This window comes from Heptranchias perlo, chromosome 23, assembly GCF_035084215.1.
Source record: "Heptranchias perlo isolate sHepPer1 chromosome 23, sHepPer1.hap1, whole genome shotgun sequence".
Lineage (NCBI taxonomy): Eukaryota > Metazoa > Chordata > Chondrichthyes > Hexanchiformes > Hexanchidae > Heptranchias > Heptranchias perlo.
This window is the reverse complement of record NC_090347.1, coordinates 36,820,351-37,108,708: the sequence shown is the minus strand read 5'-3', so window position 1 is coordinate 37,108,708 and position 288,358 is coordinate 36,820,351. Positions and strand designations below refer to the sequence as shown.

At 45.0% G+C, this 288,358-nt stretch overlaps 1 protein-coding gene and 1 long non-coding RNA gene across 3 annotated transcripts; one reads left to right on the top strand and one right to left on the bottom strand.

Annotated features, from left to right (window-relative positions):
• Positions 1-86,617: 86,617 nt before the first annotated feature.
• LOC137341413 (uncharacterized) lies at positions 86,618-102,292 on the bottom strand. 2 transcript variants are annotated; one of them, XR_010967034.1, is made up of 3 exons: positions 102,209-102,292; positions 88,553-88,632; positions 86,618-87,092 (listed from the first exon to the last, which is right to left on the bottom strand). It is a non-coding gene; the product is annotated as an uncharacterized lncRNA (long non-coding RNA). The 2 variants fall into 2 exon arrangements; XR_010967035.1 differs by lacking the exon at positions 102,209-102,292 and adding an exon at positions 95,257-95,346.
• A 230-nt stretch (positions 102,293-102,522) lies between these two features.
• hs3st3l (heparan sulfate (glucosamine) 3-O-sulfotransferase 3-like) lies at positions 102,523-228,505 on the top strand. Its single transcript, XM_068004525.1, has 2 exons — positions 102,523-103,348; positions 226,980-228,505. The coding sequence occupies exons 1-2, from the start codon at positions 102,807-102,809 to the stop codon at positions 227,596-227,598; spliced, it is 1,161 nt and encodes a 386-aa protein (XP_067860626.1). The 5' UTR covers positions 102,523-102,806; the 3' UTR covers positions 227,599-228,505.
• Positions 228,506-288,358: the final 59,853 nt, after the last annotated feature.

Below are 288,358 nucleotides of genomic sequence, written 5' to 3'. Positions count from 1 at the left end.
GTGTACTAACACATTGGGTCTCCTGTCTGTGGGACAGTGTACTAACACATTGGGTCTCCTGTCAGTGGGACAGTGTACTAACACATTGGGTCTCCTGTCCGTGGGACAGTGTACTAACACATTGGTTCTCCTGTCTGTGGGACAGTGTACTAACACATTGAGTCTCCTGTCAGTGGGACAGTGTACTAACACATTGGGTCTCCTGTCTGTGGGACAGTGTACTAACACATTGGGTCTCCTGTCTGTGGGACAGTGTACTAACACATTGAGTCTCCTGTCAGTGGGACAGTGTACTAACACATTGGGTCTCCTGTCTGTGGGACAGTGTACTAACACATTGTCCCCGATATTACCGGGGAGATAGGATGGCAGCGGGGGTGGTGGGGGGGGTGCGATTGGGCGCGTGGGTAACCCGCCCAGTAAAATCTGTCCGTTCCCCACGCGATCGCGGGTAAATTGGAGTCACTTAACGTGGCTTCCGGGTTTCCCGTTGTCAACCTGCGCAGCGGGCGGACTGCGCACCCGCATCACAGGCTGTCAGCTGGAGGAGCTCTATTTAAAGGGGCAGTCCTCCAATGCTGCTCCTGGAGCAAACACCCAAAATTACACAATGGAGCAGCCCAGGGGAAAGGCTGGTCCAAGATTCAGTGATGCCTCACTCCAGGTGCTTCTGGATGGGGTGAGGAGGAGGAGGAGGGATGTGTGTTATCCGGTGGGCGGGAGGAAGTGGCCTGCCTCTGCCACCAAGAAGGCCTGGCTCGAGGGGGCAGAGGAGGTCACCAGCAGCAGTAACATATCCCGCACCTGGGTCCAGTGCAGGAAGCGCTTCAATGACCTAACTAGGTCAGCCAAAGTGAGTACACTTACTCATTCTCCTACATTCCATCTTCCACATCACCACCCCCACCCCCCAACTCATTCTGCACTGCCAACACTACTCTATCACATAACTCCTCACACCCACTTAAGGCTCATCCTCAATTTACCTGCACTTCCTCACCACTTCCTCACCTCCCCAGTGCTCACCCCACCACCACGACTCAACCTAATCCTCATACAATGTCATGGCTCTGTCTCATACTCACCGCCTGATGCATCTCTTTCACGGGAACACATTGGATCTTCTGTCTGTGGGACAGTGTACTAACATACGTAGAAGTGGAGAAATAAAAAAAATTCATCTTTGGAATACAGAGTTAACAATTGACACAATATAAGGTACTCCATGCTACATTAAACATCCTGTTGTCAAAAGATAATTTATTTAAAATCGTACACAAACAGGTCCAATGTCTTAAGGATAAGGCAAGGCTCAAAACAATCAATAACCTGCAAAGTGTCTGCAAAGTGAATTTTTGGTCTGACAATTTGTTGGTTACCATAATGACAATACTTGGATATATTTTGCATAAGTAGCAAATCTTTTATCTACTTTTATCTTCAGCATGGTTCCACCACCAGATTCCGTTTCTAATGTCTTGTGTAATGTAGAAGGGGAGTTTCCACTGCTTGGCACTGTGTCATTCAGTTCACGATTCTTCCCATGGATCCAGCTTGCTAAAATTCTAATACTAGAGTTTCTGTCACTTCTGAGACAATGCAGCGATGAGAGGCAGCAGCAGAATTGCAAGGCAAGGTCCTAGGCCCAGTACATCTCCACATTCTCTTGCATTTTCTTCAGCATGGAATGGATGACAGGTGTCCAGACGTCTTCTGATTTTCTGAGATGATCGCGTTTCAGGGATTCATTATACATTATTTCTATAGGGTCCATTGTAATTGATGCAACAGTGCATTCACAGCTGGCATCTACGACATCCGTAACGAGGTTACTGCTTGGAAGCTGCTGGATCACAAATGACTTGTGGCAGCCTTCACAGTTGATTGCTCCTGTAGTTTCCATTATAGTTCGCTCAGACACAAAGGCTGGATATTCAGTGTCACATGGTTGGAGAACTTGCTTAGGTCACTGTGCTCTGGTGTCCTTTTCACTGGCAAGATTGAGAAGTCATGGGAAACCTGTGCAGGTAAAGTAAAATTCATTTCATGTTTAGAATCAACAAAAAATTAAGTACCTCAACTATTTCAGTGAGGTAAATTGTGCTTTTAACAATCCGCCCGCCAGCATTAAGTGGGGACGGGACTTTCGGGTTTCGGATGTGCGCCCGCATCCAAACGCACTTGGGTTAAACCCGGAAGTGGGCATGTTGGACCCAGGATGCGGTCGCGCATCAACAAGTTCCAATATAGCCTCTCACTGACTCCCAACCCTCCCATTCTTTGGGCTCAAAATTACCCCCATTGGGTCTCCTGTCAGTGGGACAGTGTACTAACACATTGGGTCTCCTGTCTGTGGGACAGTGTACTAACACATTGGGTCTCCTGTCTGTGGGACAGTGTACTAACACATTGGGTCTCCTGTCGGTGGGACAGTGTACTAACACATTGGGTCTCCTGTCTGTGGGACAGTGTACTAACACATTGATTCTCCTGTCTGTGGGACAGTGTACTAACACATTGGGTCTCCTGTCTGTGGGACAGTGTACTAACACATTGGGTCTCCTGTCTGTGGGACAGTGTAGTAACACATTGAGTCTCCTGTCGGTGGGACAGTGTACTAACACATTGGGTCTCCTGTCGGTGGGACAGTGTACTAACACATTGGGTCTCCTGTCTGTGGGACAGTGTACTAACACATTGGGTCTCCTGTCTGTGGGACAGTGTACTAACACATTGGGTCTCCTGTCTGTGGGACAGTGTACTAACACATTGGGTCTCCTGTCTGTGGGACAGTGTACTAACACATTGAGTCTCCTGTCGGTGGGACAGTGTACTAACACATTGGGTCTCCTGTCGGTGGGACAGTGTACTAACACATTGGGTCTCCTGTCTGTCAGACAGTGTACTAACACATTGGGTCTCCTGTCTGTGGGACAGTGTACTAACACATTGAGTCTCCTGTCGGTGGGACAGTGTACTAACACATTGGGTCTCCTGTCTGTGGGACAGTGTACTAACACATTGGGTCTCCTGTCTGTGGGACAGTGTACTAACACATTGGGTCTCCTGTGTGTCAGACAGTGTACTGACACATTGGGTCTCCTGTCTGTGGGACAGTGTACTAACACATTGGCCCCAATTTTCAAATCAAATTGCGGATGTGTTGGGATGGGGGGGGCTGCGAAAATCGGGAAAATCCCGAGCGGGTGAGGGAGCCGGCTCCAACCCACCGACTTCCGGGTTTCCCACAGACCCGCCTTTGTGCGCGCCGCTTCCTGAATCCGGAAGTCCCGTCGGCTTTAATAGTTAAAGAAGCAAATGTACCTCATTGAGGTACTTAAGGTACTTTATTTCTGACATATTCGATAGTTAAAACGATTTTAAACTTACCTGGGCGGCTTTCCCATTGCTTCCGATTCATGCCTGGTGAAACCAGGTGTGAAGGGCCGGATCAGGCAAAAATAAACAAAATAAATTAAATGAAAAACCATTGCACAAAGTTAAAAAACAAAATAAACCTACCTTTCCACCAATGTCACCTACATCCCCCTGTTCCGCTGTCCGATGTTCCCCTCTCTGATGTCCCTCTCAGCCCCCAATGTAACCCTGTCCGATCTCCCTCTCCCCCCCGATCTTCCCCTCTCTCCCCGATTTCCCTCTCCCCCCGATCTTCCCCTCTTTCTCCCCGATCTTCCTCTCCCCCAGATCTCCCCCTCCCCCCGATCTTCCCCCGCCTCCCCGATCTACCCTACTCCCCCCCATCTTCCCCACTCCCCCGATCTCCCCCTCTCCCCCCGATCTTTCCCTCCCCCCCGATCTACCCTACCTCCCCCCGATCTTCCCCATTCCCCCCCGATCTACCCTCTTTCCCCCCCCGATCTTCCCCTCTCCCCTCTGATCTTCCCCTATCCCACCCCGAACTACCCCTCTCCCCCCCGATCTTCCCCCCTCCCCCCGATCTTCCCCATTCCCCCCCGATCTACCCTCTTTCCCCCACAATCAACCCCTCCCCCCCTGATCTTCCCCTCTCCCCCCCCGATCTACCCCTCTCCTCCCCCGATCTTCCCATCTCCCCCTGATCTTCCCCTCTTGGTCGGGGTGGAGAGGGGAAGATGTATTGCTGAATAAATCCACTGCGCCCCCCCATGTTGAAGGTGTCAGTTTGAGGGGGTCCAAAATGCAGGCAAATATGTCTGAACAGAAGAATTTTGAGTGTGAACAAAGAAATCTGAATCTAAACACTAAGAATTCCCAGCCAAAGGTTTGTCTGAGAGAACTGTTTGCCCTACTGCAAAAACTCACCTTCTATCCCCTTTTGTCAATCACTGGTTAAATGTCCAAATGAGGGTTGGCTACAACTCACCTCCGTTTCCATGGTGTGTTTCAGAGGCCACGGGAGACACGTTCAGGTAGAGTTAAGATCGTTTGTCTGTCTCAATCCCTACAGATTTAATTGATTTAAGTAATTCAACTATCGTAATTTCCCCTATAAATGTCATCCTGCCGGTTTTAATTGCCGGCCGCACTTTTGGGTTTCCGAAGCGCACGCACTGAGATGGGTCTGGGTGAAACTCATTTCTCAGCGCATTGGAGCCGGGACTCGTTCCCGCTCCTAACTTTTACAATTTGTACTGCCCCCAACCCGGGGGTAAAATCATGTCCCTGGCGATTCACCACTCTCAAGTAAGCACGAGTAGACACTAGTGGTAAGGGCAGCTGTGGAGAGCCCACGTCAGTGGGTGCACGCCTGCTCCAATCTCCTCTCAGCTGGACGCAGATGCGGAACCCCGGGGGCCATCCTTGACAAGGAGACTGATCAAGGTACAGACGCACCTTTGTGATGTACTGGAAGACGTGCCATGCACACTCTCCACAATAGCAGAGAGGATGGAGGAGTCCACCTCCAGCATTAGTGGAACGGTGGCACAGGTAAGTGTGTGAATGTCTGCAAAGGAGAGAATAGCAGCCTCCATTGAGCTTCAAACATGACTCACAATGAGTCCATTTTTTTTTTTTTTTATTCGTTCACGGGATATTGCCCATCCCTAGCGAGATTTTTACAACTGAGTGGCTTGCTCGGCCATTTCAGAGGGCAATTAAGAATCAACCACATTGCTGTGGGTCTGGAGTCACATATAGGCCAGACCGGGTAAGGACGGCAAGTTTCCTTCCCTAAAGGACATTAGTGAACCAGATGGGTTTTTATGACAATCTGGTAGTTTCATGGCTATCATTACTGATACTAGTATTTTAATTCCAGATTTTTATTTTAATTAATTGAATTTAAATTTGCCAGCCTCCGTGGCGGGATTTGAACTTGTGACTCTGGATTTTAGTCTTGGCCTCTGGATTACTAGCCCAGTAACATAACCACTACGCTACCGTACCCTTCATTCAGGCCCTGACAGCGGCCATACGGACTCAGGGTGTCCAATATTCTGCCGCCTTAAACAGGCAGACAGATTCTTTGGCAGTGGCCTTACAAGTCAGCACAGGTGTCCTCCAAGCTGTTGTCCAGCAGGGTGGTAGGAGTGATGTAGCCGTGGCCCTGGAGAGGCATGATGGCGAAAGGGGACATGGAAGTAGGGACCCCACTCAAAGCGCTCACACGTCTCACCCATTGCCTCCCCGCTTCAACCAGTACCCACAATGCTGCCTCCTCTCCTGATTGCTGAGTCAACCCCTGCACAGGTGCAGGTGGAGCAGTCTTTGGCGGGGCTCCAAAACCCAGAGAGCATCTCAGCAGTCGGGGCAGAGATGTGAGCAACCTGTCACTACTACCTCTGCTCAAGCCATAGGGGATGCACCTTGTAGAAGTAGTTGGAAGAGGAAGGCGAAGGTTTTGTGATCACCAACGTTGTCTGACTAAATGTCATGATTTTCATTTCTCTTTGATCTTTGTTACATTCACATTAAATGTTATACTTCTCACTACCACTGCGATGTCTTGTCCATTCTTCAGTCCCTTTTGTGAAAGCGTCCTTTCATGTGCTCCATCATGAACGGCGAGACTTAATGCCACCCATTGGGTGCATTTACAATGGGTGTGTGTGTGGTTGAAGGACTGTTTTGTGCAAACTGTGGGGGGGGATGGTGGGCGGGGGCTGTTGTTGGTGTTGGGGGTGGAGGTGGTTGTTCCAGGCAGTCTGACTACTTCACTATCTTCAGTTTGCAGATTTCCTTATGAGAATCTATCAGATATGAGTGACTCCCTGGCATCACGAGCAGCCATGTGCGCTGCTGTTCTGCTGATGGGTTGCCCTCGTCGTCCTTCTCCTTGTCGTCCTTGTCCTCCTCCTCATCATCGTCCTCGTCGTCCTCGTCTTCTTCAATGTTGATGGTAGGTGCGGAAGCTTCATGAGCGCATGGGAGCTCCTCCATCTGTAACCCTCTCTGTTGAGCGGTGTTGTGCAGGACGTAACACACGACTATTATTCTACACACCCTCGCCGGTGAGTACTGAAGGGATCCCCCAGATCGATCCAGGCACTTGAAGCGCATCTTGAGCATTCCAATGGCCTGTTCAATGACAGACCTGGTGGTGATGTGACTGTCATTGTACCACTGCTGTGCCTCGCAGGTGGGGTTTCTCACAGGTGTCATGAGCCACGTCTGCAGGGGGTGTCCCTTGTCTCCAAGGAACCAGCCCTTAAGTCTGTACATGGAAAAGGGCTGGGGTGTTGGATTTGCGCAGAATGATGGCATCATGGCAGCAGCCAGGGAATTTGGCACACACCCGCAGAAACCTCTTCCAGTGGTCGCAGACCAGCTGCGCATTGATGGAGTGATATCCCTCTCGGTTGATGAACAGTCCTGGTTCATGTGGAGGTCCTCGGATTGCTACGTGTGTGCAATCAATTGCGCCCTGTACTGTGGGAAGCCAGCCAGAGAGTGGAAACCCACTGCCCTATCAGTCTGGCTGATGCCATCGATGGGGAAGTTGACATAGTCGGATGCCCTGGCAAACAAGCCATCTGTGACCTGTTGTATACACTTACGGACAGATGACTGAGAGATCCTGGTGATGTCACCGGTGGCGCCCTGGAAGGATCCGGAGGTGAAGAAATTGAGGGCAGTGGTGACTTTAACTGCGACGGGCAATGCGTGGCCACCATGCCCAGCTGGAAGCAACTCTGCATGAAGGAGCCTGCAGATGTCTACGACTACCTGCTGACTCAATCTGAGCCTTCGTAGCCTCTACTCCCCAGAGAGGTCCAGGAAGCTCAGCCTCTGTTTGTCGACCCTCTCACACGGGTAGTGCCTCCTGCGACGTCGGCCCCTCCGTTGTTCCCCTCTCTGCTCTTCTGCAGGTCCTTGTGTCGCACCTATGTCTTGTGGAGCTCCAACTCCCAGAACTGCACGCCGTGCCTGCCAAGGATGGTGATGTGCCTCCTCCTCAGATGTACTCTAAAATAAATCCATTGCGCCCCCCGCCATCCTGTTTTCAGTTTGAAGGGGTCCAAAATGTAGATAAATATATGTGAACACAAGAATTCTGAGTGTGAACAAAGAAATCTCAGACTAAACACAAAGAACTCACAGACAAAGGTTTGTCTGAGGGAAATGATTGCCCTGCTCCAAAAACTCACTTTCCCTTCACTTATCACTCACTGGTTTAAAGGTCCAAATGAGGGTCAACTGCAACTCGCCTCCGTTTCCATGCTGTCTTTCAGAGGCCAAGGGAGACAGGTTCAGAAACAGTTAAAATGGCTTGTGTAGGTCAACACACTAACAGTTAACAGCTTTAAGTTCTTTAAGTACTTCAATTGCCCCTTTAAATATTGGAAGCCACTGGGATCTCCGGGCGTCAGAAGCATGCGCGCACCCAATCGCATCTGGGTCAAACCCGGAAGTCAGCACGTTGGAGTTGGGATGCAGTCCCGCTCCGAAAATGGAAAATTTTAACTGCCCACCTGCCTCCAAGCCACTCGTTCTTCAGGGTTAAAATTTACTCCGTTGGGTCTCCTGTCTGTGGGACAATGTACTAACACATTGGTTTTCATAGGTGTCCGAGAGGTGAGCACAGTGTAAAAGGAGAATCCGAGAGCGAGAGGAGAGTCCGAGAGATGAGCGCGGTGTAAAAGGAGAGTCCGAGAGCGGGAGGAGAGTCCGAGAGGTGAGCGCAGTGTAAAAGGAGAATCCGAGAGCGAGAGGAGAGTCCGAGAGATGAGCGCGGTGTAAAAGGAGAGTCCGAGAGTGGGAGGAGAGTCCGAGAGGTGAGCGCGGTGTAAAAGGAGAGTCCGGAGAGCGAGAGGAGAGTCCGAGATCTGAGCGCAGTGTACAAGGAGAGTCCGAGAGCGGGAGGAGAGTCCGAGAGGTGAGCGCGGTGTAAAAGGAGAGTCCGAGAGTGGGAGGAGAGTCCGAGAGGTGAGCGCGGTGTAAAAGGAGAGTCCGAGAGTGGGAGGAGAGTCCGAGAGGTGAGCGCGGTGTAAAAGGAGAGTCCGAGAGCGGGAGGAGAGTCCGAGAGGTGAGCGCGGTGTAAAAGGAGAGTCCGAGAGCGGGAGGAGAGTCCGAGAGGTGAGCGCGGTGTAAAAGGAGAGTCCGAGAATGGGAGGAGAGTCCGAGAGTGAGAGGAGAGTCCGAGAGTGAGAGGAGAGTCTGAGAGCGAGAGGAGAGTCCGAGAGGTGAGCGTGGTGTAAAAGGAGAGTCCGAGAGTGGGAGGAGAGTCCGAGAGTGGGAGGAGAGTCTGAGAGCGGGAGGAGAGTCTGAGAGTGAGAGGAGAGTCCGAGAGCGGGAGGAGAGTCTGAGAGGTGAGTGCGGTGTAAAAGGAGAGTCCAAGAGCGGGAGGAGAGTCCGAGAGTGGGAGGAGAGTCCGAGAGTGAGAGGAGAGTCTGAGAGCGAGAGGAGAGTCCGAGAGGTGAGCGTGGTGTAAAAGGAGAGTCCGAGAATGGGAGGAGAGTCCGAGAGGTGAGCGCGGTGTAAAAGGAGAGTCCGAGAGTGGGAGGAGAGTCCGAGAGTGGGAGGAGAGTCTGAGAGCGGGAGGAGAGTCTGAGAGTGAGAGGAGAGTCCGAGAGCGGGAGGAGAGTCTGAGAGGTGAGTGCGGTGTAAAAGGAGAGTCCAAGAGCGGGAGGAGAGTCTGAGAGTGAGAGGAGAGTCTGAGAGCGGGAGGAGAGTCTGAGAGCGGGAGGAGAGTCTGAGAGCTGGAGGAGAGTCCGAGAGGTGAGCGCAGTGTAAAAGGAGAGTCCGAGAATGGGAGGAGAGTCCGAGAGGTGAGAGGAGAGTCCGAGAGGTGAGCACAGTGTGAAAGGAGAGTCCGAGAATGGGAGGAGAGTCCGAGAGGTGAGAGGAGAGTCCGAGAGGTGAGCACAGTGTAAAAGGAGAGTCCGAGAGCGAGATGAGAGTCCAAAAGCGAGAGGAGAGTCCGAGAGGTGAGCGCGGTGTAAAAGGAGAGTTCCGAGAGGTGAGCGCGGTGTAAAAGGAGAGTCCGAGAGCGAGAGGAGAGTCCGAGATCTGAGCGCAGTGTACAAGGAGAGTTCTGAGAGGTGAGCGCAGTGTAAAAGGAGAATCCGAGAGCGAGAGGAGAGTCCGAGAGCAGGAAGAGAGTCTGAGAGCTGAGCGCAGTGTAAAAGGAGAGTCTAGAGAGCGGGAAGAGAGTCCGAGGGGTGAACGCAGTGTAAATCTAAGGCAAGTGATGGCAGCAGAGCTCGCACCCATGATATGCTCCTCCTGCACTATGTGGGAAGTCATGGACAATACAGGTGTCCCTGGCGACCATGCGTGCAGGAAGTGTGTCCGGCTGCAGCTACTGGCTAACCGCATTTCTGAGCTGGAGCTGCGGGTGGATTCACTGTGGAGCATCCGCGATGCTGAGATTATCGTGGATAGCACGTTCAGTGAGGTGGTCACACCGCAGGTAAAGATTAAGCAGGCAGAAAGGAAATGCGTGACCGCCAGGCAGTGTAAAAGGACTAGGCGGGTAGAGCAGGAGTCCCCTGGGGCCATCTCCCTCTCAAACAGATATTCTGCTTTGGATACTGTTGGGGGAGATGGCTTATCAGGGGAAAGCAGCAAGAGCCAGGTTCAGGGCACCACGGGTGGCTCTGCTGCACAGGAGGGGAGGAAGAAGAGTGGCAGGGCTATATTGATAGGGGATTCAATTGTAAGGGGAACAGATAGACGTTTCTGCGGCTGCCAACGTGAATCCAGGATGGTATGTTGCCTCCCTGGTGCTAGGGTCAAGGCTGTCATGGAGCGGCTGCAGGGCATTCTGGAGGGGGAGGGTGAACAGCCAGTAGTCGTGGTCCACATCGGTACCAATGATATCGGTTAAAAAAAAGGGATGAGGTCCTGCAAGGTGAATTTAAGGAGTTAGGAGATAAATTAAAAAGCAGGACTTCAAAGGTAGTGATCTCAGGATTACGACCAGTGCCACCTGCTAGTGAGTATAGGAACAGGAGAATAGACCAGATGAATGCGTGGCTGCAGGGATGGTGTAGGAGGGAGGGATTTAGATTCCTGGGACATTGGGGAAGGTGGGACCTGTACAAGTGGGACGGGTTACACTCGAGCAGGACCGGGACCGGAAAATCACGATGTGGAATCTAAATGGGTGGAGCTAAGAAACACCAAGGGGCAGAAAACATTGGTGGAGGTTGTCTATAGGCCCCCAAACAGTCGAGGAGATGTGGGGGAGGGCATTAAACAGGAAATTCGAGGTGCATGCAAGAAGGGTACAACTATAATCATGGGAGACTTTAATTTACATATAGATTGGTCAAACCAAATTAGCAATAATACTGTGGGGGCCCGGAATTCCTGGAGTATGTACGTAATGGTTTTCTAGACCAATACGTTGAGGAGCCAACTAGAGAACAGGCGATCCTAGACTGGGTATTGCACAATGAGAAAGGATTAATTAACAATCTTGTTGTGCGGGGTCCCTTAGGGAAGAGCGACCATAACATGATAGAATTCCTCATTAAGATGGAGAGTGAAGTAGTTGAATCCGAAACTAGGGTCCTGAATCTAAATAAAGGAAATTACGAAAGTATGAGGTGCGAGTTGGCTAGGATAGATTGGGGAACTTTACTAAAAGGGATGACGGTGGATGGGCAATGACTAATATTTAAAGAACGTGTGCAGGAATTACAACAATTATTCATTCCTGTCTGGCGCAAAAATAAAACAGGAAAGGTGGCTCAACCGTGGCTTACAAAAGAAATTAGGGATAGCATTAGATCCAAAGAGGAGACATATAAAATTGTCAGAAAAAGCGGCAAGCCTGAGGATTGGGAGCAGTTCAGAATTCAGCAAAGGAGGACAAAGAGATTGATTAAGAGGGGAAAAATAGAGTATGAGAGTAAACTAGCAGGGAACATAAAAACTGACTGTAAAAGCTTCTATAAATATGTCAAGAGAAAAAGATTAGTGAAGACAAATGTAGGTCCCTTACAGTCAGAAATGGGGGAAATTTTAATGGAGAACAAAGAAATGGCAGAACAATTAAACACATACTTTGGTTCTGTCTTCACAAAGGAGGACACAAATAACCTGCCAGAAATGTTAGGGAACCAAGGGTCTAGTGAGAGGGAAGAACTGAAGGAAACCAGTATTAGTAAAAAAAAAAGTGCTAGGGAAATTAATGGGGCTAAAGGCTGACAAATCCCCAGGGCCTGATAATCTACATCCCAGAGTACGAAAGGAAGTGGCCGCAGAAATAATGGATGCATTGGTGATCATCTTCCAAAATTCTATAGACTCTGGAACAGTTCCTACAGATTGGAGGGTGACAAATGTAACTCCACTATTTTAAAAAAGGAGGGAGAGAAAAAAACAGGGAATTACAGACCAGTTAGCCTAACATCAGTAGTGGGGAAAATGCTAGAGTCTATTATAAAAGAGGTGGATAGAGAGAAACTATTTCCGCTGGTTGGGGATTCTAGGAGTAGGGGGCAGAGTCTAAAAATTAGAGCCAGACCTTTCAGGAGTGAGATTAGAAAACATTTCTATACACAAAGGGTGGTAGAAGTTTGGAACTCTCTTCCGCAAACGGCAATTGATACGAGCTCAATTGCTAAATTTAAATCTGAGATAGATAGCTTTTTGGCAACCAAAGGTATTAAGGGATATGGGCCAAAGGCAGGTATATGGAGTTAGATCACAGATCAGCCATGATCTTATCAAATGGCGGAGCAGGCACGAGGGGCTGAATAGCCTACTCCTGTTCCTATGTTCCTATGATGACAGAACACTTGGAGGGCATTAATGGGATTGGACAAAGTCAGCATGGGTTTATGAAAGGGAAATCATGCTTAACAAATCTACTGGAGTTTTTGAGGATGTAACTAAGTAGGATAGGGGAGAACCAGTGGATGTGGTGTATTTGGATTTTCAGAAGGCTATTGATAAGGTCCCACACAAGAGGTTAGTGTGCAAAATTAAACCACATGGGATTGGAGGGAATATACTGGCATGGATTGAGAATTGGTTGACAGACAGGAAACAGAGAGTGGGAATAAACGGGTCTTTTTCCGGGTGGCAGGCAGTGACTAGTGGGTACCGCAGGTATCAGTGCTTGGGCCCCAGCTATTCACAATATATATCAATGATTTGGATGAGGGAACTAAATGTAACATTTCCAAGTTTGCAGATGATACAAAGCTGGGGTGGAATGTGAGCTGTCAGGAGGATGCAAAGAGACTCCAATGTGATTTAGACAAGTTGGGTGAGTGGGCAAGAACATGGCAGATGCAGTATAATGTGGATAAATGTGAAGTTATCCACTTTGGTTGTAAAAACAGAAAGGCAGATTATTATCTGAATGGTGATAGATTGGGAAAAGGGGAGGTGCAACGAGACCTGGGTGTCCTTGTACACCAGTCGCTGAAAGCGAGCATTCAGGTGCAGCAAGCAGTTAGGAAGGTGAATGGTCTGTTGGCGTTCATTGCAGAGGATTTGAGTACAGGAGCAGCAATGTCTTACTGCGGTTATACAGGGCCTTGGTGAGACCACATCTGGAGTATTGTGTGCAGTTTTGGTCTCCTTATCTGAGGAAGGATGTCCTTGCCATGGAGGGAGTGCAACAAAGGTTTACCGGAGTGATTCCTGGGATGGCAGGACTGACGTATGAGGAGAGATTGGGTCGACTAGGCCTATATTCACTAGAGTTTAGAAGAATGAGAGGTGATCTCATCGAAACATATAAAATTCTAACAGGACGAGACAGACTAGATGCAGGGAGGATGTTCCCAATGGCTGGGGAGTCCAGAACCAGGGGTCACAGTCTCAGGATATGGGGTATGCCATTTAGAACGGAGATGAGGAGAAATTTCTTCACTCAGAGGGTGGTGAACCTGTGGAATTCTCTACCACAGAAGGCAGTGGAGGCCAAGTCATTAGATGTATTCAAGAAGGAGATAGATATATTTCTTAATGCTAAAGGGATCAAGGGATATAGGGAAAAGCAGGAACAGGGTACTGAGTTAGACGATCAGCCGTGATCATTTTGAATGACGTGGCAGGCCCGAAGGGCCAAATGGCCTACTCTTGCTCCTATTTTCTATATTTCTATGTTTCTATGTTCTCCTGTCGGTGGGACAGTGTACTAACACATTGGGTCACCTGTCTGTGGGACAGTGTACAAACACATTGGGTCTCCTGTCTGTCAGACAGTGTACTAACACATTGGGTCTCCTGTCTGTGGGACAGTGTACTAACACATTGGGTCTCCTGTCTGTGGGACAGTGTACTAACACATTGGATCTCCTGTCTGTGGGACAGTGTACTAACACATTGGGTCTCCTGTCTGTGGGACAGTGTACTAACACATTGGGTCTCCTGTCTGTGGGACAGTGTACTAACACATTGGGTCTCCTGTCTGTGGGACAGTGTACAAACACATTGGGTCTCCTGTCTGTGGGACAGTGTACTAACACATTGGGTCTCCTGTCTGTGGGACAATGTACAAACACATTGGGTCTCCTGTCTGTGGGACAGTGTACTAACACATTGGGTCTCCTGTCTGTGGGACAGTGTACAAACACATTGGGTCTCCTGTCTGTGGGACAGTGTACTAACACATTGGGTCTCCTGTCTGTGGGACAGTGTACTAACACATTGGGTCTCCTGTCTGTGGGACAGTGTACTAACACATTGGGTCTCCTGTCAGTGGGACAGTGTACTAACACATTGGGTCTCCTGTCTGTCAGACAGTGTACTAACACATTGGGTCTCCTGTCTGTGGGACAGTGTACTAACACATTGGGTCTCCTGTCTGTGGGACAGTGTACTAACACATTGGGTCTCCTGTCTGTGGGACAGTGTACAAACACATTGGGTCTCCTGTCTGTGGGACAGTGTACTAACACATTGGGTTTCCTGTCGGTGGGACAGTGTACTAACACATTGGGTCTCCTGTCGGTGGGACAGTGTACTAACACATTGGGTCTCCTGTCGGTGGGACAGTGTACTAACACATTGGGTCTCCTGTCGGTGGGACAGTGTACTAACACATTGGGTCTCCTGTCGGTGGGACAGTGTACTAACACATTGGCCCCGATATTAACGGGGAGGCGGGATGGTAGTGGTGGGGCGGGGGGGCGCGATTGGGCACGTGGGTAACTTGCCTAATAAAATCTGTTCGTTCCCCACGCGATCACGGGTCAATTGGAGCCACTTAACGTGGCTTCCGGGTTTACCGCCCGAAAGCTGCGCAGCGGGCGGACTGCGCACCCGCATCACAGGCTGTCAGCTGGAAGAGCTCTATTTAAAGGGGCAGTCCTCCAATGGCTGCTCCTGGAGCAAACATCCACACAGGACAATGGAGCAGCACAGGGAAAAGCTGCTCCTCGATTTAGTGATGCCTCACTCCAGGTGTTATTGGATGGGGTGAGGGGGAGGAGGAGGGATGTTTTCTACCCTGCGGACGGGAGGAAGTGGCCTGCCTCTGTCACCAAGAAGGCCTGCCTCGAGGTGGCAGAGGAGGGCACCAGCAGCAGCAACATCTCCCGCACCTGGAACCAGTGCAGGGAGTGCTTCAATGACCGAACTAGGTCAGCCAAAGTGAGTACACTTCTTCATTCTCCTACATTCTGTCTTCCATATCACCACCCTCACCCCCCAAATCATTCCGCACTGCCAACACTACTCTATCATATCACATCACTCCTCACACACACTCAAAGCTTATCCTCAACTTATCTGCACTTTCTCAGCACTTCCTCACCTCCCCATTACTCACCCCACCACTACCATTCAACCCAATCCTCATACAACGTCATGGCTCTGTCTCATACACACCCTCTGATGCATCTCTTTCACGGTCAGTCGCACCCAAACCAATGCATTCATCGGTTGGCCACGTCACCATCACTCACTCATGCATCTGTACTTTCTCCCCTTATAGGAGAAGAGAGCCCAGAATGCACGGGAGAGGGCGAGGGCCGGAAGGGGCCGCAACAGATCGCCGTCCTCACAGACACAGAGCAGGAGGTGCTGGAGCTGAGCCGCACCCTCGAGTGCCTGTCCATCGAGGACGCCGAGACTGGCACCCGACAAACGTCTGGTGAGAGAACTTTAACATTCAGCACACACGATAGTAATTGATGTTAACATGCCTTGCCATCTTCAGCACCTCAGTATGTTCATTCACAACATGACATATCTGTGATGATGTTTAATATTACCTTCTGTTCTCTTACAGGGCCTTCAGCGACCGCTGTGACGGCCGAGGGAGATTCCTTAGAGGACCTGCCGGCCTCTGAGGGGGCACCATCACATCTGAGCGAACCATCCACCAGCGCAGATACACACACCTTGGTGGTACCAGTCCTCAGTTAGTTGGGGTCGCACACGGTGAGTTATCACACACGTGTGAGCACGAGCAGACACTGGTGACAGGGGCAGCTGTGGAGAGTCCCCGTCGGTGGGAGCACTCCTCTCCAGGCTCAGCTCAGCTGGACGCAGATGCTGAACCCTGGGGGCCATCCATTAAAAGGAGAATGATCGAGGGGCAGCAGCACATTTGCGAGGTGCTGGAACAGATGCCAAGCGCACTCTCCACAATAGCGCAGAGGATGGAGGAGTCCAACTCCTGCATGAGTGGAATGGTGGCACAGGTAAGGGAGGGAATCTCTGAGATACTGTCACAGGGACGTGAGGGTACCTCTGAGATAGTATCGCGGGTAAGTGCGGGAATGTCTGCGATGGAGAGTAGGCTAGCCTCCATTGAGCTTCAAGCGTGTCTCACAAATGAGTCCATTCAGGCCCTGACAACGGCCGTTCGCACTCAAGGTGAACAACATTCTGCCGCCTTAAACAGGCAGGCAGATACACCAGCACTGGCCTTACAAGGCTTCACATATGTCCTCCAAATGTTGTACAACAGAGTGGTAGGAGTGGTGTGGGCCTGGCTCAGGGGAGGGATGATGGTGAAAGGGGACATGGAAGTGGGGACGCCACTCAAAGTGCCCCCCGCGTCTCACCCGTTGACCCCATCTCCACCAGTACCCACAATGTTGCCTCCTCTCCAGGTGGTAGAGTCTGCCCCTGCACAGGTGCAGGTCGAGCAGTCTGTGGAGGGGCCCTCACGAGCACCAAAACCCAGAGGGCGTAGGCCCAAAGCATCTATTCAGTCAGGGCATGAAGAAGAGTAACCTGCCTCTACCTCTGCTGCAGCCACAGGGGAGGCACCACGTAGAAGCAGTCAGAAGCGAAAGGCGAAGGATTTGTAAGCACGAAGGGGATGCACAAGGATGTTTGACGCCTGGTCATGTTTTTTATTTATATTTGCTTTTTGTTAAACTCACATTAAATATTATTATTGTCACCACTACTGCCATGTCTTGGCCATTCTTGACTGCTTGTGTAATAAGGCGCTTTCATGAGGTTCACCATGAACGCCCACACTTGATGCCACCCATTGGGTCACTCTACAATGGGCGTATGTGTAATTGCAGGACTGTTTTGTGCAGGGACGGGGGGGCTGGTGTGGCCGCTACTCTATCCAGGTGTTGAGAACTGGACTCTTCATATTGTCTGATGTTAGGAGAACCGTTCATATATCAGTGACTCCCTGGCCTCACAAGCAGCCAGGTGAACTGCTGTTCTGCCCATGGGTTGCTCCTGTTCCTGTTCCTCGTCCTCTTCCTCCTTCTCCTCCGCCTCCTCCTCCTCCTCTTCCTCCTCAATGTGGGTGGCAGATGTGGATGGGGCCTCCTCAAGTGGCACCCCTCTCTGTTGTGCCTTGTTGTGCAGAGCACAACACACAACTATAATGCGTCTCACTCTGTCTGGTGCGTATTGAAGCGCTCCCCCAGAATAATCAAGGCACCCGATGCGCAGCTTGAGCAGCCCTATAGCATGCTCAATTGTAGACCTGGTAGTGATGTGACTGTCGTTATATCGACACTGTTGCTCGTTGGTGGGGTTCCTCAGAGGTGTCATGAGCCACGTGTGCAGGGGGTATCCCTTGTCCCCGATGAGCCAGCCCTTACTGGTGTTCAGTGCGTGGAAGAGGGGCGGGATGTTGGACTCTCGGGGGATGAAGGAATTGTTACAGCCGCCATGGTATCTGGCGCACACGTGAAGGAATCTCTTGCAGTGGTCACAAACGAGCTGAGTGTTGATGGAGTGATAGCCCTTCCTGTTGATGAACAGTCCTGGCTCGTGTGGACGTGCTCGTATTGCTATATGGGTGCAATCGATAACACCCTGCACCCGTGGGAAGCCAGCCACAGAGTGGACTCCCACTGCCCTCTCCGTCTGGCTGAGGTTGTCCATGGGGAAGTTGATATAGTGCGAGGCTCTGCGAAACAAGCTGTTGATGACCTGCCTTGTGCACTTGTGTGCAGACGACTGAGAGACCTCGGCGATGTTCCTGGTGGCGAAGAAGTTGAGGGCAGTGGTGACTTTGACAGCGACAGGTAAGGAGATGCTGCTCAGCCCAACGGGAGCAGCTTGGCATGAAGGAGGCTGCGACTACCTGACGACTGATTCTAAGCCTCCGTATGCACTGCTCCTCAGAGAGGTCCAGGAAGCTAAGCCTTGGTCTGCAGACCCTGTTGCGAGGGTAGTGTCTCCTGCGATGTCGCTCCCTCTATTGCTGCCCTCTGTGCTCTTGTGCAGGTGCCTGTAGTGCAGCACTGTGTTGTGGAAATCCAGGTGGCGGAGGTGGACGGCGTGCCTGGCGAGGCTGGTGATGTTGCTCGTCCTCGGATGTAATGGTGAATGCAGCCATGGCGCCCCCCATCCTGACGGTGTGAGTTTGAGGGGGTCCGCAAAGTAGGTAAATATGTTTGCACAGTAGAGTTTTGGGTGGAAAGTAAGAATTTTGAGTGAAAACACAAAGGTCTTGCAGCCAAATCTTTGTCTGAAGAGACAGAGTGCCCTGCTGCAATAAATGAGGTTTTCCCCCCACCTGTCAAATAATCCTTTGAATCTCCCACTGGCTGCTGACTGAAACACATCTGTTGCAACAGGGAGTATTTCCCACAGCACGGGAAACACGCTGAGGATCCTTCAAAATTGCACCCTTGCCAAAATGAAGAGTCAATCAAGCAGTTCAAGTTCCTCAATTATCCGAGAACTATGCAAATTATCATCCCGCCGGTGGGACTCCCACATTCGGGAGGTGCGCGCGCACCCGAACGCGTCACTGGGGAACCCGGAAGTCAGCGGGTTGGAGCCGGGCTCCGAACCCGCTCGGCATTTTAGCGATTTTTGGCGCCCCCCCTGCCACCAACGCACCCGATCCGTCACCCGTAAATCGGCGCCATTGGGTCTCCTGTCGGTGGGACAGTGTACTAACACATTGGGTCTCCTGTCGGTGGGACAGTGTACTAACACATTGGGTCTCCTGTCTGTGGGACAGTGTACTAACACATTGGGTCTCCTGTCTGTGGGACAGTGTACTAACACATTGGGTCTCCTGTCTGTGGGACAGTGTACTAACACATTGGGTCTCCTGTCTGTGGGACAGTGTACCAACACATTGGGTCTCCTGTCTGTGGGACAGTGTACTAACACATTGGGTCTCCTGTCTGTGGGACAGTGTACTAACACATTGGGTCTCCTGTCTGTGGGACAGTGTACTAACACATTGGGTCTCCTGTCTGTGGGACAGTGTACCAACACATTGGGTCTCCTGTCTGTGGGACAGTGTACTAACACATTGGGTCTCCTGTCTGTGGGACAGTGTACTAACACATTGGGTCTCCTGTCTGTGGGACAGTGTACTAACACATTGGGTCTCCTGTCTGTGGGACAGTGTACCAACACATTGGGTCTCCTGTCTGTGGGACAGTGTACTAACACATTGGGTCTCCTGTCTGTGGGACAGTGTACCAACACATTGGATCTCCTGTCTGTGGGACAGTGTACTAACACATTGGGTCTCCTGTCTGTGGGACAGTGTACCAACACATTGGGTCTCCTGTCTGTGGGACAGTGTACTAACACATTGGGTCTCCTGTCGGTGGGACAGTGTACTAACACATTGGGTCTCCTGTCTGTGGGACAGTGTACTAACACATTGGGTCTCCTGTCTGTGGGACAGTGTACCAACACATTGGGTCTCCTGTCTGTGGGACAGTGTACCAACACATTGGATCTCCTGTCTGTGGGACAGTGTACTAACACATTGGGTCTCCTGTCTGTGGGACAGTGTACCAACACATTGGATCTCCTGTCTGTGGGACAGTGTACTAACACATTGGGTCTCCTGTCTGTGGGACAGTGTACCAACACATTGGGTCTCCTGTCTGTGGGACAGTGTACTAACACATTGGGTCTCCTGATATGGGACACTTCATGAACACATTGCACAGCAAGCTATTAATGCAATATATAAAGTGAATAATCTGGATATACGATATTGGGACATAAGCATCAAGTCCACGTATGACATGAGAACTTACAACTATTGGCTTGTGGCATAGAAACAAAGAGCATCGGTATACAATAACTGATATAGCGCCTTTAATGTAGTAAAATGTCCCAAGGCGCTTCACAAAAATTGACACCGAGCCAAAGAAGGAGACATTAGGATAGGCGACCAAAAGCTTGGTCAAAGAGTTTGGTTTTAAGGAGGGTCTTAAAGGAGGAAAGAGAAGTTTAGGGAAGGAATTCCAGAGCTTGGACAGCTGAATGCACGGCCGCCAATGGTTGGGTGAAGGAAATCGGGAATGCACAAGAAGCCAGAATTGGAGGAGCGCAGAGATCACGGAGGGTTGTAGGGTTGGAGGAGGTTACAAGGATAGGGAGAGGTTTGAACACAAAATTGAGTATTTTAAAATGGAGGCGTTCAGGGAATGAGAGCTGTTGCAGGTCGGTAAGCACAGGGGTGATGGGTGAACGGGACTTGGTGCAAGTTAGGATACGGCCAGCACAATTCTGGATGAGCTTAAGTTTATAGAGGGTGAAAGATGGGAGATCGGCCAGGAAAACAATGGAATAGTCGAACCTTGAGATAACAAATGCATGGATGGGCTGAGGCACGGGCGGAGATGGGTGATATTACAGAGGTGGAAGTAGGCGGTCTTGCTTATGGATAGAATAGGGGGTCGGAAGCTCAGCTTCGGGTCAAATAGTCACGAAGGTTGTGAAAAGTCTGGTTCAGTGGATGGGGAACGGAGTTTGTGGCAAGGTCTTCCTAATGTTTAATTGGAGCAAATTTCTGCTCAACTAGGACTGGATGTCGGACAAGCAGTCTGACAACACAGGGACAGTAGAGAGAGATGGTGGTGATGTAGAGCTGGGTGTCATCAGCGTACATGTTGAACCTGATGTTGCACTTCCAGATGATTTCACCGAGGGGCTGCAGGGAGATGAGATATAGGAGGGAGCCAAGGATAGATCCATGGGGGTCTCCAGAGATAATGGTGTGGGGACAGAAAGAGAAGCCATTGCAGGAGATAGAGCACCAGAGCTTTAATTCCTATTTTCCTGAGTTCCCAATCTCAACTGGGGGACTACCACACATAGGCCAGCAACTCTCCCACATCAATGATGGGAAATGAGAAGGAGAATTGTTCCCTTGTCTTCCATGCTGACCTTTGGCAGCCAACTTCGGAGGGGAATTGACATCATTCCCTAAGAGCAAGCCAACTGCTTGACCCCTCTTCAGGAACAAAGACAAGACAATTAGAGAGAGAAAGAACAATGAGGAAAATATAAGTGAGTGTTATAACCACAAAACAAAGTGCAGAAGTACACAAGGTTAGAATTTCATGCATGTACATGAAGGTATAATATAGTTTATTTCAATGCTTAAAGTTCAGATTATAAGAAAGGGTATTCATCAACAGCCCTACTTAACCTTTGAAGTTGCACTTTAACCATTGACTCCAACCTGTGACTTTTAGTACTGGCTTTTATCTCTCCTGCGCACGTGCACCCACACATGCATCCTCTTTTCCAGCTCATTCATTTTGTCTCTCCCCTTTCATGCCACCTCAAAATCTGTCTCTCTCTCCTGCCTCGTTTGTCTCCCAATCAACACTCTCGTCACGTCTCTATCCCATACTTTTCTTTTGTCCTATATATTCCTCTCTCTCGTCACCATCGCCCTGGGTGGGGACAGTGGGGAGAGAAAGAGAAAAATACATGCTTTATCCCCACGACCTTCCTGTGTCATCTTATTCCCCAATCTATTTCCTTTCTCCCTATTTGTTTTTCCCATTTTCAGCAACAAAAACAACTTGCATTTAGATCGTATCTTTAATGTCGGAAAATGTGCCAAGGCGCTTCACAGAGGCGTAATCAGAAAAACAGTGGACCCTGAGCCAAGGAAAGAGATTTTAGGAAGTGGTGGGTTTTAAGGAGGGTGTAAAAGGAGAAGGAGGTGGAGAGGCCGAGGGGAGTTTGAGAGTGTTGGGCCTAGCTCGGGGTTGAATAGGACACCGAGGTGGCAAATAATCTGATTCAACCTGAGGCAGTGGGTCAGGAGGGAAAGAAATCCAGTAGCAAGGGTAAGGAGTTTGTAGTGGAAGATGAAGACAATGGGTTCGGTCTTCCAGATGTTTAATTGGAAGAAATTGTGGCTCATTCAGGACTGGATGCCGGACATGCAGTCTGACAACACAAAGGCAGTGGAGAGGTGGCGGAGAGGTTGAGCTGGGTGCTGTCAGCATACATTGTGGAAGCTCATGCCATGTCTGTTGATGACATTGCCCAGGGTAGCATGTAGATGAGGAAGGCCCGGGAGGGGGGTGTGCAAAGACAGATTGTTGGGGGACTATGGAGGTAACAGGACGGGAAGGGAAGCCATTGCTGGAGATGCTCTGGCTATGAGTGGAACTGAGTGGGGTCAGTCCCACTGAGCCGGACAACGAAAGAGAGGCATTGGAGGAGGATGAAATGGTTGACCTTCTCGAAGGCTGCGGAGAGGTCAAGGAGGATGAGGACGAATAATTCACCATAATTACCATCATAGAGGATACCATTTGTTACCTTGGTTAGGGCCGGCACTGGGGTAAGAGGCAGAAACCTGATTGGAGACATTCAAGCATGAAATTGCAGGTAAGATGGGAACAGACTCCGGAAAGGAAAGGGAGGTTGGAGATGGGATGGTAGTTTTCAATGATAAAGGGGTCAAGGGTGCGTTTTTTGACGAGTGGAGGGATGGTGGCAGTTCTGAAAGAAAAGGGGACAGTACCTGAGGAGCGGGAGCCATTTGCACTCTATCCATGTCAATCTCTTTCATTTCTCACAGTTTCGTTCTTTCTTGGTTAACGTTTTTGACCAAGTAAAATTCTAACCCATTTCCCCTGGCATTGCTCACATGTAGTCTGGGGTCCATAGGGTGGTTCTGATGTTTAGATGGAACTATGTTTGACCTGACCTGGTCTGTCCCCCTTGGCCCGCTGCTCAAGTGCTCCTTGTACTCAAATAATCCAGGAAATTGTACCTGGTTTTTAAACACCCGAGGTCAGTCAATTGATTGCACGTTTCAGACTCCAGATCAGAACTCAGGATAAAAAACTTCTCTTTCTTGAGATTGTTTTGCATCTGTCACAAAGTGTGATGTTTCGAGTGTGATGTACACGTACCAGTCGTAAGATTTATATGTAATGACTTCAATGAGGCAAGAAAAAGGAACATAAGAACAGGAGTAGGCCATTCAGCCCTTCAAGTCTGTTCTGCCATTCAATTAGATCATGACTGATCTGTATCTTAACTCTATTTACCTGCTTTGGTTCCGTAACCCTTAATATCCCTGCCTACCAAAAATCTATCAATCTCAGTTCCACAAACGGCAGTTGATGCTAGCTCAATTGTTAATTTTAAATCTGAGATTGATAGATTTTTGTTAACCAAAGGTATTAAGGGATATGGGGCTAAGGTGAGTTTATGGAGTTCGGTCACAGATCAACCATGATCTCAATGAATGGCAGAACAGGCTCGAGGGGCTAAATGGCCCAATCCTGTTCCTATGTTTCTATGTTCCTATCAGTTTTGAAATTATCAATTGACCTAGACTGAAAAACCTTTTGGGGGAAGAGAGTTCCACTACCCTTTGTGTGAAGAAGTGCTTCCTGACATCACCTCTGAATGACCTGGCTCTAATTTTAAGGTTATGCCCCCTTGTCCTGGACTCCTCCACCAGAGGAATCAGATTTTCTCGATTCACCCATCAAATTCTATAATCATCTTAAACACCTCAATTAGATCACCACACAATCTTCTATAATCAAGGGAATACAAGCCTAGTCTATGGAACCTGTTCTCATAATTTAACCCTTTTAGCCTAATTATCATTCTGGTGAATCTGTGCTGCATCCCCTTCCTGAGGTGCGGTGCCCAGAACTGAATGCAGTACTCTAAATGAAGTCTAACCAGAACTGAAATGCTACCAAGGTGCAAATTGTGTCCCTCCAAGAAACTGCTTCTCCAATGGCACAGTAAGAATATCCTTTTTGAGTGTGCTGCGCTACATTCCAATCAGAAAAATGCCAGGTTAAATCTGGACTGATCTCAGCCAGGTGGCACAATTCACCTCGGTGCCCTTAGGCTAGCGATGGATGCAATCAGCCAGGAACCCCCTCTCCTAGTTTCTACGTAGTGACCCTTGCCGGAAGGCACTACATGAGGGTAGATTTCTGTGCCCTTATTCGTGGTGAGGATCTTCATGCCACGAGCGTGCATTGGAAAATTGAGAGGAGCGTTCCCGTGATTTTCTGATGTCCACTTGTGGAGCGCCAGGTTCCTCATCTCGGGTAAGGACTCGGAAGGTCTACCCCTCTGCTGAAGACAGGGTCGAGCTCGGCTGTGGTGACCCTGACAATCCAAATGCCTGTGGGAGCTCACTGCCAAGTGGCCAGATAGTGGCTAGTGCCTGTGGAATCATATCCCAGGATAAATCAGTGCCTTCAAAGCAGGAGGAGAGAAAATTGAAAGAAAACCTGAGAAACACAGGCACCATCTTTCATATTCTTATGAAAGAGGAGACACGAAAACTGATTCAGCTATGCCTGGCAAATTTATTCAAAATACATTTAAAATACTTTCGTTTGTTGTGCACAATTAGCTGACCCATGTCTTAAGTCAACTGGACATGGACAACAATATTGCTATGTATTCCAATCATATTAATATTTGCAATTTTCAATGTCTTTTTGCATCTGTTGTCTGTAAATCTGAATGAAAGATAGAGATTACCTTTTAAAAATGCACAGGTTTACAAATCTTTCCATAGACCTTTCCAAACTTATAAATTCATTGAGTCTCTGTTTATACCTTGACTGATGAGTCCCAAGACACCAAAGCCTCTCCTGGAGAGGAAATGGTCACGGTTTCTAGTTAGGATGAAGAAAGGGATTCTGAAGACTCTGAGGAAGTGGTGAGCACTGAGTCAGAAAGCTCAGTGTCCCAGGAGCAGGCAGCACTGCCAAAAACCTGTTAGGAAGGAAAGTGCATCCAGGGGCAACCATTGCATGGATGACTATCACCCGCCCAAATGCATCCTGGGATGAATAGCTGCTAATTGGAGCAAATCAGTCAAGAAATTATTGGTGGAAAAAGACAAATTAAATAACTGACGTTATCAAAGTATGATTTAGTAGGAACATTAAAGTAGTTACACGAAACTTTATTTTTACTATGTAAAAAGGCTAAAATTTATCCTCTTTAATTTGAAGACTTGTTAAATAAACCATTAATTTTCATGACTTTTGTATCCTATTGATGTAAGAAGTGAGTTAGTCTTTAATAATAATAGATTAAAGTACAGTAGATGCACAGGCTGATAAATCCCCTCACACCAGGACTGGGTACTTTGACTTCTTGGACTGTTCGTCCTCCTGTGATGCTCTTTTATTCTTGCACAGTCATGTCCTAAATTAATACATGCAGAAGTTAGATCTTGCTGGTCCTGCATTCCATTTTAGAGATCGGACACATGAAAAGATTAATACTGGCTTGAGATCAAGTGATTCAGCCAGACTGGTGCCACAACTCAGATTGGCACGGCTACTTCTTGGACATGACCTGATCAATCCTTGATTCATTTTTAAATGTTACATAGACTCCTGTGCTGCAGGGTGAGCTATCTTATCTGTGGCATCAGCAGTCTGATCAGCGTCTGTTCTGCACACAGGCTCAATATTACAGGGATGTTGAACAGTTGCAATAATACAGCAATGTGGTCGATATGTGCTAATTGTGACAAATAGGAGTTGTGTTACAATTTAAATCCCAAGATCCCTATACATTTATGCCACATGAGATATACTGGTATTTTCTACTAGCATGTCTCCTGTGGCATTGCTCACGATGTCAGAGGATACACTAAAGTATAATGTTGGCGCTGCCCTCCCATTAATATCGAGGCCATAGAGTCTAATAGATTGCTTATTCTTCTGCTATCAGGCAGAACACCAGAGGACTTGTTCACTTCAATGAGAACTTTCCTCTCTTATTCCTTCTAAGCCCCAAATCCCCCATCTTCCCACTCCCTATATCCTCACAGTCTAATTCGTTCTTTTCTCCCTAATTTTAGCATCATCTCATCACTACTTCCAGATTCATCTTGTCTTTTTATATCCTGCCTCTGCCCTGCGATATGGTTTCTCAATAAAAACAAACAATTGCCGCAAACGTTGGACCTTGTGCTGGAACACACAGTGGTTGGGGGGGCGGAGGGGAGGGAGGAGCTACAGGTCATAGGCAGTAATACAGTCTCAAGATTCAGATGGCAAAGGCAAGATGTGATCTACGATGACCCTTATTTCTTACTAATCAGCTATCGATCATTACTCAGGAAGCTTGCAGCGACCACGTTACAGTTATTAATCCTTCAAGGTGCAGCATCAACACACAATATGGAGTGCGCTGGCTGTCGACATCCACTATGACAGTCATCGGCCGCTAAAACAGAATAAAAGCAACCCTTAGACTCCATTGCACATATAATCAGAAGATTGTAGACACCACTCAAGCTTTGCTCTGCTGGTTTATCTGATTTTGATGGGATTACTGCCTTGTAATGTACTCTCAGCTATTCATGAGATAAATAATTGACACAATCAGGAGATTATAGAGCTTCAGTGATTGAATGAACGTAAACGACTGAAAATATACAAACGGAATCAAATAAAACTGCAGGAGATTTGCAAGTGTTACCTCGTTGCAGGACAATATTTTCAGGTCAGAGGTCACATCATACACGAGTATGGTTTATACAAGACTTTTTTCTTTATTTTACAACAGCAACTTGCACTTTGCTGGTGTCTTGGACATGGTGGAACATCTCAATGTGCTTCATGGGGTGGGGGCTAGAAATTCCATCGCCAAACAATAATTGGGAAAGGGTGGGGGAGGTGATTGAAGGTGAAGTTTTGAGGAGAAAATGAAGGAAAGACTTGCATTTATGTAGTGTCTTTCATGACCTCAGGACGTCCAAAAGTGCTTTACAGTGAATGAAGTACTTTTTGAAGTGTGATTACTGTTGTAATAGAGGAAAATGTGGCAGCTAATTTGCGCACAGCAAGGTCCCACAAACAGCAATAAGATACATCATCTGTTTTAGTGATGTTGGTTGAGTGATAAATATTGGCCAGGACACTGGGGAGAACTCCCCTGCTCTTCTTCGAATAGCACAATGGGATCGTTTACATCCACCTGAGCGGGCAGCCTTGGTTTTACATCTCATCCGAAAGACAGGACCTCCAACAGTGCAGCACTCCCTCAGTACTGCTCTGGAATGTCAGCCTGGATTATGTGCTCAAGTCTTTGGAGTGGGACTTCAACCCATAATCTCTTGACTCAAAGGGGACAGTACCACCAATAAGCCAAGGCTGACACTACGTTTTGAGGGTAGGGAGAGAGAGGTGTCAAGGTGGACGAGTTTCGGAAGAGAAGTCAAGGGAACAGCTGTGTTAAGCGGAATGGAGAGAGGGGTGTATGGAGAAGAGCTGGAATGTAGGGCCAAAGGAGAGTGCAGTGATACTGTGGGGAGAGGCCATAGAGGAATTGGTAAACAAGCCTGAAGATCTTTAAATCAGTGCATTGGGGGGTGGGCAATTAATGGAGATTGGCAAGGACAGGAATGATAGATGAGCAAGACTAAGTAGTGTATGATCGGACTTTTATTTTAGCCATTGCTGAATCAAATGTTACATTAAAAAAAACCTTAAAAAGAACAGTTACGTAATATATTTTTTTACAACGATTTATTCTCCACATTGCAGGGAGAAATAGGGAAGAAAGCCACATTGCTTATCTAGGTCAACAACGGTCTCATAATGAAAGGGAACCCTCCCACTAGCATATGACAGGTAGAAATAGCCTAAGACTGATGACCCTTGCTCATCTCCAATCCCTAGAGCTTTCCTCATTGTTCCTAGTATGGGCTGATCAACTCGTGGTCGGTCAGCTGAATCAATACAGGATTCATTTTCTTTTCCCCGCTCATTATAATGAGAAGTGTTAAGGGGATGTACCACAGCCCCTGTCATCACATCTACACAACAACCAATGTTCCGGAATATTCCACATAATATTCTGTTATTTTTTTGGAGCAAATTTATTTTAGTCTCTCTTTATTCTTTTTTTAATCAACTTATTTCTCTTGCAAGGTGGGGCTTGAGATGCAGTTTTTTTTCACTACCTGAGGCAGTTTTTCTTTTAAATATAAGGGCTCATCCCCCCCGATCGGGACGGAAATGTAAGGGGGGGGGGGGGAGGGGGGACGACAGGCCTGCGATTTCCTGAGTCATGCTCCCAGCGGTGGCTGCACCTCATAAGGAACTCTCATTTGCGGAATCAGCCCTATATTTGTGTGCCCTGATGTTATAGCACGGGATACGAGTGTACGGAGGACTCAGGCTAACAGGGCTCATCGTTATTTCCGGGCAAAGGGAAGAGCAAGTTCCAGAAAGTGCACATGCGCAGTCAAACGCGGAAGTCTGGAAACTGCTCTACCATTTGCCCTGATTGTTTGAAAGCTTTGCGTTAAAGAGACCTCGTTGGCTGAATGAATGGATCAGCGTGAACTTGCTGCAGTGCCCAGCTGGAAATGAACTAAGTGCTCCATAAAAAAGGTACGCTGGGTTTTTTAGATCTAACCTAACTTTTAACTGCGTGGTAAATCTCCATGACTGCCAAACAACCTCTCTGGCACTAAAAATTAACTTTTAAAAATGTGGAGTCTCATTCCTCCCAATATTAATTATTGTTGGGGGCATTTTAAAAAAATATTTTTTTAAATTTTAAATTGTAATTTTTAAAATTATTCCTACTGTCTCTTTTACCTCTGTCTTTTAATCTTAGCTTCTATTTATTTAGCTTTCTCTAACTCATTTTATAGAGAATTTACTAACCTACCTGACACTTCCTGGTTCATGGACAGCGTGGCTTCCAGCTGATTGGTTGAGGAGAGAGAGTGATCCTTACCCCACTCTCACACCTCAGAGAAGCCCAGGAAAGAAGGCTGCACTTCTTGCAGGTCTCCACTGAAGGACGATGTCACCCCGAAGCCCGTGAAAAGTTTGTGGGTGAGTTAGTTACTTACGAGCTGCGGGCGGCATTCGTTCGCTGCTCAGCGCAATTTGCAGGCCAATGTGTTTGGACCTCCTCCCTCCGTTACTTTGGGGGACAGAAGAATTTCAGACAAATGTATCAACTGCTTGTACACTCATCGTTTTAGGGTAGGGTTGCCAACTCTGGTTGGACGTATTCCTGGAGGTTTCATCACGTGATCTCGTGCTCCCAAGCGCCCGCCCTCACACTCACGTCATCGATCGCCTAAAACGTCCATCTTCATGGTTTAACACCTTCCCCCATCAACTGGAAGGCAAACAGGCTCTTCATTACCCGAATAGATGACTCTTGACTGTCCGTCAAGCCGCCTTTTTTCCAATCTCCAATATTTTTTAATTACCAAAGAAAATGAAAGAAAAACACTTTTTTTAATGCCCCAATGATTTTTCTCCTGGGTAACTTGCAGCAGTTGGAGACTAATCTTTAATTCCTGGAGATTCCAGGACAATCCTGGAGGGTTGGCAACCCTATTTTAGGGCCTTTACTTCCATCCCTCTTTACCTGCAATGTCTTGACGGGGTGAAATGCGGGTCGGTGTTCGAGCTGGGGGTGGAGTTTTTAGTAGGAACAGCAAACTGGCTGATTTTTTGGGGGGGCTGCGGGTCTTATACATCATCACTGCTGTTTTTCTCAGCAATGAGGGGGGAAATTCTAACCTCTCCCAACCCGACAACAACTGGGAGGAGGGGCAGTTAAAATACTCCCCCAATGTGACTTACCACCTCCAATCCTGCTGCTTTCCCGCAGGTCCCAATATTAATCTGCCCTTTTTAGCAGGCGAGCAGGACACCTGCTGGAAGGCATCAGGGTCCTTCTTTATGCAGATCGGGCTCCGATGATGTCATTGGGGCCTGACTGCAATTTTAACCCCAGGCCTGCGCGCGGAAAGGCCCTGGTGACTTCCCCGCCAGGCCAAACCTGTCAGGAAGAGGAGCCGAGGCCAGAAGAGGCCCAGAAAGGCACATTAGTTTTTGTTTCCTTGTGAGCCAGGAGGAGCAGGAGCAGGAGTGCTTTTCTAGGCCCCACATGAAAACCCCGAAATCCCCCCTCCCAAACACTTACCATAGTCTCAGGGACCGTTCGAACGGCCTTCTTCATCCTGCTCCCACCCACCAGCCACTCTTCTTGTTGAGTTCGGTTGGGAGATAAGACTCCAATCATGTAGACGAGGCCTAGGAGTTAACATCTCCCGGGCCTCAGGCTGTAGGGGGCCATATGGCTTCCCATTTGCCTCCATCCAGGGGCTGCATCGATCCTGCTCATCCTTAAAATCGCCCCTTCGTGTCAGAGCATCTTGATTAAAATGGGACAATCTGAAAGGAACGCGGATTTCTCTTGCACAAGACCTGAAATGCAGTTTTTGACAGGGTAGTAGCAGAGCCCAAGCTTTCTTTGTCAATAATTTACGAACGAGTTCATTGTTGACATGCAAGTGTCTTTAAAGCCACCCCCACCCAACTCCCCAACTCACTACTGTCAGTTCTGACAAGCAGGCTCTTCATTTTCATTTCACCGCATCACTATAGATAAGTAATATAGATAAGTGTGAGGTGGTGCATTTTGATAGGAAGAATAAGAGGGCCACTTACTGCTTGGATAATAAGATTCTAAACGGGATAGAGGAGCAAAGGGATCTAGGGGTACAGATACACAAATCACTAAAAGTGGTGACGCAGGTTAATAAGGCCATAAAAATTGCAAACCAAGCACTGGGATCCATTTCTACAGGGATAGAATTGAAAAGCAGAGAAGTTATGTTATACTTGTATAGAACCTTGGTTTGATCACACTTGAAGTATTGTGCTCAGTTCTGGCCTCCATATTATAGAAAGGATATAGAGGCATTGGAGAGGGTGCAAAAAAGATTCACAAGGGTGATACCAGAACTGCGAGGATATAATTATCAGGAAAGGATGAACAGGCTGGGGCTCTTTTCTCTAGAAAAGAGAAGGCTGAGGGGTCACCTGATAGAGGTCAATGATAGTGTTTGATATGGTAGATGTAGAGAAAATGTTTCCACTCATGGAGGACTCCAAAACTAGAGGTCATAAATATAAAAGTCACTAATAAATCCAATAGGGAATTCAGGAGAAACTTCTTTACCCAAAGAGTGATAAGAATTTGGAACTCGTTACTACAAGGAGTAGTTGAGGCAAATAGCATAGATGCATTTAAGGGGAAGCTAGATAAGCACATGAGGGAGAAAGGAATAGAAGGATATGCTGATAGGGTTAGATGAAGTAGGGAGGGAGGAGGCTCATGTGGAGCATAAATGCTGGCTTGGATCAGTTGGGCAGAATGGTCTATTTTTGTGCTGTAGTTTCGATGTAACTCGATGTAATTCACGGGCTGGTGTCTGAAAAGGAGCCAAATCTTGGTGTACAGTGAAAAAACTGGATTCCCTTAGCACATCATCTACATTTTAAACCTCTGCATTATTTATGCTTTTTTTTTTGTAAATGCATGCGTTACTATAAATGTTTTTTTTAGGGCAGAGTCTGGTGAATTTTTTATGGAGTGCCATACTGATGCTTATCCCTTGGTCCTGAGCTCCAACTAAAACTGAACCACAGCAGATTACAGCGACACTGTATGGCTGGACGGTCAAATAGCTTTTTATTTTGTTATTATTTTTTGTTAAAAAAGAAACTAATTTCAAAAAATATCGTCCCTGGCATTGCATGTGGGATTCTAGCATAGGACCACAAACACACTGGCTAGCGTTCCTCATGCCACTCTTTTAACTGTTAATTTTAAACAGGTTAGCTGACGCCTCCTCTCAAGTCACAAGAATTTCAGACGATCGCGAGCAGCTCGTGGTGTAACCTCAGAGCGAGCACTATTTAAGAGACGTAACTTTTAAAAAAAAACACGTGAAACAAGAAATGTAAATATTTGGAGTAAAATATTGGAACGTGAGTGGGCCATTCGACCCCTCGAGCCTGCTCCGCCATTCAATGAAGAGGGTCACTGGGAAGTGATTCTCTGGCCGATTTTCCAGTCCATATAGCGAGGATATTGGGACCAACAGTTGTGCTCCCAACATCAGTGCAGACCAATGATTGAACCTGGGCCCTCCCTGGTCAATACAATTCAGTGACTCACCGGATAAATTCACTGAGCCATTGATGGAGCTAAAAAGGGTTAAGATTTCTTCACCATGGAGCAGTTTGGTTAGACAAGCTTCCTCGTATCTCTCCTCTCCTGAAGGGAGTAGTTGCTTTCGTGTATGGTCTCACAGGTCATGGCATCCTCCATGATCTTGCCCAATTGACCGCTTATCGTGCATGAGTGTACTAATTGACTGTGAGAGATATCAGAGCCAAGCCTGATTTTTTACTTGCTCCCTATGTTCATGCACCCACACGCACGGTTGGATGAAGAACAGGAGCCCTGGCTAGTTTTTGTTTTCCTTCTCCTAGAAAACTGAGTACCCTCCCCACTGCTACCCTAACTGAGACTGACCAACTTGGCAAACTGGAAGTGGAGACCATACCTCAAGACACAGTGGCATTAGCCAGTGATCAGCGGAGTTTAGCAAATTTTTGTTTTAACTTGATAGCCGTCAATATTGAATAAATCCTGAGATTTTCAGTCATGTCAAAATCATATGCATTTTTCAAAGGGCCTTTCTTTCTTCACAGCGTACCTGGTGGTGAGGTGTTTGGAAAGTAGTTTGGAAGACGAGTTCATGGAATGTATTCGAGACGGTTTCCTAGAGCAATACGTTATGGAACCAACCAGGGAACAGGCTATTTTAGATCTTGTACTATGTAATGAGGTAGGGTTAATCTCACAGTAAAAGAATCTCTGGGGAAGAGTTTTTTTTCATTCGTTCACGGGATGTGGGCGTCGCTGGCAAGGCCGGCATTTATTGCCCATCCCTAATTGCCCTTGAGAAGGTGGTGGTGAGCCGCCTTCTTGAACCGCTGCAGTCCGTGTGGTGACGGTTCTCCCACAGTGCTGTTAGGAGGGGAGTTCCAGGATTTTGACCCAGCGACAATGAAGGAACGGCGATATATTTCCAAGTCGGGATGGTGTGTGACTTGGAGGGGAATGTGCAGGTGGTGTTGTTCCCATGCGCCTGCTGCCCTTGTCCTTCTAGGTGGTAGAGGTCGCGGGTTTGGGAGGTGCTGTCGAAGAAGCCTTGGCGAGTTGCTGCAGTGCATCCTGTGGATGGTGCACACTGCAGCTACAGTGCGCCGGTGGTGAAGGGAGTGAATGTTTAGGGTGGTGGATGGGGTGCCAATCAAGCGGGCTGCTTTATCTTGGATGGTGTCGAGCTTCTTGAGTGTTGTTGGAGCTGCACTCATCCAGGCAAGTGGAGAGTATTCCATCACACTCCTGACTTGTGCCTTGTAGATGGTGGAAAGTCTTTGGGGAGTCAGGAGGTGAGTCACTCGCCGCAGAATACCCAGCCTCTGACCTGCTCTCGTAGCCACAGTATTTATATGGCTGGTCCAGTTAAGTTTCTGGTCAATGGTGACCCCCAGGATGTTGATGGTGGGGGATTCGGCGATGGTAATGCCGTTGAATGTCAAGGGGAGGTGGTTAGACTCTCTCTTGTTGGAGATGGTCATTGCCTGGCACTTGTCTGGCGCGAATGTTACTTGCCACTTATCAGCCCAAGCCTGGATGTTGTCCAGGTCTTGCTGCATGCGGGCTCGGACTGCTTCATTATCTGAGGGGTTGCGAATGGAACTGAACACTGTGCAGTCATCAGCGAACATCCCCATTTCTGACCTTATGATGGAGGGAAGGTTATTGATGAAGCAGCTGAAGATGGTTGGGCCTAGGACACTGCCCTGAGGAACTCCTGCAGCAATGCCCTGGGGCTGAGATGATTGGCCTCCAACAACCACTACCATCTTCCTTTGTGCTAGGTATGACTCCAGCCACTGGAGAGTTTTCCCCCTGATTCCCATGGACTTTAATTTTACTAGGGCTCCTTGGTGCCACACTCGGTCAAATGCTGCCTTGATGTCAAGGGCAGTTACTCTCACCTCACCTCTGGAATTCAGCTCTTTTGTCCATGTTTGGACCAAGGCTGTAATGAGGTCTGGAGCCGAGTGGTCCTGGCGGAACCCAAACTGAGCATTGGTGAGCAGGTTATTGGTGAGTAAGTGCCGCTTGATAGCACTGTCGACGACACCTTCCATCACTTTGCTGATGATTGAGAGTAGACTGATGGGGCGGTAATTGGCCGGATTGGATTTGTCCTGCTTTTTGTGGACAGGACATACCTGGGCAATTTTCCACATTGTCGGGTGGATGCCAGTGTTGTAGCTGTACTGGAACAGCTTGGCTAGAGGCGCAGCTAGTTCTGGAGCACAAGTCTTCAGCACTACAGCTGGGATGTTGTCGGGTCCCATAGCCTTTGCTGTATCCAGTGCACTCAGCCGTTTCTTGATATCACGTGGAGTGAATCGAATTGGCCGAAGACTGGCTTCCGTGATGGTGGGGATATCGGGAGGAGGCTGAGATGGATTATCCACTCGGCACTTCTGGCTGAAGATGGTTGCAAACGCTTCAGCCTTGTCTTTTGCACTCACGTGCTGGACTCCGCCATCATTGAGAATGGGGATGTTTGCAGAGCCTCCTCCTCCCGTTAGTTGTTTAATTGTCCACCACCATTCACGACTGGATGTGGCAGGACTGCAGAGCTTTGATCTGATCCGTTGGTTGTGGAATCGCTTAGCTCTGTCTATAGCATGTTGCTTCTGCTGTTTAGCATGCATGTCGTCCTGAGTTGTAGCTTCACCAGGTTGGCACCTCATTTTTAGGTACGCCTGGTGCTGCTCCTGGCATGCTCTTCTACACTCCTCATTGAACCAGGGTTGATCCCCTGGCTTGTTGGTAATGGTAGAGTGAGGAATATGCCTGGCCATGAGGTTACAGATTGTGCTGGAATACAATTCTGCTGCTGCTGATGGCCCACAGCAGAGTGATCATAATATGATAGAATTTCACATTGAGTTTGAAACTACCGTACTTGAGTCAGAAACTAGAGAGTCTTAAATGTAAATAAAGCCAATTACATAGGTATGAGGGGCAAGTTGGCTAATGTAGATTGGGAAATTAAATTAAAGGGTTTGACAGTTGAAAAGAAATGGCAAACATTTAAAGAAAAATTTCAATATTCTCAACAAGTATACATTCCATTGAGAAATAAAAACTCCACAGGAAAAGTGATCCACCCGTGACTAACCAAAGAAGTTAAGGAGATTATTAGATTGAAAGAAGAGGCCTATAATGTTGCCAAGAACAATATTAAGCCTGAGGATTGGGAGAGTTTTACAAACCAACAAAGGAAAGCCAAAAAATTGATAAAAAGGGAGAAAATAGAATATGAAAGTAAACTAGCAAGAAATATAAAAATGGATTGTAAGAGCTTCTACAAGTATGTAAAAAGGAAGAGAGTAGCAAAAGTAAACGTGGGTCCCTTAGAGGCTGAGACAGGAGAAATAATAATGGGGAATCAGGAAATGGCAGATGCGTTAAATAAATATTTGTATCTGTCTTCACAGTGGAAGAAACAAAAAGCATACCAAAATGGGGAACCAAGGGGTAAATGGGAGTGAGGAACTTAAAACAATTAATATCACTCGAGAAAAAGTACTGGACAAACTAATGGGATTGAAAGCCACCAAATCCCCGGGACCTGATGGCCTACATCCTAGGGTTCTAAAAGAGGTGGCTGCAGAGATAATGGATGCATTGGTTATGATCTTCCAAAATTCTCTAGATTCTGGAATGGTCCCAGTGGACTGGAAGGTAGTAAATGTGACTCCGCTAATCAAGAAGGGAGGGAGAGAGAAAAGAGGGAACTGCAGGCCAGTTAGCCTAACATCGGTCGTCGGGAAAATGCTGGAATCCATTGTTAAGGGAGTCGTAACAGGGCACTTAGAAAATCATAATATGATTAGGCAGAGTCAACATGATTTTATGAAAGGGAAATCATGATTGACAAATTTATTAGAGTTTTTTGATGCTGTAACTAGCAGGGTAGATAAAGGGGAACCATTGGATGTAGTATATTTGGATTTTCAAAAGGCATTCGATAAGGTGCCACATAAAAGGTTGTTACACAAGATAAGGGCTCATGGGATTAGGGGTAATATATTAGCATGGATTGAGGATTGGTTAAAAGACAGAAAACTGAGAGTAGGGATGAATGGGTCATTCTCAGGTTGGCAGGCTGTAACTAGTGGGGTGCCGCAAGGATCTGTGTTTGGGCCTCAGCTGTTTACAATCTATATTAATGACTTAGCTGAAGGGACCGAGTGTAATGTATCCATGTTTGCTGACAATACAAAGCTAGGTGGGAAAGTAAGTTGTGAGGAGGACACAAAGGGCTTAATTTTCAAATTAAAAAATGGGTGGGTTGGGGTGGGGGTACATTGAAAATTGCCACCATTTCAGACCCGCCCCCAACCCGCTTCCAACCTGCCCATTTCCGGTTTTCACGGGGGCGGGATGAGGGGCAGGTGACCAACCTGCTCCCAGGGGGTGGATCTGGTCTTAAAACCTTTCATGAAGGCTTCAGGCCTCCATTTTTCACTAATTCCCGATTTCAACCCCGGGGAGCCGGGATTCCCGGATCTTCTGTTTTATGACTCAGGAAAGAAGGCGAGAAAGCCCGAGACTAACAGGTAAGTACCTTTCTGGCATAGCTTGTGGGCCCGGAGGAGCAGGAGTGCTTCCCCTAGGATCAACAAGTTTACCTGCACCTAACCCTCCGCCCCGATGGCGGACCCCCGACACCCAATCGCGGAGCCCCCGATCGCGGGCCCCTGACCCCCAATCATGAACCCTCCCCGATCGCAGACCTTAGACCCCGATCCTCCCTCTCCGTCCACCGATCCCCCGACCCTGATCCTCACTCTCTGACCCCCGATCCCCCGACCCTGATCCTCCCTCTCCGACCCCCGATCCCCCGACCCTGATCCTCACCCTCCGACCCTCGATCTCCCATCCCCGATCCTCCCCCTCTGACCCCCGACCCTGATCCTCCCTCCCATTCTGAACCTCCGACCCCTGACCCTCCCCCCTCAACGATTATGGACCCCTGATCCAGGCCCACCCCGTGACTGACCCCCGATCCCATCCCTCATGACTCGCGGACCCCGTGACCATCTATGCCCATCTGTGTCCACTTATGCCCACCCATGCCCCTTGCCCACACATGCACCCCCTGCCCACCCATGGCCCCCGTGCCTCCCCCACATCCATGCAAACAAAGACTTACCTGCAGACTTACCTGAAAACATCCTTTCCCTGGCTGGTCTCCCATCCGACAGAGGCCAGCCTGTCAATTAGCCGGTCAGTTGGACGGGAAACTGACAAAAAAAATAAAAGATCTCCTTACATCAAAATCGGAAGGACGACCATGAAACCCGTAGTAGTGGGTTTCCCGACCTCAATTTGACCCCCACCTCCTTCCCGGCTCCGTTTCAAAATCACCCCAAAGAGTCTGCAAAGGGATATAGACGGGTTAAGTGAATGGGCAAGAAGGTGGCAGATGGAGTATAATGTGGGGAAATGTGAGGTTATTCACTTTGGTAGGAAGAATAGAAAAACAGAATATTTTTTAAATGGTGAGAAACTATTAAATGTTGGTGTTCAGAGAGACTTGGGTGTCCTACAAGATACAGAAAAGGTTAGTATGCAGGTACAGCAGGCAATTAGGAAAGCAAATGGCATGTTGGCCTTCATTGCAAGGGGTTTGGAGTACAAGAGTTAGGAAGTCTTACTACAATTGTACAGGGCTTTAGTGAGACCTCACCTGGAGTACTGTGTACAGTTTTGGTCTCTTATCTAAGGAAGGATATACTTGCCTTCGAGGCGGTGCAGTGAAGGTTCACTGGATTAATTCCTGGGATAAGAGGGTTATCCGATGAGGAGAGGTTGAGTAGAATAGGCCTATACTCTTTGGAGTTTAGAAGAATGAGAGGTGATCTCATTGAAACGTATCAGATTCTGAGGGGGCTTGACAGGGTAGATGCTGAGAGATTGTTTCCCCTGGCTGGAGAGTCTGGAACTAGGGGGCATAGTCGCAGGATATGGGGTTGGCCATTCAAGACTGAGCTGAGGAGGAATTTCTTCATGTAGAGGGTTGTGAATCTTTGGAATTCCCTACCCCAGAGGGCTGTGGATGCTGAGTCATTGAATATATTCAAGGTTGTGATCGATAGATTTTTGGACTCTAGGTGAATAAAGGGATCTGGGGATTGGGCGGGAAAGTGGAATTGAGGTCGAAGATCAGCCATGATCTCACTGAATGGTGGAGCAGGCATGAGGGGCCGTATGGTCTACTCCTGCTCCTATTTTTTATGTTCTTATATGTTTGAGGGTTTATTCTTGCCACCTCTCACTAGAATGCTGAGGCAGTGAGGTTATCCCAAAATTGAACGTCCTGTAATTTTATCAGAGGGCTTTCATTAGTCCTATGAATGCAGGGATAAAGGTGTGGGAAAGCAAGGGAAAACATTGGCATATGTCATAGCCAGGGCAGACGGCGAAAGGAGAAAGAAAAATGTGGTAAAAGGAATTGCCAAGAATTTGCAATCCGTACATGTACGAGATTGTGAACCTCGAGCAGGAGAGCGTGAAATTCTGATCTCGCACACGAATCTGCTGCTGAATCCAGGAGAGTTGGTTGGCCTCTAATGAACAGCAGGATAACTGGTGGTTGCTGGTATCTTCTGTTGTCATAAGAACATAAGAAATAGGAGCAGGAGTAGGCCATTCGGCCCCTCGAGCCTGCTCCGCTATTCAACAAGATCATGGCTGATCTGATTGTCACCTCAACCCTGCTTTCCCGTCTACCTACTATAATCTTTGACTCCCTTGTTAATCAGGAATCTATCTAACTCAGCTTTAAAAATATTCAATGACCCTGCCTCCACCGCTCTCTGGGGAAGGGAGTTCCACAGACTCACGACCATCTGAGAGAAAAAATTTCTCTTCATCTCCGTCTTAAATGGGAGACCCCTTATTTTTAAACTGTGGCCCCTAGTTCTAGTCTCTTCCACAAGTCTCCTCACAGCATCTACCCCTTCGAGTTTCAATAAGATCACCTCTCATTCTTCTAACCTCCAGTGTATACAGGCCCAACTTGTCCAACCTTTCCTCATAAGATACCCCCCTCATCCCAGGAATCAGTCGAGTGAACCTTCTCTGAACTGCCTCTAAAGCAGTTATGTCCTTTCTTAAATAAGGAGACCAAAACTGCACACAGTATTCCAGATGTGGTCTCACCAATGCCCTGTACAACTGTAGTAAAACATCTCTACTTTTATATTCCATTCCCCTTGCAATAAATGACAACATTCCATTTGCCTTCCTAATCACTTGCTGTACCTGCAAACTAACTTTTTGTGATTCATGTACTAGGACACCCAGATCCCTCTGTACCTCAGAGTTCTGCAATCTCTCTCCATTTAAATAATATACTGCTTTTCTATTCCTCCTGCCAAAGTGGACAATTTCATATTTTCCCACATCTGCCAAATTTTTGCCCACTCACTTAACCTATCCATATCCCTTTGCAGACTCTTTATGCCCTCTTCACAATTTACTTTCCTACCTACCTTTGTGTTATCAGTAAATTTAGCAACCATACATTCGGTCCCTTCATCCGAGTCATTGATATAGATTGTAAATAGTTGAGGCCCCAGCACTGATCCCTGTGGCACTCCACTCGTTACATCTTGCCAACCTGGAAATGACCCATTTATGCCTACTCTCTGTTTCCTGTTAGCTAACCAATCCTTTATCCATGCTAGCATGGTACCCCCTACACCATGAGCTCTTATTTTGTGTAGTAGCCTTTGATGTGGCACTTTGTCAAAAGCCTTCTGGAAATCCAAGTACACCACATCCACAGGATCCCCTTTATCCACTTTGCTTGTTACTTCCTCAAAGAACTCTAATAAATTAGTCAAACACGATTTCCCTTTCACAAAGCCATGTTGACACTGCCTGATTGCATTGAGATTTTCTAAGTGCCCTGCTATAACCGCCTTAATAATAGATTCAAGCATTTTCCCTATGACAGATGTTAAGCTAACTGGCCTGTAGTTTCCTGCTTTCTGTCTCCCTCCTTTCTTGAATAGAGGAGTTACATTTGCTATTTTCCAATCTGATGGGACCGTTCCAGAATCTAGGGAATTTTGGAAAATTAATACCAATGTATCTACTATCTCTGCAGCCACTTCTTTTAAGACCCTAGGATGAAGTCCGTCAGGACCTGGGGACTTGTCAGCTTTTAGTTCTGATATTTTTTTCAGAACCCTTTCCCTGGTGATTGTAAATGTTTTAAGTTCCTCACTCCCTTTCACCTCTTGATTCACAATTATTTCTGGCATGTTATTTGTATCCTCTATAGTGAAGACAGACACAAAATATCTGTTCAATTCATCCACCATTTCCTTGTTCTCCATTATTAATTCCCCAGACTCACTCTCTGGAGGACCAAAGCTCACTTTACTTACTCTTTTCCTTTTTAAATACCTATAGAAACTCTTACTATCTATTTTTATATTTCTAGCTAGCTTTCTCTCATACTCTAATTTCTCCCTCCTTATTATTCTTTTAGTCATTCTTTGCTGTTTTTTATATTCTGTCCAATCTTCTGACCTGCCACTAATCTTTGCGGAGTTGTATGCTTTTTCTTTCAATTTGATACTATCTTTAACTTCCTTAGTTAGCCACGGATGGTACGTCCTTCCCCTAGAGTCTTTCTTTCTCACTGGAATGTATCTTTGCTGAGTGTAATGAAATATCTCATTAAATGTCATAAGAACATAAGAAATAGGAGCAGGAGTAGGCCATTTGGCCCCTTGAGCCTGCTCTGCCATCCAACAAGATCATGGCTGATTTTCGACCTCCACTCCACTTTCCCGCCCTATCCCCATATCCCTTGATTCCCTTAGAGACCAAAAATCTGTTGATCTCAGTCTTGAATATACTCAATGACTGAGCATCCACAGTCCTCTGGGATAGAGAATTCCAAACAGTCATGACCCTCTGAGTGAAGAAATTCCTCCTCATCTCAGTCTTAAATGTCTGACTCCTTATCCTGAGACTATGTCCCCTAGTTCTGGACTCTCCAGCCAGGGGAAACATCCTCTCAGCATCTACCCTGTCAAGTCCTCTTAGAATCTTATATGTTTCAATGAAATTACATCTCATTCTTCTAAACTCCAGAGAGTATAGGCCCATTCTACTCAATCTTTCCTCATAGGACAACTCTCTCATCCCAGGAATCAATCTAGTGAACCTTCGTTGCACCCCCTTTAAGGCAAGTATATCCTTCCTTAGGTAAGGAGACCAAAACTGCACACAGTACATCAGGTGTGGTCTCACCAAAGCCCTGTACAATTGCAGCAAGATTTCCTTACCTTTGTACTCCAAGTCCCTTGCAATACCATACATACCATTTGCCTTCCTAATTGCTTGCTGTACCTGCATGTTAACTTTTTGTGTTTCGTGTACAAAGTCACACTAATCCCTCTGAACACCAACATTCAATAGTTTTTCACGATTTTAAAAATATTCAGTTTTTCTGTTTTTCCTCCAAAGTAAATAACCTCACATTTCCCCACATTATATTCCATCTGCCACCTTCTTGCCCACTCACTTAACCTGTCTGTATCCCTTTGCAGGCTTTTTGTGTCCTCCTCACAGCTTACTTTCCCACCTAGCTTTGTATCGTCAGCAAACTTGGATACATGACACTCGGTCCCTTCATCTAAATCATTAATATAGATTGTAAATAGCTGAGGCCCAAGCACCGATCCTTGCGGCACCCCACTAGTTACAGCCTGCCAGCCTGAGAATGACCTGTTTATTCCTATTCTCTGTTTTCTATCCTTTAACCAATCCTCTATCCATGCTAATCTATTACCCCCAACCCCATGAGCCCTAATCTTGTGTAACAACCCGTTATGTGGCACCTTATCGAATTCCTTTTGAAAATCCAAATATACTACACCCACTGGTTCCCCTTTATCTACCCTGCTAGTTACATCCTCAAAAAACTCTAATAAGTTTCACGATATCCCTTTCATAAAACCATGTTGACTCTGCCTAATTATATTATGATTTTCTATGTGCCCTGTTACTACATCCTTAATAATAGATTCTAATATTTTCCCAAGTACTGATGTCCGGCTAACTGACCTGTGGTTTTCTAGATTTTAAACTCCCTATTTTCTCTCTCCCTCCTTTCTTGAATAGCGGGGTTACATTTGCTACCTTCCAATCCACGGGGACCATTCTAGAATCTAGGGAATTCTGGAAGATCAAAACCAATGTATCCACTATCTCTGCAAACCCTAGGATGTAGGCCATTAGGTCCAGGGGATTTGCAGAGTAGCAAAGAAAGGTGGTTGGCATGGGGAGGAGGACACCGGTTTCTTCTGAATGAAATTCTCCAGACAGTGTTGGCTAGGAGGGTGCCAGCCTATTACTGTTTCACAGGGCTGGAGAGTGCAAGGCAACCTAAGCCGTTTCTGAGCAGTCCCTAGCGGTCGGTCAGAGGACAGTATTGGCAGAGGCTGGGGAGGGGGTCACTTGCATGACGTGCCACCTGGGGAACGGTGCGTGTCACAGCAAAGGCCTGAGAAAATGGAAGGAGAGAAGACGTAAAAAAAAAACCCTCCCACAATCTCAAAAAACAGGATCTGTGAAATAAATCAGATGCAATCTAAGTAATCCGGCTTTGATAAACTGCCACTGTGAGCTGGTCCGCTGCTCATTGGCTAATGGTACCATGTCCTGAGGTATGGGACATGATTTTATCCAGGGGCAGGGGTGGTGGAATTCCCAACAGGAAACCCGGAAGCACGATTTTGACGTAAGGACATCGTTTTTTGCTTTTTTGCCGGTTTCCCGCCCGACAGGCCAGCCTGATTGACAGGCTGGCTCTCACTCACATGGGAGAAGAGCCAGGAAGAGGACATGTTCAAGTAAGTGTTAGATGGGGGGCAGGGGGTCCTGGTTCATGGGGGAGTAAGTCATCGGGGGGTCTGGGGTCACCGGGAGGAGGCAGTCATTGGGGGAGGCGGTCAGTATCGAGGGGGCTGTCAGTCATGGGGGGGGGGGGTCAGTCATCGGTGGGGGGTCATGGTCAGGGGTCATAGCGTGGTCTGAGATCATGGGGGGGTCAGGGATCGTAGGGGGGTTGGAAATTATGGGCTGGGGTCAGAGATTGTGGGGGAGGGGGTCGGAGAGCGTGGGGGGGTCAGTGATCGTGGGGGTGTGTCGGAGATGGTGGGGGGTGGTCAGAGATCATTGGGGGGGTTCGGAGATCATGGTGGAGGGTCGGAGATCGTGGGGGGTGTCGGAGATAGTGGGGAAGTGGTCGGAGATTGTGGTGGGGGGGTCGAAGATCGCATGGGGGGGGTCGGAGATCGTGGGGGTGTTCGCTGCAGATAAACTTGTTGGGCCTGGGGAAAGCACTCCAGCTCCTCCGGGCCCACACGCTGTGCTATAAAAGCACTTACCTGCTGTTTCGGGCCTTCTCGCCCCCTCTCATAGGGGAGATGAAGGAGAAGGCCCGGGAATCCCGGCCCTCAGGGGCTAAAATCAAAAACGCTTGGAAAATGGAGGCCCGCAGCTTCCTTAAAAGCTTTTAATGCCCGACCGGTCTCCTGAGAGTGGGTTGGTCGCCCGCCCCTCATGCCGTCCCCGTGGAAACCGGAAATGGGCGGGTTGGAGGCGGGTTAGGGGCGGGTTTTAGATTTTTGCGATTGTTACTGCCCCCCTCCTCCCCGCCCCCAATCCACCCGTTTTTCCAGGCTAAAATCATGCCCATGCTCTCCGCTCCCAGTTTGAATCTGTGCCAAGTTGGTCAGTCTCAGTTAGGGTAGCAGTGGGGAGGGTACTCATTTTTTTAGGAGAACGGGAACAAAAACTAACCAGGGTTCCTGCTCTTCATCGAACCATGAGTGTGGGTGCGTGAAGTGTGAGTTTAATCTGAGCGCAGAGCCAGACCAGAGGCAGCATGTTTTTTTCTTCATATTCCTATCCTTCAGCTGCAGCAGACTGCACTCACTATTCCAGAGGGAGCAGTCACTCCCACTGTAAATGTGTTTCACCCCCCGCTATCTGCCCAGCATCAGCATTTATTCACTGTTTGGACACTAACAGGTTGTGCATCAGTGATCTGAAAGCAGCACAGAGCAACTGTCATCCCATGGCTGTGATGTGTCAGGGTGAGCAGATCCTCCTGGTGTGAAGCCCATTGTCTCTCAGCACCTGCAGTGTTATGGGCGGGGGGTGAAGGGGGGGACTACAGATTGAACATAAGATACTGAGCATCCCCAATTTTCATCGCCCCACCATTGGCGGCCGTGCCTTCAGCTGCCTAGGCCCTAACCTCTGGAATTCCCTCCCTAAACCTCTCCACCTCTCTCTCCTCCTTAAAACCTACCTCTTTGATCAAGCTTTTAGTCACCTGTCCGAATATCTCCTTAATGGCTCGGCGTCAAATTTTGTCTGATAACACTCGTGCGAAGCGCCTTGGGATGTTTTACTACGTTAAAGGGGCTATATAAATGCAAGCTGTTGTTGTTGAATTTGTAATCGATACTTCCGTCATTGCTACTTTTTACAATGTCATTCCTGCCTCTGATGTTCTGCCATCATTTCCTGGTCACCGCAGCTTTTTGGATTATTTGGTTCACCAGCTGCACCTCAAGTTTTCTTTGTTGGGTGGTTAAAAAAATAAATGACAGGAATCCCCACTGTACCTAATAAATCCACGGGATAGATCTTCACCTTCGCCACCTAGCTGTTAATCTGGTGGTGCCAGACAGTCTGCCGTTATCGAACCTGCCTGATTTTCAATCCATTGCAATCAATAGAATGAAAGTCAGGTGGGTTCTCGGAAAGGCGGGCGATCGCTTCCACTGTTTTTTTTATTGTTCGTCATTTTGTTTCTTTGTCAGTTTGTATCAAGTGTCTAGTTTTAATAATGTTCTTTGAAGCAGCTTCACACATTGGGTAAATCCACTGGCTTGTGTGGCACTGAAACATACATTGAATTCTACAGCACAGGAACAGACCATTCGGCCCAACAGGTCTATACTGGTGTTTAGGCTTCACGTGAGCCTCCTCTCACCTTACTTCATTTTTATACTATCAATATCTCCTTCTATTCCTTTCTCCCTCATGTACTTGTTTAACTTTCCCTTAGTTACATCTCTGCTATTCGCCTCAACCATTCCATTTGGTAGCGAGTTCCACATTCGCCACCACCACATTTAGAACAGCAAGATCAGAAGTTCGATTCCCGGTCTGTGCTGAGTTAGTTGATCTCAGGCAGGGTGACAATAGGAGTGCTATAATGGGCCTCAGGACGTCTGGACTACTAACTACTAAATTCCCGTCCATCAGCTTAGCAGCGATGATGGGGCCGAATGAATTCACTCCACTGTTGTCGGTTCTGAACTAGTCTGGCCGCTTCGGGCATATGTATCCCTTTCTGTGACGAGTCAATCTTGATATTGTCTATCCAGAGCTTCCTTGGTCTTTCTCAGCTTCTTGTTCCGTTTACCTATGTGTGCAGGGCCATGAAAGGTATTCTAGCTGTTTCCATTCTTGAAACGGGCCCAAAGCTGTCACAGTCGCCTTTCTTGGACCTTCTTGTTTCTCGTTCAAGCCATGTTCTTATTATATCATTCTTGATTCTTTGCATCCTGGATGCTCCCAGTATTCCTCTCAACCAACTCATCTCCGCTGTTAATATCTTTTGCTTGTAAACTTTTCTCATCTTCCAGCACTCAGATCCAAATAATAATATGGGGATAACCATCGCCTCGCAAACTCTTACCTTTGTAATTACTAAAATATGTTTAGCTTTCCATAGCCTTCTTAATCATAGAATCATAGAATGATACAGCACAGAAGGAGGCCATTCGGCCCATCGTCCCTGTGCTGGCTCTTTAAACGAGCAATTAGTCCCATTCCCCATAGTCCTGCAAATGTTCCCCCCTTCAAGTATTTATCCAATTCCATTTTGAAAGTTATTCTTGAATCTGCTTTAACTACCCCTTTCAGGCAGTGCATTCCAGATCATAACAACTTCCAAAAGCAGCAGAAGCAAGTCCGACCCTTCTTGAGATGTCTTCTTCACGACTCCCATTCTTTGACACTAACGCACCACAGTATACATCTAGGGTATGGAGGGGAAAAATCAACCGGGGATCCTGCTCCTGATCATTATCTAGTGCTGAAAAGTGGGTGCGTATATATGTTAAGTGAGGACAGGACTGGGCTTGGCTGTGACTCTCCCCAAGATCAAATAGCCTGCCAACTGTTTGAGGAGACACAGCCACGTGGTCTAGCATTCCCAAGCATCAGCACAGAGAATGACACCCTGGCTTGGTTAGAGAGTGAGACCCATCTCTTTTCTGTATATCAGGTTGCATGGAAGGGGGAATTTCATGAAACCTTTGAATCGTGCTTTGTAATACTGATGTTATACATGTGGCCTGAATATAACCCTGTGCTTGAGCTGTTGACTTTATTTTGTAGCTTCTAGATTACTCTGAATGTGGTGAAGCACTCAGCAGGAGTTAGCAGCAACAGGTTCTCAAGTACAGGATGTGCCCAGTATCCTAGTTCCCCTACTTTCTCTGATCCTGGGAGAGGGACTGGGTCCCAATGTAATACTCGGGGAGGAGGCCTGCGCTCCCAGTGCAGGATCTCCATCTCTCGGCCGCTCTCCAGGAGCGGTCGTTTTCCAAGTATCAGTTGGCGGTGGGGAGCTTCGCCTGTCGACTGCTCATGTCAGAAAATCACAAGGCCCTGCCTGCCATTTTCCAATAAGCGCTGGATTCCCCCCCATCAACTCAGAAAATAACCTCCAAGTGTTTTCCTCATCCCTCCTCAATTTTGATGGCAGAGTCCTACCATATATATTTAGTGGATAAATATTTTTTTAAAATCTAAAGGTCATAGGGAAAGGTCAGGGGAACTGGACTAAATGGATAGCTCTTTCAGAGAGTTGGCACATGTGTGAAGGGCCGAATGGCCTCCTTCTGTGCTTAAGGATTCTATGATTCCACACATTATAAAATGTCCATCTCTCCACATTCATCTTCGTGAGGACTGCAGAGTATATAGATAGTTCCCTTGATTGCCACATGGGATAATCAGCCTCTCCACTAACAATGCTGAAAGAATAATTCTATGTGAACACTGTGGAGCATTAGGGTTAAGTTACGAGGAGAGATTACACAAATTGGGGTTGTATTCTCTAGAGTTTAGAAGGTTAAGGGGTGATCTGATCGAAGTTTATAAGATATTAAGGGGAACAGATAGGGTGGATAGAGAGAAACTATTTCCGTTGGTTGGGGATTCTAGGAGTAGGGGGCACAGTCTAAAAATTAGAGCCAGACCTTTCAGGAGTGAGATTAGAAAACATTTCTACACACAAAGGGTGGTAGAAGTTTGGAACTCTCTTCCGCAAACGGCAATTGATGCTAGCTTTTTGGCAACCAAAGATATTAAGGGATATGGGCTAAAGGCAGGTATATGGAGTTAGATCACAGATCAGCCATGATCTTATCAAATGGCGGAGCAGGCACGAGGGGCTGAATGGCCTACTCCTGTTCCTATATTCCTATGTTCCTATTAATGTCTGATAGTAATCCCCATAAATATACCTTAGGATCTTTATCAATGTCTATCCCATCCTGATACGCTTCTCAATATTGCTTCCCAAAAGGAGGAGGTTTTGGGACAATGCCACAGTACGTGAAGTAGGGAACTTCCTTCTGGGTCACAACATCAAGACAGCGGATTGTTATTAAAAAAGGCTTTAACCTTGATTGAGCTGACAACATTATTCAAATACATCAGCTGTGCTATCTGGGCCACACAGTAGGAATGGACGATAGATAGCTGTGTGTTATTCAAGTCTGGTTCGGATCCTACAGAGCACCCACAAATGAAATGAGTCAGGTAGTGTTGATTCATCATGTTTCTAGAAATGGGTTTCAAACTGCCTGACACTGGCTTGAGTGAAACAGACTGTAAAGGGCCTAGGTTCCCCACCGTTTATGGGTGCAATATACAATGTCAGAATTCTGCATCCTAGGTAGCCAAGGCCGATGCATGTAGCTGGGGTTGGATTATACTCCCACCTTGTTTCAAACAGGCATATGATGTGGCAAAGTGTGGCAGAACAAGGCCCTCTTCATAGATGATTTAGTTTGTCCATAACAGGCCACTTAAGATTTTAAACCCAATGCTATTAGCAACTGGAACAGGAAGGTAAGGTTAAAAAGAATTTTAGAATTGTGATACACCAGTTGGAAAAGAGGCAACATGAGGAGGACCTTTTGTCCATTTTCCCATGTACAGATGTTGAGCCAGCTTCTGCAGGGGGACAGTTTACCACAAATAGCACGTGAGGCGGAAGATTGAGAACTTGTGCCCTGACGCATCAATCCGCAACTTAATGCGCAAGAAAAACCCTGCAACATCTGGCAAATCAAGGGCAAGAAGTTGAGGGATGTAAACAGACCATTGAGCCCATCCAGTTCCTTCCGTCCTATCCCAAATCTCTGGATTAGTGTTGCGTCCAATCATTCCTATCTTATTCTTTACATCATAGTCCACGGCCCATTGTCCATAACTCTTTGCCTATGCGTCACTGCCAAACTTTCAAAGTAGTTTCAAGCCTGCACCTCCTGTCTGACTCTGAACCCATCCAATTCTTTCTTAAAATACTTCAACCAGCTCTTCATTAACCCCGAGTAGTAAATAACAGCAAGGTCCCACAAACAGCAATGTGGTAATGATCAGATCATCATTTTAGTGGTATTGGTTGAGGGACAAATATTCGCCAGGACACCAGGGAGAACTCCTCTACCCTTCTTTGAAATAGTGGAACGGTATCTTTTACATCCACCTAAGAGGGCTGACGAGGCCTCAGTTTAACATCTCAGCCGAAAGATAGCACCTCTGACAGTGCAGCACTCCTTCAGTACTGCACTGGCATGTCAGCCTAGATTTTGTGCTCAAGTTTCTGGAGTGGGACTTGAACCCACAACTTTCTGACTACAATTGAGTCACGGCTGACTCCTAACTGCGCCATATTGGGCCTGGAAGTGCGTGCTGCTGACTAGGTTGTCCAGAATGTTCCATTACTTAGCAGTAATGCTGCTGAGGACAAAATTCATAAAAATGAATCTTTTATTTTTATTTTCTGAAAGCAATCTAACTCTTTTCCATTAGTGTTTCTGCCACTGCCCAGAGCTGTACAATAGGTGCTGGGTCATTCAATGTAGAACCAGAGCAAACGTGATTGGAGTAATTAAAGTAATGAAAGGAAGAGATAAATTAGAAACTAATAAGCTCTTTGAATCCAATCCAGAAGGTTAGAATGAGGAGGCATAATTTTCAAATTAGAAAACTACTGGCAAAGCAAGAATTAATAAGAAAAAGAAACCTTTTCACTCAAAGAGCTGTTGATTAATGGAATAAATTACCACTCGGGGTTAATGAAGAGCTGGTTGAAGTATTTTAAGAAAGAATTGGATGGGTTCAGAGTCAGACAGGAGGTGCAGGCTTGAAACTACTTTGAAAGTTTGGCAGTGACGCATAGGCAAAGAGTTATGGACAGTGGGCCGTGGACTATGATGTAAAGAATAAGATAGGAATGATTGGACGCAACACTAATCCAGAGATTTGGGATAGGACAGAAGGAACTGGATGGGCTCAATGGTCTGTTTACATCCCTCAACTTCTTGCCCTTGATTTGCCAGATGTTGCAGGGTTTTTCTTGCGCATTAAGTTGCGGATTGATGTGTCAGGGCACAAGTTCTCAATCTTCCGCCTCACGTGCTATTTGTGGTAAACTGTCCCCCTGCAGAAGCTGGCTCAACATCTGTACATGGGAAAATGGACAAAAGGTCCTCCTCATGTTGCCTCTTTTCCAACTGGTTTATCACAATTCTAAAATTCTTTTTAACCTTACCTTCCTGTTCCAGTTGCTAATAGCATTGGGTTTAAAATCTTAAGTAGCCTTTTATGGACAAACTAAATCATCTATGAAGAGGGCCTTGTTCTGCCACACTTTGCCACATCATATGCAATTTGGCTGCTGCGTTTCCTACGTTATAACAGTGACTACACTTCAAAAAGTACTTCATTGGCTGTAAAGCGCTTTAGGACATCCTGAGCTCGTGAAAGGCCCTATATAAATGCAAGTCTTTCTTTTTAAATGGTCGGAAAGCCATGCACAGTGCTCCTGAATTTCTGCTCTGCATTTCTGGCAAGTGAAGCTCCCCAACAGCAGCTCGAAGTCTGAAAATTACCCCGATAATGAGATCATTAATGTGTTGTATCAGCTTAATCTATGTTCAATCTGCTTCACTTTTATTCCTACATCCATCTATTTACAACTTTAATGTTTCTTGTTTGTAATTGATATCTACAAGTGACACTGTGACATTGTACTAATGCTTAACGTGTCCATATCAAGTTTTTGTGTTCATTATTTTAATAGTCAGGAGCCTGCTTAAAATAACCAGTTAGCACCTCCATTAAAATAGAAGAGGAATTTGATCCAAATGCACTAAGTGTTCATACAGCATTGTGTAGTGTAAGTTTCAGGCCTACGTCTGTTTTATCCGGTGTTTAAATGGGAAATGTGCCACCTGTCAGATATAATATTTATCCAACTCACACCCCGGAATCAAAATGCACAGGTGACACTGTTATTCATGTATTATCTGTTGAATTGACGTTGTATGAAGGACAGTTTCGCACTACACATTTCGCCTCTACCATTATTGCCCAAGTACAAAAAAAATCTGTTAACCTCACAGAAATAACAGACTCAAAAGTGGTTAAATTTGTTTTTTTTAACCACATCAGACTCTGTGTTAACATCCAACTTCACCTCATCCCCCAAAACAGTCACTGGTATGGTAATACTGCCCAGTTATGGTTCCCTTTGCATTTATTATTGCAAATAGACATATAAGCCTGGAATACACTCTTGATGATATTAGTATGATGTGGAGATGCCGGTGATGGACTGGGGTTGAAAATGTAAAGAATCTTACAACACCAGGTTATAGTCCAACAATTTTATTTGAAAATCACAAGCTTTCGGAGATTATCTCCTTCGTCAGGTGAGCGTGGGACTCCTTGAACGTTTCGCATTTATAGTCAGAGAACAATACCTGGTGATTACAGATAATCTTTCCAACTGCCCGTTGTCAAGGCAATCAAAGTGTTCAGACAGAGAGGTGTTACCTACAGGACCACCGAATATACAAACGGCCAGTACACAAGACAGAGAGAGAGAGGGAGAAACATCCGAAAGGAAGAGAAAGACAGAGAATGACCCGTTGTATTAAAAACAGATAACCTTTATTCGCTGGTGGGGTTACGTGTAGCATGACATGAACCCAAGATCCCGGTTGAGGCCGTCCTCATGGGTGCGAAACTTGGCTATCAATTTCTGCTCGACGATTTTGCGTTGTCGTGTGTCTCGAAGGCCGCCTTGGAGAACGCTTACCCGAAGATCAGTGGCTGAATGTCCTTGACTGCCGAAGTGTTCCCCGACTGGGAGGGAACCCTCCTGTCTGGCGATTGTTGCGCGGTGTCCGTTCATCCGTTGTCGCAGTGTCTGCATGGTCTCGCCAATGTACCATGCTCCGGGGCATCCTTTCCTGCAACGTATGAGGTAGACAACGTTGGCCGAGTCACAGGAGTATGAACCATGTACCTGGTGGATGGTGTCCTCTTGTGTGATGGTGGTATCTGTGTCAATGATCTGGCATGTCTTGCAGAGGTTGCCGTGGCAGGGTTGTGTGGTATCGTGGACGCTGTTCTCCTGCAAGCTGAGTAATTTGCTGCGAACGATGGTCTGTTTGAGGTTGGGTGGCTGTTTGAAGGCGAGTAGTGGAGGCGTGGGGATGGCCTTAGCGAGGTGTTCGTCGTCATCGATGACATGTTGAAGGCTGCGGAGAACATGGCGTAGTTTCTCCGCTCCGGGGAAGTACTGGACGACGAAGGGTACTCTGTTGGTTGCGTCCCGTGTTAGTCTTCTGAGGAGGTCTATGCGATTTTTTGCTGTGGCCCGTCGGAACTGTCGATCTAAGAGTCGAGCGTCATATCCCGTTCTTACGAGGGCGTCTTTCAGCATCTGTAGGTTTCCATCGCGTTCCTCCTCGTCTGAGCAGATCCTGTGTATTTGCAGGGCCTGTCCATAGGGGATGGCCTCTTTGACGTGGTTAGGGTGGAAGCTGGAAAAGTGGAGCATCGTGAGGTTGTCTGTGGGCTTGCGGTAGAGTGAGGTGCTGAGGTGCCCGTCTTTGATGGAGATTCGTGTGTCCAAGAAAGAAACCGATTCTGAGGAGTAGTCCATGGTGAGCTTGATGGTGGGATGGAACTTGTTGATGTTATCGTGTAGTCTCTTCAGTGATTCTTCGCCGTGGGTCCATAGAAAGAAAATGTCGTCGATGTATCTGGTGTATAGCGTTGGTTGGAGGTCCTGTGCAGTGAAGAAGTCCTGCTCGAACTTGTGCATGAAAATGTTGGCGTATTGGGGTGCGAATTTGGTCCCCATGGCTGTTCCGTGTGTTTGGGTAAAGAACTGGTTATCGAAGGTGAAGACATTGTGATCCAGGATGAAGCGGATGGTTTGTAGGATGGCGTCTGGAGATTGGCTGTTGTTGGTGTTGAGTATTGATGCTGTCGCAGCGATGCCGTCATCGTGGGGGATACTGATGTAGAGTGCTGAGACGTCCATCGTGGTGAGAAGTGTTCCTGGTTCAACTGGTCCGTGGGTGCTGAGTTTTTGTAGGAAGTCTGTAGTGTCGCGACAGAAGCTGGGGGTTCCTTGTACGATGGGTTTCAGGATGCCCTTGATGTATCCAGAGAGGTTCTCACACAGGGTTCCGTTGCCTGATACGATGGGACGTCCAGGTGTGTTGACTTTGTGTATCTTTGGGAGGCAGTAGAAGTCTCCCACGCGGGGAGTACGTGGGATGAGAGTGCGTAGGATGCTTTGAAGGTCTGGATCAAAGGTCTTGATCAGTTTGTTGAGCTGGTGGGTGTGTTCTTTGGTTGGATCTGCGGGTAACCGTCTGTAGTGTTCCTGGTTGTCCAGTTGTCGGTATGCTTCTTTGCAATAGTCCGTTCTGTTCTGTATGACGATGGCTCCTCCTTTGTCCGCTGGTTTGATGACGATGTTGCGGTTGGTATGTGTATGGTATGATATTAGTATGTGAGCACTTAATGCGTTTGTTATGCTCGTTATGTTAGCAGTGGCATTGGGGGTAATTTAACCCCCAAGAACGGATGGGTTGGGGGCGGGTGGGCAGTCAAAATAGTAGATGTTTGGAGCGGGACCACATCCCGGCTCCAATGCACCAACCTCCGGGTTTGACCCCAGCGATTGGATGCACGTGCGTAACAGACACCCAGAAGTCCCGCCCCCACTTAAAGCCGGTGGGCCAATACTTAAAGGGGCAATGTATCTATTTGAAATAGCTGAGGTACTTAATTTTCTGTGTATTACAAAAGGGAAACAACTTTAACCTTACCTGTTTGGGTTTCCCATCGCTTCCGATTCACGTCAAGTGAAAGCAGGCGGGAAGGGCTGGATCCATGAGCTGAGTGCCTTTATTGCACTGCTTGTGGGCCCGGAGGAGCAGGCGTGCTTCTTCCAGGCCCAACAAGCTCACCGAGTGCGACTGACCCACGCCTCCCCCCAACCCCTCGATGCTGGATCCCCCCCAGATGGTGGCCCACCCCCATCTCCGATTCTTCACCTGACCTCCGAACTCGTCTCCCGATCTGCGACCGACCTCCGAATTCTTCTTCCACTTCCAGGGACCTCCAATCTCTTCCCGGGATCAGCTCCCCCCCCCACCCGATATCCTATCGGCATCAGCGCCTCCCCATGTCCTCCATGGCACACAACCCCATCAATCAGGCTGGTGGCTGGGCCCAACGCCCAGAAGTAAAATTAATTGACTTAAGGTTGCGATCGCAGATTGTGACACACTAACTTACCTATTGGGTTTTGCGGCCGATTATCTTCCCCCCATCCCCCACCCAGTCCCTTCCCGTCTCCATGCTAAAATCATGCCCATTAACTCAATTAAAATAAATGGATTACCGTTTGTGTTAAAAAGCCGACAAATGAATGTCATTTAAATGCATTAAGCGTTTGTCTGCTAAGATTGCCGAGTGTCATTTCAATGCAATGGCTCCATCAATAGACTACTGGGTAAAATGCACCACCTGTTGTGGTGCTGAGCCATTCAAAGCACAAAGGTCTTGTTCACCGAACCCTCCATGAACTTCATTTCATCCAAAACTCTGCTGCTCGTATCCTAACCCACACCAGGTCCCGTTCACCCATCACCCCTGTGCTCGCTGACCTACATTGGCTCCCAGTCCAGCAACACCTCAATTTTAAAATTCTCATCCTTGTGTTCAAATCCTCCCATGGCCTTGCCCCTCCCTATCTCTGTAAACTCCTTCAGCCCTACAACCCTCTGAAATCTCTGCTTCCCTCCAATTCTGGCCTCTTGTGTATATCCAATTTCCTTCTCCCCACCATTGGTAGCCTTCAGCTGTCTAGACCTTAACCTCTGGAATTCTCTCCCTTAACGTCTCCACCTCTCTCTCCTCCTTTAAGACACTCCTTAGTCCTAATATCTCCTTATGTGGCTCGGTGTCAAATTTTGTTTGATAACGCTCCTGTGAAGTGCTATGGGACGTTTTACTACGTTAAAGGTGCTTTATAAATACAAGCTGTTGTTGTCTGCATTCAGTCTGATGACCTAGGGTAGCGGCAAGGATGCCGCAATTGTTTTCATCGCTCCTGGGTTAGGTAGGGGTAAAAATCAGTCAGGGTCCCACTCCTATTCATCATTCAATTATCCCTGCTGGAAAGTGTGTATTTGTGCGCGCATGTATGTGTATGTGCATGTATGTGTGTGCATCCACATATGTATGTCTGTGGTGCTTGCGAGTGTGGACATGGGTTCATGGGTTGAGATCAGGATTTGGGTTAGCTGAAAATCCCCCACAGAATCGAATCGCCTGCCAACACTCACTGCCAAGGCTCACTCTTGAAGAATGGCCTGCTGCCGCCCATGGAACAGTAATGACATCCTCAGTCACCGCCACCATGGTGAATTATATCTCCTCATCCTCTATGTAACCTTTGATATGGTTGACCACACTATCCTTCTCCAACTCCAAGTCAGTGGGACTGCCCTCTCTTGGTTCCACTCTTATCTATCTAAGCGTAGCTATAGCATCTCCAGCAATGGCTTCTCTTACTGTCCCTGCACCATTACCTTTGGAGTCCTGCAAGGATATATGCTTGGTCCCCTTCTCTTCCTTGGTGACATCATACCAACATGTGAAAACGTCGGACAAGAAAGGAGCAGCTGGTCCATGAAACCTGTCCCATACATCCGAAGGCATGGGGACAGGCTCCACATGTATGCTGTCGACTCCCAGCTCTATCCCTCCACTGCCTCCGTGCTCTCAGATTCCTTGTCCGACACCTAGTCCTGGATGAGCTGCAATTTTCTCCAGTTAAACATTGGGAAGACCGAAGCTATTATCTTTGGCCCCGGCCACAAACTCTGTACCCTCACCACCAATTGTCTCCAGGTTGAATCAGATTGTTCGCAACTCATCGATCTGCCTTCTCACCATATCCCTCACAAAATCACAAGTTGGACTGAGATGAGGAAAGTCCTTAGACTCACTGAACTCATCCATTCAGGAAGACCCTATGATCACCCCCATCATGGCATCCAACTGTTTCTTAAATGGTTCTAGGGTTTTTGCTCCACCATTCTGCCTGGAAGTTTATTCCATATGTTGATCACTCTTTGTGTGAAGAAGAACATCCTGCTATCTGTCCCAAATATTTCTTTTACTCCTGTAAATCTGTGTCCTATTCTCATGGATTGGTTCGAAGTAGTGTTCTAGATTCATTTTTTCCACACTGTTTACTATCTTAGGTACTACTATGAAGTCATCGCTCAGTTGCCTCCTTTCAAAGACCAAGATTCACCATTCCCTCCTATCCTTTGAAGCTAGGGATCAAACTCGTGGCTGTTCTCTAAACCACCTCCAGGACTCAGTTTCCAGAACTGGACACAGCACTCAAGATATGGTCTGACCAGAGCATTGAACAATTTCAGCATGACTCAATGACTTGTACTCCATGTTTTAGCTATAGTTCAGCTTTCTGTTTGCTTTGTTGATTACTGCTATGCAGAGGTTGGACATGTTGAACAATGGGGGTAATTTTAACCCCCAAGAACGGGTGGGCTGAGGGTGGTTGGTCGTAAAGATTGTTGAATTCTTCAGCGGGACTGCATCCCGCCTAGGTTTAACCCAGGTGCGTTAGGATGTGCGCACGCAATAGAAATCCAGAAGCCCCATCCCCACTTAAAGCCGGCGAGCCGATAATTAAAGGGACAATGTACCTCATGGCGGTAGTTGAGGCACTTAATTTTTTGTGTATTAGAAATGTAAAACGAATTTAACCTTATCTGTTCGGGTTTCCCATTGCTTCTGATTCACATCAGATGAAAGCAGGCGGGAAGGGCCGGATCCATGAGGTGAGTGCCTTTATTGCACTGCTTGAGGGCCAGGAGGAGCAGGAGTGCTTCATCCAGGCCCAACAAGAGCGGCAGGAACCCCACAATTGGCCGACCCCCCCACACTGATGGTGGACCCCCCACCTCCAATGGGGGACCACCCGCCCCCGATCTTTTCCAAGGTGCACCCGATGTCGTCCACATCCCTCCACCCCCTCACCCCCCATTTTTCCTTCCACGGCCCACGATCTCTCTCTCTCTCCCCCTCCTCTCCAATTTGCGGCTCCTTTCCCTCCTGACAGGCAGTCAGCCTGTCAACCTGGCTGCCTGTTGCGTGGGAAACCCGGAAGCACAAATACTTACCTTGAATTGAGTCGCTATCGCAGATTGACTTCCGGTTTCCCCAGGCGAATATGTATGCATGTGCTGGGTTCCTGGCTCCCAGTTAAAATCATGTCCATTGAGCGGTCAAAACTTCATCCTTAGCTGTTTTAACATCATTCTATTTTAATCTCGTCCATATTAAATTTCATCTGTCATTGATCCACTCCATTGCAGTCCCTCAGTATAGGCCAATTCAGATACAAATGATTGAAATAGATTGTTTGCACATTCTCAGTTGCCCAGCTTAATGTATTCCTGGACTGGTCTGTTTCTCTTTAGCTGCTCAGCACTCCTGCAGTGTGCGCAGGTATTTACCGCTCCCGGACAATATGAACAAGATCGCCGCTACGTTACAATGTCTGTGCCTGCTATTAAAATCAAAGTGCCCTTTTTTTGATAGTAATTTTCTTGCAAAGTGGTTCATTGTGAATCTTTCCCTGAGGAAATCTACATCACCGAAGACCTGAGGCTTTGTTATTGTCATTTCTCCTCTTACTGTCACTTTGTTTGGGGCTCACAAATTGAACGTGGCAATAAAAGGGCCCTGCTATAGTATCTGTCCGGGGATTTCAGAAGTTATGTGCCTATCTGTATAGTGCTATTGATTTACTGCCTCCATAAATGCTGTCACTTGCCGAGATGCTATTGACCAGTCCCTTATGTTAGGTGATACCACTGGACACTCTGCTTTCCTTCGATTTGCGAAGGATTCTCCTTGCCCATACAAAATGTTAGATTTATGTCAGGCCAGCTCAGTTGGTAGCCTCTGAGTCAGAAGGTTGTGGATTCAAGCCCCACTCCAAACCTTGAGCACGAGATTTAGACTGATACTCCAGTGTATGATTGAAGGAGTGCTGCATTGTCAAAGGCACTATCCTTCAGATGAGGACCTGTCTCCTGGATCAAGTAAATGTTAAAAGATCCATATTATTATTTGACGATGGGGGGGCGAGTTCCCCTGGCCAACATTCCTCCTGTAACCAACAGTACCAAAAAACTGATTAATTGGTCATACATCTCATTGATGTTTGTAGGGCATTGCTTTGAGCAAAATGGCTATCATGTTTGCCTGCTTAAAAGAAAGAAAGAAAAACTTTCATTTATATAGCACCTTTCACAACCTCAGGATGTCCCAAAGAGTTTTACAGCCAATTAAGTACTTCTGAAGTGTAGTCACTGCTGCAGGAAATGCAGCAGCCAATTTGCACACAGCAAGATCCCACAAACAGCAATGTGATTATGACCAGATAATCTGTTTTTAGTGGTGTTGGTTCAGGGATAAATATTGGCCAGGACACTGGGGAGAACTCCCTTACTTTTCTTCAAAATAGTGTCATGTGATCCTTTATGTCCACCTGAGAGGGGGCCTCAGTTTAACATCTCAACCAAAAGACGGCAGTTGCTGCACTTCACAACATCTTATTGTTAATAAAGTGCTTTGACGTGTTTCTCACGATGTGATGTCATTTTATATAAATGGAGATCTTATTTTTTTATTAATCTCCTATATGATGGGGGTGAGGAGGCAGATCTGCTGGTGATCTACTCATCTGTTTATTTGTCATTACCAAAATTTCTCAAGAAAGTCTTCAAACATCTTCATCAGAATTTGTGAGTGAGTTCACTGGAATCAAAGCTTCTTTAATCAGTTTGGGCAGGAAGAAAAAAGGAAATACAAAGCAATTCCAGCTCGGATCCTAATAATACAACTAACAAGGAGAAGGGGATCATAGGTCATATGGCTGTCGTATTTATTTGCTTCTTGGAGCCTTTGAGGTTATTCATACTTTTAAAAAACTTCTTCTTTAATTTGTTTACAACTTTGGGATTGATGAACTTTTCGTTGTTGATGTGTGCCAGAATTGTTGACGTTAATTTTTGCATGCAGCGTCTGAGAGATTCTCGCTCTGTGCATCAGTTTAGATATAATCCCAGCAGAGGAGTTAGCCAAGGGCTCTTGGGGCTACATGCATGGAAGGAAAATAAATTTTTAAAATGACCTGCATTAGTGATGTCCAGTATTTAATAAAGAAAAGTTGCCTTTTGAGTGTTTCCAATAAGGAACCGAAACAGAAGCATCAGAAAATCATTGACCTCAACCACATTTACACAGATATCCTGACCTCGCCAATATATTCAGTGGCATGTTCTTCTAACTGAACAATCCATATCAGTAATTGATTGGTTGGCTACTGATGAATCAATAATAAAACAACATTGCCCTAGAAAGGCGCCTATGGTGAACTCTGCAGTTCCAAAGGGAGTTCTCAACGAGGACGAGCCAGATGCTTCCTCTCTCTGGTCCCAGACTTCTCCACCCCAGCCACAAACACAAAAATTGATGCAAAATCAGGGACAAATGCCCTTGATTTGCCTCAAAGCACGAATATGTTAGCCTTGATTAAGGTGCAAGGGAGTAGTAGGCTAATATTTTTTTAAAATGTGAGTCACTTCTGCAGTCATGTGGAGATCTACTGGTCACTTTTGGAGGAACGGCTGCCTGTTGTCCTAAGGTAAGGTCCCATTGCTCCCATAATAAAGAGAACAATAAAACCTTTGATCATTCACTGGACTCCCATCTCAAGGGGATAGGAAGGCATTCAACATGGTCATTTCAAAAAGCACAACGAACATTCACAAACAAGATGCTATACGCAGATATGACCAGGGTGGAATCCTGAAACTTGTTTGTCCGCAGTGTAAGGAGGACAGAAAACCATGAATTGCTGCAAAAAAAAACCTCATGACTGTCTATTTACACATCCAAAGAATTGGAATCTTAGCACCAGTGATATTCAGAAGAGAATGATAATATGCAGGTGTGGACTAAACTGTTATTGTCTCAATGTATCAGGCAAACATTGAGAGTCCTTACATTAATGTCAATGAATTAGAATTTTTTGCAGTGTGTAGCATTATGAACTCAATTGGCTCGGGGTATTTTAAAAAAGCTCTTTCCTCCCATGTTATCAAGTGGAAATCATTTATTTTTGTTCTAGCCAGGATATCAATCTGGTGTTAGGCTTAATGTATCTCCTATTTAAACAAATTAAAATAATATTTCTTGTATAAAAACTCATAACTTCTGTCTCTGGTTGTTGACTAACCTTATCTTATGACATTATATCAAAGCATTGGCCAGATCTCAAGATATTCCCAAGTACACTCTATTTGTTCACCTTTGAATGCTTCTGAAGTGGGACACGGATTCAACTACATAGAAAGAAAGAGCTTGCATTTATATAGCGCCTTTCACATCCTCAGGGTGTCCCAAATTACTGTACAGCCAATGAATTGCTGTTTGAAGTATGGCCACTATTGTTTATTAGGCACGTACAGCAACCAATTTGTGATCAGCAAGGTCCCACTAACAGCAATGAGATGAATGGCCAATTAATCTGTTTTCATGGTGTTGGTTGAGGGAGAAATGTTGGCTAGGATACCAGGAGAACCCTTGCTCTTCTTCTATTAGTGCCCTGGGATCTTTTATGTCCACCTCATCGGGCCTATGGTGTGTTGGTTTAAGGTCTTATCCAAAAGGTGGCACCTCTGACAACACAGTACTCTCTCAGTACTGAACTGAAGTGTTAGCCTGACTCAAAGGCAAGAGTGCTACCACTGAGCTAAGGCTGATATGGATATTAAAAGGCTCCAGCCCTATACAGGTATATGATTTGCATTTTAAACAGAATTATTTCTTGTTGCGGTTGCACTATGGGAACTCCTATGGCCAAGCAAAAGTTAGCTAAGCGATTCGTCACATGCATTTTGCACTACTACCATCCAGCAGTGACAGAACCTTGATGGGTAAGGTCAAAGGAACTTCCATTATAGCAATGACTACCTTTTACCGATTCAAAAAGGTAGCCCTAGAGCATGCAAATTGCCACTTACAGCGTCCCTCAGAATATAATTACACACCACTGTTTGGAATTACCTGACAAAAAAGGTTTTTATTTCATGAATATCACTTCCTGATGCAAATCTAAAGCACAGATGAGGAGAATTTTTTTTTACACAGCGAGTTGTTATGATCTGGAATGCGCTGCCTGAAAGGGTGGTGGAAGCAGATTCAATAGTAACTTTCAAAAGGGAACAGGATATGTACTTGAAAAGGAAATATTTTCAAGGCTATGAGGAAAGAACGGGGGAGTGGGGCTAATTGGATAGCCCTTTCAAAGAATTGGCACAGGCATGATGGGCCGAATGGACTCCTTCCGTGCTGTGCTTTCTTGGCCATTTTTTTATGGTGCCAGTTCACAAATTATTAAATTCAAATTCATAACTTGCCATGATGCGATTTCAACTCAGGATCTCTCTGTTGCTGGTCCAGCACCATAACCACTAGTCACCATACCTGTCTTAACATCATCCTGCTCTTCGTTAAGTACTGCTATGTGAGAACTCTTTGATATATGCAGATAATGAATAAACTGCAAAGATAGATTCACTTCTTAGGTTTGGAGGTCTCCACATTCTTTGAATGTGTTATCTTTCACTCGCACTTGGGGAATGTACCTCCACCCCTTTCTATAATGAATTCAGGGTAGGCTTTTATAAATGTGTCCAACCTGTGCTGTGTAGCTGTGTTGTGTGACCTGCCAAAGGATTTTGGTTCAAGAACGGAGAGGATATATGTTACTTTGTCTGGAACTAAAATTCAATGGGAACTTGCCTTCCCAGAATGTAATAGATCATCCTGGAGGGGAACGTTCCAGATTAGATTCCTCATAACAGTTTAATATCTGGTCTGAACAGTCATAGTCAGGTAAAACCACCATATTAAACACCTGGGTGGAATTTGCCTTAAAAACAGCCAGAATTATTTACTTCATGCTTTATTTTTTTATTTTTAAAACTTCATAAGCAATCAATGTTTTGTTTTAGATGTCACCTTTGGTCAGTGGTAGCACTCTCCTCTCTGAGTCGGAATGTCGTGGGTTCAAGTCCCACTCCAGAGACTTGAGCATATAATTCCAGGTTGACACTTCAGTGCAGTAGTAAGGCGGTGCTGTACTGTCGGAGGCGCTGTGTTTCGGATGAGACGTTAAACTGAGACCTAGCTTGCCACTCAGGTGGACATAAACGAGCCCAAGGCGTTATTCAAAAAAGAGCAGGGGAGTTCTCCAAGTGTCCTGGCCAATAATTATACCTCAACCAATCTCAAAAACAGATTAGCTGGTCATTTATCTTTGTGGGATCTTGCTGTGTGAAAATTGGCTGCTGTGGTCCCTACATTACAACAGTGACTATGCTTCAAAAGTACTTCATTGTTTATAAAGCGTTTTAGGATGTCCTCAGGTTGTGAATGACACCATATAAATGCAAGTCCTTTTGTCAATATCAATAGCAGTTGCTTTTTTCTCTTAAGCAATTGTGGTAAGATTAATATATTAGAGGGCACAATGAAGCATTAGTATTGGAACACTGAGCGTTGAGTCACAAAACCTCACGGCAGTATTGTTCCAGCGACTGGATTACTGAGCATCAGAATGGCTTAAATTTGAGCCTTGATTTGGGACAATCAAAATGATCATCTTCCTCAAAAGAGTAGAGCATGTGTTCACTTCGATTGCCCCTTCCTGTCTCAAAAGCATAGTCCATGACATTTCAACGTGTTAATTGGTTTGCAAAGACTTCCTTAAAACAAATAGGTTAATGCCGCTGTTCAAGTAGTGGACCAAGAAACCTAACCCAAATATGTTAAGAATTAACGCTCGTGGTACAGAACTTTGTGTAATGGGAGCACATCTTTGAAATTAGCATCATTAACTGCCCCATCAGTCTACACTCAATCATCAGCAAAGTGATGGAAGGTGTCGTCGACAGTGCTGTCAAGTGGCACTTACTCATCAATAACCTGCTCACCGATGCTCAGTTTGGGTTCTGCCAGGACCCCTCGGCTCCAGACCTCATTACAGCCTTGGTCCAAACATGGACAAAAGTGCTGAATTCCAGAGGTGAGGTGAGAGTGACTGCCCTTGACATCAAGGCAGCATTTGACAGAGTGCGGCACCAAGGAACCCTAGTAAAATTGAAGTCAATGGGAATCAGGGGGAAAACTCTCCAATGGCTGGAGTCATACCTAGCACAAAGGAAGATGGTAGTTGTTGTCGGAGGCCAATCATCTCAGCCCCAGGACATTGCTGCAGGAGTTCCTCAGGGCAGTGTCCTAAGCCCAACCATCTTCAGTTGCTTCATCAATAACCTTCCCTCCATCATAAGGTCAGAAATGGGGATGTTCGCTGATGATCGCACAGTGTTCAGTTCCATTCGCTACCCCTCAGATAATGAAGCAGTCCGTGCCCGCATGCAGCAAGATCTGGACAACATCCAGGCTTGGGTTGATAAGTGGCAAGTAACTTTCGTGCCAGACAAGTGCCAGGCAATGACCATCTCCAACAAGAGAGAGTCTAACCAACTCCCCCTGACATTCAACGGCATTACCATCACCGAATCCCCCACCACCAACATCCTGGGGGTCACCATTGACCAGAAACTTAACTGGATCAGCCACATAAATACTGTGGCTACAAGAGCAGGTCAGAGGCTGGGTATTCTACGGCGAGTGACTCACCTCCTGACTCCCCAAAGCCTTTCCACCATCAACAAGGCACAAGTCAGGAGTGTGATGGAATACTCTCCACTTGCCTGGATGAGTGCAACTCCAACAACACTCAAAGCTTGACACCATCCAGGACAAAGCAGTCCACTTGATTGGTACCCCATCCACCACCCTAAACATTCACTCCCTTCACCACCAGCGCACTGTGGTTGCAGTGTGTACCATCCACAGGATGCACTGCAGCAACTTGCCAAGGATTCTTCGACAGCACCTCCCAAACCCGCGACCTCTACCACCTAAAAGGACAAGGGCAGCAGGCACATGGGAACAACACCACCTGCTCGTTCCTCTCCAAGTCACACGCCATCCCGACTTGGAAATATATCGCCGCTCCTTCAGCATCGCTGGGTCAAAATCCTGGAACTCCCTTCCTAACAGCACTGTGAGAGAACCTTCACCACACGGACTGCAGCGGTTCAAGAAGGCGGCTCACCAACACCTTCTCAAGGGCAGTTAGGGATTGGCAATAAATGTTGGCCTTGCCAGTGACGCCCACATCCCATGAACAAATAGAAAAAAAAACTGTCACTGAGTACCATGGGGGAAAAGTTAACCTCATGAAGGACATGTCTCCTCACTAGAACCTGGATTTAGTGTTTGGTGATGAGTAAGCCTGATACCGGCTCTGGACTTAAGTTTGGCATGTTGAAAGCTGCCCCTTGTTTGGAGATTCAGAGTTTCAACAGCAGGTTATTATTATTATTCAAATAAGATGTTAAACCAAGGCCCCTTCTACCCTCTCAGGTGGACATAAAAGATCCCAAGCAAGGCAGTTCTGTCCAATATGTATCATTCAGCCGACATCACTAAAACAGATTATCTGGTCATTTATGTCATTTGTGGGACCTTGCTGTGTGCAAACTGGCTGCTGCGTTTTCTACATTACAACAGTGACAACACTTCAAAATTGGCTGTAAAGCACTTTGGGATGTCCTGAGGTCATGAACGGCGCTATAGAAATGCAAATCTTTCTTCTTTCTTTTACAACATTTGACTGTGGTGTACCTGACCTTCTTGATGCCGACTCCGATTGCCTGTATTTTATTCCGCAGCACTAGCATCGCATAACTTGAGCACAAAATTCGCAAACAAAGAACAGCAAGCGAAACCTGAAAATTGTGGCCGTACAATGTAATTTTCATCAAAGGAACACAAAAGGAACCCCAACAGTTGAAAACCTGGAGCAATCTGGTATTTCTAAACATCCAAGTTTTAATGCACTTTACGTGGTGAAGAATTGCTGTCAATCATAGGACTATCTCTTTAAGAGAATCGGGTGACAGAGGAAGGAGTGTACCAAGGAAAATTCCAGAGAAACCCCCTGTAAAGTCAATACCTCATCAAACTGAAGCTAAGATGTTGTGCAGCTGTTTGCTGATAGATCAGTCTAAAAACCAAGAAAAGCCTCGGCCTAGTTCGATGACAGTTTAGATATATTCAGGGTTGGAACTCCTCCCTAATAATACCGAGCATTTCATGGAGTGAGCTCGGTGTCAGTGCCTTTCATTAATGAAAGCAGTTGGGGAACTTAGCAAAAGATACAAATAAGGAAAGCCAGGCTATGAGCTCGTGGGAGTGTGATTGGATTGATGCATATACCTGTCCAACCTTGACTGGTACAATCTCAGTGATGAATTGGCTGTCAGGAAAGGCTTAAACTCCTCTCAAAAAAGTTATCCTGGAGAATAATCTTCAAGCATAGAATGGTTGAGACGCATTGTCATGAGCTGGTTTATTATCTGCCAGTTCAGGTACTGCTGCCTCCATCACTCTTTTATTCAATGATAACACTTCATAGTAAAATGTGTGTTAAGTCCAAGTGTGACTAGTTAGTGAGTTATGCAGGCTGATAGAGTCTGAGTCGCATTAAAACATGAAAGGAAACCAAATCCACAATGGGCAGAATGATCCGATCAATAAAATTATGGATTCCTGTTGCTATTGAGGCAAAGTGGATTAAAGCAGTGCCTGTGCGTGTCTGTGTGAATGTATGTCTGTGTGTGAATGTGTCTGTGTGTCTGTAACTGTGTGTGAATGTGTGTGTCTGTATGTGTATGTACCTGTGCGTATGTGAGTGTGAATGTGTGTCTGCACAGCTCTCTGTGGGTGCTAGTTTGTCTTTATTTATCTCACACATACATCTGTAATTATAAAACAAATACTGAGTGTGCTCAGGTATTCACCTATCCGTGTAGCTCTTTGTTTATACCTGTGTCTGTGTAAATGTGTGTGTACATTTATATATGAGTAATAGTATATGTGTCTCTGGTGGTATATATGGGTGTATCTGTCACTGTATGTGCTTGTCTGCCTGTCTCTGTATGGTGCTGTATATATGGGTGTATCTCTCACTGTACCTTCATGCTTGTCTGATTCCTTGTATGGGGTCGTGTTTGCCTTTGTGAGGCGCCAATTTTTCCAGTCGCTATCTCTAGCAATGCTGTAAATGTGATCATGAAGATTTCCCTGGTTGGTTTCCCTAGTTCTTTTTGAAAGTATTTCTGGTTTTGTGTGAAACAGCGACCAGAGGTAATCTTCCTGAATACTTTCTGATGTTAATACACACAGCGATCAGAGGCACCATCTCCTGTGTACTTCTGTGCTTGTTGGATTCATTTCTGCAGTTGTGTGTGTCTGAATGAGAACTAATAAAGTATCTATTGGCTAAATTCTAGTTTCTGATTCCACTTCCATCGGTGTTGTAAAAATACTCATCCCTCCACTTGTGCTGTACTTCACCAATACATTAAAGAAATAACTTGCAATTATTTAGCACCTTATCATATCCTTAGGAATGCAAAATCGGGTTATACTTTCTGGAATGTCATTCCAAGTGATACAAAATGGCCTCCCCTGGGCGTCTCACACCACCCTTGCATTGCTGCAAAGTGGAGAGAGGGTGGGTAGAACTTCCTCAGACATTTAACTCAAAGAATGTTATACTTAAACATTGCTCAGTTATTCACAAAGATAAGTACAGATGAGGGAGGTCAATCAGCCCATCCAGCTCATCATGTTGTAGAAACTCACTATTCTCCAACACAACATCCAACTACCTTTCCAATGACTCCAGAGTTTTTTTGCCTTCAGTACCCTACCCAAAGCCCATTCCAGGTACCAATCACTCTCTGTGAATGAGTCCATCCTGATATCAATCCTCAACCTACCTTTTAGAGGTTTGTACCCCGATCCCCTTGTCCTAGAGTTGCTGTTTAACTTGAAACAATGCTCCATGTTTACCTTTCGATTTCATTCAGTGTATTAATACCTCCATTAGGTCCTTCCTTCGTGGTTCTGGTCAATTCTTTTGGAACATATTTCAGATTTCACCAAAAAATATCATCAACGCATTTAAAAAGTCACCACATGTAGGTGACCAAGATATTCCAAGCCCAAAGTGTGCTAGTTCGAACTACATTAGGCTGAGACTGGCAGTATTGTTTAGTGGTGAAGAACAGCCAGTTTTCTACAGTGGGTTGATCCCTTCAAAGAACTGGGTTAAGACGGTTTCACTTGTACCTCGGGGTACCAGAGCCGAGTGCAATGTTCAAGGTGCAGTGCGGTGCCTTGCAAAATATACCCCTCTGTGGGGCACTACACTGTCAATCATCTATTCTCTGATTTATACAAATTCCCTTTCCAATTTGAAAATGGCCATTGACAAGTTTCCCAAGAAGTGATCCAAGATGAGGTTTAAAAGTTGTCGGGGTTTACTTTCTAACTTTTTACACGGGGGGCTCTTTAAATGTCTTGACATTGACCACTCTAGGAAACAGAAAACCAATGCTGGAAAATCACTGTGTAGGGATAGTTTGATCCAGATACTGCTGAATTCAAATGTGGGTTCGATTAACAGCCTCAATTTAAAAGGGCCTTTCTTTTCCTCCACTTCTCACCCCTTTTTTCGCTTGGTTCCACTCTTGCCTGTCCAATTTCAGCCAGAGCATCTCCAGCAATGGCTTTTCTTCTTGCTCACATTATTACCGCTGAAGACCCCCAAGGGTCTATCCTTAACCCCCTCCTCTTCCTCATCTACAAGCTGTCCCTTGACGACATCGTCCGAAGGCATGGGGTCAGATTCCACATGTACGCTGACGACCACCCAGCTCTACCTCTCTACCACCTCTCTCGACCCCTCCACTGTTTCTGTGTTGTCACCTGTCCTGGAATTGGGTGTGATGGAAGGTCATCGACCTGAAACATTAACTCTGTTTCTCTCTCCACCGATGCTACCTGTCCTGCTGAGTGTTTCCAGTATTTTCTGTTTTTATTACACATACTAGGGAAGAGGATGCTGTCATTGTAGCAGTAAAAGAGGAGATAATAACGATATTGGATAGCATAAAAATAGATAAAGAGGAGGTACTTAAAAGATTGGCAGTACTCAAAGTCGAAAAGTCACCTGGTCCAGATGGGATGCATCCCAGGTTACTGAGGGAAGTAAGGGTGGAAATTGCGGAGGCTCTGGCCACAATCTTCCAATCCTCCTTAGGTATGGGGACGGTCCTGGAGGACTGGAGGATTGTAAATGTTACACCCCATTCAAAAAAGGGGAGAGGGATAAACCCAGCAATTACAGGCCAGTCAGCCTAACGTTGGTGGAGGGAAACTTTTAGAGACAATAATCCGGGACAAAATTAATTGGCACTTGGAAAAGTGTGGGCTAATAAATGAAAATCAGCACGGATTTGTTAAAGGAAAATCGTGTTTGACTCATTTGATTGATTTCTTTGATGAAGTAACGGAGAGGGTTGATGAGGGTAACGTGATTGATGTTGTGTATATGAACTTTCAAAAGGCATTTGATAAAGTACCACACTGGCAGCGTGGATAAAAATTGGCTAAGGGACAGAAAGCAGAGAATAAAGTGATGCATTTTGATAGGAAGAATGAGGAGAGGCAATATAAACTAAATGGTACAATTTTAAAGGGGGTGCAGGAACAGAGACCTGGGGGTCTTTGTACAAAAATCTTTGAAGGTGGCAGGACAAGTTGAGAAGGCTGTTAAAAAAGCACATGGGATCCTGGGCTTTATAAATAGAGGCATAGGGCCCGATGTTAGCAGGGCTGCGGGTTCTCGGCGGGGGGGCTATCGGGCGCGTGGGTAACGCGCCCGGTGAAATTAGTCAGTTTCTCGCGCGATTGTGGGATCCAATCCACTAATTGGATCCACTTACCTGGTCCTCCGGGTTCCCCACTGCTGATCTGCGCGTCGGGCGGGCTGCGCATGCGCAGTAAGGTCTGTCAGCTGGAGGAGCTCTATTTAAAGGGGCAGTCCTCCACTGACAGATGCTGCAACAAATAGCAAAAATTACAGCATGGAGCAGCCCAGGGGGAAGGCTGCTCCCAGTTTAATGATGCCTCACTCCAGGTATCAATACATGGGGTGAGGAGGAGGGGGATGACAGAGATCATCCCCCCGGCGGGCGGGAGGAAGCGGCCTGCCTCTGCCACCAGGAAGGCCTGGCTCGAGGTGGCAGAGGAGGTCACCAGCGCCACCAACATATCGCCCACCTGCATACAGTGCAGGAGGCGCTCCAATGACCTCAGTAGGTCAGCCAAAGTGAGTACACTTACTCTTTCCCCTACACTCCGTCTGCCACATCACTGCCCCCACCCCACATCTCCTTCAGCACTGCCAACACTACTCTGTCACATCACCCCTCATACCCACTCAAACCTCATCCTCATCTTACCTGCACTTACTCACCTCGCCAGTACTCATCCCGCCACTACCACTCAACCCAATCCTCATACAATCTCATGGCTCTATCTCATACTCACCCTCTCGTGCATCTCTTTCACGGTCAGCCTCACTCAACCTGCCACTACCTGTGCTGCAGCCACAGGGCATGCATCACATATGTGCAGTAGGCAGCGTAAGGCAAACGTGTCGTGAGCATGAAGGGGATGCACAAGGGTGTTTGAGGGTTTGTCATGGTTGTTACTATATTGAATTTCTGACCAACTCACATTACATATTATATTGGCACCACTGCTGCCACGTCTTTGCGAATCTTGTCTGGTCTGTGCAATAATGCCCGCTCCTGAGGATCACTATGAGGACCCACACCTGATGCCACCCATTGTGTCACTGCAGAGTGGGTGTAGGTGTATTTGCAGGGCTCTTTTGTGCAGACGGCTGAGAGACGTTGGTGATGTCCCCGGTTGCACCCTGGAAGGATGCAGAGGAGAAGTTGTTGAGGGCAGTGGTAACTTTGACAGCGACAGGTAAGATGGTGCTCGGGCCAGCCGGGAGCAGCTCAGCAGGAAGGGGGCTGCAGATGTCCACGACTACATGTCGAGTGACTCTGAGCCTCCGTGTGCACTGCTGCTCAGAGAGGTCCAGGAAGCTGAGCCTCGGTCTGTGGACCCTGTGGCGAGGGTAGTGCCCTCTGCGACGCATCTCTCTCTGCGGTAGCACTCCCTCCTGCTGTACAAGTGGATGTGTCACAGCACTCCGTTGTGGAGCTCCACGTGTCAGAGGTGGACGGCGTGGATGGCGAGGCTGGTGAAGCTGGTGATGCTGTTCGCCCTCCGAGGAGGTCATGACTGCAGCTACGGCGGCCCCCATCCGCAAGATGTACATCTGAGGGGGTCCGCAAGGTAGGTACATGTCTCCGGACCCCGGGGTAAGTGTGCAGGTTGGTGACTTTGACTGTCAGGAGGAGGGTGGTGGAGGCCAAACTTTGTCCCAAGTGAGAGTGGCCTCCTGCAATGGATGAGGGTCTCCCCCCCAACCTGTCAAATGGACCTTTGCAGCTGCAACACATCCATTTGACCTGGGAGTTTTTCCCCCAGTGTGGGAAACAGTCCCAGTTTGCTCTAAAATCCCACATAATCCTTTAATCAGGTCAGTTAGTGACCTGAAATACCTAAATAAATACGTTCAAGTGGAACCCCACTGGCTTTAATTGCCTGCGGGATTCCCACCAGCGGGGGCTGTGCGCGCACGCCGGCGCGTCAGCGGGGAACCCGGAAGTGCGCGGGTTCGGGGCGGGCTCCGGTACCGCGCCGGGATTCTCCGATTTTCGGAGCCCCCCCGCCAGGAACGCACCCGATAGCGGGTGCTAAAATCATGCCCATAGAGTACAAAAACAAGAAAGTAAGCTAAACCTTTATTTTTTTTTTTGGTTACGCCTCAGCTGGAGTATTGTGTTCAATTCTGGGCACCACACTCTGGAAAGGGTATCAAGGCCTTAGAGAGGGTGAGAGAGATTTACTAGAATGGTACCAGGGATGAGGGACTTCAGTAATGTAGAGAGATTGGAGAAGCTGGGGTTGTTCTCCTTAGAACAGAGAAGGTTAAGGGGAGATTTGATAGAGGTGTTCAAAATCATGAACGGTTTTGATAGAGTAAATAAGGAGAAACTGTTTTCAGTGGCAGAAGGGTTGGAACCAGAGGACACAGATTTAAGGTGATTGGCAAAAGAGCCAGAGGCGACATGAGGAAACATTTTTGTATGCAATGACTTGTAATGATCTGGAATGCACTGCCTGAGAGGGTGATTGAAGCATATTCAATAGTAACTTTAGAATCATAGAAGTTTACAACATGGAAACAGGCCCTTCGGCCCAACATGTCCATGTCGCCCAGTTTATACCACTAAGCTAGTCCCAATTGCCTGCACTTGGCCCATATCCCTCTATACCCATCTTACCCATGTAACTGTCCAAATGCTTTTTAAAAGACAAAATTGTACCCGCCTCTACTACTGCCTCTGGCAGCTCGTTCCAGACACTCACCACCCTTTGAGTGAAAAAATTGCCCCTCTGGACCCTTTTGTATCTCTCCCCTCTCACCTTAAATCTATGCCTCCTCGTATAGAACTTTCAAAAGGGAATTGGATAAACACTTGAAAAGAAAAAATTTACAGGGCTATGAGGAAAGAGCAGGGGAAGGGGACTAATTGGACAGCTCTTTCAAAGAGCCGGCACAGGCAAGATGGGCTGAATGGCCTCCTCCTTGCTGTACCTTTTATGATACTATGATACTGTGACATGTGTATCATATATATATGAATTTGTGTCTCTATAAATATATATATACATATGTATGCACGTGTACAATGTTTTTTTGTGTCTATATATAAATAGCCAAGCAGGCTTGCATCTATATGTCGATTCATGTGCGTGTTCGTGTTTGCGTGTGCATAGACATGTCTGCACGTGTTTGTAGCAGTGTTTGAGACATGCTTTCTTCTAAAGAGCACTGGCTGATTGGTGGGATGGGGGCTGGAAACACACAATACCCTGAGCAAAATACCAAAGTTGTGAGGTGGGGAATCCAGTAGTTCTCCCTCCCACACAGCCCCAGTCCAGGATTAAGGGGTACGGAACTGGAAACAAAGAACATGGAATCTATAAAGAGTGAAACTTGGGAACGAAATAAATATTAAAATTAAAACCTCATCCAGCTGCCGCACTTGCAGTATCCCCCACGGAGTTTTACTCTCCACTGAAGGTTATGTGAAACACGCACATTAAGATTTCTCCGTCCTTTAGAATGACGGAGACTCTCCACAGTACGCACATGATCAATACTTAATATTGGTACCTGCCATCTTCGTTTAAATGATATAAATGGCTATGCGAATTGCAAAAATTTCTAATGAACCAGGCCTTATTTTTCTTCGCTTAACTGACACACAGTAGCATTTGTCAAACTTTTGCGCGTAATTAAATCAATATGCTAGTTACTGGCGTCTAATGACTGTAGCACAGCCGAGGGCTTTAGCCATTTGTCAGGGTGCAATAAAGGTGATTCCAATAGCCACTGTGGCAGTAAAAGATGACTTCCCACACACAGAGCATTTTTTTTAACACAAGCCTTCAATCTGTAATTGATAGCAATCAGTCTCGACATGTCTCAATTTCACACCCAGTATTGATGCTTTAATATTAACCTGTCTTTGCAGTGAATATATGAAGTAATTTTCTCTTGGGCCTGTTAATATGTCACCCGGAGGACACTCTATCAGAAGTCAGATGCAGACAGCTCCTGCTTTGCCCCAGGAGTAAGTCTGGTCGGGCCCAGCCCCTTGAAAACTCTAGAGCTGAGTCTGCAGCAGCTCTTTAGACAAATGGTTCTGACTAATCCAGTGAGGAACTTTACACTATGTATCTGCGGATGATGCAGATGCTGGACTAGGCTCTGCCAACACTGGTTGGATGTATTCCTGGAGGTTTCATCATATAACCTGCCGCCTCCAATAACCCCGCCCTACACTCCCGCCATTGGTCTCCCGACAAGTTAATCTTCGCGGCCTTCCCAACCCAATTGGAAAGCGAGTAGACTCTTTGTTGCCTGTTAGGATGATTCTTGACTGTCAGTCAAACAGCCGTTCTTCCCCATCTCTAATTTTTTTTATGCCCCAATGATTTTTCTCCCATGTTGTTGTTAGCAGTGTCCCGGAGATTATTCTTTAAGTTCTTGGAGATTCCAGGACAATCGAGGAGGCTGGACTGGACCAGCTATTTCTGAAGCTCACTGTCTTCTCTGACACTCAAGGTTGTAGACAACTATCTCGGAGTTCCAGTGTCTATTTGCTCATGTATTTAGTATAGCTGCTGCTACACAAAATCGTTAATTAAACCACAGGAGCCACTCAAAAAAAGGGAATAATGCAAACACATTACAATGCCTTGGACTCAATAGCACCAAAATGGATAGTACTTTGCGTCAGGTGTGAAAGCAAGTGAAATTTTGCATCAGTGCCAATAATAAAATGAATACTTGTACCAATCAGTTCCCTTCCAGGTCACACACCATCCCAACTTGGATATATATCGCCGTACCTTCATCGTCGCTGGCTCAAAATCCTGGAACTCCCTACCTAATAGCACTGCGGGAGCACCTTCCCCACATGGACTGCAGCAGTTCAAGAAGAGGCTCACCACCACCTTCTCAAGGGCAACTAGGGATGGGCAATAAATGCTGGCCTTGCCAGCGAAGCCCATATCCTCAGAATTAATTAAAAAAAAAAATCTGTTGTTCAATAGCAGTGGGAACATTTTTGAGGTCTGCAATGTGGCAAGAATAGAATTTGATTGTTTTTCATCCTATTTTTATGGTACATTTGGCGACAATCACCATTTTACTTTTATCCTACGGCTGTCGCTGGTCTGCTTTCGGACAGGCAGTCCACTTTTTGAGGATGGTGTCTGAACATTTCCAAAAAGCCTGGACTTGAAATTGCCCTGTGCAAGATTGGCTTATATTTACTGGCCGATCGTATGATCCACAGCACCTGAAGCATCGCTGTACATCTAGGCATGGATGCCTTGCATTATCAGGCACTGAGGCCTGAGGCCTACTCAGCACCTAAAGTACACAGAGCCCCACATAGGGTTACCAACCCTTCAGGATTGGCCTGGTATCTCCAGGAATTAAAGATTAATCTCCTGGAAACTGGGAGAAATATCATAGGGGTTAATTAAATAAATTCTGTGTTTTATTTTTAATTTTCTTTGAACACTTTCGTTTATTGATTATAAAAATATTGAAGATGGGGGGAAAAAGGGCTGTTTGAGGCAGGAGGCCATGTGATGAAAACTTCAGGAATATGTCCAACCAGATGGCGCTTCAAGGAAAGCCTGCAAAAAAAACTCAGAGGTTTGCACCTTTGAGTGGCCATCTCCTCCACACGGGGACCTCCTTCATTACGGGACCTTGCGAACCACAGCATCTAGTGCCTGATCTGCAAATTGGGCTATTCTTCCAATATGCCCTGCCGTATGTGTGCGCCAAGTCCTGTCAGTACATCTGTGTGCAAGGATCATTGAGGCAACCTAATCCCTGTGCAAACCATGGGTGAGTCCCATAATGTGCTCAAGCACCTAAGCAATGATCCAGACTTCAGTGCCTGTTTGTAATCAGACTTCAGTGCCTGTTTGTAATCAGACTTCAGTGCCTGTTTGTAATCAGACTTCAGTGCCTGTTTGTAATCAGACTTCAGTGCCTGTTTGTAATCAGACTTCAGTGCCTGTTTGTAATCAGACTTCAGTGCCTGTTTGTAATCAGACTTCAGTGCCTGTTTGTAATCAGACTTCAGTGCCTGTTTGTAATCAGACTTCAGTGCCTGTTTGTAATGGCGCTTCAAGGAAAGCCTGCAAAAAAAACTCAGAGGTTTGCACCTTTGAGTGGCCATCTCCTCCACACGGGGACCTCCTTCATTACGGGACCTTGCGAACCACAGCCTCTAGTGCCTGATCTGCAAATTGGGCTATTCTTCCAATATGGCATGCCTTTAAGGACAGCCAGCAGACCTTTAACATTGCTGGCACCCAATGACCTTCCCACAGAACCTTGTCATTCTGCTGGTGCTTCATCAGCAACATGATGGGAACGGCCACTGAATATTCTAACTCTCCGATCGTTATGAGCATAGGAACATAGGAACAGGAGTGGGCCATTCAGCCCCTCAAACCTACTCCGCCATTCAATTAGATCATGGCTAATCTGTATCTTAACTCCATCTACCCGCCTTGGTTCTGTAATCCTTAATACCCTTGCCTAACAAAAATCCGATGTTAGCCTCTACATAGAATTACACAGAATTTTACAGCACAGAAATAGTCCATTCGGCCCAACAGGTCTATACTGGTGTTTATGCTCCACACGAGCCTCCTCCCAACTTACTTCATCTCACTCTATCAACATATCCTTCTATTGCTTTCTCTCTCATGTATTTATCGAGCTTCCCCTTAAATGCATCTATGCTAGTTGCCTCAATCACTCCATGTGTAGCGAGTTCCACATTCTCACTGCACTAGCCCCACAGACACAGACGCAGCCAGGGCTCAGTACACAGCAAACCCCGCACTGCCGTTCTGGGACCACATTATTGAACCCTTTATTGTGATTGAACGTAGCTCCCTTGTCTGGGATTTTACAGAGACGTTGATCTATTTCAAACAATCAAGCCAAGCCTTTGTTAAAACTACAGACCGAGGAATTGTGTACAAATAAGCCAGGTGTTTGTATACTAGTCTACACAGAGAGTAATTTGAAAGTTATTGTTCTTCAAGAAAAGCCCATTTTATCCACTGATTTTTGTGCCTGATCATCTGGATGCATTAATAATAGATTATTAATTATAGAGGTTATTTATAGAGATGATCAATAATACAGATTATTAATTATAGAGGTGATTAATTATAGAGATCATTAATGATATTGATAATTAATAATACAGGCAAATTACAGAGATTGCTAATCGTTAATTATGCAGGCTATTAAGATTTTCAATGAAATTTTATTTGCAGCAAGACAAACTTCAGAGTTCAAGCTCTGACCTCGCTCTGTGCCAACTGTTGCCTGGGTTTTGACTTGCCACAGGTGGCAGTGCTATTTTGCTCCATTACTTCATCCACTCAGCCTGACGTCTGCAGTGAGGGTTTGTTGCCAAGCTGAAAACAATACCAGCAGGCAAAGGACCACCAGGGTTCAATTTTTTTGCTTCAATTTCCCCGTACCTCTGCTTTGGGAGCAACACATAGGAACACAGGAATAGGAGTAGGCCATTCAGCCCCTCGAGCCTGTTCCACCATTCAATTAGTTCATGGCTCTTTTGTATTTTAACTCCATAACCCTTAATACCCTTGCCTAACAAAAATCTATCAATCTCAGTCTTGAAAGCTTCATTTGACCCCCAGCCTCAACAGCTTTTTGGGGGAGAGAGTTCCAGATTTCCACTACCCTTTGTATGAAGAAATGCTTCCTGACATCCCCCCTGAACGGCCTAGCTCTAATTTTAAGGTTATGCCCCCTTGTTCTGGACTCCCCCACCAGAGGAAGTAGTTTCTCTCCATCTACCCTATCAAATCCTTTTAATCATCTTAAACACCTCAATTAGTTCAGCTCTTAGTCTTCTAAACTCAAGGGAATACAAGGCTAATTTATGCAACCTGTCCTCATAATTTAACCCTTTTAGCCCAGGTATCACTCTGGTGAATCTGTACAGCATCCCCTCCCAAGAGCATTAAAACTTTCCTGAGGTGTGGTTCTCAGAACTGAACGTAGTACTCCAGATGGAATCTGACCAAAGCTTTAAACAGATGTAGCATCACAGCATCTTCTCAGCACTTTTAACACTCAACAGAGCTCAGATCATCATCTGAGTGGCGCAGGACTCGAAGCTCTGCCTGTACCTACTCTGTGGCATTGAGGGTTTCTCACCACCATCAACACTTGGATCCCATTTATTCGTAAAGTAGGCCAGCAAGGATTTAAATACTGAAAGAGCTGACAAGTAAGGGGCTCCACCATTCTATGGGAATTATTTATATTAAAATATCACTGATGGTTTATTTTACCAAAATCACTCTCAACAGAATAAGAACTCTCTGATTTTAGAATGTGTTTTTTTTCTAGTCTAATTCATGCAAAAATAAAACCACATAGACAGAGGGGCACTATCCCTTACCCTCATTCTAAATCTAGCTATAATGCTAAATTTCACCCTTACCTTAGCCCTTAGCCTAACTAGAACCCTAACCCTAACAATCACCATAGTCCTCACCTTAACTAAAAACATTACCGTAACCCTCATTGTAGCGTTCACCCTAAACCTAATCTTATACCTAACCCTGACCTTCACCATAACCCTTATTCTAACCATTACCCTAACCCTCGTTATTACCTTCACCTTAATCCTAACCATAACTATAACCTTAACCCTAACCCGCGCCATGGCCAGAACCATAATCCTGATCCTCACCATAAACACAAACCTAACCCTCCCCCTAACCATAATCATAATCCCAACTCTCACCATAACTGTAACCCTAACCCTAACAATCACCATATCCACATCAATGACCCGAACTCTCACTTATCCTAACCCTCACTCCAATTGTCCTCTTTGCATCTATTTCTCTCCATACAGCTGTCAAAATTGTGGCTTTGTCACTTTTTAATACCACAAGGCACACTGTGAACTTAAACCCTGATCTTGCGGAGCTCTGTTGGTGGGCGGACCCGGCATGTTTTGCGCCCAAAGTCCTGCAAGTGCAGTTTTGGGGTCCTTTTTTGAGGCTCACACTTAAGGCATGTGTGGGTCTCATTAAAATATGTAAATAGCCCTTTAAACAGCCCTGGTCTAATTTTACAACTCTGAGTACAGGCTTCATCCACAGCATGAGCTCGCCGTGAAACTTGTACGCACCATGATCTCTTTGAGTTTACTGGCTCCAGGTGACTCTTAAAAGAAGGTAAGTTTTTTGTTTTGTTTTGTTTTTCAGTTTTATGTTCACTTGGTTGCGTTTTGGTCCATGCATTACTTGGTTTTATGGGAAAGATCTCTATTTTTGCATTTTTGGGTTTATTCCTCACCAAAATTATTGGGGGAAAAATTGGATAGGGGCCGTTCTTGGACGTAGGTAGCATGATGTGCTATTACCCTGTGCCCAGTGGTCCCTGCGCAGGCAGGATGCAAGTTTCAGCCCACTCCAGGACTTACCTGCAATCAGCATTCCATTCCAGGCCTTGCACGTGGAATCAATGCAATTCGCACTTTCCACCAGCAGAGGGAGCTCAATCTCTTAAAGAGAGGATGTTTCTTAGAAATCTCTTAAAGGTAGCTGGTACCTGTTATTTGCTGAAAATAACAGTCTACTGTCTGCACGGAGATCAGACATCGCACGCGTAAAACACAGATGCAAGTCCCTTCCCTATGTTTACACACTGATAAGTTATGTTAAAACATTGAATAAAGGTTGCGCACTACTAAATCCCACATCCTCCAATCTGCACGCCAGTCTTCACCAATCTGCCGATCTGAGTTGGTACCAGGCCTGCGACAGTGCGTGCAGCAAGGTTCTCTGCTGATGCACTAGAGACCTTGGTGCAAGAGGTGGACAGATGGAGGGACATCCTATATCCGCAGGGTGGGGGTGGATGGTGGGGGGGGGGCAAGCGGCCCTCCAGACATATATCGAGAAGGCAGTGGGAGGCAGCGAGCGACGAAGTCAATGCCAGGTGCACAGCATCATGAACATGGATGCAATGCAGGAAGAAGTTCGATGCTTTGACATGAGTGGTCAAGGTGAGTGAGGTCAACTGTCCAGTGGCGTCTCCTACCAACTGCACCACACACTACACCCCCATCACCCACATACCAACAAAATCTTTTCATCAGTACTCAACTCTGCTAACCAGATGCTTCCTCTCACCCTTACACATTACCACTGTTTCAAGTCACTGACCCGCAACTCACAGGCCACACACACTGGCAGCTATTCAACCATGACAGGCACATCACACAGACACACGTCCTGCTTTCTTGCAGGAGAAGGTGGCGCATATCAAGAGGCAGCAAGTGGCAGTGTCATTTAGCCCCTCGAGCCTGTTCCACCATTCAATGAGATCATGGTGGACCTGTGACCTAACTCCATATACCCGCCTTAGCCCCATATCCCTTAATACCCTTGGTTTACAGAAATCTATCAATCTCAGATTTAACTTTCACAAGTGAGCTAGTATCAACTGCCATCTGCAGAACAGCATTCCAAACATCTCCCACCCTTTGCGTGTAGAAGCATTTCCTAACTTCACTACTGCACATCCTGGCTATGTTAGGCTATGTCCCTGCGTCGTAGTATTCAAGTCTAGGAGACCTCCAAAAACAGTTACAAATGTCTCGGCAGCCAGAAGCAATAATCCAGCCACTAACCTGTAAATCCTGCATGGTCCCTTTAAATAGCGCTGGTGGGGGGGTCCTCCAGGCACTCTAAGACACGTTCAGATGGTCGTGGTTAAGACTGAGTGTTGAGTTTACCGTTAAGCCCCAAAATGGCGTCCATCACTTTAAATCAGCATTGCACAATGATTGAGGCCATTTTCTCCCTACTTTACATGATTCCAGCGTTCATTATCTGCGCCTGCGCTAACTCCTATACCAAGATGGCGTCTGGTGCATGTCACGCTGGAAACATGCGTGCGCATTCAAGACGCCATCCAACAGGCGTTACATGGCTCAATTTAGCGCCCATTCTTCCTTATTTTTTTTTCAGTTGGCCTTGATGTACCCCACAAGGAGATGAGGATGGACATTCTGGGCGATTAAAATGAGGACGAGGAGTTAATGAGCAATCGAAACAAAAACTAGCAGAAACGACTCCTTTAATATGAGAGCCATATCCCTCTATGAAGGACGCCTCTAGCAACCAGCTAAGTTCAGCATTAAATTTAGGTAAAAATAAAACAGTATTTGATTTGCAGAGTCAGGTAACACAGCCTCTGTCTGGACCAAAGAGGAAGCTGAGATAGTTTAATACTCTAATAAACTTGCTGTGCTCATCGGTTGAGATGGAAAATGGAGTGTTAATGTACGGATGGGAGGGATAGAAAACATGCAGCCTTTCCTCTGCTCCCAAAGGAAGCTCGTGGAGCTCCAAGGAGGCGGAAGATTCAGTAAGATGTTCTCTTCCTTGACAGTTAAAAGTTGTGCCGACAGGAACCTGGGCAAGGAGAGAACAAAGGTCGAGGAAGTCATCGTGGGTTAGGGTTAGGTAGAGAATAGCTGTTGGTTCTCCGTCTGCTCTCTGGAGGTATTTTTAAGGAGAGAAAGAGCACACGCATTGACAATGACAGAAGGCGGGATTTATCCTTCGAACACTTCCAGTGAATTACTGCTCTGAGCTAGGCGCCCGTGGGTCGCAGCTTGCAAGGCCGCCAGAGGAGAGAAGAACTCACATTTATATAACACCTTATCACGTCTCTCGAAAACATCTCAATGCGTTTCCCGTACAATGCATTACTTTGAGATGTGGTAGTGACGTAGGCTACAAGGCAATTAAATCCCATAAAAAAACAACAAGACTAATGACCAGTTAATCTGTTTTTGTGGTGTTGGTTGAGGGAAGTATTTAGCCAGGAGGCCAGGGGACCTGGCTTTTCCTCAAATAATGCTATGGAATCTCTAACATCCACTGGAACAGTGAAAACAGGAAAATGGGACCTCAGTTTAATATCTTATCCAAGAATTAATCACTCATAGAATGATAGAACCATACAGCACAGGAGGAGGCCACTCAGCCATCGTGTCTGTGCCAGCTCTTTGATAGAGCTATCAATTAGTCCCTAACCTTCAGGACTGCACTAGAATGTTGTCCATTCATTTCTACTAAATACTGTTATCCTTCTGAGTAAAGAAAAACAGAATTTAGGGAAAGATGGATCAAATAGATCAGGATGAGTGGACGACTGCACTATGGGTCCTTATATCTGTTACATTTTTATGCAATTATGTTGGTTAAATGCATAGATTTGCGAACTAGGGTCTTTGGCCCTCAGCTCATCCAGTTTCTGTACTTTTTTTCTCTATGGCTTGCTAGCATATTATTTTTGTTTCTGTGTACATGAGACGAGACCAAGGAAGGAGTTGTCACTGGTCCAACGACAAAGAAGCAGTTTATCCTCAGAGTTTTGAAACCAGGGGAGACAGGGAAGGTCAGTGGCAGGAAAACGAAGAGAAGGCTGGAATACAAAGGGGAGGAAGTGATGCTCCTTCAGAACCTTGGCCAGGCCCCATCTGGAGTATTGCATTCAGTTTTGGGCACCGCACCTCAGGAAGGATATATTGACCTTGGAGAGGGTACAGCGCAGATTCACCAGAATAATACCGGGGCTTAGAGGGTTAAATTATGAGGTTGCATAAACTTGCCTTGTATTCCCTTGAATATGGGAGATTGAGGGGTGATCTAATCGAGTTGTTCAAAATGTTAAAAGGATTTGATAGAGTAGATACAGAGAACCTATTTCCTCTGGTGGGGGAATCAAAAACAAGGGGACATAATCTTAAAATTAGAGCTAGGCCATTCAGGAGCAAAATCAGGAAGCACCTTTTCCTACAAAGAGTAGTAGAAATCTGGAACTCTCTCTTCCAAAAGGCTGTAGATGCTGGGAAAATTGGAGCTTTCAAGTCTGAGATCGATAGATTTTTGTTAGGTAAGGCTATCAAGGGACATGGGTCAAAGGCGGGTAAATGGAGTTGAGGTGCAGATCAGTCTTGGTTTATTTGAATGGCGGAGCAGTCCCATTCCTAATGTTCCTATGTTCCTATAACAAAGGTGATGGTCACCTTGGATGAGACTACACTACTCAAGGTTAACAGTTGCAGTCACTAGCCATGTCATGAAGGAATCCATCAGCACATGTGAATAGTGAGAGCAGGTGCAAAGGTAGCTGAGTCCTTTCTGCACCCAGTTCTAGTTGGGACAAGGTATTTGCTCAGGTTGTCATTGACTTCATTAGGCCGTTTACCAAAAGTGATGAGGACAACTAATATTTCATTAAAACTGAGTCTGTAGATAATATCATAGCTTTCTTCTTCTTCAATGTGATTTCTCAAAAAGAACATCTTTACCATTTTACTGGAAATACCAACCAGTATGTTTGTTTACTGTGTTGTTACACATAGCAACTAGACAAGGTCATCTCCCCAGGATCAGGAATCCTACATGATCCTCCCCCCTCCTGCAAACACAGCCCGCAGCATCCCATTTGCTGCCCTTGCTAACTTAGCACTGGGATCAAGCCTCGGGTCTTCCCATTGGCTGTTCCCGTGTTTTTGTGTCTGTTATGTCCTTTGAACTAGACTCTGGCCATATTTTAATTGACAGAAATTCCTGGATGCAAACCTGCTTCCTTGTCCCTTTCTTTTGACCCCCCATCTCCACTTCTAACCTCATGCCTGTCTGGATGTCTGTTTGTTGGGTTTCTCCCCATTTCCTCTCACCTTCCCCTTTCTCAATGCAACCCATTTCTAGTCGAGCTCTGATGAAGCGTCTCTAATTAAAAGGTCAATCGGTCTATTTTCCTTTCCATGTGCTGACCCATCTGCTATGCATTTCCACTATTGGTCTTTTTCTTCTTTTCGCAAAGAAAACTATTAGCTTCCTGGCTAGCTCAGTCAGTAAAAGCCGTTTATAGTGTGAATCAGTAAGATGCCAGGTTCAGTCTGTGCTGAGTTTGATGATCCGAAGAGTGACTATAGGGATTCTACAGTTGACTTCAGTACTTCAAGGCTTGGTAGCAGAAATAAACAACCAGGTGGGGGTGGATGTGGGGTGAGTGGATCCGTGGTGATGTCCCCCACACTCCTGCCAACGTGCACCAGGGATCGTCCCATGATCACGGAGGTTGTAAGTCAGAGAATTAGGTCAAGGGGTGTTGTAGCCCTGTCTCTGCTCCATGCTCTTTGCAAGCACTACTATTCGCTGAGGAGCATGAGATTATGGAGTTGCCCTTATTGGCTAAGCATCCATCTGAAGATCGGCCATTTACTTCCACCTTTGTAACATTGCCCATTTCGCTCCTGCCTCAGCCCATCTGCTGCTGAAACCTTCGTCCATGATTTCGTACCTCCAGCCTCGGCTATTCCAATGCCCTCCTGGCTGGCTTCCCATCTTCCACCCTCTGGAAACTTGAGTTCATCCAAAACTCTGCTACCTGTATCCTAACTCGCACCAAGTCCCATTCACCCATCACCCCTGTGCTCGCTGACCCACATTGGTTCCCGGTCTGGCAACGCCTCAATTTTAAAATTCTCATCCTCGTTTCCATATCCCTCCATGGCCTCGCTTCTCCTTACCTCTGTAACCTCCTCCAGCCCTACAACCCTCCGAGAACTCTGCGCTCCCCCAATTCTGGCCGTTTGTGCATCGCCCACTTCCATCAACCCACCATTGGCCGGCCGTGCCTTCAGCTGTCTAGGCCCTAAGCTCTGCAATTCCCTCCCTAAACCTCTCTGCCTCCCCACCTCTCTCTCCTCCTTTAACATGCTCCTGAAAACCTACCTCTTTGATCAAGTTTTTGATCACCTGTTCTAATATTTCATTTGGCTCGGTGTCAATTTCTGGTCTGATTAAGCTCCTGTGAAGCCCCTTGGGAACGTTTTACTATGTTAAAGGCACTATATAAATGTAAGTTGTTGCTGTTGGCCATTTATGCAAAAACACTTGAAGGTGACCAGTGCCTGTGGAACCATACCCCAAAATATCTCAGTGCTTGCAGGACACAAGGGAGGAAAGTTGTCTGTGTGTTGGGGAGGTGGGGTGCACGATGGGGCGAGGGGGACAAATCTTCAATTGAAAAATACAATAGGGAGTCCCAGTGAGTTCAAAGTTTGTGCCACCATTTTCACACTCCCGGGTGGGTCCTGCTATTTCAGAGAGAGCTGACTTGTTCATGTAGCCCATTATGGGTTGCTGTCAGATTGTAGCCTGCCCTCCCAATTACACCATGCAGTTGACTGACAGCTCGGAAAGTAAACATCTCAGCAATTAAATGGAATTGGAAACTATTTCTTTTTCAAGCTGGGGTTAGTTCAGGTTTTTTTTTAATGTTTTTTTTGTTGAAGCTGCACTGCAATTTATTTTCCCAGGATTTCCAACAATCAGGAATGCCAGTGATTCAATCATTACAGACACGACCCGGTACAGTATTAATAAGTCAGATGAGCTCCCGTGTTGCAGTATGGAAATTCTGTAACGTTATTTGCCGTTAACAATGCGGCTATTTATTTAACTTTTTGCTCTCACTTTCTGCCGAAGATGTTGATTTTTCCTGTGAGGGTGATGATTGTTCCTGAGGCCCAGTTGTACAGACACCAGCATCCTCCAGTATCCGAGCCACACTTCAGTTCTACATGCGCGAGACTGGACAGGGAACGCAAGCAATGCTATTCAACCGCAATGCTATTCATGTCCTCACATCATGTCCACACACAGCTCGTCAAGGCATCGTCGGCAGCACCTCCCAAACCTGCGACCTCCATCACCTAGAAGGATAAGGGCAGCAGGTGCACGGGAACACCATCACCGCCAAGTTCCCCTCCAAATCACAAACCATCCTGACCTGGACATATATCGCCATTCCTTCATTGAATCATACAACACAGAAGGAGGCCATTCGGCCCATCGTGCCTGTGCCGGCTCTCTGAAAAAGCTACCAATTAGTCCCACATCAATGCACTTTCCCCTTCGCCCTGCAAATTTTTCCTTTTTAATTAGAGATCCAATTCCCTTTTGAAAGTCACTACTGGATCTGCTTCAACCGCCCTTTCAGGCATTGCATTCCAGATCATAACAACTCGCTGAGTCAAAAAAATTCTCCTCATCTCCCTCTGGCTTTTTTGCCAATTATTTTAAATCTATTTCCTCTGGTTACTGACCCTCCTGCCAGTGGAAACAGTTTCTCCTTATCTACTCTTTCAAAACCCTCTCATAATCTTGTACACCTCCATTAAATCTCCCCTTAACCTTCTCTGCTCTATGGAGGGCAATCCCAGCTTCTCTAACCTCTCCACATAACTGAAACTCCTCATCCCTGTTACCTTCATTGTCGGTGGGTCAAACTCCCTACCTAATAGCATTGTGGGAGTGCCTTCACCACACAGTTCAAGAAAGCAGCCCACCACCACCACCTTCTCAAGGGCAACCAGATTTGGGCAATAAATGCCCACATCCAGAGAATGAATATTAAAAAAAATATCATGCAGAAGCGTATCAGAACACCAGTGTGTAGTTCCATGGAATAGGAGTTTCGGTGATCCCCATACTGCTGATCTCAACGTGGTCTCTACTCGATGCTGCTGGCCAGCCCAGGAACCCCTCGATAGCAAGAAAGAGAAAATTGGCAGAAAATAATAACTGGACCTCTTTATACATCTCGTAAGGGGTGAGATAATGTCATTTAGACAGAGGACCGAGAATAGTTGAACACCTGCTTAACTGCAGCTGGTATGGTAGTATAGTGGTTATGTTACTGGACTAGTAAAGCAGAGGTCTGGACTTGTGAATGTTAGTTTAAATCCCACCATAGCCTTTTGAGAATTTGAATTCAGTTTTTAAAAAATCCGGAGATAAAAAGTTGGTATCAGTAAAAGTGACCGTGTAGCTGTCGGATTGTCGTAAAAACCCAACTGGTTCATTACCGTCCTTTCAGGGAAGGAAACCCACTGTCCTTACCTGGTCTGGCCTATATATGACTCCAGTCCCATCTTAACGTGGTTGACTCTTAACTGCTTTCTGAACTGGTCTAGCAAGCCACTCAGTTGTATCAAACCGCTACAGCATGGACTGCACCACAACCACCATCTTCTCAGGGTGACCAAGGATGAACAAAAAAATGCCAGCGATGCCCACATCCTGCGAATGATTTTTTTTAAAGTATGGAGAGACCAGGGAGGGTGAGAAACAACTTGCAAAGCCGAATGTTTGTACTTTTATAAAACAAATCTCAAAAATCCCCAAAAAACCAAAGCAGATGTAGTTGATTTTGGGGACACATCCCACAGCTTTGGGTGACATTTTTATTATCTGCTCAGTCGGTTTGAAGCTGAGAATTCATCATCAAACAGTTTACAAACTTCAGCCTTCCTCAATTGTGCATCTGTCAGATGGTACCAGCTGAATGATAATAAAGGAGATTGTTGAACAGTGGGGTTTTAATCTAAACCAAATCCTTTAGACACACTCAGAAGTGACAAGTTTCCATTAATAGAGTTAGAAATAGATTTTTTTCCTTGGTTTCCAGAAATAAAAAGAAAATGGAAAGAAGAAGGAGTGATCACAAGAAAAGAGAAAGCCAAAGAGAGTTATGGGATGAGAAAGGAAAGATCTTTAACAAGGAAGTAAGGAACGGAGTATGAGGTAGGAATGGCAGGGGAGGGGTGCAGACCCAGAGAAGGAAAGCTACTTACATTTAGATAGCACCTTACAGCACCTCTCAGCTTGTGCAGAAGAACTTCACATAGAATGAATTAATTTTTTTGCTCTGTGACCAAGGCAGCCATTTTGCACACAATCAAGCTCCACAAAAGCAATGAGATGATGGTCAGTTTATGCATACTGTTTTTGGTGATGTTGATTTAGGGAAGACTAGGACGCAGGGAGAATTCCCTACTCTTCTTCAATTTGTGCCAGGAGATCTTTGAAAAATACCCGAGCGGGCAATCAGGGCCTTGGTTTAGCATTTCATTTGAAGGATGACACCTCCAATAATGAAATACACCCTCAGTACTGCACTGAAGTGTCAGTCAAGATTATGTGCTCACGTCTTAGAGTGGGGCTTGAACCCATGACCTATAGACAAGAGTGTACTGTTATAAACTGAGCAAGGCTGACACTCCATTAACTCATAGTAAAGGCCTTTAATACAGTGGACATGAGAAACATCTCTCTTTGGCTGTGGAAATGTAGTCCTTGGTATAATGTTGATGCTTTCGGACACTAAAGAAAAACATTTCATTCTATTGCAGCTGAAACCATCAGAATCCAGAGTGAAAACATTTGGAACCAATTTGTATAATTTGTGTCAGATTTCTAACCTTCCCTTAAAGCCACAAGATACCTTTCAACGTGTCTGTATGAAGAACTGTCTGATCGGATATTTATAGAAATTCCAAATGGCAAATTCTTTCGACTGTGTACCCACTCTGCAGTACGATGGCTGGATGACTTTGGAGCACGATCCAACAGGTCATTGCGGAAGACTGTGGGAAGGGAAGGGGAGACTTGATGGATTGCAATATGATAAGCTGCGGCTTGAACTCCTTGCAAGCTCTTTAACCCTTCCAGCACTGAATTTTATTTGCAGCTTCTGTAATACATTTAGATTTCAAGCACGTAATACCGATTAATACTGACTGGGGGGGGGGGGAAATAAATGATTTTCGTGCCTGATTTTCCACAGAGTTTCCACCTGATTTTGTGTAGATCTAGGGTAAGTGGAAGTGAAAAGTTGGCCGGAAAGCTGCTTCCTGACAATCTTTGTCACTTCTAGGATTTTCCACCAGCCGCTGAATATGTGATATACCGGCCTTGGAAAAGGTCCAGAAGAGAGCTACGAGAATGATTCCTAGCTTAAAGAACCTTGGCTGCTCAGAAGGGCTTAACGATTCGGGCCTATTTACTTTAGAGCAGCGTAGACCTTAGAGGTGACTTGATAGAGCGCTATAAAATAATGAAAGGGCTGGATAGCGTCCCTATTGATAGATTATTCCAGTTTAACAGATTGGGGAGGACCAGGGGACGTGAAATTAAACCACTCAAGAGTAGGAATAGACTGGATGTTAGGTGGTCTTTCTTTTCCCAGAGAGTAGTGAGCCTCTGCAATACATTGCCGGCTGGTGTGGTGCATGCTGACTCTCTGTATTGCCTTCAAGAGGGAGCTGGACCGGTTCATGACTGGAGCAGAGATCGCATCATATAGAAGGTAAGTGGATTTACAGATAATACTTGGTCCATGTGATCTCCTGGACTGGCTTTGATAGCCTGCGGGGGGTCGGAGATGAATTTTCCAGAGTACTTTTTCCCTTATTGGCCCTGGGTTTTTCTGTGTTTTTGTCCCTCCCAGGAGATTACATGGCTGCGGTGGGAGTGAGGTGGGGGGGGGTGATTGATGGGAAGTGTCTAGTCATGATGGTCCAGCCATTATAAGTGTGGGCAGGCTGATGGACCAGCTGATCTTTTCCTGCCCATCAATTTTGTATGTTCGTATGTCTGCCCAAATATGGGGATCATGACTCGAGGAGGTTGGCCTCAGTGCCAAATATCTGATAGGCGCTCCCATTATGCAAATTTCTGTGGTGGGAGCATCAGTTCATGGAATGTAACCCCATAAGAAAGGATAGTTCTGTATGACTGAGTTCCTCATCAAAGAGTCTCATTACAAACTGCACAATTGGGGCAGCATAGATTTTGCATTGATCAGCTGGAAATATTACTTGATTTCATGTCATAATAAATGTCATTTTTGACTTAATTTATAAATTTGTCATCAGAAGAAATATCACTGGGTGTGAGAGGGTGATAACACGATGATGTTTACTGGGCCTGGTGTGGACACTCCAGCTACGTCTAGCAACCCATGAGGGGAGGTGGAGATGAAGAGTTTCAGGTTCTAAGAAGAGACCTTTGATTCATCGATGAACTGCCCTTTTCCCCAACCTACCTGATAACTGACTTTTGCCCACATACATTCCAATCTTGCAGTTAGAGTTAAATCCGATTCCTTCCCAAATGTACAGTCATCTATATAAAGAGAAGTAATATTGTAAAACTTAACAAAACCAGTAAGAGAATTTATGAGTGAAAATAATTTGCAGAAATGTAATAAATCCTAAAAAAAAAATCACAGCCAGCAGCAACGTATTGAATCTAGGGACTGGTAAACTGTTTTCAAAATGACAGAGTAATTCCCAGAACCCATCCTTCCTGACAAGACGGAGACGTCAGATTATTGTGCTTCTGACATTCCCAAACCAATCTCTCCAAAGATCTCCAGCCCAAGCTTAAAGCTGTCAACATTCCGCGTTGACAAATGTATTAATTGTAAATAAAAAAATAAAGGACTGTCACTATCCAGAGAGAATCCATCGTGAGCACATCAGAAATTCTGCAAGTACACGGCAGTTGCATCAGAATCTGAAAAGGGAAGAGGTGCAGTTTTGACGAAGGATCCGCATCCAAAGCATTACCCTGCCTTTTCTGTTTATCGATGCTGACGAGCTTGCTGTGTACGCCCAGCTTAACCGACTGTTTGCTTTCTACGTGAACAAGGCAGGCTGGGTTTTAAACAGGTCAATTCACTGTTTTGAAAATGGTCACTTTGACATTTCTACGGTAAAGAAAGAAAGAACTTGCATTTATATAGTGCCTTTTCTTGATCTCTAGAAGTCCCAAAGTGTTTTACAGCCAATGAAGTACTTTTGAAGTGTAGTCATTGTTGTAATGTAGGAAAGATGGGTGATACCCGTTGGGTTATCGTGACATTTCTAAGACGGGGTGATACCCGTTGGGTTATCGTGACATTTCTAAGATGGGCTGATACCCGTTGGGGTATCGTGACATTTCTAAGACGGGGTGATACCCGTTGGGTTATCGTGACATTTCTAAGACGGGGTGATACCCGTTGGGGTATCGTGACATTTCTAAGACGGGCTGATACCTCTTGGGTTGTAGTGACCGATTTTGAAATCCCACTGTTTTTAACCCCGTTCTCTCCCCATTTCTCTGCTCCTTTCCTGCCTCACGTGGGGTATGGTTCTATGGATATCGGCAATCTTCCAACATTATACCAAAGTTCTGCATATCCTAGGCTGTGGGTGTCATCAGGTGATTCAACACTGTGGAGCAGCACAGCTGAGTCTGATGGAGATGAGGAACTGGAACCCTGTATGATTCTTTCCTTCCCTAGTCCATGACCAATTGCAATACCCTTACCTCTGTCCCGGCGGTGAACAGCTAACTCAGTGCAGACCAGGAATTGAACCTGGGAGCTCGTTAGCCCAGATGGCTTAGTGTCAACCAGGTCATGCATTTGCCCATCGGGGGAGCCTGGAATCCCATGTTTGATGAGTATTAAATCTCAGACTCCCCTGAGAGGCCTGGGTTAAATCAATTCCTTCTGGTCATCCAGCGGGTAAGGAAGTAGTGTATGTGTGTGTCTACGTGTGTGTGTGCATGTGTGCATATCTAAATGGGTGTGTATATTTGTATATTTACATGTGTCTGTAGTATGTTTATGCATGTGGATATGTGAGTACGTGTGTATATATATGTATCTGTGTGTATATCTGTCTGCCTATGTATATGTGTGTGTGTGCCTGTATGTGTGCCTGTGTGTATGCACATGTGTGTGCGCATGTATGCGTGTGTGCATTTGTGCATATGTGTTTGTGCGCATGCATATGTTTGTGCACATGTAAGTGTGTGTGCATGCGTGTGTTTGTGCATGTATGTGTGTGGCATGTGTGTGCACATGTGCATGTTTGTGAGAGTGTGTGTGTATGTGTGCGCATGTGTATAGAATCTGATTCACTTGCAGTACTTTTTTTTAATGGAGATATCAGCAAGGTTGAATTGCTGGAGCTGGAGCTGGAGCAGGACCTGGAGCACTCTGTGCTGACCGCCCTTCATTTTCTGTGGTCAGCTTATTTGAATAATTATTAATAGCAGTCAGTGAAGCTTTGGCCTTTTGCAGGGAGCAATGGGGGATGCAGCAAATCTGGCCAACAGGTCTAAATTAAAGGGATACGTGCACTTAAAGGCTACCGGCCATGTATAGGCAAGCAGGCCGAGTGAACGGCCAGCCTATCCAGAAGCGGCAGAGGGAGGCTCGGCTGATTTTAATGGCCGGGCCTCATTAACAAGCCATTGGCAGACTTCACAACCAATACGGCCGGGAAGTATGAGGCAAGCGGCCAAAAGTCGGACCTAAGGTAAGTGCAAGGATGGGGGTTCCGTGGTGGGCAGGAGTTTGGGAAGAAGTGGGGTAGTCGAGCACTTCTGCTCCCTGCCCCACAAAGGGAAGTTTTAAACTTGCCCTACAGGGCCTGTTCGACCAGGTTGTTTCTGTTGGGATCCTATTGATTTATTGGAACCCGATTTGCATGAACATATGAGGATTCTGCCTGGCTCAGGTAGGTAAAAATCCCAGTCGAGCGGGAGCGCAGTGGGTATTTCACCCCTTCCGTTTTAACTGCCCCACCGCCCAGTTTCTAACCCCCACCCCCCCCCCCACAATTGTTTCAGCCTTCATCAAGCTTTGGAATGAGTTTCAGATATTTGCTAGCCTTTGCCAAGCTGTGGAGGTGGGTGGGGTGGATCTATCGCAAATCACAGTAAAATCACCTTCAAGGGTAGGCAGCTAAAACAGAAAACGTTTTTTAAAAAGTCAGTAAAAGGCAGCCTTAAATTAAAATGCAAAAGAAAAGCTTTTGCTCTTCAGTAAATGCAACAAAAACAAACCAGAATGCAAAAAAAAACAAAGTTAATCACTCACTAAAGCAAAGGACACAAAGAATTTACATTTATATAGCACCTTTCACATCCTCAGGATTTGCCAAAGCATTTCAAGCCAATGAAATACTCTTGAAGTATAGTCACGTAAGCAACATTGGCAGCCAATTTGTGCACAAGGTCAGACACAAACAGCAAAGGGATAAATGACCAGATATACTATTTTTTTGAGTAGTTGGTAGACAGATAATTGTTGGTTACGATGCCAGGAGAACTCCTCTACACTTCTTTGAATAGTGCCATGGGATCTTTTATATTAACCTGAACAGGCAGATAAGGCCTTGGTTTCAATGTCTTTCCATAAGACAGCACTTTTAACAATACAGCTCCAGTGAAGTGTCAGCCTAGATTATTTTCTCAAGCCCTGGAATGGGACTTGAACCCATAACCATCTACCTCAAAGGCAAGAGTGCTACTAGTGAACCAAGCTGACAGTTAAGCTCAAAGAGGACCAGGACGTCAGTTCTCTTTGGCAGTACGCCTGCTTTATGCAGTGATAATCTTGTGCTGGTGGAACGAAACTGTGGGAAATGCGGATCAGGGAACCTGTCTTCAGTTGCAGAAGTTTCAAAGGTTTAATGGAGCCTCCTTCTGTCCAGTACTACCCAGTCAGAAAATACAGCGCATCTCTGGTGCTCAAACTCAGCGACCGATTTTCTGCACCCACCATGCCAAGCACATACGCATCGCTGGTGGCTGGGAGCAGAAACTCTCTCCTGAAGATAAGACAGGGTAAATCATCGAATAAGAAAGGCTTGGATTTCCATAGTGTCTCTCAGGAACATCTCAAAGGGTTTCATGTACAATGAATTACTTGAAATGCAATGATGATTGTTGTTTACGAAAATGTGGTGATTAGGTGATACCCACCTTGGATTTAAAAGTGTAAAAAGAAGGAAAGACTGAGGGAGGTACAGTCCATAATGCATATATTGTCCTTGTTTCCTGACGTTAAAGAGTTATATAAACCCTCTACTCTGATGGTTGGTTGTACGGTTTTTACTGCGCCAGTCTGATCAATGTAGAATCCATATTCATAAGGATGTGTGGAAGCCAGAATGGCACTTTGAGCACATTCAGTACATGGACTGGATATGGTACAACCCTTCTGGATATTGGCCAGCTCCATGGCCTTGTGTGAAAAGGCCTTATTTTACAGCATCACAAAGACTTATCAACATAGAAGTAAAGACAATGTTTTCTGTGTAGGTAGATGGAGGAACTGAAGGGAAAGTGTCTTAGATATTGTGAGTGTTACTGGTACTGGGTGTTGGACAGGGGTCATAGACTGTCCATGTCGGTTTAGATGGTGCCTACAGTTCTGCACAGCTGGACTAGAGTTGTTGTCTTGGGGGATGGCAGGCAATTAATGTCACCAGCTGCCATCTCAGAGTCTGAGAAATGATGAGACTATATGGTGGACAGATTGCAATATTCCCTTCATCCACTGAGCTCCTTATAATGTTCAAATCCTATTAACCCTGCAGTATCCTCAATAGAAACTATTTGACATTTTGAACAATAATCATCGACCATCTTATCTTTCACTGGCTTTAAAAACTGACTTAACCCTTCAACTGCTCAATATTTTTCCAGCTCAAAATGTTTACACGTATATGGTGTTACTGTACACACGAAGTGACATTCTGTTTCATTTCTGCCATTGGTTGTTGTAATGCAACATGACAGGTGTATGGTGCCTGGGGACATGTTTGTTTCTGAATTAGAAAAGCATTGCCAATGTACTTGTGTGCCTATGTGTAGTGTACTTGCCTGCACGTGTACGCACATTTAAGTGTGCACGGTTGCCTATAAACCTATGCAGACACACAGGCAGGTACATGATTGTTGTATATCTCTGTTTTCTGTGCCTGCATATACGTATGTACATGTCTGTCAGTGTGAATGTTTTTGTATCAATTCCAAAGTGACAACAACAACAACTTGCATTTATATAGCACCTTTAACATAGTAAAACAACCCAAGATGCTTCACAGGAGCATTACCAAACAAAATTTGACATCGAACTACATAAGGAGATATTAGGTCAGGTGACCAAAAGCTTGGTCAAAAAGGTAGGTTTTAAGGAGCATCTTAAAGGAGGAGAGAGAGGTAGAGAGGCCGAGAGGTTTAGGGAGGGAATTCCAGAGCTTAGGGCCTAGGCAGCTTAAGGCACGACCGTCAATGGTGGAGCGATTAAAGTCGGGGATGCGCAGAATTGGAGGAGCGCAGAGATCTTGGATAGTTGTAGGGCTGGAGGAGAATACAGATATAGGGAGGGGCGAGGCCGTGGAGGAATTTGAAAAGAAGGATGAAAATTTTAAAATCCCTCTGCTTTGGAGATGCTTCTACAGAGAGGGGTGGGTCGTGCAGGGGCAGCCTCCTGTCGAGTGCTGCTAGAGCAGCCTTGGTGGAGGTCATTGCTGTCTCACCAGTGGCCCAAACCTGGGAAGCAGATGAGGAATATATTTGCTGGGCTATGGAAGGTTGCCAAGGTAACCGTGCTCAAACTTTGTGTAAGAGTGTCAGCCATGGCTCAGTGGTTGCACTCTTGCCTGAGTAAGGATGTTGTAGGTTCAAGTCCCAGTCCAGAGATTTGAGCACATAATCTAGGCTGACACCCCAATGCAATATTGAGGGAGTGCTGCACTGTGGGAAGTGGCGTCCTTTGGACGAGATATTAAACCGAGGCCCTATCTGCCCTCTCAGGTGGATGTAAAAGGTCCCATATTTATCCCTCAACCAACATTACTAAATCAGATTATCTGGTCATTATCACATTGCTGTTTGTGGGACCTTGCTGTGTGCAAATTGGCTGCTGTATTTCCTACATTACAACAGTGACTACACTTCAAAAGGATTTCATTAGCTGTAAAGCACTTTGGGATGTCCTGAGGTTGCGAAAGGTGCTATATAAGTTCAAGTCTTTTTCTTCAATTGAAAAATGTTGTCTTGCAAGGCTTCTTAACAGCACTTTGATTCGTGCATCACAGAGGAGCGCACAGCATTCCAGCAACTGTTCATCTACTTGCCAAGTGCACAGCTATGCCCATGTTCTGCCAGGACATTTACATTGCTGCCATCACAATGAATTTGCTCTGTGGCCCACGAAATGTGGCAAGCAATAAGCATTGCATAGTGCTCCCAACAAGGCACCTGAATGCAACAGGCATGCACCTGTGTGTCTATATATAAATGTATGCATCTGTGTGTGTTATATTTGTATATTGTGTCTCATATATTTGTGTATTGTATGCGTGTGCTTATTTTATATGTATGCACCTATGTGTATTAAATGTGTGTGCCTGAGTTTATTGCATGTGTGTCTGTGTATTGTATACATTTTCTGTGTGAACTGTATGCATGTCTTGTGTATTGTACGATTGTATATGTGTGTGTATTGTATGTGTGTCTGTGTGTATTGTACACGTATGTCTTGTGTATTGTATGTATGCATATTGTATTGTATGTGCGTGTATTATATGTGTGTCTGTGTGTATTGTGTATTATATGTGTGTATTGTATGTGTGTGTATTGTACATGTGCACATTGTATTATATTTGTGTATTGTATTATATTTGTGTATTATATTTGTGTATTGTATTATATTTGTGTATTATATTTGTGTATTGTATTATATTTGTGTGCCTATGTGTAGTTCAGTTGTGCCCAGTGAAGTCTGACCATTCCTTCATGATCACGGCATCATCTGTGATAACTTAGAAACGTCAGACAGCCTTATTCTCTGTTAACTGCTAAAAGTCATTTCTTTAAACTCACACCCTTTTGAACACATCCATCCACACAAGGTAACAGCCACATTGCAGACTGCAGTTGCTACGTTTATTTACAGACCTGCAAAAATGTACCTTTCGAGAATCCTCCGCATTGTTAAACCTGCTGCTGCTGCTCAGTGCTGAATGTGAGGAAGGAGCTGGTGATCTAGTAACTGAAAGAAGTGAATTATAACTGAGTGCCCAGGACTCCCTGGTGGATGATGAGTAGGCAGCAGTGAATCAGTTGTAAATCTTTTAAAAGTAAAACAATTCTCCTAGGATTGGGTATTATCAAAAGCTTTTCCATGTAACTTTTAGTCCTTGTATAATGTGTAGCTTTCAACCTCTTAATGGTTCAATGTGGAGCACTGTGACCAGAGTACGTTGTATGCATTTGCATGTTGTGCAGTGCCCAGGCTCATCAATATGAAATAAAGCTTCTGTGCTTTTGTTGGAACTCGTTACCAAGTGATGACGGAAAGAGTGAGAGAAAATATCAGGCACATGTTTTCTTTTTCATTATAAGTAAACTGATGAAGATTTAACTCTGAAACCACTATTAACACTGGGGACTGCAACACTTTCCCATTTTAGTCACCCAGTCAAGTGCAAGTGCAGGGCAGTTAGAAGCATCTGCTCCCAAAACTGTACCTCAGCTCAACTCCCCCGACTGCACCGGTGTGACACAGCAGCCATCCTGTGTCATGAGTGAGACTGCCAAGCAGAGCCAAATTAGCAGCCATTTTGTGAAGTGAACACAAGTTCACAAGGAACTTATTTTTAATTCATTCTTAGTATGTGGGCCAGCATTTATTGCCCATTCCTAGTTGCCCTGAGAAGGTGGTGGTGGTGGGCCGCATTCTTGAACCACTGCAGTTGTGGTTTAATACAGCTGAGTGGCTTGCTAGGGCAGTTAAGAGTCTGCAATTACATATAGGCCAGGCCAGGAAGGATGGCTGGTTTCCTTCTCTTAAGCACATTAGAGAAGCAGTTGGGTTTTTACGACAATCTGATAGCTTTATGTTGACTTTTAGTGATACAGCTTTTCCAGATAAACCGCGTTCAAATGCTTAAACTGCTATGGTGGGATTTGAACTGACCTCTGGATTATTAGGCCTCTGGATTACTACTCCAGTTACATAACCACTACATTACCGTACTTTTATCTCACTTAGGGTCCTTACGGTTAACAGACCATTGGCCTCAGCTGGATTTGAACCCAGATTTGATAGGTGAAAGGCCAGTGCATTCATTCACTATTTGGGGGGGGAAAAAAATTGCAAAAAATCTTGGTGCAGGAGACAATGTAGAGCAGTGAAAGGTGTGTGTGTGTGTGTCTGGGTGGGAAGAGATTGAAGGAAGGGGTGGGAACAAAGGTCTTGAGAGACTGTGGCATCCTTACACTACACTCCACAGTGTAAAGTGAGGCAGGTGGTTATAAATGGATAGCCATGCGGTGAAGGATAGATTACTGGAGCCTGGTCTTTAGTTGTTTCCAAGCCTTTATTCACAGAGCTTAGACTTACACACACACCACACCCTAGCTAAGCTCTCCTATAAAAAGAAACGAGAGTCCCCAATTGATACCCACCACCTGAATACAATTAACACTAATTGATATAAATCATACAATTAACACATGTAAGTGCTAATCACATGTTCGGGAGAAGCTACTGAGTGTTTTTTGTTAGAACAGAAGGAGGCCATTCGGCCCATCATGCCTGTGTCGGCTCTTTGAAAGAGCTATCCAATCAGTCCCACTCCCATAATGTGGATGCCCACTGTACCCTATTGAATGGTGGCTCCACTAGTTGGAGGTGCAGAAGTTCAGCAACAGCTGCTCACCTCTCTCCAACCCAACCGTGGTATCCATAAGAAATATGAAGCAGGTCTGTTTTGTCCTGGTCTGGTAGCTGTCCATTTAAATCAACCACAATACATGAGAGTTTAAAAAGACACCTGCTCATCTGCCGCCCATATTGTTTAATATGTAATGAAATTCCTCATTACTGTCTCCCTGGTAACGGGCTTAAGAGGAGTCTAATGCATGGTTTTAAAAATATGCGGGCATTGTGATTATTTCAGTCAGATATGACAGCCTGTTATTTCTTAAATGAGACTGTCAGTTATAAGTTTCTTAATTGGCCTTGGCAACTTGTTAAGAACTATAAAAAGGGTGAACAAATGAGTGAAATTAAATCAAACAAACTGAAATCTTGATTGAAATGCAGGTAGATTCCCGAAGCTCATAGGGAGATAAGAAGGCGGGAAGCTGGTAATGTAACAGGCTGGATAATGTAGAACATGACAAACTATTCCACCTTGGCCAGAACAGTAGAACTAGAGGACACGGCCTGCGCTTGAAGGAAGGTAAATTCAAACTAATCTGTGAGCGAGACGTCAATCTATGGAACAGACTCCGTGGGGAAGCAGTTATTATTGATTCATTCAAATGCAAATTAGATAGATTTCTTTCAGAAAATAACATTTTGGGATACAGTATATGAGTAATTTGAGATCTAGCATGTGGTTAGTGTAGCATGCTTGAGAGGAACAGGTAATTTTGGACCTATGATTCCCAAAGCTCTCCACCACTGGAGTTTTCCCTTGCATAAAGCCTGGATCTGTTGTAGACTAATGGACAGAGATTAATTGCTATGAAGGGTTAAGTTACGAGGAGTGATTACACAAATTGGGGTTGTATTCTCTCGAGTTTAGAAGGTTAAGGGGTGATCTGATCGAAGTTTATAAGATATTAAGGGGAACAGATAGGGTGGATGGAGAGAAACTATTTCCGCTGGTTGGGGATTCTAGGAGTAGGGGACACAGTCTAAAAATTAGAGCCAGACCTTTCAGGAGTGAGATTAGAAAACATTTCTACACACAAAGGGTGGTAGAAGTTTGGAACTCTCTTCCGCAAACGACAATTGATACTCGCTTAATTGCTAAATTTAAATGTGAGATAGATAGCTTTTTGGCAACCAAAGGTATTAAGGGATATGGGCCAAAGGCAGGTATATGGAGTTAGATCACAGATCAGCCATGATCTTATCAAATGGCGGAGCAGGCACGAGGGGCTGAATGGCCTACTCCTGTTCCTATGTTCCAATTAGTCAACAACTCCATTATCATTACCAGGATGGTAGAAGGTGAACCAGATGGACCTTGGTCTTTTCTTGTCCAGCAATTCCTATGGTCCTAATGGTCCTTAATAGAGAACAAGTTAGCAGATAGGGTATGCAACATGTTATTGTTTTCCCTTTCAAGAAAATAGATCATCTGGATGAAGAGCCTCAGTGGAGTAAGTGCTGGGATTTGCTCGCCTGGGACTGGGACCCACTGCAGTTTGTGGGGTCTGGGGGATATCCCTTGTTTTCCCTGCACCACCAGGACTGCCCCCATAGGCTGGAAAATCAGCCATCCTCTCTGCTGGATTCAAGGAGGCGCTGAACCCGCCCCACGCCCCCCCCCCCCCCACCACCGAAAAGAAATCCAAAGTTGTATCCCCATTGGCCCCCCTTTTGTGAAGGGGCTGAGTTTAAAATATATATTTTTTAAATGCTTCATCTTTTTCTGCAGGGGGGTCTAGGCGACAACGTAAGCCAGGTGGGATCTACATCCGCCATTCATTGGCTTGGTACACCAGCTGCCGATGATCTGCCCAGTTGATGGGAGCCTGGGGATGGGAGAACTCCAGGCGTTGGGATTCCCCGTCCCTTCCTACGTCAATGGCCTTGTTTGAAGCGCACAGGAGCTCCACCCCCACAAGATCAGATGGAAACCTGGGCGGGGGGGGGGGGGGAATGAATTACATCTGTTTGCACCCTGGTCTAATTATCAATTATTAATAATTGTTTCACCAGGTCTTGAAAGAAAAGGACATAAAATGCCTTTCACAATGTCCCAAAGCACTTTATAGCAATTGAAGTGTAGTAGCCAATGTGCACACAGCAAGATCCCACATGAAATAAATGACCAGATAATCTGTTTTTAAGCAATGTTGGTTGAGGGGCAAATATTTGCCAGGACACCTCCCCTTTTTCATAATAGTGGGATCTTTTACATCCACCTGAGAGAGCAAACAGGGCCTCAAATCTTTGAAGTGGGTCTTTGAACCCATAACTTTCTGACTCAGAGGCAAGAGAGCTTCCAACTGAGCCACAGCTGACACCCTGTTTGCAACTCCACTGGGGATTGACTCGTCTATAATTATATCTTTAAAAACATTGCGTCTAGTGTGTGTTTTGTCCATCACATACCAGACACCACACATTTAAATGTCATACTTTGTTTCAGGTGCAAAGTCTTCTTTGGAACAAGCCAGTCACTTAATACCGGGTGTTGCTAATCTGGAGCCTGAAAATTACAAGCATCAGCAATCTGCATAATTACCTTATCAAACAACTAAACTCTGACGGAGGCTCTGTTTACTTAACAACAATTAGATTTTGTGATTTTAAAGGGGCACTGTTCCACCTTAGCAAGGGAAACATTGTGCATAGGAGGGCTTAGCACTCCTGTCCTTCTAAAACCACAAACAATGCAATGGGAGCTCTGTGTCCGGCAAACTCCTGATGTCACACTTCAAAGTGTCACACCTTGTTACAGATTAAAAAAAAGAGGGAAAGTCAGCCATTGACCTGGAGCCAGAGGTTTACAAGAAATTTATTGACCTCTAATTGACATCAGTTACAATTACAAGGACTTGAGCCTTAAAGGGACAGAACAGGTCAGCAAACTGAGCATCACAGCTGTGATCCAGACTGCAGAATAACTAAGAGGCAATATAAACTAAATGGTACAATTCTGAAAGGGGTACAGGAACAGAGAGACCTGGGAGTATATGTGCATAAATCATTGAAGGTGGCAGGCCAGGTTGAGAAAGCGGCTAAGAAAGCATACGGGATCCTGGGCTTTATAAATAGAAGCATAGAGTACAAAAGCAAGGAGGTTATGATGAACCTTTATAAAACACTGGTTTGGCCATAATGGGAGTATTGTGTCCAGTTCTGGGTACCGCACTTTAGGAAGGATGTGAAGGCCTTAGAGAGGGTACAGAAGAGATTTACTAGAATGATTCCAGGGATGAGGGACTTCAGTTATGTGCATTACTGGAGAAGCTGGTGTTGTTCTCCTTGGAACAGAGAAGGTTGAGAGGAGATTTGATAGAGGTATTCAAAATCATGAAGGGTCTGGACAGAGTGGATAGAGAGAATCTGTTCCCATTGGCAGAGGGGTCAAGAACCAGAGGATATAGATTTAAGGTGACTGGCAAAAGAACCAAAGGAGACATGAGAAAAAACTTTTTTACACAGCGAGTGGTTAGGATCTGGAATGCACTGCCTGAGGGGGTGGTGGAGGCAGATGCAATCGTGGCTTTCAAAAGGGAATTGGATAAGTACTTGAAGGGAAAATGTTTGCAGGGCTATGGGGATAGGGCGGGGGAGTGGGACTAGCTGGATTGCTCTTGCATAGAGCCGGCACGGGCTTGCCGGGCCAAATGGCCTCCTTCTGTGCTGTAACCATTCTATAATTCTATGCTTCTGTAAACCATGCCATAAGAGGTCCACTAGTATGAAATTTTAAAATAGGAATAGGCAAAGGATGAATTTTGGGCAAGTGCTGAGGAGAGGGATGGAGAGGCTCCTTTTTTTTGGTTTTGGGCTGACTGCCAATGAATTTCAGGAATTATGCTTCTGTCTTTAACTGCTGCCCAATGAAGGTAAATGGGAGTGCACTGCATGGGAATGTGATCAGAAGCCATAAGAATGAAGATTGTGTGGTGTAAGTATTTGTTAGAACATGCTCGTAACCATTATTTTTTAGATATACTTTTTAGATATCTCCCCTGGCATTGCTCACAGTGAATCAAAGGAGGTGGTAGGAGTTTGAGAGAGATATGTTGAGAATAGGAACATAGGAAAAGGACTAGGCCATTCAGCCCCTCCAGCCTGCTCCAATTAGATCATGGCTGACCTGTGCCTTTGTTTTAATTCATTTATGGGATGTGGGCGTCGCTGGCAAGGCCAGCATTTATTGCCCATCCCTAATTGCCCTTGACAAGGTGGTGGTGAGCCGCCTTCTTGAACCGCTGCAGTCCGTGTGGTGAAGGTTCTCCCACAGTGCTGTTAGTCAGGGAGTTCCAGGATTTTGACCCAGTGACGATGAAGGAATGGCGATATATTTCCAAGTCGGGATGGTGTGTGACTTGGAGGGGAACGTGCAGGTGGTGTTGTTCCCATGTACCTGCTGCCCTTGTCCTTCTAGGTGGTAGAGGTCAGGGGTTTGGGAGGTGCTGTCGAAGAAGCCTTGGCGAGTTGCTGCAGTGCATCCTGTGGGTGGTACACACTGCAGTCACAGTGCGCGGTGGTGAAGGGAGTGAATGTTTAGGGTGATGGATGGGGTGCCAATCAAGCGGGCTGCTTTGTCCTGGATGGTGTCGAGCTTCTTGAGTGTTGTTGGAGCTGCACTCATCCAGTGGAGAGTATTACATCACACTCCTGATTTGTGCCTGGTACATGGTGGAAAGACTTTGGGGAATCAGGGGGTGAGTCAGTCACCGCAGAATACCCAGCCTCTGACCTGCTCTTGTAGCCACAGTATTTATGTGGCTGGTCCAGTTAAGTTTCCTTAACTCCAATTACCTGCCTTAGCTCCATATCCCTTAATACCCTTTCCTAACAATGAAGGAAAAGGATAGTGGTAACATGTTTTTTCATTGCTTCTAAGGAAAGCAGATTAGCGTGGCAGATTTTCTGTTCCTAGAGTTAAATACTAAGATGCACCTTACTAGACTCTCAATAATTTTTTATCGATGTTTGAAGTCAGCCATTGATTCAGCCTCTATTTTACATTCACATCTGATCCATTGCCGCTAATGAAACACTTTCTGGCACCTCATTTTCACAGCACATGACAGAAAGTTTTCCTGAAAAATAAAGTGACAAAAGACAATTTCACTGAAGAATAATACCGTGGTTCATAAAGGATACACGATACAGTCTATGTAATCATAATTAATTCAATCATACCTTCAATTGGTCACCCAGATTGTCTTTAAATGTATAGGGTCAATCACCTTGCCGTTGTTCCTGAAATATAAATTTCAATTCCCAACCTCTTCCTCAAAAGAATTAACTTCCTGTAAAGCCTTTTCTGAGCCGCGTCCAATTAAAAACCACCTCATTTAAATAACCACGCCCCCAATCCAGCCTGGTCCAATGGAAATTGCCTGTGTGCCAGTCCAGCTGGGTGGGAGTTTGTGATCCTCGGTGAATGAATGAATGAATGAAAAGTGCCGGGAGCCAGTGATGGAGAGAAGGGGAGAGATGGAATGATGCAGGGCTGGAGGAGGACATTGAGAGAGAGGGGGAATTAAATCCAGCAACCCAGCTTGCCAGAGAGAGCACACACACTGAGCTCTGCTACACAGCACAGAGCTGGAATAGAGTCTGGCTTTAAACCCACAGCCACCAAGGGGGGAAAAGTTGAGAGTTGATGGTTTGAAGGATCCTTCAAGAGTTTGGAGACCAGCAGAAGATGGGATGATGCTCATTGTTACTGGGAGCATCAGAGATGAAGGGGCACTGATCCCAGTAGGATGGCTGGAAATGGGCATCGCTCTGAGGAATGGCATGTAGGGCTGCACACCAACCCAGCCTGTCTCCTTCTGGTGCCGGCATCCGGAGGGTCTTGCACAAACTCCTGGTCATGTTCTCCCTCTTCACCCTCTCGCTTTTCTGCTTCTATTTCCTCGCCGGCTGCTGCGACTCCATCCCGCTGGACCCCAGGAGCCAGGAGGTCGGCTTGAGCCGGCAAACCCAGTCGGAAGGACGGCCGAGAAGGATGACGACGGTCCAGCCCAGCGAGGAGGAGCCCTCGTCCGGATCCTACACCTCGCCTGGTCCGGACGGTGCTGAGCCGCAGCAGGGTAGCGGAGCCCCGGCGGCGGGACGGTCTGCCGCAGCCCGAGCGGTCAACGGGACGGGCAAAGCGGGCACCCGGTGGTGGTGCGCTCTCCGGCGGCTACCCGAAGCTCTCATCATCGGGGTGAAGAAGGGAGGGACCCGGGCTCTGCTGGAGTTCATGCGGCTGCACCCGGCAGTCAGGGCACTGGGAGCAGAGCCGCACTTCTTCGACAGACACTACGGGAAAGGGCTGCAGTGGTACAGGTAAGAGAGATGGGGGGACTTGTTAACTATCTGCAGTAAGAGCCCGGGTAAAGTAGCGGAGAGATGGGGGACAAGATGCTGGGAGAACCCGCTGAGAATCATTAACAGCGAACTCCAAGGACACAGATACTTCAGACCATCAGAGCAGGGACACAGATACTTCAGACCATCAGAGCAGGGTCACAGATACTTCAGACCATCAGAGCAGGGACAGATACTTCAGACCATCAGAGCAGGGTCACAGATACTTCAGACCATAAGAGCAGGGTCACAGATACTTCAGACCATCAGAGCAGGGTCACAGATACTTCAGACCATCAGAGCAGGGACACAGATACTTCAGACCATCAGAGCAGGGTCACAGATACTTCAGACCATCAGAGCATGGACACAGATACTTCAGACCATCAGAGCAGGGACACAGATACTTCAGACCATCAGAGCAGGGTCACAGATAATTCAGACCATCAGAGCAGGGACAGATACTTCAGACCATCAGAGCAGGGTCACAGATACTTCAGACCATCAGAGCAGGGTCACAGATAATTCAGACCATCAGAGCAGGGTCACAGATACTTCAGACCATCAGAGCAGGGACACAGATACTTCAGACCATCAGAGCAGGGTCACAGATAATTCAGACCATCAGAGCAGGGACAGATACTTCAGACCATCAGAGCAGGGTCACAGATACTTCAGACCATCAGAGCAGGGTCACAGATAATTCAGACCATCAGAGCAGGGTCACAGATAATTCAGACCATCAGAGCAGGGTCACAGATACTTCAGACCATCAGAGCAGGGTCACAGATACTTCAGGCCATCAGAGCAGGGACACAGATACTTCAGACCATCAGAGCAGGGACACAGATACTTCAGACCATCAGAGGAGGGACACAGATACCGCAGAGCAGGGACAGATACTTCAATAACCCAGAGTCAGCACCTAACAAACCATCAGAGCAGGGATACAAATACTTCAAACCATCAGAGCAGGGACACAGATACTTCAAACCGTCGGAGCAGCGGGACAAAGTCCCCAAAACACAAACACAGCTGTGCGCTCTCCTCTTCACATCGACCCGAGTTCTGAAAGAGCAGGGTTCAGTGTCAGAGATGGAGGTAGGTATTTATTTACATCAAAAGTCTTCACAAGCTATTAATCTGAGCCAGCCATAACCCATATATATGTATAATTTATCAATTTGCAGACTAACAACCCCATTTATAGTCATTATCTGTGGCCATTTGTCTCTGTTTATCTATTTATCATATCACATTATTAGCTGCTCCTGTAAATTGTCTATTAATCTGTGTAACTATTACTGTACAATCATTTACTGTGCCTATCGATCTATCCAGATACTGTATCATCTATCTATATATTTGTCTCTCTACCTGCCTATCTCACGATTTTCCTATAAATATCTCTCTCCATCTACCTATAATACCCATCAGGATCTCCCTGCCTATCCATCTTCCTCTCCCCCATCTATTATCTCCGTTCTGTCTATTATCTATCTACTCGCCCACTGTGTCTGTACTTTATTTTTTAGTAGCTCTCCGAACTGCACGGGTCCAGCTGAACCTTGAGATGTGCTTCCCCTGCCCTTTCTGATCCGTCCAAACACGGACCACCCCCCTCCCCTCCCTTGGTCCCCTTCTATCGCCAGATCCCGTCCATTCGCATTTCACGCCATCACCGACTAATATTGCGCGCTCTCCGCGCCGAGCCCGTGAAACCCGAGGAGGGAAGAACACTGAGAAACAGAAAAACGTCTCCTTTAATATCGCTGCGTGTTTCCTCTCCGCTGGTACTTGGTTCAAGGGCTAAACGCTGCAGGATATTTATCCCATGCAAAAAACAAAAGGGGGACTGAATTGATCAGTTCTTGTGCTGCTGTCAGGGGTTTGGGTGCTAGTTTTATACAGAATTAAATAGAATTTACAGCACAGAAACAGGCCATTCAGCCCAACTGGTAGCCGATCCTAAGGGGAAGCTAGATAAACACACGAGGGGCAAAGGGATAGAAGGTTATGCCGATAGGATTAGATAAAGTCGTGTGGAGCATGAACACCGGCATGGACCCGTTGGGCCGAATGGCCAGTTTCTGTGCTGTACATTCTATGCAGTTCCCTCTATTCCCTTCTCCCCCATGTATGCATCAAGCCTCCCCTTAAATGCATCAATACTCTCTGCATCAACCACTCCATCCAATTCCACATTCTCACCCCTTCTCTCTAGAGTTAGAGGCGATTCCAACAAAGCAGAAATCTTAACAAGACACAGTAAGCGGGATGGTCAGACTCACCCTGTCCAATAATTTAACACCTGTAATAGGAACGTATTGCAAAGGGACAGAGGCGAGAGCTCCCCGTGTTCACCTTTGCCCTGAGTTTATCACAACTTTGATAGTCTCATTGCGAGCTCATTTCACCTTAAACGTGATTAAAAAAGGATTATCCTTAATTTATAAACAGTGCGGGTCTGCTTTATATATTGAAATCTGTAACTATTCCCGTTGGAGTGTTTTTAAATAGGAATCGGTAACAAAGCAGAATTGATTCAAGCGGATCTGCTATACTGGCTGAATGTGAATGCCAGAGTCTGATGGGAGGTTAATGTTTCAGCGGGTTTGACATCACTGCCCAGCACTGAATGGAAATATTATGGGATACAATAGAGTGTCAATTTCAATTCAGCATCTTAAAATCGTAATAGTCTTTATTCACCTGATTGTTAGTATCACGCGGAAAACCGCGACCACCCGACAAGTTGTCTAGTTCAAAGATTACACGATACTTACACTGAATCTGTATTAAATGGACTGCACACGGGGCCCTGGGAATCTCATTGGGATCAAACCGGAGTTGGGTCTTTCTACAGTATTTATATCAAGCACGGTGCATTAGTTGACATGAAGTCTAGTTCCCCCGCCCCGAGATCTACTTATATCCGTGAATATTTAAAGAAAGTGTTGCATGAATATTTGAAGAGACGGCCCCGTCACTCCTTCCAACATTTAAAGGGCTTCTGCACACAAACATGATGTAGATATAATATTATCAATTGCGTTTGCAGGTGACTGTAAGTAGCTGCAGTGTGTTCACTGGGTGGGGACGTTCCCCGCACTGTGTCACAGTTTACGATGCGAAGGTAAAAATGAATCCTTCGAAAATGTCATTGCTCCATTCACAACTTTAAAGCGGACACAGCGGCGCCACCTGGCGGTGTCTCATGTTCTCACTCGTGCCGCTCTCAGCTTCCAACACGCTGGAATCACTGACCCCAGTTTATTTTCCAGTATGGAGCACCCTGCGTCCTTTTAAAATTCTTTATTTAAAGATCTGATTAAATATTTTTGTATTTTATTAGCATGCAGTCCTTTGTGATTATTTAGTCAGTCCCAACTTAAACCTTGAATGTGTAACAACCTCACAAACTGCAAGACAGCAGAGAAAGAGACACTGAGGTAGGGACACGGGAGAGGGAGAGACACTGAGGTAGGGACACGGGAGAGGGAGAGACACTGAGGTGGGGACACGGGAGAGGGAGAGACACTGAGGTGGGGACACGGGAGAGGGAGAGACACTGAGGTGGGGACACGGGAGAGGGAGAGACACTGAGGTAGGGACACGGGAGAGGGAGAGACACTGAGGTGGGGACACGGGAGAGGGAGAGACACTGAGGTGGGGACACGGGAGAGGGAGAGACACTGAGGTGGGGACACGGGAGAGGGAGAGACACTGAGGTGGGCTCACGGGAGAGGGAGAGACACTGACACTGAGTTGGGGGCAGAGGAGAGACCATGAGGTGGGGACAGGGGAGATGGAGAGACATTGAGATGGGGGCAAGGGAGAGGCACTGAAATGGGGACAGAGAAGTGGGAGAGACCCCAAGATGAGGGCAAGGGAGATGGACAGACCCTGGGATGGGCACAGGGGAGAGGAAGAGACTGAGTGTGGGGATAGGGGAGAGGAAGAGACTGAGTGTGGGGATAGGGGAGAGACTGAGTGTGGGGATGGGGAGAGGGAGAGACTGAGTGTGGGGATGGGGAGAGGGAGAGACTGAGTGTGGGGATAGGGGAGAGACTGAGTGTGGGGATGGGGAGAGGGAGAGACTGAGTGTGGGGATGGGGAGAGGGAGAGACTGAGTGTGGGGATGGGGAGAGGGAGAGACTGAGTGTGGGGACAGGGGAGAGGGAGAGACTGAGTGTGGGGATAGGGGAGAGGGAGAGACTGAGTGTAGGGATAGGGGAGGGGGAGAGACTGAGTGTGGGGATAGGGGAGAGGGAGAGACTGAGTGTGGGGATAGGGGAGAGGGAGAGACTGAGTGTGGGGATAGGGGAGAGGGAGAGACTGAGTGTGGGGATAGGGGAGAGGGAGAGACTGAGTGTGGGGATGGGGAGAGGGAGAGACTGAGTGTAGGGATAGGGGAGAGGGAGAGACTGAGTGTGGGGATAGGGGAGAGGGAGAGACTGAGTGTGGGGATAGGGGAGAGGGAGAGACTGAGTGTAGGGATAGGGGAGAGGGAGAGACTGAGTGTGGGGATAGGCGAGAGGAAGACACTGAGTGTGGGGATAGGGGAGAGGGAGAGACTGAGTGTGGGGATAGGGGAGAGGGAGAGACTGAGTGTGGGAATAGGGGAGGGGGAGAGACTGAGTGTGGGAATAGGGGAGGGGGAGAGACTGAGTGTGGGGATAGGGGAGAGGGAGAGACTGATTGTGGGAATAGGGGAGAGGGAGAGACTGAGTGTGGGGATAGGGGAGAGGGAGAGACCCTGAGATGGGGACAGGGGAGAGGGGGAGACCGAGTGTGGGGATAGGGGAGAGGGAGAGACCCTGAGATGGGGACAGGGGAGAGAAAAAATTGGAAAGCGAAAGTGAGAAGGTCTGATTTGTTTGATGTCCTTTCAAAGATTAACCCTGAAGGTAACATCTAGATTAATCCAGAAATGTATAATTTCATTCTGTTTCAGAATTTCAAAACCCCACAGTTCTGTACATGACTAACTCTCAAAATCAGCCGTGGGAGGCATTGAGTGTAGGATTGGCCTCGTCAGAAGGGGAGGAGGAGTGGGTGGGGAAATCAGCAGGAGAGTCACCCTGGGCCAGTTTCAGGCATCTCCTAGCAACGGGCCTACGACGGAGCATTGGCAGAGGCCTGGGGAGCAGGTTTTTGGCACCTTGCAACTGTGTGTGGTGAGGAATCAGTGGGCATGTGTCATATCAGTAGTAGGTGACTTTGTTGAGCATTGTAGTGCCATATGTCATCCACAGAGCGGTAATGAAACTCTTGACACTGTTACAGAGAAACAATGAGCTGTTAATTAGGGGGAAGTCATGTGCCCCGTATATATTAGAATAGAATAACTGAGGAGGGTGGAACAGTGCGTGGTAAACATTTTTTTTTCCCATCTGGTTAGAATTCTTGGCCAGACTGATGGGATGAAAGAATCTCCCTTCAATTGGTTGCAATGCAATGAGTTTGGCCAAACCTCAGCCCAGTTTCTAGTGGTTGCAAGTCCGCAGTACAGAGCTGCCCTAAATATAATACAAGTGAAGCTAAGGAAGGATTAAACACAAATTTTGACCCGCCATACTTTGGCATGCATATCGAAAATTTGAGCAATTGCAGCCGGCGTTTGGTGTGTGTGGAATTTTTACCCCCTTAAATTGGCAGTGCCACTCAAAGAGCACCAGCATGGGTGGCATGGTCATAAAAATGGTGCCGTGAGGGGTTCCCATGGGGCTTGGGGCACTAGATGAGCTACTGTTCTCTGCATCTAGCTATATTATACATGACTGAAGAGTTCCTGATGCTGACACTGGGTGCTTTAAGCACAAAAGTGATCTGATCCAAAATAAACCTAGGCGTTCCAGTTAGTGATATTAATGGATGCTGGTTTTATGACCTTGCCCAGTATTTGGCCTGGCTGTTAATCCATTTATTTTAAGTGAGTTGATGTTTCTGCTCAGTTTGAAAATCTAAGAATTCAGTTTAAAAAATCTGGAAATAAAATAAAAAGCTGGTATCAGTAGCCATGAAGCTGTCGGATTGTCGTAAAAATTCAACTGGCATGCTCACGTCCTTTTAGGGAAGGAAACCTGCCGTCCTTACCCGGTCTGGCTAATATGTGACTCCAGTCAAAGTGGTTGATTCTTAACTGCCTTCTGAAGTGGCCCAACAAGCCATTCAGTTGTATTAAACCACTAAAAATTCCACGCAAGACTTGCAGTGGTTCAAGAAGGAGGCCCACATCCACATTCTTCGGACAACTAGGGATGGGCAATAAATGCCTGCCTTGCCAGCGATGCCCACACCTCCTGGGGAGGAGTGGTGCTTCCAGGGAGTGCTAGTTGGGGAATCGCAGGACAAAATCCCCCCGACTTTCTGCCCATTAATTTATACAGAGAAACTATTTCCTCCTCCGGAGCCTGGGTTTGAAGCCCCTCACAGCTGAAATCTTTTGAGTATCAAACTTAGGTTGTTCAATGGGTATTATTTGAAGACCGGTGCAAAAATCTGTTCAAACATAGTAGGTGTTCACCCACTACTATCGGAAAATCTAAGGGCCCCAAGTGAAATGAGTTTGGGTAATTTATACCCAGTGAGTGTGCTTCTAATTTGACATGGAACTTTCAGTCTCTCACAGAGATGCCATTAAAAATAGCTGGTACAGGAAATAGAAAGGCCACAATGGTGCAGTGGGAACTGCTCTTCCACAGCTGGGGCTGAGGCACATTGTTGGGCCTATTTCAATTAGACCACTTGAGTTGCCCCAGTGTCACCTGACAAGAATCATCATCACCAGTGCCCCTTTAAGGGCACCGCCAACATAATAAACAACCATGTGATCCAATCAAAGTAAAAGATGCTAAAATAAGCAACAAAGTTCCAACAAAGCCAAAAGAAATTGTAACGACTAAATGATAATGTTATTCCCAGTGTCTATTAGACACTCTATCCCCTGCGTCGCAGAAAGCCTCAAACATACTCAAGGGCACCGCAAGTTCCCTCTCCAAGTACACCTGGGCAGACTCACTGCTGGGGCCGAGTAGAGGGAGTTTTACTTTGTGACGTGCAAGGAGTGCTTGACGCTAGCCTGACTTGGGCAGTGCTCCACTCCCCAGTACTAACGTCCTTTACCTCATTGAGCACAAAGACAAAAATGGCAATCCTTAATTGGAAAATGTCATATTTTTACCATGTTAGATGCTGCAAGTTACTGCAGATGTTGTCACAATCTGAAGCACTGCCAGAGTCTTGAGTGAGTGATGTCCAGTACTGATTTGCGTGTATGTACGGCGGGGGGAGGAGGGCGGTGGAGGGCAGCTGGTCTAACGGTTGTGACATCTGCAGCCAAGACTGAACAGCTGTAACATTATAGACAACTTGAGAGATGATCTCAAGAGAATTTAGAAAAAGAAATCTGTGTCAGGTAGCGTTACCAAATCTCAGTGGTCATAATTCTCAGGGCATGACAAGATGCCACATAAAAAGTTGTTACATAAGGTAAGGGCTCATGGGGTTGGGGGTAATATATTAGCATGGATAGAGGATTGGTTAAAGGACAGAAAATAGAGAGTAGGGATAAACGGGTCATTCTCAGGTTGGCAGGCTGTTACTAGTGGGGTGCCGCAAGGATCTGTGCTTGGGCCTCAGCTATTTACAATCTATATTAATGACTTAGATGAAGGGACCGAGTTTACTGACGATACAAAGCTACATGGGAAAAGAAGCTGTGAGGAGGACACAAAGCGTTTGCAAAGGGATATAGACAGATTAAGTGAGTGGGCAAGAAGGTGGCAGATGCAGTACAATGTGGAGAAATGTGAGGTTATTTACTTTGGTAGGAAGAGTAGAAAAACAGAATATTTTTTAAATGGTGAGAAACTATTAAATGTTGGTGTCCAGAGAAACTTGGGTGTCCTCATACAAGAAACACAAAAAGTTAGTATGCAGGTACAGCAAGCAATTAGGAAGGCAAATGGCATGTTGGTCTTTATTGCAAGGGGGTTGGAGTACAAGAGTAAGGAAGTCTTTCTACAGTTGTACGGGGCATTGGTGAGACCTCACCTGGAGTACTGTGTACAGTTTTGGTCTCCTTATCTAAAGAAGGATATACTTGCCTTAGAGGCGGTGCAACGAAGGTTCACTAGATTAATTCCTGATTTGGAGATGCCGGTGATGGACTGGGGTTGACAAATGTAAACAATCTTACAACACCAGGTTATAGTCCAACAATTTTATTTGAAAATCACAAGCTTTCGGAGGCTTTCTCCTTCGTCAGGTGAATGTCAGGAAATCCTTGAACGTTTCGCATTTATATTCAGAGAACAATACCTGGTGATTACAGATAATCTTTCCAACTGCCCGTTGTCAAGGCAATCAAAGTGTTCAGACAGAGAGGTGTTACCTACAGGACCACCGAATATACAAACGGCCAGAACACAAAACAGAGAGAGAGAGGGAGAAACATCCAAAAGGAAGAGAAAGACAGAAAATGACCCGTTGAATTAAAGACAGATAACTTTTATTCGCTGGTAGGGTTACGTGTAGCGTGACATGAACCCAAGATCCCGGTTGAGGCCGTCCTCATGGGTGCGGAACTTGGCTATCAATTTCTGCTCGACGATTTTGTGTTGTCTTGTGTCTCGAAGGCCGCCTTGGAGTACGCTTACCCGAAGATCGGTGGCTGAATGTCCTTGACTGCTGAAGTGTTCCCCGACTGGGAGGGAACCCTCCTGTCTGGCGATTGTTGCGCGGTGTCCGTTCATCTGTTGTCGCAGTGTCTGTCTGCATGGTCTCGCCAATGTACCATGCTCCGGGGCATCCTTTCCTGCAACGTATGAGGTAGACAACGTTGGCCGTGGCAGGGATGTGTGGTGTCGTGGACGCTGGTGAACAGCGTCCACGGCAACCTCTGCAAGACATGCCAGATAATCGACACAGATACCACCATCACACGAGAGGACACCACCCACCAGGTACATGGTTCATACTCCTGTGACTCGGCCAACGTTGTCTACCTCATACGTTGCAGGAAAGGATGCCCCGGAGCATGGTACATTGGCGAGACCATGCAGACACTGCGACAACGGATGAACGGACACCGCGCAACAATCGCCAGACAGGAGGGTTCCCTCCCAGTCGGGGAACACTTCAGCAGTCAAGGACATTCAGCCACCGATCTTCGGGTAAGCGTACTCCAAGGCGGCCTTCGAGACACAAGACAACGCAAAATCGTCGAGCAGAAATTGATAGCCAAGTTCCGCACCCATGAGGACGGCCTCAACCGGGATCTTGGGTTCATGTCACGCTACACGTAACCCTACCAGCGAATAAAAGTTATCTGTCTTTAATTCAACGGGTCATTTTCTGTCTTTCTCTTCCTTTTGGATGTTTCTCCCTCTCTCTCTCTGTTTTGTGTTCTGGCCGTTTGTATATTCGGTGGTCCTGTAGGTAACACCTCTCTGTCTGAACACTTTGATTGCCTTGACAACGGGCAGTTGGAAAGATTATCTGTAATCACCAGGTATTGTTCTCTGAATATAAATGCGAAACGTTCAAGGATTTCCTGACATTCACCTGACGAAGGAGGAAGCCTCCGAAAGCTTGTGATTTTCAAATAAAATTGTTGAACTATAACCTGGTGTTGTAAGATTGTTTAGATTAATTCCTGGGATGAGAGGGTTGTCCTATGAAGAGAGGTTGAGTAGAATGGGCCTATACTCTCTGGAGTTTAGAAGAATGAGAGGTGATCTCAATGAAACATATGAGATTATGAGAGGGCTTTACAGGGTGGATGCTGAGAGATTGTTTCCCCTGGCTAGAGAGTCTAGAACTAGGGGGCATAATTGCAGGATATGGGGTCAGCCATTCAAGACTGAGATGAGGAGGAATTTCTTTATGCAGAGGGTTGTGAATCTTTGGAATTCTCTACCCCAGAGGGCTGAGACTGATAGATTTATGGACTCTAGGGGAATTGAGGGATATGGGGATCGGGCGGGAAAGTGGAGTTGAGGTCGAAGATCAGCCATGATCTGATTGAATGGCGGAACAGGCTCGAGGGGCTGTATGGCCTACTCCTGCTCCTATTTCTTATGTTTTTATGATTCACTCCTACAACCTTTGTACGTGTGCACAATTCTCACTGGACATGAGTCACCCCTACAGCCTCTGAACATGGGATACATAAGATTAATTTATTGTAGCTTAGTGGAGAACTTCAAACTTCTTTTGGAACTAGGTTGAACTCAAAGAAAGGTAGGTCCACGTTATGAAGAAGAAAAGCCTCCTCTCCCACAGACTTTTTCATCTTGCTCGGAGACTATGGTTTATACCGGCGTAGGACGGGAAATTAACATCTCCCAGTTGGAGAGGCTATTTTTATATGATTGTGTTACTGTGCAGAGGATGTGTCTTTGCTGAATGTGAAATTCATGTGAATGCTCCCACTCTTGCTTGAGTGTGGCTGTTGGGTGAAATACAGGGACATGTATGTGTGTGTGTATATATATATATATATATATGTGCGTGTGTGTGTATATATATATATATATATATGTGCGTGTGTGTGTATATATATATATATATATATATGTGCGTGTGTGTATATATATATATATATATATATATGTGCGTGTGTGTGTATATATACACACATATATATATATATATATATATATATATACAACAGCTTGCATTTATATAGCATCTTTAAAGTAGTAAAACATCCCAAGGTCCTTCTCAGGAGCCTTAGCAGACAACAAAATTGACACCGAGCCAACACAAGTGACCAAAAACTTGGTCAAAGAGGTAGATTTTAAAAAGAATCTTAAAGGAAGAGAGAGAGGTGGAGAGGCAGAGAGGTTTAGGGAGGGAATTCCAGAGCTCAGGGCCTAGACAGCTGAAGGCTGGGGTGGAGGAAATGGGGGATGGACGAGAGGCCAGAGTTGGAGGAATGCAGAGTTCTGGGGGTGGCTGTAGGGCTGGAGGAGGTTACAGAGAGAGAGAGAGAGAGAGGGGCGAAGCCATGCAGAGATTTGAATGCGAGGTTGAGAATTTTAAAATCAAGGCGTTCGGGGACCGGGAGCCAATGTAGGTCAACAAGCACAAGGGTGATGGGTGAATGGGACTTGGTGCCTGTGTTTTACTTTTTGAGTCTTTAAGTCATACTTAACAGCTGATAGGCATCATTCACTTAAATTGGCAACAATGAATATCAATTGTTGGGGCAAAGTTTCCTCTTTAGTACTTGCCTGAGTTCAGTACATAGAGGAAAATTGGGAAGACATGCAATCCTCCCCACCTGACTTCCTTCTACGCACTCCCACCAAGTGATGCTTTACTTTCAAGTCCTAATGAGGAAGATCTATCTTGTTCCCTTTATTTGAGAGGCTTTAATCTGATAATGTACCCACCTGACCAGGTGGTTGTGGTCGACTCATGTTGGAGCTCTCGTAGAATTTGTTACTTTGGTATCTGACACAGACTTGTCCAGAACAAAGTTTCCTGATTTTACTTTAGCCCCAATATGGGGCAATGAAATCTGTATGTGGGTTTTTTTTCTAGCATTTGGAGAAATCGGCAATTACCTTGGTTCAGATTACTCTAAAAATTCAAAAGTCGACCCTTTTACATGGCGCCATGCTCCCAACCCCTATACCTCCTCGATAAGAAGTGGAGAGACTAGAGAAGCTGGGATTGTTCTCCTTAGAGCAGAGAAGGTTCAGGGAACATTTGATAGATGTGTTCAAAATTATGAGGGGCTTTGATAGAGTAGATAGGGAGAAACTGTTTCCACTGGCCGGAGGGTCGGTGACCAGAGGACACGGATAATTGGCAAAAAAGCCAGTGGGGAGATGAGGAGAATTTTTCTTACTCAGCAAATTGTTATGATCTGGAATGCAATGCCTGAAAGGGTGGAGAAGTGGATTCATAAGTAACTTTCAAAAGGGAAGTGGATATATACTTAAAAAGGAAAAATTTGCAGGGCTATGGGGAAAGAACAGGAGTGTGGGACTTATTAGATAGCTTTTTCAAAGAGCCAGCACAGGCATGATGGGCCGAATGGCTTCCTTCTGTACTGTATGATTCTATTGCTTTTTGGTTGAAAATTGTCTCCCCATGTTGGAGACAGCGCAGAAGTGCGTCAGGAGATTTATCTGTCTGCCACACTGCAATGAAGGACGAAACCAGCTCACCCACTGCTAGATACATTTTTCAGAAGCTGTCCGAGAACTGGCAGAATTTTTAATGAAAGCGAGGAAATAAATACCTCCAGCACCGAGCCCGGCCCCACACCAAATGAATTGTCTGGTTTCTTAAAACAACAAACAATTAGTTCCAGTCCTCTGGAGTGCCCTTTACCAGCTTGCGAGCTTTCCAATTATTTTGTTTGATTAGAAAGAAGAAGCAGAATTAATGCTTTTCCCTTTGATTTGGGTATTTCAATGCACGATTGGAGAAGAATTTAGCTCAGCCCATTGTAAATAATTCTGGTGTGTTCACCAGTAAGTTCCATGATTTTTGACTAAAATTATTTCACTATCACTGAGCCATTATTTCTGTTGGGGGCTTGGATCAAATTAATTTAGTTGTTGGGTTTAAACCCATGTTGGGGTAACGGAGTGAAGGACGTAGGTAATTGTGGTTAGAGACTCTAGTAATATTCTTCCTTAATTACTGTTTCTAAAAACAATCACTTTGAATTGTCAAATAATCTAGATTTTTTTTAACTGCCAAAGAATCACCAACTCCCTTCTCCCTCCACTCTGTGCCAACAGTTCAATTGGTCCAGAAATCTTAACATGGCATGAAGGGGAAAAGGACTTTGCCAACCTGTACCGATACTCTGCTCATGTCTCCTCATGGGGAGAGAGTGCGCATCTCACATTTGGAGAACAGAAACTCTATATGTAGATTTGCAATTAGCTTGAATTGGAGACTCTTTCTTGTTTATCTTCATTGACAGCAAAGTCTCAACGCAGATTAAGGCTGTGGCATTTTGTTTTTGTTCTCAGGATGTGGGTGATGCTGGCAAGGTCGCATTTATTGCCCATGCCTAGTTCCCCTGAGAAGGTGGTGATGAGCCTCCTCCTTGAACTGCTGCTGTCCTTGTGGTTATAGTGCTGCCATGATGGTGTTAAATGTAAGGAATCTTACAACACCAGGTTATAGTCCAACAATTTTATTTTAAAATCACAAGCTTTCGGAGATTATTCGGAGATTATCCCCTTCCTCACCTGACGAAGGGGATAATCTCCGAAAGCTTGTGATTTTAAAATAAAATTGTTGGACTATAACCTGGTGTTGTAAGATTCCTTACATTTGTCCACCCCAGTCCATCACCGGCATCTCCACATCATGATGGTGTTAAGTAGGGAATTCCAGGATGTTGAGGCACTGGTGATGAAGGAAGGGTGATACATGCCAGGATGGTGTGTGACTGGAGGGGAACATGGAGGCAATGATGTTCCCATGAAATTGCTGCTCTTGTCCTGCAACAGCCCAGATTACTGAGATTTGACTATATTCTCTCTGATTGGGTTACTGAGGTGAGCCTTGTCTCCTTAACCAGGTTCCCAAGGTGTGACTGTAATATCTGTGATCGGGTTTCTGAGCTCACACTCTACTCTTCCTGATTAGGTTACTGAGCTGAGACTAGTCTTCTTAACCAAGATCCTAAAGTGTGACTGAACTTTCCCTCATCGGGTTACTGAGCTCTGACTGTAATCTCACTGATTGGGTTACTGAGCTCTGACTGTAATCTCACTGATTGGGTTACTGAGCTCTGACTGTAATCTCTCTGATTGGGTTACTGAGCTCTGACTGTAATCTCTCTGATTGGGCAACTGATCTGAGACTGTAATCTTTCTGATCAGATTACTGACCTGAGACTGTAATCTCTCTGATCGGTACTGATCTGAGAATGTAATCTCTCTGACAGGGTTACTGACCTGAGACTGTAATCTCTCTGATAGCGTTACTGACCTGAGACTGTAATCTCTCTGATCGGGTTACTGAGCTCAGATTGTAATCTCTCTGATTGAGATCCTGACCTAAGATTGTAATCTCTCTGATCGGGTTACTGACCTGAGACTGTAATCTTTTTGATCAGGTTACTGACCTAAGACTGTAATCTCTCTGATCGGATTACTGAGCTCAGATTGTAATCTCTCTGATTGAGATCCTGACCTAAGATTGTAATCTCTCTGATTGGGATCCTGACCTAAGATTGTAATCTCTCTGATCAGGTTACTGACCTAAGACTGTAATCTCTTTGATCAGGTTACTGACCTGAGACTGTAATCTCTCTGATCAGGTTACTGACCTAAGACTGTAATCTCTCTGATTGGGATCCTGACCTAAGATTGTAATCTCTCTGATCAGGTTACTGACCTAAGACTGTAATCTCTCTGATTGGGATCCTGACCTAAGACTGTAATCTCTCTGATCAGGTTACTGACCTAAGACTGTAATCTCTCTGATCGGATTACTGAGCTCAAACTGTAATTCTAACAATGATAATTGCATTGAGAACCATAGTTTTCTGACTGAAAACACATTGTCTGTAGAAAATGTTCCTTCCTATATTTGCCATCTGGCGATGCTCCAATTATTGTACAATTTTCTGGTGTTACCTCCTCTCAGGCTCCCACTCACATTCCTTTCTCCTACATTTTCTCACACTTGCCTCTCATTGAGATTGGCGATTCCAAGTTTCCTGCAGTGTAATGGGCTCGAGCAATAACAGTCACCACGGGGGCACAATATTCATTTTAATGTGTGGGTGTTTAATGAAAAATTGCTTGTCCTGTGATAATTGCATCATAAGTCACCCTGCAGTGACTGTTATTACTAAATTATATTTTGTAAAAGATTAAGGAATAAAAAGCACATTGCAAAGGGCAAAAGAGTCGCGGTATCCTTAGAGTCTCAAAGTAACTGTGGTATTGAGGAAAAACTCCAGGAAACAAAAATCAGACACACTCCGTGTCCACACCGTGTGGTAAATCCACCGCCAGTCCTCCTCCAGCCCTACAACCCTCCGAGTTCTCTGCGCTCCTCCAATTCCGGCCTCTTGCACATCGCCGCTTTTCATCATTCCGCCATTGGCAACTGTGCCTTCAGCTGCCTAGGCCCTAATTTCTGGAATTCCCTCCCTAAACCTCTCCGCCTCGCTACCTCTCTCTCTCCTGCTTTAAGATGCTCCTTAAAACCTACCTCTTTGACCAAGCTTTTGGTCACCAGACCTGATATCTCCTTATGTGGCTTGGTGTCAAATTCTGAATGATAAGGCTCCTGTGAAGCACGTTAGGACGTTTCACGACGATAAAAGTGCTATAATACAAGTAATACAAGTTGTTGTTGTGTAGGCAAACAGATCGTGAATGTACCAGGTTCAATCCCTGGTCAATGCTGAGTTAGCTGATCTCAGTGCCACTGATCTAGAGGGGAGAGGAGAATCAACCAAGATCACTGCTCCCGGTGGGCCCATAAATTGAGGGTGTCGGGTGAGGACAGGATCAATGTGATGCCCCCCATTATTCAATATCATGTTGACATTCACTCTCTTAAGCTCTCAGGTGAGGAATGGCCTATCGATTGAGATAGTGGGGGCTGACCAGTGCTCTGTTTCTGTCCTCACCAGCAGTCCCTTTCCTTTATTCCATGCAGAAGTAACCATTTGATCGGTAATTGGACTATAATTTTGTTGGTGATTATGTCAATTAAACTCTGCCCCTCTCCCCATTCATAAAAGCATTAATTTGCCTTTCTCTCTTAAATGCAATGCAAAATAGTCGGTCACCTCATTGACCTACTCCAAAATAAATGGTCCCTGCAGACTTTTTATTATGTTTTTCATTTACTCTTCATTTGCATTTCATGGAGTCTTTTGATGTGGTGTGTAATGTTGACCAATTAAAGTTTTTTTTTAAGTAGAGTTATTGTGTTTGCCTTTCCAGCTATCAGCCCTGGCACAGTGGGTAGCACTTTGGCCTCTGAGTCCAGGAGGTTGTGGTTTCAGGTCCCACTCTAGGAGGATTGATTCAGTTGGCTTGCAAGCTCTCCTGAATCAGATAGTTATGGGTTGAAGTCATATATTTTAAGATGAGTGGTTATACTCATGATGTCACTCGGGAGGAGTGCCTGCCGTCTGCCTAACGAGTGCTCAAACCCAGCATTGTCAGTTGTCTAATGAAAAACTAGTGACTGACGCCCTTTGAGAAGGTGGGGACAGAAATAGGTCTCTTGGGGATTGGTCCACATTGACACATCTTTTAATGGGAGATTGGAACCAAGTTAATCATTTGTGGCAGACTCAGTTATCTGTACCTGAGCCAGGCTGATCTGCAGTACTCTAGAATTCTGTTGATGGTTGACCAGCAAGACTGGCTCATAGGAGAAGTCGAACTATCATTGGGGCTGGGATTCCTCCACTTGGCCCTGCAACCCAATGCCCTAACAGTCTAGTCCTAGCTGGACATGTAGCAAGATACCCACCAGTGCTCTGTGCTAGTAAGTTCTGCAGTTTTAGCAGGTTAAAGGCCAGCAGTAACTGTTCGCATCCTTGGGAGTCTTTAAATTTCAGCTCTTCCCAACCTGTGCCTAAGTCCTCTATGGTTCGATGAATGGGCGATATCCTGATGGAAGAGTGCACTCTATATCAGGCAAACAGATATTCTGAATTTCTCTGTAGTTTGGTTTGGAGAGAAGCATGACCGTGAGTTTCATGTTTTCACCCAGCTAACCAAAAAATAATTGAAAATAATTTAGCTGCGTTAGATTAAACAGAGTGTTTTGTATCTTGCCTGATGTTCTATGGAGTATCTGCTATCGGTCTATTATTGATCAATTTCAGTGAATGAATAAGGGCTGCTATTGTTACAATTTAGCAACATTAGATTGATCCAGAACATTTCACAACTTGTTCATTTGCTGTTCTGTGGCATCTCTGCTAATATTGGCTGCTTTTATACTGGTCCTTTCATTCGGATTCTGGGAACTGACACTGGGTCTACAAGGCTGCTTGCGGGCTACGGAAAACGGGATTAGTAGTATGGACTGGTCTGTACGGCTTAACTACTCACTGGATAAACCCGCTGGGACATTGGGAAAACCTGATCACTTTTTTTTTAATGTGTATGATTTTTGTAATCCACTTCTGCACATTCACAGCTACAGTCTTGAAAGAGACGGTGTGACTCCCAGCGATAAGTGGTATAAACAATAAAAAAGAAAAGAAAGAATTGCATTTATATAGTGCCTTTCACAACCTCAGGATGGCAGAAAGCACTTTACAACCAATGAAGTACTTTTCGAAGTGTAATCACTGTTGTAATATAGGAAACATGGCAGCCAATTTGCACACAGCAAGCTCCCACAAATAGCATTGTGATAATGACCAGATAATCTGTTTTTTAGTGATGTTGGTTGAGGGATAAATATTGCCCAGGATGCTGGGGAGAGCTCTGCTGCTCTTCTTCGAAGTAGTACCATGTGACCTTTTACATCCACCTGGGCAGATGGGCCTCGGTTTAACGTCTCATCCAAAAGATGGCTCTTCTGACAGTACAGCACTCCCTCAGTACTGCACTGGAGTGTCAGCCTAGATTTTGTGCCTAAGTTGTGTCCCACATATGAAATGCAGAGAAAAAGAGAAAAGACCACCAGGCCCATCAGTGCTCACCCTATTCACTCAGTGGTGCAACCTCTGGCATTGGCTTCTAGTAATGTTAACTGTAGGGGGGAGAAAGACGGAAACAAAAGGGGAAGATGTTCCCTAATGTAAAGTGCAGCAACATTAGAAATACATTCCTCAAGATGTCCCTGGCCGGTATTTCTACTGAAATCGTAACGTGTTAAATTGCTGCAGGTAGCGAACAGAATGATACTTCCCTAAGTAACTTTTCTAACAACTGATTGTGAAAATATTTCCATTTAAAGAAACTTTAATGATCCTCCATTTCCTCAACAGACAGAATGCCCTCTGGTGACTCAGATACAAAGATCCCTTTGGAGTTTGCCAGTGTGTTTCGTTGTCAGACCCACATTCAGCTATCTCTTTATTTTCAACCTCCCCTTACCTCTTGCTGTGCTGTGCTGGAGTCCCTATAACTGGGAATAGTTTCGAAACAAATTGATTTAATTAACTTCCTTCAATACAAGTAGAAGATAAATATACTTATTATCCAAGTACTTCCCCTTAGATTTACTTCCTTTAATCAAGCTGCTGTTTAAAGAGAAAATCTTTTCAAATTGCCCTGAGCTGTTTTAATATTGTAAATATGTAACGTAGAATTAAACAATTTAACAAAAAAGTTGAACATGCCATTTTTTTAACTTTTGCATAACTATAAAATTGTGGTGCTCTGGTTTTTACCAAATTTCCACTATCCTTTGTGTGGAAAAAGTGATTCCTGATTTCACTCCTAAATAGCCTAACTCTAATTTTAAGATTATGCCCTCTTGGTCTGGATTCCCCCACTGGAGGAAATAATTGGGGCCAATAATGCCTCATTTGAATGACTGCAAGATATCTTAGGATGATGAATCTCTTGATAATATCAGAATGGTAATTGACATCGTATTGGACTGGACCTCTAACTGCAACACATGGCTGAATAAAGAGGCAGGCATTTAGTGAACAAAAGTACAATAAACAAAGGAACCGAACTGCAAACATAATTGAAGTGGGATTGACTGGAAGTAATGAAGATTGTTAGTCCAATTGCCACACTTGAGGATGGATTGGAACCTTGCCCAGACCCTCTTTCAGCCTGAACCCTCAATTGTCTAACCCAGTCTTGATATGGTGAGGCAGTGTATATGCAGATCTATCATTGTTTGGTGTTGTGTAGGCTCCATTTTTCAGAATGCTGAAATATAGTTGGCCTAGGCCACTAGAAATTAATGGCTTCTTCTCTTTGCATCTGCCTGACAATAAAAATAAAGCCAATGACAGATAGCGTTAAAGGTTTATTGCTACACAGTACACAATGTTTTCTTTAGTGCTTATTCATCTGTCACTGTCAGGAAGAGTAAAGGTTAGTGGATGATGGAGGTTCATATTCCCAGTACACAATGAGCAGAAAGGACAGGTGAAGCTGAAAACAAAAGAATCCCTTTAATCATGTTTGCATCATGAAAAGAGAAGATAAAGACTTGATTAACTGGCAAGGCAATATAACAGGAGTCAGGAAACACCTTCTGTTGTATCTGAGACAGCGTTTTATGTTAGTCATTGAATAAAAGTCTTAGAGGTGAACAGTTTCACTTAGATATTAATTGGCTTGTCTAATAGATTATTGAGAAGTGTATGTCGCAAGAAACTTCCGGAGAGAAATAGGCTGAATCTCTGTTTATTTTTTTCTTCGTTCGTGGGTTGTGGGCATCGCCGGCAAGGCCAGCATTTATTGCCCATCCCTAATTGTCCTTGAGAAGGTGGTGGTGAGCCGCCTTCTTGAACCGCTGCAGTCCATGTGGTGAAGGTTCTCCCACAGTGCTGTTAGGAAGGGAGTTCCAGGTTTTTGACCCAGCAACGATGAAGGAACGGCGATATATTTCCAAGTCGGGATGGTATATGACTTGGAGGGGAACGTGCAGGTGGTGTTGTTCCCATGTACCTGCTGCCCTTGTCCTTCTAGGTGGTAGAGTTCGCGGGTTTGGGAGGTGCTGTTGAAGAAGCCTTGGCGAGTTGCTGCAGTGCATCCTGTGGATGGTACACACTGCAGCCACAGTGCGCTGGTGGTGAAGGGAGTGAATGTTTAGGGTGGTGGATGGGGTGCCAATCAAGTGGGCTGCTTTTAACTGGATGGTGTTGAGCTTTATCAATATCAATATCGTTTATATCAATCAGGCTGATCAGATAACATTCAGATTTTTTGTTTTGCTTTCGGGATGTGAGTGACACGGGCAAGGCTGCATTTACTGCCCATCCCTGGTTGCCTGGAGAAGGTGGTGGTGCACCTTCTCTTTGAACTGCTGTAGTCTTTGTAGTGATGGTGCTCCCATAATTGCGTCAGGTAGGGAATTTCAGGATATTGACCCAGCGATGATGAAGGAACGGCGATTTATGTCTAAATCAGGTTAGTATGTGTCTTGGAGGGGAACTTGGAGATAATAGTGTTCCCATAACATTACTGCTCTTTTTTATCGATGGTAGAGGTCTTAAGGGAGGGAGGTACTGTTAAAGTAATGTTGGTGAGTTGATGTAGTTTCAGCCTGTAGATCGTACATGCTGCAGCCACAATGTGCCAGTGGTGGAGCGGGTGGATATTGAGTCCAGTGGCAGGGCTGGATGTTGTTGAGTGTTGTCACAGCTGCACCCATTCAAGAAAAGTGGTGAGTATTCCATCACATTCCTAACTTGAGCCTTATAAATGGTAGACAGGCTTTGAGGGGTTTGGGATAAGCTACTCAGGGTACCCAGCCTCTGTCTTGCTGTTGTTGCCATGGTGTTGATATGGCTGGTCCAGTTCAGCTTCATCCTGGTGACCTCCAGGATGTAGATGGTAGGTGAACTCAGTGATGGTGGTGCCACAGAAGGTCAAGGGGAGGTGGCTGGGCTTTCTCTCATTCGAGGTGGTCTTACCTGACACTTATGTGGTGCAAATGTTACCTGCCACCTGTCAACCCAAGTCTGAATGTTATTCAGGTCCTGTTATAGATTGGCAGGGGCTGCTTCATTATCAGAGGAGTTATGAATGGAGCTGAAAACTGTGGAATTGTCAACAAACAGTCCCACTCCTGACCTTACGATGGGACGAACGTCATTAATGAATATCATTAATGCATATTATTAATGAAGCAGCTGAAGATGGTTGGGCCAAGGATGCTTCATTGAGAAACTCCTGCAGTGATGTCCTAGGCCTGTGATAACTGATCTCTGACAACCACAACCATTTTCCTTTGCATCAGGTATGACTTCAGTCATAGGAGGATTTTCCCTTTGACTCCCATTGACTTCAGTGCTCTTGATGCCATATTCACTTGAATGCTACCTTGATATTGAGGGTGGTTACACTTACCTCTTTGCTGGCATTCAACTCTTGTACCCATGTCTGGATGAAGGCTATGATGAGGTCTGGAGTCAAGTGGTTCTGGCAGAACCCAAACTCAACGTTAGTGAGCAGATTATTAGTGAGTAGGTCTTCCTCGATAGCACTATTGATGCATTCAGGAACTTGTGGACAGCATCATCAAAAATTTGCTTGTCATACTTTTTTTAACATTATTGAGAAACACAAAGAGCCAAGTAATATGGTGCAGGACTCACTGACAGACCCAATAATCCATCTTATTTCAGTTGATAGGAATTTCTATATTTTATATTCTTAATTGAGAGTTTAATGTCCAATGTCCTGAGAATTTTTAAAAAAATGGATTTCCAATTCTCTAGGGAAAGCTAATGTTTCTGTAGCCTAATAGGTACAGTTAGGTCATTCAAAGCCTCAGTAGGTCTTTGATCTCTGCTAACTAAGCTATGGATCTCTTTATTTCTGGGTATTCCTAGCAGACAGGTGCCAAAGAATGGAAGATACCAGACATAAGGTCATTCTTTGTCATTGTTGTTCCATCAGAGTGTGTCCTGCTAGGACAGGCAAGATGTTAAGTCTTTGAAATCAATTTCTGTTGATTGTTCTGATTTAATTGCGACAGGAAATGTTTTATCTTCCTTAATACCTGCTTTAATTCAAAGGAAAGAAAAGTATGTAATGCAAGCTAGTAGTCTAGATTCTTTAGTGTTCTCTTAGTTCATTCTTTAGCTTTACAAACTGGAGGCTTGTGGGGCATTCCATGAAAGTTCTTTTCCATGTAAATCAAAAGCAAAATACTGTGGATGCCGGAAATCTGAAATAAAAAGTAGAAAATTGCTGGAAATACTCAACTAGTCAGGCAGCATTTGTGGAGAAAGAAACAGAGTTAATGTTTCAGGTCGATGACTCTTCGTCAGAATTGCCAGTTCTGACGAAGGGTCATTGATCTGAAACGTTAACCCTGTTTCTTTCTCCACAGATGCTGCCTGATTTGCTGAGTATTTCCAGCATTTTCTCCTGTCCATGTAAAATCGGTCATCACAGATGCATGATCCAGGTTATGGAAGAGAACTGTGAAGATCTTGGAACTTTTATTGTTTTATTAAATAGTTGGAGTCAAGTTCTGTAATCTATACAACTCTGCTGTTCTATTTATACTTCTGTTTAGCCTTAGTTCTTGATAAAAACAAATTAGTAATTTTAACCTGAGCCAATAGTCTTCCAGAGTGGTATTTTCTTTCAAGGAGGTCACAAATTATTTCTGATGCATACTTCAAAGCTAAAAGGGTTCATTGTTCACCTAGAGGCCTGCTATCCTAGTGCTTTGTGCACAATGTCAAGTTTCAGTTCATAGGAAGTGCGTGCTTGCCTATGGAAGCTGACCATTGCGTTAAGCAGGAATAAAAAGTGAGCCCAAATTAGACACCACCAAAGATGAAAAGAGAACAAGGTTAATCAAGAAATAATGATTGGGTGATGCAGAGCTTGAGTTTTAAAAGCCCCCTAGATTCTAACAGGAAGGAAATTCTGAGAGATACAAAGAGTTCCATTATATTCAGATCTTGGGGAAAGAATGAGTTAGAGTCGAAAATGATGCAATAAGTCCTGAGGCCTGTAAAGAGGAGGAGGAATATGTAACAGCATATTTGTAGCTTGAGAGGAAAGTTCAGAGGAGCATTGGCCACATAGTATCAATAAAATACAGAGACAAGGAGTAGGTGGTAGAAAGAGAGGTTAGTTTTCCTTTGACTAAACATCAATGATCTGAAGTATAATTTGAACTTTGATGTTTTTTTCCTCAACTGATCTGATTCGTCAAAGCCAGCTATTTGATGGTTAGAAACCCAAAGAAATCAATCCTGTGGGTTTCTAACCATCAAATAGTGTCAGGTAAACTATCCCTCATCAAAAATTATCCTCTAGTTGACCTCAGCATTTGATATTTACAAGAATAAAACTTGTTGGCCTTAAAGGGACAGGCCATGTTGCTCATTCATAGAATCATAGAAAGGTTACAGCATGGAAGGAGGCCATTCAGCCCATTGAGTCCATGCCGGCTCTATGCAAGAGCAATCCAGCTAGTCTTACTCCCTTCTCTATCCCCGTAGCCCTGCAAATTTATTCCTTTCAAGTACTTAACCAGTTCCCATTTGAAAGCCATGATTGAATCTGCCTCCACCACCCCCTCGGGCAGTGCATTCCAGATCCAAACCACTCGCAGTGTAATAAGCTTTTCCTCATGTCACCTTTGGTTCTTTTGCCAATCACCTTAAATCTATGTCCCCTGGTTCTTGACCCTTCCGCCAATGGGAACAGTTTCTCTCTATCTACTCTGTCTAGACTCTTCATGATTTTGAATACCGCTATCAAATCTCCTCGCAATCTTCTCTGTTCCAAGGAGAACAACCCCAGCTTCTCCAGTCTATCCATGTAATTAAAGTCCCTCATCCCTGGAATCATTCAAGTAAATCTTTTATGCACCCTCTCTAAAGCCTTCACATCTTTCCTAAAGTGCAGTGCCCAGAACCGGAGACAATACTCCAGTTATGGCTGAACCAGTGTTTTATAAAGGTTCATCATGGCTTCCTAGCTTTTGTACTCTATACCTCTATTTATAAAGCCCAGGATCCCGTATGTTTCTTTAACCGCTTTCTCAACCTGCCCTGTCACCTTCAATGATTTGTGCACATATATACCCCCAGATCTCTCTGTTCCTGTACCCCTTTTAGAATTGTGCCCTCTAGTTTATATTGCCTCTCCTCGTTCTTCCTACCGAAATGTATCATTTCGCATTTCTCTGCGTTAAATTTCATCTGCCACGTGTCCGCCCGTTCCACCAGCCTGTCTATATCCTCCTGAAGTCTATCACTATCCTCCTCACTGTTCATTACACTTCCAAGTTTTGTGTCATCTGCAAGTTTTGAAATTGTGCCCTGTACACCCAAGTCCAAGTCATTAATATATATCAAGAAAAGCAGTGGCCCTAGTACTGACCCCTAGGGAACACCACTGAACACCTCCCTCCAGTCTGAAAAACAACCCTTCACCACTACTCACTGTTTCCTGTTATTTAGCCAATTTTGTATCCATGCTGCTACTGCCCCATTTATTCCATGGGTTTCAATCTTGATGACAAGCCTATTATGTGTCACTTTATCAAATGCCTTTTGAAAGTCCATATACACAACATCAACCACATTGCCCTCGTCTACCCTCTCTGTTACCTCATCAAAAAACTCAATCAAGTTAGTTAAACACGAATTGCCTTTAACAAATCCGTGCTGGCTTTCCCTAATCAATCCACACTCATTCAAGTGACTGCTAATATTGTCCCGGATTATCGTTTCTAAAAGTTTCTCCACCACCGAGGTTAAACTGACTGGCCTGTAGTTGTTGGGTTTATCCTTACACTCTTTTTTGAACAAGGGTGTAACATTTACAATTTTCCAGTCTTCTGGTACCACCCCCGTATCTAAGGATGTTTCGAAGATTATGGCCAGTACCTCTGCAATTTCAACCCTTACTTCCCTCAGCAACCTAGGGTGAATCTCATCCGGACCGGGTGACTTACCTACTTTAACTACGATGTGGAGATGCCGGTGATGGACTGGGGTTGACAATTGTAAACAATTTTACAACACCAAGTTATAGTCCAGCAATTCTATTTTAAATTCACAAGCTTTCGGAGATTTTCTCCTTCCTCAGGCAAATGTTTCAAGATCTCCTTGAAGGATAGGCTTGAAGGAGATCTTGAAACATTTGCCTGAGGAAGGAGAAAATCTCCGAAAGCTTGTGAATTTAAAATAGAATTGCTGGACTATAACTTGGTGTTGTAAAATTGTTTACAATTACTTTAACTACAGCTAGCTTTTCTAGTACTTCCTCTTTATCAATTTTTAGCCCATCCAGAATCTCAACTCCATTCAGCAGCAGAATAATACATTGTTACATGGTATAATACTCCTGTCCTCATAAAACTGCATATCCTCTGACTCACTGTCAGCAGCACCATGGTGGATCCACTCATAATTTAAAAAACCTTTTGACCCATGCTTAGCTTCCACTCATTTATGATTCCAGTCAGCCAGCTTATCAATAATGACGTAACTTTTGCAGCTGTCTCAGTCCTTTTGTGGTGCCTCTTGGCGTTCAAAATGCTGGCTGTCGGTTTTGCAAGAAGCGAGCTGCATGGCCAGACAATGGAAGTTACTGGAAGATGACAGTAAGCAGCTGTTAAAGGACAACTCAGCCCCAATTATAATCGTGGATGAGCTGAAAAATCACTTTCCCCTCAGGACAATCAAAGGTAATTAGCTGTTTAACATGATCGTGCACCTCTGATTTTAATGGAACCCTAGTGATTTGTTAAATACTGAGGGATTTAGTTCGTTGAAAAATACTGAAGTAAGAGTCTCTCTATATCATCTGGAACTCCTGGAAACAATTAAAGAGGGGGGGCTCTGTTGTCCTGAAACCCACCCCCATCTGTTTGTAATCATAGCACTGTCAGGTCACCACCTCATGGACATGTTGGGTTTACTTCTGATTTGAAATTGGAAGGAAAGGTTATTATAGTGAGATCTATTGGGAATGAGTTCAGACAGTAGAGTTCCAATTGCGTTGTTACTAATTAGCAATAGCAGCAGAATGTGAGGCCATGAAGCTATTTGGCTGTGTACAGAGACAGCACCCCATTTAAATATCCTTGGTAGAAGTGGCATAGGATTTTAATGTAATGTCACCATTGACTCGATAAACGAAGACCACCACTAGCTAAAAAAGATAAACTGTGCCCCGTCTGCCCTCTCAGGTGGACATAGAAGATCCCATGACATCATTTCAAAGAATATCAGGGGAGTTCTCCCGGTATCTTGGCCAACATTTATCCCTCAACCAACATCACTAAAAAACAGATTGTCTGGTCATTATCACGTTGCTGTTTATGGGACCTTGCTGTGCGCAAATTGGTTGCTGCGTTTCCCTACATTACAACAGTGACTACACTTCAAAAGTACTTCATTGGCTGTAAAGCACTTTACGATGTCCTGCTAAATAAATGCAAGTCTTTCTTTTTTTATTATTGCAAAGAAGTCCAAGTTTGGCTTAAGTTAATTCACTTTGGGAAATAAAGTTTGTGTTGATCAGGATGAAGGACATCAGTTCTAGAAAATGAATAGTTTGCAACTTTCAATACCCAATGTCAAGCACTCCCAAGCTAGATGTCATTTAAAGAGTAAAGCTGTCCCAGCAATGCGCCCTAACCTTAATCTCAGAAGGTTGCACCAGTGTGAATTCTTCTGCTTCCCACATTCGCCATCCTTGCGTCATCTCTGAATGAGGTTACTAATTTGGTGCCAATTTGTGCCAGATGTAGCTTTGTGTTCATCCTGGAAGAGCTGATGGAACGACTGAAAGGACTGTGCATCAAAAAGTACCTGTAGTCTATTAGTGGAATCCCATTAGCAGAAGCATTGAAAGTCATTTACACAGATATGTTTTGCATATGCTTAAAAAAGACTTACCAGATAGGACATTTGTTCTATTACAGTAGAATGGCAATAAATAAAGGCTGTTCCTAATAAGTCTTCATAAGAGGCCTCTATATCAAATGCTTTCCCAAGTATTTCCCGTTTATTTTCCTATACACACATGAATAGAGACAACACCAAGTCTGGAGAGAGTGAAGCTGTTCTCATATACTTCTTGATATATTTTTGTGAGGTGCCTCCGGGAATGCTCTTCCAGGTTTGGCATGATTTTATGTATAATATATATATTCTCTTCTGCTGTTTCTCTTCCTGCTTCTGTTTCTCCTCCACTCGATTCTTTCGGGCAGCTAGGGATGGGTAATAAATGCTGGCCTTGCCAGCGACGCCCACATCCCATGAACGAATTTTAAAAAAGCATAACATCCACATCACCAGCCAAGAAACAATGGGTTGGGCTGAACCACTCTATCATTTACCCCCAACTGTGTACGGTGCCTCCACATTGGGTTTCCTATTTGTTTGTCTTTTTTTTCCCCACCCCTTCTCTGCCTTTAGTTTTGTCAAAGGCTGCCATCAGATTAAAATTCCTTTTTGAGCCTTTCTAGAAGCTATAAAAACTATTGCCTCTCCCCACACCCCAATGTGTCCATTCTCTTTTTAAATGAATGCAACTGTACAAATTGCCCTGCAATTTTCCAATGTCCGTGCAATATCAGGCTAACTCCCTGCACCAGCCCTAAACTGCACTGGGAGTTATGAATAATTATGCAAACTAATTTACCATGGAAGATTGCAATCTATTAGCATACGACACTTCTGGCTAGTTTTTGCACCAGTTCTTAACCAACTTTGATGGAATTTTGCCAGGACAGAAAAATTTATCCCTTAGACTAAAGTCATCAAATCAGATCAAGTAGGTACACTCTCAATGCCTAATTAATGATCTTCTAACTAATTTCCAGGCACATTCCCCAGAACTGTCATGGCATTCTCTGTCACATATGTTGCCAGTTAAAAGCTCTTGGCTGAGTGTAATGAGCCTTGTTTGTAACCAGTTAAAGGAAGATTCAGATCTCAAGAACCAGGGCAGTTCCTCAGTGCAACCTTGTGGTGGATCTGGCCAGGGTTCCACTGAAGAATAAAGCTGATGCTGTGAATGCTGATTAAATGGGCTTTGTGGAGGAGGAAATTGGCACAGATTTTCTATGGCTGATTTACTGCCAGTATAACTCCAGAAGTACAGGAACCAATGTTCTCAAACTGGTAGGTGGGCGGTGAGTGAGATATTGCACCGTGGTCAGAGTGTGGATCTATCTAAGTTTCAAACTCAAAATCTAGACTTGAAGGTGACTGCTAGTCTATAAGACAACTTGCATTGTAATGTGCAATGCATTTGATAGTGGCTTCAAGATCCTTTATTTTCTTGCTTTGCAGTTTCCTTCATTATATAGGTTCTTGGGAGCCACTTTTCTGCTCTTTAAAGTAAACTGTGCCTAGGTTAATTTAGAAAATATGCCCTTGCCCAGAAAAGTTAATGGGAACTGTTAAGTGTGGGTATAAAAATGAGAACTTGTCTCTCAGCCAAAGTGGGAGTGTTGGCATGTGTGGTCTCTGATTATCAAGCATAAAAACTTTTCTCTTGGCAGTCACTGGGGTGGCTGAACAGAAACTGGTAGGGTGATGTTGCCGTGCTGACATCTGGCTACCCTTTGTTCCGACATTCACCAATACCAGCCCAATGGAGCTGCCCTGCTACACATGTGGTACCAGTGGGTACAGGTCTGATTACATTAGCTTCACATTATACTGAGAGAATGGGTTGCAATGCCTTTACTGTAGGCATGAATGGAGATTTTCCCTGACTCTGTCACCTTTGGATTTACCGAAGCCAGGGTTATCTCCATATTGAGTTGCACTACATTCTTCTCTTGTGTCTGCACAGCCTTTTTCTTTTTTCTTGAAGGCATTAACTCAATCTAGGTCCAATTGTAAGCACCTTGGGACATTTTACTACGTAAAAGGTGCTATATAAATGCAAGTAGTAGTAGTAGTAGTAGTAGTAGTAGTTGTTGTTGTTGTATGTGCTGGTCACCTTCCGGAACCTCATTCAATTGGCCATTCTACCTGTGTGAGTCGATAGTGAGTTGATGTCCTTTTCAACTACTTGGGGGAACATCATAGCCAAGCTGGATCCCATCCTCGTCTGACTTTGAGACATGTGCACTTTCAGCGGGGTAACTGGACATCAATCAGGAGAGGCGACCTGAGGTGACTTCCTCTCCCCTGCCCCCTCCCACCCAAGGGGATTTGTAGTGACTCCACCAATGTCCTGGTTGAGGTCAGTTAATTTGGCACAGACTGGGAATCAAATCTGGGAATATCCTGGATTGTATCAGTCAACTCTCCTTGCTCTACCCTTCACCAAGTCCCGTTCACTCATCACCCCTGCGCTCGCTGACTTATATTGGCTCCCCGTTCGGCAATGCCTTGATTTTAAAATTCTCATTCTCGTGTTCACATCCCTCCATGGCCTCAGCCCTCCCTATTTCTGTAACCTCCTCCAGCCCTACAGCCAATTCCGGCCTCTTCTGCATTCCCAACTTCCTCCGCCCCACCTTTGGCAGCAATGTTTTCAGCCGTTTAGGCTCTAATCTCTGAAATTCTCCCCCTAAACCTCTCTACGTCTTTCTCCTCCTTTAAGATGTTCCTTAAAACCTATCTTTTTGACCAAGATTTGATCACCTGTCCTAAAGTCTCCTTCTTTGGCTTTTCTGATTACGCTCCTGTGAAGGGCCTTGGGACATTTGACAGACAGTTAAATATAAATGCACTTTGTTGTTGTTAACCAGCTAACCCATTGAGGGAGCTTGGAGGCTTTTTTTTAATCTGCTTTTGACAGCCTTCCTGATTCCATATCCTGCTGCATAAGACAGCCTAGCCTATAATCTAAAGACATTCAGAATCTTTTTAGTAAGCTGAATGAAGAGTCTTCCCCTGCGGATTTTGTCATTCCCCAGGATGAAGTATGCTTCATGTGAGGCGTTCCATCTGGTGCTGCGGCTGAGAACTTGTAAAATTCCCTAACGGGGGATGTAGCCAGATTCACATGAAAAATGTGTGAGCATGCGGAACCAAAACCCAAGCAAGAATGGGTACTGGGTCTGAATTTGGGATGTGGCTGACAGTTCCAATACTTGACCAGGCAGTTTTAGACAGGGGATTTGAATTCAGGGAACCAAACTAGCTCTGGATCGAAAAGTTTCAGGCAAACAAAACTTCCCCCCCCCCCAACAAATAGCTGCTAATCCCGTTGTGTTTCTGTGCGTTGGCCACCATAATTGTGTCAGATTTAATAGGCCATTATTGATGGTTCTGCAGCAGTCTGCTTTCACCTAGCAGGAACTTTGTTTGCTGTAAATGAATGACTTTGTTAGTTTTAGTGCAATAAGCAGCATGATGCAAAGCGTGCGTTTCATGGGACAACGCATTATACACTGGGTTAATTGCTTGTATTGGTGCCAGACATGCTTTATTTGCATACGAGCAAAGAAGGTAGTTTTGAGCACAGGCCTGGGCACAGCTGTTGTCTGTAATCTCCACCCTGCAATCCTTTTATGGTAATTACACCCTAACTGAGAATAATCAATCATATAATCAATGGCAATTTAACAAAAGGCACATCACTATCACTGCAGGCCTGTGATGAGCCGAGTTGGCTTCTGTTTCTAAAAGCTCGAGTGAAGAATGTGTCCCCACTCCTGGGATACCCAAGGCTCCTTTATTTTCTTCTTTTTTCTGCTTATCTTCTCTCTTCCCTCCTCCTCCTCCTCCTCTTCAAGGAGCTGAATCTTGCTGGCGTTCGGCTTCATGAATACCAGATCCCATCCCCCCTCCTCCTCCCGGTACCCAGCTCAGGTGCCCCTTGCTTCATATGTGAGCTTTGAAGGCGTGTGGCAGCAGGCTCGTCGACCATGATGGGCCTGAGTCCGATCCGGTTCTCGCGCAATATCTACAACCGTGAGTTTGCAGCGGGGGTTGCTGGACAGAGATGAGAAGCAGAAGGATGATAGAGATGAGGCAGACCATTCCGCTCATCCAGGTCATCCTTCCATAGGAATGATTCTCCCACCCCCACCCCCTCATTGCAGCATCAAACTGCCCGTTGAAAGACTCCAGAGTTTTTGTCTCTACGCTACCCTACCCAGAAGATCATTCTTTGTGAAGAAGTGCTTCCTGACATCATTCCTGAACTTGCACACTCTCTGTTTGTATCTATGCCTCCTTGTCCTTTAGTCATGGCTGATTCCCTACCCTCCAGCTCGGGGCCACTGAGGGCAATTGTAAAAAAGCTGGGATGAACACCAAATAGGGCTAGATACTTCTACATGTCCAAACAAGTGGACCCAACCCAATTAAACCAATAGAAATTTGAACATGTTCTTGCTGGGTTCAGAATGGTCAATACCAACTTACACTTATACAAAGCCTTTCATAGAATGAAAGGCCTAAGGCACTTTAAAAGAGTGCAATTGGTCATCAAGCAGGAAATAAAGGAAAAGTTATTGGAGGTGACTAAAAACACAGACATGAGGTAAGTTTTGAAGATGTTTTTGAAGAAAGAGTGAAAGAGGTAGGAAGTAAAGGGAAAAAATTCCAGAGTAAGGAGGGACTGGTTGAAGGTTGTTTAACTATTGGAGGAGTGGGGAAGCACATCAAGGACCAGCGAATGTGGACAGGGATTTAGGGGCTGAAGAAGATTGCAGGGGTCAGGTGGAGTGAGGCCGTGGAGGAATTTGAAGACGAGGATGATAATTTTTGAAATCAATGGAGGACGGGAGCCAGTGGAAGCTGGTGAGAACGGGATGGTGGGACTTTGAGTTGGATAGGATTGGGATTGTAGAGTTCTGGATGGTTTTGATATTTGCGCAGGGTGGAGCTTTGGAAGCTGGAAAGGAAAGTAATGTCTCATTGGAGGCATCTAGCCTTGAAGTGACAAAGGGAAAGATCAAAATAGAAGCTTGTATTCAGCTATTCATAATAGATTTTACCACACATGATGACATTACCTTCATGAAATAGTTTGGGAGCAGTTAGCTTTGGACTAGACCGTACTGTGAGGGAATAAGTTTACAGTTGGCACGGTGATTTCGGTTCACATTTGAAATTAATTAATAGGGTCCTCTAATGGTTTAGTTAGTAAAGGCAGGCTGGAACTGAGCCATACTGGCCGAGGGCCCCAGGTTTGATTTTCGTGCTGTGCTGAGTTAGCTAATTGCAGCCAGGGCAGCATATGTGCCTCGGTAGCCCTGTGCTAGGAAGGGGACAAAATCAACAAGGGTTCCTGGTCCTCATTGCTATCTAATGGTCTCTGCTGGAGTGTGGGCAACAAGATTGAGCTCAGCTTTGATGCCAGCCCATGGGCAAATAACTCGGTGACACTTGGGGGTCTCTATTCATATGCGAAGAATGGCCACTTGAGAGAGGTACGAGAGAGTGACAGTAATGTAGGAGGAGTCAATACATTCAAAAGAGGAAGAGGGGGGAAATCAGCCAAAATATATATGCATAAAATGAATGTATATCACCCGGATGTTTAAGCTCTTAATTCTAATTACTTAGCCAATGTGTGGTATAAACCAAAAAGCTGATGAAGACCCACGGGATACAATTCGTGGTGTCAACCGTACGTTACCAGGGATGATGATTCTCAAGTTATCAGATCATCCCACTCATTTGGACAATAATGATATCTCAGGGGGTCTTTATCATATATCTGCTACAAAAAAAGAGACTGATACACACAAACTCTCCTCTCAAGTCACTGTGCATGCACAAATAGACCCTAAATATAGGAAAGGTATTATAGCTACCTCTGGGTAAGCAAAAGGAGACAAATTAGATGGCTGAAAATTAGTCACTTGAGGGGGAGGCAGCATTACCTGAGCTCAAACCCAGAAGGCACCAGATAAATGCATGCGAATTCTCAAAGAGGCATGATTATGGCTTTTGGGAAGACTCCCCATCCTTCTTGCACTTGCCGATAGATTACCCAAAGGTACATCTACCAATCTTATGAACTTAGCCCAGTTCATCTACTACTTGTTATACCAGCCATGTCTTACAGCTGCTTATAATCGTCATGCAGGTCAGACATGCTTGTGTAGCTCTACCATAACTTTATTTTAATTCATTCATGGGATGTGGGCGTCGCTGGCAAGGCCAGCATTTATTGCCCATCCCTAACTGCCCTTGAGAAGGTGCGGGTGAGCCGCCTTCTTGAACCACTGCAGTCCGTGTGTTGAAGGTTCTCCCACAGTGCCGGTAGTTCCAGGATTTTGACCCAGCAACGATGAAGGAACAGCGATATATTTCCAAGTCGGGATGGTGTGTGACTTGGAAGGGAACGTGCAGGTGGTGTTGTTCCCATGTGCCTGCTGCCCTTGTCCTTCTAGGTGGTAGAGGTCGCGGTTTGGGAGGTGCTGTCGAAGAAGCCTTGGCGAGTTGCTGCAGTGCATCCTGTGGATGGTACACACTGCAGCCACTGTGCACCGGTGGTGGAGGGACTGAATGGTGCTACCGAGCCACTCTTGATGATGGACATTGAAGTCCCCCACCCAGAGTACATTCTGTGCCCTTGCTACCCTCAATGCTTCCTCCAAGTGGTGCTCAACATGGAGGAGGACTGATTCATCAGCTGAGGAAGGGCGGTAGGTGGTAATCAGCAGGAGGTTTCCTTGCCCATGTTTGACCTGATGCCATGAGATTTCAGGGATTTTAAAGGGATGCTGTTGCAATGCCCTTTTTACAAAGATCCTGCCATGTTTGTAATACACAATTCCAGTAAGATTGACATCTAAACCACACAATGATCAGATTTTTCTTACTGAGCTGTAGCTATCGAAATGCCCATAATCTTTGTATGAAACTTGGAAAAGGGCCTTCTCTAATGAATGCAGGTCAGGGCAGGGATTCTCATTCACCGGCCGCATGGCCGGAGATGGTGGGCCCGTCGCCACAATTGCCTGACCATTAATTTTAAACGGATGTAAAATCGTGCACAGTGCAGTCGGAATCTCCCAATATGCCTGTGCAGGTCTCCCTGTTGGTCCTGTGCACTATCTATATAATTGGTACTCTAAACTCTTTCCAAATTATTAGACCTATGAATTGCTGTTTTATGACCAGAATCACTTTGACTTTTACCTGCTGTCCTTAACACCACCTCCATTTTGTTTCGCTCTCTAAAGGGCCTTGCTTACCTTTCAGTTTCTGGTGAAGGCTCCGTACCCAAAACCCCTAAGCTGTCTTATCTCTTTTCAAATATTGACAGACACGCTGCATATTTCCAGCATTTGCATTTTTTTCCCCTTCATTTTATCTCTATTGTTTAGATACATTTAGAGCTACAGAGAAAATACAATTCCTAATCCTCTAGTTTGTGTGAACCAAATTATGTACAGACGCAGCTTTAGTCCTGAAATGGATAATTAGATCGAATAAAATTCCTTGGGGTGGTTCAGAATTCTCGCTGGCTGGGGGAGGGGCCTGGCTTAATGCTCTATTTCACACTTTTAATTACATTTAATGATTTGTCCAGTTTTCTGTTGTTAAAATGCTAATTAAGAACGTTCCCTCTTTTTCCACGAGTTCATTAACAAAGTTAAGCTGAGTACAAGAATTCCAGTTCGTCATGGCGACCATTCAGGCATCTTTACTCTAGGCCCTTCACCACAAAAAATAAAATCTGCACCGGGTGGAACAGGAGTGAGACCTCAGTCCTGCCTGGTTTACAAAACATACATGGACTGCTACATTGTCACTATTGTTACTTTAACATGACCCTGAGTGCTCAATTCTCCCCAGCACTTTACACAAACCCTATTCAATTTACTTGTCTTTGAAAACAAAGACCTATGACTCAAGTCTTCCAACCTGAATCAGACGTTTGAAGAGACAAAATAATACTGGTCACTGCGACATGTCAGCTACCTGTGGTGGCTGTTGTTGTGGACTCGCTGAGTCATGGGATTGAAAGGTCAAGGTTGAGCGACAACTCGAAGTACAAAACATTTCTCCTTTTGTGCAGGGTAAGGCAAGCGCAACTTGTGAACTGCAGGGAGAAACTTCCGAACGAATGTAGAAAGCGAGCAGTTGTGCTCAAACCGTGGCTATTTACCGACAATCATAAGAGAAATAGTTAATGGTTGGTGGGCGCCCTCCGAGGTGCACTGTTGCCTGACAGGATTTTTTTTTTTCTTAAGCTCAATTGAGAGAATATAAAACAAAAAGCATTGAGTTTGGTAGTTTTTTTTAATCCCCCACCAATACAACTTTGTGAGCAAGTTGGAGACGTGAGAGTGCCGTACGAATGAATCAGCCTTGACTGTGACATCAGGCCTGCCCATTAGGGAATGGAACATGGGAGTACCAGCAGGGCCCCTATGGAAAGCTAGGGTTACAAACAGGTCACTTGTGCATCTTGTGATTCAGTTTCTATGGAGTATTAACACCCACTGATTATTACTAAATAATAAGTACGTCATTAGTAAGCTGCTTTATTAAGAACTCACTTTGACAGCATTGAGCAGATATTCATCCCAGATTCAAATAAGCCTGTAAATTCACCAAATAAAAAGATAAGCTGTTATACATTTCCAATTTGCTCCTCCAGATGCAGTCACCTGCTGGGGTACAGTTCCACGGGCACCTGCTGCCCTCCAGTCCCTCACCCAAATGGCCATTCATCATCTGTGAGACTAGACATTAAGTGTTGTCAGGTTACCCGTCTACGGAGGGGTAGGACAGCTGAGCCCAATCCTGTCCTTGCAATGGCCGTACAAATGCACTTTCAACTGAGTCATTGGATAGAGATAAGGATCAAAAACCGTAGCTAATTTCCTTCACCACCCCCTCCCCCACCTCTTTATCCAGTTGAAGTTCCCCTATATCTGCTTCCTTGGAAATCAGCTAACTCAGCACAGAACATCTATTGAACATGGGATCTTTCAGGACCGTATGACTCAGTCCCACACTGTGCAGTGAACTTACCAACTGAATCAGTTGGGAGGAACCATACCTCAGCTTTTATCTTTAACTCCTCTCTGATTGAGTTTGAAACAAATACCTCCAAAACTCTTCTGGAGTGGCAAATGAAAAAATATAGTTAGTGGTGCAGGAAGAAAAAGGGTGATGGTCCTCAAGGGTACATCTGTTTATTATTAACAATCTTGTGTAGGGTGCACACTTTAAGTCCACAAAATGTATTTCATTTTATCTTGATTTTTCGTCATGCTTTTCCATCAGCATTTATCAACACTTCCGACTCAATTTTGTTATGTCATCTGTTACCATGTAGTTGCAGGCTCAGACCACTAGGTAGATCATAGGCTGTCAGTACTTCATTAGCCATAAAGCGCTTTGGGATGTCTTGAGATTGTGAAATGTTTTATATAAATGCAAGTCCTTCCTTCTCTCCTACTTTCTCTCTCTTTTTCTCTCTCTTTCTCTGTGGATTGATTTCTTAAGTCCATCTCCTTGTATATTTTTAAAAAACTATTCATCAACTGACTATGGGCAATGCCACCCACAATTCACCAGCTGTCAGTGATGTTACACAAAAGATTAATGTGCTTAGATTTAATAGCTCTCTGCTATTCTCACACAGGTATTAACCTGTTTATTTTAAATAGGTTAACGTCTTCATTAAAATAGTAGAGAGCGGAATTAGATATGAACCCAGTATGAGTTTGTATGCTAACAGTGCAAACAGCAACTTCTAACCTTTAACCTTATAGGGGCCTCAGAGACTGACTGTCGACAGATTCTAATTGGCTGGGAAAGTACTGCACTAATATGACTGGTACTTTTACTCAATCCGTGCAATCTTTCTCCCACAGAAATTGAAATGACAAAGTGCCACAACTGGCCATCCCAAGAAATAAAAAAATAAAACAAGTTAATCTCTGTGTTGACAGACCTGACCTCTCTGTATACTCTAATCTTGAACACATAATCTAGGCTGACACTCCAGTGCAATATTGAGGGAGTGCTGCACTGTCAGAGTTGTTGTCTTTCGGATGAGATGTTAAACTGAGGCCCCGTCTGCCCTCTGAGGCAGATGTAAAAGATCCCATGGCACTATTCGAAGAAGAGCAGGGGAGTTCTCCCAGCGTCCTGGCCAATATTTATCCCTCAACCAACACCTAAAAAAGAACTTGGAGCTTGAGGGGGAGGATCCAGTTGTTGTGGTCCACGTAAGAACCAACGACATAGGTAGAACTAGGAATGAGGTTCTGCTGAGGGAGTTTGAGGAGCTAGGATCCAAATTAATAAGCAGAACCTCAAAGATAATCTCTGGATTACTACCTGAGCCACGTGCAAATTGGCACAGGGCCAAACAGATCAGAAAGTTAAATGTGTGGTTCAAAGATTGGTGTGGGAGACAGGGGTTTCGATTCATGGGGCACTGGCACCAGTACTGGGGAAAGAGGAAGCTGTTCCATTGGGATGGGCTCCACTTAAACCAGGCTGGGACCAGTGTCCTGGCAAATCGAATAACTAGGGCTGTAGATAGGGCTTTAAACTAAAAAGGGGGCAGCAGGTGTCAGGTGAGGGGAAATTTAGAAATCTAATGAGAAAAGTCAAGACAACAGAGCAGTGCAGTGATTTGGGTAAAGGTAAGCAGAGTGTGGCAGGAAGGGACAGAGAGCTTACCGGTAATAGTGCATCAGCAAATAAGGTCATAGCAGGAAAAAATTGTAAAAAGTCAAAATTAAAGGCTCTTTATCTGAATGCACAGAGCATTCGTAACAAGATAGATGAATTAGTTGCACAAATAGAGATAAATGGGTTTGATCTTATAGCCATTACAGAGACATGGTTGCAAAGTGACCAAGGTTGGGAACTAAATATTCCAGGATACATGACGATTAGAAAAGACAGGTAGAATGGAAAAGGAGGAGGTGTAGCCCTAATAATAAAAGATGACATAAAGACAGTGGTGAGAAAGGATCTTTGTTCAGAAGATCAGGAAATAGAATCAGTATTGGTGGAAATAAGAAATAACAAGAGGCAGAAAACACCCATGGAAGTAGTTTATAGGCCCCCTAATAGTAGCAATACCATTGGACAGAGTATTAATCATGAAATAATAGGAGCTTGTAACAAAGATAATGCAGTAATCATGGGGGACTTTAATCTTTATATAGACTGGGCAATCAAATTAACAAGGGTAGTCTGGAGCACGAGTTCATTGAATTCATTCAAGATGGTTTCCTAGAGCAATACGTCATTGAACCAACCACAGAACAGGCTATTTTAGATCTTGTATTGTGTAATGAGACAGGGTTAATTAGTAATCTCACAGTAAAGGATCCTCTGGGGAAGAGTGATCATAATATGATAGACTTTCACATTGAATTTGAGAGTGGCGTACTTAAGTCAGAAACTAGAGTCTTAAACTTAAACAAAGCCAATTACATAGGTATGAGGGGTGAGCTGGCTACGGTAAATTGGGAAATTAGATTAAAGGCTATGACAGTAGATAAGCAATGGCAAACATTTAAAGAAATATTTCAATATTCTCAACAAATATACATTACATTGAGAAATAAAAACTCCATGGGAAAAGTGATCCATCTGTGGCTAACTAAAGAAGTTAAGGATAATATTAGATTAAAATAAGAGGCCTATAATGTTGCCAAGAAGAGTAGTAAGTCTGAGGATTGGGAGAATTTTAGAAACCAACAAAGAACAACCAAAAAATTGATAAAATGGGAGAAAATTGACTATGAAAGAAAACTAGCAAGAAATATAAAAATGGATTGTAAGAGATCTACAAGTATGTAAAAAGGAAGAGAGTAACAAAAGTAAACTTTGGTCCCTTAGAGGCTGAGGCAGGAAAAATTATAATGGGTTATCAGGAACTGGCAGAGATGTTAAATAAATATTTGGTTTTTGTCTTCACAGTAGAAGAAACAAAAAACATGCCGGAAATAATAGGGAACCAAGGGTCTAATGAGAGGGAGGAACTTAAAGTAATTGAAATCAGTAGAGAAAAAGTACTTGAGAAACTAATGGGACAAAATGACGCTAAATCCCCTGGACCTGATGGTCTACTTCCGAGTGTTCTAAAAAAGGTGGCTGCAGAGATAGTGGATGCATTGGTTATGATCTTCCAGAATTCCCTAGATTCCAGAACGGTCCCAGCGTATTGGAAGTTAGCAAATGTAACTCCGCTATTCAAGAAAGGAGGGAGAGAGAAAACAAGGAACTACAGGCCAGTTAGCCTGACATCAGTCGTCGGTAAAATGCTGGAATCCATTATTAAGGAAGTGGTAACAGGGCACTTCGAACATCATAATATGATTAGGCAGAGCCAACATGGTTTTATGAAAGGGAAATAGTATTAGATAAATTTATTAGAGTTTTTTGAGGATGTAACTTGCAGGGTAGATAAAGGGGAACCAGTGGATATAGTGTATTTGGATTTTCAAAAGGCATTCGATAAGGTGCCACATAAAAGGTTGTCATGCAAGATAAGGGCTCATGGGATTGGGGGTAATATATTAGCAAGGATAGAGGATTGGTTAACAGACAAAAAACAGAGTGTAGGGATAAACAGGTAATTCTCAGGTTGGCAGGTTGTAACTAGTGGGGTGCTGCAAGGATCGGTGCTTGGGCCTCAGCTATTTACAATCTATATTAATGACTTAGATGAAGGGACCGAGTGAAATGTATTCAAGTTTTCTGACGATACAAAGCTAGGTGGGAAAGTAAGCTGTGAGGAGGACACAAGGATCCTGCAAAGGGATATAGACAGGTTAAGTGGGTGGGCAAGAAGGTGGCAGGTGGAGTATAATGTGGGGAAATGTGAGTTTATTCACCCTGGTAGGAAGAATAGAAAAATAGAATATTTTTTAAATGGTGAAAAACTATTGAATATTGGTGTCCAGAGAGACTTAGGTGTCCTGGTACTAGAAACACAAAAAGTTAGCATGCAGGTACAGCAAGCAATTAAGAAAGCAAATGGTATGTTGGCCTTTATTGCAAGGGGTTTGGAGTACAAGAGTAAGGAAGTCTTACTACAATTGTACAGGGCTTTATTGAGACCTCACCTGGAGTACTGCGTACACTGTTGGTCTCCTTATCTAAGGAAGGATATATTTTCCTTAGAGGCGGTGCAATGAAGGTTCACTAGATTAATTCCTGGGGTGAGAGGGTTGTCTTATGAGGGGAGGTTGAGTAAAATGGGCCTATACTCTCTGGAATTTAGAAGAATGAGAGGTGATCTCATTGAAACATATAATATTATGAGAGGGCTTGACAGGGTAGCCGCTGAGAGGTTGTTTCCCCTGGCTGGAGAGTCTAGAACTAGGGGGCACAGTTGCAGGATAAGGGTTCGGCCACTTAAGACTGAGATGAGGAGGAATTTCTTCACTCAGAGAGTTGTGAATCTTTGGAATTCTCTACCCCAGAGGGCTGTGGATGTTGAGTCATTGAAAATATTCAAGGCTGAGTTCGATAGATTTTTGGACTCTAAGGGAATCAAGGGATATGGGGATTGGGCAGGAAAGTCAAGGTCAAAGGTCAGCCATGATCTGATTGAATGGCGGAACAGGCTCGAAGGGCCGTATGTCCCATTCCTGCTCCTATTTCTTATTTTCTTCTGCTCTTATTGTTATCTGGTCATTCATTTCATTTCTGTTTGTGGGAGCTTGCTGTGCACAAATTGGCCGCCACATTTCCTACATCACAACAATGACTACACTTCAAAAGTACTTCATTAGCTGTAACGCACTTTGGGTCATCCTGCTAAATAAATGCAAGTCTTTCTTTTTTTTATTGCAAAGCAGCCCAAGTTTGGCTTAAGTTGATTGTAAAGCTCTTTGAGATGTCCCGAGGTTGTGAAAGGCGCTATATAAATGCAAGAATTTCTTTTCTTTTACTCAAATCTGCGATTTACATTGAATTTGAACAACCGTTGCATTTTTTTGTTCCTGACCGATGGTCACCTTCCTTGAGAAGAACAGGAGAGAGCAGGCAAAGAGGTGTCTGCAACAAGAGCGTGCCACACATTGAGCGTTTAGTGTACAGAATAGACCAGCTTGGTAATATGGAAACTTCATGAAGGATGAGGCTAGAACTGGAGGAAGAAATTTAATAAGAGCCATCATTAGAAATCCATCTTACACCTATTGCTACATCGACATAATTGACTGGTTCTTTGCAGTAATGCTGCTGTTGAGTCTTATTGTTTCCCCTTGCTCTGGAACCTTGTTCCAATAAGTGTACAATAATGAGGGAAATCTTCTTTCAAGGAGAGATTTTCAACTTGTTGCAAATCGGCTGCTCGATTCTCATTGATTTCAATGGAAATGAAAATCGTGCGGTTTCTATAACAGGAAGCTGATTTGCAACACCAATTTTACACCTGGGAGGCAAGATGGAATCTACCTCTATGGCTTTAAATGTGCTCCTTCCCATTTTCACCATTTCAAATGCTAATCTGGTTAAATTTCACTCTATCTGTACAAATCTACCCAGCTGTGAAACTGTTGTAATCGTCATACAGCCCAAGACCAACTCTGGCCTGCTGCTCCCTTCCTGTGATCTTCAGTAGACTTGCTGCTCTCAGGTTACCCCGGGGTTTGTTTGACAGCCTGCCTGGTTATATGAACCTGACTGAGCTGGGGGTTCAGTGTCGTTTAGATTCCTTTTCTTCTTCTGTACAGTGAGGTACAATAAGAAAGAAAGACTTGCATTTATATAGCACCTTTCACGACCTCAGGATGTCCCAAAGCTCTTTACATCCAATTAAGTACTTTTGAAGTGTAGTCACTGTTGTAAAGTAGGAAATGCGGCAGCCAGTTTGCCCACAGCAAGCTCCCACAAACAGCAATGTGATAATGACCAGATAATCTGTTTATTTTAGTGGTGTTGGTTGAGGGAGAAATATTGGCCAGGACACAGGGGAGAACTCCCATGCTCTTCTTTGAAACAGTGGGATGGGATCTTTTATATCCACCTGAGAGAGCAGATTGGGCTTCGGTTTAATGTCTCAACCGAAAGACGGCACCTCTGACAACGCAGCACTCCCTCGGCACTGCACTGAGGTGTCAGCCTAGACTATGTGCTCAAGGCTCTGGAGTGTGATTTGAACCCATGACCTTCTGACTCAGAGGCAGAGGCAATATTGCTACCACTGAGCCATGACTGACACTTAGTAATGTTATTGAGAGGCAGGGTTATCCCAGTTTCAATACAGCAAGTAAATGGAGCGTATTAAAATAGAACTATTGGGTCCAACAGCATGTGGCAATGTTCTAGATAGAGTGACTGGACGAAAGGTCAGTGGGAAGCACTGGTCCAAGCTCTTGCTGAGTTGTCACAGTGAACCAAATAGGAAATGTATATTTTCCAGCCAGACTTGTTTTACTGTGTGCAGCATATTTTCTATGCACTGCTCATGTATCACCGATAAATAGCAGACGTGCCAATCTACAAAATTCAGAAAAGCTGACAAACAGCTTCAATTAAAAAAAAGCTGAAGCAGCCACAAAAAGATGATCACTCAAAAAAAACCAACGCACAACCTGAAAAAGAGTCCTGAGTAAAGGCCTGTGAGCAAGGCCGCTTCTTCGAGGTAACTGAATTCCTCGATCTAGATTGGGTTTCAGGATTTTTATTAGTATTCTGGGGATCATATTCCGCAACTCAGTTTGTTCTCTTGTTGAAACGGAAACCTAATGGCCTCAACGAGTGACAATGGGAGTGCAGTGGGTCGCGAACTTCTCACAACTTAAGCTGCAGATGGATCCAGCATTCTGTCAGTTGTACTATGGAGGAAAAAGAGACCGATAGGGTGAAATTGGACATGGGCAGGGATGGAAAAACAGGCGGAATTACGTCGGTCATTTGTTATATGACTCGCCCGATATTGGATTCTATTGAAGTCAACGAGACTGAATATCAGGCAGGCGTACAACAGGCGACCAACGCGATATCGCCTGTTTTACGTCCCCTGTCTGTGTCCAATTTCACCCCCCCCCTCTACTTAAAGTAAGCAAAAGTTCAATTTTTGCTGTGGTGAATTTCGAAATGTTGGGAAGGGGAATTGAGGTCTGATGGTAGAAGATTTATTTCTGATGGTGGGTGTGGGGGTCATTAAGCTGCAGTAATTGTTCATCTTCTTGGACTCACTTCAAAAATGATCAAATCCCAGAGTCATCTCACACGTGCTCTCCGTAATGATATGGCATTTTAAACTCTGTGAGAGTAACAGAAGCTCTGAAAGTAACATAATATTTTGCAGCTTAATATGGTACTGCAAAATAGTAGTATCAAGATGGAAGGCTAAGTCCTCAACTAGTTTCCCTCATCATTTTCCCATTTGCGCGCGCACGCAGAAGAAACCAACTGGAGATAAGCCATTTAATCCAGCACTTGGAAAACTTAAGAGCATTAAAGTTTGCTCACTTGTTATTTAACAAGTTCCTTGTTCAAAACTGTCAGTGGCACAGATGCAGAGGCCTAAATGGAAGGGAGAGGAAAGTTCACGTGTGCAGCAAGGCCATAGCACTGAGGGACACTGAGTTGGTGCAGAGTTGGTGATGGGTGAGGAGAAGCATAGAAGCTCCAAGAATGGAGCAGAAGGCAAGGGGCCATGAGAAAAAGAGAGGTTTGGTGGGGGGTGGGGGGAGGGTGAAAGTTGGTGAATGTATGGTAAGATGCAGTGGGTAGTTGTCCTAATAAGTTTTGTATTTGTTTGTCAGAATTCTTGAATTTTGCATGTGCTTATTACGTTGTTGTTTATAGGTATTTGTAACAGTTTAGCGAGAAAGCAACATGGCTGTGATTGGATTGTGCTACCTTTCTATATTTGAGCCAATCAGGAACATGTGTCTTTTTAGTGTTATGGATACATTTAAAGTGTGTTACCTTCTATACAACTTATAATTCTATCTTTCCCACTGTATAGGCAATAGCGATCACAACATTATAAGGTTTAAGATAAAGATTGAGAAGGGCATAAACAAGACAAAGACCAAAGTAATAAATTGGAAAAAGCTGATTTTAAGGGGATGAGAGTGGATCTAGGGAAAATAAACTGGAAAAATTTACTGACAAACAAAGAAATAGAACAGCAGTGGGAAACATTTAATGGTGATCTATAGAGTTCTGGAGAAATATATCCCACTGAAAAGCAAAAACAAACTAGCCAGTAATGACACACCATGGATGAATAAATAAGGGCAAAATTGAAACTAAAGAAAAAGGCATACACTAAGTATATACATAATAAAGGAGAGGATGACAAAAGGGAATACAAAGAGGTTAGGAAAGAAGTTAAAAAAAACAATTAGGAAAGCAAAGAGAAACTCCAAATTTAAATTATCAAGGAATATAAAAAGAAATAGTAAAGTATTCTACAGACACATAAATAACAAAAGAAAAATCAGGATAGGGATCGGGCCACTAAGGGATGCACATGATAAACTCATTGGTAATGACAGCGAAATGGCAGAAATATTAAATAATTACTTTGCCTCAGTATTTACCAGGAAGATTAACATGATGGGCATGACATTACAAGAAGAGATCAAAAAAGATATAAGGACATTTACGATAGAAAGGGTGGAGATAATTGATAAGCTAATTAAACTTAGAGAGAATAAAACCCCTAGGCCGGATGGATTACTTTTGTGTACATTAAAAGAAGTTAGGGAAGAGATAGCAGAGCTACTATTACATGTATATAAAAATTCATTAGAAAATGGATAAATGCCAGAGGACTGACGGACAGCTAATGTGATTCCTAGATTTAAAAAGGGATGTAGAACAGGGAACAATAGACCAATTAACTTAACATCAGTGGTTGGAAAGATAATGGAATCCTTACTCAAAGATGTAATAGAAAAACATCTAGAAACCGAAAATATAATAAAGAATAGTCAGCGCGGATTTCAAAAGGAAAGGTCATGCTTGACCAACATTATTGAATTCTTTGAAGAAGTAACAGAAAGTGTACACCAGGGTAATGCAGTAGATGTAATATATTTGGATTTTCTAAAGGCCTTCGATAAGGTACCGCATTATAGTAGACTCATGATTAAGGTCAGAGCATATCAGGGGACAAGTAGCAGAATGGATAGTAAGCTGGCTACAACAGAAGACAGAAAGTAGCAGTTAAAGGCAGTTACTCAGACTGGCAAAAGGTGGGAAGTGGTGTTCCACGAGGACTGGTGCTGGGACCACTATTGTTCACTATTTATGTAAACGATTTGGACTCGGGAATCGGACAAACAATTTCAAAATTTGCGAACGACACCAAATCGGAGGGTATAGTTAATTCTGAGGAGGACTGCGACAAAATACAGGAAGACATTAATAAACTTGCAGAATGGGAGTGTAATTGGCAAATTAATTTCAATATAGATAAGTGTGAGGTATTACATTTTGGTAGAAGGAATAAGGAGGCCACATACTGCTTGGAAAATAAGAGTCAAAGTGGGGAAGAGGAGCAGAGGGATCTGGGGCTACTAAAAGTAGCGATGCAAGTTAATAAGGCCACAAAAAAAAGCAAACAAAGCACTGGGGTTCATTTCTAGAGGGATAGAATTGAAAAGCAGAGAGGTTATGTTAAATTTGAATAGAACCTTGGTTGGACCACGCTTGGAGTACTGTAAACAGTTCTGGTCTCCGTATTATAAAAAGGTTATAGAGGGACTGGAGAAGGTGCAAAAAAGATTTACTAGGATGATACCAGAACTGAGAAGGTCATATCTATCAGGAAAGATTGAACAGGCAGAGGCTCTTTTCTCTAGAAAAAATAAGACTGAGGGGTGACCTGATAGAGATCTTTAAGATTATGAAAGGGTTTGATAGGGTAGATGTAGAGAAGATGTTTCCACTTGCGGGGGAGACCAGAACCAGGGACCACAAATATAAGATAGTCACCAATAAATCCAATAGGGAATTCAGGAGAACCTTCTTTACCGAGAGAATAGTTAGAAAGTGGAACTCGCTACCACAAAGAGTAGTCCAGGGGACTAGAATAGATGCATTTAAGGGAAAGCTAGATAAACACATGAGGGAGAAAGGAATAGGGGGATATGTTGATGGGGTTAGATGAAGAAAGGTGAGAGGAGGCTCGTGTGGAACATAAACACCGGCGGGGACCTTGTTGGGCCGAATGGCCTGTTTCTATGCTATGTATGTTCTATGTAATTCTATGTAATGTTTTCAGCGTTTCTAACCGTGGCCCATCAATGGATGCCTTATGTCAACCATAGAAATAAATGATATTTCCCATTTTACATTCGCAGAATAATTAAAAACACCTTTTCAACCTGATCTGACTTCACTCATAATTATTCTGATGAGGAAGTAATTTCATATCATATCAATCAGTAGGTCCAAAAAATTTGGAATATTCCTTATTTTAATCAACTGGTTTTCTTTTTCTTTCCTTGCCAAATTTGTACAAGTTGATATGTAATCCAGGAGAAACGAAGATTGATTGGGGTCGTAAACCCTGATGCGTAATACGTCTTTTTCTTTAAATTGGAAAACTTAGTCATTGAGGAGGCATTCCCTGTCATCAATATGTTCAGTAATTTTCATTAAAACTACTGACTTGAGCAAACTCAACAGCAACAAGATGGATGTCATAAGCTGTAATGACTTCCAGATGTCTTTGCAGTAGGTTAAATGCAGCTTGTTGTACTTTATTTTAACGCCGCATCCATCAAGCACAAAGCAGTAGTGGGAAGTGGCAACAAAGAAAGTGCCAAGCATTTATTTAAAATTTCCAGGCGCTCCAATTGTTCATTTTAAAACATATATAAATGAGCTCTTCTCTCCTGCCTGGGTAGGAATGGCCGTTATCCCTGAATGAAGAGTCTTGCAGTTGTCCTGATTTTGTGTCTCTGTCTGGTACTGAGTTTGAATCTGTCGTTTGGAGGTACCCAGCAGTGGACAGTTTGTTCTCCAATTCTCCCCCGCTTTCAAGATCTTTCTCCATGACTTCATTGGAGAATAATATCGGGCGAGGTGTAAAACCAACGTTGCACCTGATACCGTCGGTTTCCCGATGGCCAGGATAGGTTAAAATTGCCTGCTGAAATGTGAACCTGCTTTCTCCATTCCCGGATCCTGTGTATTTCCAGCATTTTCTGTTTTTATTTCTGTAAATTAAACGTATTAAAGGGTGGACTGTTGCCATTGCAGTTATTTTTCTCTCTCTCTCTCTATTTAACTTATGGCACTTCTGTTGAGGACAATCCTGACTTCGGCTCAGTGATAAGAAGTAAAGTTGGCATCACTGCCGCTCCCAGAGATGCCAAGCCCCCCACCTAAAGTGGGTGGGTTTCACTAACCTATTTTGCAGGTGGCACGGTGAAGCTGACTAGAAATAAGGGGGCCCTGTGCCATTGGCGTGGCCTCACGCGCAGGGGGCAACTGATTGGAAAATCGCCGGCATAGTACCCGCAATTTTCCAATAACGCGCACGTCGCATGGGAGTCCTTGCCAGTTTGTTACTTTGTTACCTTGTCCACTCTTTGTTTGATATTCTGCAGTGACTACCACGGCCATTGGTGGTCAGCAACAAAATCACGGAACTTTCAAATGAACACGGGGACAAAATTGTCATCCTCAGCACAGAAATAAAGGGCACCAGTGCCTGGTCTCGTGATATGCCCACTCTCCTCCCTCTCCCTCCTTTCTCCTCTCCCTCCCGGTACCGGTGTGGAGCTGTACGCCAGGGCCAATGAGGGTGAAAATTTACCTCATCACCTTTTCTCTGCCTTGCTGTGGCACTGTGGAATCCACTCTGCAATATAAACAGGCCAGTTTCTCTTCAGTATAGATTAAGGTTGCTAACTCAAGTTGGACATAGGTTTCATCACATGAACTCCTGCCTCCCATTGTCCCGCCCAGTCAAACAGCCTTTTTCCCAACTCCAATATTTTTATACCTAATAAACAAAAGTGTTCAAAGAAAATGGAAAAAAATGTAATGTCCCAATGATTTTCTCTTGGGTTGAAGTGTCCAGGGCATTAATCTTTAATTGCTGGAGACACCAGGATAATCCTGGAGGGTTGTCAACCCTAATATAGAAGATTGAGGTGATCTTATCGAGGTGTTTAAAATGGTGAAAGGACTTGATAGGGTAGATACAGAAATCGATTTCCTCTGATGGGGGAGTCAAGAACGAGGAGACATAATCTTAAAATTATAACTAGGACATTTAGGAAGCACTTTTTCACACAAAAGGTAGTGGAAATCTGGAATTCCCTCCCTCAAGAGGCTGTGGATGCTGGGACAATTGGAGCTTTCAAGACTGAGATCGACAGATTTTTGTTAGGTAAGAGTATCAAGGGACATGGGTCAAAGGCGGGTAAATGGAGTTGAGTTACAGATCAGCCATGATCTAATTGAATGGTGGAGCAGGCTCGAGGAGCTGAAAGGCCTGCTCCTGTTCCTATGTTCAGCATCAAGAGTCTTGGGTAGTCATACAGAAGTGCTTCATGAACCAGTTCTGCTATATAAATAGGCCATGGGGCAAACAGTGAGCGGTCACCTATTTATGCACTGCTGGGTTAACTGAGCAGTGGTTCACTGTTAATATGTTTGTTAATAAGCAGTCTGTGAAAATGATATTTCACACCAGTGATGGTACACAGAATTCTGAGCGGTTGGGGGTGAGTAACACAACTGTAATTTAATCAGTAGGTTCAGATGACCAGAGAATCCCTGATGGAAACACTCAAGTGGATTTCTTTTTGTTATATTGATGGTGCTGACTCCTGCTGGGGTATGGTTCCATGGAATCAGAAGACCCTCTGGTATCTCACTCAAGTGGTTGTTCTTTATATGTGAACCCAGTGAATACCAGCAGGCTTTTTAACTGTGTGAGGCATCACAGCCAAGTTCTATCCTGTCTTCACAGAAAGCAAAGCACTCATGCTTTCCAGTAGGGCTGCTTGATAGTGATCAAGAGTGGCATAATGGTTATACAAGTTGATTTCCACTATTGAGAAAATGCTTTGTTGCTCAAAACTGGTGCTATATTCTGTTTACATAATAGCCCTGATAATTATTCTCTACATTTGTCTCATCATCTTTTTCTGGTGAATTGTCTAACCGACAAGCTGTATGGCTGTTAGAAATGAGTCTTTGGGGCATTGAATTTAAAAAAAAATTGTATTGACATCCTTTATCTCACTGAAAGTGTTAATGTGACTAATAGCAGACTCTACACTGCAAAGGACAGTTCTCAACAACAACAGCTTGCATTTATATAGCGCCTTTAACATATAACATCCCAAGGCGCTTCACAGAAGCGTTACCAAACAAAATTTGACACCGAACCACATAAGGAGATATTACGACAGTGCTTGGTCAAAGAGGTAGGTTTTAAGGAGCATCTTAAAGGAGGAGAGAGAGGTAGAGAGGCAGAGAGGTTTAGGGAGAGAATTCCAAAGCTTAGGGCCGAGGCAGCTGAAGGCACAGCCGCCAATGGTGGAGCAAAGGGGGATGCGCAAGAGGCCAGAATTGGAGGAGTGCAGAGATCTCAGAGGGTTGTAGGGCTGAAGGAGGTTACAGAGATAAGGAGGGGGCGAGGCCATGAAAACAAGGAGGAGAATTTTAAAATCGAGGTGTTGCTGGACTGGGATAAAAATGTAGCAGGCAAACCCAGGAGAGGAAAAAACAACCAGGATGAAGCTATCTATCTGGCTTTGCCTTTGCTCAGGATAGCAAACCAACAAGACAAACCCTTGAATACAACAGTTACAGCAACACCTTTTGTCACTGGATGCCACTTATGCACTTTATAATTATTGTACTGTATTATGATATGTTTATAAAGTGTTGATAGAAATATGTAGCTATATTTTTAGAGGGCTTTAAATCTAAGGCTACTTTTCAAGCACTAGCTTTAGAAGCCTATGGCTGACCACTTGCTTGGCCCAAACTTGTTTGACTTGACCTTGACCTAGAATGTCTCTGGATTACCCAAACAGTATCAGACCAGAATCAGCGAAGCAGAGGATGTACTGGTACTAGGTCAGACTGGTCAGAATGGAGCCAATCAAATGCTAATCATCATTATTATCTGATGGATGTAAGCAAGGAAGATTAGAGTACAGACGAGTGGGAATGGAAAAGTTGATGACACAGGCACTGATGTTAAGTAAAATCTACAATGGACCATTGGCCATAATTTTGCAAGTGTGTTGAAAACCATTGAGAACTCCTAAAGAGACAGAATGGATTGTGTGTGTGGGTGAGAAACTTGGGGGGAGGTTTAAAATGGCAGAATAGAAATGTAGATCATGATATTTTTTTTTATTCGTTCACGGGATGTGGGCGTCGCTGGCAAGGCCGGCATTTATTGCCCATCCCTAATTGCCCTCGAGAAGGTGGTGGTGAGCCGCCTTCTTGAACCGCTGCAGTCCGTGTGGTGACGGTTCTCCCACAGTGCTGTTAGGAAGGGAGTTCCAGGATTTTGACCCAGCGACAATGAAGGAACGGCGATATATTTCCAAGTCGGGATGGTGTGTGACTTGGAGGGGAACGTGCAGGTGGTGTTGTTCCCATGCGCCTGCTGCCCTTGTCCTTCTAGGTGGTAGAGGTCGCGGGTTTGGGAGGTGCTGTCGAAGAAGCCTTGGCGAGTTGCTGCAGTGCATCCTGTGGATGGTGCACACTGCAGCCACAGTGCGCCGGTGGTGAAGGGAGTGAATGTTTAGTGTGGTGGATGGGGTGCCAATCAAGCGGGCTGCTTTATCTTGGATGGTGTCGAGCTTCTTGAGTGTTGTTGGAGCTGCGCTCATCCAGGCAAGTGGAGAATATTCCATCACACTCCTGACTTGTGCCTTGTGGATGGTGGAAAGGCTTTGGGGAGTCAGGAGGTGAGTCACTCGCCGCAGAATACCCAGCCTCTGACCTGCTCTCGTAGCCACAGTATTTATATGGCTGGTCCAGTTAAGTTTCTGGTCAATGGTGACCCCCAGGATGTTGATGGTGGGGGATTCGGCGATGGTAATGCCATTGAATGTCAAGGGGAGGTGGTTAGACACTCTCTTGTTGGAGATGGTCATTGCCTGGCACTTATCTGGCGCGAATGTTACTTGCCACTTATCAGCCCAAGCCTGGATGTTGTCCAGGTCTTGCTGCATGCAGGCTCGGACTGCATCATTATCTGAGGGGTTGTGAATGGAACTGAACACTGTGCAGTCATCAGCGAACATCCCCATTTCTGACCTTATGATGGAGGGAAGGTCATTGATGAAGCAGCTGAAGATGGTTGGGCCTAGGACACTGCCCTGAGGAACTCCTGCAGCAATGCCCTGGGGCTGAGATGATTGGCCTCCAACAACCACTACCATCTTCCTTTGTGCTCGGTATGACTCCAGCCACTGGAGAGTTTTCCCCCTGATTCCCATTGACTTCAATTTTACTAGGGCTCCTTGGTGCCACACTCGGTCAAATGCTGTCTTGATGTCAAGGGCAGTCACTCTCACCTCACCTCTGGAATTCAGCTCTTTTGTCCATGTTTGGACCAGGGCTGTAATGAGGTCTGGAGCCGAGTGGTCCTGGCGGAACCCAAACTGAGCATCGGTGAGCAGGTTATTGGTGAGTAAGTGCCACTTGATAGCACTGTCGACGACACCTTCCATCACTTTGCTGATGATTGAGAGTAGACTGATGGGGCGGTAATTGGCCGGATTGGATTTGTCCTGCTTTTTGTGGACAGGACATACCTGGGCAATTTTCCACATTGTCGGGTAAATGCCAGTGTTGTAGCTGTACTGGAACAGCTTGGCTAGAGGCGCAGCTAGTTCTGGAGCACAAGTCTTCAGCACTACAGCTGGGATGTTGTCAGGGCCCATAGCCTTTGCTGTATCCAGTGCACTCAGCCGTTTCTTGATATCACGTGGAGTGAATCGAATTGGCCGAAGACTGGCTTCCGTGATGGTGGGGATATCGGGAGGAGGCTGAGATGGATTATCCACTCAGCACTTCTGGCTGAAGATGGTTGCAAACGCTTCAGCCTTGTCTTTTGCACTCACGTGCTGGACTCCGCCATCATTGAGAATGGGGATGTTTGCAGAGCCTCCTCCTCCCGTTAGTTGTTTAATTGTCCACCACCATTCACGACTGGATGTGGCAGGACTGCAGAGCTTTGATCTGATCCGTTGGTTGTGGAATCGCTTAGCTCTGTCTATAGCATGTTGCTTCTGCTGTTTAGCATGCATGTAGTCCTGAGTTGTAGCTTCACCAGGTTGGCACCTCATTTTTAGGTACACCTGGTGCTGCTCCTGGCATGCTCTTCTACACTCCTCATTGAACCAGGGTTGATCCCCTGGCTTGTTGGTAATGGTAGAGTGAGGAATATGCCGGGCCATGAGGTTACAGATTGTGCTGGAATACAATTCTTGCTGCTGCTGATGGCCCACAGCGCCTCATGGATGCCCAGTTTTGAGCTGCTGGATCCATTCTGAATCTATCCCATTTAGCACAGTGGTCGTGCCACTCAACACGTTGGATGATGTCCTCAGTGCGAAGACGGGACTTCATCTCCACGAGGACTGTACGGTGGTCACTCCTACCAATACTGTCATGGACAGATGCATTTGCGACAGGTGGATTGGTGAGGACGAGGTCAAGTAAGTTTTTCCCTCGTGTTGGTTCGCTCACCACCTGCCGCAGGCCCAGTCTAGCAGCTATGTCCTTCAGGACTCGGCCAGCTCGGTCAGTAGTGGTGCTACCGAGCCACTCTTGGTGATGGACATTGAAGTCCCCCACCCAGAGTACATTTTGTGCCCTTGCTACCCTCAGTGCTTCCTCCAAGTGGTGTTCAACATGGAGGTGGACTGATTCATCAGCAGGAGGTTTCCTTGCCCATGTTTGACCTGATGCCATGAGATTTCATGGGGTCCAGAGTCAATGTTGAGGACTCCCAGGGCCACTCCCTCCTGACTGTATATCACTGTACCGCCACCTCTGGTGGGTCTGTCCTGCCGGTGGGACAGGACATACGCAGGGATGGTGATGGAAGAGTCTGGGATGTTGGCTGAAAGATATGATTCTGTGAGTATGGCTATGTCAGGCTGTTGCTTGACTGGTCTGTGGGACAGCTCTCCCAATTTTGGCACAAGTCCCCAGATGTTAGTAAGGAGGACCTTGCAGGGTCGACTGGGCTTGGTGTTTTGCCGTTGTCGTGTCCGATGCCAGGTGGTCCGTCCGGTTTTATTCTTATTATGACTTTTCGTAGCGAGTGGCTTGCTGGGCCATTTCAGAGGGCAATTAAGAATCAACCACATTGCTGTGGGTCTGGAGTCACAAATAGGCCAGACCGGGTAAGGGCGGCAGGCTTCCTTCCCTGAAGGACATTAGTGAACCAGATGGGTTTTTTATTTAATTAATTGAATTTAATTAATTAATTGAATTTAAATTCGCCAGCTGCCGTGGCGGGATTTGAACTCATGACTCTGGATTTTAGTCCAGACCGCTGGATTACTAGCCCAGTAACATAACCACTATGCTACTGTACCCGGTACAAGTGGATTCACCTGGTTTAAATAGGAATAACCCTGGAATAAATGACATTGTTGTGTGTATAAAATAACACTTAAGCTTGCTTTTTGTGCATTGACACTGATCAGTAATATAAATATTGGGGTAGAAATCGCTCGGAGCAGTGAACCAACACTCCTCGCCGCTCCATAGATTTATACTAACCCACAAAGTTACCGCGACCTTTTCTTCGGGCACTTCCTCGAATGGGAAGCGGGGAAGGGCCCAGCGCCAGTTCAGGCGAAGCTACGACCACGAGAGAAGCAAGAGGATCGAGCTCTCCCCTCGATCAATCATATCGCAGCATTTCTATTTTGCATTCACTGTCTCCGCAGGCTTGCAGCGTTAAACCAGGAAGTGAAAGGTGCAACATTTTAAATCAATGTAATAACAGTTGTAGACAACGAAAAAAAGAGAGGGTAAGAAATAATTGAATTAAATAAAAGAGCCAGAAGGGAAAAGTAAACAAAAATAATTTTTTAATTTAAAATTTTTTTTTAATGACCAATAACTATTAAAATAAGGAGTAATGAGACTCCACATTTTTAAAAGTTAATTTTGTTTGGCAGTTAATAAGACTTACTGCGTTGTTAAAATTTAGTTTAGACCTGTATTTTCAAGCGTACCTGTTTGGTGGCGAAACACTCGGAGCAAGTTCCGGATTTCCGTGTTTCACTGCACACGAGAGAACACCGGATCTTGTTCCTCCATTTCGCCACTAACGACAGACAGCGCTGTTGAGCTCTCCGTTATTTCACGAGCGATTTTTGCCCCATTATATTAACCCCTGCATCACATTAATGCAAAGTACCCTCATTGTGCTAGTACACTCTCATTTCATTTAAACTTAGTTTTCATCTTCTATTGTAAAAATGCACTTCAGATTGCATCTCTTTCAAATGTACTGCCTTCATGGATTGCTCTCCAGATGTGCAAAACTGGAAGACAGAGAAAGACTCACTTATATGGCACCTTATCACATCTCCCAGAAACATCTCAAAGTGCTCCACATACAGCGACTATTGTTATATGGGCAAACGTGACAGACACTTTGTGAACAGTTCAATCCCACAAGCTGCCAGGCTCTTTTCTCTAGAAAAGAGAAGACTGAGGGGTGACCTGATAGAGGTCTTTAAGATTATGAAAGGGTTTGATAGGGTAGACGTAAAGAAGATGTTTCCAATTGCAGGGGAGACCAGAACTAGAGGCCATAAATATAAGATAGTCACTAATAAATCCAATAGGGAATTCAGGAGAAACTTCTTTACCCAGTGAGTGGTTAGAATGTGGAACTCGCTACCACAAGGAGTAGTTGAGTCGACTAGCATAGATGCATTTAAGGGGAAGCTAGATAAACACATGAGGGAGAAAGGAATAGAAGGATATGCTGATAGGGTTAGATGAAGTAGGGAGGGAGGAGGCTCGTGTGGAGAAAAACACCGGCATGGACCTTGTTGTGCCAAATTGCCTCTTTCTGTGCTGTATATTCTATGTAATTCGATGAATGGCCTGTGAGTTGTGGTAGTGGGAGAGGAATATTGTCCGGCACTCTGGGAGGACTCTCTGCTCCTCTTCGAATAGTGCTATGGGATCATTGGGGCCACCTAAACCACAGGAACAGGCATTTGGTGCATCAGTTTAACATCTTGTGTGAAGGACGCCAGCTCCAATAGTATAACACTCCCTCAGTACCGCGCTGGAGTGGAGCGCGAAGATACAACCTTCTGATCCAAAGCTGACATAACTGGCAACTGAGTCAAGCTAACGCTTGTGATTATAATACAAATGAAGATAGATGGAGAGAGTTATAGACAGGCAAATAGATATGGACAGATTTTTCGAAAGGTGAATAGGTTATTCAACCGCCTTCAATAGATGCGGTTGAAATTTTAACTTGTCACTTATGGGTGCGGAGTTTAATTTTTTTTGCTAATATCCAACATTTACCAATCATTTCATAGTTTTTTCTTCCTATATAAATTTTTCTTTTCTATATAGATTTTGGCCTGTGTTTATGGTTATCTATTACAAGTTCAAATAACGAGGATATGGAACGCAATAAAACTAACTGTGTGTGCACAGGGCCTGGGATCGATAGACACCCCATTTGACCTTGAGTTAAAATGGATATCAAAATGCTTAGCCCTGGTCAGTGGATATTCAGTTACAATTAGTAGGGGTCACATCCTGCTTCAATCTAATTTGTGCATTCTCCACGGGGATTCATGTTCCACATGTAAGCACTCTGTGATTTTAGGAAATGTCAATAAACTGAAGATTTTATTGGAACGTGGCAAAGCCAGTGGCAGAGTCAGAAGCTCTATGGAACTAGTAAAGGTGGAAGCGGTGATTATGTCCCTAGGAGTTGGCGTCATGGGATGTTGGTTTCTTGAGTGAGCTTATTAAAAATGGAGAGAGAAAGTGAGAAAATTTTTTTAATGTTTGTAGCTAACTAATTCCTTTCATTTGTTGATGAACTTTAAGAATATAAGAGAGCAAGGAAAAGGGATGATGGCGTTTATCCCACCATGCCTGTTCCTTTCATAGACCTTTCTATCATGGACTCTGTCCAGGTCATTCAATCACCTGAGGGGAAAGTTCTGTGAAGTTTCTCCTTGCACCTGAGGATAAGTCAAAGAAAATTCCAGAATGTTTATTGAAACAAAAACAGGACATGCGGTGGGTCAAGCAGCTTCTGTGGAGAGAGGACAGACCAGTCGACCTATTGGAACTTGTGCACCCTTTGTCAAGGCTCAAAGACTTGCTCTTGACTTAGGGTCCGTGCGTCTGAGTTGTCAACTTGTCTTTTCTCTCCGCAGATGCTGCCTGACCCGCGTCAGCAATGTTTTACTTTTTGCCCAGAATATGTACCTTTTCTTTTTATGTATCTTTTCAGTTTTTTTACCACTTCCTTTTTGCAGTCACTTATTCTTGCTAGGGTACAGTTCCACGAGCGCTGGCAACCCGCCAGTGCCTCACCTTAGAGGCACTATATATATATGAGGTCTGAGAGTGAGCTGGCAGCCATGGATCAGTGGGTAGCACTCTTGCCTTCTGACGTTAGTCAGTTCTGGATTCAAGTCCCACTCCAGAGACTTAAACTCAAAACCTAGACTGACACTTCAGTGCAGTACTGAGGGAGTGCTGCACTGTCAGAGGTGTTAACTTTCAGATGAGATGTTAAACTGATCTCAGGACATCCCAAAACGCTTTACAGCCAAGGAAGTACTTTTGAAGTGTAGTCACTGTTGTAATGACAGGGCCTGGGAGCATCGTGCTGCCATTATATTGGTCAGAGATAGACTTGGCAGAAGTGAAATATTGGGAACCAAATTAAAAATTATTAATAATGTAAAAAAAATGCTGACCTGCTGTAAAAGGCAAAAAAAAATCAGTTTGCAAAACATACAAACGATAGTTGCAAATGTGTAAAATCCATTACTGGTTTATTACACTTTGAATAGAAACATGTTTAATGAGAAAGGTTTTCATCATATTGCAGATAATGTGGGGAATCTGAATGCCCCTGTGAAAAGACTGTGAAATGTAATTTATCTATCAGATAATGATTTGATTCAAGAAACAAATGGTAAAACTACAGTTTCTTGTGCATAATTATGTTATTAATGCACTTTAAACATTGATGTATAGCTTCCAGCTATGAATATCAGCTAGCTAGCTCTCTACTTACTCCCATCAACAAAGAAAAATGTAATAGGGGTCATTAGCTGCAGTCTTAACATTATTTATTGAATTAGTCTGCATTCATTTGTTTTGCCTTCATGTAATTAGTTTCCTTTCAGAATCTGTCCTGCCATTAAAGAGCCATTGAGGTAAGTTTAACTTGAACTGAACGTTAATCAAGGGTTTATAACCATTTCCATTCAATACAATTACTGTCGCAGTCAGTCTCTGCATCTTTCAGCAACCATGATACTGAGAATTCTGTTTCTAAAGAATACTTTTCAGCATGCAACTTACTCTTAGTTGGTTCAAAGACAGTGTTAATAGAATTTATGCTTGGCTGATACGATTGGTCTTTTAGCTTTTAGATTTGTTGACGGAGAGCTGTTTTGGAGACGTATTTTTAAATTTTGACCTTTGGCCTGTGGGAGTTTTTGGTTACCTGTAACTCCAAAGACCCACAATACATTCAATAGGGTAGGTAAACAGAAGTAATTCCCCTGGTGGGGGAATCCAGAACAAGGGGGCACAATCTTAAAAATGGAGCTAGGCCTTTCAGGGAGGAAATCAGAAATCACTTTTTCACACAATGGAAATCTGGAATTCTCTCCCCCAAAAGGCTGTGGATGCTGGGACAATTGGAGCTTTCAAGACTGAGATCGCTAGATTTTTTTTAGCTAAGGGTATCAAGGGATATGGAGCTAAAGTGGGTAAATGGTGTTGAGGTACAGATCAAATTGAATGGCGGAGCAGGCTCGAGGGGCTAACTGGCTCCTATTCTTATGCTCCTATTATTTCAAGGGCCACAGTAGTCCCAGTGCCCATTTGGGGTCCATTCCACATTTCTAGAACTGCCAGGTGTTACAGTTTGGGCCTGTAGCACACCATTTCCCTTTCAATGATTGTGCAACACTTCCCGTGAGTAAACCTTGTCGTCCACAAATAGGAAGTGCACTTCTTACAAGCTTAGACTTCACAGAGGGTAACATGACCTGGGTCTAACAAATAACCAAACTGCGATAAATTTTGTACTGAATGAGTCCCACTATGTTTACAATTTATTTGGAAATGGAAACAGCACACACAGTTTAAATAACACAAAGTATTTATTTAAGCAATAAAGAATATATAGAAACTGAAAAAGTAGGCAAAATACTATAATCATAAGGCAAGATTGTTATACACAGAGTATTCCTACAATCTCTAAAGTTCAGAGTGGAAATCAATAAGCTATGAACAATTTTCTCTTGAATAGAAAATAAAATTCTGTAGGTTTTTTAAGTTGTCCAAAAAACAGCCTCCTGCACAAAAATTGGTTTCTGGAGTTTGCTAGATGATCTTCTCAATATTCGAACCAAGTATCTTTCACATATGTTTTTCTCTATTGTAAACAATTTTACAACACCAACTTATAGTCCAACAATTTTATTTGAAATTCACAAGCTTTCGGAGGCTTCCTCCTTCCTCAGGTGAATGTGGAAAGGAAGGAGGAAGCCTCCGAAAGCTTGTGAATTTCAAATAAAATTGTTGGACTATAACTTGGTGTTGTAAAATTGTTTACAATTGTCAACCGCAGTCCATCACCGGCATCTCCACATCTTCTCTATTGTAGTTAGGGCTGTTGATAAAGCTCACATTAAATCAATATTGAAATTGAATGACCACAGAATTAAAGTTAGAATAAAACTTTTCTTTCCACTTAGCCTGTGCACTTCTTTGACATTCAGTCGTGAGATTTACAACAGCCAAAATTTGACAAAGCTACACAAATTCAAATTGACAAAGGGCTTCAAGGGACATCAATCAAAATGATACTCAACCAAATTAACAATTACATTGAAGCATATATCAGCAATTAACAATCCACAATCTAAGTTAAGCACAGATCAAGGGAAAGCTTCTTAAAGACATTCTAGACAGACACTGATAATTGACGCCACTTTATGTTCAAGGACAAAAGGGTAGCAGCCATCTTAAATCTGGGTTACAACAGTTATTGAAAATGTATGCAAGCCTAATAGAATAGAAATAACTATTTTCGTCACAGCAGGTTACGTTCAATGGCAGTGGCATCCTGTGCACCATTACTAAAATAGGCACAGGACCAGTGGATGAAGCCAGCTGGTGGTACTAATCATAGCTAAGCTGGCACTTGCACCCTGGATCACTGCTTGGAGACTCTGCATGGCTTAGGACAGTGCAGCTGTCTTCGCAGTGCAATGATGCAGCTTGTCTGTATTTTTTATATGCAAGCAAGAAATTAAATGACAAGAGCCTGATTACATTGTAAATACTCATTTTTCTATTAAGGCACAGTTGCTTGTAAAAGGTCACCTATTTCTAATTTCTAACCTCTAACCTCGGCCTCTCTCTGTCATAACTTTCCTTGTGTCTGTCTTATGTATTGATAATTTATCAGTGGTCCTCTCTCGTTCCTCTTAACTGCAAATACATTGTCTTACACCCTCTTCCTTCTCCCCATATCTTCATTGTGTTGAAATCAAAGGGGGTAATTTTAACTTCACTAGCCAGGTTGGAAACCCACAGGATCGGGTGGAACCCCAGTTTTATACCCTGCCCAATATTACTCAATTGAGTATTCAGTGTGTACCATCCACAGGATGCACTGCAGCAACTCGCCAAGGCTTCTTCAACAGCACCTCCCAAACCCGCGACCTCTACTACCTAGAAGGACAAGAGCAGCAGGCACATGGGATCAACACCACCTGCACGTTCCCCTCCAAATCACACACCATCCCGACTTGGAAATATATCGGCGTTCCTTCATCGTCGCTGGATCAAAGTCCTGGAACTCCCTTCCTAACTGCACTGTGGGAGAACCTTCACCACACGGACTGCAGCGGTTCAAGAAGGCGGCTCACCACCACCTTCTCAAGGGCAATTAGGGATGGGCAATAAATGTTGGCCTCGCCAACGTCGCCCACATCCCATGAACAAATATTTAAAAAAATTGACTTCAATGGAGAGTAAAATTGGGCGGGGCATAAAACCAGTGTTGCTCCTGATCCCGTCAGTTTCCCGATGAATGGAATAGGTTAAAATTGCCCCCGCAAGAGTCAGCAAGCAGTGTACTACTCATTCGTTCACAGGACCTCAAAACTGTGGAAGGCAGATTTTTCCTCTTAATGCACTTGGCCATAAAGGATCACCTGGGAGGAGGACATGGAGGAAAATCAGGATCACATGGCCGTAAGGGAGCCTGTACGATTTTCCATTCATTAATTTAAATTGATACAACATTGGGTGGGCTCCATTACAAGCGGCGATCCTCCCCACCCGATTTTCCTCTCTGCACTTTGCACAATTTCTGCCCAATTACAAAAGAGGAAAATCTGCCCCTAGAATTCTTCTTTTCCCTCGGTCTTTCTTTCTCCTACATTCTACAGTGTTTGAAATCCAAGCTTGATGTCGTTAACCACCACTACTTGATTTGTCGCATCTCTTTTACTCTTTTCAACTTGCACCATGGACCTTGGCCTATCACCTTGATTCCTCAGTTGCAAAGGAGCTTGTACCAATATTATTTACAAAGGTGGTCCCAGCAAGTTGTTCATTTGATAAATGGTTTAAGTAGCAGGGTACACAAGTTATAAATTAGATCATTGGAAGTAGAAAGTTAAGTTGAGGTTAAAAATGTAAGGAGACTGTGTGATGAGTCTTGGTTTCAACACAATGAAAATATGGGGGAAAGAAAAATATATTGGGCAATATATTTGGAGCCAAAAGATTATAAAGTTGTGATTAAGTTATAGGAGAAACCTTTAAGTGGATGATATAAAAGGATTCAAAAGACTGTTGAATGTGTTTCTGGAAAGAGAAGGGATTGAGGGATATGGAGAGAAGGTGAGTAGATAGGGTTGATTAATTATTATTGAGTCCAATTCTTATGTTCTTAACTATTACACCGTTGTGACAGGTCACTGAAGAGCCATTTCCTTTCATGTTACCTGTTATTCAGTAGTTTATTGAATTTCAACCTATAATGGGAGTACAAAATCCTGGTAAACTACAGTGCAATAAAACTCGTTAATATTCTGCAGTGAACATGATCACTCATCATAGGCATGGAGCAGAGTGTCACGCACACTAAAGATGCAACATAAACCTCCCACAAATAAAACAGTGGATATTATAAAAATATAATGGGAGCAGGTTCTAAGCTAGAATCTAATCAGGCAAGTCAGGTGGTGGTTATTAACTGTGGGGGCCTCTTGATTAGGTTAGAGCCTTGTAACTCATTTCCAGTTATCTATTTTTCTCTGTGTAATTACATCAGGTATTGCTTTGGTTTCTGTGCATAAGTTATATCACAAACATGTTCTTTTAGAACGCATTAGCAATGTCGCTACAAGCAGTTCTCTTACCAGTGTTGTTCAAAATTAGTTTGCTCTTTGATTTAAGACATTGCCAGCTCTGTATGGAGTAACTCTGTGATCCAGTGTTTCCAGGAGGGAGCACCACTCACAGGGAGTGCCTCTTGGGCATAGAGCCTTTGATGCTCTGTCCATTCATTTTACTGGACAGAAAGTCATGGATGTGCACATGTAATGTCCTGAGAAGCACTCCCAATAAGCATTAGTCCCTGCTGGAAAGGTTCGATCACTCAATCGCCCCTTAAGGTTGACGGTGCATTTACACTACAAGTTTAGCTAAGCTTGTGGACCTTAAATGTAGAAAAATGTCACAAGGTGCTTCACAGAGGTGCAAGGAATAAAAATGGACATGGAGTCGAAGGAAAAATTAGGAGCAGTGACCATAAGCTTGGTCAAAGAGGTGGGTTTTAAAGCAGGATGTTAAAGGAGGTGATGGAGATGGAGAGAAGGAGAGGTTTAGGGAGGGAATTCTAGAGTGCAGTGGTGGGGTGAAGGGAGAGGGGGAGTTGCAGAAGGGGCAAGAGTCAGAAGAATGAAGAGTTGGGGAGGGCAAGGATGCAGTACTGGAGGGGGTTGCAGAAATGGGGAAGGGCGAAGCCATAGAGGGATTTACGAATATACGAACAGACGAATTAAGAGCAGGAGTAGGCCATTCGGCCCCTCGAGCCTGCTCTGCCATTTGATAAGATCATGGCTGATCTGATTGTGACCTCAACCCTACTTTCCCGTCCACCTACTATAAACTTTGACTCCCTTGTTAATCAGAAATCTATCTAACTCAGCCTTAAAAATATTCAATGACCCTGCCTCCACCGCTCTCTGGGGAAGGGAGTTCCACAGACTCACGACCCTCTGAGAGAAAAAATTTCTCCTCATCTCTGTCTTAAATGGGAGACCTCTTATTTTTAAACTGTGGCCCCTAGTTCTAGTCTCTCCCACAAAGGGAAACATCCCCTCAGCATCTACCCCTTCTAATCCCCTCAGGATCTTATATGTTTCAATAAGATCACTTCTCATTCTTCTAAACTCCAATGTATACAGGCCCAACTTGTCCAAACTTTCCTCATAAGATAACCCCCTCATCCCAGGAATCAGTTGAGTGAACCTTCTCTGAATCGCCTCCAAAGCAATTATGTCCTTTCTTAAATAAGGAGCCCAAAACTGCACACAGTATTCTAGATGTGGTCTCACCAATGCCCTGTACAACTGTAGTAAAACATCTCTACTTTAATGTTCCATTCCTCTTGCAATAAATGACAACATTCCATTTGCCTCCCTAATCACTTGCTGTACCTGCATACTAACTTTTTGTGATTCATGTACTAGGACATCCAGATCCCTCTGTATCTCAGAGTTCTGCAATCTCTCTCCATTTAAATAATATACTGCTTTTCTATTCCTCTTGCCAAAGTGGACAAGTTCACATTTTCCCACATTATACTCCATCTGTCAAATTTTTGCCCACTCACTTATCCCTTTGCAGACTCCTTATGTCCTCTTCACAATTTACTTTCCTACCTACCTTTGTATCATCAGCGAATTTAGCAACCGTACATTTGGTCCCTTCATCCGAGTCATTGATATAGATTGTAAATAGTTCAGGCCCCAGCACTGATCCCTGTGGCACTCCACTCGTTACATCTTGCCAACCTGGAAATGACCCATTTATGCCTACTCTCCGTTCATGTTAGCTAACCAATCCTTTATCCATACTAATCCTACACCATGAGCTCTTATTTTGTGCAGTAGCCTTTGATGTGGCACCTTGTCAAATGCCTTCTGGAAATCCAAGGACATCACATCCACAGGATCCCCTTTATCCACGTTGCTTGTTACTTCCTCAAAGAACTCTAATAAATTAGTCAAACACGATTTCCCTTTCACAAAGCCTTGTTGACTCTGCCTGATTGCATTGAGATTTTCTAAGTGCCCTGCTATAACCGCCTTAATAATAGATTGTAGCATTTTCCCTATGACAGAAGTTAAGCTAACTGGCCTGTAGTTTCCTGCTTTCTGTCTCCCTCCTTTCTTGAATAGGGGAGTTACATTAACTATTTTCCAATCTGATGGGACCCTTCCAGAATCTAGGAAATTTTGGAAAATTAATACCAATGCATCTACTATCTCTGCAGCCACTTCTTTTAAGACCCTAGGATGAAGTCCGTCAGGACATGGGGACTTGTCAGCTTTTAGTTTGAATAATTTTTCAAAACCCTTTTCCTGGTGATTGTAAATGTTTTAAGTTCCTCCCTTCCTTTCACTACTTGATTCACAATTATTACTGTCATGTTATTTGTATCCTCTACAGTGAAGACTATGATGAGAATTTTAAATTTGAGGCATTGGGGAACTGGGAGTCATTGTTGGTCAGCAAGGACAGAGCTGGGACCGACCTATTTCTGAAGCAAAGCAGAGTGCAACTCTTTTCCTTTGGGAGTCTCCCACCACTTCACTCTGGTCAGGTTTGGGCCCTTACTCTGGACTTATGCAGCATTTACACATTTTGTGAGGCTACAGTGCTGGCACAAAGCCTCACTACCTGCCAGAGAATCAAAGCTACACAGTTTTAGACACTGCAATTATAGTGTGAATAGAGCTGAGGAACATAAGAGCACAGGAACAGGAGTAGGCCATTAAGCTCCTTGAGCCTGTTCCGCCATTCAATTAGATCATGACTGATCTGTACCTCAACTCCATTTACCCGCATTTGCTCCATATCCCTTGATACCCTTACCTAACAAAAATCTATCAATCTCAATCTTAAAGCCCCAGTTGACTAAATATCCACAGTGCGAGAGTTCCAGATTTCTACTATCCTTTGTGTGGAAAAGTGCTCCTGATTTCACTGCGGAATAGCTTGGCTCTAATTTTAAGATTATGTCCCTTGTTCTGGATTCCACCATGAGAGGAAATTGTTTCTCTTTATCTACCCTATCGAATCCTTTTATCATTTTCAACACCTCGATTAGATCCCCCCCCTCAATTTTCTAAACTCAAGGGAATATAAACCAGATTTATGCAACCTGTCTTCATAATTTAACCATTTAAGCCCTGGTATTATTCTAGTGAATCTGTGCTACACCCCCTCCAAGGCGAATATATCTTTCCTGAGATGCAGTGCCCAGAACCGAACACAGTACCACAGATGGGATCTGACCAAGGCTCTATACAACTGAAGCAAAACTTCTTCCCCTTTGTATTCCAGCCCCTTTGAAATAAAGGTCTTTTTGATTGCATTTTGTATCTGTCCACTGGCATAAAGTATTTCTTTGCTTCTCTACAGTTTCTAGTTTCTCACCATTTGCTTGACACAGTTAATGATACAGTCTGCTCCTGATGATTTAAGAGGAGTAATGTTATTGGAAATCAGTCCACAAAATCAGCGTAACATTTACATTTTTTTCCTAATTCTGTATTCAGCCTCTGATTCAAATCAGGAAAGGCCACAATTTGAGGTTCAAGTGATGAATTACTAGATAAAGTGGGAGAGTGTTTTAATAATTGACTGATTTGTTAAAGAACCCTGTCTATTTAAAGTGAGGGTGTGCTGGACTTCACAACACATTCTGCTTGAGGAATTGGAAAATCTTTCACTATGTATTACTAGTCATGAATAAACTAATCATCCCTTTAAGATGCTGGTGCCAGGTTCTATATATTTTTTTATCCATCCTCAACAACAACAACTTGCATTTATATCGTACCTTTAATGTGGAAAATGTCCCAAGGCATTTTACTGAGGACGGAGAAAGGGGGTGAGGAGATAAAATAGGTCAAAGGAACAGACATCGAGAAACGGGGGAGAGTTCAGGAGAGGTGACAGAAAGAGTCTTGCCTTTATATAATGCCTTTCACGACTCCAGGATGTCTCAAAGCGGTTTACAACCAATTAAGTACTTTTGAAGTCTAGCCACTGTTGTAACGTAGGAAACGTGGCAGCATCTTTGTGTGCGTGTGTGTGTGTTTGTACAAGTGCGCACATCTGTGTCTGAATATGCCTTTGTGTATGTATGGTACGTGGGTGTGTATGTATACATATATATATATAAAATAAAACATGTATGTGGATATATATGCATTTGCAATTCCATTGATAATTCCATTTAATTCTATCTTGGTATAACATTTACAAAGCTTTCTGTCTTAATCTGGTTGTGCTGAATGGGTTCAATTACTGCAACAAAATAGTGCGGACAGGAATTTATGCAAACCTTAATGGGGGCACTGAACCCACAGGTGCAGACAGGCTTGGGGGTCAGCCGTGATGCTCCCACAGTTGAGTAGATCACTCAAATGCGCTACACACGAAGAGAGGTCACTCGGGCAAAATAGCACGAGGCAGCTGCTGTCCACAGACCCAGCCCCGTCGTAAGCTGTTCGTTTCAGGAGAGGAGAGATAAGAGCAGGGAACTGGAGGGGAAAATTATTTTTCAAAAAATTTTGAATGGAGAAATTGAACCAGTCAAAAAAGTAACAGTTGAACAAAGAGAAGAAATGTCAAGGAATGTAGCTCCAGTGGAAACATTTCATTTGTGCACCTACAGAACGAGAAGCAAATTGAAAAACCTTTTGAAAAAACTTTTAATATAAAAGCCACTGGAGACGTGCCCTCAAGATAAAGTGATGAGCAGGAATCCCTGCCAGTCGATTGAATATTTGTATGTTTCAGATAACCGTAACTGATCTGATTGTTCATTGTCTAGAACTCACTTGTCCTCGTGCACTGTGTGGAAATCCCTTGTGACAATCACGGCAGCTCGTTAACCCTTCACACCCCAGGAGAAAGTCTGCACCAAAATAAGCTGGATAATAAATAGGATGGACGCCAAACCCAAGTCCAAGTCCCAGATGTTCTGAATTGGCCCAGTTCAGGTTCATTCATTGAACAGGCCCTATTCGGTCACCTGTGCATATACATGACAAGGAATAATGTTCATGCTTACCTGTTGTGGCAGCCTATGATTCTACCTGTGGTTGGATCTTCTCTGATGAATAAAAGGGGTCCGATTTTCATGGCCCCCACCTGGCGGGAATGGAGCGGTAGTGAGCCAAAAATGGCAGTGCACCACTTATCGCCTCGTTCCTGCTATGGAAGCCATATCACGCTATGGGTGCCAGCACTTTGGTTGAGGTCTTCGTGTGGGCGGCCCAGGTGCCCACATGTTTCAGGCCGGAGCCTACTTTTAATATGCTAATTAGGGTCCTATGACAGACCTAGGACCCTGGCGCGATTTTGAGGTACCATTGGGTGGAGCCACTCCCGCGTATGCTCCGCCCATTTGTTCCAGGTGTTGAGCAGCGCAACCAGTGGTCCTTAGGGGACCCCTGCCGGCTGCCCATAAACCAGATAAGTTTCTGGGTTTTTGTACTGGTGTTTGTGGGGCCAGGAGCGTCACTGAATGTTCCTCCTGACCCCACAAAAATCTTGCCACCGCTGCCAGCCTGTGCACACCTCTTCCATCTATCCCCCCCCCATCCCCCATGATTGCCTCCCCCTCCCTTTAACCCGTTACTTCCAGCTCAGCTTCCGGCTCTGGTCCAGCGTCCACAGCTTGCTCATGAAATGGAAGCGAGGTCCGGACCTCAAAATGGCTCCAACGTCACACCAAAGACATTGAGCCGGCAGCACGATCGCACTGCCCACTGCCTGCCTGTTGTCTACCCGGGGTTAAAGTCGACCCCAACGTCTCTCTCAAGGCTTCTTAAGCTTGGTAGTACTGGCAAACTGAAGTGTGGGTTTAATAAATACATGTTTTATCTTCATTTTGTTTAATTGTTCTTAGTGGTCTACTGGAAGACGTTCAATCCCTTCGTGGCCTGTGACCAATTCTTTGTGGGCACAGTGGTGAATGTCCATCTGTGCCCGTTAATGGTTTAACTTGGAGATGTGTCTATTGTTCCCTTGTGGGCAATGGTGCCTGACACCAGGTTACCATAACAGGATCACAGTTCAGCCTCAATTTAATGTCTATCCTGCTTTCACAGACTGTAAAGCAACCTTCTTCCTCAATGTTATTCCTAGCTGTGACACATCAATTCACTGACTTCTGAGTCTCTGCTAGTACTGTTGGGATGATAAATACTTTGCACAGAGGGTAGTGGAAATCTGGAACTCTCTCCCCCAAAGGGCTGGGAATGCTGGGCCAATTGAAATGTTCAAGACTGAGATCGCTAGGTTTTTGTTAGGTAAGGGTATCGAGGGATATGGAGCAAAGGCGGGTAAATGGAGCTGAGGAACAGATCAGCCATGATCTAATAGAATGTCGGAACAGACTTGAGGGGCTGAATGGCCTACTCCTCTTCCTATGTTACTATATGTTATGTGAATGGCTCTTAGACCTTTGAATATGTTAAAATCATTGCCTTTCTGAAGATACAGATGTAAAATGTCAAGGGAGTGATTCCTACAAAGTAACACTTTAGCTGAAGAGTGATCTCTCCTTTCTTTAAATTGTGTAGGTTTGAGTGATGGAATTGGGTTCTTATGTGCTCGATAGTTCTGTGAGTCATCTCTTCCCCATAATTTGGTCCTGTGTATGATGTGCAGTTATTGAGAATTGCTTTGGCAGGGATCGTAGAATATGATCTTTGTAAAGGCGTTTGCCAAATTGCTTCAATCAAAATTGAAAATAAAACGTAACCCTGCATTACACCAATAGCTATATAAACAAGGAAAGTCTCAGGTTCAATTTCAGGCCTGTGTTGAATCAGTTGGTGTCAGCCAGTGTGGTAATAGGAGCGCTACAATTAGTCTTACTGTTCCAGACCATAGAGGGGAAAAATCAGCCAGGGTTCCCTTCCTCGTTGCTGACAAGTGCACATTTATAGACACTGCGGGAGGACGAGATGAGATTTGGTTGTTATGCCCCTACTGTTGCATAGCTTGCTGACACCCAATGTAAATACGTGTATGAAGAATAGTCATTTGTGAGGTAGAGAAGACTGTTGGTGCGCATGGAACTGTACCCCAGGATGGGTCAGCATCTTCAGGGAAGAAAATTGAAGGAATAAAGAATCAGTGATTTGCTCCCCCTACATACAGAAAAGAAAGAACACACATTGATATAGCACCTTATCTCATCCTCCAAAATGGCTCCAAGTGTTTCACAATCAAGGAATTCCTTTTGAAGTTCAGTTACTATTGCTACGTGGGAAAAGACTGCAGCTAATTGCATACAGCAAGGCCCCCACAAAAAGGAAATGAGATGAATGACCAGTAAATCTGTTTTTGTTGACGATGGTTGAGGGAAATGTTGGCCAAGAGATCAGGAGAGCTCCCTGCTCCTCGTCCAATAGTGCCGTGGGATCTGTTACATCCACCTAAGCAGATAAAGCTTCAGTTTAACATCTCAACCGAGAGAATAGCACCTTCAACAATGCAGCACCGAAGGTGTTGGACCTAAATGATGTCCTTAGATCCAGGCGTGGGGCTTGAACTCACAAGCTTCTATGGGAGATTTTCCTCTCTAGTATGATCGCCACCAGAAATAGTTCATGTCACGCTACACGTAACCCCACCAGCGAATAAAAGTTATCTGTTTTTAATTCAACGGGTCATTTTCTGTCTTTCTCTTCCTTTCGGATGTTTCTCCCTCTCTCTCTCTCTGTTTTGTGTTCTGGCCGTTTGTATATTCGGTGGTCCTGTAGGTAACACCTCTCTGTCTGAACAACTTGATTGCCTTGACAACGGGCAGTTGGAAAGATTATCTGTAATCACCAGGTATTGTTCTCTGAATATAAATGCGAAACGTTCAAGGATTTCCTGACATTCACCTGACGAAGGAGGAAGCCTCCGAAAGCTTGTGATTTTCAAATAAAATTGTTGGACTATAACCTGGTGTTGTAAGATTGTTTAGAAATGGATAAGGCAGAGCTTCTGCTCCTATCCAACCCGGCCATGAAGCTATCTCCGTTACCTCCTCCAGCCCTATAACTCTCTGAGATCTCTGCATTCCTCCAACTCCTGCCTCTTGTGCATCCCCCACTTCCTTCGCCCCACCATTAACGGCCGTGCCTTCAACCGTCTAGGCCCTAAGCTCTGGAATTCCGTCCCTAAACCTCTTCGCCTCTCGACCTCTCTCTCCTCCTTTAAGAGGCTGCTTAAAACCTACCTCTTTGACCAAGTGTTTGGTCACCTGTTCTAATGTCTCCTTCTTTGGATGATGTCAATTTTTGTCTCATTACGTTCCTGTGAAGCGCCTTGGATGCAAATTGTTGTTATCCCATTTTTCTGGGTCAGGGTCAGTTAAGTGTGCAGGGTGGACTCCCTCTGCTATCTCGCCTCTACATTGGGAGTAGGGTTGCCAACCCTCCAGGATTGTCCTATAGTCTCCAGAAATTAAAGATTAATCGCCAAGGCACTGCTGCGAGCAACCCGGGAGAAACGTCATACCAGGGTTAAAAAACATGTTTTTTCATTGGCTTTGAAGACTTTTGTTTATTAGTTATAAGAATATTAGAGATGAGGGGAAAAAGGCTGTTTGAATGATTCTTGACTGATAGTCAATCAGGTAACAAACGGGCTGGTTTTCGGATGGCGGAGCGGGTGCATTGGGGGCGGGGGGGGGGGCTCCTAAAATCATAGAAATCTGGAGCTGGTTCGGAGCCTGGCTCCAACCCGCTGACTTCTGGGTTCCCCAGTGACGTGTTTAGGTGCGCGCGCACCTCCCGGATGAGGGAGTCCCACCGGCAATTAATGCCGGCGAGATGATAATTTACATACTTTTATACATAGTTAAAGTACTTGAGATACATGATTGAGTAGACATTTTGGCAGGGATGCGATTTTGAAGGATCCTCAGCGTGTTTCCCGTGCTGTGGGAAACACTCCCTGTTGGAGCAGACGTGTTTCAGTCAGCAGCCAGTGGGAGATGCAAAGGATTATTTGACAGGTGAGGAGAAAACCTAATTTATTGCAGCAGGGCATTCTGATCACTTCAGACAAAGTTTTGGCTGCAAGACCTTTGTGTTTTCACTCAAAATTCTCACTTTCCACCCAAAACTCTGCTGTGCAAACATATTTACCTACTTTGTGGACCCCCTCAAACTCACACTGTCAGGATGGGGGTGTGGGGAGGCGCCATGGCTGCATTCGCCACTTCATCCGAGGACGAGCAACATCACCAGCCTCACCAGACATGGCGTCCGCCTCCGCCACTTGGAGCTCCACAACACAGTGCTGCGCCACAGGCACCTGCACAAGAGCACAGAGGGCAACAACAGAGGGAGCGACATCGCAGGAGACCCTACCCTCGCAACAGGGTCTACAGACCGAGGCACAGCTTCCTGGACTTTTCTGAGGAGCAGTGCGTATGGAGGGTCAGAGTCAGTCCCCAGGTAGTCGCGGACATCTGCAGCCTCCTTCAAGCCGAGCTGCTCCCGACTGGGTCGAGCAGCATCTCCTTACCTGTCGGTGTCAAAGTCACCACTGCCCTCAACTTCTTCGCCCCCGGATCATTCCAGTGCGCCACCGGGGTCATCGCTGGGGTCTCTCAGTCGTCTGCACACAAGTGCACAAGGCAGGTCATCGACAGCTTGTTTCACAGGGCCTCGCAGTACGTCAACATCCCCATGGGCGACCTCAGCCAGACGGAGAGGGCAGTGGGATTCCACCCTGTGGCTGGCTTCCCACAGGTGCAGGGTGTAATTGATTGCACCCATATAGCAATACGAGCACCTCCACACGAGCCAGGACTGTTCATCAACAGGAAGGGCTATCACTCCATCAATACTCAGCTCGTTGTGACCACTGCAAGAGATTCCTTCACGTGTGCGCCAGATACCATGGCGGCTGTAACAATTCCTTCATCCCCCGAGAGTCCAACATCCCGCCCCTCTTCCACGCACTGAACACCCGCAAGGGCTGGCTCCTCGGGGACAAGGGATACCCCCTGCACACGTGGCTCATGACACCTCTGAGGAACCCCACCACCGAGCCACAGCGTCGATATAACGACAGCCACATCACTACCAGGTCTACGATTGAGCAGGCTATAGGGCTGCTCAAGATGTGCTTCAGGTGCCTTGATCGTTCTGGGGGAGAGATTAAATACGCACCGGACAGAGTGGGATGCATTATAGTCACGTGTTGTGCCCTGCACAACAGGGCACAACAGAGAGGGGTGCCACTTGAGGAGGCCACATCCACATCTGCCACCCACGTTGAGGAAGAGGAGGAGGAGGAGGAGGCGGAGGAGGAGGAGGAGGAGCAACCCATGGGCAGAATAGCGGCTCACCTGGCTGCTCGTGAGGCCAGGGAGTCGCTGATATGTGAACGGTTCTCCTAACATCAGACAGTGTGAAGAGTCCAGTCCTCACCACCTGGAGAGAGCAGTGGTCACACCAGCCCCTCCCACCCACCCAGTCCCTGCACAAAACAGTCCTGCAACTACACATACGCCCACTGTAGAATGGCCCAATGGGAGGCATCAAGTGTGGGCGTTCATGGTGAACCTCATGAAAGGGCCTTATTACAGAAGCCAGTCAAGCATGGCCAAGACGTGGCAGTAGTGGTGAAAATAATAATATTTAATGTGCGTTTAACAAAAAGCAAACATAAATAAAAAACAAGACCAACCGTCAAACATCCTTGTGCATCCCCTTCGTGCTCACAAAACCTTCGCCTTTCACTTCCGACTACTTCTACGTGGTGCATCCCCTGTGGCTGCAGCAGAGGTAGTGGCAGGTTACTCTTGTTCATGCCCTGACCGATTAGATGCTTTGGGCCTACGCCCTCTGGGTTTTGGTGCCCGTGAGGGCCCCTCTAAAGACTACTCCACCTGCACAAGGGCAGACTCAGCCACCTGGAGAGGAGGCAGCGGGTAATGGTTGAGAGGGGGGCAACGGGTGAGACGTGGGGGCGTCCCCACTTCCATATCCCCTTTCACCATCATCCCTCTCCTGGGCCAGGCCCACACCACTCCTACCACTCTGCTGGATGAAAGTTTGGAGGGTGTGTATGAAGCCTTGTAAGGCCAACGCTAATGTATCTGTCTGCCTGTTTAAGGCCGCAGAATATTGTTCACCCTGGGTCCAAACGGCCATTGTCAGAGCCTGAATGGAATCATTTGTGAGCCGTGCTTGAAGCTTCATGGAGGCTAGCCTTCCCTCCATCGCAGACATTCCCACACTTACCCACGACACTATCTCAGAGATGCCCTCACGTCCCTGTGACACTATCTCAGAGATTCCCTCCCGTACCTGTGCCACCATTCCACTCATGCAGGAGTTGGACTCCTCCATCCTCTGCGCAATTGTGGAGAGTGCGCGTGGCACCTGTTCCAGCGCCTCGCAAATGTGCTGCTGCCCCTCGATCATTCTCCTTTTCATGGATGGCCCCCAGGGTTCAGCATCTGTGTCCAGCTGAACAGAGCCTGGAGAAGAGTGCTCCCACCGACGGGGACTCTCCACAGCTGCCCCTGCCACCAGTGTCTGCTTGTGCTCATATGTGTGTGGTGACTCACCATGTGTGGCCCCAACTAACTGCGGATGGGGACTCACCAAGGTGTGCGTATTTGCGCTGTGGATGGCTCGCTCAGATGTGATGGTGCCCCCTCAGAGGCCGGCAGAAATCTCCCTCCACCATCACAGCGGTCGCTGAATGCCCTGTGAGATAACAGAAGGCAATATTAAGCATGATGACAGATGTTGAAGTGCTGAAGATGGCAAGGCATGTTAACATCAATTGATATTGTGTGTGCGGAATGTTAAATTTCTGTCACCAGATATTTGTGGGGTGCCAGTCTCAGCGTCCCCGATGGACAGGCACTCGAGGGTACGGCTCAGCTCCAGCGCCTCCTGCTCAGCGTCTTTGAGCACAACTATCTGCTGCCGCCCCTCTCCGGTCCTCGCCCTCTCCCATACACTCTGGGCTCTCTTCTATAAGGGGAGAAAGTAGAGAGGCGTGAGTGAGTATTGGTGACGTGGCCAACCAATGAATGCATTGGTTTGGGTGAGGCTGACCGTGAAAGAGATGCATCAGAGGGTGAGTATGAGACCGAGCCATGACATTGTATGAGGATTGGGTTGTGTGGTAGTGGTGGGGTGAGTACAGGCGAAATGAGGAAGTGCTGAGGAAATGCAAGTAAGTTGAGGATGAGCTTTGAGTGGGTGTGAGGAGTGATGTGATAGAGTATTGTGGGCAGTGCAGAATGAGTTGTGGAGTGGGGGCGGTGATGTGACAGACGGATTGTAGGGGAATGAGTAAGTGTACTCACTTTGGCTGACCCAGTTAGGTCACTGAAGCGCTTCCTGCACTGACGAAGGAGAAAGCCTCCGAAAGCTTGTGATTTTCAAATAAAACTGTTGGACTATAACCTGGTGTTGTAAGATTCCTTACGTTTGTTTTGGGGAGGCAGAGCTGGGGCAGAAAGCAAGGAAAATCCAGTGGAGGCTGTGGAAAATCTCAGAGTCAGCTTTTGGGGGGGCGGGCGGGGATTTCGCGGTACGCCTCACCACCCCAATTTTCTCCCGTTAACGCTCAGGTACCACCCGAAATTGGGCGGAATCCTAAAGGAAAATCCGAGCCTCTGACTCCAAGGGGAAATGCTACCAGCTCAGTCAAGCTGACACTTCTACTGTATGTAAACCAGTTTTCAGGACTAGATCGGGTTTATATTTTCAAGAATTAATTCAGATTTCCCCTCCGTTAATGATGCATGTGTGTGGGGGAGAGGAGTGTGGACATGACTCTGATTTACATAGAAATGTCTTATAACTAGGGTTGCCAACTCTAGTTGGACATATTCCTGGAGGTTTCACCATGTGAACTCCTGTCTCCAACTGACCCGCCCAGTCAAACAGCCTTTTTCCCATCGCCAATATTTTTATACCTAATAAACAAAAGTGTTCAAAGAAAATGAAAAAAAGTATAATGTCCCAATGATATTCTCCTGGGTTGCTCGCTGAAGTGTCCAGGGGATTAATCTTTAATTCCTGGAGACTGCAGGACAATCCTGGATGGTTGACAGCCCTACTTATAAACGTTTAGTGCAGAAGTATTCTTCAAAGGATAATCATACTGCAACTTTAAATACATATTGGAAGATGCCTGCGGACAATGTAACTGCTTTGTATTTGCAGATATATTGCAGCAGATAGGCCTATGCCCCAGGGTCGGGGGAGGGTTTTTTTGCAAGGGCCCTACAATTTAAGCAAGGCCAGTAGATAACAGCTGAAGGGAAGATGGCTCCGTAATTGCAGCACATCTGCTACAGCACAGCAAGCAGCTGACGGGGATCAGGCGCAGTCTGTGTACACACTCCAGCTGCCAGCTTTTAACCAGCTGAGGCCTGCATTAGCATGTGCAGCTTGCATTAATCAGGACTCCGTGACAAAGCTAGCAATTTTTGACCTAATTCACGAGGCGCTTATTCGGGTTCGGTTTTGACTAAATGATGTTGTGACACAACTGCAGCCAGCAATATTGAGTTAGCGACCTTTGAAGGGCACTCGGCCTTTCTGCGCTACGATTAACACATAAGATGTTTGTTGTACTAATAGTAATTTGAATGGGTATCCATGGGTTCGCAGCTTTTTTATTAAAAATTCTGGCACCAGAAATTCACAGCAGAAGAATGTTGCCGATCATATAAATTGTACACTGGAAAAATTGCAAAGTGCTTGAAAGCAGTAAGGCTTTGGTTAGCTTTGTGGCATCGTGATTTTGCTATTGTTACCCATTTTGGGGTACAGATCTGAAAGCAGTGCTTGCTAAAATTGCTCCACCATTGGCGGCGGAGTCTTCAACTGCCAATGCCTTAAGCTCTGGAATTCCCTCCCTAAACCTCTCCGCCTCTCTACATCTCTCTCCTCCTTTATGACTCTCCTTAAAACCTACCATTTTCACCTGTCCTGATATCTCCTTGTGTGGCTCGGTGTCAAATTTTGTCTGATTACGCTCCTGTGAGGCGCCTTGGGACATTTTACTATGTTGAAGGCGCTATATAAATGCAAGTTGTTGTTGTCGAAGACACCAAACCAATAGCGTTTTACTCAGCACGCAGTGCGAGACCACCTTGAGGACAGTCTCACACTGCTTCAGTTTTGCACCAGCTGCAGTAAAAATGCAACCTGACGGGTTATCACTCTGCAATCTCACTGTCACTTTTTGAAGTCTCAAAGTTGCTCTGTGAAACAGCTTCATAATGATGAATTCCTGTGGCTACTCCTCTGCCTTAAATACTCCACCGTATGGGTACTGGAGGAATTTTTCCACGCAAGGATTATTGGTAAAGCCTCCTTTTCTGTTTGCTGGGGGGCGGTTAGATCTTTGGAAGCATATGCCATCGGTTTGCACCAAAGCAATGCTGTTCCAAGCCTGAATTATGATGCGTCAATTTGGAGGGTGACTGGTCTGGTCCTGTCATAAAACTGAGGCACAGGGGCCTGGTTCCTTGTAGATCGTCTCCTTGATGTCTGTTCAATGTGTTGTCATGCTCTGGTACCAAACACCAATCAGTTTGGGGTCATTTTCACCTTCACTTCCAGCGTGGAAAACGGGCAGAGCGGATCACCCCGCCTGTTATAGAACCTGCTCCGATTGGCATTTCCGTTGCAATCAATGGTGATGGGAATCGGGCGGGCAATCCACTCGACTAATTTTTGGCCCAAGTGGTGAAGGTGAAAATTATCCCCTCCCCCACCCCCCGTGTCCTTCAGGAACCTCTCCAGTGTGTCGGTTTTCTCAGAGAAAGTGTTATATGTGTTGAGCTAGGTACATAAAGATACTTAGATAGCAATCCAGCTAATTCTTGTTCATGGGTGGTGATATGTTCACAACCTGGATCGAGTTCAGTCTTCCATTTATTAGAACTCTGCCAGAGAACTTGATTTAGTGGCACACAGCTGTATCTGATCAGTATTCAATGTCACTTCCAGCTCTCTGGATTGTGTCAGCACACTACGTAGTCTCTTGTCATGTTCAGCTTGACTGCTGCCAATGACTGGTATGCCATCTATTATGATTTGAACTCCCTTGTGTCCCTTGTACACTTGATACACCTGCTTCTGGAACACTTCCTGAACCAATTTGATGCCAAATGTCATATGGACATTTTGGTACTGGTTATCCGGCAAGTTGAATGTAACAAACATGGATGACAGGTTGGAGAATGGTACTTGCCAGTCCCGCTGATCTGGCATTGAAGGTGTAGAAATAATTGGCTCCAGCCAAACGTGTAATTAACTTCTCAAGGGTAGGCATCTGTAATGTTTCCTCTTGATGGCTTCATTCAAGTCTTTGAGGTCCAGATTCACCCTCACATCACCATGACAACCATGAAATCCACCCAACCTATAAGCTTGTTAATTTTAGCAGTTGAACAGCCTCCATGCAGTGTAACTCAGGCTTGATCTTGTCCCTAAGTGCTAGGGGTATTATTAATGCTGTTTCCTCTTGAGACTTTGCATGAGATTCACCAGTCAGACCACCTATGTGGAAGGAAACATCTTTGAACTCATCTATGATTTGTTTTCTGTTCTCCAGTTGTGACGTATTGATAGGCAGCAAGATCTCAATAGGCTTTAAATCTTTGCAACGCAACATATCAGGCCGAGCCTGGGTGGTGCTTGTGGGCCCACCATGTAGAAGCCCAACTCCTAATGTTTGTCTTTATGTTGTCACTTAAGTTTTCAATTGTCTATCACACTCAGGTTATTATCTCTGTACCCGTTATCACGCTCAGGTTGTTATCTCCGTGTAGCCTAATATTGCTTTGTTTCTGTGTCTGATGACATCTTTAATGGTTTAACATTCTTTTGGGCACCTGTCTATATTTGCTGGTGTTGTATATCTCTCACATTGTTCATCTTCAACCTTTGCAATGGCTCCAATGAAAAGCTTGGCAACTCTCCCGGCTCTGCCCCTCAGCACCACACCCGGCTCTGCCCCTCAGCACCACTCCCGGCTCTGCCCCTCAGCACCACTCCCGGCTCTGCCCCTCAGCACCACTCCCGGCTCTGCCCCTCAGCACCACTCCCGGCTCTGCCCCTCAGCACCACTCCCGGCTCTGCCCCTCAGCACCACTCCCGGCTCTGCCCCTCAGCACCACTCCCGGCTCTGCCCCTCAGCACCACTCCCGGCTCTGCCCCTCAGCACCACTCCCGGCTCTGCCCCTCAGCACCACTCCCGGCTCTGCCCCTCAGCACCACTCCCGGCTCTGCCCCTCAGCACCACTCCCGGCTCTGCCCCTCAGCACCACTCCCGGCTCTGCCCCTCAGCACCACACCCGGCTCTGCCCCTCAGCACCACTCCCGGCTCTGCCCCTCAGCACCACTCCCGGCTCTGCCCCTCAGCACCACTCCCGGCTCTGCCCCTCAGCACCACTCCCGGCTCTGCCCTTCTGAACATCTCCCCGTTCTGTCCCTCAGCACCACTCCCGGCTCTGCCCCTCAGCACCTCCCCTGACATTCAACGGCATTACCATCACCGAATCCCCCACCATCAACATCCTGGGGGTCACCATTGACCAGAAACTTAACTGGACCAGCCATATAAATACTGTGGCTATGAGAGCAGGTCAGAGGCTGGGTATTCTGCGGCGAGTGACTCACCTCCTGACTCCCCAAAGCCTTTCCACCATCTACAAGGCACAAGTCAGGAGTGTGATGGAATACTCTCCACTTGCCTGGATGAGTGCAGCTCCAACAACACTCAAGAAGCTCGACACCATCCAAGATAAAGCAGCCCGCTTGATTGGCACCCCATCCACCACACTAAACATTCACTCCCTTCACCACCGGCGCACTGTGGCTGCAGTGTGCACTATCCACAGGATGCACTGCAGCAACTCGCCAAGGCTTCTTCGACAGCACCTCCCAAACCTGCGACCTCTACCACCTAGAAGGACAAGAGCAGCAGGCACATGGGAACAACACCACCTGCCGTTCCCCTCCAAGTCACACACCATCCCGACTTGGAAATATATCACCGTTCCTTCATTGTCGCTGGGTCAAAATCCTGGAACTCCCTTCCTAACAGCACTGTGGGAGAACCGTCACCACACGGACTGCAGCGGTTCAAGAAGGCGGCTCACCACCACCTTCTCGAGGGCAATTAGGGATGGGCAATAAATGCTGGCCTCGCCAGCGACGCCCACATCCCATGAACGAATAAAAAAAACTCACGGCTCTGCCCCTCAGCACCACTCCCGGCTCTGCCCCTCTGAACATCTCCCTGTTCTGTTCCTCGGCACCACTCCTGGCTCTGCCCCTCTGAAAATCTCCCCTTTCTGCCCCTCTGCACCACACCTGGCTCTGCCCCTCTGCACCACTCCTGGCTCTGCCCCTCTGAAAATCTCCCCTTTCTGCCCCTCTGCACCACACCTGGCTCTGCCCCTCTGCACCACACCTGGCTCTGCCCCTCTGCACCACACCCGGCTCTGCCCCTCTGCACCACACCTGGCTCTGCCCCTCTGCACCACACCCGGCTCTGCCCCTTTGAACAACTTCCAGTTCTGCCCCCTCACCCGGCTCTGCTGTCGGCAGCCATTTTCTATTGACAGATTCTAAGCCATTGCATTATTGACTAGTTTTCAGCCAATTACCTCCCTCCAACTTGACTGCACGCCACTAACTAAGCCAATCTCTGTATCACATAATCCAGGGAACTAGTCATTAAAATGCCAAAGTAGTTGACATCAAATTTGTCTGCACAAGGACTTTATGTTAATCGGGTTGCTGACACCGTGTTTAGTCTTTGAATTATGAATTGCCTTCATTTGAAATTAGTTTTGGATCCAGAGATTAGAATCCACAGTGACTTCTGAATAATGTCTATATTACAGTGTTAACAACGGCATCATTCATTACAGCTCCACTATATGAGCGCAAAGAAATAAAACAATATAGAATAAGATAAACTGTTTGGGAGCAGGAGAGAGAGCCAAATAACACCACCATTTGTTTCTGGAGTCATTTTATTAACTATTTGCCAAAAAGGGAGAGACACGTTGTAAAACTCATTAGTTGCCTGTCAGAAACTCAGTTGTGTTCTGGGTGTTTGCTTTGATTTTCACGTCTACTTGCATCTTGTGGGAGCGATGCTTGTTTTGATGGCCTGTATCTCAATGGTGAACGTTAGCTCTCAGTCGCATTTTACAACCAAGTCTGTCATGAATTAAAAAATAGCTCTTTTCACATCCCCCGGGGTCCACAAAAATAATTCAAGACTTACCTTTGCCGGGCCTCTTCAGTTCAATTGCCTGTGGAAATGATCAAAACCTGCATTGCAGACAATACGACCAGTTTCTACCTAAAATGGTAGTCGGGGCACTATTTGCGTAATGGGTTCCCGATTTCCATATTAAAAGGGGGCCTATTGCCTGAAACGGGCGGGTGCTTTGATAGAATCATAGAAAACTTACGGCACAGAAGGAGGCCATTTGGCCCATTGTGTCCGCGTTGGCCGAAAACGAGCCACCCAGTCTAATCCCACTTTCCGGCACTTGGTCCGTAGCATTGTAGGTCACGACACTTCAGGTGCACATCCAGGTACTTTTTAAAGTGAGTTTCCCTCCCCAAATGCATTACCTCACACTTCTCCGGAATGAATTCCCCTTTGCCACTTTCGACCAATCCATTGATATTTTCCTGCAGTCTACAGCTTTCCTCCTCACTATCAACCACACGACCAATTTTTCAAAATGGAGCCGACCACATCACCAGTGTTAATGGGGCGGTGAGGCCACCGACTCCATTTTGAGGCCGTTACCGCCCCTTTATCACCAGGTGAAGGCAATGAAAATCAACCCCCTCTTGTCTCTACAATCTATGTCGTGACCATTGAGTCTGTATCAATTTTCTTATTCGCCATTGGCCAAGTCTCCATGTTTTATTCCTTTCTAATTGGTTAATTATTTGGTTATTTTCAACTTTTGTTATTTACCAATCAAATCATGGAAAACATTTCTCTCTAGTTACATGCTGCCAAAGTGATTCTATCCAATCACATTGCAGAGATACAACTTCTCTGCAACATAGCTGCCATGACACTCCCCACCCTCTCTGACTGAGAGGAAGGCTTTTGGTAACACTTTTGCTATAAATGTTATGAATTTGGAAGTGACTGGACTATCATATAAGAATAAAATGGCAGAGGTGATACCTGCACAAACCTGTAACTCCACTTGTAGCACACTAATGGAGAGCTATCTCGGCCTCCAGAAGCCTTGGATTCAATTTTAGGAGCCCCCACTGTGCATCTGCATGCATCTCTGCCTTAACTCCATTCCCAGGCCTACCGATGCACTACTCCCAGGCTTAACTTTCTTTTTATTTAGTTTTCCTTTTTTTGTAAATCAACCTACCTCCCCAAAAGACGCCAAAATCCGCACAGGCCAAAATCCGCACAGACCAAAATCTGCACAGTCCGGACCCCTCTCCCAACCTCTTACCTGCTAGTGCTTCAATTGTGATGGTGGTGGTAGTGGGGGGGATTTATGGAGAGAATAAGAATGCCAGAACCCCCATGGAGAAGGGGGAAGAGCAAGCGAGAAGAAGCTGGGAGCAGTACTTCAGGGTGGGGAAGGGAAGAGAGAAGGTAGAAGCCAGGCTTAGCACCTGGTGGACGTGTGGGAATAAGAAGCCAGGAGCTGCATGGGGGTGGGGCTGAGAAGGTGCAGAAGCTTGGAGCAGTACTCGGGACAGATAGCATATTCCCAGGTACCTCTACAACAACAACAACTTGCATTTATATAGCGCCTTTAACGTAGTAAAACATCCCAAGGCGGTTCACAGGAGCGTAAACAGACAAAATTTGACACCGAGCCACATAAGGAGATATTAAGGTGATCAACAGCTTGGTCAAAGAGGCAGGTTTTAAGGAGCATCTTAAAGGAGGAGAGAGAGACGGAGAGGCTTAGGGAGGGAATTCCAGAGCTTAGGGCCTAGGCAGCTGAAGGCACGGCTGCCAGTGGTAGAGTGATGAAAATCAGGGATGCGCAAGAGACCAGAATTGGAGGAGCGCAGAGATCGCGGAGGGTTGTAGGAATATTTGTTACAGAGTCCTCACTGGGAGAGATACGCACTGTACACAGGTAGAAAGTAAATCTTATATATCTCCTTTTGGGCTTTCACATATTTAAAGTGAAAGAATGAGGTTACAAACTCACGTTCCACTGCATTTCAGGGTAACTATTTGCTATTACATGTAAAAGGCTTTGAATCAGAGCTTTTTTAAAAAAAAAGTTGTCAGCTTTTTTTGGAGGCTATGTCAATTTTTTCTCATGTTGTTGGTCAGCTTTTGCTGGTTTTCTAGATTGGGAGGTAAGCACATCTCACCGACCAGATACACAGCATGGTTATCTTCCAGGGGCAATGCCACCCGAAATCAGCTGGTTCTTAATTAATCACACTGCTGTGATATTCTCCAAGTCTTGCCCAGGGAAACATGGCCCCTTTCAAATCCTTTTACAAATCAGGCAGGTGCATGGAATTATCATGCACATACCTTCATTCAATTCTATTTATTTCCATTGATTCTTTGAATGCATTCCTTTTTAAAAAATAGCGATGATTTGATCATCGAGAGACCATTGGGAGGGGTTACTGAGGGAGACAGAGTGGCATTAACACCAGTAAAGATATCATTCATGACCAGTTGGAATTGTGGGCCTTTGTTCAGCTCCTTTACAGTGTTGGACTCAGCTACTCCTTCAGGTCAGCTCCCCCGATGAACAACATATTGGCAAGCACCGGTGAAAGAAATGTACTCACAGAAATTGACAGCAGGATTCTAAGGCCGATAATAAGCCCTTGTAAGACATGGCACTGAAAGTGAAGGCATGCTGACATTCAGAAAGGTGAATAAACCAGCAGAGTGCTTTCACCCACAGGAAGGTGTAATGAGGCAGGTTTCCTTTACAGCAGCTCACTCAGTATACATGATCCAATTACCTTTACAGTGAGATATCAGACTGTTCGCCACTTAAGAACAGAAAAAGGCCATTACGTCCCACAAGCCTGTCCATTCTGATAGATCTCAAACCCACCTAGCTCCTTCTAAATATGTCCCTCAATCCCTTCTCGCTCCAGAAATGCATCTAAATTCCTTCTGGAACCCATTTGTGCTGTGCTTCAAAGGGCCTTCCCTGCTAACTTGTTTCAAAACTCTACTACCCTTTGGGTGAAAAAGTTCCACCTGATTTCACCTTCCTACTTTTAACTTCCTTATTTTTAAGTTGTGTTCTGCCAGGATTTGAGTCCTTCACCATTATGAACAATTTGCCTGGATCAACGCTGACATAATCTTCAGGGCTGCAATTCCCCTCAAAGCCCCTTTTTTTACAAAGAAAACAAGACTAACATTCTTAACCTTTCCCCAAAACTTGAACTCTTGATAGCCAGAAACATCTTCCTTACTCACCTCTGTACCCTCACAAGGGGAATGATATCCTTCCTATGTTTAAGTGGGCAGAGCATAATATATCAGAAGCTCCCAGATTATGTGAAGGAAATCAAATCCGGTTTATTTTCAATTTAACGTTGTTGTTCCATACTTGGATATCATTGCTACTATAAGGTTAAAAATAAGTGTAAGAAATATACTTCACAATTTATGGACCTAATCACCGTTATAACTGTTGGTGGACCTCACCAAGTGCATAGCCCTTTTAAGAAGCAAATTATAAAAGGTAATGTAATACTAATTTGAAAAAAGAGTCTGGAACTGCAGTAATGCTGATTTTAGATTTTTTTTTCGCTTTTTGGATGTAGGTCTCTCGCCCCCAAGCTACAATCTCTATGCAATGCAGCAGCTGTCTGCTGCTCGTTGAATTGATGAGAGTTCATGGTGTTTAATATGTTGTATTAGAACTATGCTTTCAGTAATAAATACAGAGAAAGAATGATTTGCAAGAGTACACCATGCATACAATCGATCGGGCTTTCAATGATTTAATGACCCTAGCATAAACATGGTCCTACCATAATATAATGGCGAGCTGCCGTTTTCGCAAGGCTTATGGCGGAGTGGCACAAATCGTCCAGCAATTTGTGGCGATTCACAATTCACGGAGTATCTCTTCCTCATCAAGTTGCAGGGCGATTTACACATTAATAATGGGGAGCGTCACTAAACTCGCCGTAATTTGGCAGCCAATTCTGGGCCATTAGCTCCCCTCCATGTCCCAACTCATGCCAGTTCCCTCCTCGAGTGCACATTCTTTATGCTGAGCCCTTGATGGCAAATACCGGCCATCAATTCGATCGTTAAAGGTATAGCAGCGGAACCTGATTTTGTCCTCCCTTATCTGTCGCACAGGCGCATGTTTTAGCAGAGGTAGCTGGGTGGCGATCAGTATTGGGTACTCTTGGCCGATTTTATTTCTTTCTCCTTTCCAACCCAGAGCTCCTCCCGCTGCACTGGCAGAAACCAGCTACCTCAGCAGGGGCCTTCCTCACTTGTATGGCTTAGAATCATTAGGCCGAAGGTCAAAAAATGGAAGTATGTGTACATATACAGCGGTGATACGACCCCAATACTATCACAACAACAACAGCTTACATTTATACAGCGTCTCTAACGTGGTAAAGAAGGAAAGAACTTGTAATTATACAGCGCCTATCGTGACCGCAAGACATTCTAAAGTGCTTTACAGCCAATGAAGTACATTTGAAGTGTAGTCACTGTTGTAATGTAGGAAACGTGGCTGCAAATTGGTGCACAGCAAGGTCCCACAAACAGTAACGTGATAATGACCAGATAATCTGTTTTAGTTGTGTTTGTTAAGATATAGATCTTGGTCAGAAAAAGAAAGACGTCCCAAAGTGCTTCACAGGAGCGTTACCACACAAAGTTCGACACCGAGCCAGATAAGGCGATATTAGGACAGGTGACCAAAAGCTTGGTCGAAGAGGTAGGTTTTAAGGAGCGTCTTAAAGGAAGAGAGCTTTTGGTCACCTGTCTAATATCTCCTTGTCTGGCTCGGTGTCGAATTTTGTGTGGTAAGGCTCCTGTGAAGCACTTTGGGATGTCTTTCTTTTTCTGGCCAAGATCTATACCTCAACAAACACAACTAAAACAGATTATCTGGTCATTATCACGTTACTGTTTGTGGGACCTTGCTGTGCACCAATTTGCGGCCACATTTCCTACATTACAACAGTGACTACACTTCAAATGTACTTCATTGGTTACTGGTGGGTGGGTTTAAAATTCTCATGCTTGTGTTCAAATCGCTCCATGGCCTCACCGCTTCCTATCTCTGAAACCTGCTCCGGCCCTACAACCCTCTGAGAACTCTGCGTTCTTGCAATTCTGGCCACTCCCGATTTCCTTCGTTCCACCACTGGCAGCCGTGCCTTCAGCTGCCTAGGCCCTAAGCTCTGGAATTCCCTCCTTAAACCTCCCTACCTCACTCTCTTCCTTTAAGACGCTCCTTAAAAACCTACCTCTTCGAACAAGCTTTTGGTCACCTGTCCTAATATCTCCTTATCTGGCTCGATGTCGAACTTTTCTTTTCTGCCTCTTGGGAGAGGCAGAAAAGAAAAGCTTGTAGGCCAATTCAGGGGAAAAAGGATTCTGGGAAATTCCTCTCTGACCCCCCCCCCCAAAGGTCATAAAAGAAGTTCAGGATACAGTGGGGGGAGGGGGGGTTGAGTGGGGGGGGTATAGATAATATTTGAAAACTCAGTTTTGAATGCTATCTGACTCCTGAGATCACATTACTATCCACAGGTGATCCAAGCCAAGCTCTTGCGTTACGGCATAATGTATGGCAGCTATATTTGAATTTCTGGAAAGAAAGAATGTGCATTATTCCTTCACCTTGTTATGCCCTGAGGGCATCTCAAAGTGCTTCACAATCAATAAATTACAGTCACTGTTACATAGGCAAACACAACAGCTAAATATACACACAGCAAGGTCCAACGACTTGCATTTGTACAGCACCCGTAATGTGGTAAAAGAAAAGTCCAAAAGCACTTAACGGAGGTGTAATCAAACAAAATGGACGCAGAGCAAAAGAAGGAGGTTTTACAAAGGTTGATCAAAAGCTCGGTCAAAGAGATGGGTTGTAAGGAGGGTCTTTAAGGAGGAGAGGGAGGTGGAGAGGGTTTAAGGAGGAAATTCCAAAGTGGCTGAAAGCACGGTTGCCAGCGGTGGGGTGAAGAGAGGGCGATTCACAAGCGGTTGGAGTCTAGCGGGGGGGGGGGAGGGGGAGGGCTGGAGGAGGTTATAGAGATACGGTGCGGAGGGGGTTGAGATTATGGAGTTGTTTCGACGCGAGGATGAGAATTTTAAACTGGAGATGTTGGGGGAGCGCTGCTGGAAATCGTACACGCGGGGATGTCGAATGAGGACAGGGGCCAGCTTGGTCGTGAAGCCCTCTATGGTTGAGTACGCTACTGACCCTCCATGGTCCCGGCTTATCCATGAGGAATAGGTACTTTGGCAAGGTACTGGACAGCTGTTGGCACCGGCGAAATCGTATCTTTTAGAAAAGGGGTGAAATTAGAAAAAAAAGCAAACTTTTCTCTCCATATTAAATCAGCTGCACATTTCATGCTGCGAAATGATCGGACTCGTGTATTGATCAAACAGAGACAAATATAAAGAACTTCTTCAGCTAATTTGTCAAAAGACAAAACCGAGCAGGATCGGGGGAGGCACAGCTGGCTCCCTGCACCATGTCCTTCACATCTGCGTCCATCCCAGGGAATGAAGATGAATGAATTTCTTCTCGAGCACAATACCCACAGTGCAGGTGCAGAGATTTGACTGGAGAGAAGGGGGATGGTGGGTCGGGGACTCACTTAGCCCTTGGAGCACTGAGCAGCCATTTCAGCCTTCCTACTTCTTTCTATATCTCTTCTTTTTCCATTTTCCTCTGCCGCTCTTTTGAAATGTCCCACCTCTTGGCTGGCAGCCCTCAGCTGAGTGACCATTCTTCATGCGTGAGCACAGACAGTTATTATCAGTGGGCTAATCGACTATGAGAGGCATCAATGAACTGCAAACGCTGTCCTTGGGACATTTTACCACGTTAAAGGCACTATAAAAATGCAAGTTGTTGTTGCTGCTGCTGGTGTTGTTGTTGTTGTCGTCGTCGTCGTCGTCCTTGTCTGACACTCAGACACATAAACCTTCCACCGAGGGGTCATTGGATAGTGTTGGGAGAGGGAATCCTGGCCGATTCCTCCACCCCCGCTTAACCCGTCTACATTGAGGCAAATTGTAGCAGCCCCAACAGAGTCCTGGTTAAGATCAGTTAACGGCACAGATAGAGAATAGATGCCGGGAGCTTCCTAGACTGTAACGGCCTGTCACACACAAGACCAAGCGCATTTCATTATAATGAGAAAGTGATGAACACATAGTGCAAGAAATTACCAAAACTGAAAAGAGGAGGAGAGAGAAAGTAACGGTGAGATTGGCACCTAGTTTGGGTTTTGGAAACCTGTCAATTTTCGGAGGAAGGGAAGACTGAGGGAGGTAAGAACTTTTCTGAAACAACACACCTTCATTCACTCACAGATTTATTGGAATAAGCTTCTCTCCTACATGTTTCCACATAGGGTTAATGCCGGGTTGCCCTGTTCAGCAGCATTTAGCATGTGGAGACACCCCTGCTGATAAAATAGCCTGTTTAGCAGTAACAAAGGAACTGATGAACAGATTAAGCCCACTGCAAAACCCCCATTTTTGTCAGTTTGGATGGTCCTGAGTGAGCTCTTCATATAAAAAACATTCATGTGACGATCTCCCTCTTCAGATTATCTGAAAATGTTGTTTATTATTTTTTTTAAAATCCCAGCCGACTTTATTTGTCCACTACCCTGTCAGATGTTACTGAACGATCTAGTCTATCACCAACAACATCCTAATGTACCGAATGAGACAACAATTTCTAGCTTATAAAAGGGAAGGTAAAAACAATTTTACGTGTACAGCATAGCTACACCATTGTAAAATAGTCTGTTACTATACAATATATATGCATATATATGCAGATGTATTATGTCTTTATAATACAGATTGCGTTATGTGGTACATCCATATTGTTGCAGCATTGTAAAATGGAGCACATCATTATTACAATAATAAATATGGGAGTGATCTCTCGGTAACACAGTGTGTTATGTAATATGCCAAGCATTGTCATGCCACTGTAAAATATTGCTATTGTGTGTGTTATGTGTACAGGAGTGTCATTCTCTGTGAAGCAGTATACCTTTGTAATATTGAGGAGATGAAGTTAATTTGGTCGTTAGAGTTGGAACATGTACTAAGTGTGACATAACATGTAGTAGTTAGGTGCAGATGTATTAATGGAGTATGGACATTGTTACCCATGGTCCACTAACAAAAATTCCTCCTGTGACCAAACCGGTTTATCACACTTTAATGCACAGACCCAGTATTAATTTATTTGGCTGGTTACGGGCTTCTTAATCAACCATTAAAAGTGAGCACACACATTTGTACAGGCACACCTTCCAGCTCAGAACACCATTAATGGCAGCCCCTCTAAAGGTGATGCTCGGCCAGAAAAGTCGGCATTGTCTCAGTACAAAGATGTTGTATGACGCAACGAGAGTGTTTCAGTCCACAGTAGTATGGGGGCATCAACAAGTCTTACTTTATTCGACATATCATTGGAGGAAGAGGAGGAGGAGAAGAGGAGGAGGAGGAGGACAGATAGCAGAAGAGGATCAGGAAAGTTTGAGATTATAGGAAGAGGACCATCAAGATTTGCGACTACTGAAGGTAGCGCATCTACTGCTGGCAACAGTTACCTGAACTTTGCCAAGGAGCAATGTCTAAGGCCATACCATACCAAGGAAGCCATTGATGAGTTGTGCCATCTTCTGGAATCATCGGGCAATGCCAGTTCAGCAGTGCCAGTGGTAAAGATGACGATGGCACTCAGCTTTTTTGCAGTAGGTTCTTCCCCAGCAATGACAGGAGACTTAGCAAGGATTAGATTGGGGTTCACTGCTGCATTACTCATGTTGTACATGCTGGTAAATATATTACAAGTGGTGCCAATAAGAGGCCGATAGGTTTTGACCAAAGAGGTGACATTCTCAGGGTGTCATTGACTGCACTTTTGTATATATTTAAAGCACCTGTGTGATATCCCATAGATTTCATTAACAGACAAGCATGTCACTCAACAAACATCCACATAGTCTGTGACCCTCACAAAGAATTCACCATGTGAATGAACACTTTTCTCTCGTGTCTTAAGCAAAATCTACATTATCCACTTATTGCAGCTTGAAGACAAGTTGAATAATTGGCTTCTCAGAGATAAAGGTTACCCACTCAAAGTGAGGCTCGTGACCTGGCTAATCAAATTTGAGGCTTGGCAGTTGATATTCTCTTGGGCTCAGCGTAATCAGGTGCTCCTGTAAGTGGTCCTTGTGTCCACTATGGTTTAGAGTGCACCTTTACTCCCCAATATCTAGTTAAATGATAGTGTGATCTGGGGTTGTAACAATAGACCCCTGTTGAGTGTTCTGGACGTATGACCTTGCATGTGCCACCACGTTCATTCTCCTATCTTTTCAGAAGGTGACTGAAAAGTGTGATTGCAAGTTAACAAACTGGTTTGTTTTCCATGACATACATGAATGAACAGAATACAATTTTCATAGTGAGATTCAATCAATTCCTGCTACTACTCATAGCATAAAACAATAAAGCATCTGAACCCGTACCTGTTGCGAGCTAAGCTCACTTACAAGATGGCAATCCCTGAACTAACTGACACTAACCTTTCCTCTCACAGGCCATATGCATTCATATCTCAACCTGAAGTCTCTCAATCTCCCTCTGGCTAATTGGAAAATGAGATCCCTCTGTCTCTTTAACTATTCCAGGCTCACATTTCCCAGACTGACTTCTCCTGAGAGAGACAGAGAGTCAAAGACCAACCTTCCCCCCTCCACCCCCAATTCTGTGTTGAGGAGAGCTGCCAATCAAAGTTACCATCTTGGATGAAACCTCCCTGCTGCCCCCTTCCCCCCATTCTTTGATATGAAGCCTAAGGCACTTGAGTGCACTAATTAGTTATGCTTCTGCTGGGTGCATTGAATGAAAACCATTTGTGCATTAAAGATGCAAACTACTATGGGATGTGCTCAACAACTCCTCATTGTCTTAAAACTCTGCGTGAGTACACGAATGTATGATGGCTGTTTCATCTGGTATTCTGCCTAATTGTCTTAATCAACATTCGAGGTGGCTCAGTGTATCTCTGGGAGCTAACCCTTTGTACATGAACCTGACCACGAAAGGTAACAAAATATAAATTAAAGCAAAATCCCTTCCAGGCCAAATGGGTAAAAATCCCAATATATTACAGAAACACATTTAGGAGGTAGGAATGTGAGCAGACATTTAGGGGTCGATATTAACCCTCATATGAAGGGCGGGAGAGGGTAGCGCAGGTTAAAAATGAAAATTCACAAAATGCGACCCCAACTTGCTGCGTACGCGCCTGCCGCCATTTTTACGGGTTGCAAGGCGTGCCTGTGTCCCATCTTGGAGAGGCGGGACACTTCATTATCATATTTAAATCAGACTCCCACGGTGCAATTGGGAGCCTGATTTAAATTTAACGGTTGCCGGCCGGGTTTCCCGGGAAACCCGGCAGTAAAATGGAGACGGGAGCAGCCGGCTCCAGAAGGTAAGTGCCTCTTATAGCACTGCTTGTGAGCCAGGAGGAGCAGGATTGCCAGGGACCGTGCCAAACGACCTTCTGCCACTGGCTTTCCTGTTAATCTGGCTGGCTGCCGGGCGGGAAATGGAATTAAAAAATGACAACGAGGTCCCGCTGTTAAATTCGGCAGGACCTCCGCATCCCGGGATTTCCAGATTTCCCCCGCTACCTTGCTCCATCCTCGACGACCCGTAAATATCGGGGCCACGGTGTGCTTAAATTCCTCTCTTAAAGCTGGCCTCACTCGCCCAGTGTATCTGTCTCTGAGCTGGTGCCTGCTTTAAGTGGTGATGCCACTGTGGTGAGGATCGTTGCAGAGGACGGCCCTGTTTGATGTTCGTGAGGTTCTGGCAATGAGAAAAGGGCACGTGATAAGTCAATGCAGACAGTTAGTCGAGCTATTGTCATTACTGCATCATAGAATCATAGAATCATACAGCACAGAAGGAGGCCATTTGGCCCACCATGCCTGTGCCAGCTTTTTGAAAGAGTCATCCAATGTTCCACTCAATAGAAGTCAACAGAAATGAAAATCAGGAGAGATGTAAAACCGGTGGCCAATCCAATACTATCGTCCAAAGTTAAAATTACTCCCACAGTCTGCAATTTACCCCAAATGCCCATTCTCTATTCCACCAACACCCCTCCCCCCACATTATAAGTAAATTGACTTTGTTAATTGAATCTCAGTTTAATGACCCAGTGAATAGCCCACAGAAAAATAAAAGATTGAATCAGCTCTGAAATACTCAGCAGAGTGTGGCACGACCGTACTCTCCAATGTTCTGGTTGAGGTGCATCGTCAAGGAAATGTAGGAAAAATCTGTAATGCTATTTACCACGGCATTACATAGTAGCCTGGTGCCTGACGGGGTCCTGTCTTGTGGTCTGGAGTCCACCGTTGCCATGGCACGTTCCCAAGATCTTTGTGTTCATCCAGGACACGATATTGAACAGGTCACAGGGTCACTTTCAGAGTTCAGATACCTAGTGTATACTTTATCTAAGGAATGGATTTTACCTTCATTATTCTGAATGAGACAATGATAACTGAATATCTGGATGGATCTGACTGAGTGGAATGATGTTTGGAGTTCATTTCATTTCAGCTAAATCTGGTAACTCAGGTTGCACCGGAAATCGAGAGGAGGGGGAAACACTTTATTTTTGCATGTCTTTCTCTCACTTCTAGTTAGAAGATAACACTTTTGACCCCATCTAATCCTTTCCTATTTCAGTGGTTCTCTTTTTTGGCCAGCTCTGGGAACATACAATAAAAGATAAACGCAAGAGGATCAAACCTTGTTTGTCTCCACAGTAGAGAGGTCAGAACAATAGAGAGCGAGAGAAAAAAGACATTGGCACTTGCAGAGATATTGAGTTTGCAAAGAGCAGCGCCTGAATAATTGATGTTCTTCTCTAATAGACTCCGCGGCTCCCTAATGGGACAGGGTAAACACTGAAGTGTTTGAAAGAAGCACTGGCAGGAGTGAAGGAACAGATAATGTATCGTGGCAGGGGATTCGATGAGCTCCCACTGAATTTCATGTACTGAGGAGGCCCATGGTGTCAGCTGTAGGCCTTCGCTAGAAATCAATATCAATATCAAATTGAACCAAAAGTTGGACAACGAAAAGGGCATGTTAACTTGGGAGAGATTTATAAATAATCTTTCTTATATTCTGTTAAATTACAGTTTGTTTCCAGCTCGGTCTGAGTGAGGGGGCCACTAGTCAGGGTTTGTGTCCATGGAGTCCATGGAGACAAGGGGCGAGTCAATCATGGAAAAATGACCTTTTTCTTTTTCATTATTTCTCCTTCCAATTTTCGCTCCTCTTGTGAAGACACTGCCCTGCATTAGGGGTTGCCAACTCTGGTCGGATGTATTCCTGGAAGTTTCATCACATGACCTCCTACCTCCAACCACACGCTCCCACCTTTGGTCAACTGACACGTCCATCTTCGTGGTGCACAGCCTCTCTACGGCCAATTGGAAAGCAAACAGACTCTTTGTTACCCGATTAGATGATTCAGTCCGACAGGCTTCTCCCTCTCTCCAACATTTTTATAACTAATAAATTAAAGTGTGCAAAGAAAATGAAAAAAACACTGAATTTTTTAACGTCTCTATGAATGTTCTCCTGGGTGTTGCTTGCAGCAGTGTCCAGACAAATAATCTTTAATTGCTGGAGACTTTAGAATAATCTTGGAGGTTTGACACCCCTAACCTGGGCTGAGGTACAGTTTCAGGTGCCCCGACTGCTCTCTGATGCCTTGCCCAAGTGGCAATTTTTAATGGATTAGCTTAGACAGTGAGACCTAAATTTTGTGAGATCTGAAAATCTAGGTTTGAATATTGAGCGTCTGTTTGGTCATCAGAACCGAGCTGAATCCTGACCACACATGCCCACATTTCAGCAGGGGTCAGGGGTCAAGTGGACAGCGATTGGGACTAGAAAACATGTCTATTGTTTTTCCCCTCCCAGACCAGGAACATTTGAGGTCAAATGCAGCACCACCAACAGTGCCCCTGGCTGAAATCAGCTCACTCAGGCCAGGCCAGAGATTGAATCTGGAATCTTCTTGGGCTGTGTGGCTCGGTTCCCACATTGGACAGCAATCTTCAGCCATTAAGCTGTGAGAAGAAGAAAGAATAGGGACTTATTAACCAACTTCATAAAAATGAGCCAATACTTCTGTAGTTATTCCTGATTATTACTCCTTGTGAAGTAGCTGTGGCTCAGTTAGTAGCACTCTTGCCTCTGATGTCATGAAGGTTGTGGGTTCAAGCCTTACTCCACACCTTTGAGTACAAAATCTAGGCTGCTACTGGAGTGCTGCACTGTCAGAGGTGCAGTCTTTCAGAGGAGAAGTTAAACTGAGGCTCTATCTGCCCTCTTAGGTGGACACAAAAGCTCCCATGGCACTATTTCAAAGAAGAGCAGGGGAGTTCTCCTGGTGTCCTGGACAATGTTAACCCCTCAACCAACATCACTAATAAAAAGATTATCTGGACGTTATTACATTACTGTCTGTGGGGCCTTTCTGTGTACAAAATTGGCTGCTATGTTACAATAGTATTTACTTCATTGGCTGTAAAGTGCTTTGGGAGGTCCTGAGGTTGAGAAAGGTGCTATAATAATGCAAATCTTTTATTTTTTCTTGTTGTAAAGCCCTTTCCACTGAGTTCCATGTTAATATTAAATCAATTTCATAAATTCAAAATAAATGACTGAATGATGCATTTTTGACACCCCAACCTGGCAACGGAACCTCAATAAAGTCTCCGCAGTTAAAAACTCCCACAGAGCCTGAAAGAAATGAATTAACAGGAAATAATTAAGGGACTGGCACACGGTGTGTTTCAGTCACAGATATTAACAATTTACTCCGGTGTATGAGTCTATATTTGATGCCCTGGTGCTGCCAGCTTGAGCTCAGTGGGTGGCACTTCCTCCTCTGAGTCAGAGGATTGTTACTTCAAGCCTTCTCCGAGATCTGGGCATATAATTCAGGCTGCCAGCCCAAAGCGATACCGATGGAATGCATTAAGACCAAAGTCACGCCCACCTGTTCAGGTGAATGTTGTAGATCCCATGGCACTAGTAAGGGGGTCCTGGTAAACATGTTTCCCCTCAAGCAACACCAACAAAAACAATTCAACTGGTCATTCCCAAGCTTCTCCATTTTCTCAGCCCCTTCCCCCATGCAGCTCCTGGCTTCTCCTCTCTCATTCATAGAATCACAGACTCATACAGCACAGAAGGAGGCTATTCAACCCATCGTGCCTGTGCCGGCTCTTTGAAGGAGGTATCCAATTAATCCCACTCTTCCTGCTCTTTCCCCACAGCGCTGCAAATTTTTCCCTTTCAAGTACATATCCAATTCCCTCTTGAAAGTTATTATTGAATCTGCTTCCACCATACTTTCAGGCAGTGCATTTCATGTAATAACAAGTAGTTGCACAAAAAAAATTCTCCTCATCTCTCGTCTGTTTTTTTGTTGCATCTTATTGTGCAGAAATTGACTACCAAGGGTTCCCGTATAATAAGTCATTAAACTTCAAAGTGAGGGCCTTAGGATGTCTCTGAGAGATGTATTCAAGCATTCATAAGTGCAAATCTTTTTTTCTTTTGCCTATTTTAAGCCATCTATAGCTTATATTCATCCACCACTAAAAATAAAGACATCCATTTATAGAGCACCTCATTGTGTTATTTTACTTTTACACAATGTGTTACTTTTGCCAATTTTCTTCCCTTCGCTGCTGCTCTCCCACTGGAGGTGATTCCTGTCGGGGTGTGTTTCCTCCAATACCTGCCCAAGGCACGGTTCTTCAGCTATTTGGCTGTGGGAGGCAACCGGGCTGAGCTCATTCCCGTCCTCGCCCTGACATCCACACGTGCATACGTTCTAGTGGGGCTCTTTGGATAGTGGTCTGGAGCAGGAAAGCTGGCACCCTCCCCCTGCTCCTTCCCTAGCCCACAGGTGCTAATTGTAGCACCCCCCAGCAAAGGGCTTGTGGGTGATTGCATCACTTGCTCGGGATTCTTTCTGAGTGTTGGCCTTTGGCTTTCTGACGGTTTTAATGCATCTAATTGCTTCAACAAACCTGAATGTTTTATCCTGACGACTTACATGTTTGAGTTCTACAAAAACAATTAGCTGGGCTGTCAACACTGCAAGTCAGTGGCTGACCTGAGGCCGTGTCGTTTGAATAGTACTATAGATGCTGCTCAGTACCAGTAAAGATAGTATTCCTTTTGTTTTTCTCTCATTCCCTGCAAAGAGGAAATAAAGAGAAACCATGGAAGATTAGAGTCCTGGGGAATGAGGATTGGAAATCGTGAAAGAAAGAAAGAAAGACTTGCATTTATATAGCGCCTTTCACAACCTCAGGACGTCCCAAAGCGCTTTACAGCCAATGAAGTACTTTTGAAGCGTAGTCACTGTTGTAATGTAGGAAATGCAGCAGCCAATTTGCACACAGTAAGCTCCCACAAACAGCAATGTGATAATGATCAGATAATCTCTTTTTTTGTGGTCAATTGTGGAAACCAAAATCGGGAGAGATGTTTAGTGGGCAGCTGAGCAAATATCACACGTTTTACACCAGCGCCAAAAATTAAAATTACCTCCAATTAATTTATTGATAAATTCAGTAATACTGCACATTCCTGCACTGGTCGAAGAGTAAAGGGTTCACTTGGAGCCCTGCCCAACTTTCCTTTGTCAATGAATATCAGCAAAAATATAGGTTAACTGGTGATTCATCTCATTGCTGTTTGTGGTGTATTCCCATATTTAAAATGGCTGCCAACATAACACTTTAAAGTAATTTCAGATGTTTGAGACACATGAAAAGGAGCTGCACATAGTGACACCACTATTCCCGGTCAGAATCGATATGATTGTGTAATTCCCCCGTCAATCACGTCTGGAGACCGCACTGCTGTAAGTGACAGGGATTGATTTTATGCACAGAGTTTGTATTATGTAACACTCACTGCATTCTGCTGGAGAAATCAGCCTGTTTCTATCAGGAGAAGTTGCTGTTGTTTCGATCATGAGTTCTGTTTTGTAGTTTGTAGAGACTCTTACTAAATAGACTCTGTAGACTGTTTGCTGTAGTGCACTGTTTAAATAGACTCTGCTGAGTAAATAGGCTTTGTTTGCTGTAAAATAGACTGTTTGCTGTGAGTCCTGCCCCACCTCCAACTCATTGGCTGACACAGTGGTGCCAATAGATACTGTGATGAGAAGGTACTGTATCAATGCAAATCATTCCTTCGTTCACTATAAGGATTAGTAAAGGTAGGTATGAAGGGATGTAGCCAATGAATTCAAACACATCTCGTGGTTTGGATGATATTGGTGAATCTGTCAAACTTTACTCTGGTGGTTGATGATGTTGTGTGTTTAGAATGCAAAATAGTGTCTCTCCCTCCCCTCTGCCCTGCTGCTCCCACTAGGATTTGGTTCCGTGGGTGCAAGCTGACATCCAGTACCTTGTCTGAGTGTCTATTCTTTCCATGTGAGCTTAGACAGTGAATATTTTCAGGCTATTCTACCATGGGGGGCATCAGAGTCAAGCCCAATTCTGTTTTTATTTGTTCTCAGGATGTGGCCAGTGCTGGTAAAGCCACATTTTATGTCCTTCTCCTTGAACTGCTGCAGTCCTTGTGGTGCTTCCATGAAGGTATCAGGTAGGGAATTCCAGGATATTGGCCCAGTGATGATGAAGGAATTGCAGTGTATGCTGATGTCAGGAGTCCAAGTGAGTTGGAGGAGAACTTGGCATGAAATTGCTGCTCTCATCCTTTTCGATGGTTGAGGTCACGAGGCTGGGAGGTTCTGTCCAAGTTCCCACTTGAGGTCCTCACAAATGCACTTTCCAGCAAGGGTCACTTTGCAGTGATCAGCAGCAGGAATCCTGGATGAGTTTTGCCTTTTCAACTCTCACTGGGATTGATTAAATCAGCAATAGAGCGGGGATGGAACCTGGCACCATCCTGGCCCATATGGCTTCCATTCCCCATTGGGAAGTGTCCGTAACAAGTGGAGGAGAATATAAGGTAATGGACTGAGTATAAAGGAAAAGGATATTTCCATAATTATATCACTGTGATTAGTTTTGGCCTTTATAAATGTTTGGCTTGTAATAGCACCGTATACTCAGGGATTGTGACTGACAGGGATTGTTAAAATAATAAAGCTTTATGAACAGGTGTTAAAATAAGATTTTAAAATCCATTGAAAATCTATCTTCCATGACAACCCCCAAGCTTTTAATCTTTGAGTTTTAAGTTGAAATAAAACATTTATCCATCTTGGGAAATCAACGTAAAAAATCCCACGGCAATATTCAAAGAAGAGCAGGGGAGTTCTCCAATGTCCTGGCCAACATTTATCCCTCAATCAACATCTAGATTATCTGGTCATTTATTTCCTTGCTGTTTGTGGGACCTTGCTGTGTGCAAATTGGCTGCCGTGTTTCCTACATTACAACAGCGACTACACTTCAAAAATACCTAATTTGCTGAAAAGCACTTTGGGACGTCCTGAGGTTGTGAAAGGCACTATATAAAATACAAGTTCTTTCTTCTTTAGACTTCACACCAAGTTACTTTCTCTTTTTTTTTATTCGTTCACGCGATGTGGGCGTCGCTGGCAAGGCCGGCATTTATTGCCCATCCCTAATTGCCCTCGAGAAGGTGGTGGTGAGCCACCTTCTTGAACCGCTGCAGTCCGTGTGGTGACGGTTCTCCCACAGTGCTGTTAGGAAGGGAGTTCCAGGATTTTGACCCAGCGACAATGAAGGAACGGCGATATATTTCCAAGTCGGGATGGTGTGTGACTTGGAGGGGAACGTGCAGGTGGTGTTGTTCCCATGCGCCTGCTGCCCTTGTCCTTCTAGGTGGTAGAGGTCGCGGGTTTGGGAGGTGCTGTCGAAGAAGCCTTGGCGAGTTGCTGCAGTGCATCCTGTGGATGGTGCACACTGCAGCCACAGTGCGCCGGTGGTGAAGGGAGTGAATGTTTAGGGTGGTGGATGGGGTGCCAATCAAGCGGGCTGCTTTATCTTGGATGGTGTCGAGCTTCTTGAGTGTTGTTGGAGCTGCACTCATCCAGGCAAGTGGAGAGTATTCCATCACACTCCTGACTTGTGCCTTGTAGATGGTGGAAAGGCTTTGGGGAGTCAGGAGGTGAGTCACTCACCGCAGAATACCCAGCCTCTGACCTGCTCTCGTAGCCACGGTATTTATATGGCTGGTCCAGTTAAGTTTCTGGTCAATGGTGACCCCCAGGATGTTGATGGTGGGGGATTCGGCGATGGTAATGCCGTTGAATGTCAAGGGGAGGTGGTTAGACTCTCTCTTGTTGGAGATGGTCTTTGCCTGGCACTTATCTGGCGCGAATGTTACTTGCCACTTATGAGCCCAAGCCTGGATGTTGTCCAGGTCTTGCTGCATGCAGGCTCGGACTGCTTCATTATCTGAGGGGTTGCGAATGGAACTGAACACTGTGCAGTCATCAGCGAACATCCCCATTTCTGACCTTATGATGGAGGGAAGGTCATTGATGAAGCAGCTGAAGATGGTTGGGTCTAAGACACTGCCCTGAGGAACTCCTGCAGCAATGCCCTGGGGCTGAGATGATTGGCCTCCAACAACCACTACCATCTTCCTTTTTGCTAGGTATGACTCCAGCCACTGGAGAGTTTTCCCCCTGATTCCCATTGACTTCAATTTTACTAGGGCTCCTTGGTGCCACACTCGGTCAAATGCTGCCTTGATGTCAAGGGCAGTCACTCTCACCTCACCTCTGGAATTCAGCTCTTTTGTCCATGTTTGGACCAAGGCTGTAATGAGGTCTGGAGCCGAGTGGTCCTGGCGGAACCCAAACTGAGCATCGGTGAGCAGGTTATTGGTTAGTAAGTGCCGCTTGATAGCACTGTCGACGACACCTTCCATCACTTTGCTGATGATTGAGAGTAGACTGATGGGGCGGTAATTGGCCGGATTGGATTTGTCCTGCTTTTTGTGGACAGGACATACCTGGGCAATTTTCCACATTGTCGGGTGGATGCCAGTGTTGTAGCTGTACTGGAACAGCTTGGCTAGAGGCGCAGCTAGTTCTGGAGCACAAGTCTTCAGCACTACAGCTGGGATGTTGTCAGGGCCCATAGCCTTTGCTGTATCCAGTGCACTCAGCCGTTTCTTGATATCACATGGAGTGAATCGAATTGGCCGAAGACTGGCTTCCGTGATGGTGGGGATATCGGGAGGAGGCCGAGCTGGATCATCCACTCGGCACTTCTGGCTGAAGATGGTTGCAAATGCTTCAGCCTTGTCTTTTGCACTCACGTGCTGGACTCCGCCATCATTGAGAATGGGGATGTTTGCAGAGCCTCCTCCCGTTAGTTGCTTAATTGTCCACCACCATTCACGACTGGATGTGGCAGGACTGCAGATCTTTGATCTGATCCGTTGGTTGTGGAATCGCTTAGCTCTGTCTATAGCATGTTGCTTCCGCTGTTTAGCATGCATGTAGTCCTGAGTTGTAGCTTCACCAGGTTGGCACCTCATTTTTAGGTACGCCTGGTGCTGCTCCTGGCATGCTCTTCTACACTCCTCATTGAACCAGGGTTGATCCCCTGGCTTGTTGGTAATGGTAGAGTGAGGAATATGCCGGGTCATGAGGTTACAGATTGTGCTGGAATACAATTCTGCTGCTGCTGATGGCCCACAGCGCCTCATGGATGCACAGTTTTGAGCTGCTAGATCTGTTCTGAATCTATCCCATTTAGCACGGTGGTAGTGCCACACAACACGTTGGATGGTGTCCTCATTGTGAAGACGGGATTTCATCTCCACGAGGACTGTGCGGTGGTCACTCCTACCAATACTGTCATGGACAGATGCATTTGCGACAGGTAGATTGGTGAGGACGAGGTCAAGTAAGTTTTTCCCTCGTGTTGGTTCGCTCACCACCTGCCGCAGGCCCAGTCTAGCAGCTATGTCCTTCAGGACTCGGCCAGCTCGGTCAGTAGTGGTGCTACCGAGCCACTCTTAGGTGATGGACATTGAAGTCCCCCACCCAGAGTACAATTTGTGCCCTTGCTACCCTCAGTGCTTCCTCCAAGTGGTGTTCAACATGGAGGAGGACTGATTCATCAGCTGAGGGAGGACGGTAGGTGGTAATCAGCAGGAGGTTTCCTTGCCCATGTTTGACCTGATGCCATGAGATTTCATGGGGTCCAGAGTCAATGTTGAGGACTCCCAGGGCCACTCCCTCCTGACTGTATATCACTGTACCGCCACCTCTGGTGGGTCTGTCCTGCCGGTGGGACAGGACATACCCAGGGATGGTGATGGAAGAGTCTGGGACTTTGGCTGAAAGATATGATTCTGTGAGTATGGCTATGTCAGGCTGTTGCTTGACTAGTCTGTGGGACAGCTCTCCCAATTTTGGCACAAGTCCCCAGATGTTAGTAAGGAGGACCTTGCAGGGTCGACTGGGCTTGGTGTTTTGCCGTTGTCGTGTCCGGTGCCTAGTGGTCCGTCCGGTTTTATTCTTATGATGACTTTTCGTTGCGAGATTTTACAACTGAGTGGCTTGCTAGGCCATTTCAGAGGGCAATTAAGAATCAACCACATTGCTGTGGGTCTGGAGTCACATATAGGCCAGACCGGGTAAGGGCGGCAGGCTTCCTTCCCTGAAGGACATTAGTGAACCAGATGGGTTTTTACGACAATCCGGTAGTTTCATGGCCATCATTACTGATACTAGTATTTTAATTCCAGATTTTTTTATTTAATTAATTGAATTTTTAAAAAATTAATTAATTGAATTTAAATTTGCCAGCTGCCGTGGCGGGATTTGAACTCATGACTCTGGATTTTAGTCCAGGCCTCTGGATTACTTGCCCAGTAACATAACCACTATGCTACCGTTCCTCATGTGCTTGAGAAAATTAAAGAAAATATATCAGTACACATATCATTCCAAATGGGCATCTCAATCCTCCTGCTACCTTCTACAAAGCTTTAGCTGATGCCAAGGTTGGATTTTAGTCAGTTCTTCTTAATTTACTGTGTCTCCTCTCCTACTCTTTTGACCTTGATGTGTTCCTGTTACTGTGGGTCTTGATTCTGCACCTGGATTTCTCAATTTATAAAAAAACCCACTATTTATATGAAAAAAAACAATAGGTTATTTGCAGACAAAATCCTCGGCCAATTCTTCCGATCCCATATGCTGCTCTATTGTGGATAAATCCACCCATAATGTTACATTCACACCACCGGGGAGATGCCATTGTGGGTAGATGGCATCACTGGGATCTGTTTGTACTGCGCAGCTGTGCTGTGTAGCTTTTCTTGGCCCATACAAGAGGATAAGTGTCTGTCTGAGGTCTGTGCCAGGATGCTGTGCAGAGTTAATTACTCGGCACAGCTGCGGAGTGTAAGTTGGCAGGGTTGTGCCAAGCGACAGAGAAACGGCATCCACCTGGTGGCGAAACCAAATGCCGCACTGCTGACAGGAACGTGTTTGCATTTCGGCTCGGGGTTCTTACACCCACTGCAAGGCAGGCAGGTTACCTCCACTATTACCAACTAAACCATCAGGGAGAAACTGCTTCACCATCAGATAGTAATCAGCTAACTGAACGGGGAATCAAATCTGGCACCTTTCTGGTACGAACCATCCCATAATTGGAAGTGACAATTCCCTAAATCTGCAGGAAAGCTTGAGCAGAGCAGGAGTAATATGGTAAAAATGTGATTCCACAGTAAGAACACAATTTTAGATGGGACCCTAAGACCCTGAAATATCATGGGGGGTGCCCACCGATCTCCCACCCTAACTCCGTCAGGAGACCAGGGTGGGGGGGGGGAGCAGGGTTTGGGTGGGGCGGGGGGGGTCCTCCTGTGGAATTTAAGGCCTAAATCTGTAACAGATGGGATCTAAGTAAAGATTTGCTTAAGAAACAATTCAGCAAGCTTTATTATTTTAACTATCCCTGTCAGTCATGGTCCCTGAGTGCTATCACATGCCAGACATTTATAAAGGGCAAAACTGAGCACAGTGAAATAATAATGGAAATATCTGTTTCAATAATTGATCTTTTATTCTCATGTTGCTGTCTTCTGCTCTCTTCTGCCAGTAAGGATATTTCCCAGCGTGGTACTGAGTCATAGAGACACAGGTTTGACCCCCCACCATGTGGCTGGCTGATTATTTGGTTTACCTCAGCTAGGCCTCAGTGCCCCTGAGCTAAATTTCAGCCGGGTTTCCGTCTTCTGATGGCGTGACCAGTTTAGGATCGGACATTTTGGAGGAGCACCAAAGAATGAACAATATTCATAGAATTGTAGCCCAGTGGGAATCTGCAGCTTTAGGCCAAGAAGGAGAAAATGGGAGGGAAAAATACAAGGGAAAATGCTAAAAAAAATCATTGCTTTGCAGTACCTCAGGGTTTGAGAATATCGCATACATCACAATGTGCATAGTTTGAACCAAGCCTCTTCACTCCCCTTTTAAAAAAAAATTATTCAGCACATATTTTTCATTTCTGTGGCGACTCCCTAAATTTGCAGGATTAAAACACAAACAGAGCATCAATAATATTGTAAAACTGCTACTTCAAAGCAAAAGGACACGTGTAAACAGGACTTCAGTCTGTAACAGACTGAATCTAAAATGAGGTTTTGCTTAAGAAACAATTAATTCGGACTGTCAGGACAGCATGTGGACAGCTACAGAGAGATGTTGATTTTTGCTACAACATTTTGAAATACATTTCATTTTGAAGGCCAGAAAATTAAATCCTCGAGGGCCTTTGAGCGCTATTAAAAAAACCTGAAGCGCGAAGGATAAAGACGTCATTATGTGCGGCCTGTCTAATGAACTGAAAAATAAACTACAACAGGGATATTCACGGAGGACACACGCTAATCATTCGATCAGTCACACCTGTATCTGACCCATTAATTGTTCAGTCGAATGTGAAGACGATCAGAAGGTTCAACATCAACAATTTATCCCACTGTTGTCGAGCTGTCAATAAAAAAAAAACCTTTAGCGCATCCAGCTGCCATACTTTATCCATTCACGTTATTCAGCGGAAAGATGGATTGTGCAAATATCTAAATTAATTAGCTACACTTGTCCACACATGGGGACAGTGATATTAACAGGGCTTTGTAGCAGATAGGAACCTTAGTGCTCTCCTCAACAAAACTACACTTCAACAAAAAAATTTGGACCCATTTACTTCTTTTGAAAATCCACACTTAATGTTTATATTTAAATTGAGTTAACAAGGGGACGGACAAAGGCCCATAGAAGACTCTACCAAGGTTGATAAGAGCTAGTGGCAAATTAAAAAGTAGTGGTGAGATTACGCCAAGTTTAAAAACCCTGTGGATCGCAGAAAGGCTTGCATTTATATAGCGCCTTCCACAACCTCAGAACATCCCACAGCGCTTTCTAGCCAATGAAGTACTTTTGAAGTGTGGTCACTGTTGTAATGTAGGAAACACAAACTCAAACTTTATATCAGTTGCTATATTGATATTATCTTTGGAAGCCATAAAAGCAGGTTATTAAGGAAATATTTCCAATAGGTTCTCTATTACTGAGGGGCCTGATAAATAACATCAAAGGTTGTGGCACAATAGATAGGCTTGCAAATGGAGCTGCCTTTACCTGCATTTAAGAAAGGCCATTATATCCATAATCCCCTATATAGTGAGTTCCTGATCTCGGTCCTGCTTATCAGCAGGAAACCCCCAGCAGATCTCAAGCACTTCCCCAAAGGGAAGAAAGTAAGTGTTGAGGTTGTTCCCCAGACACCTCTCAACCATCCCTGTGTTGGCAGATGATTGGAGCCAGATTACCTCGCTGCTCTTTCAAGGGATGATGAGTGGGAGGAAGAGACTTGATGAGGGAAAAGAGGAGAAAATATAAAATAATTTTCTGAAAATAAGAGACAATCCCAAGAGAGTGAATTTTATTTCTTTTTCAATTTCTTGGATTTAAACCAGTTGAAAATCCCGGTTGGGATTGTGATTCTGAATTGGATTTTGATTGGCATATAGGCCAATTTTTTTCTTTGAATTTCTTCCTTGCAGGTGGGAGGGGAATTAGGTAAGCAGAGTCTCATTGAGTCTCATCTCACCTGACGATGGAAGGTGAATAAACCAAGACCCTGTCATTCAATACCTGGGCCAATATTGCAAGTTGCAGTTGATCTTAGAATCATGGAAATTACAGCAAGTTACAGAAAGAGGCCATTTGGCCCATTGTGTCTGTGCTGGTGATAGGTCTTCAACTGGAGCTACTAACTCTGATCCCATTTCCCTGCCCTTTTCCCATCGTTGGTCAGCCAGCCTGGCTCATAAATAGGACCTATGGGTGGATAGACCTAGCTGTGATTCTTCTTCATCAACACCAGATAAATCTTCAAGCCACTATCCTAATGGGTAGAGTAGTCTAGCTGGACGAGTAACTGGAAGTTTACCAATGCTCTATGCAGTTTTAGCTGGTTAAACTGCAGCAGTATCCCTGTGGAGACTTGGGGGACCGTTACCCTTGGTTAGTGCCAACTAGCACCTGGACTTTGGTAAATGAGTGTTACCCAACGCAGAGAGAGAGAGTGCACACTCCATGCCAGGTAAGTGCCAACCTGTACCTGGACATTGGCACTGCTGGCAAAAAATACAACATGAATTTATCTGTGACTTTAACAAAGATTTTAAATGGGTTAATGCCTCTACACAGAATTACATAGAACATGCAATGTTAAAACTAGTTTGTGTCGGTGTTTATCCTTCACATGAGCAGTGATCCTAAACCCATGTTCCATTATTCCCCTTTAGTTTAACCACCTATCCAACCTATCCCTGATATAGTCTCTGCTTCAATCACTAACTCCACTAGTGCATTCCACAGCCTCACAACCCTGTGTGTAAAAATGTTTCTCTTGCTCTTTATCCTAAATCTCTGACAGTTAATTTTACACCTACTTCCCTTTGTTCTAATTCTTTTCACACTGCAAGTGAAGCAGTTGTGGCCCTCGACCCCATTACAGTGCAAGCTATGTTTTAATATAATTTGCACATGGTATAGGCACTGTCCTGTGCTGTTGCGTTCAAGAAGAATGAAATGTTTATTTTCTTTTGGCACTGGGCTGGTGCTGAGACTTCACTGATGCACAAAGAATCAAAACGGATTGCAGTGTTTCTCTGAGAAACAGAGTTGATGTGGAAGAGGTTCTGCTGTCTGCAGAGCCCATCAACCGGATGTGTTCTAGTGAATGAGGCCTGTGTTACAGGCAGGCTATTTAGTAGTGTCTTTATATTGTGAAGATGCATCCACCTAAAGCTGCTCTGAAACTGCCGAGGGTGCCAGTGCTCTGGTATCTGCCTTGCTCGCTTCCATCGCCAAGAAACGATGGTGCCTGATTGTGCTTGAGCAAAAAACGCGTTTTAAATTTTCTATTGAATAATCCCCAATAATCACTAAAACTGGTCTGGTCATTGTCACATTGATGTTTATGGGACCTTGCTGTGCGCAAATTGGCTGCAGTGTTTTGTACATTACAACAGTGACTACACTTCAAAAGTACTTCATTGGCTGTAAAGCACTTTGGGACGTCTTGAGGTCATGTGCTATATAAATGCAAGCTCTTTCTTTCTGGCTGCTGACACTTCCCAATGTTGGGGAGGTGGGGGCGGGGGTGGAAGCTAGGTGTGAGGGATGGGATAAAGTCCACAGACCTCACCCAATCGAAAATCACAGTACTAGTCTGCACGGGCAGGCTGATTGCTCAGTTCACCTGAACAAAATTATGCCCAACATTACTGCTGACAGGCTTCTATTTTTGTGCCATCCTTCTGAAGGCAGAGGGAAAACTGACGAGGCAAAACCCACCTCCTGAAATGTAACTCCGTTAAACTAGTGTTTCCTACATTACAACAGTGACTGCACTTCAAAAGTACTTCATTGGTTGTAAGGCGCTTTGGGGCATCTTGAGGTCATGAAAGGCGCTATATAAATGCAAGTTCTTTCTTTCTCTGTCTGTCTGTCTGTCTGTCTGTCTTTCTCCATCTCATTCATATTAAAGCACTGCTGCTGGAGTCAGGGCTGTGATGTAGGTGCAGCAATAGTTCATTTATCTATCAACAAATGGAGGCACGAGCAACATAATACAACCAAAGTTGTGGTGCAAGAGATGGAGAGGCCACTGTAGTCAGTCTAGTGTAAAAACAGGTTCCCATCTGTGGATAGGGTTTTCTACCGCTGCCTCAGGCATGGGAAGGACGTGACTAAATCTGCAGTTAAGGTGACCGCATATGAGTCATGGAGACGAGCAGGTGCAGTGATGGAGACTTTCTATGGGATCCTAATGAGTAGCAGGCCAGATAGGAGGATGCGCAGGAGGGTCCTGAGGCAGATGAGAGAGCAGGTGTACTCAGTGCCTTTTAAACATTCATCAGGGTTAGCTTTTTCTGTAAGAACGAGGAATGCAGATTAGATACCAGGGCTGCCCTTGCCCACCTTGAGATGAATCGAGAGCCCCTTTAGACCATTTGTCTTCCTCTTGTATGTCAACAGCCCATCATGATTAATGTTACACAGAGCCAGACATCTGCCTCCTGGACACTGTTATTAATGTGGACGTTAGGAACAATGATGCTCAGAGCCTTGTCTTGTGCTAATGTGTCACTGAAGGATGACAATGTTGCTCCACAAATCAACATCGACCGTCCAGGCTGGATGGAAGTTGGCAATTTGCTCACATCTGGCGCTGCATGACTCGTGCATGCCTCACTTGTGCTGCTAGCTGTAAACTGGATGTACACTGACTGCCCAATGTGTCGGAGGAAGCTGAAATCTGAGAGTTGGACAAGCTCTCTGCATGTGATTGAGGAGCTAGTGTTAATTAGTCTAGTGTCTCAGATAGGTGGGCAGCTGCCTCAATGCTGTACACTGACGAACAAATTACAAGCAGCCCCCTGCATGATAGACTGATGGTCTATGTATGAGGCTCTCCTTTGACATGGTACGCTGTATCATATGCTCAAAAGAAGGAGACTCATATTTTTATTTCTGTATTAACATACAGGAGTTTACATTGAAATAAACTGTATCCCTGAACTGATCAAGCCCTGAATTTCTTTGCTAATTAAAGAAAGAAATAACTTGTATTTATATAGCTCTTTTCACGACCTCAGGATATCCCAAAACGATTTACAGCCAATGAAGTACTTTTTAAAAAAAGTGTAGACATTTTTCATTGGAAATTAGAGGTAGGATAAGGTTAATCTGCAAAAAGTTTTGAGGGGGGGGGTACCGATAGGTGCATGCCATGCGACCTGTCTGATGCCCGATCAGCCTGTCCTACTTGGGCCCTTTAAACTTTATAATTGGGAAACCTGGTTGCTTTTTCCCATTTTTCTGATTTTTTCCCAGCAGCATCTTATGGTGGCCATACCACTGCTGTGGCTGAGATCAGATGACTAAACACAGGTCATGTCTCAAACCAGGTATCTTCCTGGCCTATTTTAGCCAACACCCCAACAATGTGTGTATTTACTCATTGGGCTATTGGAAGAGCTCATCATTATAATATTTACTATTTAGATGAAATATTGAGTTAATAAACCAAGTTCTCACAGAAATGAATGGGCTGCGAGAAAAGTTGATTTAAAACTAGCATTACGATACAAATGAGGGGATTACAGTCCATTCATGAGTGACAAAGTCAATTGGTTCGGGTCTGCCTTATGAGTGGAGATATTCCTCATATTCATAATCTAGGCTGACACTCAGCACAGTATTGTCAGTGGCCCCATTGTTTAGATGAGAGACAAACCTAAGTCCTGACTGCTTGTTCGGGTGGTTCAAAGTGGACATTAAAGATCCTGCGGCATTATCTGAAAAAGAGCAGAATTCTGGTGTCTTGGCCAACAGTCCCTTCTTGACCAATGCCATCAAAAACAGATGAACTGTGTTAATTGTAACATGTGATTTATATAAATTAGTGTTAATGGTATTCAGGTGGTGTGCCAATTGGGGACTCTCTTGTATCCTTTTTATATGAGAGCTTGTCTAGGATGTGGTGTGTGTTGTGTGGATCTCTGTGAATAAAGGCTTGGAAGCAACTGAAGACCTGGCTCTAGTATTATATCCTTCACCAGTTGGCTATTCAACTTATAACAAACTGGCCATTAATCTCAATTCCTTTATGGTACATTGCTGATGAAAAATGGCTCCCATGCTTGCCTACAAAACAACAGTAATTGTACTTTAAAAGTAACTCATTGCAAGTGAGGTTCTTTGAGATGTTTCTTTCATTCAGGAAAAAAACTGCGGATGAGCAAGAAAAAGCAAACTGAAGCAGGCCAGCCAAAGATAGCACAAAAACTTTATGTACTCCCTTTTGGAGATGCATTCAATTTGTAGAAAAAGGTTTGCCCACGTCCCTATGGAGCTGTACATCATGCTTCACACTGTCAGTTCATTCTAGGCGATGTTTGCCGTGTTCTGCCTGATATGGATCTGGCCCTTTACATGACAGGAGTCATTCATGATGACCCTTTGGAACATGCTGTTATGTATGATGCTGTGCAGATTATGGATTTAAAATAATGGGACTCAGTATTTAATATTCCCAGCCTGATGGATGGGAATTAGATCATAAATTCCTTCCGGTGCAGCCATGTACCTCACTGAATGAAGTTAGTTAGTGGCTGTTCTCATGGATGGAGTATGATTTCAGTATTATCCGACTATTGTGGTTCATTTACATTTTTGATCATAGGTTTATGCACAGGACTAGAAGCTGAGGGTTTGTGGCAAAAGAACACCTCTTCAACTCATTAAAATGGAACTTTCAGAGCTCCCTCAATGTAGGGAGAGATTTGAACTTAGATGTGATGCCCACCCCACATGATCCAATAGTCTGTCAACACTTATTGTTTTATTATTTATTCTTTCTCGGGATATGGGCATCACCGGCAAGGCTGGCATTTATTGCCCATCCTTAGTCACCTTGAGAGGTGGTGGGCCTTCTTCTTGAACCAGTGCTAGCAGTTTGATATAACTGAGTGGCGTGTTAGACCTCTTCAGAGGGCAGTTAAGAGTCAACCACGTTGCCATGGCTCACACTTGAAGAATGGGCACTTGGATGAATTGTTAGAGCTGTACCCATCAAAGAGTCCACACATTCAGGAGAGGATTGGTGGGGTGGGGGAGTGGGTGGGGTTGGGGGGGGGGGGTGGTGGTGCAGGTGGTGGGAGAAAATCAAACAGCTGGAAACAAAAAGATGCAACCTTCCAGTTTTCTTTTAAACGTTTTAGCGATTGGCCAAACTGAAGAAAATAATAATTTACTTACAGCTGTGACGGTTGGAGTTATATACTGAGGAGTCTTCACACATTAAATAAGTAGTCACTGACCTCTTATCGAGCAAGCTCTTCTCCCAGACACAGTGCGGCCTGGAAGTGACAAGTGTGGGAGGAGGTGCTTCAGTACTGAATACCAAACACTTTGCTCTTCAGCCACGGGCAACACTATGGGATGTCTAACATTTGTAATTTGTTTCTTTTTATTTGTACTGTGGGACGTGGCGTGTGCATAAATTTGGATTTATATGGACTGTAAAATCAGTAGAATAACTAATAAAAGCAACTTGCAGATGTAACACAAAGTAATTGGCCAAGCATAAACCGTAGCTTGTAGCACATGGGCAGTGAGCTAATGCTGACTGCACACGGCCTGATACATTGTTGGAGCATGTTGGTGCTTAACAACGGGTAACTTGAAGGTTACATTCAGGTCTCCAGGAAGTGGGAGGACTTTAAATCAAATCCCTCTTAAGCCTCAATAGGTTATCTTGAGTGTGCTAAACTCTCATTCATTTCACAGTATGATGCCCAGCACACGCCTCCCTAATTAAACACTAATTACTGTTTTCAATGGTATTAGATCGCTAGAACAGATTATTAAACAGTTTTCTCAAGAGTACTTAATAGCCAATTAAAACTTAGAAGCCTGCGGGGAAGTAATTAATGAACTCAACCCTCCCATTGTTTTCAATGGTGACGGATTAATAAATACATCTATTATTGTGAATATTTAATTCTTATGGAGATATCATTGTGTCGCCTCCTTGTTTTTTTCCCCACATTGAAGTCTGCTGAAGCCCTAGCCTTTGGGGACTGTAATTAAGATATTCTACACTAAACTATTTTACCACTAATCGTTTCACTACCATCCTTTTACCTTGTGAATAATTTTCAAAGAAGTCTTTCTTTGGGTACTTGGAGCCTGTTAGAGACGGGCATATCTTAATGTACTTGCTGGATTTTTTTTATGTACAGGCAAATGTCAAAGACCCACATTTGAAGACATAAGAAATTAAGAACATAAGAAATAGGAGCAGGAGAAGGCTAAATGGCCCCTCGAGCCTGCTCCACCATTCAATAAGATCATAGCTGATCATATACCTCAACTCCACTTCCCCACCCTATCCCCAAATCCCTTGATTCCCTTAGTGTCCAAAAATCTATCCATCTCAGTCTTGAATACACTCAACGACTGAGCATCCACAGCCCTCTGGAGTAGAGAATTCCAAAAGATTCACAACCCTCTGAGTGAAGAAAATTTTCCTCATCTCAGTCCTAAATGGCCGACCCCTTATCTTGAGACTATGACCCCTGGTTCTAGACTCTCCAGCCAGGGGAAACAGCCTCACAGTATCTACCCTGTCAAGCCCTCTAAGAATTTTATATGTTTCAATGAGATCACCTCTCATTCTTCTAAACTCCAGAGAATATAGGCCCATTCTACTCAGGCTCTCGTCGCAGGACAACTCTCTCATCCCAGGAATCAATCTAGTGAACCTTTGTTGCACCCCCTCTAAGGCAAGTATATCCTTCCTTAGGTAAAGAGACCAAAACCCAGTACTCCAAGTGTGGTCTCACCAGAGCCCCATATAATTGCAGCATGACCTCCATATATAGACACTGTGAGGTAGAATAGAGTAGGGAGGATGATGAGGTAAATAAGGAAGCAGTGGTCAGGTGACACCAAGCTTGGGTTTTAAATCCTGTTTGTAGGAGAGGAGGAACCCTGAGGTGGTAAGGAATGCCGCGGTTGTCAGGTCCTGAGCTAGAGCAGGAGATTATGGGGCGGGACGAGTCTTCATTTCAATACAGTTGTGTTACAGAGAAGAGGGAAAGTGTGCAGGACAGCATTAGAGCTTAGGTGGAACAGAAGAGGAGAATTCAGCTGAGCAATTGTCAATTTATAAATCAAGATCGAGTTGGTCCTGTTAATGATGTAATGTAGACCTCCCGATTGAAATCAATGGAAACAAAAATGGGGAGAGATGTAAAATGGGCTGTCGACTCGCTCTCACCCATTTTACACTATCGCACAAAGTCAAGGTCTACTCCAATGAGTTGAATGAAGACCTGCTGGTTTTTGAAAGTAGAGAGAGATGGAGCACAGTGGAAGGGTTTAGGAAGAGAATTCCCGAGTGCAGGAGCTTGATAGCTGAAAGACGGAAAGAAAAAATCAACCAGACCCTGGGATTCCTGGATCAGCCAGACAGGGTTGGGCACATTATTATAAACATTGTAAATAACTTCTCTGTTTGAAAGAAATGTCTAACGATAAGATTTTCAATGTGGTTTTTAAATCCCTCCATATAATACTATTAAGGTATCAAGTACTTGGCCAGGGTTGAAGCCTAGTGTGAAGTTAGTATCAACAATATAGCTGGGACCATGAAAATTCAACTATGGAGAGGTTTATCTCTCCGCCCCCTCCTCCAACATACATTATACAGGATAAAATGTCACCTTTAATGTAATAGTGAAAGGTCTGGGCGAGTTGCCCAGACCTGGAATCAAATCCAAAAGTCATCATGTCTATTGTTAATCTGCCTTGGCCAAATAGGAAGAGCAAAACCTGGCCAGATCTGGGCTGAGTGAAGGAGTTAAACAAATGAATAAATATTTTTGTTCCACAATTGAGAAAGCTCGACATTATAAAAGGAGTTCAGCCAAGCACTTAAACAAAATTGAAGGGGACAAAAAATATTATTTCTAAAAGATTGGACTTTTGCATTTTCATCACTTACTGCATCTAATTCTCCCGGGCACCTTATTCTCATTTGCATATAATTAAAGTGTTGGCTTTGCGGAGAAGGAGAAACTAAAATCTATCCCTCCAGTGCTCATTAGCAGAAAATTCAGCACCCAGGCTATTGCCAGTGGCAACAGAGCAGAATATAGGCTCATGTGAATTCAGTGTAGCTGTGCTGCTAACAGCAAGTTAACAAAACTCCCCAAACATTTCATTGTAATTTATACCAACAGCTCCAGTTCTAGAATTGTACTTCAAATGATGTAAACTTAACAGAGGCATTAACTGGTTTAAAATAAATGGGTTAACATGACCATTTAAATAGTGGACAGAGGAATCTCAAATGAATGAGTTAAATGTTCATTCTCTATTATTGCCAGCAGCCCGACAACCCCTTCCACACTCTCTGTTTATCTAACTCCAGCCTCTTGTGCATCTCCTTCTCCATCCATTGGCTGTGCCTTCAGCTACCTAGGCCTCGCTTTAGGAACATAGCAACAGAAGTCGGCCATTCAGCCCCTCAAGCCTGTTCTATCATTCAATTAGATCATATCTGATCTGTATCTCAATTCCATTTACCCGTCTTTGCTCCATATCCCTTGACACCCTTATCTTGATCTCAGTCTTGAAAGCTCCAATTGTCTCCCAGCATCCATGGCCTTTTGGGGTAGAGAATTCCAGATTTCCACTACCCTTTGTGTGAAGAAGTTCTTCTTGAATTCCCTTCTAAACGGCCTGGCTCTAATTTTAAGATTATGTCACCTCGTTCTTAACTCCCCCATTGGAGGAAATAATTTCTGTGTACCTACCCTATCGAATCCTTTTAACATTTTAAACATCTCGATCAGATCACCCTTCAATCTTCTATCCTCAAGGGAATACAAGCCACGTTTATACTACCTGTCCTCGTAATTTAACCCTCTAAACCCCAGTATCATTCTGGTGAATCTGTGCTGCACCCCCTCCAAGGCCAATATAATTTTCCTGAGGTGTGGTCCCAGAACTGAACGCAGTGCTCCAGATGGGGTCTGAACAAGGCTCTATAAAATTGAAGCATAACTTCCTTCACTTTGTAATCCAGTCTGCTCGAGATAAAGGCCAACATTCCATTACCCTTTTTGATTTCTTTTTGTAGTTGTTCACTATATGTAAATAATTTGTGTACTTTGACTACCAAAGCTCTCTGCTCCTCTCCAGTTCCTCATTTCTCACCATTTAGAAAATACTCTGATTTATCTTTCTTGTGTCCAAACTGGATGACCTCACACTTGCCCTTTTAATTCAGAACCTTGGGGAAGCTGACCCTAGCTATGTCCCTGATAAGTAGACCATCTATCAGGAGTCCTTCCAGTGCTGATCTAAACACTCCTGGTCACGACCTCACGCCTTCCTTAGGTCCAAAATGGATGACCTTACACTTGCCCACATTAAACTCCATCTGCCATAGTTTTGCCCACTCACTTAATGGCCCCGATATTTATAGGAAGGTGGGGAGAGTGTGGGGGAGGCCAAAAACAGCTGAAGAACCCAGCAGGGCTGGGGACGTGGACATTAAATTGACAGGCTGGCCGGATGCCAGGTGGAAAAACCTTGGGTACAGTCCCCGGCAATCGGGGGCGGGGAGATCGGCGGCGATTGGGGCTTGGAGAGAGTGCCATCTGGGCTTAGGTGGGGGGGGGGGGGTCGGTGATCGCAGTTTGGAGAGAAAGCCACCGGGGCTTGGGGAGGGGGTCGCGATTGCGGCAGTGGGGACCAAGAGACCACAATCGGCAGAGAGGAGGCCGAAGGCTTCCTTGAGGGGCCGAGGGGGAGCAGTCTTGCTCCTCCTGGCCCACAAGGAGTGCTGAGAAAGGCAGTTACCTTTGGAGCCAGTAACTCCTGTCTCCCTTTTATTGCTGGGTTTCCCAATCACTGGTAAACCCGTGCAGCAATAGTAAATTTAAATTGGGCACCCAATTGCACAGTGGGAGCCCGATTTAAATATGTTAATGAAGTGTTGCGTCTCTCCACAGCAGGACACTCCGATGCCTCGAAACCCCCCGCCGTAAAACCGGGAAAGGGTCGCATTCCCCGTTTTAAAATTTCTAACCCTGCCGACCCTCTCCTGCCCTTCATGGAGGGGTTAATATCAAGACCAATCTGTCTATATCCCTTTGCAACTTTCTGCTGCCATCAGCACTATTTACCATCTTGGTGTCATGTGCAAACTTGGATGTACAACTCTCTATTCCTTCATCAAAGTCATTAATAAATATAGTGTAAAGTTGAGGCCCCAGAACAGATGCCTGGGGAACACCACTTGTCACAGCTCACCAATTGGAGTACATACCCTTTATCCCTCTGTCTCCTGCCTCCCAATCAATTTCCAACCCAAGTCAAAAGAATCTTTAATCCCTGGAGACTCGAGGACAATCCTCGAGGATTGGCAACCCTATTCGGAGTAGTCATAGCTGCTGTTTAAACTAAAAAACACCCGTGATAAAGTGTGAGACCTGACACATGACTGATGCATCTCAAAACCTTGGTACATCTAACTATCGCTGATATTTTTATGCAGTGTTACAGTCTTAATAATGGGAAACAATTATGCTGTTAGAAGCTGCTTATCCCAGTAGCTTGTTTTAAAACAAAATAGTTTAACAATATGTTAGAAAATGATACTCTTTAAGTACTAATATTAATCGAGCTATAACATTATTTGGTGAAGCAGTAAGTTTTTGCTTTCTTTAACCGGAGGCATTCTCAACCAAACAAAATCAATCTACAGCAGCCTTTGCAAACAAATTAGTGGAGCTCTAAATCAGCTCTCACAGCCCTTTCAAAGGCTAAATATTGCCAGCTAGTGTTTTAATATTCTAAGTGCATCCTTGTAGTGACCGAAAGTATGCCCAGATCAAAAATTCATGTGAATGTACTCTCCCACAGGCAAGGAAAATGCTTGTGTGGTCATTAAACCTCTTTCAGATTTTTAAAAACAGGGCCACTTCATTCGAAGGCTTTTGAGTGCATGACTAATTGGGAGTCTATTGATAATTACAAATGGAGTCAATCAGTGAGAGCACCCCTGTCGGGCCTATGGAGAGATAAGAGGCTGTTCAGTGAAGGCTAAAAGGCGGCATTACAAAAAGAGCATCAAGAGCAACATCAAAATGAACATTCCCCGACCACAAACATCCCTTTCATCTGAGAAATATTCTGTAATGTGAATGTTACAGGAAATTGATTTTTTTTCCGGTTTTACACTGAGGCCTCAGTGAATGGCATTAACCCTTTACATTGGAGCCTCAGTGAATGGCATTAACCCTTTACACTGGAGCCTCAGTGAATGGCATTAACCCTTTACACTGGAGCCTCAGTGAATGGCATTAACCCTTTACATTGGAGCCTCAGTGAATGGCATTAACCCTTTACATTGGAGCCTCAGTGAATGGCATTAACGCTTTACACTGGGGCCTCAGTGAATGGCATTAACCCTTTACAGTGGAGCCTCAGTGAATGGCATTAACGCTTTACACTGGATCCTCAGTGAATGACATTAACGCTTTACACTGGGGCCTCAGTGAATGACATTAACCCTTTACACTGGAGCCTCAGTGAATGGCATTAACCCTTTACATTGGAGCCTCAGTGAATGGCATTAATGCTTTACACTGGGGCCTCAGTGAATGGCATTAACCCTTTACATTGGAGCCTCAGTGAATGGCATTAACCCTTTACATTGGAGCCTCAGTGAATGGCATTAACGCTTTACACTGGGGCCTCAGTGAATGACATTAACCCTTTACATTGGAGCCTCAGTGAATGGCATTAACCCTTTACACTGGGCTCTCTGTAAATGGCATTAACCGTTTACACTGGGGCCTTTGTAAATGGCATTAACCGTTTACACTGGGACCTCAGTAAATGGCATTAACCGTTTACACTGGGGCCTTTGTAAATGGCATAAACCGTTTACACTGGGGCCTTTGTAAATGGCATTAACCGTTTACACTGGGACCTCAGTAAATGGCATAAACCGTTTACACTGGGACCTCAGTAAATGGCATTAACCCTTTACACTGGGGCCCTTGTAAATGGCATTAACCGTTTACACTGGGGCCTTTGTAAATGGCATTAACCCTTTACAGTGGGACCTCAGTAAATGGCATTAACTGTTTACACTGGGACCTTAGTAAATGGCATTAACCATCTACACTGGGGCCTCAGTAAATGGCATTAACCGTTTACACTGGGGCCTTTGTAAATGGCATTAACCGTTTACACTGGGCTCTCTGTAAATGGCATTAACCGTTTACACTAGGACCTTTGTAAATGGCATTAACCGTTTACACTGGGACCTCAGTAAATGGCATTAACCGTTTACACTGGGACCTTTGTAAATGGCATTAACCCTTTACACTGGGACCTCAGTAAATGGCATTAACCGTTTACACTGGGACCTCAGTAAAAATGGCATTAACCGTTTATACTGGGGCCTCAGTCACTGCTATGAACAACGTGGAAGAAAAATCACTGGGGCATTAAAAAATAAATTGTGTGTTTGTTTCATTTTCTTTGAACTCTTATTTATTAGATAAAAAATAATCTTGGGGATGGGTAAAAAAAGGTTATTTGACTGGGCGGGGCAGATGGAGGCAGGAGGTCATGTGATGAAGCCTCCAGGAATACATCCAACTCTACCCTGACATTGTCCCAAATCATGGGGCGAGTGTGCTTTGAATAGGGGGCTGTGGTGCCTGCACCCTTTGTGGTACTACTGGGGTGTCTTCCACGCAGGATTACAGGAATGGCGGAGTGGCAACCTACCATGAAAGAGCCAGCCAATCCAGCCACAGGATGACCAGAGATCTGCCAAAAAGGTTAACGGATTCAAAGCTGCCACTTTCTCAACAGCAATCAATCGGCCTGTGAACCATTGTCAATGTGAAACCAATATGTGAAGCAGTGGTGAGCTCCATCTCCTGCCCCATCTGGTCCCGGCACGTAACTGAACCTGCATCAAACATCAAGCATATGAACAATGAGGCAGAACTGGGGGCATTTCTGATGGATGGCCTCATCCCACTGGTCCTTGCTTTTCCAATGATATCCATATGGTGGGAGGAAAGGGGAGGGGCGGACACAAAAAGCGCCTTCTGACGCTGTCGGTTAAATACCCCATTGTGTAAAATAAGGAGTGGAGACTGCTCCCTGCTCCGAAGTCCAGCCCGTCTGCCCAATTGTACTGCAGCTGCACCCCTGCCACTCCAGGAATTGTGGGCCTGTGACGTGTAAATCAGGCGACAGAGCCTGAACTGTCGAACGCAGAGTGGGACTATGTCCGACAGGGAGTCTCACCCTGCTTCACTCTGGTATCGGGACAGGACCTGACTCCAGGTTGAGGGTGGATTTACACCATAGCCGCAGTGTTGGTGCCAAGTGAAACTGCTTCACACCAATACCACAGTTGCAGTGTAAATGCACCCTCCGAGGGATTCTCTTAACTACCAGTGTCTGACAACACATCAATTAGACAACTGGTTTGATGCAGGCTGCTTGAGACAGAGCACTGAGGATGGAGTTATTAGCAGAGGTTGAACAGTTATATAATGTTGGCTTGAAACCTTTCCTTTTCATTCAACTTTGGATTACAAAAAGCCTCAAAACAACCTCACAGTGAGAGCTCTCCGCCTCCTCATTGGGGAAGGCTTGGAGCAGAAGCTCAAAGTCACGATTGTGGCGTTTGAATAACTTTACATTCACAACTTCACACACGCACAGTTGCTGCTTTAGAGTCATGATAACAGCTGTTTCAGTATTGCTACTATACTCCAAATCTGCCCTGCAGTGTAAATCCCCAAGTACCATCATGTTGTGGAACCATTATATATATATATACACACACACAAAATATACTGGGTTTATAACAGACTGGGAGGAATTAAAGAACTTTTAATATTTACTTGAGAAGTGTCAATGACCCACAGTTCCAGTCAGTGTTATTTTTAATTTATTCTCGGGATGTGGATGTTACTGGCAAGGCCGGCATTTATTGCCCATCCCTTGTTACCCTTGAGAAGGTGGTGGTGGGCCGCCTTCTTCTTGAACCGCTGCAGTCCGTGTGGTGAAGGTTCTCCCACAGTGCTGTTAGGCAGGGAGTTCCAGGATTGTGACCCAGTGATGTTTGACTCCATTACTTCTGTAATTTATATCCCTGTTCACATTTTCACTCCAATTATTACTCACCAACAAGCATCTTCCTTCATCCACTGTAAGGATAATCTTTTGACGAGGGAATTGATGGCCACTTTTCTCTCCGTTCTCCCTACCCCACCCCCCCTCGAAGTCTGTCTACGTCTGATTCCTCTTTAATGCTGCACATACTCAACAGTAATTTTGCTCTACTACATATTGTCCCTGAATTTTTGATATTTTCTCCATCAGTCAATAATTTTTTTCCCAAATGGTCGTTTGGGGAATCACTTGAGTTAAATCCACAACAATTTAAGTGTCTAGCTCTCTGTCATCACTTGGCGATGAACATATTAACTTCACAATCAATGCACTGCGAGAAAAGGTCTGCTACACATTGTGCTCCCCGTAGAAGCTTTAAGAGGCTGAGAGACTTGCCTTGTTGCTCATTTTGGCCTCCCATCTGATTGTCTTTCCACTTCCTCCCTGCCCATCTCCCTTCAACTGAGTGTTTGCTTCCCCTCCTAACCGTGTGGGCTCGGAAAGGCTGTTATCAGCAATATTGCCTCACTGGTGGATAAACCCTGAATCAGAACACTGATTGTTCCACCTGATTGCCCATTTCCCTCCAACTGAAAGGCCGATGTTAACTGGGGGCAGCAGTTGTATGGGGTGGGGCCCAAGGCGGATGGCAAACCATCCAAACCCCTGCAACTGGAGGCACCTGGGAGATTTTAACCGCCAGGCTTCACCTGCATAGGCCCCAACCCAGCGGGAAGCGGCAGCTAGCCGGCGGGCAGGAGCAGAATGTTGGGTGGCAAGAGGCCACCGCTGGGGGCCCGAAGGAACGGTCCTCGGCACTCAGGTAAGTGATTGGGGGAGGGGGCAAGGTGTCGGGATGGCCGCATGGATGGGGGAGGGGGGCAACCCCAGGGCAGGGGAGGCCTCAGCTTTCCTTGTGGGGCCTAGAGGAGCATCCGCAAGGAAAGAAAATAAAAGGAATACCTTTTACCTTTATGGGCCTCTTCCGGACAAGTTGGCCTGGCTGGGAAACCGCAATGGCTTCCTGCCCGTAATCCTCTGGTTAAAATGGAAGTTGGGTTCCGATGACGCCATAGGAGCCCGATCTTGATATTTAAAGGGGAACCCCACGGGTGTCCCTCTCGCCTGCTCAGAAGAGCAGGTTAAGATGAAATGCTGCAGGTAGGCAGCCAGATCAGTGCGGTTAGGTCCCATGGGCCATTCTAACTGCCCACTGTTTCTGCTGGGTGGGCAGATTTAAAATTGGCATTGAAGTTTCTGTCTCACTCCACTTGCCTCACCCGCCCCTCCCCTCCCCTCCCCCCCCCAAACTGGCTGACTGCTCACTTTCCCCCTATCTCAAAACGCTATGATATTGTTGGCTAGGATATCAAACAACCAAAGGATAGAGATATAATGGTAAGCCCCCCGCTGTTCTTTTGCACAGAACTATGCAACATCCACATAGTTTTTATGAGTTGTCTAGATTGTTTCAGACAAACTAGTTCTAAAGAGGGTGAGAAGGTTTTGACCATGAAATAAGGTCCTGACCTTTGAACTGATGCTCATTTTGCATCTGTGAGCTATGTGGTTGGAACAGCCCGGGTGGTGAACTTATAAAAAGTCACTGTCAATTTTGCTCTGCGATCAGGGCCTGTAATTTGTACTTAGGGAAAGTCAGTGAGGTAGTGGAAAGGATTCAAAGGAAGGCAGCAGATCACTGAATAATGGAGAGGCTAAGGGACCGCAGTCTATTGTCACTGCAAAAAAAGTTAAGGGAATTCATCATCAAAGAAGAGAATCAATTGGCTCGTGGTGTGAAGGCACGTTGAGCAGAACCAAGGAAAGAAATCCAGGGGGTAAGATGTGTTTGTAATGTTTAGATTCCTGCCGTGGCTTGGCATCTATCTGATTCAGGCCATAAATATTTGCATAATTGTTTCCATTTAGGTAGAAGATTGATTCGACATTGATAAGTTTACATTGCTCATAGGCTGACGTTTATGTTACTAAGATGTAATATATTGAGCATCTAGTTAACAAAGATATTGGCTTTGACTTCTTCAACCATGTGTTGTGTGTGGGTGCAGCGTATATTAGAGTTAAGCGGGGTAGAAATTAGTCTGGACCCGTTTTGGGCCCGAACCGACAGGCCTGAGGATCGATGGAAACTGGTCCTCGAGCCTCATCAGCATACTTAGCGCGTGCTGCTACTGCTGGTCGCGCCTTTTTGTGAAAAAGTGCTTCCTGATTTAGCTCCTCAATGGCCATTTAAGTGCCCCACGAGTACTCAACCAGCACTGATCTCGATGGGTAATACGGAAATAATAAATGGAAAGGGGTGTCAGAACTAAAGAAGATCATGGGGGTGGAATTCCCTGTGTATTTGCGCCCAGAGACCCGTGCAATCAAGTACACGTAAAGCAAATACCCAGCGTAAAAGATCGAGCAAACTCGGGCATAAATGTGTTGGGCATATAATTATGCCAGGCCTAAACTTCCTCACTCTTTTACTCCAGTCTATCGATCCCTGCACCTGAATGCATCTCGGCTGATTATATTGGCTCCACCCCCAGGCTAAAGAGCCGTACATGCGAATTTCCTGCAATTACGCTGGTTCAAAACGGGAATAAAATTACACCCAGAATTTTGGGCACAGCAGGAAACTAGGTCATTTTTCTGGTGTTTTATTCCGATTTTTTAAGCGTTTTTAAAAATTATTTATCCTCGCTGAGACCTGCACTGTATTTTCTGTTTCTTTAAATGCATTTTGATGGCATCAGTATAAATCATATTAAAAATTGAAAAGCTTCCACTGTTACGTGTTCTTAAAATTACTGTGCCTAACATGCATGAATGATGGTTGGATGGCTTGAAACTTTAACTTTAATACTTAACGCAGGAATATGTGGTGCGAGTTTGGTGCTTTCCTCGGGCCCCGATTGTTTATGCTGATTTTTATGTTTTTGGCGTGTGCTCATGGCAGGAAATTTAAAAGTAAATTGATGTGGTCAAAATGGGCGCATGAATGAGCGTAATTTCGGGAGTAACTCCCCGATTACGTCCACATGGGAAATTTCATCCCCTGCATGTAAGCTTGAATGTTGCCCCATTAATACATGATTGTAGTGTGAAGCACTGGATGATATCCTCACAATACCATTCAAAGAATATTTTGATGTGACGCCTCTCCTTTCATTTTAAGTATACAATTTTTTACATCAACAGCAACTTGACTTTGTATAGTGCTTCGCAGATGGAAGGATGGTCCTTTCACTTTAAGGTTTACTGTATGAAGCAGCCAGCATCTGTGAAAGAAAGAAAGAACTGAAGAGCTTGCATTTATATAGTACATTTGACAAGGTTCCACTTAAGACACTGTTAACAAAAATAAGAGTGCATGGAATTGGAGGCATCCTATTGGTTTGGATGGGGAATTGGTTAGGGGATAGGAGACAGAGAGTCGGGATAATGGGCATGTACTCCAATTGGCAGGATGTGACTAGTGGTGTCCCCCAGGGATCTGTACTGGGGCCGCAGCTTTTCACTATATTTATAAATGACTTGGATGAAGGAATAGAGAGCTGTATCTCTACGTTTGCTGACGACACTAAATTAGGTAGCACAGTAAATAATGTAGATGGGAGCAGAAAGTTGCAAAGGGACATTGATAGATTAAGTGTGTGGGCAAAACTGTGGCAGATGGAGTTCAATGTGGGAAAGTGTGAGGTCATCCACTTGGGACCTAAGAAAGCTAGATCAGAGTATTTTCTAAATGCTGGGAAGCTAGGAACGAGCAGAGAGATTTAGGGGTCCAAGAACAGAAACCACTAAAAGCTAATGGACAGGTACAAAAAATAATTTAAAAGGCTAATGGAATGTTGGCCTTTATCTCAAGAGGGCTGGAACACAAAGGGGTGGAAGTTATGTTACAGCTGTACAGAGCTTTGATTAGACCCCATCTGGAGACTGCATTCAGTTCTGGGCACTGCACCTCAGGAAGGATATATTGGCTTTAGAGGGGGTGCAGCGCAGATTCACTAGAATGATACCAGGGCTAAAAGGGTTAAATTATGAGTACGGTTACACGGACTAGGGCTTGTGTTCCCTTGAATATGGAAGATTAAGGGATATCTAATTGAGGTGTTTAAGATGATTAAAGGATTTGATAGGGTAGATAGAGCGAAACTATTTCCCCTGGGGGGAAGAGTCCAGAACAACGGGGCATAACCTTATAATTAGAGCCAGGTCATTCAGGAGTGATGTCAGGAAGCATTTCTTCACACAAAGGGCAGTGGAAATCTGGAACTCTCTCCCCCAAAAAGCTGGGGGTCAATTAAAAATTTCAAAACTGAGATTGATAGATTTTTGTTAGGCAAGGGTATTAAGGGTTACAGAAGCAAGGTGGAGTTAAGGTACAGATGGCAGAACAGGCTCAAGGGGCTGAATGGCCTACTCATGTTCACGACCTCAGGTTTCCCAAAGCACTTCACAACCAATTAATTACTTTTGAAGTGTAGTCACAGTTGTAATGTAGGAAATGCGGCAGCCAATTTGTGCACAGCAAGGTCCCACAAAGAGCAATGAGATAATGACCAGATCATCTGTTTTTTAGTGAAGTTGCTTGTGGGATAAATATTGGCAAGGACACCGGAGACAACTTCAGTGATCTTCTTCGAATAGTGCCATAGGATCTTTTACATCCCCATGAGCGGGGCCTCAGTTTAACATCTCATCCAAAAGACAGCACCTCCAAAAGTGCAGCACTCTTTCAGTACGACATTGGGGGTCGTCAGCTTAGATTTTTGTGCTCAAGTCTCTGGGGTGGGACTTAAATCCACAACCCTCTGACTCATCGGTGAGAGTGCTAGCCACTGAGCCATGGCTCTAGTGGGGAGACTGTGGAGAGGCCCGTGTTCCCCTATTTGAATTAGTCAGTGTTCTCCCCCAAAAACGCAGTCACATCTGAGCTGTTATCATCACCGGGGTAAAAATTCCAGTGCATCAACTCCTTTGCAAACTGCATATTAGGAAATTTTGAACTCCCAGTTTGAAATTTTGTGCTCATTAACTTTACTGGAGACAAAATGGCAAGCTGGGAACTGAGCTTGCTACAGGAGATGACACAGTGGCATTCTAACCCCATCACTCCAACTCCAGTTCGACATTAAATAGACATTGTTGCCCAGTTCAAAGAATCCATTTTCTGTCAATTGTGAAAATCATTTTTTTTCAGCTTGAAATAAAGACAGAAAACGCCAGCAGGTCAGGCTGCGTCAGTGGAGAGACGGAGGCAGGGTCAACGTTTCAGGTGGATGGCCTTTCATCAGAACCCGAAGTGTCATCAGCCTGAAACGTTAACCCTGCCTCCCTCTCTCTGCAGATACTGCCTGACCTAATGAGCACTTCCAGCATTTCCTGTTTTTGTTTCAGATTTCCAGCATTAGCTTTTCATTTTCAACTTGTGTCTTATCAAAGCGCAGGTATTTGATATATATGATGTGGAGATGCCGGTGATGGACTGGGGTTGACAAATGTAAGGAATCTTACAACACCAGGTTATAGTCCAACTGTTTTATTTGAAAATCACAAGCTTTCGGAGCTTTCCTCCTTCGTCAGGTGAAATGCGACCAAGGAGAAAGCCTCCGAAAGCTTGTGATTTTCAAATAAAACAGTTGGACTATAACCTGGTGTTGTAAGATTCCTTACATTTGATATGTATGGGCTTGACTTCACTTGCCAAGGGTTTGTGTAGGTTTCTAGCTTATCAGCCTTATGATTGAAGGTGTGGAGATGGGAGTCCAACTGGAGAAAATAGTTATCAAATGGAGGATTTTCATAAATGCTTCGGGGTGGCAAATAAATCTCTCTCATTTGACATTTAATGATAAAATGTTTGTGATTCTTTGCAGGAACCTAATGCCCAAAGCACTTGATGGTCAGGTTGTGATGGAAAAAACGCCCAGATACTTTGTGACCGCAGAGGCTCCTGCTCGTATTCATGCCATGTCCAAGGACACCAAACTAATAGTGGTTGTACGGGACCCAGTGACGAGAGCTATCTCGGACTATACCCAGATCATCTCGAAAGCGCCAGACATCCCCGGCTTTGAAACTCTCACTTTCAAAAACAGGACTACGGACCTGGTTGATGCGTCATGGAGCCCAATATGGATTGGGATCTATGCTCAGCACTTGGAGAACTGGCTTCAGTACTTCCCATTGTCCCAGATGCACTTTGTCAGTGGGGAGAGGCTGATCAGCGACCCAGCTGGAGAGCTGGGCAAAGTCCAGGACTTCCTTGGCCTGCAGAGAATCATAACAGACGAACACTTCTTCTTCAACGAGACCAAGGGCTTCCCTTGCTTGAAGAAGCCGCAGGGCAACGGCAAGCCTCACTGCCTGGGCAAAACGAAAGGCAGGATCCATCCCAACATAGACCCGGGAGTTGTGCAGAAACTGCGGGAATTCTACCGGCCTTTCAACATGCATTTCTATCAAATGACCGGGCAGGACTTTGGCTGGGAATGAAAGTGTTGGGGATGGGTGGGGGTCACCAGAAAGAGTCCACAACAAAGAACTGAAGTAGGAGACGCCAATTGGGGTGCCAATAATCCCAAGTTCACACATGAATTCGAAGATGTAGCATGTGCATTTATCAATCGCAGGAGCCGTGTCAGGGTTATGTGTGTACTGCATCTGCTAATTTACAAATATTGGAGAGACTGGTCGTATGAGTGTGAAGACTTAGAAAAACTGCGGACATTTTCACTCAATATTTACTCAAATCTTCATCACACCTTAAAAGGACGATGTCCATCTTGCGAGGCAGATTGACTTTTATTTTTGCTTGCAATGGTCCTGAGCGATGGTTGTTGATTTTTTTATATATACATATATATAAATATATATATATATCTATTAACAGCAGTGTCACAAAAGTGAATAACATCAGGGCTGACATCCCTTTAGATTCACTAGCACTCGATGACTGTACCACGGAAAATATTGTCATTTTTATGAAGTAATGCTTTGCTATCCTATCCCACACTGTATTGTGGATTATCACTTCCTTTGTGACATCACAGTTACTGCTTTGTTGTAACAGCAGCGTCCTGACATCATAAAAGAGCTTAACTGCTTGCATTGTTTTACTTTAATTTCCAATGGACTTTAAACTAATTTACGTCCCACATATTTACTACCTGTGATATAAATGAATGGAGAACAGCGGAATATCTGATCTATCCCATCTGTGAGAAAAGCTTTTATAACTCGCTTGTGCTTGGAGTTGCGAGATCTTCCTCTCCCATAGAATAAAGCCAGCGTTCTATTGTTCCCCGTTGTGTATCCTTTATATATATATTATATATATGTGTGATCGTTTTCCGCAAATCATTCTATTTTTCACAGCTCCAGTAAAGTCCGCCTAACAGAAGTGATGCTACTGCTTCTTTTGTCTCATTTGAATGGTTTTCAAAAAATCTGCAAAAATTGACACATTTCCAAGGAATTCCCCAGGCAAATATTGACACATTCTTGAGGATCCCCTGCAAATCTTAATGCATTTCTGGAAACCCCTTTCAAACACTAACATTGTCTTGGGTGCTACCTGTCCTAACATCCTAAAAGACAGTGTTAGCTAGCCAAAGGAAAGCAGTGCTATCACTGCAGAAAATGCCTTTTACACTAATATACGGCAACAGAAATTACACGTTAGTAAGTTGACAAATACAGAAATCTGATGATTTCATAGACATTCTAGGATCTCCTTGAGGAGCCCCTTGCTTCCAGGGATTCCAGTTTGAGAACACAAGCTTCCAATTACAGACTAACAACAAGAATCAACGGATGGACGTGTGATATACTGCCTGAGTACCGCAATTTTGCTATTAGAAATTCCCCGCGGCAGACAAAATGCCAGTTTCTGAGCTCATCTGAGTGATAATAAGTCACTTGCTGTAACAAATCACTTGCCTTACACAAGACGCACTCACTAATTTAGCCATCTCCATTCAAATGTATGCAAGACGATTCACGTACCACCCTCATCAGTTCAGTCTCTTAATCATTGAACTCTTCCTGACTCTCCTGGGAGTTTAATCTGAATAAAACTGTCACACGTTACTTTTGGTGTTATAAAAGATGTCTGTCTCCTGCTTCTATTCTCTTTATTTGCTGCTGGTCTGTGTCTAGCTTCTAAAGTCCAATCTCAGTCCACCCCCAGGGAGCATGAGAAACAGCCATGGATGCTTCCACAGCATCTGTACCTCTGTTCTGTCATGTTTTCTGGTTAATTAAATCTCGAGCGAGAATGGCAAGGCAGAGAGCTTTCACCTTTGTGGGTCATTAGGAAAGGTCCAACAGACTGACATGGAATCCAAGCCAAATTCAGGCCAAACCTGAGCAACTAAAGGCCCTGATTTTAACCACCCCCACCTGGCAGAAACCAGACCGGGCCCGGCGGGAGGGGGGCTTTGGGTGGCAGTTAAAATAACGCAAGCCAGTTAACCCCTCCGATCCCGCCTCCTTCCAGCCGTGTCCCATTATTAACCCCTTTTGAGCAGGCGAGCAGGTCACCTGCAGGAAGGAAGTGGAGTCCTACTTTAAATATGCAGATCGGGTCCGATGATGTCATCAGGACCTGATCAGCAATGTCAACCAGAGGCCTGAGCTGAGGAGCTGTGTCGGAGAAGTGTCAGAGCAATGTTTTTTTTCATTCGTTCATGGGATGTGGGCATCGCTGGTGAGGCCGGCATTTATTGCCCATCCCTAATTGCCCTTGAGAAGGTGGTGGTGAGCCGCTTTCTTGAACCGCTGCAGTCCGTGTGGTGAAGGTTCTCCCACAGTGCTGTTAGGAAGGGAGTTCCAGGATTTTGACCCAGCGACGATGAAGGAACGGCAATATATTTCCAAGTCGGGATGGTGTGTGACTTGGAGAGGAACATGCAAGTGATGTTGTTCCCATGTGCCTGCTGCCCTTGTCCTTCTAGGTGGTAGAGATCGCGGGTTTGGGAGGTGCTGCCGAAGAAGCCTTGGCGAGTTGCTGCAGTGCATCCTGTGGATGGTACACACTATAGCCACAGTGCACATGTGGTGAAGGGAGTGAATGTTTAGGGTGGTGGATGGGGTGCCAATCAAGCGGGCTGCTTTGTCCTGGATGGTGTCGAGCTTCTTCAGTGTTGTTGGAGCTGCACTCATCCAGGCAAGTGGAGAGTATTTCATCACACTCCTGACTTGTGCCTTGTAGATGGTGGAAAGGCTTTGGGGAGTCAGGAGGCGAGTCACTCACCGCAGAATACCCAGCCTCTGACCTGCCCTTGTAGCCATGGCTGGTCCAGTTAAGTTTCTGGTCAATGGTGACCCCCAGGATGTTAATGGGGGGGACTCAGCGATGGTAATGCCGTTGAATGTCAAGGGGAGGTGGTTAGACTCTCTCTTGTTGATGATGGTCATTGCCTGGCACTTGTCTGGCGTGAATGTTACTTGCCACTTATCAGCCCAAGCCTGGAGGTTGTCCAGGTCTTGCTGCATGCGGACACGGACTGCTTCATTATCTGAGGGGTTGCGAATGGAACTGAACACTGTGCAATCATCAGCGAACATCCCCATTTCTGACCTTATGATGGAGGGAAGGTAATTGATGAAGCAGCTGAAGATGGTGGGGCCTAGGACACTGCCCTGAGGAACTCCTGCAGCAATGTCCTGGGGCTGAGATGATTGGCCTTCAACAACCACTACCATTTTCCTTTGTGCTAGGTATGACTCCAGCCACTGGGGAGTTTTCCCCCTGATTCCCATTGACTTCACTTTTACTCGGGCTCCTTGGTGCCACACTCGGTCAAATGCTTCCTTGATGTCAAGGGCAGTCACTCTCACCTCGCCTCTGGAATTCAGCTCTTTTGTCCATGTTTGGACCAAGGCTGTAATGAGGTCTGGAGCCAAGTGGTCCTGGCGGAACCCAAACTGAGCATCGGTGAGCAGGTTATTGGTGAGTAAGTGCCACTTGATAGCACTGTCGACGACACCTTCCATCACTTTGCTGATGATTGAGAGTAGACTGATGGGGTGGTAATTGGCTGGATTGGATTTGTCCTTCTTTTTGTGGACAGGACATACCTGGGCAATTTTCCACATTGTCGGGTAGATGCCAGTGTTGTAGCTGTACTGGAACAGTTTGGCTAGAGGCGCAGCTAGTTCTGGAGCACAAGTCTTCAGCACTACAGCCGGGATGTTGTCGGGGCCCATAGCCTTTGCTGTATCCAATGCACTCAGCCGTTTCTGTCGACTCCCCCTCAGGCAAAACCTGCCAGGAGTCAGATCCTGGGCCAGAAGAGCCCCAGCAAGTAAGTTAGAAATTTATTTTTCAGGTTTCCTGATGGATCTGGAAGGGCAGGAGTGCTCCTCCTCTGGGCCTCACAAGAAAGCCTTGGGGCTCCCTTACACATGGCTCCCTCCTTCCCCCAATAGGGGCCAGACCCCCCACTAACTACTGATCAGGGCCAGACCCCCCACTAACTACTGATCAGGGCCAGACCCCCCACTAACTATTGATCAGGGCCAGACCCCCCACTAACTACTGATCAGGGCCAGACCCCCCACTAACTACTGATCAGGGCCAGACCCCCCACTAACTACTGACCAGGGCCAGACCCCCCCACTAACTACTGATCAGGGCCAGACCCCCCACTAACTGCTGATCAGGGCCAGACCCCCCACTAACTACTGATCAGGGCCAGACCTCCCACTAACTACTAATCAGGGCCAGACCCCCCACTAACTGCTGATCAGGGCCAGACTCCCCACTAACTACTGATCAGGGCCAGACCCCCCACTAACTACTGATCAGGGCCAGACCCCCCACTAACTACTGATCAGGGCCAGACCCCCCCACTAACTGCCGATCAGGGCCAGACCCCCCCCCACTAACTACTGATCAGGGCCAGACCCCCCACGAACTACTGATCAGGGCCAGACCCCCCACTAACTACTGATCAGGGCCAGACCTCCCCACTAACTACTGATCTGGGCCAGACCCCCCCACTAACTACTGATCAGGGCCAGACCTCCCCACTAACTACTGATCAGGGCCAGACCCCCCCACTAACTACTGATCAGGACCAGACCCCCCACTAACTACTGATCAGGACCAGACCCCCCCCACTCACTACTGATCAGGGCCAGACCCCCTCACTAACTACTGATCAGGGCCAGACTCCCCACTAACTACTGATCAGGGCCAGACCCCCCCACTAACTACTGATCAGGGCCAGACCCCCCCACTAACTACTGATCAGGGCCAGACCCCCCACTAACTGCTGATCAGGGCCAGACCCCCCCACTAACTACTGATCAGGACCAGACACCCCACTAACTACTGATCAGGACCAGACCCCCCACTAACTGCTGATCAGGGCCAGACTCCCCACTAACTACTGATCAGGGCCAGACTCCTCACTAACTACTGATCAGGGCCAGACCCCCCACTAACTACTGATCAGGGCCAGACCCCCCACTAACTACTGATCAGGGCCAGACCCCCCACTAACTACTGATCAGGGCCAGACCCCCCCACTAACTACTGATCAGGGCCAGACTCCCCACTAACTACTGATCAGGGCCAGACTCCTCACTAACTACTGATCAGAGCCAGACCCCCCACTAACTACTGATCAGGGCCAGACCCCCCACTAACTACTGATCAGGGCCAGACCCCCCACTAACTACTGATCAGGGCCAGACCCCCCACTAACTACTGATCAGGGCCAGACCCCCCACTAACTACTGATCAGGGCCAGACTCCCCACTAACTACTGATCAGGGCCAGACCGTCTCCGTGGGTGCCTCCTGCCGCAAACTCCCGCTCCCGCCTGCCGGTCAGACTGTCTAACTGGCTGGCTGTTGGGCAGGAGTCTGCTGGAGATTATTTAAATGAGGCACTGCCGTTAAAGATGTCAGGGCCTCCTTGTCCCCGGCCTTGCCAGGTTATCCCCGCTCTACCGTGCTCCCCTGCACCCTCCCCGCCTCCCCGTTAATATCAGGGCCAAACTCTTTTCTTTGATTCAACTGCAAAAATGGCTTAGCTCCAAAGTTCCATTAGTTTGAGATGAGAGGAGGGGGTATCTTGCTCTTGCCTGAATGTGAACGTATTTAAGATTCCTGAACATGTCTTTCCCTAGAGGTGTTGTATAAATGCAAGTTGTTGTTATTATTAAACCATCCAGGTTCAGGTACGCTACGAGATCAGGCGCAGATTTGTATTAGTCTCTGTTGGATATCCCACCTTCTGGCTTAAGCTTCCTGACAACCAACAATGTAACACAGGCCCGTGGTGTTCTGCTGTGTCTTGTAACGGTGACCATCGTCTCTCCGCATCCTGCCTGCCTTTTCCAGCCCCGCAGATTTCCTTGTGAGCTACTGTCAAGAGTAAACATTGCACTTCTGCAATATAAATTCTCCCAGTGATGGCCAGAATCTTTGACTCCTTCCCCATCCAGTGATTATCCATTGTACTTTCTTCATCCCAGCAGTATGCAGTAAGTTATCAGTTTTTTGGAAAAGTTCATGGTATCTTTACATTCCTACCACTTTGTTTAACATTTCAGTATAAGTGCTTGCCTTATTTGATCATTGTGTGAAAGCCACAGTAAGTATTTTTTCCCTTTCCCTGTTTATGGCTCTTGCAATGCTATACACCTTACCCAGTGGAAAGGGGAAGGCAGGTAACCTGCCCGCAGGCCCCTGCCAATTCTGCTTTGTAATTGGACACTAGAAGGTGCATTAGAGGGGCCAAGGATGGCTCTTCCTTCAATTACCCCTCCCTGTTTTATGGAAGTTCCTCTGTTCGATGCCTTGCCACAGTGATACAGCTGAGATAGGGAACTCGGGACATAGAAGTCCACAGATACATGGCCACACTTTGCCTCCATGGTGTAGCATGTTGGATCTTCAAGCACAATGTCACCTCAGAAGAGTCGTTCTTGAACTCATCTAATGTATTTGTTTTTCCTTGTCTACATAGCCAACATTTCAGTCTGAAAGCCAGCAAAGAGATGCACAATTGATAACGGCTTTGGGCCCATTAGCAAGCAGCTCTTGTACAATTTAAAACAAAAGAAAGAACTTGCATTTATACAGCATCTTATCACATCCTCGGGACATCCCAAAGTGCTTCACAATCAAAGGATTACTTTTGGAAGTACATTCACTGTTGTTATTGCCGAAAAATGTGAGAGCCAATTTGCGCACAGCAAGGTCTCATAAACATCAATGACCAGGAAATCTGTTTTTTTTTAAGGGGTAATATTGGAATGGGGAACTCTCCTTTGAATAGTGTCACATGATCTTTTATGTGCTCCTGAGGGGACAGACGGGGCCTCGGTTTAACGTCTCATCTGAAAGACGGCACCTGTGACAATGCAGCACTCCTTTGGAACCACACTGGAGTATCAGCCTGGATTATGCGCTCATGTCCATAGTAAGGATTGAGCCCCAGTTGGCAGTGATTGGCATCCATTTCTCTCTTGGATGCCAATTGGGATGTGTCAACTTATTCAAAACTCTACCAAACAATAAGGTTTATCAGATCAGGTAGAAGAATTCATGGTCAACAAAAAAATTGAAAGGAGAGGAGTGTTTCACATAGGATATGCTCTCCCTTACAGTATTGTTCCCCTTTAAACAAAAACTTTCAATGCCCCACCATGAATAACCTGTGGAAATTTGTCCCACTCAATGATGTTAACTTGAAACTGTGACATAACTCGATAAGTTTTATTTGAAAATAAAATCATGGGGGATATTTCTCTGGTCGCTATGAGATAAAACAGCTCGGGTTTACAATATCATTACATTTCTCTTGGGGTCTCCATGTGAAGTAATGGGTGATCATATAAAGAATGTTAGCTCCTATTCAGAGTGGAAGAGGGGCAAGGAGAATGAGACTTTTAGTCTCAACTTTTTCTTCCACATTTGTAAGAATTTCTAAGAATGATTCCTAAGAATGATTTTTTAAAATGCTGAACTTCTAATGAAGCAATACTAATAGAGAAATATTATCACCCGCGTCCAAAGGGGATAATGAATTCCTTGTTCAGATGGGAGCTTCATCAGAATAGAGGAGGCTGAAATGTTAACTTCTCTCTCTTTCTTTCTCTCTCTCTCTTTGTCCTTCTCTGTTTTTCTCTCTCTGTCTCTCCATGTTTATCTCTGTCTCTTTCTCTCTGTCTGTCACTCTTTGTCCTTCTGTTTCTCGCTCTCTCTGTCTCTCTTTCTATGCTTGTCTCTTTATCTCTCTCCTTCTCTCTGTATCCCTGTCTCTCCCTCCCATCCTGTTTCTTTCCCTCTTTCTCTCCCTCTTTCTTTGTCACTCTCTCTCTTTATCAGAAACCGAATAAGTTACTGAACATTCTCATCATTTTTTGTTTCTTTTTCGGATTTCTGGTATTCCTGTTTCATCTTTTTCAGAATAATTTTAACCTTCAGGAATTTGGGTGCGGGCCGTCCATGATTCAATGAAATGGACACAAAATCATGATGGCAGGGCCACAGATGCCCAGGTTCCATGAAAGGGTGATTCTGTGAACTGGCATCGTGCTTTAATTTGTGGCATCTCGCAGGCTGCATGCCCGCAATTTCTCGAGATGTGCTCCATATGCGTGTGGCTCCCATGCCGGATTGTGGCGGGTGAAACTCTATGCCGGGAGTGTAAGCTCATAAAATTACCCCTATTAGGGTTAATTCCATCATCACAATGGGGGAACCATGTTCGCAAGGAGCATGGGTTGGAGAATGAGGGCTGCAATGCTGTAGTCTCATCCCCAACCAATGCTCTCTTTGAGGCAATATTTTATAGCATTTTTATTACGATTCCATTTCTGTGGATTATCTATTCTGAAGAGGTGGCTTTGATTTATTGGAGAGTTGTTAACAGTCTCAGCATTATTTCCCCTCAAACACCAACTCACACCATGAAGCTCATCTACAACAACAACTTGCATTTGTATAGTATCTTTAATGTATTAAATCGTCCCAGAGGCTGATGAACAGATGGTCTCAACCTTTTTGACGAAGAAGTCGATGAGCTCCTCGCAGCTGTTGTTGGAGGTGAGGATGGAGGGGGCAGGGGAGAGGGGTTTGAAAAGAAGGTTTGTAGTGAAGAAGAGAAACCGGGGGTTGTCTTTGCATTCCAGAATAATCCTGGAATAATGAGCAGTTTTGGCAGAGGAGAGCAGGACCCCATAGTGCTTTATGTGGTCCAGCCAGATCTGGCGATGAATGGCTAAACCAATTGTCCACCATAAACTTCTGTTCTTGGTGGTTGATACAGTCTCTAAATGTACAGCTGCAATGCTGGAGGTGCCGTCTTTCAGATGAGACATTAAACCGAGGTCTTGTCTGCCCTCTCAGGTGGATGTAAAAGATCCCATGATACTATTTCGAAGAAGAGCAGGGGAGTTCTTCCCGGTGTCTTGGCCAATATTTATCCCTCAACCAACATCATTAAAACAGATTATCTGGTCATTGCACATTGCTGTTTGTGGGACATTACTGTGCGCAAATTAGCTGCTGCGTTTCCTTCATTACAACAGTGACTACACTTCAAAAGTACTTCATTGGCTGTAAAGCACTTTGGGACAAGTTGAGATCATGAAAGGCGCTATATAAATGCAAGTCTGTCTTTCTTAAATCCACATCCCTAGGGGCTCAGTGGTAACTGAACTGCCCAGAGAATAACTGAGTCACTCAGGTCAGGAGGGCCCACATTCAATGTCTGGCCTGTGCCGAGTTAGCTCATGTCAGCTGGGTGCTGCAATTAGTCTCGGTACCCTCGAGCTAGGGGAGGGGAAACATCAGATGAGTTTGCCATTCCTAATCGCTAATTAGTGCCACTTGCTCGGGAATGTGTGTGCGCGCACTTTGGTCGAGGACAGAACCTGGCTTAGCCATGATGCCTTGCATGGTCAAATAGCCTGCTGATACTCACCCTGTAGGCTCATGCATAAAGAATGGACACTTGGGCGAGATACCAAAGGGTAGCTGTGCATCCGTGGAAAGACTGAGCTCCTTGAGCAGCGAAGCAGGTTGGAACTGGTTAAAAAAATAATCTCTGAATCACTACAGCGTAAATCAGCAAGGCTGCTCTCTTGGACCGGAGCCTTGCTAGTCAAGAGCATGAGTAAGAGAATCAGAGCTCCAGCCCCATATCTGACCAGCATTCCCGTCTAGCAAGGCTAGGCTTGTGGCCTCACTGAATTTGCACATGACTGTTTTAAAATGGCAGCTTCTTATCTGGAATGCCCTAGTCAGTATTTTTATTTTTATTTTACCTCACATCCACTCAGTTGCAGCAATTAGTGGAGCGATTTCCACTGAGGTGAAACCGTTTGCTCTATTCGGATCTTTTTGAAATTAGGATCCCATCTCTGAACTTTTGATGATGAGTCTTCAGGATCTGACATTGCTTCATTGATGTGTTGCCAGTGTTTATTAAAAAGCAGACATTTTTCAAGAGATGAGGGTCTTTGTATAGTAGTCTTCATCAAAGAGAGGGATGGCAGGGTTAGGCAATTGAATATATTGTTAGCTTCCATTCACTGACATCATCGAGTGCCCTGGCGATAGGCATAACACAAGCCACTATCTTGAGAAGGTTCTGGAATCGCAGTCTCAAAACAGCAGTGTGCCTGTTACACAAACGCCTCCTGATGTTTCTGCAGGATGGTTTCTGAGATTAGTGATGATTGTGCTAAATTCTGAGGGCAGTTTGCTGCTGTGAGCACTCACAACTCGAACGACATGCCCTAATTTATTTCATTGCACCACACAGAGAGCAAAAACTCCAAGTGAATTCCAATGCGGGAACACAGTTGAAGGGTTTATAAACCATTATAGCAAAGCTGAAAGTATTCTTGCATCCCACAGAATACTAGGTTTGTGTCCTGGCCAACATTTACCCCTTAACCAGCATCACTAAAACAACTTAGTTGGTTATTAATCTCATTATCGTTTGTGGGATCTTGTATAAATTGCATTACTACAGTTCAAAAAAAATTCTTTTTTCTCCTTTCCTTCCTAACGGTCCCACGTGTCATTTATGTTATATAATTTTTTTTGGGGGGGGGGATGCTATCCATTTTTCAATAGACTTTTGGTTAAATTCATAATCTTTTAGAGTTACAAAGTCAAATGTCATGGTTTATGCACAGAGTTAATAAAAATTATAAATAAAAGCTTGACGAGGGTTGGTATTTAAGGTAGATCTTTATTTCTTGCATTGTGCTTTTATTAGGTTTTAAAGCAGTATTTTATAGGAACTGAATTCTATTCAAGAAATATTGGAAGAACACTGCAGGGAAGATACGAGTTCAGAACAAGGCGAAATGTCTGTGATAAAAGTATTACTTAGGTTTAGGTGTTCATCTCACATAGGCTAGAGAAGACTAGAAGTGTCCAAAATCATGAAGGGTTTAAATAAAGTAAATAAGGAGAAACTGTTCCCATTGGTGGAAGGGTCGAGATTCAGAGGACACAGATTTAAGGCGATTGGCAAAAGAACCAAAGGCAACATGAGGAAAAACTTTTTTACACAGCGAGTAGTTATGATCTGGAATGCACTGCCTGAGAGGATGGTGGAAGCAGATCAAATTGTGCCTTTCAAAAAGGGATTGGATATATACTTGAAGGGAAAACATTTGCTAGGTTACGGGGAAAGAGCGGGGAATGGGACTAACCTGATTGCTCTTACAAAGAGCCGGCACGAGCTTGATGGGCAGAATGGCCTCCTTCAGTGCTGTAAGCATTCTATGATTCTATGATTCTATAAGATAGGTTGCCCAACAGAGCAGGATTGACTCATGTTTCCGAGGTGCACGATTCTCGCAATAGCCGAAAGGCGGATCCGATCAGCCGCGTCTCCCAGAGCCACCAGTGTGATATGGATTCTGGCATTCCTAGCGGGAAGCTCTCAGGGAGCACAAGTTGGGAAATTGCGGTTGTACAGCTTTTGGTTTATTCCATGCCACTGGAAGCACCTGATCATGCAATCGCCCATACCAAACATCCCCTGTATGTCATATAGGGATAGAAGTTGGGCACCTCTTGGATGCAGATTATTAAAATTGGCTATAGAAAGAAAATAGAAAGACTTGCATGTATGTAGCTCTTTATCAGGTCATCTCAAATTGCTTCACACAAGAAATTACTTTCGGTTCTTAATTTATAGGTCAAAATGCCAGCAGTTTTGTGCACAGCAAGATCTCTTAAGTGTGTGAGAGAGAGAGAAAGAAAGAGACTGTGTGAGGAAAGGGAGAGTGTGTGAATGGTGTGAGAGGGAGTGTATGAGAGAGGGAGAGCAAGGCAGAGGGAGCAGGAGTAGGCCAATCGGCCCCTCGAGTCTGCTCCGCCATTCAATAAGATCATGGCTGATCTGATCCTAACCTCAAATTTAAATTCATGTCCAATTTCCTGCCCACTCCCCACTCCCCGTAACCCCTAATTCCCTCCAGGCATACACCCAACCAGAGGAAGGAAGAAAGAGGGGAATAAAAGAAAGGCAGATGGAAAGAAAAAAATTGAATTAGAGATAGAGACTGCAGAAGAGAATGAGAGAATGGGTAAGAGAAAAATGCAGTGGGCCTTTCCCATGAGCACTGAAGATGATTTTTCTCTTCCTTAATGAACAAGTCATATGTAATGTATGGCAGGTCAGAGTATCTGTGTATTAGATACTGATAGGTTACAGTATCTAAGGAGAAGCACAGTGAATTTTATATATGTACATTGGAACAAAGTCTCACGATCGTCAAATAACAATTAACTTTACTCATGCTTATCTCGTGTTCCCACGCAAACGCCTGTGACCATATTGCATTACTTTCCTATATTGCTTCCCGTATAAAGCTAGTTAGAATGCAAATGGTGATAAGGGCTTGGATTTAGCATCCTCTGAAAAAATTATTCACTTTCAAAGAAGAGAGGATCTGTCTTGAAAGTGCCTGAATCTTGGTCATTAACATAAATGTTCTATCTAGCATCCGATGTGAGGTGTTCCCTTTCTGGGGACAGCAATGTGCCAGATGAAAATGTAAAAGTGCATTTTAACCATGATATACAGAAATAAATCCCCCGTTTCTGGAAAATTGTGGATCTCCTACTTCACATCAATGATGGTGACACTTCTGAAGTCAGTTCTGGCCTTCACTGCCTTTTCCTCACCTTGTTTGGTTTAAAGAGTATGACTCAATGAGTGAGTGCACAGCCCAGTGTGGAACGAGGCCAAACGGACCAGGAAGGCCCTAAATTCAATCCTTGCTCTGTGCTGAGCCAGCTGATGTCACCCAGGGCACCAGTTAAAGGTACTAGAGTTGACCACAGTGCTCTTGGGCTAGGGAGGGACAAACAATAAATCAGCCAGGCTTAAGGTTGCCAACCCTTCAGGAATGCCCTGGAGTCTTCAGGAATTGAAGATCAATCTCCCAGACATTGCTGCGGGAAACACGGGAGAAAAATCACAGGGGCATTAAAAAAAAAATGTGTTTTTCATTTTCTTCGAATGCTTTCATTTATCAATTATAAAAATATTGGAGATGGGGAAAAAAGGGCTGTTTGACTAACAGTCAGGATTAATCCAGTTGGGTCTCAGAGTCTATTTGCTTTCCAATTGGCGATGGAAGGCAGTGTGCCCAGAGGACGGACCAATGGCGGGAGTTTGGAGGTGGGGCAATTCAAGGTGGGAGGTCATGTGATGAAGCCTCCAGGCATACACCCAACCAGAGTTGGCAACCCAAGACAGGCTGTTCACTCCTGATCACTGTTCTGTGACTCCTGTTGGAAAGTGTATGGACTATAAATTGGGCTGCGTCGCGCCCATTTTGTAGGCACCACACGGCCTCCTAAGGACCCAGAATGGCGTCCGGAATGCGCGCGCTCACTTCTAGCACGATGTGCGCCGGACGCCACTTTGGTAAAGGTGTTTGGGCACGCGCAGATAATGAACACTGGCAGCATGTGAAGTAAGGAGAATATGTGTTAGATCAGTGTGCAACGCTGATTTAAAGGGACAGATATGATTTTGGAACTCAACGCTCCAGCCACTGCACTGTCTTAACCTTGCCCAGCTGAACAGCTCGTAAACAGCATGAAGGACCAGCACTGTTTAAAGGGATTACGCAGGAGTTACAGGTCAGTTGCTGTATTATTGCTTTCTGCTGCTGCATTTGTACCTGTTTTTGGAGGTCTCCTATACTTGAATACTAGGACTAGGGGACATAGCCTAAAAATTAGAGCTAGGTCTTGCAGGAGTGAAATTAGGAAATACTTTTTTAAAAATTTGTTCATGGGATGTGGGCGTCGCTGGCGAGGCCAGCATTTATTGCCCATCCCTAATTGCCCTTGAGAGGGTGGTGGTGAGCCGCCTTCTTGAACCGCTGCAGTCCGTGCGGTGAAGGTTCTCCCACAGTGCTGTTGGGTAGGGACTTCCAGAATTTTGACCCAGCGGCGATGAAATGCTTCCACACGCAAAGGATGGTAGAAGTTTGGAACGCTCTTTTGCAAACTGCAGTTGCTACTAGCTCAATTGTTAATTTTAAATCTGAGATTGATAGATTTTTGTTAACCAAAGGTATTAAGGGATATGGGGCTAAGGCGGGTATATGGAGTTAGGACACAGATCAACCATGATCTCACTCAATGGCAGAACAGGCTCGAGGGGCTAAATAGCCTACTCCTGTTCCTATCTGCCTTTGTTCCCATAATAAAGTTTCAATGCTCTACAGGGAGTGGGCTGTCTAGCTGACAGGCAACAGCAAGGGCACTGACAGAGTGGCAGGGGTGGGACAGGAATGCTGTCATCTCCACATCATGGCTACCATCGACACCACAAACTGCCGGCTCACAGTGGAAAGGATATCCAAGAAGATCGCGCATATAGACACAGACATCAAGTTTTTACAGAGCTGCAAGAAAGCAGACAAGATCCCGAAAGGACTCCAGATCACAAACCCACTCAAGTCCACATACAACTCGGATTACGCTGAGAGACTCTGCCGCCGTACCTCTCGCACACTCCGCAACCATCTCATACACCAACTCTACAGCAGACGCCGCAACCTCGAAACTAAGATAGAGTCCATACTCTCAACCTGTACTCAGGACACAGCAGACCAGCTACGAAATACCGCCAAACAGACGAGGCAACGGAACTACGCTGCCTACATGAAAACCAAGAGCAGGAAGCTTGAGAAACTCGGCATCACCACCAGCATCGACCAAGCTTCCCCTGGTACCACGGTTGCAACCACAGGGAAGTCTATTGTCAATTTGTCCGACCACACCCTTCAACCAGACGAAATTGAAGTTCTCAGCCGAGGGCTCAATTTCTGCCCCACTACCAAAATGGACCCCACTAGTCTCGCGGCAGACACAGAGGAATTCATCAGGAGAATGAGGCTCCGGGAATTCTACCACAAACCACAAAATTTCAGCAGCGAACCCAATGAGACAATCAACGATCCGGAACAGCAGACAGAGGGATCCGCGATACAGCAACCGAAGAGGAAAGAGTCTCACTGGACTCCTCCAGAGGGTCGCTGCCCTCAGCTTGACATGTATGCTCAAGCTGTCAGGAAATGCGTCAATGCCAGATTCATCAGCCGCACTTGGAAGACAGTCCAGAATGTCACCCGAGCACAACGCAACGCCATCAAAGCTCTCAAGACCAACCGCAACATCGTCATCAAACCAGCGGACAAAGGAGGAGCCATCGTCATACAGAACAGAACGGACTATTGCAAAGAAGCATACCGACAACTGGACAACCAGGAACACTACAGACGGTTACCCGCAGACCCGACCAAAGAACACACCCATCAGCTCAACAAACTGATCAAGACCTTCGATCCAGACCTTCAAAACATCCTACGCACTCTCATCCCACGTACTCCCCGCGTGGGAGACTTCTACTGCCTCCCAAAGATACACAAAGCCAACACACCCGGACGTCCTATCGTATCAGGCAATGGAACCCTGTGTGAGAACCTCTCTGGATACATCGAGGGCATCCTGAAACCCATCGTGCAGGGAACCCCCAGCTTCTGTCGCGACACTACAGACTTTCTACAAAAACTCAGTACCCACGGACCTGTTGAACCAGGAACACTTCTCACCACGATGGACGTCTCGGCACTATACACCAGTATCCCCCACGATGACGGCATCGCTGCGACAGCATCAATACTCAACACCAACAACAGCCAATCTCCAGACGCCATCCTACAACTCATCCGCTTCATCCTGGATCACAATGTCTTCACCTTCAATAACCAGTTCTTTACCCAAACACACGGAACAGCCATGGGGACCAAATTCGCACCCCAATACGCCAACATTTTCATGCACAAGTTCGAGCAGGACTTCTTCACTGCACAGGACCTCCAACCAACGCTATACACCAGATACATCGACGACATTTTCTTTCTATGGACCCATGGTGAGGAATCACTAAAGAGACTACACGATAACATCAACAAGTTCCATCCCACCATCAAGCTCACCATGGACTACTCCTCAGAATCAGTTTCTTTCTTGGACACACGAATCTCCATCAAAGACGGGCACCTCAGCACCTCACTCTACCGCAAGCCCACGGATAATCTCACAATGCTCCACTTTTCCAGCTCCCACCCTAACCACGTCAAAGAGGCCATCCCCTATGGACAGGCCCTGCGAATACACAGGGTCTGCTCAGACGAGGAGGAACGCGATGGACACCTACAGACGCTGAAAGACGCCCTAGTAAGAACGGGATATGATGCTCGACTCATCGATCGACAGTTCCGACGGGACACAGCGAAAAATCGCGTAGACCTCCTCAGAAGACTAACACGGGACGCAACCAACAGAGTACCCTTTGTCGTCCAGTACTTCCCCGGAGCGGAGAAACTACGCCATGTTCTCCGCAGCCTTCAACGTGTCATCAATGATGACGAACACCTCGCTATGGCCATCCCCACACCTCCACTACTCGCCTTTAAACAGCCACCCAACCTCAAAGAAACCATCGTTCGCAGCAAATTACCCAGCCTTCAGGAGAACAGCGTCCACGACACCACACAACCCTGCCACGGTAACCTCTGCAAGACATGCCAGATCATCGACACAGATACCACCATCACACGAGAGGACACCACCCACCAGGTGCACGGTTCATACTCCTGTGACTCGGCCAACGTTGTCTACCTCATACGTTGCAGGAAAGGATGCCCCAGAGCATGGTACATTGGCGAGACCATGCAGACGCTGCGACAACGGATGAACGGACACCGCGCAACAATCGCCAAACAGGAGGGTTCTCTCCCTGTCGGGGAACACTTCAGCAGTCATGGACATTCAGCCACCGACCTTCGGGTAAACATACTCCAAGGCGGCCTTCGAGACACACGACAACGCAAAATCGTCGAGCAGAAATTAATAGCCAAGTTCCGCACCCATGAGGACGGCCTCAACCGGGATCTTGGGTTCATGTCACACTACATGTAACCCCACCAGCGAACAAATGTTATCTGTTTTTAATATAACGGGTCATTGACTGTCTTCGTTCTGTCTCTCTCTCTTTTTTTTTTGGGGGGTTGTATATTCGGTGGCCTTTTAGATGACACCTTTCTGTCTGCTCACTGTGATTGCCTTGGCAACGGGCAGTAATCACCAGGCTTTGTTATGTGATCTTAAAATGCGAAGGATTCGAAATTGTCATCTCCACACCGCCTGAGGAAGGGGAAAGCCCCCGAAAGCTTGTGGGATTAAAAATAAAATCGTTGGACTATAACTTGGTGTTGTAAAATTGTTTACAATCCTGAGAGAGGACAGCAGGTTCATGTTCCATGGAACCACTGCCACTTGCTGCCTCCTGTTATGCGCCACCTTCTCCTGCAAGAAAGCAGGACGTGTGTCAGTGAGGGTCCTGCAGGATGTTTGGGTGATGTGCCTGTCATGGTTGAGTAGCTGCCTGTGTGTGTGACCTGTGAGTTGTGGGTGTGCGGCTTGCAGCAATGGTAATATGTGAGGGTGAGAGGAAGCATCTGATTGGAAGAGTTGAGCACTGATTGAAAGAGTTTGTTGGTATGTGGGTGATGGGGGTGTAGTGAGTGGAGCAGTGGATGCGGCCAGTGGTGCAGTTGTTAGGAGACGCCACTTGACAGTTGACCTCACTCACCTTGACCACTCTTGTCAAAGCATTGAACTTCTCCCTGCACTGCATCCATGTTCGTGGTGCTATGTGCCTGGCATTGACTTTGTCTCCTACTGCCTCCTACTGCCTCGGGAGCATATATCTGGAGGGCCTCTTGCCCCCCTGCGGATATAGGATGTCCCTCCTTCTGTCCACCTCTTGCACCAAGGCCTCTAGTGCATCATCAGAGAACCTTGGTGCACGCACTCTCGCAGGCCTGGTACAAACTCAAACCGGGAGATTGGTGAGGTCTGGTGTGCAGATTGGAGGATGTGAGATTTAGTAGTGCGCAACCTTTATTCAATGTTTTAACATAACTCAACAGTTTGTAAACTTAGGGACGGGACCTGCATCTGTGTTTATCATGTGCAATGTCTGATCTCCATTCAGACTCTGTGTGGACCCGAATCTTATATTTTGTAAATAAGAGGAGCAGGCTGCCTTTATGTGGTGTTAGCCACTCGCGCGATATCGGGGCCCCCCTGCTGGTGAGCAACTACCCAACAGTGCAGCTGGGCCTGGCTGCTCACAGTTAACAGGTAAATGACCAGACAGCATGAATCTCACGTGCTGCCTGCATCTCAACGGCCGGGCGCGAGTGAATCGCGCACCACGATCCCAGTGCCCGTTTTTGGGGGTTAACCAATTTAACCCCCTATGTGTGTGGCTGCACAGGATGGGGCCCAGCTGTGAAAAGAACATAAGAAAAGTCACAGACGAGGACAAGCTGGTCAGCCCCATTGAAGCCTGCCCATCTAGAAACCTAACTCAGTGAGCACAACATCTAACTGCCTTCTGAATGCTGCCAATGTCTTTGCAGAGTAATACCCCTTGAGTAAAGACATTTTAGCAGTCCAGGCTGGATTGAAACCATTTTGGATGTAAATAATCACCTGGGCGGACCGTGTAGGACAGGGAGAATCAGAAGCCTGTAGTGGATCCTGCTGGATCTTCTGGATGGACCATTAGATGGACTCCCTTATAGGTGTGCGACCTTCCCTGCCTGACATTCCTCCACATGCTCCACCCAGGCGATTGGCTCCACCCAAGCACAAAAGAAGAAAATCTGTCCATTTTTATTCCCCTCACTCTCTGCGCTACGTTTACTTTTCACTCATTTCATTTTACCTCGTCTAGCTTGCCTTACCTTGAAGTAACACTGTGGAGCAGCCCGTCGGTGCTCACTATCTAGGCTTACAGGTGAAGAGTGGCATTGCCCCCGGGGTGGGAGATATACTGGAGGCTGGTTGACACCCATAATGGCCAATGTTAGTGGAACCGTGACCCAGTAAGGAGTCTGCACCTTCAGGTGAGGCTGATACCCATAAGACTGTGCTCCAGGAAGTGGTCTGCGCCATGACGACCTGAGGATAAAACACTGGAGGAAGCAGAGGGTCAGCGGAGCTGGTGCGTCCATTCGGTGATTTGCTACTCTCAGCACCGTTATATTGTTTTCTCCCACTGATGCAAACCTGCGCCTCATTAATATCTAAATGAATACTCAATCGACAATGCAATGGTGCTCTATTTGGTTCTACTCTAGCCTCCCTGGAAAGAAATAGTGAAGCCATTCGTACCAGCCCATTGTTAATATTTCAACAATTGAATTAAACTACAAAGCGCCAGAGCACATGCTCCAATATCAATATAAAGGACGGCGACCAGCCCAGTACACACTGCAAGCAAATGCCTCCATCTCACTTTCCCTTCCCGTCATCCCACACCCACCCTTCCTCATCATCACGGCAGGAAAAACCCCAGAGACGGCAACTGAAGGATCAGAATGACCATATTAGGAGTTTACTTGAAGCATGGGAGTATGGGGCAGAATGCCATTGGGGTGGGGCACAGAGCAGCTGATCATCTCAGGGAGTTGCTTTCCTCACCATTCCAAGGCTATAGGAAAAGTTTGCGCACTTCAACCAGTCAGTGTTATTTGATGTAGGGCCTTAAAGGGGCACTGTCCTGATGAAAAAAAAAGTGTTCGGCAAAACTTTTCTTTGGGGAGGGAGAACAGCAAGAAGAGTTCTGCGCCATTTCTTTCTGATGATATGATGTGTGAGCTAGCCAATGAGATCGATATAATTACATCATGTGATTTTACACAAACAAATAGCTTTACAAATTTCTTCTTATGAAGATGGAATTCCTTTAACATGACTGACTTTTAAATGCTATAGAAACAAAAAGGTCTTCCTTCAATAAATATTTGACAGATTTAAAGAGAAAGCTTTGCTGAGCTTTCTAGGAATATGATGCAGGTTGAATGTTACATGTTTTTATTAAGAAACCCCAGTGATTGAACTAGGTCCATAGTGCAGGACACCAGCAAGGTTGAAAATGCCTTTGTTAACTCCAGGCTCGACTATTCCAGTGCTCTCCTGGCTGGCCTGCCCTCTTTTACCCTCAATATAAACTTGAGCTCATCCAAAACTCTGCAGCCCGTATCCTAACTTGCACCAAGTCCCGGTCACCTGTCACCCCTGTGCTCTCTGACCTACATGGCTCCTGGTCTGGGAACACCTCGATTTTAAAATTCTTATCCTTGTTTTCAAATCCCTCCATGGCCTTGCCCCTCCTTATCTCTGTCATCTACTCCAGCCCTACAATCCTCTGATTTCTCCGTGCTCCTCCTATTCTTGCCTCTTGAGCATCCCAGATTTTAATCACTTCACTATTGGCGGCCGTGCCTTCAGCTGCCCATGCCCTAAGCTCTGGAATTCCCTCGCTAAACCTTTCCGCCTCTCTCTCCTCCTTGATGACGCTCTTTAAAACCTACCTCTTTGACCAAGCTTCTGGTCACCTGTCCTAATATCTCCTTATGTGACTCAGTGTCAAATTTTGGTTGTAAAAGCTCCTGTGAAGCGCCTTGGGATGTTTTCATACATTAAAGGCGCTATATAAATGCAGGCTGTTGTTGTTGAAAAGAGTAGGCAGGGAGATGAGGTAATTCGAGAGGTAATGGATAGATGAGAGCAAGCATGTGCTTTAAAAGTTTCTGGATTGTAGCTGGAAGGGTCATTTATCCTGGAATTCCCCACCAAACACCATTGTTGGAGGACTATCAGCTCAAGGACTGCAGCGGCTCAAGGAGAAGGCCCACCACCACCTTCTCAGGGTTACTAAGGGTGGGCAATGCTGGTGTAATAAGAGGGAAGAATGAAGGAGGCAAAGAAGTTTCACGTTTTGAGGTGCTCGGAAAGAAGTTACAGGAAAAAAAGGGGACGAGGAGAGGGGAGAGAAATGAAGTAAAGCGGAAAAGTGAGGAGAGAACAGGAGACATTGGGGTAAATTTTAACCCCCAAGAACGGGTGGGTTGAGGGCGGGTGGGGAGTAAAAATGCTCGGTTTTCAGAGCAAGACGGCTCTAACGCATCTGCTTCTGGGTTTAGCCCAGACAGGTTTGTCTGTGTGTGGAGAGCAGACACCAGGAAGTCCCCCTGGCACTTAAATCTGGCGGGCTGATACTTAAAAGAACAATATACCTCAATGAGATACTTGAGGTACTTAATATTTTGTGTATTGCAATAATAAAATAAATTTAACATTACCTGTTCAGGTCTCCCATCGTTTCCCATTCACATCAGGTGAAAACAGGTGGAAAGGGACAGATCCATGAGGTGAGTGCCTTTATTGCATTGCTTGTGGGCCCGGAAGAGCAGGAGTGCTTCATCCAGGCCCAACAAGCTCACCTGGCCAACAGGACCCCATTGATCGGCCGACCCCTCCCCGTGATGACGCCCCCCCCCACTGGTTGGTGGACCCCCTACGATGGTGGAACCCCTCCCACCTCTGGCTCTTCACGCGACCTCCGATCTCTTCCTCAGCCCCCCCGATCTCTTCCTCAGCACTCCCCTCACTACCTCCCCCACACTGACCTTCTCCCCGCAACCCCCCCCCCCACCCCGATCTTCTCCCCGGCCTATGATCCCACCCTCCCTCCCTCCCTCTGATCCCCGGCTGCAGCCTGTTGCAGCAGGCCTTCCTGGCCAACAGCCAACCAGCCTGCCAGGCCGAAACCCGGAAGTGAAATTGATGGGCCTTGTGATTGCGATCACAGCGCACCTACTTACCTTACGGGTTTCGCACCCAGAAATCTTGCCCCCCGCTCCCTTCCCGGCTCTTAGTTAAAATTTACCCCGTTGTGACATGTCTTGGTTTTAAACAGTAGAGTTTTATTTTATCTGGTAGCACACTGGTGAATATTTTTGTGTAAAATACAACTGTTAACCCATTGCCCTCCCTGGTATGGAGCCTGTAGAAGGAATGGGAATCGGAGGGAGGTAAGGAGTTGCATATTTGGCTGCACAAAGAGGGAAGGTAGCCCTGAAAATCTGAATAAAGGATCATGTAATCCTGGAAGAGTTGTGTGTCGGACAATCTGTTGGTATTGATAGAGATGTGAGGACACAGCTTTAAGAAAGTTACATAACATTCAGCAGGCGTGCATTGGCCCCCCACATGGGATCCTGTGACTCAGGAGGAAAGGAGGCCTGCAGGTAGGTAGTGTGGACTGGGTAGCAGAGAGCAGCTGTGCTGTTATAGATGAAAGTAAAATTACTGAAGAAATCTCAGTGATGCTTGTTCATTAGTGGCTCAAAAGGGAAACGTAATTGTAAAGGAAAAAATCTGCAAGGCTATGGGGAAAGACCATGGGAGTAGGACTAATTGGATAGCTTCTCAAAGAGCCAGCAGAGGCACGAAGGGCTGAATGGTCTCTTTCTGTGCTGAAAAATTCTATGATTAATAGCGTCTGAATCTAAGACATGAGGCTCCAATAAATATGGAGATACAGGCCTCCATCTATTTAAATAGATTTATACCACTTGTGTGGGAGCAGAAACTATTGAGTAGATGCTCTTTAGTCAACACACTCACATTTGCATAATTTATTCAGCCAGGAGAACCGAGGGTAATTACCTACAATGCTCAATCCCTGAAATGATCTGAAAATAGTCCACTTTAAACATTTGTCACAATTCCGGCCTCACTTTCTATGTGTGTTGACTCATTAACACTGTCAATAAAATAAATGTATTTACAATTGGTAGTTTTGGGGAGGAATTGGGACTGGACAGTGTCTCTATTGCATAGTAGTTAGTCACTGATACAATGCAGTTATGCTCTTGTTAATATTTGCAGCATTAAAGGGACCAGAACCAAAACCAGCTCCAGTTGTTATTGTTGTATGTTTGGGGCTGTTGACTTTTCACTTTCTACCAATGCAATTTTCAAAATGGTGGAGATGTGCCTCTGGGGAGGTTTGAACCCCTGGCATTAACTGATTCCTGGATGAATTTTGTGCCCATCGAGATGAAGGATATCAGTGTTGGGGAGTGGAACTCTTTCTCATTGTTGTCACCCAGGGTCAGTATCACAAACTCCTACATTAGGGGTAGCACAGGTACAGAATTAATCTCCCTCCACTCCACCCTATCTCAGAGTAATGGTCCCTCTGCACCAGTCTGAATTTTTACCAGTTCCCACACCAGCACCTTCATGGCTTCTCTGAATCAAGTTGCCAATTATTGATAAACTGCAGCCTGCCTTGTACCGTGGGCCTGTGGCCTCCAGGAACTAGACTGAGGCTGCCCAATCTCATCTTATGTGGGGTCGCCACAGGCAGCAGACGAGAGGAGGCTTTCATCCCGTTAGTCCCGGCTGGATTGGAACCAGCCTCCAGTGGCGAAAGGGCAGTGTGGCAAAAGAGAGGCCAGATGTCTGCAAGGACTTCTATGGTGAAGTGATCTCCAAAAGTAGCTTAGGGACGTTGCTGCAGACAAAAGCAGGTACCACCCATGGTCAGGGCTAGTGGGTTTAGCACATGAGATTCCATCCCTTCCCCAACACAGCTCTCCAACTGAACCTTCTGAGGCTTAGGTGCACAATATAAAAACATCTTCTGTTATCTGCAAAGCTGTCCAGTCAGTAAGACCATTTTCTCCAGTTTGGGGATGTCTCTTTGTTAGGAGGGGCTGTTATCAACCAGTGTCTGACCTCGCAGAATGCCCGAATAAAATGGAGTGAGGGTGGGGGGATCCTGGCTAAGGTATAAAACACATGGGAATAATAATGTATTCTCACTTAAGGCAAAACCAGTGTACTAGGAGCAAATTAGACTGCGCACTGGTTGTTTAGATCCTAGCCAATGCTTAGCACATTTTGAATGGCTGACAAATGAGTTACCAAAGTGTTAAGGAGCAGAATTAAGGAGAGGCTCAGTGGTAGCCTCAGGATGTCCCAAAGTACTTTACAGCCAATGAAGTCCTTTTTTAAAAATGTAGTCACTGTTGTAATGTAGAAAACCCAGCAGCCAATTAGCATACAACAAGGTCCCGCAAACAACAAAGTGATAATGACCAGATTATTTTTTTTAGATGTTGTTTGAGGATTAACCATTGGCTAGGACACTGGGGAGAACTCTCCTGCTCATCTTCAAACAGTGCCGTGGGATCGTTAATGTCCACCTGAGAGGACAGACAGGGCCTCTGTTTAATATCTCATCTGAAAGACTTTGCCTACCAACAGTGCAGCACTCCCTCAGTACTGTACTGAAGTGTCAGCCTAAATTTTATGTTCAAGTGCCTATAGTGGGACATTGAACCCACAATCTTCTGACTCAGAGATGAAAGTGTTGCCAAGTGAGCCACAGCTGATACTTTAAGCAGTAACTGTGTGCCAATTCTTACTTCATTTTCTAATAAGCCTTAAGATTAGTCATTTCAAATACCTCATGCCATCAGACAGGTGGGACCTGCAGATTAAAAATAATAGCGGAATCCATTTGATATTTCTCCTGTAAGGTTCCAGTGCAGGCACGGTTTGGGATAATTTTTAATTCCTAAAAATGGGAAGAGGGGATGCACATTCCATCGGTTTTGTAATCGGTTTCAGAGGTACGTGGTACAAATATGAAGTGAGATCTTTAACGCAAGCATTGCCTGTGAAGAAACAAGCCATTTCTACATCGACTTTATGTGATGCAGGAACGGGTACTTCAGCTGCAATCAAATTCACCACCACTGGAGGGACCTCATTTTGTTAGAAACCAGTTCCAGTGGATTTTGTATGCAAAAATGCAAGGAAGAAAGTTTGTTTCAGAAGCTTCTAGTCTGAGTAAGAGATGGATTTCGAGGCTGTTCTTAGTCCACATGTGTCCCCCCCAAGATTTGGTATATCCAAAGGATATGCTGATAGGGTGAGATGAAGTAGGGTGGGAGGACGCACATCTGGAGCATAAACACCGGCACCGACCAGTTGGGCCGAATGGCCTGTTTCTGTGCTATAAATTCCATGTAATATTCGGCCCTTGAGAAGCCCATTCCTATTTGTGTTTGTATATATTTTATTGGCTGGTTTGTCAGGGTTGAATATTATGTGCCTGGTGGTTTGGGAAGGGCTGTTTTCCCTGAGCACAGGGAAGAGCAAAATTTCCCCCCTATTCTCTGAGTAAGCTGGCCAGACTTTGTGCATCCCTCATTCGGGTAGCTGGCGCCAGACGGCCAAAGCTGTGCTGGCCGCTAAAGCTAATTATTCGAGTGAGCTGACCCAGCGGAATTGGGAACAGTTGCCTTGGTACACTGTGGGCTATCCAGTCTTTCCCAGCGCACATTTTCCAGTGTCTCAAATCTTAGTGCCACCTTATTTGCATTACAGAAGTAGGGGCTGCCGTTGGCAGCGGTGCTGTAATATAAAGAGGACATTACAAGCTTGGGTGCCAGCTGTGACTCAGTTGGTAGCACTCTTGCCTCTGAAGGCTGTGGGTTCAAGTCCCACCCCAGGGACTTAAGCATAAAACGCAGGCTGATACTCCCAGTGCAATACTGAGCAAACACTGTACTGTCAGAGGTGCTGTCCTTGGGATAAGATGCTAAACCAAGGCCCTATCTGCCCTCTCAGGTGGACATAAAAGATCCTGTGGCATATTTTGAAGAAGGGCAGGGGATCACTAAAACAGATTTTCTGGTTATTATCTCATTGCCGTTTGTGGGACCTTGCTGTGCGCAAATTGGCTGCCGCGTTTCCTACATTACAACAGGACTACACTTCACAAGTACTTCACTGGCTGTAAATGCTTTGGGATGTCCTAAGGTCATGGAAGACACTATATAAATGCACACCTTATTTTTGGGTGGTGCACGAAACGTGTACATTTAAGGTTGTTCATTACTGATAACGTTCCTCAGCATTGGCCTTGAACGAACCCCAGCCTGATTTTTCACAATGTGTTTTGTCAGCAGTTCCATTTCACAGATATTGTGGAGACCTTCCATGAAAATCCTTCCTACACACACTCCACGGGTTTCAGACTGCCATTATTTAATTATAATCTATAAATGGTCACCCTTTTAGCAGTAATTTACCTCTTATAAGAGGCTAGAGGTTATGGTAAAGGATTAGTTAAATCACATCAGCAAAAAGTGCACTTAATGTCCTCTATAGACACAGATCTCTTTCCCCCCCCCCAAGAAGAGTCGTCTATTAAATAAATTGCTTTCACATTTTGCCATTTTTGCAGCAGAAATTCATCACTTTTTTTCAATTTGACTTTGGGCTTTATTATTAGTGCTTTTGCTGAATAAGACTTAATTCCGTTTTGGAATTCCCATGGAAACGGTACAGGATAGACAAAAGGATATAAAAGGGCCTGTGTCAGTAAGATAAAAGCATTTAGAAAGTTAAAAGGCAAAGGTTACTCCTGACATTTAAACATGGTCAATTTCTGTTATATGACTAACCTCTTTTGACAGGATTGTATTAATCTCTCACTTAACATTTCCAATTGTTGTAATTTATGATTTTGAAAATGTATGTGTACCTTATAGGTGTTAGCTGTTGCTCAATGGTAGCACTCTCACCTTTGAGTTCGAAGGTTGTGGGTTTAAGTCTCATTCCAGAGACTTGAGCAAAATCTGGGCTGACTTTCCAGTGCAGTCCAGAGGGAGTGCTGCACTGTCGGAGGTGCCACCTTTTGGATGAGGCGTTAAACCGAGGCCCTGTCTGCCTTCTCAGGTGGATGTAAAAGATCCCATGACACTATTGAAGAAGAGCAGGGGAGTTCTCCCTGGTGTCCTGGCCAATATTTATCCTTTAACCAAAATCATTAATAAACAGGTTATCTGGTCATTATTACATTATTGTTTGTGGGATCTTGCTGTGCGCTAATTGGCTGCCCGTGTTTCCTACAGTACAACAGAGACTAAACTTCAAAAGTACTTCATTGGCTATAAAGCACTTTGGGAAGTCTTGAGGCTGTGAAAGGCGCTATATAAATGCAAGTTCTTTCTTTTTCTCTTTTTTCCTCCCTTTCTTTTGCTCTTTCTTTCTCTCTTGCCAGTTCTACTTTACCATCTGTACTAAGCTTCACACTATCACAAACCATATAGTGATGGTCTTGTGCCAAGTAACCCAAATCCAATGGAGGAGGAGGTAGTCTCTCACTGCTTCGGCCTCGCACTTGCTGCAGTATAATTGTAACGGAAACAAAGTTTAAAAGTGCCCATATAGTCCAGTGGAAGTTGGGAACTTTTAAAAGTTAATTTTGAAGCTTTTTTTTTAATATCAGCAGGGAGCCAACTTTCTGGCACCATTAAAATATAACTGGCACTCGCAGCTGGTGAGCGCAGCGTGCAGGCACAGAACTTACTATTTCTTGGCCAGAGATCAACACAAAGCTGATGGTGTAACTCAGCTCTGCCAGCTCCTCATTATTGACATCAGGTACAGGACTCAAACCAGCAACAAACTTACTCTTATATAGGAGCTGTCACATGACAAACATCCTCGATGCATCACAAGAGATCAGAGGACACTGAATTGGAAATGGAAGGTCAGTTATGGGAAGTAGGAGAGAGGTTGCAGGAAATGGAAGAGAAGTTTTCAAAAAATGCTTGCATTTATATAGCGCCTTTCATGACCTCAGGACGTCCCAAATGCTTTACAGACCATGAAGTACTTTTGAAGTGTAGCCACTGTGGTAATGTAGGAAATACAGCACGGTCCCACAAATGAGATAATGATGTTAGTTGAGGGATAAATATTGGCCAGAGAGATCTCCCCTGCTCTTCTTCAAAATAGTGCCATGGGATCTTTTACAGCCACCTGAGAGGGCAGACAGGGCCTCGGTTTAATATCTCATCTGAAAGACAGCACCTCTGACAGTGCAGCATTCCCTCAGTACAGTACTGGGAGTGTCAGTCTAGATTCCGTGCTCAAGTCTCTGGGGTGGGACGTAAACCCACGACCTATCTGATTTGGAGGGGAGAGTGCTACCACTGAGCCACAGCTAACATGGCTCAGTTATGGGAAATGGAGGAAGAAGTTACAGGATATTGATGAGCAGTTACAGGAAATGGGAGAGAGGTTACAGGCAGTGACTCAAAGTGCCTGGGGTATGTCTTGGAGCTTTTGAAGGTGGGTTGGGAGGAGACAGGGTGCAGTTGCTGTAGGATAACAACACTCGCAGATGATGTCCGTTTTTAAATGAACACCATTTATTCTGTTTTCCAGCTGGGCTGCGTTTCATTCAGATTGTTGCAGCAACAGAAACCAAACCAGTGTACAATAAAAAGCAGCAAAGTGTCATTTGGGCTATGGATGTAATAGTGCAGTCCAGATAATAGGCTATACAACAGACTAGGAGTTCACAGCCTGTGGTATTTACTTACCAGGAATGAATACGACCAGTATGAGATTTCCAACTTCGAGTCACAAAATGAGGCATTCACTTTAATGGAGTCAGCTGTAGTCTGAAGGAGGAATTATTTATTCATCAGACTCCTTCATCTGTTTGTGCACCATGTTGAGAGATGAGAGGAGTCCTGTTCTCATGCAGTGGGGATCTTTCAATTATTTTAACTCTGTCCTTTTGTGAGTCAGGTTTGCAACTTTTGCCAAGTCCAAAACCAGACGGAGAGCAGGTTAGTGCCGAGTCAGGGGTGGGGTGGGGGTGGGGGGAGATCATGGCTTTTGTTCCGAATTTTTCCTTTGCTGCTATTAACTCAATGAAAACTTTAATAATTAACAACGCCTCCACAACGTGAGACACAGAAGGGAATGGGAAGAGCGGGCTTTTATTGCTTAAAAAAAATCAGACTTTTGGGGGATAATTTGAACCTCAGTCGCTGGGCGGGAAACCCACAGGATGGGATGGAAGGCTGATTTTACACCGTGCTCAATATTACTCCCCGTTGATTTCAATGATCCCGTCAGTTTCCCGATGGGTGGGTTAGGTTAAAATTTCCCCCTTGGTTTCCGTTTTCATTTGAGAAATTTCTGAATACACCACTCAAACATTACAGTGTGCGGTCCAAAGTCTTTGGGCTCTGAAAGGTAAATGAGACACAAATTTTATATTGAACTGTCTTTAGAGTGTACAATTTATGTGTAATAAAAGCAGTAAATGCTGGAAGCACACAGCTGGGCCTTCAACATCTGTAAAGAGAAAGAGAAAATACAGGTTAATGTGTGTAATGTGGACCCTTGTTCAGAATAGATGATGGGTCTACACCTGAAAAGTTAATCTAGCTTTTTCTTAACCTACTCCTCCTTTTACAGATGCCAAAGGACCTGCTGTGCACTTCTAGAATGTTCTGTTTTCATTTCAGTTTCCAGCACTTGTAGTTCTTTAGTTTCGCCTCTGCTCTTTCTACTATGTTAGCTTAAAGATGTTTGTGGCACGATACCTTTGGATCTGGACAGGGACAGAGGGGAAGTCCCATACGGTGACCATTTAATCAGGAAAAGGCTAAGAACAGGGAACAAAAGGTTACCTTCTGAGCAATGAAAGAGCGGGATTTATCTTGAGGTGGGAGCAGACTGCGCTGCGGTCCCCTGGGAAACATTTGAAATCATTTAAATCACAGAAGCTGCTGCCCTTAGGAGAAAAATATCATGTATGAAAATGAGAGGATTACCAAATATATGAAGCTGGTCCCAGAGTACTGTCCAGGCGTTCCGTTATCTCTCATCAGCATCCCCAGAACTGGATAAACTATTACATGTCTATTAACTTTTCCTCAGATGAACTAAACTGGAGTAGATTCTTCAACTAAGATTTTTTATTGGTTTTCTTAATTATAAAATTTAATCCTTCATTAGCACGAGATTGCAGAGAAATGTTTATATAGCTGAAGTCCCGACAAATAATCTAACTCCCACATAATGCTAACTTTTGTGTTTTGGGATTAGCCTCTTAGTTATGTCCCACATCCCTGGTAGACCCCACCATTACTGCCCATCTTCTCTCCCTCTTACAATGTTCAGGCTTTTAAAACTGAAACTTAGCATCTCCCTGTCAATACCTCCTGATTCACCTCGTCTTTTCTGAGTCAGAAGGTCATGTGTTCAAGTCCCACTCCAGGACTTGAATATGCAATCTAGACTGAGGGAGAGCTGCACAGTCGGAGATGCCGTCTTTCACATGAGATGTTAAACCGAGGCCCATTTGCCTGTTCAAGTGGGTGTGAAAGATCGCATGGCAGTATTCAAAGAACATCAAGGAGTTCTCTTGGAGTCCTGGATAACATTCCTCCCTCAACCAAAGCCATTAAAAAAACAGGTCAACTGCATTTATCAAATTGGCTGTTTGTGGGACCTGGCTGCGTGGAAATTAGCTGCCCTATTTGCCTATGTATCGGCACGTGACTATACTTCAAAAAGTGGCGGGTAAATGAAGTTGAGGTACATATCATTCATGAGCTAATAGAATGGCGAAACAGGCTCGAGGGGCTGAATGGCCTACTCCTGTTCCTAAGTGATCCTTTGGATGTGAAGCACTTTGGGGTGATCTGAGGACACGAAGGTCACTATATAAATGGACATCTGTCTTTTGTTAATGTTGGTGGTGTTCTGCACTATGACCCTTGCCCCTTCACCCAGCATTCTCAGCATTAAAAATGCTCCCCACAATTTAACATAGAAACATAGAAAATAGAAGCAGGAGTAGGCCATTTGGCCCTTCGAGCCTGCTCCACCATTCAATATGATCATGGCTGATCCTCTATCTCAATACCATATTCCTGCTCTCTCCCCATACCCCTTGATGCCTTTTGTGTCGAGAAATCTATCTAGCTCCTTCTTAACTATATTCAGTGACTTGGCCTCCACAGCCTTCTGTGGTAGAGAATTCCACAGGTTCACCACCCTCTGAATGAAGACATTTCTCCTCATCTGAGTCCTAAATGTCCTACCCCGTATCCTGAGACTGTGACCCCTTGTTCTGGACCCCCCAGCCAGGGGAAACATCCTCCCTGCATCCAGTCTGTCTAGCCCTGTCAGAATTTTATATGTTTCAATGAGATCCCCTCTCATTCTTCTAAACTCGAGTGAATACAGGCCAAGTCGACCCAATCTCTCCTCATACAACAGTCCTGCCAACCCAGGAATCAGTCTGGTGAACCTTCGCTGCACTCCCTCTATGGCAAGTATATCCTTTCTTAGGTAAGGAGACCAAAACTGCACACAATACTCCAGGTGTGGTCTCACCAAGGCCCTGTATAACTGCAGTAAGACATCCTTGCTCCTGTACTCAAATCCTCTTGCAATGGAGGCCAACATACCATTTGCCTTCCTATCTGCTTGCTGCACCTGCATGTTTGCTTTCAGTGACTGGTGTACAAGGACACCCAGGTCCCTTTGTACATCAACATTTCCCAACCTATCACCATTTAAATAATACTCCGCCTTTCTGTTTTTCCTTCCGAAGTGGATAACTTCACATTAATCCACTTTATACTGCATCTGTCATGTATTTGCCCACAATTTATGAGAGTCTCCCCATTTTGTTTTGCTGTGTTTTTTTCTTACTGTGCTACTGAGCAGCTCGTTCTCTTCCTAAATGATCAGACAGCACTAGGACACAAAAACAAGACCCATGCTCGTGTTGTTGCCTTCTGACACACGGGACTGGCAAAGTCGACTGCAGTCTGCTGCGATCCACCACGGCTGGTAGGCAGGAGGATCCGCTTTCTATTGGATCTTCCTGGCTGTTGGCCTTAGTGAATCCTGGCCAGTTTATTTGTAGATTGCTACCTGGTGTGTGGGACCCATGTGTCAGAAGCAGTATCACCATCACGGGTGGTAAAAGCAGCTGTTCATAGAATCATACAGCGCAGAAGGAGGCTATTCAACCTATCATGCCCGTGCAGGCTATTTGAAATAGCTCTGCAATTCATAGAATCATAGAAAGGTTACAGCACAGAAGGAGGCCATTCAGCCCATCAAGTCCATGCCGGCTCTATCCAAGAGCAATCCAGCGAGTTCCTCTTTCCCCAAAGCCCTGCAAATTTTTCCTTTTCAAGTATTTATCCAATTCCCTCATGAGAGTTACTATTGAATCTGCTTCTATCACCCTTTCAGGCTTTTTGAGATTATCTTAAAGAGCTGGATTATTTGACATTTCTAATATGTAGGCTGGTAGTTATTGAAAAATGAGATGCTCAACTGAGCCACTTAGATGAACAATGAACGTTTGCAAAGGTGAGAAATAGGGTCATTAACTCTCTGTTTAAACTGTTTAAATCTGCATTGTGTGTACAGAGTGTGCAACTGAGCACATCAATACAGTATTATTACTGCAATACCAGGCTTGGGAGGAGCAGGGGAAGGAATTCTCCTGTGCTTAGTTTTGTGGATATAACGCTGTTACAGATACTAATGTACAAACATTTAAAAGTATGAAGAGGAAATAGGGGTGGAGACCTATTATATCAGGAATCCACCTCACTTGTGTTGCCCTCTGATTTCCTGAGTCATCCTCAACCAGCATGAGTAGGCCTGACACATTTGGGATCAAAGATACATATCTGTTTTTTTAGTGACACTGGAACATAGAAACAGGAGTAGGCCATGCCACCCCTTGAGCCTGTTCTGCTATTCAATTAGATTATGGCTGATCTATATCTTAACTCCATCAACCTGGCTTGGTTCTGTAACCCTTAATACCCTTGCCTAACAAAAATCTATCAATCTCGGTCCTGAAACCTTCAATTGACCCCCAGCCTCAACAGCTTTTTGGGGGAGAAAATTCCAGATTTGCACTATCCTTTGTGTGAGGAAATTCTTCCTGACATCACCCCTGAATGGCCAACTCTAATTCTAAGGTTATGCCCCCTTGTTCTGGACTCCCCCACCAGAGGAAATAGTTTCTCTCTAGTTACCCTATCAAATCCTTTAATCATCTTAAACACCTCAATTTGATCACCCCTTAATCTTCTATATTCAAGGGAATATAAGCCTAGCCTTGCAACTTGTCCTCATAAATTAACCCTTTTAGCCCTGGTACCATTCTGGTGAATCTGCACTGCACCCCATCCAAAGCCAATTGTTAGTTGAGGGATAAATGCTGGTGAGGAGACTGAGGGAACTCCTCTGCTCTTCTTTGAATAGAGCCACATGATCTCTTATGTCCACCTGTGAGGGCAGAGCAAGCCTTGGCTTATTGAGGGATGAATATTGGCCAGGTTACCAGGAGGACTTCCCTCCTTTTCTTCAAATACTACCATGGGATCTTTAACATCCACCTAAGAGGACAGACAGATTCTTGGTTTAACATGTCCATTAAAAGGTGGCACACCCGACAGTGCAGCACTCCCTCGGTACTGCACTGGGTTGTCAGCCTAGCTTCAGTCTCTGAAGTGAGACTTGAATCCACGACCCTCTGACTTAAGAGGCGACTGAGTCAAGAGCCAAGCTGACCCCGGGAGAGAGAATCAATCCCAAGGAGCACATTCCAGGGGGCTAAACCAGCATGTTGCAATCCCCACCACTCTGATGTTTAAAGGCAAAGGTGTCAGATAATCGAAGGATGCAGAGTAGAGCCGGTGGTGAACCCTGAGACTGTGGATCCCACATGAGAAAGCTATTAGTCTTAGGAAAAGGAGTAGGCCATTCATCCCCTCGAGCCTGTTCTGCCATTCAATTAGATCTTGGCTGATCTGTATCTTAACTTGCATCTGCCCGCCTTGATTCCGTAACCCTTAATATCCAGGTCAGCTGTTTGGGAGTGAGTGCTTGGAAGGTTTAAGGCCTGTGGAGCTCTGAGAACTGCACAAAGCTCACAGCGTATCATGTTATGTTATAGCAATGTGATTGCACCCAGAAGCAAAGTAGTCAGCACTGATGTCGATAAGTGCACTTCTTTACTCATAATACAACATTTGCTGCATTCACAGAGCCAAAACTGACTAACATCTTTCAATGGAGTACAAGACGCTAGGCTCATCCTTGAATCAGCCACCAGCACAGAGCCACACATTCCAGGAGAAGACCGTAGTGAGGCTGAGGAGGAAAGCACAAGATGAACCGCAGAGCACTGGCGATTTAGAGGCAGCAGTGATGATGAGGGAACCAACTAATAAATGGCAGAAGCTTAACTGGAGCAGCCATATCAACAAAATGGCTACAAGAACGGGGTCAGCTGCTAGTCAGTGGCTCAAGTCGTGACCCCTCCCCAACGCCTCTCTCTCATCGACAAGGCTCAAGTCAGGAGTGTGACAGAATATTCACCATTCTCCTGGATGGGTGCAGCTGCAACAACATTCAAGAAGTTTGACAACATCCAGAATAGAGTTACATCAATGTCTTACAACAGATGTCTTACTGCAATTATATAGGGTCTTGGTGAGACCGCACCTGGAGTATTGTGTACAATTTTGGTCTCCTTAATTGGTCTCCTTACCAACGCACTTGCCATAGACGGAGTGCGACGAAGGTTCACCAGACTGATTCCTGGGATGGTGGGATTGTCGTATGAGGAGAGATTGAGTAGACTAGGCTTGTATTCTCTAGAATTTAGAAGAATGAGAGGTGATCTCATTGAAAAATACAAAATTCTTACAGGGCTCGACAGGGTAGATGCAGGGAGGATGTTTCCCCTGGCTGCGGAGTTTAGAACCAGGAGTCACAGTCTCAGAATAAAGAGTAGGCCATTTAGGACTGAGTTGAGGAGAAATTGCTTCACTCAGAGGGTGGTGAATCTCTGGAATTCTCTACCCCAGAGGGCTGTGGAGGCTCAGTCATTGAGTACATTCAAAATAGAGATCGATAGATTTCTAGATATTAAAGGCATCAAGGGATATGGGGATGATGCAGGAAAATGGTGTTGAGGTAGAAGATCAGCCATGATCTTATTGAATGGCGGAGCAGGCTCGAGGGGCCGGATGGCCTACTCCTGCTCCTATTTCTTATGTTCTTATATTCTTATCAAGTCTACGGCACAGAAACAGACCATTCGGCCCAACTGTTCTATACTGGCATTTATGCTCCACATGAGCCTCCTCCCACCCCTCTTCATCTAACCCTATCAACATATCCTTCTATTCCTTTCTCCCTCATGTGCTTATCTAGTGTCCCCTTAAATGCATCTATGCTATTTGCCTCAACTACTCCTTGTGGTAGCGTGTTCCATATTCTAACCACTCTCTGGGTAAAGAAGTTTCTCCTGAATTCCCTATAGGATTTATTAGAGACTATCTTATATTTATGACCTCTAGTTTGGACTCCCCCACAAGTGGAAATGTTTTCTCTACATCTACCCTATCAAACCCTTTCATTATCTTAAAAGACCTCTATCAGGTCACCTGAGCCTCAGCCTTCTCTTTTCTAGCGAAAAGAGCCCCAGCCTGTTTAGTCTTTCCTGCAGGGCTCGATTGTTGCCTCTGTCACTGGATTCTGTATCCACCCCCTCCACCACCGGTGCACTGTGGCTGCGGTATATGCCATCTACAGCTAAGTCCCACAAACAGTAAATGAGATAGATGACCAGTTAAATGATTTTTTGGTGGTGTTGGCTGAAGGCACAATATTTACTGCTGTCAGCTTTTGCCATATCCCAAAGATGGACCAAGGGTGGATCACGGCATGAGTGCTGAGGGCTCATTTTCCAAATGTGTGACCCTGGATGTAAACAGATTGTGTTGGTTGTCTTGTTCAATCAGCAGCTTTAACAATCAAATACAATCAGCTCACATTATTACATGGCAATAAGTACAGAAGATGGATATTAGCCCGGTCTTTTGGGGAATAGGTGACCACAGTTGTCCGTGTCTTCACGTCTTGTTTTGAGCTGTTCTGCCCTCCTACCCATGGGACTTCCTTATATATTCTCTATTTCATCAGAATGGCCTTATCTGTCTCAGCCAACCAGTGGCCCGAAAACCACCATTGCCTAAATATGTACGCGATTATCACACTTGTTTTTTTAAACCATTGTTCATTCACGCCCCAATTAGCTCCTCCCTGTGCCCTGCCATCAGTTTTCAGCAAGTACAAAAGTTAGGTAAACTAGCATAAGTCAGCCTAAGATTACATGGGGGGGCGCTTTGCCCTACAGGAGTGCAATCGAAGGTGAACTCCGGACAAATTTCCATCCACTAATGTTTTCTTTGCTGCTGTGTAAGTAATATATTTTACTGTTCAAGTCTTTAATCAAAAAGGTTGCAAGGTGGTTTGTTCCAAAGTATAATGGCTTTATTAAGAAGTTATAATAAGTAACAAAGATGTAGAAATACAAGAGTAGAATTAAGCATTCTAGTAAGATGAATACAACCTGGCACAAAGTTGATCACTGTCTAAAGACTTCAAAGTGCACTTTCAAAAGTCTTGATCAGTCTTGCTCCGAGGATGTCCTAATCAATACTAAAAAGTTCCCACCTTTATATGTTTTAGAGACAATTAGCTCTGTATGGGCCTCCCATCAATCGTCCTCTCTGTCCCATGGGGCTGCTATCCGTCCTATTGCCTCATACACACAACATTTGGCTTTACCACCTCCCTCATGATTAGTTGCCTCCGAGGCGTCAACAACTCTTATCTTCTCCCAAAACGTAGTAAAGCCAGAGACAACTCCCCTTTCCTAACTTATAAACAAGGCAATGAGGATGGCACCAGATGCTCATTACTCTAAGAGGCCCTCTCTTTCACAAGGTCATCAAAAGCTTATTTTGGATCCACAGAAAGCCTTTGTTCACAGGGAAAACTGACATAATGCTTTTCCCTAACAAGGTTTACAATATTATACAGAAAGCTTGTATAATGCTTTTCTTACATGCTGAAAGAGATGTATTAAAAATCTTCATGTTAAGAATTAACATGTAGTTAAGTCTGAAACTGATGTAGTTAAGTCTGAAACTAGGGTCTTAATTTTAAACAAAGCCAATTACGTAGGTATGAGGGGCGAGTTGGCTAAGGTAGATTGGGAGATTAGATTAAGAGATTATGATGGTAGATAAGCAATGACAAACATTTAAAGAAATAATTCATAATTCTCAGTGAATATGCATTCCCTTGAGGAATAAAAACTCCACGGGAAAAGTGATCCAACCATGGCTAACTAGAGAAGTTAAGGATAGTATTAGATTAAAAGAAGCTTACAATGTTGCCAAGAAAAGAATAGTAAGCCTAAGGATTGGGAGGGTTTTAGAATTTAGCAAAGGATGACCAAGAAATTGATAAAGAGGGAGGAAATTGAATATGAGAGTAAACTAGCAAGAAATATAAATATAGATTGTAAGAGTTTCTACAAGTATGTAAAAAGGAAAAGATTTGCGAAAGTAAACGTGGGTCCCTTAGAGGCAGAGACAGGAGAAATTATAATGGGGAAAAAGCAAATGGCAGAGATGTTAAACAAATATTTTGTATCTGTCTTCAAAGTAGAAAACACAAGAAACATACCAGAAAAAGTTGGGAACCAAGGGTCTAATGAGAAGGAGAAATTTAAAATAATTAAGATTAGTAAAGAAAAAGTACTGGAGGAATTAATGGGACTAAAAGCCGACAAATCCCCTGGTCCTGATGGCCTACATCCTAGGGTTTTAAAAGAGGTGGCTGCAGAGATAATGGATGCATTGGTTTTGATCTTCCAGAATTCCCTTGATTCTAGAACGGTCCCAGTGGATTGGAAATGTAACTCCGCTAAACAAGAAAGGAGGAAGAGAAAAAACAGGGAACTACAGGCCAGTTAGCCTGACATCAGTAGTAGGGAAAATGCTAGAATCCATTAATAAGGATATAGTAACAGGGCACTTAGAAAATCATAATATAATTAGGCAGAGTCAACATGCTTTTATAAAAGGGAAATAGTGTTTGACAAATCTATTAGAGTTCTTTGAGGGTGTAACTAGCAGAGTAGATAAGGGAGAACCAGTGGATGTAGTATATTTGGATTTTCAAAAGGCATTCGATAAGGTGCCACACAGAGGTTGTTACACAAGATTAGGGCTCATGGGAATGGGGGTAATATATTAGCATGGATTGGGGAGTGGTTAACGGACAGAAAACAGAGAGTAGGAATGAAAGGGTTATTTTCGGGTTGGCAGGTTGTAAGTAGTGGGGTGCGGCAATTGTTTATCAGGGCTTGGGCCTCAGCTGCTTATAATATATGTAAATGGCTTAGGTGAGGGTACCGAGTGTAATGTATCCAAGTTTGTTGACGATACAAAGCTAGATGGGAAAGTAAGCTGTGAGAAGGACGCAAAGAGTCTGCAAGGAGATATAGACAGGTTAGGTGATTGGGCAAGAAGGTGGCAAATGGAGTATAATGTGCGGAAATGTGAAATTATCCACTTTGGTAGAAAGAATAGAAAAGCAGAATATTTTTTAACAGATGAGAGACTAAGAAATGTTGGCAGTCAGAGGGATTTGGGTGTCCTTTTACACGAATTACACAAAATTAACATACAGGTACAGCAAGCAATTAGGAAGGCAAATGGTATGTTAGCCTTTATTGCAAAGGGGTTAGAGTATAAGAGTAAGGAGGTCTTGCTGCAATTATATAGGGCTCTGATGAGACCACACCTGGAGTGCTGTGTACAGTTTTGGTCTTTTTACCTAAGGAAGGATATACTTGCCTTAGACGGGGTGCAACGAAAATTGACTAGATTGATTCTTGGGATGAGAGGGTTGTCCTATGAGGAGAGATTGAGTAGAATGGGGCTATATTCCCTAGAGTTCAGAAGAATGAGAGGTGATCTCATTGAAACGTATAAAATTCTTAGAGGGCTTGACAGTGTAGATGCTGAGAAGCTGTTTCGCCTGGCTGGAGAATCTAGAACTAAGGGTGATAGACTCAAGATAAAGGGTTGGCCATTTAGGACCAAGATGAGGAAAAGTTTCTTCACTCAGAAGGCTGTGGATGTTCAGTCATTCAGTATATTCAAGATTGAGATCGATAGATTTTTGGACACTAAGGGAATCAAGGGATATGGGGATCGGGTGGGAAAGTGGAGTTGAGGTAGATGATCAGCTATGATCTTATTGAATGGCGGAGCAGGCTCGAGGGGCCGTATGGCCTACTCCTGCTCCTATTTCTTATGTTCTTACATTTTTATGTAATTCCGCAATATCTTCAGACCCCAAAGCAACTGGAAAAAATAGACTTTTATTTTAAAAGCCTCATGACTAAAATATGAAACTTTGTAATATTTCAGTGGGTTTCCTGGAACTGTCCATTTTGCAAACTAACTTATTGATGTTGCTCCACAGCCACAGATTCTGAATGTCCACCCATTAGTCACCATGATGGTGAGAAATGTATGGCAAGATAACCAAATTGAAATGGCACGGTGATTGTGAGATACATGCTTCCGATTGTGTTGCATGTTCACGCTAAAAGAACCCAAAGTGATTGAACTGAAATAATTGGGTTCTTAAGTCAATTTGATGGTCAATTGTAATATAAGCTTTGGGGCACTGACACGTCTAGGATCAAAGATACCTACCTGCCAGACTAGGTAAGGTTTCACCTCTGTGTTACTCGTCTTTCTTTCAGTTAAAGTTTCCACTCTTAAGCTTTCTATTTTTGTAGGATGTTGCTGGGAAATAGAAGAGTTTTTCATTGTTGAGGTCCAGTGTCAGCTTCCAGCACTCTCAGGTCAGGTTAGATGAGGAGCAAAGCTCCCTCCGTCCTGCCATAGTCCTAAATTCAATCTTTACTGCATCTGACATTTGTGTTTCTTGCACCAGGCACCGATATGGTCTCTTTGAGTGAGAGTACCAATTTAAGGAAGAACTTGTATTTAATATAGCTCTTTTCACAACTTCAGTATGAACCAAAGTGCTTCACAGCCAATGATGTACTTTTGAAGTGTAGTCACTGTTGCAATGTCAATTTGTGCACAGCAAGATCCCACAAACCACAATGAGATAAATGACCAGATAATTTGTTTTCTTAGTAATGTTGGTTGAGGGATAAATGCCGGTCAGGATACCAGGGAGAATTCACCTGCTCTTCTTTGAATAGTACCATGGGATCTCTTCAGTCCACCTGAAAGGGCAGGTGGAGCCTCGATTTGTTATCTAATCCAAACGCTAGTGTCAGTGTATGCTGAATTATGGTAGTTTTGGACTGCGCATTTGTGTCCACTGGGAACTGGGTTGAGACTGATGACTGTTACAACGTTAATCTGCACTCGATTCCAACCCAAGTTGCAGCAGGGAATGGACACTGTGCTCGATTTCAGTAATTGTAACTGCTGTGCTATACAAAGGGGAAATTTTCTGGTTTAACACTCATGACGCAGGGCTTTGTGTGATGGGAGCGCATGTCAGGATTTTGGGGATGGAGGTCAGCATGTCTAATTCATGGCCTACCCAACTTTCCACCTGTTGATCGAGAAAAGTCCAACCAGTAAAGCTAAATAAAGAGAGGTCAAACTCCTTTTATTTAACATCCGTCAAACCACCAACTATAATAGCCTCACTCTCTTGCAGTCTCCTTATTAACTCCTGCTCCATTGACTCGATGGATATTGGCTAGTTTGACTGAGAATTAATGTTTGGTGAACAGTGCTGCAGGCTAATGTTGAATAAAATATTTGGTCTAGACTTGTGTTGCTGTTTGTAATTGATCTGGCTGCTATTGAAACTATAATAGTTATAAGGGAGTTGTATTCCACTACACAGCCACCTGTTGTGGGGGAAGAAGTCTGTATATTTATCAGTGTCCGCGTTACTGAAGATGGGGTGCAGGTTTTTTAAATTCATTCTTGGGATGTGGGCATCACTGGCAAGGCCGGCATTTATTGCCCATCCCTAGTTGCCCAAGTTTTGATACAGAGTAGCAGTTAAGAGTCAACCATGTTGGTGTGGGACTGGAGTCACATATAGGCCAGACTGAATAAGGAAGGCAGGTTTCCTTCCCTAAAAGGCATAAACAAACCAATTGGGTTTTTACGATAATCCAATAGCTTCTAACCGATACCACCTTCTTATTTCGCAAATTTGAATTCAAATCTCTCATGGTAGGATTTTGAACTCAAGTTCATACTGGATTATTTAGCCCTGGCCTCTAGTTTAACAACATAACCACTACACTACCATACCCCTTAGGTTGGGTGCTGATATTTTGATGTATACAATATAAAGTTTTGTTGTTTGTCACGTAATGAGTGGGGAAGATAAGCTTTAGACAATTTTAACCATTTGTGAGGAAGAGAATTGGATGATGATCCCCCAGGGAGGGGGAGAAGGACTCGGAGAAAGTCAGTGCATGAAATCTTTGGGGTCTGAAGCAGTCTGGTGGGTATACAATGCCGGACACCTATGATGCAGGCGAGGACAGTGAATTGAGAGGGAAATCATGAGGGTCCATGCTTTTGTTACCTCCAGACTTGACTACTCCAATGCTCACCTGGCTAGCCTCCCATCTTCCACTCTCCATGACTAAAGCTCATCCAAATCTCTGCTGCCCATATCGTAACTCTCACCAAGTCCCGGTCTAGCAACGCCTCGATTGTAAAATTCTTATCCTCATGTTCAAATCTTGAACCTCGCCCTTCCCAATCCCTGTAACCTCCTCCAGCCCTACAACCCTCCGAGATCTCTGCATTCCTCCAACTCTGGCCTCTTCCAACTTCCTTTGCCCTTCCATTGGCGGCCGTGCCTTCAGCCATCTAGGCCCTAAGCTCTGGAATTCCCTCCCTAAAGCTCTCCGCCTCTCTACCTCTCCCTCCTTTAAGATGCTTCTTGAAACCTATTTCTTTGACCAAGCTATTGGTCACCTGTGCCAAAGTCTCCTTCTCTGGTTCAGTGTCAGTTTTTGTCTGATTACGCTCCTGTGAAGCTCCTTGGGACATTTTACGATGTTTAAGGCGCTATATAAATGCAAGTTGTTGTAAGTGGTGAGAGATGTGAGGCTTTTCTTTTGCAATGTGTTCAGGGCTGTTTTCTCAGTCAATATGTTGCTATTTTACCTGGCTCTGAGTAATGAAGTTAGGCAAGTCGGTGATGTAAAAGTAGGGAGACATTTGGCAAGCAGTCACCAGAAAAATGTAATTACATTTAGTATAAGGATAGAAAAAGATAAAGAAAACTTGAGGACAGGGACAATTGACCGGAGGGAAAAAACAAACAAATTATTGTCAGATCCAAAGGCACCTTGCCCAGAATAAATGGAAAGAAAATTAGCAAATGGAACAGTGGATCAGCAATGGGAAATATTTAAACAGGAGCTGGAAAGGGTTCAAATCAAATATATTCCAGTGAGGGAAGAATGGAAGTGTATCAAAGGCTCCATGGTTCATAGGGAGATTTGATCATATCTGACACTTAGAAAAGAAGCATTTATTGCTTACAGGGCAACTATTAATAATAAAAAAGAAAGTCAAATATAGAAAAGCTACAAAAAGGGAGATTAGAAAAGTATGAGGAAGAAATAGTAAAAATCATAAAGGGCATTAAACTTATTTTGGGTTATTTGTAGTAAGAGAGTAGTCAAGGTAGAGATGAGGCACACTAAGAGATGAAGGAGGCAGGATTGGAGAGTGAGGAGTGTTAGGGGTTCTTTGCCTCATTTTTTACAGAGGAGGTGGTGGGGGAGGTTATTGGGATTGTAGAACCGCCAGTGGTGGTTGTAAAACTGTTAGTGGAGGTTATTGTTCAAAGAGAAATGAGACTACAGAAGTTACTTGAATTCCGTCTGGCCTGTGGTTGTCCCCGGCCAATATTCCTGCGGCAGGTTATTGCTGCCTACTTCCAGGGTGCTACCAATCCAATTCCACCAGGTGGAAGGGGTGGATATTTATCTTCTGGAGTCTCTAAACCGTGCTTAAACCCGGAGTCTCTAAACCACGTTTAAATTTGAAATCTCTAAACCGTGCTTAAACCCGAAGCCTCTAAAGCGTGTTTAAACCCAGAGGGGGAGGTATTGGATAAGGGCTGCCCGAGGACTCACCTGCAATCAGCGTTCCGTTCCGGGGCTTTGCACGTGGAATCAATGCAATTCGCACTTTCCACCACCAGGGGGAGCACAATCTCTTAAAGGGAGGATGTTTCTCAGAAATCTCTTATTTGCTGAAAATAAGTCTACTGTCTGCACGGAGTCTGAACGGAGATCTGACATCGCACACGTAAAACACAGATGCAGATCCCATCCCTATGTTTACACACTGATGAGTTATGTTAAAACATTGAATAAAGGTTGTGCACTACTAAATCCCACATCCTCCAATCTGCATGCCAGACCTCACCAATCTGCCGATCTGAGTTTGTACCAGGCCTGCGAGAGTGCGTGCACCAAGGTTCTCTTCTGGTGCACTAGAGACCTTGGTGCAAGAGGTGGACAGAAGGAGGGACATCCTATATCCGCGGGGGGGCAAGAGGCCCTCCAGACATATATCCAAAAGGCAGTGGGAGGCAGCGGGGGACGAAGTCAATGCCAGGCATCATGAACAAGGATGCAGTGCAGGAAGATGTTCAAAGCTTTGACATTAGTGGTCAAGGTGAGTGAGGTCAACTGTCAAGTGGTGTCTCCTACCAACTGCACCACACACTACAACCCCCATCCCCCACATACCAACAAACTCTTTCCAATGGTACTCAACTCTTCCAACCAGATGTCTCCTCTCACCCTTACACGTTACCACTGTTTCAAGCCGCCCACCCACAACTCACAGGCCACACACACTAGCTATTCAACCATGACAGGCACATCACACAGACATATGTCCTGCTTTCTTGCAGGAGAAGGTGGCGCATTTTTTTTTTATTCGTTCATGGGATGTGGGCATCGCTGGCAAGGCCAGCATTTTTTGCCCATCCCTAATTGCCCTTGAGAAGGTGGTGGTAAACCACCTTCTTGAACCGCTGCAGTCCGTGTGGTGAAGGTTCTCCCACAGTGCTGTTAGGTAGGGAGTTCCAGGGTTTTGACCCAACGACGATGAAGGAACGGCAATATATTTCCAAGTCGTGTGACTTGGAGGGGAACATGCAGGTGGTGTTGTTCCCATGTGCCTGCTGCCCTTGTCCTTCTAGGTGGTAGAGGTCACGGGTTTGGGAGGTGCTGTCGAAGAAGCCTTGGCGAGTTGCTGCAGTGCATCCTGTGGATGGTACACACTGCAGCCACGTTGTGCCGGTGGTGAAGGGAGTGAATGTTTAGGGTGGTGGATGGGGTGCCAATCAAGCGGACTGCTTTGTCCTGGATGGTGTCAAGCTTCTTGAGTGTTGTTGGAGCTGCAATCATCCAGGCAAGTGGAGAGTATTTCATCACACTCCTGACTTGTGCCTTGTAGATGGTGGAAAGGCTTTGGGGAGTCAGGAGGTGAGTCACTCACCTCAGAATACCCAACCTCTGACCTGCTTTTATAGCCACAGTATTTATGTGGTTGGTCCAGTTAAGTTTCTGGTCAATGGTGACCCCCAGGATGTTGATGGTGGGGGATTCGGCAATGGTAATGCTGTTGAATGTCAAGGGGAGGTTGTTAGAGTCTCTCTTGTTGGAGATGGTCATTGCCTGGCACTCGTCTGGCACAAATGTTGCTTGCCACTTATCGGCCCAAGCCTGGATGTTGTCCAGGTCTTGCTGCATGCGGGCACGGACTGCTTCATTATCAGGAGGCAGCAAGTGGCAGTGTCATTTAGCCCCTCGAGCCTGTTCCACCATTCAACGAGATCATGGTGGACCTGTGACCTAACTCCATATACCCGCCTTAGCCCCATATCCCTTAATACCCTTGGTTCACAGAAATCTATCAATCTCAGATTTAACATTCACAAGTGAGCTAGTATCAACTGCCGTCTTCAGAAGAGCATTCCAAACGTCTCCCACCCTTTGTGTGTAGAAGCAGTTCCTAATTTTCTAGCATCTTCTAATTTCCTGCACGTCCTGGCTCTCAATGTTAGGCTATGTCCCTGTGTCCTAGTATTAAGTCTAGGAGACCTCCAAAAACAGTTACAAATGTCTCGGCAGCCAGAAGCAATAATCCAGTCACTCTGTAAACCCTGCACGGTCCCTTTAAATAGCACTGATGGGGGGTCCTCCAGGCACTCTAAGACACGTTCAGATGGTCGGGTGTTGAGCTGAGCGTTAAGTCCCAAAATGGTGTCTATCACTTTAAATCAGCCTTGCACACTGTTTGAAGCCATTTTCTCCCTACTTCACAAGATTCCAGCGTTCGCTATCTCGCCTGCGCGAACTCCTATACCAAGATGGCGTCCGGCGCATGTCACGCTGGAATGCGCATCCAAGATGCCATCTTGCTACGCATCCCAATTTAGCGCCCAGAGTCTCTAAACAATGATTAAACCTGGAGTCTCTGAATCGTGCTTAAACCTGAAGTCTCTAAATCATGTTCAAACCCGGAGTCCCTAAGCTGTGTTTAAACCCAGAGTCTCTAAACTTTGTTTAAACCCAAATCTCTGAACTGTGCTCAAACCTGGAGTCTCTGAACCATGTTTAAACCTGGAGTCCCTGAACAGTTTTTAAACCTGGAGTCTCTGAACCATTTTTAAACCTGGAGTCTCTAAACTGTGCTTATGACTTCCCCGGAAGGATCTTAGCTTTCCCCAGAACTACGCTTTATGTGACAACTGGATTCAATCCATGTGGTCACTCAACACTATTTGACTCCTCATTTGTACTTTTGACTAAAACAATTTATGTTGTCAAACTTTCACTACTAAGCAATGTTTCCCTTACTTCTTGTAAACAATTTTACAACACCAAGTTATAGTCCAACGATTTTATTTGAAATCTACAAGCTTTCGGAGGCTTCCTCCTTCCTCAGGTAAATGTCAGGAACTCCTGACATTTACCTGAGGAAGGAGGAAGCCTCCGAAAGCTTGTAGATTTCAAATAAAATCGTTGGACTATAACTTGGTGTTGTAAAATTGTTTACAATTGTCAACCCCAGTCCATCACCGGCATCTCCACATCATCCCTTGCTTCTGGCTGTCTTTGTGCTTGAAAGATCCCTTCAATTTAAGCTCTGCTCATTGCCGTCTCCTTCACCTCCTGCCATTAACCAGTCTTTTTCTTACACTCAGGACGTACTCACTTGTCATCCCTCAGTTCCCTTGGAATTTTTTGTCCTTTTCCTGTATACTGTTGCCTTTCTGCTCTTTTAGAAACATCTTAGCGACAAGACCAGTCAATTTGTACATATTTTAATACAGCTCGGTCGCTACCTAAACCTATAACCTGGGTCATAATTTACAGACATCCGCCCCGCCCCCCGAGAACTATTTCAGCAATCAGTTCATCGAATAACCGAAACTGGGCCAGTATTTGATGACTTTTAATGGAACTGCATACAATTTAGTGAGATTTTGGCCTCTAGAGAGGGTTATTTCAAGGAAAAGTCTGGATTTGGTCGAACCCAACCAGACTCGGCAGAATCAAACAAGGTTGTTTTTTTTTGGCCTAGATTGGCACCAGTTGCTTATTTTTAATTGGACAATGAGGAGTTTTATTAAGGACATATGTCCCGAGGCTGTACAAAACGAAAAAGAATGCCAGCGGCATCCTAATTAATACCTTATTGAGAAACTAGTGAAATGTCCAAATCTGCATGGAGTCTATTAATTCCTGGTATCGCTTATGAAGCCCAGCACTGCAGAGCTTTATCATTTTTTTATTGAGCTTTCTTGATACAAGGAAATAAAGATATTAATTCCCCACCAGGAGTGGGTGGCAGAGACTTCAGAACGCTGAGCCAACGATAGATATGCTTCATGAAATATGATTTTAGATCCTCAGCGCCCATTTTCTCAAGGACATTCTGTAACCATTTACACCTCCTCTGGACCCATCTTTTGCTCCCATGTTTGGTCCCATTGTCAGCTCCTTTTACCTTGTACCATCACCATATCATGGACCTTTCCCTTTTGTTCTTTTCCTACTCTCCCCCCGACTTTTCCCCAGGTTTGCACTTGCTTAAAAGCTGATCATTGCCAGCATCTTCCCAGCTCTGATGAAAGGTCATTGACCTGAGACGTTAACTCTGTTTCTCTCTCCACAGATGCTGCCTGACCTGTTGAGTGTTTCCAGCATTTTCTGTTTTTATTTCAGATTTCCAGCATCTGTGGTATTTTGCTTTAGTTTTCATGAAATACGAGTTTGTCACTGACTGGACAGGGATGCTCAGTTGAACAGCTACCGCAGATGTAGGTCCAAGAGCAGCAAGGTCAGGGAAACTCCAGGCAAGTTCAGGCAACTACTTTCTGTTTAGCTTGTGACCCATGTCTGGATGAAGTATTAGCAAGCCTACGAGAAAATTACTACATGCATTCAACAGAACGTAAAGGCAAGCAAAATCCATAAGGCAAAAAAAAAATCAATATAAGCCCGCAAGCAGGAGGTGTGTTAATTGCTTCTTTAAATACTGTCAACAGTTGAGTGTGTGATGCACTCGGACTAAAAGTGGCCAATTTTGGACCTAATCATGCTGAACCCAGGTGATAGATACGACAGTGTGGTTTTGAATGAATAACCTGTCTCAATATTTTATTCACTTAACAGTAATCGTACTTTGGGAGACTGCAGTGAAAGAATTAAATGTTCTTGCCTTATAGACATATCAGGGGTATCCAAACTACTGCCCATGGGATGTATGCAGCCTTCAATCCCTGGCAGTCTGGTCCACGAAGCCCAGGCAACTCAGTTACATTTCTACTTCTCACTCACTGTTTGAATTTTATGCACCTGGAGATTTGGAAAGGACTGGGGTTTTTTTTTACTCCCTCCCCCCTTCAGCCTACCTTTGTTCGTCCCCATTTTTCCAGCTTGATGTCCATCATTTTGTCCTAATGTTAAGTGCTTCAAATCTTGCTTCATGCGGCATGCGCTACAGAAATGGAAGTTATTGTATTTGTTCTTAGTGCTGTTGCTTCATTGATGGCTAAATCGTAAGGCAGAACATGAGCACCTGTTAGCGTCAACAACCTGAGAATCATACAGCACATTTGGCCCATCGTACCTGTGAAACAGCTATCCAGTTAGTCCCACCCACCCTGCTCTTTCCCCATAGCCCTGCAAATGCTTCCTTTTCAATTATATATCCCATTCCCTTTTTAAAGTTACTACTGAATCTGCTACCATCACTCTTTCAGGCAGTGCATTCCAGATTGTAACAACTCGCTGCGTAAAAAAATGTTTCCTCATCTCCACCTCTGGATCTTTTGCCAAATATCTTAAATCTGTGTCCTCTGGTTACCAATCCTCCTGCCAGTGGCAAGTTAATGGGGACACTCAGTTAAGCTATATAGGTCTGCTAATGTGATGTAAATACTGCTGTAGGCTGTCCAAGGAGAGACCTGTTCAATGGCCGTCGCACATAACGCAGGATAATGAAATTCAGAAGTGTCTGTGGCGCCAAGGGCCTGCTCACATCTAGCGAACTAGGCTTGTTATGAGCCCAGAAAGTATATTGATGAGGTGCTAGCCCCAGGGATGCACTTTTAAGTACCTGAACAGTGCTCCACGTGCTCAGTACCCGTATAAAATGGGCACTGTGTGGGAGGCACGGACACCACGTGGGTTCTTTCCCCTAAAGCGTACTCATCTTTTGATTCACCTGTAGCACAGTGTGGCTCTTTTTCCTTCTTATTTGAGTGCTTCCTTGCGTTTTGCTGTGCTTCCAAAAGTGAACTTACTCAGAGCTTCTTAAATCTCCCCGGTGCTTTATATACACCCCCGAGCATCCTGCTATATTGGCTGGCTTGGAGGAGAGGGATTAGAAGAGGCATGCAAGATACGATGCACTTACACCTTCGGTGATCAAATAGGACTCACATTTACACCACCATATACAGCCAAGGGAGTTGTACCTGGATATCTCCCTGGAAAACCGGCGTACAGAGATTACGATTCTCCAAGATCAAGACAGAGCTTTGCACTGAGAAACCACTTCCAGGAAACGACGTTCTGTCAGTGACCGTCAAGGCAACAGTTGACTTTGAATTTTTATGCTGGAACTCTCTCCTCTAAAAGGCTGTGGATACTGGGTCAATTGAAATTTTTAAGAATGAGGTCGATTGATTTTTGTTGGGTAAGTGTATCGAGGGATAAGGAACAAAGCCGGGAAAATGGAATTGAGATATAGATCAGCCATGACCTGATTGAATGGCACAACAGGGAATTAGGGGTTACGGGGAGCGGGCAGGAAATTGGACATGAATTTAGATTTGAGGTTAGGATCAGATCAGCCATGATCTTATTGAATGGCGGAGCAGGCTCGAGGGGCCGATTGGCCTACTCCTGCTCCTATTTCTTATGTTCTTATGTAACAGGCTTGAGGGGCTGAATGGCCTACTCCTGTTTCTATGCTTGTAGGTCCTTCCAAACCGCAGCAGGAGCTAGACATCGGTGACAAATCCACAGTCATTTGAGCGCAGTGGCCGAGTGTTCTTAATTTGGTGTTGCCCTGAAAGACATTTCCACCATCTGTGCCAACTCCTGCTGCTGGGCACTCCCTCATCATAACCAGAGATCTGTTTTGGGAGCAGGATGTTGGCAGCACTAAAGTGGTTGAAGCTCTGCATTATGGGTATCGCAATCTGACTGCCCAGTATGGTCAATCCAGACAGGCAGATTGCTGTAGATTGGAGTCTAAAGTTCTCCAGAGCCCTGGTCAGAGTATTTGTATTGGAAGCTGTGCCTGACTTTAGAAGCTCAGCCAATTGGTCCTGGAGTCATGCAGCTTGGTCAGATCGTCAGACAGTGTTGCACAAATATGGACAGTGGACACCTCCATAGATGGCCCAAACTATGCAGGATGCTTGGCATACCTGACTACTTGAACTGCTAATGCACTTGTGAGGTTTGATTTTCTGGCTCAGGGGCTGAAGGAACCTTCGAGTTGGTCCTCTGAAAGAAAGAAAAAATTTGCCTATCATGACCTCAGCATGTCCTAAAGCACTTTACAACCAATAAAGTACTTTCGAAATGTAGAAAACGCAGCAACCAATTTCCACTCAGCAAGCTCCCACAAACAACAATGTGATACTGATCAGATAATCTGTTATTAATGATGATGTTGGTTGAGGGATAAATATTGGCCAGGACACCTCCCCTGCCCTTCTTCGAAATAGTGGGGTGGGATCTTTTACACCCACCTGAGAGGGCAGATGGGGCCTCAGTTTAACATCTCATCCGAAAGATGGCACCTCTAACAGTGCAACACTCCCTCAGTATTGTACTGAAGTGTCAGCATATATTATGTGCTCAAATCTCTGGAATGGGACTATGAACCCAGGACCTTCAGACTCAGAGGCGAGACTGCTACCAACTGAGCCACAGCTGACACCACTCTGGCCAATCGTTTGCGTCTCCTCCAGTTGCACCTGCATTTGCTCCTCCTCATTCATGCCCTGTGCTTCAGCAAGTTCTCTGGCCTGCAGTTGATTAATTGGCCGGAGTGGATGTATCTGTGCTGCTGCTTGTCACTGTAGAATGGGTAATGCAGGTGCTGTGAGGTGCACGGTGAGCTGCCATCTCGTCCTCTTGGGTACCTCAAGAAGCAGAAGAGCCGAATTTTGGAATTCTGCCAGTAAGGGTTTAACAGAACTTAAATGGCAAGACACTACAGTGCATTATGACACAGCGCTGAAGCCTATGACCGTGTGTGAGTGAGTAAGGAAATAAAGAATGGAAAATGAAGGATGGTATGTCCCACGAGTTTGGTTAAGACCAAACTCCTTCCCCTGTCCCACTTCCTCTAAGGTCAGAATTTCCATGACCCCTTCTGGTCTGCTTTGCACTGATAGCTGTCACCTGCAGCCTTCCCCTCCAAGTCTATAGAAAGGGACATATGCATGTGAACCTGCAGGATGCAGGTATCTTGCACTGGCTGTATTTATTGCCTGCCACATTTAAAGGCCCACAGGGTAAAGGCACCATTATGGCAACAATGTAGAATGCCTTGCCTGCCCATTTAGGAAATGCACGAACAGCTACTGAAATGTTGTGCATTCTCCCTCTGTGATGCTGCACCAGCCTTCTAGTGAATGCTGTTAACATGCATTGTACAGCAACAACAACAACTTGCATTTATATAATGTCTTTAACGTAGTAAAACATCCCAATGCGCTTCACAAGAGTGTAATCAGACAAAATTTGACACCTAGCCAAAGAAGTAGACAAAAGCTTGGTCGAAGAGATAGGCTCCAAGGAGCATCTTAAAGGAGGAGAGGGAAGTGGAGAGGTTTAGGGAGAGAATTCCAGAGTTGAGGGCCTAGAAGGCTGAAGACACGGCTGCCAATGGTGGGGTGAAGGAACTAGAGAAATGCACAAGAGGCCAGAGTTGGAGGAAAGCAGAATTCTCGGAGGGTTGTAAGGCTGGAAGAAGTTACAGAGATGGGATGGACCGAGGCCACGGAGGGATTTGAAAACAAGGATGAGAATTTTAAAATCGAGGCATTGCTGGACCAGGAGCCAGTGTAGGTCAATGAACGCAGGGGTGATGGATAAATGGAACTTGGTTTGAGCTAGGTTATGGGCAGCAGAGTTTGTAGGGCTACATTTGGGCACTGTGCTCACCTGGGACAGAAAGCTGACCTTGTGATATTGGCACCTATTTGTAGCTTACAGGGGTCTGTGGTATGCACCTAAGCATCTCATAAAGACTAGGCACTCAGTCAGTCCTGCAAATGGAAAACCTTTCAATTGTGAAGCATTATCAATTTGAACTTGCTGGGGTTTGGTGGATTAAAGAAACTAGAAAACAATTGATCTGAATTGTACCAGACTGCAGTGTCTTCTGGCACAATCCTTTGAATCCGATCCTTTCCCACCCTGCTGCTGCTGCTTCCCTGCCCAGTACTGGTGCGAGGCTTCTGAAAGCCAATCGTACCAGTTGGCTAGTATCCCACAGAAATGTCATCAACGGCAGCTCCACAGGGGAGCTGATTTTCAAGATGTCTAAAAACAACAGTAACAACCGTGATGTATGACTTTTTGTGTTACAGCCGGAAAATTTTAATAGGAAAATCCATCATGGAAAATCACTTTCCTTACCTAACTCTCACCTCCTTAACTTATGCTGGTGGCAGATGGGAATGTAATCTATGTTCGAAGATAACAAAAGTAAAGCGATGCATGTCATACAGGACAAGAATGTAGTAGCAATTTAATGATGTCGATGGAATTCATTGGGGATTTTCAATTTCTATTTACTTCACTTGGAGTCAACTACCTGGAATTTTGCACCTGAAGCCCATTTCCTCCAGCAATTTTATATAGTGATTATGATGATCTTTAAAGGTAATTGGAGGTCATTCATATGCAGGTTCTATAGGAACATGGGAACAGGAGTAGGCCATTCTGCCCCTCGAACCTGTTCCGCCATTCAGTTAGATCATGGCTGATATGTATCTTAACTCCATCTGCCCACTTTGGTTCCATATCCCTTAATATCTTTTCCTAACAAAAGTATTATATCCAATGATACCGCAGAGTAAGGATGGTAGGAGTGGGGGCTCAATTGGTTTGGGTTGAGTTAAGCCCACAAAAGCCAAACCTGGACCAACCTAAGCTCAATTTTAATCCTGGTAATGTACTCACCTCTCCCCACCCCTCACATCATGGTAATGTGAATATTTGACTAAATGACAACTTCTATATATTTCCATGGTGTGTGGGGGTTTTGGAGAAATGAAGTACTTCAAATCTCTTCAAGATCAAACCAAGAATAATTGACTTATTGATCATCTCGAGCCAGGTGCTAATTGGCATAGGGATAAACAGATCACGAAGGTGAATGTGTGGCTGAAAGAGTGGTGAGGGAAGGAGGGGTTCCATTTCATGGGACACTGGCACCAGTACTGGGACAGGAAGGTGCTGCACCAGTGGGACAGGCGCCACCTGAACCGGAATGGGACCAGTGTCCTAGCGGAAAGGATGAACAGGGCTGTGGATAGGACTTTAAACTAGTAAGACAGGGGGAGGGATCTAGGAAAGATAACATAAGTCTGAAGATAAAAGAAATAGGAAATGAGATTAAAGGTGAGACCAAGTTAAGGAATATAGGTAACATAAATGGCCAGGGAACCAATACGGTTATAGAACATGAATACAAAATGACTGTTAAAAGGAACAATTCCTAAAAACAAATTAAATTGCTTGTACAGCAATGTGCATAGCATCCAAAACAAAATAGAGGAACTGGAGGCAATAATTCATAGCGAGGAGCCAGATGTGGTGTGGATAACTGAAAAATGGCTACATAAGGAACAGGACTCGCTGTTAAATATTGCAGTTAAATAATGTATTTAGAAAGGATAGGGAAGGACGAAGGGGGTGGAGTAGCTGTACTAATTAAAGACAACATAACGGCAATAGAAAAAAGGGACATAAGTAACATTAAGATAGAAACATATGGATTGAGACAAAGGATAAGAAGGGATTGATCACATTAATAGGTATATTCTACAGACCACCTAATAGTGCAAGGGAAGTGGAGGATGAAATAAGTAGACAAATCTATGAAATGAGCAAAAAACATTGGGAGATTTCAACTACCCTCAAATAAACTGGCAAGAAGAGATAGGGAAAGGAGAAAGGGGAATGGAGTTTTACAATGTGTACAGGACTCCTTTCTTACCCAGTATGTAAGAAGCCCAACAAGAGAGGAATCACTGCTGGATCTAATAATGGGAAATGAACCAGAACAGATTAGAGAAGTAAACGCAGGGGAACGTCTAGGCGATCATAACACAATAGGGTTTAAAATAACGATTGAGAAAGATGTAAGACAAAGACCAAAGTAATAGATTGGAAAAAAACTAATTTTGAGGGTATGAGAATGGAACTAGGGAAGGTAAACAGGAAAAAAAATTTGACAGACAAAGAAATAGAATAGCAGTAGGTAATATATAAAATGGTGATCAATAGAGTTCCGGAGAAATGTAGTCTTCAAAAAAGCAAGAACAAACTAGCGAATAATGAAATACTATGGATGAATAAAGAGATAAGGGCAAAATTGAAACTAAAGAAAAAGGCATACTAAGTACAGAGACAATAAAGGAGAGGATGACAAAAGGGAATACAAAGAGGTTGGGAAAGAAGTCAAAAAAACAATTAGGAAAGCAAAGAGGAACAATGAGATTAAATTATCAAGGAATAGAAAAAGAAATAGTAAAGTATTCTACAGACACATAAATAACAAAAGAAAAATTAAAATAGGGATAGGGCCACTAAGGGATGCACAAGATAAACTCATGGGTAACGACTGTGAAATGGCAGAAATATTGAATAGTTACTTTGCCTCAGTATTTACCAGGGAGACTAACAAGGCAGGCAGGACGTTAGAAGAAGAGGTCGAAAAAATATTAAAACGTTTAAGATAGAAAGGGGGGAGATAATTGAAAAACTAATCAAACTTAGGGAGGCTAAGACCCCCTAGTCCTGGTGGATTGCATCTGCGAATATTAAAAGATGTTAGAGAGGAGACAGCAGAGGCACTATTCCATATATATCAAAATTCACTAGAAAAGGGAATAGTGCCAGAGAACTGGAGGACAGCTAATGTGATTCCTATATTTAAAAAGGGAGATAGAACAAGTCCAGGGAACTATAGACCAATCAGCTTAATGTTGGTGGTAAGAAAGATAATGGAATCTTTACTCAAAGATGTAATAGAAAGACATCTAGAGAATGAAAACATAATAAAGAATAGTCAGCACAGATTTCAAAAGGGAAGGTCATGTTTCACCAACCTTATTGAATTCTTTGAAGAAGTAACAGAAAAGATAGACAAGGGTAACGTATTAGATGTAATATATTTGGATTTTCAAAAGGCCTTCGATAAGGTACCACATTGTAGACTCATGGCTAAGGTCAGAGAATGTGGAGTCAGGGGACAGATAGCAGAATGGATAGCAAGCTGGCTACGAAACAGAGAGCAGAGTGTAGGGGTTACGGGTAGCTACTCAGACTGGCGAAAGGTGGGAAGTGGTATTTCATAGGGATTGGTGCTGGGACCACCGTTGTTCACAATTTACATTAATGATTTGAATTCGGGAATGGGAAATACAATTTCAAAATTTGCAGATGACATCAAATTGTGGGGTATACTTAATACAAAGGAGGAAACCATCAAAATGTAAGAGGACATTAATAAAATTGCAGAATGGGCGTGTAATTGGCAAATGAATTTCAACATAACATGAGCAGGTCAGAGGCTGGGTATTCTGCGGCGAGTGACTCACCTCCTTACTCCTCAAAGCCTTTCCACCATCAATAAGGTACAAGTCAGGAGTGTGATGGAATACTCTCCACTTGCCTGGATGAGTGCAGCTCCAACAATACTCAAGAAGCTCGACACCATCCAGGACAAAGCAGCCCGCTTGATTGGCACCCCATCCACCACCCTAAACATTCACTCCCTCCACCACCGGTGCACCGTGGCTGCAGTGTGTACTATCTACAGGATGCACTGCAGCAACTCGCCAATGTTTCTTCGACAGCACTTCCCAAAACCGCGACCTCTACCACTTAGAAGGACAAGGGCAGCAGGTGCATGGGAACACCACCACCTGCATGTTCCCCATCAAGTCACACACCATCTTGACTTGGAAATATATCGCCGTTCTTTCATCGTCGCTGGGTCAAAATCTTGGACTCCCTACTTAACAGCACTGTAGGAGAACCTTCCCCACATGGACTACAGTGGTTCAAGAAGGCGGCTCACCACCACCTTCTCAAGGGCAATTAGGGATGGGCAATAAATGCTGGCCTTGCCAGTGACACCCACATCCTATGAATGAATAAAAAATGTTTTTAAAATATAGATAAGTGTGAGGTGGTGCATTTTGATAGGAAAAATAAGTGGACCACATATTAAAAGTAGCGACGCAGGTAAATAAGGCCATTAAAAATGCAAATGAAATACTGGGGTTCATTTCTAGAGGGATAGAATTGAAAAACAAAGAAGTTATGTTAAACGTGTATAGAACCTTGGTTAGACCACACTTGAAGTATTGTGCACAGTTCTGGACTCCATATTATAGAAAGGATATAGAGGTATTGGAGAGGGTGCATAAAAGATTCACAAGGATGATATCAGAACTGAGAGGATAACCTTATCAGGAAAGGTTGAACAGGCTGGGAATCTTCTCTAGAAAAGAGAAGGCTGAGGGGTGACCTGTTAGAGATCTTTAAGATAATGATAGGGTTTGATAGGGTAGACGTAGAGAAAATATTTCCACTTGTGGGGGAGTCCAAAATTCGAGGTCATAAATAGTAAATTGTCGCTGTTAAATCCAATAGGGAATTCAGGATAAACTTCTTTACCCAAAGAATGGTAAGAATGTGGAACACGCTACCACAAGGAGTAGTTGAGACAAATAGCATAGAGGCAATTAAGGGGCAGCTGGATAAGCACATGGGGTAGAAAGGAATAGAAGAGTGTCCTGATAGGGTTAGATGAAGTAGAGAGGGAGGAGGCTCGTGTGGAGCATAAATGCTGGCATAGACCAGTTGGGCCGAATGGCCTGTTTCTGTGCTGTAATTTCGATGTAACTCAATGTCGATCCTTTTGGCCAAGTTTGAGGAAGGGGGAACAGTTGTTTTGGTTTTTCATCCTGGCACTGTACTCCCTCTAACTGTTACAGATTCAACACTGGAGATCAGCGAATTTACAGGGATTACAGCCCATATGAACTGACCGCGTACGATAATGTGAAATATTTCTCTGGTGCTCCCTATATATAGCATATGGTAATCTCGGACTGTCATGAAGGTGAGGCGGGTGTGGGGGGCATGGGGTGGGGGGTGGGAGGGGAGGCACAGATTGCTGGCACTAGAAGCCAGCGAAAGGCTGCTGGCTGTCCTGATAGTGCTGCCATTTGTATTTTTGAATTAAGGTGATGGAGATCTAAGTCTCCTTTCACGATTTGACCAGTGCAGACCAAAAAAAAATCAGGGCCACAAAAGAAGGAGGGGGGCCACCCAGGACGAAATTTGAATGTTTTTGATAGGCCTCCCTGAAGCACCTGTAGTGTTTGGAGTGCCTCTCAGGCACATATTATGATGGCCCTGAGGCTTCAGATACCTTATAAGTGGAGCCTTGGTGCCTGAAGCACTACAAATGCTCAACATGGCATTATTACGTCTGTGAGTCCACCTCAAACACTAACTCCTTCCCAAGAAAGGTTCTGAACATTTTATCTAAGTGAAATTGGTTAAAGAGAATAGTCAATACAATGGAACTTGATTTTCCACAGCAAATGACCACCAACATAATCTATGGCTTAATTTAGAAATGTCACGTGAGAGGACCAAATTAGAAATAATGACTGAAATAAGGATTGGTGTGGAATGAAGTCAAAAAGTTTAGAGGTCAAAGTTGAGCTGACAGCTCTGAGGGTACAGTGTTGGATTTCCAGTCAGAGGGACTGAGGTCAAATCATAGAGTTAACGAAAGCCTGAACTCAGGTAGTGTCATTGGTGGATTGCTCTGGATCGAGGCTCGGCTGTTAGATGGATGAGCTCGTGATGGCAGATTGCTCTATAGCAGAGAGAGGAGCATCATCAGGGCGACCTGCTCTGACCTCGCTTGCTGTTAACGAATATAGAATGGCTCTGATGGCGGCTGTGGAAAATTCGACAGGCCAAATCACTCCATCTTTCTAGTGGATGGTTGTGTGGCAGTGATGTGTTGTAAAAGAGTACAAATGCAACACATTAACTGAATGTTTCACTCTAACCCTCCCCCAGTCCTACTAATGGCATTTCCATTAGATTAATTGATGCTACTGGTGAGAGTACATAGAATTTCAATGACTTCAGTCATTCTCTCTACTATCAAAAGAGGAATAAAGCATCTTCTTAACAGTTGTAAAATTGAAATGTAAAATGTTGCTGTTTATACAGGCACTTACACAGGTCAAGGATTATACCTGGGACCTTCCTGGTCTATGCGGCTTACATGAGGGGGCCTTCATGATGATTACCTTTAATACCTTTTAATTCTTTTTGTTCATGGGTATATTTTAATTTGAACATTGTAATAATGGTGTAATAATGCTTTAAGGAGTTACTGAGGCACACTGTATGAAGGAACTAAATTAACATTAACACAGGTACAGCTGTCAACACAAGGATGCTCAGCATCCAGTACATTGTTAATTTAGCTCCTTCTTATAGTCAGGCTGAGTAACTCTTCCAAACTGGTACCCTGGGAATATCATCAGTCAATAAAGCAAAATGAACAGCTTAAAATGGAACAGTGTTAATATTAGCTATCATTTTTTTATTACTAGTTTTAAAAAGGGTTCTGGCAGCCAAATTCGCCCTTTAATCTTTGATAGACATTATTGGTGAGGACACCATAACACAGAGTTTATTACCCAGTAATTATATTGTTTAAAAAAGACAGACTTGCATTTATAAAGCATCTCTCAGCAATATCTGAAAGCCTTTCACGTATAACGAATTACTTTGAAGGGCAGCTAGTGTTGTTGTATAGGCAAACGTGGCAGCCATTTTGCACACAGCAAATTAAATACAGTCCCCACCTCTCCACCGTACATAGCGGGCGTGTTCGTGCTAACATGATTTGCCCGCTATACGCGGTGGGCGGCAAAATAATAACCGGTTATTGCAATGAAATAACTCCCGAAGCTGCCTGGTCTCCATTTTCCGACTGCCTCCCGAAGTTGCTAATAGTGCAAACGGCTGTATGAAGCTGCTTGAAGACCCGACTTTGCCTGAAATCAACTGAGCTTTTAAATCGGTGAGTGTTGAACAGCGTGGAATAGCCAATGAGCTTAATACCGTTCAAGTGGCGCCTTTGTAATTGAGTCCTATGGTGAAGACAAACGGTTAGCGCCATATAGGCGGCTGCCCAAGATGAGGGTGGATAGTGCATGTGGTGGGGACCGTTCCAATGTTTGTTTGTATGGTTATGTTGGTTGAGAAAGGAGTGTTGGCTGGTGCCCCGGGTATCTTTAACTGCCACCTAAACCAGACTTTGGTTGGCCATCTCCAAAAGGCAGCACCTCTGACAATGCAGCATTCCCTTAGTACTGCACTCGGGTGTCCATTTAAATAATTAGTTCAAGCTCCTCATATGGGTTTTGAACCACATCCTATGACTCAAAGGTTTGAGTGTTACAAACCGAGCCAAGCTGGCACCTATACTGCCAGTTATACTGAACGCTCGCCTTGATTCAAAGCAAATCAGTGCAGAATTTGCAATATAACTTCAATAGTTTCGGTCTGCATTTCATTTAACAGGCGAGGGGAGAGATCGCATTAATAGCTGGACTCACACTCTTTCAGCTTTGCACCAGCTGCAGCAGAACTGTAACTAATGTAAAGCAGCATTTGAAATGTCCCCAGACACTTGAACCTCTTAAACTTCAGATTTTAAACTCTTTTAGTGTTGGCAAGGAACTGTTCCATTGGCTCTCCACTAAAACTTGAATCTCAACCTGCATTAATAGAATATAAAATCTACGAGCCAGTATAAATCCTTAATGAGGCCGCAGTTAGAGTGCTGTGTGCAGTTTTGGGCTCCACACTGTCGAAAGGATATTGAGGCTTTAGAGAGGGTACAACACAGATTCACTAGAATGCTGCCTGTTATGAGGAAATGCAAATATGAAGAAAGACTTGAAAAATTGGGCTTTATTTTGTCAGATTACGGGATGATGCGATAGAAGTGTTTAAAATTATGAAAGAATGGGACAGGGTGGATGGAAAGAGACTGTTTCCAGTAGTTGAGGGGGTCTAGAACGAGTGGTCTTAGATACAAGATTAAATTTACGAGATATAGAACAGAGAACAGGATAATCTTCTCCACACACAGAGTTGTGAGGCTGTGGAATTCACTTCCAGGGTTAGAGGTTGAGGCAGAAACTGTGTCAAAATTCAAGATTAGATTGGATCGGTGGATGAAGAAAAAAGAGTAAAAAGATATGGAAATAGGGTGGGTGAATGTGATCAGAACCGTTTGCTCTCATGGACGGTAAACGGCGACATGGACTGATTAGCTCGAGCGCCCTGTTTCCATGTTGTAACTTCTATGTATTTGAATGGCACTTTGGCTGACAATGGAGCGATGTGCAGTCAGCAGTATAACTCAGTATTGCTGACTCCGTATCAATTTACAGGTTCTCGAATAGGTGGCATAACATTATCAACAGTCTTTACCTTATTTGTGGGGTTATATTTTGGGTATGAAATGATAGGCGGTGGATGAGAGCCATCCAGTTTTTCCTCGTCTCCCTGTGGAGATGACGTACCTCCTTCCACTCTGCACCCCCCTACCGTTGACGTGACAGGGATTGGGCGCTCATGGGCATGACCCTGCATCTTTTTACTCCCATGGTGCGATGCATTGGCAGGCCCTGCCAGGCCACCACAAAGCCCTGAGATTTATTTCTGAGTGAACAAGCTGCGACGACGAGTGTGTAAATCAGCCCGATGGAGTTGCAGTCCTATTGCTGAGCTCTCTCTCTCTCTCCCTCGTGCTTGGCCAGTGTCTAGCCACTGACAGATGGCAGAAGAAACAGCTGTGCCCTTAACTCAACAAAAAAAACGTTTAATTTACAGTTAAAATGATGAAACAGCCACCCCTTTTGTACCAAGCCAATGTTTCACACACAGATATTTGCTGCTGAATTTTAATCAGGTCTTTCAGATGGTGGGCCCTTCACGCATGTTACCCGAAGCACTTGAATCCCGACAATGTTTGATGCAGCAGCAGTACCGGGTCAAATTAATGGAACACTACTTTAACTCACAAAAAACGTACAGCCCCATTCATCTCGAGGCAATGAGGTAAATTTAATTCAAATTAAGTGGGAACAGGAAGGATGAACCAATCTGCACACTTTGCATCATTTTGACAGAACT

What these genes read in the sequence shown, in the direction of transcription:
- hs3st3l (XM_068004525.1), top strand. Translation starts at nt 102,807, where the DNA reads ATGGCATGTAGGGCTGCACACCAACCCAGCCTGTCTCCTTCTGGTGCC. An exon ending in AAAGGGCTGCAGTGGTACAG is followed by an intron (nt 103,349 to 226,979) that starts GTAAGAGAGATG and finishes GATTCTTTGCAG; the next exon opens with GAACCTAATGCCCAAAGCAC.